This window comes from Malaclemys terrapin, chromosome 11 (assembly GCF_027887155.1).
Source record: "Malaclemys terrapin pileata isolate rMalTer1 chromosome 11, rMalTer1.hap1, whole genome shotgun sequence".
Lineage (NCBI taxonomy): Eukaryota > Metazoa > Chordata > Testudines > Emydidae > Malaclemys > Malaclemys terrapin.
Window position 1 is genome coordinate 22,636,200 of NC_071515.1, and position 288,358 is coordinate 22,924,557.

At 43.1% G+C, this 288,358-nt stretch overlaps 3 protein-coding genes across 11 annotated transcripts; 1 reads left to right on the plus strand and 2 right to left on the minus strand.

The window, feature by feature from the left end:
* Positions 1-678: 678 nt before the first annotated feature.
* Positions 679-22,068, minus strand: SGO2 (shugoshin 2). 4 transcript variants are annotated; one of them, XM_054043224.1, is made up of 9 exons: positions 21,962-22,068; positions 16,837-16,994; positions 15,119-15,294; positions 14,559-14,636; positions 13,508-13,590; positions 12,853-13,091; positions 6,995-9,037; positions 3,745-3,889; positions 679-1,446 (listed from the first exon to the last, which is right to left on the minus strand). In XM_054043224.1, the coding sequence occupies exons 2-9, from the start codon at positions 16,979-16,981 to the stop codon at positions 1,341-1,343; spliced, it is 3,015 nt and encodes a 1,004-aa protein (XP_053899199.1). In that variant the 5' UTR covers positions 16,982-16,994; positions 21,962-22,068; the 3' UTR covers positions 679-1,340. The 4 variants fall into 4 exon arrangements, with proteins under 4 accessions (XP_053899199.1, XP_053899200.1, XP_053899201.1 ...); XM_054043225.1 differs by having other exon boundaries at positions 21,477-22,068; XM_054043226.1 differs by lacking the exon at positions 14,559-14,636.
* Positions 22,069-40,635: 18,567 nt separating this feature from the next.
* KCTD18 (potassium channel tetramerization domain containing 18) lies at positions 40,636-57,828 on the plus strand. Of its 4 annotated transcripts, XM_054044830.1 has the most exons (8): positions 40,824-40,982; positions 41,667-41,736; positions 42,378-42,580; positions 44,730-44,941; positions 46,550-46,743; positions 48,453-48,547; positions 48,988-49,096; positions 53,459-57,828. In XM_054044830.1, exons 3-8 carry the CDS (start codon positions 42,424-42,426, stop codon positions 54,024-54,026), a joined length of 1,335 nt encoding a protein of 444 aa, XP_053900805.1. In that variant the 5' UTR covers positions 40,824-40,982; positions 41,667-41,736; positions 42,378-42,423; the 3' UTR covers positions 54,027-57,828. The 4 variants fall into 4 exon arrangements, with proteins under 4 accessions (XP_053900806.1, XP_053900803.1, XP_053900805.1 ...); XM_054044831.1 differs by lacking the exons at positions 40,824-40,982; positions 41,667-41,736 and adding an exon at positions 40,636-40,792 and having other exon boundaries at positions 48,997-49,096; XM_054044828.1 differs by lacking the exons at positions 40,824-40,982; positions 41,667-41,736 and adding an exon at positions 40,637-40,792.
* A 2,852-nt stretch (positions 57,829-60,680) lies between these two features.
* SPATS2L (spermatogenesis associated serine rich 2 like) lies at positions 60,681-195,640 on the minus strand. Of its 3 annotated transcripts, XM_054044826.1 has the most exons (14): positions 195,498-195,640; positions 162,767-162,836; positions 148,832-148,959; positions 127,510-127,571; positions 115,275-115,383; positions 111,898-111,947; positions 110,383-110,623; positions 103,500-103,700; positions 102,688-102,823; positions 75,075-75,133; positions 69,590-69,699; positions 68,259-68,361; positions 62,834-63,054; positions 60,681-61,632 (listed from the first exon to the last, which is right to left on the minus strand). In XM_054044826.1, the coding sequence occupies exons 4-14, from the start codon at positions 127,546-127,548 to the stop codon at positions 61,237-61,239; spliced, it is 1,665 nt and encodes a 554-aa protein (XP_053900801.1). In that variant the 5' UTR covers positions 127,549-127,571; positions 148,832-148,959; positions 162,767-162,836; positions 195,498-195,640; the 3' UTR covers positions 60,681-61,236. The 3 variants fall into 3 exon arrangements, with proteins under 3 accessions (XP_053900801.1, XP_053900799.1, XP_053900802.1); XM_054044824.1 differs by lacking the exon at positions 148,832-148,959; XM_054044827.1 differs by lacking the exons at positions 148,832-148,959; positions 195,498-195,640 and adding an exon at positions 195,180-195,198.
* Between the last annotated feature and the right edge of the window lie 92,718 nt (positions 195,641-288,358).

The following is a 288,358-nucleotide window of genomic DNA, read 5'->3' on the forward strand; positions in this document are numbered from 1 at the left end:
TTATACAGATTAAAATGGATTTATTTGGGGTTTGGATCCCATTGGGAGCTGGGTGTCTGGGTGCTAGAAACAGGAGCACTTGCTAAGCCGTTTTCAGGGTCTGTGTTGTAGCAGATTAGCGTATCTGGCTCAACAAGACAGGGTTCTGGAGTCCCAAACTGGCAGGGAAAACCGGGTCAGAGGTAGTCTCAGCACACCAGGTGACAGTCCCAACGGGGTCTCTGTGATCAAACCCGTCACACAGAGTTCCAAGTATTAAATCTTCTTTTCTCAAGGATCACAAGAAGTAAGTTTACAATAATTATGAGGGGGAAAATCCCTGTAAGGCCCTAGATTCTGCAATCAAATTTGTGTGTGCAGTCTCCTGCGCTGCTGCAGCGCCCCACTGAAGTCAATGAGGGTACACATGCATGGATCTGATTACAGGGGAAGAGAATGGTGTTTTTAGCCTTGTGTATTGTAAAGCCCCAAGAATACTGTAAGTGCTGAATAACAGTATGATACATAGAGCTTCTTACAAAGTCTTCCAGCCTTGTCTAGCAACTTTCCCAAGCTTTGTACCCCACTCATCCGTTCACACATTTTTAAAAAATAATAATGAATAAATCAAAAAATTGGAGGACCAAGGACTTTTGCAATTCTGAACTGAGAGAGGAAACCAAGTGGAAAATCTTCAAGTGAAAGAGTATATTTTTTTAATATGCTTTTCACAACTCTTTCCATCACAGAAAAAGGGAAATTCAATCTAAAACAATACAACACAATTCATTAAAATTTCATCAACATTCCAACAAATCCATAAAAGTCAGGGAATTCCATCACATTTTGTTTTGCTCTATGTTTTATGATAGGATTATAATTTTGTAATTAAAAAAAAGAATGCATGGGACTGTTGCCACCAGATTTAGTCTGTGAGTCTGTTTCAGAATGAGAAAAAAATCTGCTTAGTATTGTGAAAACACCACAATGGATTTCCCCCCAAAATCTAGTGATTTGTTTTTATTCTTAGTAAAATTTCCAACTTTTTTTTAAATTTAAAGATGGTAAGCAGTCTTGAAACAGATTAAAGTTATTGAGAAAAAGTTCATAACACAAATGTAGGGTCTCTAATCCTACTTGCCTTACTCAGGGAGGTATTCTGCCTAAGAAGTGTAAGACCAGGACCTCAGTCACAAAAAACTCCACTTTGGAAGGTAAGCAGAACAAGTTTAGTTAACCTGAACAAGCTTAGTTAAACAAAAGAACAGTAAGGAAGATTTACCCAATTTTGAAAAATATGATATTATATATTTTAAAATTTGTATTATTCTTAAAGGCAGTTCTCTTCTTGCTTGTCTTCCTCAGATTAGTCTTGGTTTACTTTTGAAACTTCTTTTATTTTTAACTTTGAAGACTGGGGAATTCAGAAATTCCATATCTGTAAACTGATCCCCACGCCTCAATTTACTGCAGAAAAGAAAGAATTAAAATATTAATGCCATTTAAATAATGAGAGGTTATATCACAACTCTTAAAATGGTAAACAATAGTTAGGGCTTGGTGTACTGAAGTTGCCCAGAGGTTTTATGGAAAGCACACATTTCTGAAATTCCAGTATATTTAGAAATTACTTTAGAAGTTGATAACCCTCAAAACTTTACTACATGTGTATCTATATGGCACACATCACCTTCGATCTGACCAATTTCCAAGTATTTAAATGTAGAAATAATATTTTCCTTTTTGCTTCCCAGATTGTAGAAGAAATAGCTTGATTAATTTAGGAGGTTCTTTTTATTTAATTATGTTCATGTAAAAGGGAGTGTGTGAACAACTTACTGGGGGAAGGCTAAGTTTTAAAAAGTGTTTTGCATTAAGTTATGAAAAGGGTGAGATGTCTGTTTTTTCTTTGGACTGGTTTATCTGTAGCCCTTCTATTCCATTGTTTAATTGGATGTCACTTTCTTTTTTAGAAAAACTGGAACACGGCTGTATTGCCACTGTGAGGGCTCTTCTGCTGCAACAGAATGATTGACACACAGTATGTCTACAGTAGAAAGGTAAGTCGACCTATATTCGGTCATCTTACAGTAATTACTGCAGTGGTGCATATCCATACTACCCTCCTTAGGTCTGTGGTGCATGTCCTCACCAGGAGCACTTCCACCGACCTAAGAGGGTGGTGTGGTGGTGGGGGGAGCTGAGAGCCTGGCCCTGAGCTCTGTAGGCAGCTCCCTGCCAGGAGCCTGGCTGCCCCACAGGCTCTGGTGAGCTGTCCCCCCTCCCCACCGCTCCATGGTCTCCACTGGGAGCAGGGGAAGCTACCTGGAGTTTCTCTTCCCCGTTCCCTACCAGGAGTGAGAGGAAGCCGCCCAGGGCTTCTCTTCCCCGTTCTCCAGAAGTCGGGAAGCCTTGTCAATTTCATGGCTCACCCAGGCATAAAATTGACAAGGCTGCCCGACTCCTGGCAGGGAGCAGGTGGGAGCCCCTCAGACTTCTTGTCCGGGCTTCCAGCCGGGAGCTGGGTCCAAAGACGTCCCAGCTTCTCGCCCCAGGTCCCAGCCCAGAGCCAGGTTTGAAGCTGCCTAGCTCTCCAGGGTAGTGGGGGCTTTCTTGTCTATTTCAAGGCTCCTGCTGTGAAATTGACAAGACAGCAGATGTAAGGAATACAGCGTCTACAGGGACACTGCATCATCCTAACTACACTGACATAAGTCTTACGCCTCTCATGGAGGTGGAGTTATTACGTTGGTGTAGTAGGACACTTACATTGGTGGGAGAAGGCTGTAGTGTAGACAATGGCATAATTAGGTCGACATAGGCTGCCTTATATCGACCTACCTGTGTAGTGTATACCAACCCATGGAGTCCTTTGAATGGGTATCAGAGAGAGAGTGCCCATTTAGTGCCCATCTATCCTATTTAGTAAATACACAGACACATTTTCATTGTTTTTATATATAAATTACATTTCAAAATAGCAGTGATGTTTTGGCTATCAATGCCGCAAGACTCAATGCACTATAGTTAAAACCACTGCGACTTCAGCCTTATTATCATCATCTAAGTCATGTTACAATCAACCCAAAGTGACCTGCTCTTAGGCAGCCTTAATCCTTACATAAAAGATGGATATTCTTTCAAAATGATCTTGGATAGTACAATAGAAAAAAATAGCTAATTAAACGTGAACTAGCTGAGAGATCAGATTTCCAAAAGCAGCAAATTGGACATAGAAATTGGACACAGAAAGACCACTGGAGATGGTTAAAGGGTCAAACTAAACTCAAGACACTACTATATACTCTTGAAAAAAAATCTAAGTTCAATAGGAATAAAAAAATCTACTCTTGATATACTTTAAAATGCTAGCTTTCTTAATGAATACTGAAAGTCCAAATGTTAGGTATCTACAACTATGTGTGTACACACCCCATTACTAACTGTTGGAAACATAGGGCCTGATTCTCCACTGCATTACTCTAGTTTTATGTTGGCAAAACTACACTGACTTCAGTGAGTTATACCAGCATAAAAGTGAAGTAACACAGGAATGAATCAGGGTCATTTAACTCTTCAATTAAAATACTAACTTGGGAGTATAAACATAACCAATCTAGCTATTCAGTATAGCGTCCCAGATAATTTTAGATATGACATGCATGTCAAGAAATAAACCAGAGAGATATCTGATAGGGATATTTCAGTAACACTGATGCAATAACAATTTGCTGAAAGAAAAACAAATACCTTACTTATACTGACCTGCTTATTTTGGGTTCTTTGTAGCAAACTGAGGTTCGTCTCCGTCTAGCTGGTATTGAGTTTTTTTCTAAAATGTCCTGGAGTTTAGGCAAGGAAGTGTCAGAGTATAAACTGGTATTTGTCTGATCTTGCAGGGCCTTTCTACCTGTGAATACAGTTACGCTTCCATCTTTCATTTCAAGTAATTTCTGAATCACTGATTAAACTTTTTAAAAACACCTGAAAGCTAGTATTTGTTAACTAAAGTTCTCTGGGTACAGTTCCTACTTTGGAGTCACATGGACCTGATTCTCAGTGAATCCAAGTTCCACTCAGCACAGGACTGATGGATAGGGATAAAGAAATATTCTGGAGCCAGTTGAGGGCTAGCAAACTAGAAAAAGCTCAGGGCTGCTGTAAGTTGGACCTGGCTTCCTATGACCCCAAGAGGTTATTGTAGCAGTCGGGAATTGCCAGAATACAGCTATGCTATACTCATGGCCTCAAATGCCTGGGGATGCACAGAATCATCTTGTGGAGACTCTCCTTATTGCCAAGGGAATTCCCTGGAAGCAGCACCTGCTAACTTTAATGCTCATATACATCTACAGAGCTGCAGAAAGGGGCCACAGCGAAATGATGAATTGAGTCACATATCCTTAAACTGTGGAGAGATCTAGAGAGTTTGGAAAATTTCTCAGTTCCCTTCCTGCCATAAAGCATATAATAGGGAAACATAAGTACTGTATCAAAAAATTAGGCAGCTTTGGTAGGAAAATTATTTTTTAATTTGAGCTTCCCCATAGCCTTCTGATTTTACTAAGGACATTTCAGAATGCCATCCAATCTTTTCAACAGCCACTTTAATTTGGAATCAGAAGGTCAAACACTTTTGATAATTTGGGAGAAATACTGAAATGATTTACATTTCCTTATCCAAGTTTCAAAGATCTTCACCATACATCAGATTTCCTCTCAAAATCCCTAAAACGATTTAGCATATAGAGGAATCCAAGTTGAAATAATATGGAGATTCTCTAAACTCTTGGGAGAACTGAGAAACACACTAAACGCTTCTGTGCCTCCTACGTGGTTTCAGATTCAATGCATGTAGATAGGTACATCTTATATCACGGGTCGGCAACACTGGGCATGCAGCTTGCCAGGGTAAGCACCCTGGCGGGCTGGGCCAGTTTTATTTGCCTGCTGACGTGGCAGGTTTGGCCGATCGCGGCCCCCACTGGCCGCGGTTCGCCATCCTGGGCCAATGGGGGCGGCGAGAAGCGGCGCGGGCGAGCGATGTGCTGGCTTCCTACTCATGTCTGGATGTAATTTATACTCATGTAGTTATACCGTCTACTCAGGAATTCAGTCATTATCAGTCCAACATAAACTGAGGTTGCTGACCTTCAGTGCATGGGGGAAGTCCATCTGTTTTCTAAGACTATTGAACAAAGAAGTAGAAATATGAAGTATTGATGTTATGTTTATTCCTGATTTATGAAGTCTAACTAGTTTAACAATGGTTAACATAATTTGTTTAAACTGTCAAGACTGCAGAGACATTGATAAGGGGTGCATTTTTATTAAAAAAAAACCCACCATGTATGAGTCAGAGCTGCAAGGTCTGCCAGGTACCCTTTGAACACATCTATACAAGGTAGACCTCAACTATATAGGCACACTTATGCTCTGAGACCTTCAAGCTAAACATTGTAGCATGTTTAAATATTGGCACAGATGGTTCCTTTATATGACTCTTTATCTCCTGTAATGCAGAAGTACAACAGTTGAATGAGACTATATATTGTAAGCAATTTCAGTATTCCTTCCAGACTATTGAAAAGTTTGAACTTCTTTTCTGAATATTAGAAAAATATTAGAATATTAGAAAAATAGGCTGGCACTTCAAAGTATCCTAATAGACAGATATCAGAGAAGTTCTGAACAAGGTATTCTTTGCAAAGTTCTCAGAATTCATGTTGAAGTTAGAGTATTCTTAATGAAATTTCATACTGGTGGGAACTGTAAGAGCAGTAAATGGAAAATACTCTTGGCTCTATCGTCCATTTGCAAGAAGAGTCTAATAAACCTTTAAATTGTTATTTGCCCCTTATACAGCAGTGAAACAGATGGCAGCTTGCCCTCCTGAACTGTTCCATTTTTAAATATTCCAGAGCAAATCTTTCAGCGTAATTCTATCACATTCATTGCAAAGATAGTAGAGGCACTATCAGGTTGATTGTCTGAGATTGTAAACAACTTAAAGTTGCTTGGGCTAAACATGATTCTGGGATATATTATAAACCAATAAGAATATTAGCTACTGTAACCGAAGAAAACCCCCTCAGTGGTTCTCAGTCCTTCCAATTCTACTCCTGCATTACTTATCTTTGATGGTGCTTAAGAGTGGCGATCTATACAGGCAATACTAAAAGAAGTTACCTTTCCTTTGTACAAGGCATTACACAATCACAGGGGTTCTCAGGACAAATTTTTTGGTGGTCTCAGAGTGCAGAAACCAACTCTTGCTGGTGGCAACTCTCACACTTTTTCCTAAAATACTTGATTAGCTTTAGAAAAACTAAATAAATATGCACATATATACATCCAAATCATTGTAATTTATGTATTGCTAGCTAGTAAGTCTGTTGTGAGAAATGATATTAACAAACATATAAGTATCACTTTTCACAGCAGATTTACTCACCCCTGGCAAGCCTGGGGACAAATTAAGGCCTGGATGGAGGGTTGGGAGAGGCAGTGGGAGCCAGGGCAGATGGGGGTGGGAGGCTGGAGCCTAAAGCCCTGCGGCCAGAGCCTGAAGCCCCACGGTTGGAGGATGGGGTCCATGGATAGAACCTGAAGCCATGTGGCTGGAGCCTGTGACCTGCCACTGCACAGCCAGAGCCCAGGTTGGAGCCCAAAGCCCCACGACCAGAGCCTGCTGCCCTGCCACCCCAGGGCTGAAGCCCAAAGCCTGAGCCCCACCACCCTTGGGAAGGTGGAGAACTCACTGGCTGCCTGCTCCTCCAGCATTGTGCCCCAGGTGTCTCCCAGAGGGGGGCAGGGCCCAATCCCTGCTGCTGGCCCCAGCATCCAGGAGCAACAGAGAGGGGGAGGGGGCTCTACTTTGCCCTCCCCCCCCCCATCACAGCCCAGGAGGCTGTGGCCGCAAGAAAAGCCCCTGGTGGCCGCATGTGGCCACAGTGGCTGCATTTGAGAAACGCTGAAGAAATTTCCTTATCTCTTTCTCTACTCAAATACTTACCACTGCCTGTTCCTGAGAGTTTTTGGCAAGACACTTTAAAATCTGTCTCCATCTTCTTTGCTCTGTTAGCGCACAATACTTTCTCATAGTTAGATTTTTCAAAGATTTTAGAGTTCTTCAGTACAGGGAAGTTTTCTGAAATTTTATGGTAATCAACAGCAGAGAGCTCCATGTGTGGGAAACCCTCCTGCAAAAAGTTGCATGAATTAAACAGCATATCCTTAGAACAGGTCACAGGTGAGAATTTTAAAAGGCATGGTTCTTCAATCATAATGTTCGTTAATACTGATTTATTGATCAACTTGTTCATGAAGGGATCTCTCCTTGTTCTGACCTTTTGGTCATCTAAAATATTCTGTTCCACCTGGTCAACTTGCCTGATGTCACATTCTTCTAGCCTGGTCTCAGAAATAAGCCTCTCATTGTTTTTAATCTGATCATCTGGAGAAATGACAATACAAGTCTTTTTATTTGCCTTTGATATACGGTCTACCCCTTTCTTTAACATATTAACATTATATTCATCCACCTTCTTCAAGGAAGATCTAGCCCACTGTTTGTTTACAGTTACACTGCTCTTAATATCTAAAATTCCCTGAATTTGCTGAGTATTTGTAATTTTGTTTCCATGAACAATATCAGTGTGCAACATGTTCTCGTTTTTTAACTCTTGCCTTACAGAAAGTGTGCACTGTGTAAAATCATCTGGCTGTATATTAGTTTTCAGGCTAGCTTTTGCCAATACATTCTTTGAACTGTCCAGCGAAACCTTATTACTCTTTCGTTCTATTTTTTTTATATCTACACAGTGACTAGAAGTCTGTGGTTCTCTCCTGTCACTGTAATTATCTTCTTTGTGACATTCACTCTTCTGGTGTTGTTTTGTCTTGCAATCAGGTTTGCATGCCTTTGCTCCAGGCTGTTTTGAACTACTGGCTGAATGCTCCTCAATTTCCTCTCTACAGTCATTTGTTTTGCTTATTGTAGAAGGGATTTGGAAAGTCTTGCAGTTTCTTTTTGGTTTGATATGTTTCTCATTTACATCCACTAAGTCCTGTTGTAAAGACAATACACCGGAGATGTGGTTTTCTATACATGGCACACTTTTAGTACAATAATCTTTTGATGGGGCCTTGCTATTAGATGAGCTAGAATCTGGGTTTTGAAACTTGTCCATATTTTCTAATCTTTCTGAGAGAATTTGTTTGTTTATTTTCTGTTGTAAATCAGTTTTTTGTTGTTTACTTGGGCTTGCTAAATTAACTAGATACGTCCTTCTGGTAGCTTTATCGTTGTATTGGGAATTCTGTACATCATGTTCATCGGTCCTTTGTAGCGTCAGCTCTCCCAAAGCATTCCTTTTAGCCATCTGTTCTGCCTCCAACCGAAACTTTGGAGTGTCTGATTCACTAGTGTTTGAATCTATAATCTTTTCAGTATTTTTGTGCCTTTTTTCACTATGAAAATCTGAACTGCCTTTAGGATTGCTTTTAATTTTCTCTTTATCTTTTTTCCCTGTGTTTGAATACCTCACTTTTCTCAAATTTGCTGAAATTTTATCAGTTTTGGCACTACTATTCCTTTTATTTTGGGCTTTTGATGTAATTGTGAGTATCTTACCCACATCACTGGCAGTCAGTTCCATTTCAGTATCATAAACAGTTTCCTCGGGCTTTAGCTGGTTACCAAAATGGACCTCATTTGAATTTGTCTTAAATTCATTGCTAGGGTGAAGTGGTGAATCAGGATGAGACAACACATTTGGTTTTGCTTGCACACTCATTTCATTGGTGGTGTTGCCCTCGTCAATGCTCCAATCTGACACATTACTTGGGGTCACTTTTTTATTAAAATCCGCTATACCTGCATCAGTGTTTGATCTACAAGATGTTGCATGTTTTTTCCTTTCAGTCACATTTCCACAGAGTGGTAATGGACTATCATGTGGTTTTGTAAACTCTTCAGACTGTCCCACAGATGGCACATTATCCAGATCAGACATGAGGGCACTATTGGAGCTTAGTAATGTACATGGCTGATTTTCTGCAACCAAAGCAAGTGAATGTTAGTGACTTAACAAAAGTAAAATAGTATCCAAAATGTGCATTTCACACTTACTTATAGCTATCAGACTAGCATGGATTACTGAAGTTTGCACCAGAAATATGTAGATGCCCATTTTAGGTGAAGTGTTGTACTATACTTTATACATAGTATACTGTACCATATATAGTATACCTCTCCCCCCCAGAGTCTATCAACAGCCTTCCACAGTGTCAATCAGGAGGTGCTACTAACTTTTGAATTCTAATGGAACAACGATGCTGCTTTAGTGTGACTTTATTTTTTTTCTCTTGGAGATATCACAATGGATAGTTATGGGCAACTGCTCTGTCCCTCCAAGGGTTCTCAAGTTAGGGTTACCACAGAGTTCCATATCATTACCACTTCTATTCAACGGTATAGCGCAGTGGTTCTCAACCTATTTACCATTGTAGGCTGCATATGCAGCTCTCTATGTGTTATGTGGGCTGCATCCATACAATATATATACTACCTATATGGCCCAAAGGATATCACATGGGCCGCATCTGTGTGCTGATTGGGTTGAGAACCACTAGTATAGATCTTAAAATATCAGTATGGACAGCTGATCTTCATCCATTACCAGAAGATCACTGACCAATACATAAAATGTGCCAAAACCAGGCGTGTTCCCAGAATTACAAGGGTCAAGAAAATTCGAGGCTCAGGGTGCAATGATTTTGGCATACAAATAACATCCAGCTTTATATCTCCCCCTTTCTCACTCATTCAGCCCAGATAATAGCATTGAACACCACAGATAACATCTGGTTGAGATTGAAGAATAGATGGTCTAAAAAACCTCAATGCAGAGATGACTGAAGTGATAATAGTATGTTGAGGAAAGAGAGCTGGAGGATATGACAGAAGTCCTTCGGGCTTCTGTTCTACAATTGTTTGCCCAAGTTTGCAACTGAAAAGTGCAGTTTGAGCCCTAGTTGCACAACAGCAATGACCTGGAATACATGTTTATATCTACATCTGGTGAAGAGGATGCAACCTTTACTGTCAGAAGTAGATGAGTTTACTTACCTGTAACTGGAGGCTCTTCAAAATATGTGGTCCCTATATGTATTCCACAGTGTGGTTACACATGCACCATATGCCCCTGGAGTCGGAGAATTTGAAAGTAGAGTCTGTTGGTCCATGCATGCACCCTGGTTTGCCTTGTGCCTCCAACCAAGGCAATAAAGGGCAGGGCAGACCGACCGCCTCTTCACTTCCTTCTCCACCATGAATCAGACAAGATCCAAAGCAAAGGGGAAAGGGTGCGGGTAACAATAGCAGTTGCCATGGCCCTAGAGGAAGACAGGTCGTATTGACTGAAGATTGGAGGCCAATTCAGGCTATTAACTTTTCTTCCTCTATCACAGCTTGGAAATGAGTATGATCCTGCTGTGGGAGGCTGTTGGTGAATTCCTCTTAGCATAGTTCAGGAAATCATATTTAGCCAATAGCTCTTGATAACTGGCTATCCTGAACTGAAGACTGGAGGATGAGAAAACCTTCCTCCCCAGCAGATCTAAGTGTTTACCCTCCTTATCTGTGGGAGCAGATCTGGGGAGTTGTTGCCTGGACCTTTCAAAAGCAGCCTGAACCAACAATGAGTTGGAAGCTTGGTGAGAGAATAAGAATTCTGAACTCTTAGCCAGCACATAACGTCTCTCTGCCCCTTGGGAGGGTAGACATGCCAGTGGCATGGGTGTGCCACACTGTCCTAGCCAGCTCTAGTATGGGCTCATTAATCAGGAGGGCTATTCTTGTAAGTCCACAGGTGTGGAGGATGTCCTAGAGTTTGTGTTGGGAGTCCTGGATCTCCTCTATGCAATCTGAAGTCCCCCAGTGACTCTGCACAGCAGATCTTGGAACTGCCTGAAGTCATCTGGAGGGAAGAGGGATGTTGAAGTCACTGCTTCATCCGGCAATGATGATGGTTGTCCGGCCTTTCTGGTAGAACTGCCAGAACCGGAGTGCAGCGTTCCTCCTTCATCATCAGATCTGGGGTTAAATTGATGGTTACCTCAGAGGGGAGGCAGGTAGCGACTCCCTGGAGGATTGGATAGATTCTGAAAGAGGGTACTGGTGCAAGGGTCCCCAATATGGCCAGTAAGAGGGGTCAACAGGTGGCCATGGAGATCCCCATGGTATGGGGTACCAGTGACTCCTAGTCAGATTAGGCGGTGGTTAGTCCCAGGGCGTATGGGGCTCCTGGGAAATGGATAAGGGTGGTACAGGAGGAGTGGTTCCTTCAATGGTTCTGAAGCTCCTGAGGAGGAAAAGGCTGATTTGGGTTCCAGTGAAGGTACCATCAGTGCTGTTGGAGAGATGTAAGCATAGGCACCAACTCCGTGGGTGCTCCGGAACTGGAGCACCCATGGGGAAAAATTAGCGGGTAAAATTAGCAGGGATGGGAAGAGGCAGTGCAGAGGTGGGGTCGGGGGGTGGGGGGGTCAAGCACCCAGCTGGCAGAGGGGAAGTTGGCGTCTATGGATGTAAGTTGTGTATTGGGGGGGGGGGGAAAGAGGGCAATAGGCTTTGTCCTGCAGGAAGGTCTCTTGGAGGAGATATAAGATCCCTGGAAATGGAGGCTCCCGAAGGAGGGGGGATTCTGGAGCTGGGAGAGCAAAAATATTCTGTGGTGCAGCCATGGATCCAGATCTCTGAGGTTTAAGAGGGACTCTTTCTGTCAGGGCCATTGGTGCTGGCGATGATGATGGTATCCGGTGATGGTCGGTCTTCACTGGTGTCAGAGGGTCCTGGCTTTTGTGAGGAGGAAGGGACACTGATTCTAATGGACCCCAGTCCAGAGCTGGTGGAGCCCAATGTTTCTGGGCTTTCTTGTTGTGCCTATAGGACTTAGGATGTACTAAGTCCTCAAGAGCCAACCTGCTGCATTTGCTTGCAGGCATGCCTGATTTCTTTGAAGTGGACTTACAGGAAGTCCCATGCTTCTGGGAGTGCTTCCTGACTAGCCCCACCGTGGGGTCTGTGAGAGTAGATTCTCCAGCACCGGAGATTCTACGCCTTAGAAACATTTGGAAACTGAAGCTGGTGCAGAATGGATTACCGCTCTATTTAAGTAGTATTTCTTGTCAAGAAGACATGATAACAATGATCTGAGATCTGCACTGGGTTTTGCGGGGAGTTTAAGGTGCTGGTTCAGATCTATAAAGCCCTAGATATCCTGGGATTTTGCTAATTAAAACCATCTACCTCTTTTTGTGATATTACCATAGCTGCAGGCAGTGAAAGTGCTCAAGATGATGTCACCTTAGAATAGAAGAGGTGAATAGCCTGGCATTTTCTGTGAGGCCCCTTGGCTCTGCAATATGCTTTCCCGTGGACTGAAATAGCCCAAATGTGTTAATTTTAAAGTTTTAGAGGCCATCTATTTGCTAAGGCTTTTGAGGAAGGCTGAAGGCATGGGAACAATTTGGTATGGGGGGGTTGGATTTGAATAGAATACTTTTTTCCCTTTGAAGTACCATATGATTATATTAATTTTGGGCTTTATTATGCTCTTGGGTAATTATTTGTGTAAGAATTGCTCTTTAAATAATTGTTGATTCACCCATAGCTGTGGATGGGCATCCTTGTTTGCAATTAAATGAAAGAAAATATTAAGGCTTATGAAGTCCCCAGAAGTCTCCACTGATATGAAATGGTGGCTTTTATTTATCATGTACATGTACTGTATCTCACCATAATTAATTTTATATACTAAACAGTAATTTCTAAAAACAATTTGATTACAAAAAATTAATACACCATACCTCTGAAAAATATATTTGAGTCAAAGATTGTTTCCATTTTGTCTATTTCATTTGACTTTTGCTTATTTTTCTCAGACTCTAACAACAATTCAACACTGATCTGAGCTGGGCAAATTTCATTTGATACTACAGAGGTGAGGTTACAAAGATCTTCTGATTTTTCACACAATGAAGGGCTGCCTTGCTGTTTTGCTTTATGTACTGCAATTAATGGAACCTTCATTGGCATTCCTACAGATCTGAAAAGAGGAAGTTTTACTATGAAGGAGAAATATAATGTATAATGTATCACATAAATACTATATGAAAGTAAGCAGAAAACAAGAACTCAGGTGGGGAGTGTTTTTGCTTTGGTTATCTCTTAGGAGATTTTTTTTTTTCTGATGCACTTTCTCTTTTGCATGCTAGAGAGAAATGACAACATGTATGTAGACAACAGTTTTGCCTATTTGTATATTTTGCTAATAATTTGATGTCTCAAACAATCATTTTCCAGACTAGACACAAAAGCTTTCCTGATTACCTTTTTAAAAAAAATCCCTCTTCTTTATTTTAGAACAACATGCAGCAACTAGATCTATAAAAGCCGCTGACAGATTTTAGCAGAATTTCACATTTGCATGCTCACCCAGTTTGTGAAACAGACCCATATTACCTAACTGAATGATATGAAGTCTTGGACTGATGATCAACACAGCTGCTTTGACCACTTGGCACTGTAAGAGGATTCTGAATATGCTATTAAAATTAAGAAAAAAAGGGAAGTAGCCATTAGAAACTGCTCAAAGATCTGGAGTATTATACACAGTCCCAAGGTAAATGAATCATTAGGCAGAGAACAGGTGAGGTGATGAAAAGTGGATGATATATTGCAGTTTATCATATAGCTATTACGACTGCATATGTGATATGCATATATATATTTATACAGCCTAGAGAACATTCCTTCAAAATAATACAATGATTTCAAGGAAAAAATTGTTTTATGCCCAAACCTTTTTTTATATTTACAGATTACTTTATTCCCAAAGCACATACACATACATAAATTATTTCACACATCGCTGAAATGCAGAAGCTATATAAGAGTGCACAGCATTTGTGTTCAATAGTTTAGAACAGGAAGTGAAAAAATATTGTGTTGAAACTACATAGGTATATAGGAAAGCAAAATGTATTACCTAAATTGGAATTCTGCCACGATACCAGGACTCATACCTCATTTTTCAGGCAGAGGTCTCATCTAAAAGATGAGAACCCCCCATAGCACAGTTCCCTCTAACACCATAGGAAGTTAGAATAGTACTAGCTCTCTGAGAAAGACTGCCACCTGTTAATTTACCAACAGCACTTTTGCACAATGTGGCTTCATCAGGATAAGTAGCTAAGTAACTTTAGAACTAGTTTCTCAAAATACAAACGGTGAAATCTTGGCTTCCTTGAAATCAATTACAAAACTCCCACTGACTTCACTGGGGCCAGGATTTCATCCCAAATACCTAAACACTTGGGGTAAAATTTTCAAAAGTGCCTACATGACTTAGAAGCCTACATTCCATTGAAGATCAATGAGTCTTAGGTGCTTTTGAAAATTGTACCCTTGGTCAAAAATTAAATAGTATAGATTATAAGACTAAGCAGCAGACACAATAGCCTTACCCCCTTTTATTTACAACGTTGTAAATATTCAAACAAAAGACACTTACCTCAGAAAAACTGCTCATTTCAATTGCTGTTAAAAGGTTGCTATTCATAAATGCTTCTATTTCTATGAGAGTTTTATTCTGTATATAAAAATATAAATGAGGACTTAAAGATGGAATTCTCTTTTAAAAAGTTAAGTCCTTATCCAAGAAGAAATCATAAATAACAGTAAAAATATTTTGTAACCTGTTCATGATCAAGGCAAAGGAAGAAGCAATTTCTACATTTGATTAATTTGTTTACTGAAAACTATAAAAGTAAAACTGGGATTAAAATGTCCACACAGAGGTGTGTTGTTGAGTTTTGGATCAGTCAGAAGCATGAGGTGATCCTATTAAGGAAAAATGAATTCTGAACAAGAATGCTATTGAGAGACAATATATAGCCCCACCTTTTTCCATCTTGTTGGCAACTGTGTATTTTAAATAATTACTGTAGATAAAATATTTTTAAATGTTCTAGTTAAAAAAATTAAACTAATTTCCTCTTAAGTTTCCATTAAAATGTGATATTTGTTTTTAGTTGCTCAGAAGGTTTAAATATTATGGTAATTACAGCATACCAAACAGTTTAATTTTTGACGAAGTACGACATTATGAAAATGCAACTCCTCTACTTCTTTCTGTAGAAAGATCTTCTCATTCTTCAGCCTCCGAGTATTTTCCTTCTCCAGAGTCAAAGCCAGAGCCAACGCTTTATTATTATGTTTTAAAGATATCTTAAAAATAGAAGAGTTGTCTGTAGAAAGAAACAAAATAATCATAATTTTCTACTTTTTGCTCACCCCTTACTTTCTTCCAGTCAATCTGCCTCTGTCTCAGCTACAGTCTATGACATTACTCATAGTTCTGATGGTGCCGTAGCAATGCTTACAGTTGGCCTAACACACATTACAAACCTTTGTTTGTAGTTGCTTTATCACTTTGAAACCTATCCAGTCAGGTTCAAGTTAAAAGTTTATGGTCTCTGCCTCAAGCTGAACTCTTTTTTTTTTTTTTTTTTTGGTAAAGTCTGAGCAAAAACTGTGTAGCTGTTTCCAAGAACAAGGTTAATAATGGGTAGTTTTGCCAATGTTAAAATATATTTCTGGATTTGTTTTTTAAACAACTCTAGTGTCTCAAAGGTTTTGAGTAGGAACTTAAACTTTAAAAGGAGGTAAAATTCCTTAGGTCTTAGAGGTGCTTTCCACTGTCAGTTTGAAAAAAAAAAATCAGCATTTGCACAGGCACGGTAGAACCAATTGGACACTTGCTCTTCATTGTCTTAATGTTCTAATCCACTGTGTATGATCCAAAGTGCTGCTGAGTTTTCTGCTTTATACACACAGAACTAGAGACAAGACACAGGCAAAACTGATTCTATTCCTGTATCAAAATACTTTTGGTCTAACAATAGTTGTTCTGGGCTGGGAGCAAGAAGATCTTGAGTTCTAGTTGCACTTCTTCCAGTGCCTATGGTACTAATTCCGTGACCTTCAAAATCATTATTGAGCAAGGCCTCACACTTCTGCCTTCGGAGACAGATAAGTATTTATGATTTTCCCACATTTTACAGCAGAGATATTTGAAGATCTGAGAGGTTGCATGATCAATTCTAGCAGTGATGGGAATAGAACCCAAGTTTCTAACACAACAAACCTGTCTCATTCACATATCTCATTACATTGTCTCTCATAAAGAACATGCGAAAACTATGTTTTTAGCTATGAAGTCTGTAAAACAAAGCTATTCTTGACTCATTCAGTGCACAGGACAGATACTGCTCAGAGAATGATGCAGTTGTTAAAGAGTTTTGATTATCCTCATCATTCAGTATATGGCCCAATGACTTATTTACACCCCATCATATTTTGCAGATGAGGGAAAGTGAGGCACACAGAAGTTAATGCCAACATTTTTTTAAAATCCACTAATTTTGGTGCCCAATATGAGATAACTACATCTTGACTGTAGACATATTGACAACCACAACTACCACTGAGGCACCTGAAATTAGTGTGCACTTTTAAAAGGTTTGGCCTAGCTGAATTGCCAGAGGTCAAGGACAGAAAATCTAACGAAGAACCAGGTAAAGAATAGAATAATTGTCATTCCAAGTAACATGTTTTAGCCACAAGACCATTTTTCAACTCTCAACTTTAATATTATATTAATAATAATCCTCTTTATTTAGGCAATTTAGCAAATATTAAGCACATCCATTGCCCCATCTACTTCAATGGTGCACACAGTATATGGATTAAATTACTGTAACAGTTTACTTTAAAGTAATTACACTCACTTATTATTTTAGTTTTGATTTTAGATGCAAGAGAGGCATTCAGTTTTGCAGCTTTTAAAGCTCTGTCCTTCTTCTCTTTTGTGTGCCCTCTAATAGAACCCAGGGAGAAAATGGAGGATGTTTCAGCAGTTGCTTGGTTCGCCATTGTCAAAAAGGCCCTGTTTATCACAAAGTAAAAAAGTACAAAAGGATACAATATAAAGATTGCTTGCAGTGTTGTTATAGCCATGTTAGTCCCAGATATCAGAGAGACAAGGTATGTGAGGCGATATCTTTTATTGGATCAACTTCTGTTAGGGTACATCTACACTACAGCGGGGAGTCGATTTAAGATACGCAAATTCAGCTACGTGAATAGCGTAGCTGAATTCGACGTATTGCAGCCGACTTACCCCGTTGTGAGGACGGCGGCAAAATCGACTTCTGCCGCTTTTTGTCGGCGGCGCTTACTACCACCTCCGCTGGTGGAGTTAGAGCGCCGATTTGGGGATCGATTGTCGCGTCCCGATGGGACGCGATAAATCGATCCCCGAGAGGTCGATTTCTACCCGCCGATTCAGGCGGGTAGTATAGACCAGACCTGAGTGATAGAGACAAGCTTTTGAGCTCTGAATTCAAAATAGTACGTCCACACCTTGAATACTGCGTGCAGTTCTGGTCGCTCCCCCTCCCACCGCAAAAAAGATATATTAGAATGGGAAAAAGTACAGAGAAGGGCAACAAAAATGATTAGGGGTATAGAAGAGATTAAAAAGACTGGGACTGTTCATCTTAGAAAAGAAATGACTAAGGAGGGATACGATAGAGGTCTATCAATCACAAATGGTGTGGAAAAAGTGAAGGGACATGTTATTTACCCCTTCATATAACACAAGAACCAGTGGTCATCTAGTGAAATTATAGGCAGTAGTTTAAAACAAACATAAGCAAGTACTTTTTCACACAACACACAATCAAACTGTGGAACTCATTGTTAGGGGATGCTGTGAAAACCAAAAGTATAACTAGGTTCAAAAATGAATTAGATACATTCATGGCAGATAGGTTCATCAATGGCTATTAGCCAAGACAGTCAGGGATGCAACCCCATGCTCTGGGTGTCCCTAAGTCTCTCACTATCCAAAAGAAGCTGGGATTGGACAACACGGAATTTATCATTCAATAAGTGCCCTGTTATGTTCATTCTCTCTGAAGCATCTAGCACCAGTCACTGTTGGAAGACAGGATACTTAGCTAGATGGATCACTGGTCAGACCCAGTACAGTCATTCTTATATTCTGTTCTTATCCACACTGTAAAGGCACATTTATACTCGCGCTTTTAAAAATAAAAAGTAACGGGTCTCTATTTAGGGTTACTTATCCCTCTTAACCCTAGAGATATCTCAGTTTTCAGAGATCTCTGAGCTCTTAGCCCTGGTCTACACTACAAGGTTAGGTCAAATTTAGCCACATTAGGTCGATTTTATAAGCAATGTGGCCACACAACCAACCCCGTTCCATCGATCTAAAGGACTCTTAAAATCGACTGCTGTACTCCTCCCCGGCGAGGGGAGTAGTGCTAAAATTAACCTTCTTGGGTTGAATTTGGGGTAGTGCAGATGCAGCATTGTGCAATTTGATGGTATTAGCCTCCGGAAGCTACCCCAGAATGCTCCAATGTGACCACTCTGGACAGTACTTTCAACTCCGATGCACTAGCCAGGTACACAGGAAAAGCCTCAGGAACTTTTGAATTTCATTTCCTGTTTGGTCAGTGTGGCGAGCTCCGCAGCACAGGTGACCATGCAGTCCCAGAATCGCAAACGAGCTCCAGCATGGAACGAACAGGAGACACTGGATCTGATTGCTATATGGGGAGAAGAATCTGTGCAGGCAGAACTCCAATCAAAAAGAAGAAATGCTAATATATATGCCAAAATCGCAGAGGGCATGGTGGAGAGAGGCTACACCAGGGACACACAGCAGTGTTGTGTGAAAGTTAAAGACCTCAGGCGAGCCTACTACAAGACAAAGGAGGCAAACGGTCGCTCTGGGTCAGAGCTCCATACATGCCGCTTCTATGATCAGCTGCATGCCATTCGGGGGGGGGGGAACCATACCAGTACCCCACCACTGTCCATGGACACCTGCAAAGGGGGAGTCTCACGGAACATGGAGGAGGATTTTGTGGATTAATAAGAGGAGGAGGAGGAGGAGGAGGAGAATGTGCAGCAGGCAAGCGGAGAATCCGTTCTCCCCGGCAGCCAGGACTTTTTCATCACCCTGGAGCATTCAATACCCTCCCAAGGCAGGTGCCCTGACCCTGAAGGCAGAGAAGGCACCTTTGGTGAGTGCACATTTGTAACTACACTGCAGGGGTTAAAAGCAATTGTGTTTAATGTTTGATTTGCCCTGAAGAATTGGGATGCATTTGCGGTCAGTTCAGCTACTGGAAAAGCCTATTAACATGTCTGGGGATGGAGCGGGAATCCTCCAGGGACATCTCCATGAAGCTCTCCTGGAGGTACTCTGAAAGCCTTTGCAAAAGGTTTCTGGGGAAGGCTGCCTTATTTCGTCCTCCACGGTAGGACACTTTACCATGCCAAGCCAGTAGCAAGTAGTCTGGAATCACTGCAGCACAAAGCATGGCAGCGAATGGTCCTGGGTTTTGGTTGCATTCATGCAACATTTGGTCTTTATCTTTCTGTGTCAGCCTCAGGAGAGCGATGTCATTCATGGTCACCTGGTTGAAATAGGGGAATTTTTGTAAGGGAACAGTAAAAGGACCCCATTCATGCTGGGCTGTTTGCGCTTGGCTAAAAGGGATCATCCCGAAGAATAGCCACGCGGTGGGGGGAAGGGTGTGCTGCACATCCAACCCAAAACTGCAGCCCCCTCCTTTTAAATGGCAAACCCAACCGGCATTGCTTGCTATGGAAAGGAGGGGGCTGCAATTTGAAACCATTCCCACATGTTATGAAGGCAGAAGAAGCCAACCCTGCATACCCTTTGGCTTACCATGGCTGCCTGGAAATCGAATTCTGTTGCCCAGCCGTGTGTGATGTCTCACCATACTGGCAGGCACTCAATATAAAAGGCAAAATGCGAATTTGTACCTAAAGCACACGTGCTGCCTGCTGTGAATTGCTTGATTCACTGTGAAAGTCTCCCTTTTGTTCTCAAAATGTATCTTCTTAAATTTTATTCTCCCTTTTTATCCCCCCTGCAGATGCAAATGTTTCTATGCTCCCTGTATCATCTCCATCCCTGAGGTTATCGCAGATTAGAAGGCAAAAAAACCACACTCGCAATGACATGTTTTCAGAGCTCATGCAGTCCTCCCCCACTGATAGGGCACAGCTGAATGCATGGAGGCATTCGGTGGCAGAGGCCAGGAAAGCATTCAGTGAGCGTGATCAGAACACACAGTAGGAGATACTGGGGGAGCAAATGGACATGATCAGGCATCTGGTGGAGCTGCAGGAAAGGCAACAAGAGCACAGACCGCTGCTGCATCCACTGTATAACCGCCTGCCCTGCTTGCCAAGTTCCATATCCTCCTCACCCAGAGGCCCAAGTATGGGGGAAGGGAGGCTCCAGGCACCAAGCCACTCCACTCCGGAGGATGGCGCGAGCAACAGAAGGCTGTCATTCAAACAGCTTTGATTTGTAGTATGGCTACAATAAGCAATGTGCCTTTGTCCTTCCCTCCTCCCACACCCCACCCGGGCTACTGTGTCAGTGATCTCACTTTTTTTTTTTTTTTAAACAAATAAAGAATGCATGGATTCAAAATAATAGGGACTTTATTTCATTTGCCAGCTGTGGTCGAAGGGGGGGAGGGGGATTGGCTTACAGGTAAATTCAACAAAGGGGGTGATTTTGCATCAAGGAGAAACACACACAACTGTCACATTGTAGCCTGGCCAGTCATGAAACTGATTTTCAAAGCCTCTCTGATGCGCAGAACGCCTAGCTGTGCTCTTCTAATCGCCCTGGTGTCTGGCTGTTCAAAATTGGCCACCAGGCGATTTGCCTCAACCTCCCACCCCACCATAAATGTCTCCCTCTTACTCACACAGAGTTATTATGGAACACACAGCAAGCAGCAATAACAATGGGAATACTGGTTGCGCTGAGGTCTAACCTAGCTAGCAAACAGTACCAGTAAGCTTTTAAACGTCAAAAGGCACATTCTACCACCATTCTGCACTTGCTTAGCCTATAGTTGAACTGCTCCTTACTACTGTCCAGGCTGCCTGTGTATGGCTTCATGAGCCATGGGAGCAAGGAGTAGGCTGGGTCCCCAAGGATAACTATTGGCATTTCAACATCCCCAATGGTAATTTTCTGGTCTGGGCAGTAAATCCCTTATTGCAGCTGTTCGAACGGCCTGGAGTTCCTAAAGATGCGAGCGTCATGCACCTTTCCCAGCCATCCCATGTTGAGGTCAGTGAAACATCCCTTGTTATCCACCAGTGCTTGCAGCACCATTGAAAAGTACCCCTTGCGGTTCATGTACTGGTTGGCAAGGTGGTCTGGTGCCAAGATAGGGATATGCGTTCTGTCTATCGCCACACCAAAGCCATCCACTATGACCTGCACATTTCCCAGAGTCACTACCCTTGCTAGCAGAAGGTTACTGATTGCCTTGGCTACCTGGATCACAGCAGGCACGCCCCGGGCTTGGCTTGCGCTAGTGCCGGGGTGGAGGCATCAGGCAGGCCAAAGCCCCGCTCACGGGGGGCGGAGCCGGCGGGGAAACGCGCTGAAGAGCTGGGGGAGTCGAGGCAGCGGGCGGTCCCGTCAGTCAGCGCAGTGTCAGAGAAGAGCCGTGCGCGGCGGCGGGAACCCTACGTAGCAAAGGGCCGCCCCCAGGTGGGCCAAAGCTGTGAGGAGCCCCAACACCCCTCACTCCGGAGAGGAACGGGGGGGGGGGGGAGAGGGGAGGCGGAAATCGGCTCCCGCCAAATCCCAGCCCTTGGCCAGGCTGGCGGGCCTGCCTCGCTCGGCAAAGTCTTTGGCCAGGGGGCGACCCAAGTCGCTCCTCTCTCCACGAAGTAACGTCCTTCCATCACCGCCCCCCCCCCCCCGAGTGCTCGGGGCTGGCCGAAAGGCCGGACGTGAGTCCGTAGCCCCATCACCTGCTTCGCCCGCCCGGAGCAGACTACAGCTGCGCGACCCCTCACACAACGGCCGTTAAACTGCAGCTCCGTTGGTCGCGCGCAGCCGCCTCACGGCACCGCGCGCCCGAGACTCAGCAAACAGGGCGAGGGGCGGGGGAAGCGCGCGCGGCGCGAGCCGAGGCGGAGGTCTGGACTTGGTGGGGGCGGGGCGGAACTCCGGTGGGAGCGCGCGGGCGGGCAGGAGGCGTGGCTTGCGCGGGGAGCGGGGGGAGGGCTGCCCCTGAGCCGGGTAGGCGGTTGCCCTGCTAGGCGCTGCAGCCGCCACTGGGCACGCAGGTGACCCCCCTGCCCCCATAAGGGGTCAGCCCGGGGCCCTGGTGCCTGACGGGGTCTGCTGGCCAAATCTCTCAGTCCGTGATCGTCACCCACCGCTGTGTCAGCGCCTCCCTCACCCTTTAAAGCACTAGACAAAGGCCAGGTCTTTGCAGATAATACAACCGCGCACTGATAGCATGGCAGACAACTGCCAAATAGGTGATTACACGCGAGTTCACTGTCCTTTTAAATATAAATGCCAGTGCTTCCCTTCCCCCATTCAAAATCTAGCCATCCAGCTAAGGTGTAATTAAATACAAGCTGTAAAGAGAACATACGGGATTTGGGGCTAAGGGTTTAGGTGCCAATGGAAGCATCGAGTAAGAGGCACAGGAGGTTTGGAAATAGAACAGGACATGGCCATAAATAAAATACATACAGAATTATCCATACTACAGAAAACACCACCTTTAATAAAGGCATATGGAATTTGGTTTACTGTAGGTCTAAGAAGCAGTAGCTAGAAAGATGATTTTGAAGGCTCAGGTAGGGGAAGCCTGCTGCTCCTAGAGCAGTGGTTTTCAACTTTTTATCATTTGCAGACTCCTAAAAATTTCAAGTGGATCCCTTTGGAAACCTTAGACATAGTCTCTAGTGCCCCCCAGGGGTCGGTGGACCAGAGGTTGAAAACCACCATCCCAAGGGAAGCAGCTGCTGTCTCCCTCCCGCCTAGCAATTGCACAGATGAGAGATGCTATATAATTGAAAGGTGACCAATACAGACACCCAGTGGCTACACATCTTCATGTATTTTTTCATTTACTTTTTTTGGTCATAATTACAAATATAATAGCTCAGTGAAAAAAACTGCAGGACAACTATAGAGCAGAAGAAGTTGCAAAACATGTTACAATAATTCAAAAACACTTCCTTAACTGTATTTGATTCCTTTAATACTGCAACACTGAAAGCTAAGAACAGCAGTCTTATTGCTGTAGATTAGAAATATGCAACTGAAAACGGTAGATTAAGTACTTTGGAAATCATTATGGAAGGATAACAAAATGTGTTTGGGGGGGTTGGTTGGTTTTTTTGAGTGGGGTCGGAGACAGGAAGGATTGAAGGTACTTTGGAAATAAAAATACAAACTATTTAGAGTAAGTGTTATTGTATTATAATATTTAATTATATAAAATACCCACAACAATAACCACAGCCATAAATATCCACAACAAATGGTTACAAATAGTTTTAGGCACAGTAAATAATGTTGTGGCACTGGAAACAGCATTTACTTTTATCTGAAATCAAATTGATATTTTCATTCACCAGATAAGTTAGGAAAGAACAATATGGCAAGTGCAAAACACTTTAATACATCATACATAGTACATGCTTTATGGATCACATGGACAATAAATATTAAACAAGTATTGTTTAAATTTACTGAAAGTCCAAGAGAATGGTCTAATCAATAGATGAATGAAAATATGACTGCAGCAATATACTGACATGTAGGTAAAGAAAATATTCATTAATTTTTGTATGTGTGTATGTTTTGTAGTACCAGTGCAATATTATACTGAAAAGTAGTATTCTTGATTCGTAATCTTCTGAATTTTTTGCTGTAAATTGTATTGGCTGAATATAATTATGTACATTCTCCCCTGTTCAGCACCAGCTCAAAAATCTTTGTGAAATTATTCTCCAGACCAAAGGTAGACAATTATTTCTTGTCAAGGTCCACATTTCTTCATCAAGGTATAGCCAAGGTCCAGACTCCAGAGAAAATAATAATAATCAAAAATAACAATAATGATATTAAGCAAATAAAAAGATTTTGGGGTCCATTCAAAAGCATCTGGCAGTCTGGATTTGGCCTGTGGTCCACCTATTGACTACCCCTGCTCAAGATCTAACTGTAGTTTTTATTATCTGTAATCAGACATAGAGAAAATGTTTAAAATGGAATAGTCATCTTTGTTTGAACCAAAGGTAAGACGCTTTCTTAAAGAGTTTGGAGACTATGGTCCCAATCCGACAACTTGATCTTGACAGGCAGTACTCCTGAGGGAATTCTGGGCCACTGTGCATGTACAGAATTCATGGCCCCTGCAGATTTCTTTGCTTCTCCCCAGAAAATGATGGGGAAGCAAAGGGAAGCCACAAGAGCAGTCATGTGTCCCTTCCCAGCAGTGCGGCGCATCGTTTCGGGTGCCTGGAGCAGCCAGCAGAGAGGTAAATCAACGAGGAGGGGGGCAGCTCTGGGGATGCCCCGGCTGGTGGCTCCTACCCTGTGCCGGGCTCAGCTGCTAGTCCCAGCTGGGGTGAAGGAGGACAGGACTTTCTCTTCCCCTGCAAGGAGTGGCTGAAGCTGGTCAGACCCACCCCCAGAAACCTCCCCTCGGCTTCAGGAGGCTCCACACCCCCTCCTGCTTCCTGCCCCATTGCTTCTCAGCCATGGGCGGGAAGGATCACTGTATGAGGAGTATCAGAGGGGTAGCCGTGTGTGACGTTATTGATATAATCTGGGACCATATAGATCATTGTTGCAACCAAGGTCCTGTAGTGGCACCCAAATCTTATATAAAGGGGGTCAAATGGGGTGTCTAAGACAAGGATATGGTTTACCGGTTATGATTATGCTGTCTATATGTGCGTATCAATTTTGTAGTTGAAGTTATGAATATTGGCTCTATACTGTCTGTATTTCAAACTTATGCTATGCTGCTGGGTAACATCCCAGACAAACTGGTGTTAACTCTGCCTAGCCTGCTTGATGGGCCATTAAGGACCATCAGCTATACAATGGACCCATTGAGAGAAGGCAGATACGCCTTGTAACCCAGCAAAGTATGCAGGGACTGGCCCATGTGACTCCAGACTCCATTTTGCTGTAATTTTCCACAGTAAGAACAAAGGTGTTCTTACACCTGGAAAAGACTATATAAGGCTGATGCCTCATCTCCATCTGGTCTTCAATCCTGCTTCATACCTCTGGAGGAACTTTGCTACAAGCTGAAGCTCGGAACAAAGGACTGAGGACCCATCCCAGCGGGGGATGTATTCCAGAGACTTGATTTGAACCTGCAGTTTATTCTATCGCTGCTGCAAGCCTGAACCAAGAACTTTGCCATTACTGTATGTAATTGATTCCATTTAACCAATTCTAACTCTCATCTCTATCTTTTACCTTTTATGAATAAACCTTTAGATTTTAGATTCTAAAGGATTGGCAACAGCGTGATTTGTGGGTAAGATCTGATTTGTATATTGACCTGGGTTTGGGGCTTGGGCCGTTGGGATCAGGAGAACCTTGGTTCTTGGGTATTGGTTTTCATAACCATTTGTCCCCATAACGAGTGGCACTGCTGGTAATACTGGGAAACTGGAGTGTCTAAGGAGATTGCTTGTGAGACTTGCGGTTAGCCAGTGGGGTGAGACCAAAGTCCTCTTAGTCTGGCTAATTTGGTTTGCCTTAGAGGTGGAAAAAACCCCAGCCTTGGGCTGTAACTGCCCTGTTTGAGCAATTTGTCCTGAGTTGGCACTCTCAGTTGGGTTCCGCCAGAACCGCATTGTCACAGTGGCGTAGTTGGCAGGATCCACAGAACCAGGTCAATTGAGCTTTGGGTCAGAACCCCACGCTATCCAAATTTGAATTTTGGGATTGAGAGTTTTGTTGGTTAAAGAGCTGCTGCAATGGCGGAGCAAAGAGCATATGAGGGACTTGGCAAAGAAGCCCTGGAAAATTTGTGTTAAAAAAAGAGGATAAGCTTTAGAAAGAAAGCTACAAATCAAGAACGGAGAAATCTGTTAATAGCCAGTGATCAGGGGGCAAGAGCACAGCCCTTACCTGAGGCTACAGAAGATGCAGAAAAAATTAGGATGCAAAAGGCGACAAGTAAACTGCAATTTGAGCATGAACAGAAGCTAGCAGATCTTCGATTGCTGGAGAAGCAAAAATAGCAGAATTAGAGAAGGAGGCTAATGAAAGAGAGAAAAAAGCCGATCAAAGAAAGAAGGAGGCAGATGAGAGAGAAGAGAGAGCTCGTAAGGGGCGTCTAGAGCTGCTCGCTGCTGAACAGGAGACGGCCAGACTTCAGCTCCAAGTAATGGAAGAGCGGAGAAAGTCATCCCCACTGGTACTCCACTCCCCCCCCCCGCCATGAGAAAAACTGGGAAAGGATGTGTCCCATTTACAACGATACTGAGGATATAGAGAAGTTTTTGTCTACCTTTGAACGCCTCTGCAATCTGTACCAGATCCCCGAGGGTCAGCGAATGCCTGTCCTGCTGACCAGACTGACTGGAAAAGCCAGGGAGGTATTTAATGAATTGGGGGAACAAGAACCCTTAGATTATGAGTGGTTTAAGGATTCTGTGTTAAGGCGGTTCAAGGTTACTCCTGAATCTTACAGAGTTAAGTTTAGAGAGTTTAAAATGTCTAAGGATTGTACTTTTGTAGAATGTGCTCATAAGCTGATGGGTTTTGTTAAAAAGTGGGTTGTGGGAGCCAAGGCGAATGGGAGTTTTGAGAAACTGCTGGATTTAATAACTTTGGAACAGTTCTTAGACATTGTGCCTGACAATGTGAGAGCAGCTGTGTGTGATAAGGACCCTAAGTCAGTCCTACAGGCAGCAGAGATTGCGGATGCCCATACCCAAAACAGGGCTCGAGAAGGGTGTAAAACCCCGGGGAAAACTAATCACCATTCCCCCCCAGTTCAAGAGGAGGGAAGGATTTAAAAGTAAACTTGGCCCTGACTTTTCTAAAGGAGTTCAAGGGGGCCCGAAGGGTAGGAACTCTCATCCCAGGACGGAACAGATTACATGCTATCACTGTGGTATGCTGGGCCACATGAGCCCAGACTGCCCGACCCTGAAGGGCAGCCCAAAGCCAGCAACCCCAAATGCCACGATAAATGCCAGCTCCATTACCCTGAGCACTCAGGCTGAACCAAGCCACAACAGCTCCACCTTAAGTTCAGGTGCAAGCACAGCAGTAGCTAATGTTAACCCCATCGTCTCCAGTGGCATGGGAGGAGGTGATAAGCTCACCAGTTATGTCAGGACTGAGGCATGGCAGGGGAGTGAGAGGTTTATCATGGAGGCAAAGGTCAATGATGTTAAATGCACGGGATGGCGAGACACTGGCTCGGATGTAACTATAGTCAAGGGACATCTGGTGAAGCCGGAGGACATGCTGCCAGGGGAGTATGTGACGGTAGTGGCGTTATCCGAGTACTCTGTGGACCTGCCGATGGTTAGAATCCACCTGAAGTGGGATGGCTTTAAAGGGGATGTGAAGGCTGCTGTCCGGGATTTGATTCCGGCTAATGTTTTGGTAGGAAATAACATATTGGGGGTGCCTGGCCAAGTTAATGTAGTGACCAGGTCACAGAAAGAATTTGGGGCTGTGGCAGATACCCTGACTGATGGCAGTGAGGGGGGCAGCAAATAGACAGAGAGTGCCTCTCAAGATGAATCAGGTAAGGGTTTGTCTGAAATATCAGAGATGATTCTGAATCCAAACAAAACCCAGAGTGAATTCATTGTGGCTCAGCAGAGTGATGTATCTCTAGAGAGAGCCAGGAATGATGCTCAGAGTCAGGTCCCAGCCTGTGAAGAGAGAGGCAGATTTTTTATGCAGGATGGGCTGTTGTATAGGGAACCGCCTAGGGGAAGAAAGAATTCCCAAGCAGCAGCTCGCAAACAGCTTGTGGTACCTGAGAGTTACCGCAATGATTTGTTGAAGTTGGCTCATGATAGTCCCTTTGCAGGACATCTGGGTATAGGCAAAACGTGTGACAGGCTAGAACAGAATTTCTACTGGCCTCACCTTTTTGGGTCGGTGAGAGATTACTGCAGGAGCTGTGAGCTGTGCCAGAAGCGTAAGGGGTTAAGGGAGCCTAGCAAGGTGCCCCTCCAGCTTCTGCCCATTATTGGGGAGGCTTTTGCCAGAGTAGCTGTGGATATTGTGGGGCCACTCCCAAAACCTTCCAGAAATGGGAAGAAATACATCCTGGTGTTGGTAGATTTTGCTACCAGATATCCAGAGGCTGTAGCCTTGGCTAATATCGAGGCAGAGACAGTGGCAGTGGCCTTGTTCTCTATTTTTAGCAGAGTGGGTTTTCCCAAGGAAATATTGTCTAACCGTGGGTCTAACTTTATGTCTGTGGTTTTCAAGCAGTTGTGGGAGTTATGTGGGGTGAAGCACCTGAAAGCTGCTCCTTACCACCCCCAGACTAATGGTCTAGTGGAGAGGTTCAATGGAATCCTGAAATCTATGTTGAAAATGTATGTGGATAGACGCCAGAATGACTGGGATGTTATGCTGCCATATCTATTATATGCATACAGGAGTGTGCCCCAAGAGTCTACAGGGTTTGCTCCCTTTGAACTGCTCTATGGAAGGCAGGTCCGGGGGCTCCTAGATTTGGTTCGTGACTCATGGGAAGGTAATGTGGAGGAGGCAGAGCAGCTGGTGGCCGAGTATGTGGCTCAATTCAAGGAGAGTTTGCAGGAAATGATGCAGTTGGTTGAGCAAAATCTGAAAGAGAGCCAGGATACTCAGAAAACCTGGTATGACAGAGATGCTAAAGAGAGAGCGTTTGAAATAGGGGACATGGTGTTGGTGCTAGATCCTTTCCGGAAAAACAAAATGAAAGATGTTTGGTCTGGACCCATGGAGGTAGTGGAAAGGATTAATGAGATTACCTATGATGTGAGGCAGCCCCAGGTCCAGGGAAGTGTGCAAACAGTGCATGTGCACAAAATGAAGGCTTACCATGAAAGGGAGGTAAATGTGAACATGATCTGTTATGCTGAGGAAAAGGCAGGGTCCTTTAATTGACATGGTTGCTGAAAGCCAGGAGGAGACGCCTTTCGAGAGCATTGAGATGGGGGGAGAATTTAACCCCCACTCAAAGAAAGGAACTGCTGATGCTGTTAAAACACCACAAGTGAACATTCTGCAATAGGCCAGGGCTCACAGATAGAATGACACACTCCATCACCAGATCCCAGAGCCCCTGGGCCTCTCCCATTGTGATGGTGCCAAAAAAGGATAAGACCATAAGGTTTTGTGTGAATTACAGGAAGCTAAATGCTATCAGCCTGACCCTTACCCTACACCCAGAATGGAGGATCTATTGAATACACTGGGAGGGGCAAGGTTTATAAGCACCCTGGATCTGACTAAGGGGTACTGGCAAATACCCCTGGATGCCGAGGCATAAGGACAATCCACTTTCATAGTGGAATCGGGCCTATATGAGTTCCAAGTGCTGCCCTTTGGGATGCGAAATTCAGGGGCTAAGTTCATGAGACTTATAAATGAGGTCCTACGGGGATTAGAATCTTTTGCAAGGGCCTATATAGACGACCTGGCCGTATTCAGCAGTTTGTGGCAAGATCACCTGAACCACATAGGGATTGTGTTGCACCGGCTCAGGAAGGCCAATCTAACGGTTAAGGTTTCTAACTGCAGAATGGGAGCTGCTGAGGTAACCTACCTGGGGCACAGGGTGGGCAATGGGCAACTGCGCCCAGAGCCTTTAAAGGTAGAGGCCATTAAAAACTGGCCAACCCCTAGAACTAAAAAGCAGGTCCAATCCTTCATTGGTCTGGCCAACTATTACAGGAGGTTTGTACAGGAATTCAGCGACATTGTTGCTCCCATCACAGACCTGACGAAAAAGGAAAAACCAGACCGGGTGCTGTGGATGGAGGCCTGTGAGCAGGGTTTTCAAAGCATAAAAAGCGCTTTGGCCAAAGAGCCTGTTTTGGCCAGCCCAAATTTTGAAAAGCCTTTTTTACTATGTACAGACGCTTCCAATATTGGGCTGGGGGCAGTGCTCATGCAAGAGGGGGAAGGAGGTAAGAGACATCCTGTGGCATATCTAAGTAAGAAATTGTCCCCCACTGAGCAAAATTACGCTACCATTGAAAAGGAATGTTATGCCATTGTCTGGGCTGTCAAGCAACTTAAGCCCTATTTGTACAATAAAAAATTCACTGTGTTGAGTGATCATGCCCCTCTGGTCTGGCTGCACAAGGCCAAGGGCAACAACTCCAGGTTGCTGCGTTGGAGTTTAGCCCTTCAGGAGTATGAAATGGATATAGTCCACATAAGGGGAAAGGAAAATATTGTAGCTGATGCATTGTCCAGAGTGGAGAGCTCTTAGGATGCAGTCAGTGATGTTTGTGACATCCCTTCCTGCATCAATTTTGCGTTGGGGGGTGTGATGTTATTGATATAATCTGGGACCATATAGATCATTATTGCAACCAAGGTCCTGTAGTGGCACCCAAATCTTGTATAAAGGGGGTTGTCGGGGACTCGAACCCAGACGGCACGGTTCGTTGTCTGACTGCAGAGAGACAGGCAACACCAGCAAGGTCCAAACACAAGCTCTTTATTGAAGAGTGCACACAACAATAGAGAGCGGCCCGTCTCCAAAGAGAACCAGCCACGATTACAATAACTTGTGAGATTATATAGACAGTTCCGTCGCATCATAGTTAAAGCAACCCAATCCCCCCTTTACTAGTTAAAAGCTTCTAATATTCATGCATATCTATCTTCTTTGACAGTACAAACAGTTCATGATGCCTCAGCAGCTTCTTATCAGCTTTTTCATCATGCACCAGAGGCTGGGAGAAAAGAGGGAGTTGAGTACAGATAAAGAACAGAAACAGGGAGTGGAGACTGCAAGTCTCCATCTGTCCAAACAAACTGTTCCTAGTACATCTGGTACAAGAATGCGGTCCCCACCTCCTATCTTATCTTCTGCAGCTTAAGCAAGCATGCCCTCAGGTTTCACAGAGAGGCAGGAATGGCCCAGCAACTACTGTTAGCCCAACTTTGGCTAATCTGGTCAAATAATGTTCTATACTCCATATTTTTGGCCTAACAGGGTCAAATGGGGTGTCTAAGACAAGGCTATGGTTTACTGGTTATGATTATGCTGTCTATATGTGCGTATCAATTTTGTAGTTGAAGTTATGAATATTGGCTCTATACTGTCTGTATTTCAAACTTATGCTATGCTGCTGGGTAACATCCCAGACAAACTGGTGTTAACTCTGCCTAGCCTGCTTGATGGGCCATTAAGGACCATCAGCTATACAATGGACCCATTGAGAGAAGGCAGATACGCCTCGTAACCCAGCAAAGTATGCAGGGACTGGCCCATGTGACTCCAGACTCCATTTTGCTGTAATTTTCCACAGTAAGAACAAAGGTGTTCTTACACCTGGAAAAGACTATATAAGGCTGATGCCTCATCTCCATCTGGTCTTCAATCCTGCTTCATACCTCTGGAGGAACTTTGCTACAAGATGAAGCTTGGAACAAAGGACTGAGGACCCATCCCAGCGGGGGATGTATTCCAGAGACTTGATTTGAACCTGCAGTTTATTCTATCGCTGCTGCAAGCCTGAACCAAGAACTTTGCCATTACTGTATGTAATTGATTCCATTTAACCAATTCTAACTCTCATCTCTATCTTTTACCTTTTATGAATAAACCTTTAGATTTTAGATTCTAAAGGATTGGCAACAGCGTGATTTGTGGGTAAGATCTGATTTGTATATTGACCTGGGTCTGAGGCTTGGTCCGTTGGGATCAGGAGAACCTTTTTCTTTTACTTGGGTATTGGTTTTCATAACCATTTGTCCCCATAACGAGTGGCACTGGTGGTAATACTGGGAAACTGGAGTGTCTAAGGAGATTGCTTGTGAGACTTGCGGTTAGCCAGTGGGGTGAGACTGAAGTCCTCTTAGTCTGGCTAATTTGGTTTGCCTTAGAGGTGGAAAAAACCCCAGCCTTGGGCTGTAACTGCCCTGTTTGAGCAATTTGTCCTGAGTTGGCACTCTCAGTTGGGTTCCGCCAGAATCGCATTGTCACACCGTGTTAGTCTGGATCTGTAAAAAGCAACGGAGAGTCCTGTGGCACCTTTAAGACTAATAGATGTATTGGAGCATAAGCTTTCGTGGGTGAATACCCACTTCGTCAGACACATGCCAATATTGGCATGTGTCTGACGAAGTGGGTATTCACCCACGAAAGCTTATGCTCCAATACATCTGTTAGTCTTAAAGGTGCCACAGGACTCTCTGTATGAGGAGCTGCTCCCCCATCCACCTCCTGTGCATCCATAGCCCCTCTGAACCTAGATGACCTCCTTGCACTGAGCCCCACTCTACCTGCATCCGGACCCCCTCCCCCGAATTCCACCCTCTGCATCCGGGCCCCAGTCTGCCTCACAACAGAGGCTTAATTCATTATTAGTTCCGGTAAAAGATCCTTAGATGGAAGGTGTTATAGAAATGCAAAGTAGTATTACCATTACCTTATGATTCCCTGTAAGATAGTCAATTTCAACCTCAGAGAAAGCAGTTCCATAAACAAAATATTCAAATGGTCAATCTTCCCCCTTATCCCAGTCCATATCTGTAACATGGCCTCTAATGGAGGAAACAAAGTTTTTTGGTAAGACTTCTGTGACAGTTTTGGAAATACTGTATGTCTATGTGAAACTTATGAATTCTGGTTGATTTTATGAAAGTGTTGTATCACTGTATGTGTCAGTGTATAACAAATCAGCCAGTTGCTGTCAGGGCTGGAGTCACATATCTCCCAGCCCAGGTCATTAACCTGAATAGCCTTCCATTCAAATGACAGCACATTTGAACAATGGAATGATGCTGCCTAGAGGAAAATCAGTTCTACAAGGTTGTCTGCAGGTGGAATGGTTGGAGCAGTGAAAAATACCCAGCAGAAGAGAAGGAAAAAAGAAACAAAGTGTTGGAACTGGCTTTCAAAACAAAACAAACAACAACAAAAACCCAGACTCTGGAAGATTCATGGAACACAAAGGATGATGTCACGAGTGAGGGGAACCTTTTGACTGCTTGACCTGGCCAGACTGCTTGTTGCAGGAATCAGGGGAGACTCCATGAACAGGAAGAGAGGATTAGGACAGGGAGTGGGGTCCACAAGATGCACCAAAGGCAGTGACCAAAACTCAAAGAATGCTCAAGAGTAGCGAGGACTCTGAAGGTGGGAATTGTGTACATGTGTTTCTTATTTTGCCTAGATCTGTGTATTTCCTGTACTTTGTCTATAAGTAAACGAGTGATGATTGGTTTAGAAATTCTACAAAGTCTGTTTGATTTGCTTCAACTGTCATATGACCTCAAAGGGTTAAACTAAAAACCAGGGTACCCACCAGGGTGTTGCTCTGGGGAAACTGTGCTTGAGCCACTGGAGTATCTTGCGAGCTGAACCATAGGGATCCATTCCCTAGAAGTGGCACCAGATAGTGAATCTGTGCCCAGGAAGCGTACCTGAGAGGTCAGAGACTGTGACTGAAGCCTGTCCAGACCCAAAGGAACCTAGAAACACACAGATCCAGCATGTGGGTCCAAACACAGTTGCCTGTGCCACAAGAGGGAACTCAGCCAGGACTCTGGTATCTTTTATATTAGCACAAATGTAAAATATCAGTAAACTGGATTTTAACAATTGTCAAAAAATTACACAAGTAATTATTTCAAAGTCTGTTTACATTAATACATCAAATGCAAGTGGATATAATGTCCCAGGCATATACAGGTAATAGGCATGTCCTGTGGGCACCTCCTCTATAGCCAACCACCCTTGAAATCCTGGATTTCCTATTCATTTGGATGAATGGTCCATTCAAAACTACTGAGACACATGCATAGTCTAACAGCCCTTGACAGGGCAAATACATGGTCTAATCCACCACAGTGGGAGTGAGTACTGCCCAGGGGGTTCAATAATGGCCCTTCAATTTCACCCTAGGGGTTTATAAGAATGAAAAGATCCTTCATTTTGACTAGGGAAAAATACTAAATGCTTTGTGTACATACTAAAAATAGTTTATAGCAAATCCTTTCCCTACCCCTACCCCCCAAAAAAGAGAGACATAAAAAAACAACAATAAGATAGGTAAGTGGATTCACCTAGTAAAAAACCTACATGTTGCTTGGAAAGGAACAAAGAAAGGTTGAAATTGTCAAGGGGGCAGAATGAAAGTAGCTTAAGTGTAATATGTCTTACACTTAAGTGTTTTCATTTCTTGCACTTTTAATCATAACCTTGAATTTTCTGGCTTTTTAATGTTTGCTTCTTGCTAACAACCTTCTTGTAAGGGTTTCCCCCCTAAATCTTAACTGTGTTTGTATATGGGAATCATAACTAAAGTCCACTGAAAACTACTGAGACTTATGTTAAGTGACTTTGAGAATGATCACGTGCTTTCTGCACAAGCAAAATTCCCACTGAAATCAATAAGAATTTTGCCTTCATAGGGATTTCAGGGTTTGGCCTTTTATATTACAACCCTTTTTTGTATTATCTTTTATTTATGCATCTACGTGATCTTTGCATGGAGTCTCAAATTGGTTACTATAGCCAAGTAGAGCTCTTCATCCATAACACGGATGTAATCACGGTATAGTTTTACCAGTGACATGTTTAACGCCAGTCAGGTGCATGAGGGGATGACCCACTGGATCCCAGGAAAGCCGTTCTGTGTCTACAGCCTGTTTAGTAAAAAAAAAAACAACAACATTATCTTCACACTGCAGTCTGAAACCTTGAACAGAGATATTTAATTAACGCCTATTTGTTATAATTTAATACTAAGTGCAGAATAGGGGACCATCTGAACACCTGAGAGCTCAGCTAAATTCAAATATGGATTTTAAATACTCACACAGATTAATAAACAAGCTATTTTAATGAAAATCCACTTTTTATGCACTTACACCTTTAACTGTTGATTTGGGAAAAAAAAGATATGCCAAATGGGTCATAGAGGTCATTGATCTACACTCTTCTACAGCACCATAAGAGTGAAGGAGACGATGCATGGATGAAAACTCAGTATTTTACCACCAATGTCTTCAACAACAGACAAATAACATCATTTGTCATATTATATAGGATTCCAACAAACTCATGTTTAGAGCATTTACTATATGATCCGAATCCCACTCATTAGAGGGGGGTAGAGCTATCCCTTTATTTACACACAGCTATAAAAAAACAAGCTTGCATGCCCTCTGTTGGTGAATTTTCACCAACATACTTTGTGTCTTATTTCTCAGCACAATCACAATTATCCAAACAACACTTACCCAAAAGCATTGTTGTCCCTCCCCACTCTAGCTGTTTCTGCAGTCAAACAGATAGATGCCCCTCCCCACTTTAGCAGGTTTCGGAAACATCATTTAGTTTATCTGAACCCTTGATTACTGGAGGGTTCATGTAAACCTTGAGACTTTTTTTTATTAGAGGCTATGCTGAATATCATTGTCTAGATCTAAGAAAAGTCTGTTACACTCTAATAATAGCATTATTTGGTGTTTTAATTCTTCTAAGCACTCTTCAAACCAATCAATGCTCAGAGGTCCCCTTGAAATTGGTAACACAGGTAAGTATCATTAACATTATTTTACAGATGGGTAAATGGCATCACAGAGATGTTGTGACATGTTCAAGACCACATATTAAGCCAATGGCAGAGGTGATAAGAACCCAGAAGATACTGGCTTCCAATTCCATGCTCTTTTGAATTCTTACAAGGTTAAAAAGCCATCATAACTCTCCTTAAGGTACACATGTGGGACTGTAGTCAGAATTCTTAATGATTTGCATAATCTCACTGACCTGGTACATTTATGAACGTTGAGATATTTTGGTTTGGAAGTCTTCTAGGGTGCTCACGCATGTCTCTGGTATATCGCAATACTTACACTGGGATACTGACAGGAAGACAAGCAATGATTATTTCAGTACCGTTTTTAGAGATTTATATTTATTTCTTTTGAAAATTGAAACGAGTTTGCAAATTATGACAGAGTCTGAGATATTTAAGTGGAAAATCCTATATGAAATAACTTTAACTATTTAATTATTTGAGCAAATTGTGTAAAGAGCTTGTGCATAATTGTGGAATATATATGCACTAGACCCTTACTCCTTGTGAAGGTATAAGGAATACCATTCCTCTGGGGTCAGATGCCTGCAGTTGACTGATTAGCTCCATCTACTGCACCTGAGAAACAGCTAGAATTTAATTAGCTGATTCTTATAAAAGAGGGCAGCAGGAACCGGAGAGAGAGACTCTGACATGCTCCAGAAAGCTGAAGGACCAGGGGCAGTGCTCCCATGTATTGTCACTGGAACTACTACAGAAAAGAATTGTTCTGGAAGCCAAATTGACAGAATGGAGACAGAACATGTGGAGTCCTTTATTCCTGAGACTCTGAGGTAAGAGGCAGGAAATTTTGGTTATTGGAGTTATTGGAATGAGGGACAGATTTGGGGAAGGGACTACTCAACCTGCACAAACTTCTGAGGGAAGAGTCTGCAAGGTATTAATTTTGTTTGTTAAGAAGGCTTAAATAAAACAACTAACCCTGCTGGAAACTACTTCCCTGGATTCCTTGAGTGAGCTCAGACAGAATTAACCCAGGGAGTGAGCTGACTCGGCAAGAGCAAAATTGGACCTGGTAGGAGGGGAGCTCTATAAAATAGGCCATAATCCTTTTACATTCCTGCATAAAGTAGCTGTGCACTGGGCTCACAAAACCTGAGGACAGCTGAGGCTGAAGCAGAAGAGGGATGGAGGGATTTTGCATTCATTCCACCTATTTGGTTTGTGCAACTACTCAGGGGACAACAAGCAGCAGTCTTTCATGGATCCCAGTCACCTTCTTTCTCTGAACAGAGCCTGTTTGGAGTTAGTGACAAGCAGACTATCAGCAACAAAAACTAACTTGGTTGTAAAAAGACACCCGTCATCTGCTTCTTCCATCATACATCTTGCCCTGTCAGCCAGATAGCAAATTTGACAGTAATGTCAGGAGCCACATCAGAGCTGATCAGGAACCAGCAACTACCTTAGAGCTGCCTTGTCCCGCTGCACTGGGCTTGGTCTCATATCATTTTGGTCAAATGGGTGTTGGCTATAGCCACCCATGGCCATCCCATACACTTCCACAGCCTCCTTCCTACCCACCTCCTTGCCCCATTCTTCTTCAGGGAACTTTCTCATGAGTCTATTACAAAAAGAAGCGACCTTGTTACTTCATCTAAAACAGGTGTTCTCAAACTGGGAGTTGGGACCCCTCAGGGAGTCGCAAGCTTATTACCTGGGGGGTCACAAGCTGTCAGCCTCCACCCCACACCCCGCTTTGCCTCCAGCATTTATAATGGTGTTAAATATATAAAAAAGTGTTTTTAATTTATTAGGGGGGTCGCACTCAGAGGCTTGCTGTATGAAAGGGGTCACCAGTACAAAAGTTTGAGAACCACTGATCTAAGAGTAGTAGAAGAGATTCCACAGAAGTATAGAGGAAGAGGCTTCTGCTTGCTGTACTTCCTTACTCTGAAGAAGAAAGGTGGTCCTTGTCCTATCCTAGACCTGAGGAGACTAATATATGATTCAGGATGGTTATATTTGCCTCTGTCATTCAGTATCTTCAGGCTCAAGACTGGTTCATGGCTCTCAACTTGCAGCATGTGTACTTCCACATAGCCAGCCATACACCCAGCCCACAGGAAGTACTTGAGTTTCACAGAGGGACCAAACCATTACTAGTACAAGAGACTGTCATTCAGACTCTCCACAGCACCAATAATATTAACAAAATGCCCTGCAATAGTAGTGGCCCGCTTGAGAAGACAAGACTTTCACATCTACTCCTACTTGGATGACTGGCTGATCAGAAGCAAGTCACAACAGAAGCCATCAGCAAGTAGGGTTGCCAACCCTCCCGGTTTCACTAGGAATCTCCTGGAATCAGGCCCTATCTCCCAGAGGCTACTGATGTCAAACCAGGAGATTTTAGGTGCTAAAAGTCCGGTGATGCAGCAGGGCTAAAGCAGGCTTCCTGCCTACCCTAGCCCCGTGCCGCTCCTGGAAGTGGCCGGCATGTGTCTGTGGCCCATGGGCTCTGTGCGCTGCCTCTGTCTCGAGTGCAGACTCTGCAACTCCCATTGACTGCAGTTGCCAGCCAATGGGAACTTCAAGAGTAGAGCCTGCAGGCAGGGGCAACACGTGGAGACCCCTGCCTCGCTTCTCCCCGCTTAGAAGCCACTGCTAGAGGGATGTGCCAGTCGCTTTCAGGAGCCACCCAAGGTAAGCACTGCCACCTCCTACCCCCAGCCCAAAGCCCGCACCCAAACTCCCTCCCCGGAGCCTGCACCCCCTCCTGCACTCTAACCCTCTTCCCCAGGCTCAACCTGGAAACCCCTCCCACACTCTGAACCCCTTGGCCCCACCCCGAAGCCCAGAGCCTGCACCCCTGCATGCACCCCAACCCCCTGCCCCAGCCTGGTGAAAGTGAGTGAGGGAGAGCGACTGACAGAGGGAGGGAAGAAGGAAAGAAGGGGGGGGGCCTCGGAGCAGGGGTGTGGCCCTGGGGCGGGGCAATGGTGTTTGGGTTTGCGTGAGTAGACAGTTGGCAACCCTATCAGCAAGTTGGGGCCTAGTCACCTGGCTGGACCTCTTAGTCAACTATGAAAAGTCATCACTTGCTCCATTGCAGACCACAGGTTTTCATAGGGGCACTGGTTGATTCCACATCAGAAAGAGCACCTGCCTGAGAACCTTCTAGTCTCTACACCAAGTCTTACTTCAGTTTACATCACAGCCAGCTACAACTGTATGAACATGCCTTGCCGCACTTGGCCATATGTTGGAGTGCACATACACTACACTGCTAGCCAAAGTTTTCCTACAGCCCCTCCAACTCTGGCTCAGGATGATCTAATTTCTGGTGAAACATCTAATAGATAAAAAGGTCACAGGACCATATTATGTCACCATAGAAGTGGCTTGTTGGCTGGTCTCTGCAAACACACAGAAAGGAGTCCTCTTTTCATTCTCCTGCCCAAGAAAGACCCTAACCACAAATGCATCAGGGTCAGGTTAGGTAACTCACAGGGCAAGAATGGCAGATGAAATATAATATTGATAAATGCAAAGATAATGCACATTGGAAAACATAATCCCAACTATACCTACAAAATGATGAAGTCTAAACTAGCTGTTACTACTCAAGACACAAATCTTGGAGCCACTGTGGCTAGTTCTCTGAAAAAAATGTGCAGCGGGAGTCAAAAGAGCTAACAGAATGTTAGGCACCATTAGGAAAAGGATAGATAATAAGACAGTAAATATTATAATGCCACTCTATAAATCCATGGTACACCCACACATTGAATACTGTGCAGTTCTGATCACCCCATTGCAAAAAAAATATATTAGAACTGGAAAAGATAGACAGAAGGGAAACAAAAATGATTAAGAGTATGGAACAGTTTCCATATGAGAAGAAAGATTGAAAAGCGATAATTAAGGTGGGATAAGATAGAGGTCTATAAAATAGTGAGCAGTGTGGAAAAAGTGCTCAAGGCAGTGTTATTTACCCCTTCACCTACCACAAGAACTAGGGCTCACTCGACAGAAATAATAGGCAGAAGGTTTAAAACAAACAAAAGGAAGTACTTCACACAGCTCAGGGCTGGTTCACACTACCCCCCACTTCAAACTAAGATGCGCAACTTCAGCTACGTGAATAACATAGCTGAAGTCGAACTACCTTAGTTCGAACTTACCGCGGGTCCACACGCGGCAGGCAGGCTCCCCCATTGACTCCGCGTACTCCTCTTGCGGAGCAGGAGTACCGGCGTCAACGGTGAGCACTTTCGGGATCGATCCCAGAAGATCGATTGTTTACCGCCAGACCTGGAGGTAAGTATAGACGTACCCCTAGTCAACTTGTGGAACTCTTTGCTAGGTGATATTGTGAAGGCCAAATGTATAAGTGCATTTAAAAATGAATTGGATAAGTTCATGGAGGATAGGTCTATCGGTGGCTGTTAGCCAAGATGGTCAGGGCTGCAACCCCATATTCTGGGTATCCCTAAGCCTCTCACTATCAGAAGTTGGGACTAGATGACTGGGGATGGGTCAGTATAATTGCCCTGTTCTGCTCATTCCCTTTGAAGCATCTGGCACTGGCCACTGCCTGAAGACCGGACATTGGGCTAGACAGACCATTGGCCGTTCTTATGTTCTCACGCTCTGATTACACGTTTAAGTACACGGACCTCTCTCCACTGGAGTCTGCAGATAGCCTGACACACTAGCGCTGAGAAATGTGACCTGCCCCCGTAACCTCACTCCCCAGGTAGGGATCACAGGGGTTGGGGTTGGGGCGGGGGTCGGGGGGGTGTCACGCCCATGAAAACTGGGGCAGATTTGCGGTGCGGATACGGGGCAGTTTGCGGGGCAGGGTGGGGGTGCAGCACCCACCGTCCCGTCTCTCCCCTGGCCCCACGCCCCGGCTCCGAGGCGCAGCCGCTGGGCTCCCGGCGGGGCCGCAGGGTGGCGCTGTGCGGGCTGCGGACAGTCCCTGTGGTGGCGGCGGCAGAGGCAGCGGCCCTGCGCTCGGTTACTCTCCCAGCCCCGCGGGCGGCGGAGCAGGTACCGACTCCTCTTCACGCCCGCCGGTTCGCGCCCCGCGCCCCCAGCCCCTGCGCGCGAGCGAGGCCGGGCTTCTCCCGCGGGCTACGCTGAGGGGGCCTGAGGGGAGAGCCTGTCTGCGCCCGCCCCCGCGCACGGGGAGGGGGAAGGGCCTTGCTCTGCGCTTCCCCTGGCCCGGCGCGCACGTTAGGTGAAATACGGCGCTCGCCACGGCGGTTCGCCTCCTCTCGGCGGAGCCGGGCCGGCGTCTCCCCTCGGGAGCCCTGCAGCGCCGCCGCCGCGCCCCGCTGGAGGGGCCGGGTCAGGCCGGCCGGTCGGGGCCGAGCGCGGCGATCTGCAGCAGCCCGGCTGCGGGAAGCGAGGGGAGATCCGGGCTTCGCCCGACTGCCCCGTGGGGCGGAACGCGGGAGGGGGCTGCCTGAGGGCAGGCGCCGGTCATGGGCGGCACCCACCGCGCCCTGGGGTTGTTATGCGTAAACCCGGCCGCGCTCGGGGTCTGAAGGCAGATGGAGACTCCCGCCACGGCGGGTGTTGCACTCCCTGATCGTTGTATGATGCTGGGTTGTTGTCGGCCTGTCACATGAAATTACACCGCAACCAAGGGAAAACTACACTCCCTGTGTGTAGCCCGGCAGCACAGACGTCACAGGGTAAAGAGCACTTGTGACCCGCCGCCACTCTGTTCATGAATAAAATATCATTGCACAGACTGGAAGTGCAGTGGCTTTTTTTAAAAAAATGCCACCGTTGGAGGCAGCTGCTGCGCCCGACAGTGAGATTAGCAATATGGGAATCCAGTGGAACAGTTGCCAATCTGCTTTGGTCATGGCTGCCATAATAAAAAGGATTCTAATATGTCTTTTATCTCCTCTAGTGATAGTGCAACGTGTAATCCGTTCATACTTGTGACTGACTGGAAGATCCTCAGAAGGGTTGAATGAAAAGTATTAATATACACAATGTATACTTTTAAAAACAAATATTGACGTTTCTCTTCTGATGCTTATGCCAAAATCTAAATCATACTGGGCCCTCATCTGCAGTCAACTCAGTGCTGTATGACTGGTGAAACCACTTCTTGACAACACCACCCTGTATTCAGCAACACAAATTAAAAACAGGTTTTTGAAGAGGCAAAAGGCACCATATCCCATTACTAGTCCTTTGAACTATGAAGTTATTCACCAATGTCTATTTTTAAAATGTTTCCAAAAATACCTAAGATTTTTATTCCATAGTTGTCCACCGCTACTTTCACATTATAGAGTGGCCAGGCAAAATTCTATGTATACATTTGCCTAGGGAGAGTAGTGGTGTGTGTGTGTGGTATTTTTTGTTTTTTTTTCCTGAGTTAGTGAGAGAGACAATTTTTTTTTAACTTTGGCATAAAGGCAGATGATTTGCTTTTGGGCACTAGTAAATTTTTAGGATAATTTTCAAGATAGATGTACAGTATTTTTTGGCTTTGTTTTATTGTGTTACATTAAGATGCTCAAGTTGAACAATATTTACTTAAATGTGTTGTATGAAATATGCTTTCCTTGTATTAGAATTAACTACTTTTATTTCTGCAAATTTATTACAGGTTTTAATAGAACATAACTATATTAATATTGAAATTTGCAAATGCAATGGAAGACAGCAAGACTGAAGAGGTGCTAGATATTCTTCGACTTAATGTGGGAGGTTGTGTGTACACAGCCAGACGCAAATCTTTATGCCGCTTTAAGGATTCAATGCTAGCATCTATGTTCAGTGGACGTTTTCCTCTAAAAATAGATGAGTCTGGTAAATAAATCTAAGTTGTAAATATCTAACATCTGCTCAGGTGGCTTTAGAATCAGTTTAAATTGTCAGTTTAAATACTTTTCTATGTTACACAGTATTCAAGTTATAGAGCTACCGTATTAGTTACTGTAGCTCATAGGCAGAAACTGCCATCATATATTCTTTCAATCTTGAGAGGCACCTATGAAAACTTTGGTTACAAATAGAAAAATAAATAAAAGTAATACATAGAAAGGGACAAGAATACTTCTCAAGTAATCTGAGTCAAGTCTCCAGAATCAGAGACACTGTAAGAGGATGGAATAGTGATAAATTATAAAGCTGCTATTTGGATACAATCCTGTGGCCTGAATTGCAGAGGTGGTGAACACCTCCAGATTCCATCAATTTAGTGGGATTTGTGGGTGCTAGGTACTTCTGAAAAAATCAAGCCACTAACCTTCAGTTAGGCACACCACAAAATTAGAGAGCACTTTTTTTTTCTTTAAAAATTATGTTTAGTTTTTAGGGATAAAATCTTTTATGATTAATTGACGTTTACTAGCCTCCTCTTGTTTTTCAAATTAAAATGCAGTGTAGCCATTCAGGCTTAGGGCTTGTCTTCACTTACATTTTATAGCGCTCTAACTTGCTGGCTCAAGGGTGTGAAAAATCACCCCCCCTGGGTACAGCAAGTCTGAGGCTTTAAAGCGCTAGTGTAGACAGGCTCCTAGCGCTGGGAGCTAGTACCCTTGTGGAGGTGGATTACCAGGAGCGCATTTCAAAGCGCTGCCACGGAAGCATTCCCGCGGCAGCGCTTTGAAGTTTCCACTGTAGACATACTCTTAGGTTGGAGTCCAGGCTCTGGGACTTTTTCACCTTATTGCAGGGTCTCAGAGCTCCTGAGCTCCATATCTACACTACAATTTTATAGCCCTGCCGCTCAAGGCCCACAAGCCAATCAACTGACCTGGGCCCACCTCAAGTGTTTTGTTGCAGTGCAGACATATCTCTAGACTTTATAGAAAAGTGAAGTTGAGAATTTAAGAGTTCACAATAACATTATATTCCAAAGTTGGCGTAAATTAAGTGTTATCACTAATTTTTAAAATGTAATGGAACACTTTAAAGTTAAATGATAATGAATGATTTTCTGATATGGTTAATGAGCCTTCATACCATAAAAATTGTTTGAAGGGATTGATTTTAAGGGTGCAAAGTAACTTCCAGAATGCGTCATTGCCAGTAAAGAAGACTGCATTTTTTTACTAGCAATGACGTTAGATATGAAAAGCTGATTTAAACTATTTTCAGTGGAATCAAATTCTGCATTAAGTCATCGCTATGCAGCCTCACTGCAAAGAGTGGGGTTGCACTGCTGTGATTGGAGGCAGAATTAGACTCATTACTGTGTGCTCACTTTTATGAAGGGACACAGTCAACTTAAAAATCACTTCTGTTTGAAATGTTTTATCTGTTTTTACATGTAAGATTACTGTAACCGAAAGACAGAGAAAAACAGCACTTTGTATATAATCAGTTTAATTGTTGGCCCTGTACAGTCAATTTCTCCTTTTGCTTCTGTGGATCTTAAAAAAAAACAAATAAGAATGTTATAAAAGTCAAAAAGGGAAACTTAGGGACAAGTGCAGTACTGCAGATGAAATGACTGAACTCTTTTTGAAGCAGACTGGATTTCAACTTGATATTGACTCCCTAAGAGCAAGATCGGATGCATCTAGAGTTAGTTTGATTTTATCATTTAAATAGAAGACATGTTTTGTAAGGTTATATTTGGTACAATCACTTTAGGCCCTTATCCTTTAAAGTGATCTGCACAGACTGACTCCAGATTTCTCATTAGGACTCCAGCTAGCATAGGACTCCACCCCAGGATTGTAGGATTGGGAGTTTAGTTTGTTCATCTGCAAATTAAGAAATACAATAGAGAAGCAAAGAAGCAGTTTTAAAATAAGTGATGACATATTGCTGGGAAAAGGATACCACTCCCAAGCAAGATACCTTTTTAAATAACTATTAAGGAAGTCATATATATTCACCACTTGATACATTATTAATTAAAGGATCCACTTGATAATTTGGTAGAATATGACAAAAATTCTGCCTTTAGTTACAAACCGTATTTTAAAAGATTTTATTTTATTTTCAGGGGCTTGCCTTATTGATCGAGATGGAAACCTCTTTGAGTACCTTTTAGATTATCTTCATGGAGAAGTTCGGATTCCTAAAGATGAACAAACGCGAATTGCATTGCAGGAAGAGGCAGATTACTTTGGCATCCCTTATCCTTACAGTCTGTCTGACCACTTAGCCAATGAAATTGAGACATATTCTTTAAGGTCAAATATAGAACTTAAAAAGGTCTTGGCATTTTCTTATGTTTCTAAAAGTGTTCCATAATTCATATTGTTCAGTTGGTACCAAATAATATTTGAATAACCTGTATATGTCATCAATCAACTCAGAGTTTTAGAGGAAGAAATCACTTGCTACTTATTAGAATTGCTAATAGAGTCATGGTAATTAAGGATACACCAGCATTTCTCTTCATTCTGCACCCTCTATTTTCATGGGTTTGTATTTTTGAAAATTAATTGTCAACATTTTCTGTAAAGCAGTACTCTAAATTTTACCTTCAGTTTCAAATGCAGATCTTCTGTGAAAAGTGACTTTGTAAAATTGGCATTGTGAAGTTCGATGTTTGTGTTTCAGTGACTTCAGATTTAATTCGATCACTTTATAAGAGGTTTCTTTTGTCAGCCTTGAAAACTTTTCCCGAGATCTGAAAGACAAACTGTGTATTTTAATTTTCTTCTATCATCCCACATAACCATTGCTGTGCCACTCTGCTAAAATCTAATTAGATAATGCAGTTCAGGGATGCATAAACAGGGACATATCAGGAGTAAAGAGGTTATTTTACTTCTGTATTTGGCACTAGTATGTGCTGCTGGAACACTGTCCAGTTCTGTTGCCCACAGTTCAGGAAGGATGTTGATAGGAGAGGATTCAGAGAAAAGCCACAAGAATAATCAAAGGATTAGAAACATGTCTAATAATGATAGACTCAAGGAGCTCAATCTATGTAGTTTAACAAAGAGATGGTTAAGGGGTGACTTGATTACAATCTATAAGTACCTACATGGGTAACAAATATTTAATAATGGGCTCTTCAAATCTAGTAGAGGAAGATATAACATGATGCACTGGCTAAAAGGTGAACCTAGACAAATTCAGCCTGGAAAGAAGACATATGTTTTGAATGGTGAGAGCAATTAGGCATTGGAACAGTTTACCAAGGGTAATGGTGGATTCTCCATCATGGGCATTTTTAAAATCTTGATTGGATGTTTTTCTAAAAGATGTTCTAGGAATTATGTGGGGGAAGTTCTATGGCCTGTGTTCTACATATAGTCAGACTGGGTCTGGGTCACAGTGGTCCCTTCTGGCCTTAGAATCTATGAATCTATGGCAACTGAGGGCAGTTAGAATTTAGTTTATTCTGTTGAGGCACAGAAGGAACACAATGCAGCACTCACTGTTTTAGGGCTTGTCTAGAGGATATTTTTTACTATGCTTGATTGCTAATTAGCTCAAGTTACCTATCACATTTAAATGTGAGGATCCAGACACCACGAACAGAAGCTGATCTACTTTCTCTAGACCATTATTTTATATACTTTTATCATGTCTCCTCTTATTCAGCGCCTATTTAAAATAAACAATTACAGTCTTTTGAGTTTTGCTTCCATGTCCCTAATCATTCTTGTTGCTGTTCTCTGAATTTCCTCCAATTTCCAATATTCTTTGAGGTAGTAAGACTAGTATTGCACACACTCTTCTAGATGTGGCAGCACCATTGATTTACTTAGTAGAGTTCATTATTAAAGCCAAATAAACTTAAATGTGACTTAAATGTAGTCATTTAAAAAAATTCTTAGTATAACAACATTATATTTTTTTCCCCAGGCTTTGATAGACTTCTGTGATTCTTACGGTTTAGCCTGCACCAAGCCGACCGTTTGGGTTCTGCACTATCTCAACACATCTGGAGCAAGCTGTGAGAGTAGAATTATAGGTGTGTTTGCCACAAAAGCTGATGGGACTGATGTACTTGACAAGGAACTGGGAGGAAGAATAAATAATAAAAATATGTACAAAAGGTAAGATGATTGGACATCAGAGAGCATACTGAAATGAGATTGTCAGTTCCTCAGGGTGGGATCCTACCATCTTTTCTGTTTGGAAAGCATCTAGTTAATACATTGTTGTTACTACTGGAAATTAGTAAAGTAAAGATCTAAAATTAAGCAGGGAGTACAATAATTAGAGCCCACAAAAGGTGGCCAGTTTACATTTACTGTAAATCCTCATTTTGTTTTAAGGACTGTTTTAAAAACATCTTTCCCTTTTAAAATTACATTTTCATTTAGGCAGATACTTGCATTAAATAGTGGTGAAAAATTGTATATATTAATCCTTACTCAGATCAGAAAACAAATGCAATGTTTGTTAGTTAATAATGGAGTCACATTTTAAAATCTTATCTGACAAGACAGGAGGAAGAGATAGACAACAGGGGAATGAAGAAATGAAGGCAAAAGGAAACTGCCTAATTTATGCCCAGACTTATCAAAGGACATAGAATCCATTGTGGAATCTCTATCACTGGTGGTTTTTAAGAGTAGGTTACTCAATCACCTATTAAGATTGCACTCAAGGCAGAACTAATCATTAGACCAAGGGACTGGAGTAGAAGATCTCTTGAAGTTCCTTCCAGTCCTACAATTCTATAATCATGTTCTTCAATACCACAACCGTAGTGCATTTTAAGAATAATAATAATAATGCTAGTTACTAGTACATCTACATATTTTTGGGTGGCTCCTTGTACCTCATGGTACACCCAAGGGGCGTGTGTTTTGTAACACTACACATATTTTGATTTTTTTGTTTAAAATAAAGGTTTTAGGTTTGTCAGATATAAGTAAAGCATAGATTCAAATATACTGTAGAAAAAGCTGAAGGGAAAATTTCATACAGATAATTTAATTCTTGTAAAATAAAGGTTTTCCTAATTTTTTTGTTGGAATAAGTTTAACTTTTCCAAAATACTTGGGCATGTATGGAATTAACTGTCTGTTCCCCACCAGGTTGTCACTCTAAATAGTAATTACTCATGTCATTGAGAGTTGCAGGATCAGGTCTAAGTCATGAATTCTGTAACTTTTCTTTTGTGAAACAGCCACAGGATGAGACGAAGGTAAAAAAAAACAACAACAAAGTAGTAAATGTGAGAACAAAACCTGATTATATTGTAAAAAAAAAAAAAAAAAAAAAACTGGGGGGAAAAAAAAAAGGTTGGGGAAAGTAGTCCTAACAGTCAATCAATTCCCTTCAGAAAACGTTGGAGTCAGAAGTCATTAGGCATGTCTATACAATAAATACCAATTGCTGACAATTCATGTCAGCAGCAGGTGCAGTTAAGCTGGAGTTGGACACTTTTCAGCTACAAGTATAAGCAAGGACAAATTTTGTTCAGCTCAGGTTTCTGAAACTGATAAACCATTTGTCCACGTCAGCCATGTTCAGCATGAGTTCAGCAGCATGCATGGCTGATGCCCATTTTCAGCAGTGGGTATTTTTTGCAGAAGACAGGTAAATCAGAGGGGTACTGATTTATAGAAATGAAAAGGATGTTAAAGTATAACATTTTCATATCCGCTTTGCAAAAAGCCTACTAAGAAATCCTTGATTCTTTGTGGGTAAAGGAAGGGAGTGAAATATTGTTTTGAGGGTTTCATACAACATATGTTGTCTAAAAAGTATAAACTAGATTAATACATAATTTTTACTTTTAAAATATTTCTAGAGAGGCTGGAAATAATGTCCAATACATTTGGAGTTATTATTCAGTGAGTGAACTGAAAAAGATGATGGATGCTTTTGATGTCTGGGAAGGGAAAGGTACAGTATTAATTTTTTTCTTCCATTTTAGTAGTTACACCTCTGTAGGAAAGTATAAGAAATCCCAAGTGCTTTGTTCTTCACCAAATGACAAAAAAATTACATTTCTGAATGTTTTCAATAACTCAGTAATGGCATGAGGTAAGTGATCAACCTTAGTCATTTTTTGAAAAACACGTTTTCAGGTGTTCCTTAAACTGGGAATGTTGAATGGAGATGAATTTCAAGGAGTATTGAGCTTCATATCCTACGAGCTACTATCTCCAAAGGTGCGATAGGCTGGCGAACATAAGGGAGGAACACATAGTATTAATGCACAGATACCTGTCAGTTATAATTCTAAAGCAGAGGTCTTGAATATAATAATAATTCTTAGCTTTTACATATATACACATGCATTGAGTATGTTCCCTCAGATGTTGTTAAGTATCTTGTCTTAGGAACTTCAGGTTTCAGCTATTGGAGAATGCCCCAGCTGATAGAATGTTGGACTCTTGAAGAACGCCCTTTGAGAGGAAGTCTCCATCATATGTCTCCAGTTCGTAAAAGGTATATTCACTGATTCAAACTCTGATTACTTGAGATACACCGTAGAATGCACTACTGCTTTTATAAGAGAAAACAACTTAGGGCTTGTCTTCACTATGGGGAGATCAACCCTGCTGCAGTCGATGCAGCAGGAGTTGATTTAGCGGGTCTAGTGAAAATCAATGGGAGAGCACTCTCTAGTTGACCCTAGTACTCCAGCTCTCGGAGAAAAGTAAGGTCAGTTGACTGGAGAGCGGCTCCTGTCAAGGCAGCGCAATGAAGACACCGGGGTAAATCAACCTAATCTACGTCGCTGGAGTAGCGCATTCATGTAGCTTTAATAGCGTAACTTATGTCGACTTACCCTGGTAGTGAAGACAAGCCCTCAGTCTCTCTTATTAAAAATTTTAGACTCCATTTAAGTAAGCTTTTGAAATAATTATGAACTTCAAGTTTCTGTCTTTCATTCTTCACTGTCTCTTCATTACACCTTCATTTCTATAAAATCTGTTTTTTATCCGGGGAAGAGAACTGCAAATCTGACCTCAGTAGAAGAAATTTAACTTAATTTTGGCCTGTGGGAAGGTCTTCCTTATTCTACAGTCCTTCTCCTACCTCACGAACACACACTTTAAAATGGGCAGAGAAGGTTCTAAAGTTTAGAGAGAAGTTGTGTTTTGGTTACTGATCCAGTTATCTGTTGTTAATTGGATTGGCAGCCAAATGAAACGTCTATCTAAAAAGTGCCCTAAAGTTTTAACTATTCACTTGTTTATTTCTTGCCTTCCATTGCCTCCTTAATCATACCAGTATGATTTGTTTGTGTATATGAATCTAGAGTTTCTGTGCACTTCTTATCTCTCCACTCCTTCCACAAGTTTTTCCTCTTCTTTATTTTGTTCTTTCTTGTGCTGGTGTTCTTCCCTACTCACTTTTTTTGGTGATACCCTTTAATTCTTACCCTGTTCTGAAGGATCCTACATAAAAGTGATCCCTGCATTACTCCTAGTCCATTGTTGGTGTGATGGTTCTCCGGGTACCCAGGGTTGTGAGCTACCTTGTTATCCCATGCCTCTAGGGAGAGGCAGTCTTTCTTGTGGTAGTTGGGTGTCAGCTCCCTGGTACCCCCAGCCTTTCAGCCACTCAAGGACTCTTCTCTGGATTACGTCAGTGCTAACTTCACCTGGCAGGTTAACAGTAGGCGCACCCCTATTCCTAAATCTCCTCACATCATTCCCCCCCTGTGATATTCAGTCCCTAGCACTGGCTACTTACAGAAATTCCAAATCTTCTGCTCCCTAAGGACCAGTGTACCCCAGTTTTGCCAGTTTACTTTAGACCACCAAACCTATAAACCACACAGCACTTGTGAGTACTTTTAACAAAACAAAATAAGGTTTGTTGAATAAAGGTTTAACTAGAAATGAGAGAGAGTGGTAGAAACAAGTGGTTACAACACTAACAAAACATAAAACGCAAACTTGGGTCTACACTTATCAATGATTACCTTTCCTATGTAATAAAGAAGATTTTCTCCCCAGAGTTTGGTCTTTTGCAGAGCTGGCTGATTTCAGACAAACCAGGATGCAAATATTAATGAAAACATCCCCCACCATCACCAGGGGTTTTCCTCAGTGAATGGAGGTCCTTCCCCTCACCCTGTTATATTCAAAACAATCTTTTGTTTTCTATTCATAGGGTAAATCCTGTCTTGGTGTAAAGTTTCTTTTTTTTCCCTTCGAGTGGTTTCGGCTGTTTTTCATTGCCTCTGCTGGTTTCCCATTCAAAGTCTTAGTATTGCACAAGGCTAAACAATTGAACTTTGCATTGCATTGCTGGCCATACAGGGTGGGGTAACTCCCTCTTGCCCAAATTGGCCGTTGCTGAGACATCCCCATGACTAATCTTTACTTTTTTCCAAGTTCATAAAGCATACTTTCAGTATAGATACATTGTTCCTTAAATATCAGGGGTAGCGGTGTTAGTCTGATTCTGTAAAAAGCAACAGAGGGTCCTGTGGCACCTTTTAAGACTCCCAGAAGTATTGGGAGCATAAGCTTCCGTGGGTAAGAACCTCACTTCTTCAGATGCATCTGAAGAAGTGAGCTTCTTACCCATGAAAGCTTATGCTCCCAATACTTCTGTTAGTCTTAAAGGTGCCACAGGACCCTCTGTTGCTTGTTCCTTAAATATTACCCATATGTACATCTCACAATGATTATGAAGATTGAAAAGTTAGATGCTTTCTGTAGATACCTTACATGTTATTCTTTATGGATAAATATCAGGCAAGATATTTGTTTGGCATAATGAGTTTGTCAGGTCTGAGGTGAGAGTTGTTCATAAAAACCAGGGTATCCTTTCCAAGGGGTCTCTGTGTCATAGTTGAGTTATCTGTTTTCCCATTAGATTGCCAAGCAGCCTCCATTCCCTCCTGTACACTTCCAAATTCTATTACCTTGTATTCGTATGTTCACTGTCTCCTCCACTTACCTCCATCCCTCTCTCACGATGCAGAAGTAAAGGAGTTTGAAACTCAGTAGAATGGTATAATTGTAGTCCATTTCAGTGTGCTTTGATGCGTCTTCATAGGTGCAGTCAATATGCAGAAGCACAAATGTGTGATTCCTGCTCAGTGGGATTTTCAGACACCCAGTTGAAACCCTTGATCTAGCCCATTATTCTGATGAAGCACTGTATAATTTCTTTTAGTTTACATTAGATAATCCTAGTTATTCCTATGGGAATATTTCCTCTTAATTACTGCTGATAAGAAGTGGGTTGAAGATTAGGTGGTTAGTTTTCATTTCCTCTCCCCTTCCTCCTTTTGTTCTGGTATGTATTATATGGACATGCAGGATACATTCCCTTCTCGTGTGTCTCTCTTAAAAAATGTCCTTTGCCTCATTATCTTACACTGGTTTTGCAAATCATTCCAAATAGTATTGCCTTTATCCTTCATCTTGACTTCTCAATTTTACAAAATTAGTGAATAACGATCTCTGATACTGTTAATTCTTCCAATGTGAATCCATGGGGCACTCACCAATCCCTTTTATTCCAAAGCGTTGAGTACTCACAAGAACATCCATTGTTTTGTCCTATATCTAAATCTGTTCTTTCACTACTAAAGTAGTTCACAAACTTCACATTCTATTTATAGTACTGACTTTCTAGTGAATGTCTCTTGGTGATCACTACAGAAATCTTTCCTGAAGTTCAGGGCAATCATATCTACAGCTTTTCTTTGTCAACTCCCCAAAGTTCTCCCTATGGCAAATACTTATAGTTTGTTTCATACTCAGTGTTCTAGGCTTTGTTACACATTGATAACAGGAGAATTTCCTTGTCTTTTTCACTGTGGCAGTCAGCATTACGGATTAATAGTTTGCTGGCTTTTGCCTTAATACATTTTAAAAGTATTAACAAAATTATATAGGCTTCACTGCAAACTCTCTGCTCCCCTTTTTAACCCTCCCCCCGAGAGGTTTATATATAAATTTGCTAATTCTCTCTTTGACCTACTTTTGGCTTGGATCAAATATAGCCCTTATTTTGTCACCCCTTAAATGTTCTAATTTCTTCATCCGCTGTTTCAGTGTGACCTGGATTTCCACCAGTTTTATTTTTATTATATCCCTGATGAATTTAAATCTTCCTGGCATCTGTTCATTTTCCATTGCCACACAGACTGAGAGAAAGTGTTTGTTGAACATTGTAGAAATGCTAGCTACTTCTGCCAAGAACATAAATTTGCCTTTTTTTTTTTTTTTTTTTTTTTTTAAATGAGATCCTATTGTGTCTTTCCTTCACTTACCCTTCATTTGTTCTCTTGAAAGTCTTTAGTGGAATCTTCTTTTCATTTGGGACCTTTGCTTTTCCTATAGCTGTTTTACACTCTTTAAGTTGGTAATCTTGTCAGTGCTCTTATGTACCTGAGGTCTTTCATTTTTTTAATATATTGGGGTCTTATTATTGGGTATCACAGGAGACCTTTGGCCATACCCTAATTTATCTGAATATTTTCAACTTCCCCCACTCTTTTATCCTCCCAGTTCTCTCCTTCACTACTCTCTTGTGCATTTTCATCTAGCACTTTCTGTATATCATCTCCTTTTAAGATATTCTTATAGTACTGTCTTAAAAACCTTTCATGGCAGGTAAAAATATGTGGGGGTATGGCTGATAGAAAATAATGACTGCTAACAACTTGGAGTAGCATAAATGAGTAACTACAACTGACCTTGGAATAAACAAAAGAACAGATCTGTGGATGAATGTTGGAGACAAGCCATTTCATAATTATAGCTTAATTATGTGTGATGCATAGAATAACTAAAACACCTAGATTGCTCCTTTACGACATAGTCTTTTGTTTTACAGACGATTAATAGACTTTACTGAAGAGGAGGAAGATGGTCAAAACTTTAAAGCTGGTCCTAAACCAATTAGATTTTCTGGTCCTTCAACAAGTACCCACATCAAAGTCAAGAATTCTGCTTCATTAAAGGTAGCTGCCTGTAACACTTCTTCACATTCTGTGGTAACTCTTAAACGACCCATCAGTGATAGTTTGGTACAGCGCAAAGTAGTGCCAAAAACTGAACTTGCAACGTGCCCATCAGTGCCTACAAGTTCTCAGGAATCTTATGGAACTGAAGGTGCTGAAAATGGGGCAGCATATCAAACTACATTCAACATCTCAATGTCTAAGAAACCCATGACCACTCGTGTGGTAAAACTGAAGCGGACTCCATTGTGTATTGTGTCACCATCTCAGTCATCTTCCTCACTGAGTAAAACAGATGAACAGGAAGTTCCTGCTGTTGAAATTCCTACTACTTCTACATCACTAAGAGAGAAAGAATCCAGTATATCAACAGTGAATAGTAAGATCAAGAATAATTTGGAGAATGACAAACTGGGGGGGAGGGATAGCTCAGTGGTTTGAGCATTGGCCTGCTAAACCCAGGGTTGTGAGTTCAATCTTTGAGGGGGCCATTTGGGGATCTGGGGCAAAATCAGTACTTGGTCCTGCTAGTGAAGGCAGGGGGCTGGACTCTATGACCTTTCAAGGTCCCTTCCAGTTCTAGGAGATGGGATATTTCCATTAATTATTTTATTATTATTATTAGGATGATGATGTTTAATTCTTTAGCAGAGATTTCCTGGCATAATCTGCTAAACGAAGAGTTTCTGACCCTGGTGTCAAAGGACACCTCCTGGATTATAATTTATTACTAGAGCTGGTAAGCAGTTGTGGAGAAAAATAGTAAAAAGTACATGGGCAAAAGGTTTTGAAATTTATAGTAAGTAAGTTTTCTCGCTTTACTTTTAATTTTTTGGGAGATGGGGGCAGGATGTGTGGATTTTGAAAAACATTTTTGCAATACATGGTCACCGTCTCTCAGATATTTACTTAAATCAAGTTGCCATGATGTTACTGTCTTTTAAAAATAGAATATGCACGCATACAAGCAAACCAAACCTAGCTAATTCCATTATTGATAAAGGTCAAGATTTAAAAAAAAAATTGAGACCAAGGTTAGGTTCCTAAATTTATATTTTCAAATTGGAAAAAATCGGTCACATTAATTAATAATGGGGGAGATCCAGTCTTAGAGCCCGACTCAGTCTTCTACTCTCCAGGTATGTAAAATACTAGACATTGCAAAGGTATCTGACTTACCAAGAGTAAGGAGCAGGGTTGCTGGCTTCAAAGTGCTTTTTTGGGGGGGAGAATATAGGAAGAGCAGTTTAACAGCAATGAAAGGAGCCATCCTCCCACCTGCCACAGAGGAGAGACTAGGAAATGTAAGGGGAAATAGCTTGTCATGGAAGCAACAGGGCAGGATCTTTTCACAGAATTGAGACATACATGTATTACATTCCCAAGGGGGAGTGTTCTCCAGCAGGGAATTGAATGGGCGAGTTAGGCTTACATTGTATTCCTTAGAAATTGGAAACAGCCTGGCATTGCACCGTTATGGTCCATCCTGTCCTACAATTGCAGTAAGGCTCTTATGCCAGACGCACAGCTGTGATTGCTTTGTTCTCCCCCCACTCCCTTCATATATGCGGGACTCTGATATATGAGCAGGGACAAGCTCAGCCTCTTTCAAGCCCAGACAACAAAACAGCAGAGTTTGAAAAATGGGTAAACAACAAAAATATGGGCTGAATACTGCTTTCAGTTGCACCAGTGTACATTTGTAGGAACACCAATGAAGTCAATGGGTACTGCAGATCTACACCTGTGTAGCAAAGCAGAATTAGCACCAATGTCTTGAAGTGCCTTGATTCTTCTTGGGTGTTTAGACCAGCATTGCTTAATGAAATTTATATAGTGCATATCTTTGCTGGTCTTGCGTTACTAAAAAGAGTTTTAACATTGCCAACCCCAAGTGTTCAAAAATCACATGATGGACTTAAATCATGAGACTTTTCAAGCTTTACTCTGCAACCATGAGGGCTAGAAACTTAGCTTTTATTTTATTTTTGTAAAAGGTGAGATTCTCATGTAATAATGTGCCTCCTGTAGCTGAGGCGCTAAGAAAAACACCAAATATCATGAAAGTTGGCAAAACTGCAGTTTTCTGGCCATCAACTTACATTTTGAAGGCCAGCTTGCATCTTTAATGGCCCAAGATAGAAACTTTGATTTTTTTTTTTAAATGAAAGTTTGATTATGTAGAAAAGAACAAACATTACGGAAAAATGCTAACATTGTGTAGTACCTTGTGTCCATAGGCCTAGAGTCTGAAATATTTTTAGAAGAGAGTTTGAATGAAAAACCAATTTTTTCATACATATTCAATTTTGTTTACTCATTACTTCATTGTTCTATAATGGCACTGTTTGTAATTTACTTTTTATCTTTCTAAAATAAGTTTCCTAAGACTGAATATTTCCTTCCTACCTGGTCTTCAATGTTTGATGATTTTAAAAGATTTAAAAACATACACTACAGTAAAGATCAGCAATAGTCTGGAATTCTCTCTCTTTCTCTGGGTACGTCTATACTTACCTCAGGGTCCGGCGGTAAGCAGTCGATCTTCTGGGTTTGATTTATCGCGTCTTGTCTAGATGCAATAAATCGATCCCGGAAGTGCTCGCCGCCGGTACTCCTGTTCCGCGAGAGGAGTACACTGAGTCGACGGGGGAACCTGCCTGCCGCGTCTGGACCTGCGGTAAGTTCGAACTAAGGTACTTCGACTTCAGCTACGTTATTCACGTAGCTGAAGTTGCGTATCTTAGTTCGAAGTGGGGGGTTAGTATGGACCAGCCCCCCCCCCCCCCCCCTCTCTCTTTCAGAAAAAATCTTGTGCAATTTTCTGTGCTGGCATCAGTTCACTATTGACTCTAGGTAATCTTCCTTGGCAGTAAAGTATTATTATTATTAAATACGTATTACTGCCAAATCCATAACATGACACTCGGAAGCCTGAACAGTCCAGCACAAGACCGAAATAAATGGCAGAAACTCCATCTGAGGTTGCTGGAGGAGAAATAAATAAAGTCATTACAATAGCCTTTAGAGGCACTGGTCAGGTCCCCCATTGTGCTAGACATTGTAAGTACTTGTAGTAAAGACAGGGCCTGCATCAGAGTTTACAATTTAATTTTTGACAAGATTCAACTGGTAGATGAAACAGTCGAGCAGACTGCGGGTGGTGGGGAAGTAGAACAGGCTTTCTTTTTAAAGGGATTGATCAGATTCCCTGTTGACATAACTGGAAGTTGGCTCAAGCCCATCATTAATGGAGTGGGCACAAACATGCTTTCCTTTACTTGGAGGCATAAGTATCTATTTTGATCCATTTTTTTTAAATCTGTAAAGCTAGATCTTGCACCCTTTCACATTACCACTGTGTGTATAATTTTGTGCTTGGATAGAATTATGTATTAACTAGCTCCAACCTATAACTATCAAAAGAGATTTTTAGTGAGGAGCAGCAATTGCACTTAGCTCCTGGCTGTGAGCATGCAGGTAACCTGAAACCAAAAGAAACTTGCCAGCTCAGTGAGTAGTTTTCATGGCATGGGGCACACTTGGTGTTTTGGAGAGGAGGGAACATTGGGCAGAATCTTTGCAAGTTAAAGGTTTTTGTGCAGATTTTTTACATTCCTGTGGTTCCCCTCCCCCTCCCTCCAAAAATGCAGCATGGGGCCTAATGTCTTGAATGTTTGCTACATTAAATTACAATGGTCTATTTCAGCAAAGGATGTCCTGTATGGCATTGTATATCTGCACTCAAACTCTTACGCAGATACAGGTAACATGGGGGGGAGTTGTATTAAAGATGAGAGTTGGTTCTTCATTTGGGATTTTACATGGTCTATCAAATTGTGCTTAATAACCAGGGTACTTTGAAAAATGTACTAAGTTAAATCTATAAAAGAAACTGAATTCAGAAGATAACTTCTATCTAGCAATCCATTGTGCTGACTACTAGTGTCCAGTGGCCATGATCTCATGTATAAAATGTATTGCCTATTTAGTTTGATGGATTAAACATTGCTGTCATTTTTTTTGTTAACATTGTCACTCCTTCAGCCCTCTGTAAAAGCAGAATTTTGTGTTTTCCAATAACCCAGTGCAAGTGTTAAGTATGCAGAAGAGTACCATTCCAAGTTAATGCCTGGAAACTCATTCACATGTGACTGAGCATGGGGCTGTGAGACAGAAGCCTGTTATCACCAACAGTAGGTGTGATTCATACAGCTGTAATTCAATAAACTGCTTCAAAATATGGAGAATTTATTTGTATTTAATTGAAACAAATCAATGTTGTTTCATGTGATAGGCACATGTTCATTTTGAATGTCTAGGAGGAGAGTATTGATAGTGCTAAACAGTTATTCAGCTAAGTCACAGAAATATTACAGAGTTAGTAACTGGTATTGGGTTCAGCTAACTGTTAAAATAGCTTTTTATAAACAAATAGGATGTTACTTGAAGGGAAACTGCCTGTTTCTGAACCCAGCATTATGATAGTTCAGTCTTGTTTTTTATGTCATCTCTTCTGCTCTGCTAATGACATCAGCTATGCCTGGCCATTTGTCTGCTTCTCCCACACATATCTACATGCTTTCTTCCACACTCGCCCTTATTCATGTAATGCCAATCCTAAACTGATCTGTAAGCCCAATACTCTGTTCCATTTCAAATCCTTCCTTAATACCCACCATTGCTGTAACCCCTACAAGAAATCAGACAACTAATAATGGATAAATTGAGCAGCCAGATGGCATAGCTGATGGGGCTATACACGGCTAGGCTTTAGTTCCTTCTCTGCACTGAGAAGTCTTCCTCCTGGGAGAGACTGGGAGGCAGAGATTGCATACAATAGATATTTAATGTCTTGTCTCTTGTCTGTGTAATCACTGTAGTGGTCTCACTTTCCAACATTTTGCCAGAGAAGAGAGGAAACTAGTTTTAAATTATTTCTGTTTAAGCACCCAACACATTAGTGCACCATGGCTGCAGTTCAGCCAGGGCCGGGAAGAGAGAGAATGATGTTTCCCCGTGAAAGGAAAATTTCAGAGTTTTTTTTTTTTTTTTTTTTTTCCCCTTCTCTCTTCAATTTATGAAGGTAAAAGCTCTTGACCTGAGAAACTGAGCAGGAAGGAGTAGGTGGTACGTCTCTGAAAGTCCGAGGGAGAATGAGGCTTATAGGCTCCAGCCAGCCTTCCTACAAGTAATTAAAGGAGTCACAAGTGCAGTAATAATCCATCAGTAGGCTGTGAGGCAGTATGGGTCTTCTGCTATAGCAAAGCCCTGCAGTAGCATTCTAAGGTTCACTTCAGGCAAAAGGTCAGAGGAGGATAAGATAGTAGCATTAGGGGTGAGAGGGAAGTCTCAGGAGATGAAGTTTTAGAGCCTGGCTGCTTTGTGAGCTTTGTGGGAAATGTTGTTTGGTTTGCTCTAGTGAATAAATTTGGAGGCTCATGCAAGTTAGCTCCCTGACCCAGGTTCAGGGCCCCAGGACCTTACAGGCCTGGAGGGTCTGAGTGTGCATTAAGCCAGGCCCCACGGTCTGAGTCCTATCACTTTGCAATATAGACACAACCCTGCTTGACTTGGGGCCTGGGAGTCAGCCTGAAGTATCCCACAATTCCATTGGACAACTTCCTTATTCCTTTATAGCCCAACCATCTGCAATCCACTCTGGAAAACAGAAGCCACTCCCCCCACCCACCTTTGCAAACAGCAGGAGCTCAGGTTAGCATTAATCCAGTCTCTTCTGATCATCCATCTGCAAGCATGCAGTCAGTGAGCCTTGTGGGTTTGAAATGGAGAGCAAACCATTCAAGCCTTTTGCAAAGTGAGCTACTTCCTGGTAATCTGCAGGGTGAGCAGTAGAGAAGCAATGCCTTGTTGTTGAGGAAATATTTAAGTAGGAAATGTTTGTCCCCATATTTTTATTTTTTCCTTCACTATCTCTCAAGATGAAGAGAAGCTAATTGCTTCTTAGAGCCAGATATAGCCCAATATCCACCTGGGGAACTTCCATTCATGTCACTCAGAGAAATGAGCAAAGATTGGGCATAAATGATGTCCCTCATTTGAAAAGCAAACAAGGACATTCATGCTTTAAGATTTTTTTTGAAGGGGAGATAGCATCATGTAGTGCAACTGAATAAAGCTCTCTAGTAACAATTAGGCAGACGTAACTATGACAAAGTGAAGGGTAGCAAATAAGCCGCCTAGTCAGGCATTTCATTAATGTGGTGACAGAGGGCCAGATTCTCATACCTTCTGCTGAGTCGTAGGTTACTTCACAAGCAGTCCCTTTGAAGTCAATAGAGCTACTTGTGGCTCAAGGTGCTATTCAGTGTGACTCAGGGTATTGGAATCTAGTCCACAACAGAAAGTAAAGGCCGGATCCAGAATCCATTGAAGTTAGTTGAAAGACTCCAGCTGACATCAGTGAGTTTTAGGTCAGGGCCCAAATGTTGAAGATGGATTTCAACAAGCAAGGAATAAAGCCCTAAAAATCAACAAATAAACAAATAAGAGAACTGATCTTGGTGGGACTTTTACTTGAATAAGAACTGCAAAATTGGGCCCAAAGTGCATGTTGAGTGTGGTTGTTGCCACAAAGATGAATATAAACGAGACGCTCGGGTTTGGTACTGCAAAGCAGCAAACATTAGAGATTTTAGGGAGTAACTTTTTTAATTTTTTTTTTTGGAAGAAACAAGGTTTTTAGAACATTTAAAACTATCTAGGATTTTTTTAAATAGAAAATTCAGATGGATGTGATATCCACTCAAATATCCATCTCCACTTTCTGCTGCATGTTGCCATAAGAGATTTGTAAGAGTCATAGCTCTCCTGGGGGAGAGATGGTTCCTATAGTGAAAAACAGTTTGGATTCAACTGCAACTTTTCATACGCAAAAAAATAATTCCAATTAGTCATAGAAAAGTGACTGATAAAGGTGGAGAATTGGACTGTGCACCTGGATAACTGACTATATACATTCCAAACTTAAGAATTTTTCCAGACTCTGAGTAGTTTACCAATGAAAAATACCAATATATTATGTATTAAATACTTGATCTTACAGATCTTTCACTATGGAATAACAGACAGAAATCAAATGCATTATGTTTTTTAATTTGTTTTGTATAGAGCAATATTGTGAGTATATAATATAGATATATGGAGAGAAAGAGCGCTATATAGACTTGTACTGAAAAATTCTATAAGAGCATCTGTTTTCATTGCAGACCATGATGTATGAACTTCCTGTTATTTTTTCTAACATTAGCTGCTCTACGAACAACAGAGTGGACTGGTACAACCACATATCTATAGCAGGCATCTTGCTACTACGCATTTAATCTTCAATTTATTTTGTTCAACCTAGATTTGGTTTTTCTAAGAAGCAAACACTGCCTGGCTAAAATGCTGCATTGTTATGACAAAAATAACCTTGAGCATATTGAGCAAAGCCTTGAAAGTATGAGGTGAACTACTGCTGATTATTTGGAATTAATAAAAATGCCAACAGGTTTTTAAGCAGCAACTGATTTAAATTGATTCTGTTTTCTGACACACTAGCTTTTTGTCAGCATTTCAACTAGCACCTCGAGTGAGAAACTGAAATGGAAAAAAATAAACCTGCTCTGTCTCTCTTCTTGGCGAGAATTTAAGCCACCAAAGTCACAGCTGGCACTGAAAGAACAGTGGCATCAGCAGAGGCCTCTATTCTTGCAGGGCATAAATTGCACTGAGATACCCTAGCAACACTGCTGCGGGATGGTCTGGGCTCGGTGCTCTCTGGTGGACGATGCTTTCTTTGGTTTTTTTCTGTATTTGTGAGATTCTCTGTGGTCCTTGTAGCTGTGGACTGGTCTTGATTTTTCATAGCTCCTTTATTTTTAGGTCTGAAACTATGCTGTTGTCTTCTGTGTTCATATCTGGAACTGCTCTTTATATTATTTTGATCTGTTTCGTTACTGGCACCTTGTGACTTGACAGACCCATTGAGCCGGATGCCGTGATACTGTGAGTTAAATCTTCGTCTCTGGCTAGACGGCCCATTCTATCAAGAAGGAAAATGAATGATCGTTAGGTTGCACGCCCCCTTAAAAGATGTTGTTAAAAACAAATATAACACAGTGAATATTAATAAGTATATGCAGAATCAAATTCCTTATGCAGCCAGTGCATTTGTTTAACCCTGGATGTAACAGAACATATAAGCTTGATCATTGCTAGCGCTCTGTTAAAAACAGCTACATCTACAAGACCCTCACTACAGAGTTTGCATCTGAGCAGTTTGCAAATGTGCGTGCTGGTCAAAAGGTGACGATGTATTAGACAGCTCCACAGAAACACCAGCAGCAAAGGTAAGTAGCAGTAAAAAACGTGGGCCCTGACCCTCAAAGGTATTTAGGTGCCTTACTCCTATTGGAATCAATGGGAGTGAGACACCTAAATATCTTTGAGGATCTGGACTCAGGTTCACTTTGACTCCCCCGGCCCTGGTCCGGCAAAACTCAGCCTGACTTCCTCAGGAGCTTTACCCAAGTAAGCACTACAGGACAGGGTATTGCAGGGTGCTCCGTAAATGAAACAGATATAAACATGCCACAATATAGTAAGCAGAACTACTGAGCTTGTGAAATCCACCTCTACCCCGATATAATGCGACCCGATATAACACGAATTCGGATAGAACGCAGTAAAGCAGCACTCCAAGGGGGGGGAGGGAGAGGGGCGGGACTGCGCACTCCAGCGGATCAAAGCAAGTTCGATACAACACGGTTTCACCTATAATGCGGTAAGATTTTTTGGCTCCTGAGGACAGTGTTATATCGGGGTAGAGGTGTAATATAATTCTCTTGAAATCAGGCAGATTTCAAGATTACCACATACTGAAGGCATGAGTTGATCACTTACCAATAGGAATAAATATTTCCCCATAGCATAATGTAGGGCAATTAGTATCAGGCAGGGTCTTAAAAACCTTGCTCTGAAGCAAATGGTAGTGGTCACAGGACATTGATCTGTTCCTGGTATGGCAATTCCTATGTTCCTCCATCACATATGTTCCACACAGTCATGAAACTGGATTTGGAAAACATCTACTAGTTCATTTTGTCCATCCCTGCGAATGGTGAATTGCATATGATGTATTGCAAAATGGTATTTGGTTTTGTGTTGTTCACTTGTAATACTGCAGATTTTCCCATGAGTTTGTGAATGTTGAACTTCAGTCTAGCTTGTATCTAGTTTCTCACCTGTTTATTTGTTGGGGTTACTTGGGGAGAGGATTCTGTGGGATTGGAAATAAGATGATTTGGCATTTTAGTGCTGGCTGTTTTACTATCAAAGTTCTTGATGTGACTAGAGGATTTTCGGGAGTGTGTACTTTGCTTGCCAGATGCCACATGCGAAGTCACTGACAGCAGCACAGAACTGCATGGTGTTCTTGAGGAGTAGTTGTTCTTTGGATGAGAAACTACAAAAGAAAAACACTCAGTGTTATCAGGTACATCATCAGCACCAAAACACAAGGCCCAGATGCGTATCTCAGTTACACCAGAATTCAGTGGAGTCATTTCAGAATCAGGTCCATAGCCTTTTATTTAGCCTTGTTCCAGAAGACATTTTTGGAGATGAGGGGCCAATCCTGGTGCAACCCACTGACCCTGGTGGATTTACCCCAGGGATGTGTTCAGCAGGAGACTATCTTGAAGAAGCTCCACAATTTCAAAACTCTTAGGAAGAGGTCAATATTTAGGAAAGGCTGCTCTTCCAAAGGGAAATATGGCTCAGAATGCAATAAAAACAAGAGAGGAATTGCCCTGGCATGGGCATCCATCTTGGGCAGGCCTGGATCCACATTATGTTCTGCAGGATTTTTCTCTCTGTGCTGCTAAGACCCAAATCTCAAATTCCTTTTTATGGATTCAGTCCTCCAAAGTGCTAAGTACTCTCTACTCCCATCAGCTTCACAGCTCAGCAGCTCACAGGACTTGGATCTATGTCAATCTAACTCTTCCTGGGATGTAATCCAGGTCAATACCTCTGTGGACATAACCCAGTGAAACTGTGAGCTGGATTGTAGCACAGAGCTGTAACACCACGTTAGGGGCAGCGAGGAAGCACATCACCCCTTCAGGAGCTCTGGGAGCATGCATAATGTTTCCCAGAAGCGTGGCCACCTCACCCCCTTTGGGAAGGGTGCATGCAGTACCCAGTTCTCTCTTAGTGCTGACACTGGTGTGGGCCCTGGGGAGTCCTTGAGTTCCCTGAGTGGAAAGTCTCTCATTGTACCCTTTGCCCTTTTGTCCAAGAGGCTTCTTGCTTCTTCTCCATCCCTTGTCTACCTGCACAGGGCCAGGCACAATCCGTACCCCAAAGGCAAAGAGAGATATTACTCAGTAGAGCTGCCTGAAGGTAAAAAGCACTGTCCCCCAGGAGTAAACCCAGAGCCTGGATGTCTATATTTGTGTGCTGGGGTGCCCATCTTGCTGAAGGGAGGTGCTGTTTGTGACATTGGCAGAGAGAGGCTGTAAGCTGGTTTTCAAGCTGCTTTGATGCTGGCTAAGAACTCTAAACACACTGTGTAAAGACTGAAGGTATGTGAAACTCTGTTAAATCAGCAGTGAAATCTGTCGTCTCTTCCACTGGGTGTTTCCATTGCCAGCATCAGAAACGGCATCACTCCGCTGGCTGCCCCCGGCACTAGGCTAGAAAAGGTCAGCTGGATTTGTAGCTAGTATTTTTTAACAATAACAAATGTAAAATATTGGCTCTTTATTCCTGGTGCCTATTGCTTCTTCGTCTGTGAACTTTTAAACGGTTGGGCTAAACAAACTCGCTGCAGGTTTCCTCACATTGAAATACTGTCTCAGTTCTTGTAATGGGAAAAACAGAATGTTTTAATGAGCATCCTCTAGCAGCGGAGCGAGAAATACACAAAAAGAGGCAAGTGCCGATAATTCCCCCACTGCTCATGGTCAATGGGAGTTGTACTCAGTGCCAGCTTAACCCATGGTTGGCCTCTTTGGCAAACATACACTTCTGGGTCCCTACCTTCTAATATGCACAACCAAGACCAGCTGTACAGTACAGGCAGTGTGGCTGGGCTGGCCATGCTGTGGATCCACTGGGACTAGCGGCTCATCCTGCTGCTGCTAGGTGCACCGCTCACCCTAAGTTCCCTGTAAGCTACGCGGCTGTGCAGCAGCCTTCTTAGTGCCACGCAGGCACTCAGGGAACCTGCCCAGAGGACCGGCCGGGGAAGGGGTGCCCCTCCCCGGGCCCCAACCTAGCCCAGCCGCCCCTACCCCGGCCTGAACGCCCTGGCCAGACCCGAACCCAGCCGCAGCCAGTGCCTATCCTGCGGCCCCAGCCCTGGAGCTGCCACGGTGGGGAGAGGGCCCTTTCTTCCCCAGCGCAGGTGCTGCTGCAGGGAGAGAGAGCTGGGGGAAGTCCTCTCTCCCTGCCGTAGCCCCAGAGCACTCTTCTGCACTCCAAACCCCTCATCCCCAGCCCCACCCCAGAGCCCGCAGCCCCAGCCGGAGCCCTCACTCCTGCACCCAACCCTCTGCCCCAACCCTGAGCCCGCTCCCACACTCCAAACCCCACCACACGAAGACTGTTATGTGCACCAGTATGAAGGTGGTATGTCACGCATCACCGCCATATTGGTGCACATAACAAAATTCATTCCGCACATGGGTGGGAAAAATTAGAGGGAACATTGCTCACCATGATGGAGGGATGGCTGGGCCAAATTTGAGTGAGTGGCGTTGCTACCTGGCTCATGGGGTTGCATTACCATTCAGATTTGGCCCAGCCACCCCTCCATCATGGTGAGCAGCACCACAAGTAACAGCAAGATGAGCAGTCAGTCCTAGTGAATCCACAGCATGGCCAGCCTGGCTGTGATGAATGTATTGCATGGCTGTTCAGTAGGTCCTAGGCCTCCTCCCTGAATTTGGGCCCTAGGTACATGCCCACTTTGTCATGTGATAATCCAAAACTGGTTGTGCCCCTTTACACCTTGGGCTGAATTTGGCCTGGAAATTGAAGTGAATTTCATGCTGATAAAAGGCTGCTGCGATGGAGTTTTCACTCCTTCCACAGAAGAGGTATAGCATGGGTAACAGCCATGCAAGCTTCCTTTTTATGCCCCAACAATGTGCCTCCACTCTGACTTGCAAGTTGCAAAGGCCATCTCTAGGAGTGAGAGGATAGTCCAGTCTCCATGGCTCCTTCAATAATTAGCCTAGGGAGCCTGCCAACCCAGAGGCTTGATTCTGATATGGACGCTTGTCAACTACTACCTTGATGGAGACCACAAACTCATCTCATATATGCCACTGGAAAACTACTTGAGGAATTGCCACTGTTCAATCTCACATGTTTCTGTCATTCCTGCTACCACCCCATTCAAAGGGTTGTATCTCAAACACTTACAGATTTTGGCTTAAAGTTCACTAAAACCAACTCTTCAGTTCTGGATTCCTACAGCACTTCCATAGGGTCTTCAGCCATTTGAGTTTCTGGCCCATTAGTAGTCTCAGAAAGGGCTCTGGTGCTGTAAATAGATTATGGCTGCCCCACCTCGCTCTGCTCTGACTTCTGATTACAGAACTTCCTTGTCTCACTTTGTCTTACAAGCACAGATGATGCAAATATGCATCAAGAGCAAGAGATGGTGGACAGAGTCTTCAGTGTCCAGAGAGAAGGGAAGTGTCCAGCCAGATATATAGTTTTATCTAATGTTCAACATTATTCAGGGAGGATTCCCCATCTCCCCACCACTAGGATGAAAAAAGAGGTTGCATCCTAATGCCAAGTGTATTTACAAACCAAGCACGAGCTAGTTTTTGTAGTGTTTTTTTAAATCTCTTATTTATTTATTTCCCACCACTACGGTAGGTGACCTCTTAGCAAAAATAATGTAACTCCATACTGCTGAACTGCACAGAGCAAAACAGTGAAATATAGATCTCTCTTTTATAAGCAGAGAGGATGATCTGAGCTGCGCTGACATTGCATTCTACCATTCTGTCTTTTTATGACAGACAGGCTGGTGTGGAAGCCAGTGCAAGCATCAAGCTACCTGTCATAAAGTGGGCTACTTACTTTTTAACAGAAAATACATATTTTCCTTTAGGAGATTGTAAAAAAATAAATAGTACAATGAAGATGTGTTATATTTTAAAGTGATCTTATAGAGATGATTACACTTTGGAGAGCGAGCAACTGGAACACTTTAAAATCTATCACCCACAGATGTATATCATTCCTGTTGCTTTCATTTCACACTGACAGCTGTCTTACACTGTCAGATTGTGCAGCTTACCCTCCCTGGCTGCTCAAACCCCACAAGTTCCTTACGTTGCACAAACTTGTGTTAGTAGTTCCTGCAAAAAAACCCCAATTCAGCAAAGCCTTTCAGCACATGCTTAGCTATAAGCACATTACTAATTATTTGTACTACAGTGGCATCTCAAGGTCCCAGTCTTGGTCAGGGTCCCATGATGGTAAGCATTATACAGACAGACAGTCCCTGCCTTGAAGATCTTACAATCTAAATAGACAAGCCAAACAAAGGATGGGAGAGAGACAAAAGGCCCAGAGAGAGGAACTGACTATTCCAGCAAAACTAGGAATAGAGACCAGTTCTCTTGAGCCCCAGTCCAATGCCCTGCTGTCTCATCACTATCCTTAATAGTAGTAGCCCTACAGATTGCAATGTTCTGAATTCAGTGGGTCAGCTCATGTGCTCAGAGTTAGGTAATTGCATTGATGAGCCAATTAACCTGTGAAGTTCACTGCAGCTGCAGGTTATTTAGGGAAATATTTAGTAAAATTAAAAAAATGAGTATATGTTTACATCACTAGCAGCTGTGGTTACACTAACTAAGATGACAATAAAAGAACTTCCACATCCTTAAGCTTTAGGGCATGAGATAGTTACCATGAGATCACTGTGCATAATTGGATGCATTATTTGGAAATTCATGCTTTCCTCCAGCACATCTGGGATTGGCCACTAACAGAGACAGGATACTGGGTTAGATGGATCCCTCAGACTGTTCTGCCATAACAGTTCCTGCGTTCTTGTGCATTAAACTGTTTGTGACTTGAGGGAGACAATTCTTAGGCAATGGAATCACAAGATTCATTCTGGCAGATTCACGATTTGATTTTCTTGCTATTTATAGTAACTCCTTGGAAACCTGAAACTGGAAATAGTTTTTCCTCCAGAAATCGTTTTTCCTCCACCATGCCATGTTTTTGTTTGCTCATGAGTGCTGGGGCTGCTAGGATGGTTTTTTTGGGGCGTGGGGGGGTAGATGGCTGGAGGGAGGAGAAAAGAATTGAAGTATTTGTTTTTTTAAAAACATACAAGTCTTGCATGATATAATGAGAAATAAGAGAGGTCAAATTTTGCATCCGGGGAACATGCCTTTTGGAGCAGACAATAGTTGTGAGCAGCTCAGTAAATTTACAGACAGACAGGTGTAAAATACCTTGTGCCAAATTTAGCTTCTGCAAAAAACTACACATCTTCTGAAATCAGTGCAGTTGCTCCCTCTTATACCAGGGCTGAATCTGGTCCCTTGACATCATGGTAGTGCAGAGAAGTGAAATTGTCACTACAATCACACAACACTTACTTTGAAAATCACCAGAACTTACTTTCTCCGCAGAGCTGAATTTGGGTTTTTAGCTGTTCTATGTCGCAGGAGAACCGGGCAGACCTACCCAGCTCTTCATCATATTTGCGTTCACTCACAAAGTGCTACAAAAATACACGGAAATTAACATTGACTAACATTCTAATGTATCCCACTTCATTATATGGATGGTGAAGAAATCACCCTAATGTTAATTATCCCAAAGTCACTGTAAGGTCTCCGCTGTCTGTCATCCACCAATGCTCAGGCTCTCTGCACAGAATCTGAGCAAATAAAACAGGAGGAGTTTCCCATTCTGTATTAAGTTCTGGCAGTGTAAAGGGACCTTGAAATAGGTGTACATTACACTGTACAATACACCCACTTTAAGGTCCCTTTTCAATGCCAGAGATGGAATCAGGCCCAAAGTGGCCTGATGATTGCTAGGCCTCTCAGCGGCCTTTGATTTTGACCGAAAGATTTTGTTGACTCACTTGCAGAACCTGGTGGAAGTGGCTGGGAATGCCCTTCTGTAGCTTTGCTTCCTCCTCTGTGACAGGTACCAAAGGGTAGAAATAAGTCTCTTGGCTTCCTTCCTGAGAGCTCTGACATGTGGGGTTATACAGAGCTCCAACTTGTAGCCCCTCCTGGTCACTGCATATGCCTCCACCAGGAAGGGGAGAGAGCAAGGTATTTTGGTGTGCTACAATAATATACCAGCAGTACTCTGTTCTGGGGGTTACCTGTTCACTTACAAGTGCACTTCAAGGTACTGGTTACAGTCCAAAAAGCCTTACCAGCAACCATTCAACAACCATTATGGAGGGGATGGCCTCTTTCCTGATGTCACGTCATCCCCAGTGTCAGTTTCTGTGCCAAGGCAATCTCAGCGAAGCTGTCACCTGCAGTCTGAGTTGGTGTGCTTCACAGCACAATACAAGAAGAACCAGATTGACTGATGGATCAATTTGATATTTGGGAAAAGGAGCTTGTGTCATTCTTCCACTGTGCAGAGGTTTTTGTTCTTTGGCCTTTAAGCTTACAGGCTCAATATTGGCCGCAACTAATTGGGACTAATAACTCTGGGATGCACACGCAGCAGAAGCCCCTGCTACACTATTTAATAGGGTGCAGCTTGGACCTCCTCCATACTAGTTTCTATTCATTAGCCATCAGTACAGAGGCTTGCCCTGAGCAGGTGCCCCTCCCTGCCACACCCACAAATGGTCAGCAACATTCAGGTCCTAAGCATTTATAGCACAGAATAGGGATACAAAGTTATGCTGGCAGCACAGGCTCAGTAGCCATGTAAAGAGAGCACGCATCCAAATGGAAGTGTCTTGGTGGACTAACCTTAATTTCAGCCCTGAGTTCAGCCAGTTGTGTCTCAGCCATCTGACTAGCTAAGTCTGTCAGTCTCTTTAGCTCCTCAGCTCTTTTCTGACGAGCAGTCAAGATTTCCACTGCCAAGCAAAAAGGATAATACATTAGTGCTAGGAACATAATCGCTTTTTAACTAATTACTGTCTGTACATTAACATTGTTTGCAGCGTTATTGTAGCTGTGTTGGTTCCAGGATAGTAGAGAGACAAGGTGGGTGAGGTAATATCTTGTATTGGACCAATTTCTGTTAGTGAGAGACACAAGCTTTTGAGCTTACACAGAGCACTTCTTTAGGTCTGGGAAGAAGAGCTCTGTGCAGCTGGAAAGCTTGGAAAAGGTATTATTTCACCCACCTTGTCTCTGTTCATTAACATTATACATCAACATGGGGAAAACATACAACATGCCAAGCACATTTCCATCCATATGACCCTGTCTGCACCGATTAATCCAAATCAATGGATTTAACATAACCGTTTATTGTTAAGAAATTGATATGCTGTTAGAAAATCAAAATCCCCACCCAAAGTTAAACCTGCCCTTCCACATTTAGACAACCAGATGGTACATATGGTGTTTTGAGCTTTTTCCAATGCTTTTTTTAAAGCACAAAATCATTGAGGACTCAGCTGAGATGTAGGAAGTGACTTGAGCCAACAGCCTTACATCCAGGTGCATGATGTCTTTTATTTAGATGTGACCATTTTATCCCCTTCTGAAAGAATTCTGTTAATATATAGTTTGTCTAATTTATAAGAGTTATGGTTTTGCTTTCAAGTACAGATTATGCTCTTATGCAGTTTATCTAATGAAGCCATATTCCATTTATGTAACAAATTCTAAATGCATAAGATTTTGATGAAAAATATTAAATATACAAGACTTCACATGTTATATACCCTGTATAAGGAAATGATTATTTTACACTCCCTAATCTGCTATTAGAAAAAATTCTTATAAACCACAATAGCAATGGCCAACTCTTTCTTGATGCTTAGGATTATGTAATATGACAAATTGTGGAGGACAATGAAATTTGCAGTTATCTAAACATTGATGATCCATGTGTTTGCAAAATCTGATTCAGCAGGAGGGAAATGGTGGGGTTTGCATTAATGCAAAGGGAGGAAAGGTGATATTTTAAATAACGTTTTTATGGCAGAAGCCCAGGCCTGGGAGCCAAGAGACCTTGGTACACATCCTCAGCTGATGTAAACTGTTAGATTGGGTTGACTTCCCTGGAACTCCGACAATTTACACCAGCTGGATCTACCCCCTAATTTCTATGCTTGCTTTGCCACAGATTTCCTGAGTGACGTTGGCTCTTAGGGCTTATGTACCCAGGGAAGTTATTGTGTAATAAACTAGGATGTGACTTTAGAGTGTGAACACTCTTACTCTGTACTCAGAGTGACTTTTTGTGGTTTAGCTAAATTAATCCACACAAAGCACTTTTAGTGCAGAATAAGAGCGTCCAGGCAGGGAGTTAGTGTGGGACAGCTATTGTGTTTTAAAATTCACACCCTGTTTTACTGCACACTAACATCCCATGTAGACAAGCCCTTACCCTCTTTATGCCTCCGTTATACCATCATTAAAATGAGGTGTAATATGACCAAATCTTACAGAAGGTTTGTGTTGATTAATCCCCTAATTTTTGTAAAGAGATTTGAGTTCCTCACATGAAGGCTCTGTGGCAGTGAAGAGCACTGATAGTTATGCTTAAGTGGTGGCCTTTTCTTTGCTCCTTAGCTGATCTTTTCATTCCACCCATCATCCCTAGCCATACGTGGAATATAGCCTCCAGCGTTGTTACGTGGGGAATCCCTGTTGGATTGCTAAACAAGTCACTACGTTTTATAGTGATCAAATAAATAAATTAATGGAGATATCCTATCTCCTAGAACTGGAAGGGACCTTGAAAGGTCATCAAGTCCAGCCCCCTGCCTTCACTAGCAGGACCAAGTACTGATTTTGCCCCAGATCCCTAAGTGGCCCCCTCAAGGATTGAACTCACAACCCTGGGTTTAGCAGGTCAATGCTCAAACCACTGAGCTATCCCTTCCCCTATCACCTTGCTTATACTTTATTCCTGGCTGAAGGATTATTTTAAATTGTGCTAACTGTGCTGTCTCTACAGGTTCAGGACCACATTTTCCAAAGAGACTGTCCAAATCATGTGCTCAAATTCCACAGCTGCAGACGCACGCTGGCATGTGGTACACATGCAAATACCTGTTTTTGCACACTGTTAAGGTTATCAATTTGGGAAATTTGACCTATAGAAATACACCTATATAACGCGACCTGATATAACACAAATTCGGATATAACGTGGTAAAGCAGTGCTCCGGGGGGGGGGGGGGGGGGGGGGGGGGGAGGGGAGGGCTGCGCACTCCGGTGGATCAAAGCAAGTTCAATATAACGCGGTTTCACCTATAACACAGTAAGATTTTGGCTCCCGAGGACAGCGTTCTATCGGGGTAGAGGTGTAGTAAAAATTATCATCAGTTAATTAATCCTCCCCTGTGGCAGAAAGATGTGAAGATAAATAATAACATAATTATTAATTAATACTACACACATTTCAGTAATAACAGCAACCCAAAGATCTAAAAGCACTTTACAGACTCTAACCCTCACAATAGCCCTGAGAGACCGCAGAAGCTGCAATTTAAAGAAAGGCACAGAAACCTGCCCAAACACACATATAGTGTCAATGGGAGAGCAGGGAATTGAATCCAAAGTGATATATTAATACAGCACAAACCCAATAGGTACGTCCTAAGTTAGAATCTCTGTATAATATAACTAGTTTTACTTAACCCAAAAAGTGGATTGTAGCCTCAGACTAGATTAATGTGTAGCCCTCTGATAACATCAGAGCTGTACTGTGGATTTCTAAAATGTGGCTTTATTTGTGCATTGGCTCTTGCTCCACTGACATCAATGGGAATTTTGCCATTGACTTCATAGAAGCAGGAGCATGCCCACCAGGTGATTATAACAGTCTCTGCAGGTAACCAAGGAACTGCTGGCATGTTTCTATCATCATCATCATCTTAAAAAAAAAATTCCCCCAAGACTTCAAGTCCACATGTCTATCACGTTTGTGTTAGAAGATCTCTCATAGGAAACATTTTAAGTGTACATTATGGTCAAACTTTGCTAGAATAATTTGTTCTCTTTGGCCTCCACACATGTATAGTCACAAGGAACTTATCTGAAAACACAGATTTGTTGTTGTTGTTTTGAACACCTTTCAGCTAACTCAAGAGATCTACATACAAATGCAGCACTCAAGAACATATGTATTTGTAACTCGCCCCCATAGCGCTTTAGGTTCAAAAACCAATGAAAGACTGACTGTATCTTCATCCGTGACAGACACAAATCTTCTTCCTGAGTTACTAATATTGGGACAAATCCTGAGCTCACTGCTCAGCCTTTTTAGTCCTTACTCAGACATACTCCCACTAGAGCTGATTTAAAAGTGTTATTGCTAATATGGGGTGTGCCGCGGCTGCTGCAGTGTCCCATTAAATCATTGTTGTGTGTTACCTTTTCCCTCACCAGAATATACCTATCTAGATGACACCTATACAAGAGACAGAAATTAGATGAAAGTCTGGAATGCATCTGATCAGATTTGCCTCAACAGAAAATTAGGAAAACAGGTTTTGAGCAACATCTGCTTTTTAAGATACCTTTTAAATTCATGAGCATAATTACAACTTTCCTTAAAAAGGCTGTAAAGCCAAATATAGCCGTATTATTGATATTTCACTATGTATCTTCATATATTCAAAGTCATGTATATAGTACTATAGTGAACCAAATGAGAGATATTTTACTGTTTCACCATTAGCAAACGAATGCAGGGATTGAGAACGGAAAATGCAAGAAGCACTGCACAAGCTGTAACAGTAGGTTAAGTCTCAGCTTTGAAATCTCTAGATTACTTGGGATCACAGGTTTAAATCTTAACTGGGTTGATTCTTCAACCCTCCAAGGTAGATAAAATGATTTCCATGTGTGTGACAGGGTACTATCAGCAGTTAAAATATATATGTCACTAAAGTCAGCAGGTAAGTTTCTGAATACATGCAGGGGCAGATCTGTCGTAAGAAGGTGCCGTATTTACAGTCACTTTTCAGAACAAAAACATACTTTAAAAACTGAGGTTCTGTCCATTCAGAGTCATTAAAAATCCCATGGACATTTTCATAAGAGAAGGGGTTTGGCTGTATGTATATAGGACTCAATCCTGCAAGCCTGGTGCAAACAAAACTCCCATTGATATCAATGGGGATTCCACACATGGAATGCTTGCAGGACTGGATGTTTAGTCTATAAAAAGTGTGTTGAGTCATTCAGAATGAAAGGTACCATATAAATAGAGAACACTAGAGAATTAGTGATGTCACCGCATCCAAATATTCTGAAGGGTGGTTAAATTCCAAGGCAAAAAAGTGACTTCTTGACTATATGAAATTCTGCAGCCATCTTTAGATTTTTGACATGCCTGCATTATTGACTATTACTAAGGGTATGTTTTAGTCACAGGTATTTTTAGTAAAAGCCACGGACAGGTCACAGGCAGTAAACAAAAATTCACGGCCAGTGACCTGTCCATGACTTTTACTAAAAATACCTGAGACTAAAACTTGGGCCGGGGGTTCTCTGGGGGTGGTGATCTGGGGGCGCCGCTGGTCCAGGGAGGGGGCGGCAGTGGTGGCACATGGCCTGGGACCCTCACTGGCGCTGGGGGAGGTGAGGGTGGAGGGAGAGGGTTGGCGGGGCTGGCAGGCTCCCTGCCGGGCTCTGCACAGCTTCCTGGAAGCAGACAGCATGTCCCTGCAGCTCCTAGGGGAGGGAAGGCCGGGGGGCTCTGCGCACTGTCCCCGCCATGAGGTTCGGCTCTGCAGCTCCCATTGAACAGGAACCGCAGCCAATGGGAGCTGCAGGGGCAGCGCGTAGAGCCCCCTGGTCCCTCCGCCTAGGAGCTACAGGGATGTGCCGGACGCTTTTGGGGAGCCCCCCCGATGTAAGCGCAGCCCTGAGCTCCCTCCCACACCCAAACTGCCCCAGCAGTGGCCGGTGCGACTGATCTGCTCGGGCAGCCCTGGAGCCAGCCGCACCGGCGGCTGCAGAAGTCCGAGAGGTCAGGGAATCCATGACTTCTGTGACAGACACGGAGCTTTAACTAATACATGTTAACACTCCAGCTGAATTTATAGGGATAGAAATCTATTAAACTTTGGTACACAATTCTTTTAGCCAGAACTTGTTCAGGAAGTGGTAGAGAATACCAGAGGCCCTGTATACAACAAACAATGCTGTAATGCTGCTAGAGGAATTGATTTACTACTAAATTTTTCTGCAGAATCAAAAACACATGTTCTCCCAACTCTTCCAAAACACACACAGGCTCTCTAGTATGTTTTCTACTTACTGGCTTCTTCTTTAACTTTATCAACTTCTGCCATTAATGACACTTCTTTGTCTATGATGCTAAAAAGGAAAAAAAAAATGATTTAACCCAAGATAAAACTATGATGTGAAGCAAAACTAAAATAATCTTGTACTAATAAATGCTATTATACAAAAGACTTCAGAACACTGTTACTGAGAGATTTGGAATTAATAAAGGGAAAAATTAAATGGAAAGAGATAAAATAACTAGAGACTAACTGAATACAGCAGCCAGTGCTAACCAATCTCTAATGAAAGTTATTACATTATTAGCCAGATACTATCCTTTTGCATTTATATATGGATATCTCTGATCTAGCTGCACAAGTACTGTCTGGGTGCAATGGTACTCAAGTCCATATTCTCACTTCTGGATTAGTAAAATGCACCCTAGCCAATATCCGTGTTGACCTGGTTTACCTCACAGTGCAGTTTGTTACAACAATGTAATTATAGCCATGAGCTAACAGCTTTCGCTCCTTAAATGATCAGGGAACAAGTTTCTCCAGAATATGGTATTTTAATCGAGTAACTAGTCTGTCCTTATGTAAGGTACATAACCCTTGGCACATCACCCAGCAAGGTCACTAGCTGGAAGATTCACCCTCTTTGCCCAGTTTTTGTAGGATTTATGGGACGAGACAGGTACATGGTTGACTTCCTTCCCGCTGTCTTCTCCTGCAGAGTTGCTGAGCTCCCCCACTCAAGCAGAACTCCTGCAATCCTCTGCCACAGTACTTCCCCGTCCCCATCTGTGCTTTTTAACTGGCAAAATGAAAGCAGACAGGTGAATCTGTTGAGAGTTAACAGTGGGTCAAAGGAACTTTTAACATAATGATGCAATTTAGTGAAGTAACAGCAGTACAGTGCTCCCCAATAGATGGCGCTTTTGTACATAGCTCTGATACTCTTTGTAAAAGAGTTCTTGTTTATTAACCATTATCAACATTAATTTTTCAGTTCTGCAGAATCAAAAGGGTTTTGGTCTTGCTTTTAAAAAAAGGGATGGCAAGTAGGTCAGATACCACAAGTGAAATCAGGCAGGCCACTACCGGGGGAAGTGGAAAGTTTAGCTCTTACAACAAAACATCATAAAATCATAAGCCGTGGCACAGAATGAGATATTAGGAGTTCAAGACCTAAAAATAGCACCATGAAATACAGCTTTCTTTCTGAATCAAACCTTACTGATGTGAGGAGACTCACAGAAGTCAATGGAACTGAAACCTTCTATGAATAAGACAAGGCTGATCAGGCCCTTTACATCTGGGTTGTTATTCTTTCAGTACTCTAACATAATTGCATTGGGTGATGTGATTTGTATGAAAAGCAAGGGACAGTGCAGCTTCACACCACCCCCAGTGTAGGTCTGTGCCTCTTTGACACAATCGGGCCCATAACGGGAACAATTATATTAGCAATTCATGTGTAAATACAGATATTAATGTACGTATGGTCCTACAGCCCAATAAAGAATATAAATCAAGAGTATGTACGTGATGTAACAGCAACGTGAAGTGTAGTTACACACAGTGTAAGCCTAGACTATGTATGTAACAGTAACACAAAATGTGGTTATAGATAGGCTCACTTATAATTATAAAATTGCTTCCTCTTGCCAGAGACCAACTGTATGTGCTTTAACTGTGCATACGTCCTTTGTCAGGAGTCTATATTCTGCATTGGCAGATGGATGAAACAAGAACTAGAGATGGGCTCGGAGTAAAACTCTGGCTCCGAACAGTCCCTCCCTTTAGTAAGGTTCATTTTCTAATCCAAACTTTGCACCTCTCCTCTCTCTACAATGGGCCAAATAAAACCCCCACATCCAAACACCCCCAAACTTTGGGGTTGTTCAGATCAGATCTGAACTTTGTAGCTAGCACAAGTCTTTTCCATCTTTAGCTTTACAGCCTGACTGGTACTAGGAAACTGAACAATCAACCCATTAAGTCTCAGGCCTGGTCTACACTACGACTTTAATTCGGATTTATCAGCTTTAATTCGAATTAACCCTGTAACCGTCCACACAACGACGCCATTTAATTCGATGTAAAGGGCCCTTTAAATCGATTTCTGTACTCCACCCCAACGAGCGGAGTAGCGCCAAAATCGATTTTAGCAATTCGAATTAGGGTTAGTGTGGCCGCAATTCGATGGTATTGGCCTCCGGGAGCTATCCCACAGTGCATCATTGTGACCGCTCTGGACAGCAATCCAAACTCGGATGCACTGGCCAGGTAGACAGGAAAAGCCCCGCGAACATTTGAACTTCATTTCCTGTTTGCCCAGCGTGGAGAGCACAGGTGACCACAGATACCTCATCAGCACAGGTAACCATGCAGGCTGATAATCGAAAAAGAGCACCAGCATGGACCGTGAGGGAGGTACTGGATCTGATCGCTGTATGGGGAGAGGATTCAGTGCTTGCAGAACTTCGTTCTAAAAGACGAAATGCAAAAACTTTTGAAAAAATTTCCAAGGGCATGATGGAGAGAGGCCACAATAGGGACTCTGAGCAGTGCCGCGTGAAGGTCAAGGAGCTCAGACAAGCCTATCAAAAAACAAAGGAGGCAAACGGTCGCTCCGGGTCAGAGCCGCGGACATGCCGCTACTACGCCGAGCTGCATGCAATTCTAGGGGGGGCTGCCACCACTACCCCACCTTTGTTCGTGGATTCTGGGTCGGGGATAGTCTCGACGCCTGAGGATTCTGCCGATGGGGTAGAGGAGGAGGAGGAGGAGGAGGATGAGCTTGCAGAGAGCACACAGCACTCCATTCTCCCCAACAGCCAGGATCTTTTTATCACCCTGACTGAAGTACCCTCCCAAGCCTCCCAAGCCAGTACCCAAGACTCTGACCCCATGGAAGGGACCTCAGGTGAGTTTACCTTTTAAAATATAAAACTTGTTTTAAAAGCAAACGGTTTTTAATGATTACTTTGCCTGACTTTGCATTCACACTGGAAAAGTCTGTAGCTACTGGAAAAGTCTGTTAACGTGTATGGGGATGGAGCGGAAATCCTCCAGGAACATCTCCATGAAGCTCTCCTGGAGGTACTCCGAAAGCCTTGCCAGAAGGTTTCTGGGCAGTGCATCCTTATTCCCTCCTCCATGGTAGGACACTTGACCACGCCATGCTTGCAACAAGTAATCTGGTATCATTGCCTGACAAAGCCTGGCAGCGTATGGTCCCGGTGTTTGCTGGCATTCAAGCAACATCCGTTCTTTATCTTGTTGTGTAATCCTCAGGAGAGTGATATCACTCCTGGTAACCTGGTTGAAATACGGGAACTTAATTAAGGGGACAGAGGTGGCCGTTCTTACTGGGCTGTTTGCCTGTGGCGGAAAATAAATCCTTCCCTGCAGTTAGCCAAGCGCAGATGGGAAATTGGCCCTGAGTTTTTCGCGTTTGGCTAGCAGGGATCTTCCCTGTTACCAGCCACGCGGTGGGGGGAGGGTACCGTGATCATCCCAGAGAATTCATGGCGAGGGGGGGGGGGGTCGGCGGCGGGGGGGGGGGGGTAGTTTGGTGCCTGCAGGGATCTTCCCTGATACCAGCCACGCGGTGGGGGGAGGGGTACCGTGATCATCCCAGAGAATTCATGGCGAGGGGGGGGGTTAGTTTGTTTTCTGGTGCTGCTGAATGTTAACAGAAAAACCGCAGCACTCTACTTGCCTGAAGGGGCCCAGACAAGCCCCACCACACTGACCCCCCCCCAACTGGCTGATTGGCCAGGCTTCTGCAGCACTCTACAAGCTATGCTTGGTATGTGGGAAAGCACGGCGCAGAAGCTTACCATGGCCGCATGCAAGCCGAATTCTGTTGCCCAGACCTGTGATCTCTAGCAGCAAAGCCACAGGCACTCAGCATTAAGAGGCAAAATGCGACCTTGCACAGAAATCACATGTGCTATGTAATGTGAACAGTGTTGGTCACCGTGAAAGAGTATAAGCATTGTTCTGCAAAATGTAGCTTTTAAAACAATTCTCTCTTTTTTCCCCTCCCTACAGCAGCTGCAAATTCCTCAAGCCTCCCTCCTCCATCCCGAAGGTTATCACAGATAAGGCGTCGTAAGAAGAAGACGCGGGAGGACATGTTTTCTGAAATTATGCAATCCAGCAGGAGTGACAGAGCTCATCTGAATGAGTGGAAGGAAACAGTTTCAAAGTATAGGAAAGAAGTCAGTGAACGTGAGGAGAGGAGGGACCAACGTGAGGAGAGGAGAGACGATCGAGATGAGAGATGGCGGCAGGAAGACCAGAGGATGAAGGATGCAACGCTGGGGCTGCTCCGGCGTCTGGTGGAGGTTCAGGAACGGCTGCTGGAAAACAGACTGCCGCTTCAGCCCCTGTTCCACCCTCCCCCCTCCCCATGTTCCGTATCCTCCTCACCCAGACGTGTAAGAACGCGGGGGGGGGAGGCTCCGTACACCTTCCCATTCCACCCCAGTAGACAGCCCAAGCAAAAGGCTGTCATTTTTTTAACCTTTTCTTTGTGGCTTTTTCCTTCCCAGCAATCCTCCTCCCAAATACCACCCGGGTTCCCTCCCTCTTTTTCTAATCTATTAATAAAGAATAAATGATTTTTAAATGATAGTGACTTTATTTGGTTTGAAAGAAAGATGGGGGAAGGGGCAGGGTGGGTTCCTTACAGAAAATCAGTCAGTAAAGGGGGAGGGTTTTCATGAAGGAGAAACAAACAGATATTTCACACGGTAGCCTGGCCAGCCATGAAACTGGTTTTCAAAGCTTCTCTGATGCACAGCGCTTCATGGTGTGATCTTCTAATCGCCCTGGTGTCTGGCTGCGCGTAATCAGCAGCCAGGCGATTTGCCTCAGCCTCCCACCCCGCCATAAAGGTCTCCCCCTTACTTTCACAGAGATTGTGGAGCACACAGCAAGCAGAAATAACAATGGGGAGATTTCTTTGGCTGAGGTCAGAGCGAGTCAATAATGAACGCCAGCGACCTTTTAAACGGCCAAATGCACATTCTACCACCATTCTGCACTTGCTTAGCCTGTAGTTAAACAGCTCCTGACTCCTGTCCAGGCTGCCTGTGTATGGCTTCATAAGCCATGGCATTAAGGGGTAGGCTGGGTCCCCAAGAATAACTATGGGCATTTCAACATCCCCAACGGTTATTTTCTGGTCCGGAAAGTAAGTCCCTTGCTGCAGCCCTTTAAACAGAGTAGTGTTCCTGAAGACGCGAGCGTCATGAACCCTTCCCACCCAGCCCGCGTTGATGTTGGTGAAACGTCCCTTGTGATCCACAAGTGCTTGCAGCACCATTGAAAAGTACCCCTTGCGGTTTATGTACTCGGTGGCTTGGTGCTCCGGTGCCAAGATAGGGATATGGGTTCCGTCTATTGCCCCACCACAGTTAGGGAATCCCATTGCAGCAAAACCATCCACTATAGCCTGCACATTTCCCAGAGTCACTAACTTTCGTAGCAGCACCTGAGTGATTGCTTTGGCTACTTGCATCACAGCAGCCCCCACAGTAGATTTGCCCACTCCAAATTGATTCCCGACTGACCGGTAGCTGTCTGGCGTTGCAAGCTTCCACAGGGCTATCGCCACGCGCTTCTCAACTGTGAGGGCTGCTCTCATCTTGGTATTCTGGCGTTTCAGGGCAGGGGACAGCAAGTCACAAAGTTCCATGAAAGTGCCCTTACGCATGCGAAAGTTCCGCAGCCACTGGGAATCGTCCCAGACCTGCAACACTATGCGGTCCCACCAGTCTGTGCTTGTTTCCCTTGCCCAGAATCGGCGTTCCATGGATAGAATCTGCCCCATTAACAACATGATCTCCAAAGCACCGGGGCCTGTGGTTTCACTGAATTCTGTGTCCGTGTCCGTGTCCATGTCCTCATCATGCTTGTCGCTGCGCTGCCGCCGCCGCCTCCTCTCCTCGTTTTTCTGGTCCTGGCTGAGCATAAACTCCACGAGAACGCGCGAGGTGTTTGCAATATTCATGAGTGCTGTCTTGACCTCAGCGGGCTCCATGCTTGCCGTGGTATGGAGTCTGCAGTGTTCACCCACCCAGGAAAAAAGGCGCGAAAATGGTTGTCTGCCGTCCGTTGCTTTCATGCAGGGAGGGAGGGAGGGCGGAAGTGAGGCTGTACCCAGAACCACCTGCGACGATGTTTTTTGTCCCATCAGGCACTGGGATCTTAACCCACAATCCCAATGGGCGCGGGAGACTGCGGGAACTATGGGATAGCTATGGAATTGCTACCCACAGTGCAACGGTGCAGAAATCGACGCTAGCCCCGGTACTTGGACGCACACCACCGAATTACTGTGCTAGTGTGGCCGCACTCATTTCGACTTTATACAACCTGTTTCTCAAATCCGAATTATCTAAATTCGGATTAATCCCGTAGTGTAGACATACCCTCAATCATACCTTCTAAAACAGCACTGACATTTTTTTTTTCTAGTCTACACCAACACACAGAGATTTCATTACAGGTTCAGAGGCACCCATTGCTGATAAATATTTTCAACAATTCAGTTTCCTGCTGTAGACCAATCTTATTATGATCCTAAATAACTAACAGGATACAAGGATATTTGTATAAAAGCCAATACAGGCTGTGATTCTTCTCTCTCTTACTCTTACACTGAAATAACTTTACTGACTTCCCCATCCAGCATGCCCTTTTAGGCAGCTGTTACTTGGCCCATACTATATATAATAGTTTACAATACATGAGAGCAAGAGTTCAGCCTTGCAGTTTCAGTACTGTGAACAAAAAGCTCTCATGAAGTCAATGGGAGTTGTGTGGATAATGATTGGTGAACAAGGTCTTAAAGGAGTCACCAGAGCACTGGAAACTACAAGTTAGTTGTGGTATAAACACCTGACCAAGTGGAAATGGTTGTTTGCAGTGCCGTTGTAGCCGTGCTGGTCCCAGGATATTACAGAGACAATGTGGGTGAGGTAATATCTTTTATTGGACCAACTTCCGTTGGTGAGAGAGACAAGCTTTTGAGCCACATAGAGCTCTTCTTCAGGTCTGGGTTTCCATTTCAAACAGCTAAATTCAGTATCTTCCATTGTTGCATGTAGTGTAGTTGTAGCTGTGTCAGTCCCAGGACCTGAAGAAGTAGGACCTAAAGAAGTGGTCCAATTGGTGCTCAATATTCTCCAGGCATATGAATAGACTTGGGATCCAAATGGGCAATTGATAATTCCAGCTTATTGCTTGGAAAAGCAATTGCTTCCCAGAATCTATTTCCTATTAATCACTGATGACCACACAGGGTACTGAACTTCCTTGGCTGAATTCTCCAGGTGACAACAGTGAGTCTTGAAAATTGCACACAAAACAAACAAAAAAAGCACTTACAAAAGTGCATCCACAGTATGCCACAGGTTATATAAACATAATCTTCAGATTGGAAAAAAAAAATGAAGAAATACCAAGCAATAAATTCATGTAAACAGAGTTCACAAAAAAGGCCTGGGCCAAACCACTTCAGACCAGCTCCCTCCCCATTCCAATAATAGATCTTTGAATATATGCTAAATTGCTTGGCCATTACATTATATTTTGATTCCAAATAAAAAAGCTTTTATTACCAAAGGAAGAACGAGATCATAGCTGCCCCAAATTTCTTGTATATTGTACAATAATCACAGTAATAACTTGTCATTTTCTAGATAAGTTTTCACTCTTGATCTATTTTGGTTGGCTAATAAAGAACCCCTCAGGAAGGTGCTCAGATACAACACAGAAGTTCCTAGATTGACAGGAATGATTTTGAAATTCCCTTCACAGCTATTAACTGTAATTGAAGATTGAGGCATAAACAAACATGACATGTCTGTGGTTCATTTGCCACCAGCAGAATAAATAATATGTTAGACTAAGCTAATTTAAAGACCAGATCCTCAGCTGGTGAAAATGACATGGCTCCACTGAAGTCAAAGGAGGTACATGAATTTATACTAGGAGAGCATCTGGCCCCATATCTCTAGTATTATAGAAGGAGGATGGCATACCTAATCCCAGCAGGTGGCTGTAAATCAACGGTTCTTAAACTGGAAATTGCGAATCACCAATACATCATGAAGGATTTGTAAGGGGTCTATGAACTAATGAAGGAATATGCCTTTCCCCAGTGAATGTCTAATGCCAAACAGCACTGGAAGGTGGCAAGTCAGTGTAGTCTGTTTCTCATTCACTCATGGCAGGACCAGAATCTGCTGGGAGTGAAACTGACTAGTCTGATTCAATTTCCATTTCAGCAGAGCTCTGTGCAAAAGGAGGTTAGTGCAGAACTCTCTTAACTCTTCACCTGCCAATGGAACTTCACAGAGAAGGGAACAAATGAAAAAGAGTGACAAACAGAGAGGGAAAAAGATAGAAGACAAATGTACACAGAAAGAAAAAAAATAAATAAGGGTGTAGCTACCCTGAAACTGAAGGTGTGTTTGCCACTTGGGGGGAGACACCCACAGCAGCAGCACGGACACTATACAAACTTGCCCTAAACCCTAGGTACATAACTGCATTGCTAATCCACACTGGGGTCTGTGCCACTGCCTATTCACTGCCAGTTTTAGCCACATTAGCTAAATTATACCAAGCATAGGTATGTCTATTGGAGCTGCAATCACCCCTCCAATTGCAATTCCCCCAAGAGGGAGACACGGATGTAAAGAAGAAATAAGACAAGTGGATGCTCCTGGGGCTGGTGTTGAGGCAAACCCATTTCCCTGCTATCTTTAGGGTATGTCTACACTGCAAATAAAAACTGCCGTCTGTCCTGTGCCAGCTGGCTTGGGCTGTGGGGCTGTTTAATTGCAGTGTAGATGACCAGGCTCAGGCAGGAGCCTGGGCTCTAGGACTCTGTGAGGTGGGAGAGTTCCAGAGTTCAGGCTGCAGCCCAAACCAGAATGTCTACATCGCAATTAAACAATCCTACAGCTCGAGCCTCACGAGCCTGAGTGAGTGGGCCCAGCCCAGCCGCGGGTGTCTACATGCAGCATAGACATACCCTTAATATTCCAAGCCATTCTCACACCGAAGATTTTGCTGCTCATGCTTGTATTAAACAGTTTCTTAAATTGTAAGTAGTCTAATTGGTTTCAATGAGACTTCTCAAGGACTAAGGTACCACTCACCCTAAGCACGCCATTAGATTCTGGCCCTATAAGCTACCAACACTTGAGGTTGCTCAGAGCATTGCTTACCAATCTCTGAAATGAGTCCACAGTATGACCTTTCCCTGTTGTAAATTGGCTCTTCGAATGCCTTTATATTATGCCTCAATATTGTCACTTTCAGACCTCATCAGTCTCCACTGGATACCAAAGCTGACAGGTGACCTCCTAACGTGTGTTTTGCAGCTGTTGGATTGAAGGGTGGGTGGGAGGCTGAAAGCTCATGTAGGGTCTTGGGGAGCTTGGGCCTATTGTAGGGTCATGGAGTGTGAAGGGAAGGAGAACTCCAAGTTTAGAGAGCTGAACATTTGGAGAGGAAGTCCCTTTTCCTTTAAAACTGAGCGAATGTGAGGCCACAATCATTCAGTTCTATATAAAACTTACATGTAGTTGAAAGAATGTTCGGTCACCAAAAATACAAAATAAAAAAGGACAGATAAATAACAACAATTAGCATTTATAGAGTTTCTAAGTTGCAGATCTCAAAGCATTTTACAAAGATGTTATTTGTCTCCATTTTAAAGATGGAAAAAATTAAACACAGAGAGGTTAAGAAACTTGCCTGAGGACACACAACAATAGCAGCAGGAGGGGAGTAGAACTCCATTTTTTGATTCCCAAAAAATAATATTATTTTGCGCAATACCCATCAGTCTCTTGGACTTAGTACTAAAGCCAAAAAAGTGTTGGCTCCTCCAGTAGTTTTATAAAACTCTGTAAACTGATCAGCTAGGCCACATGTTAAAGACTCAAACTGGTTGAGCTCATAGATGGACAAATAATGAGCTCATAGATGGCATAAACTCTGTTTGCCATACTGAATTATATTTTTATAAAGATTAATAGCACAACACCCTTCCCAAAAGACAATGTGGGTCAGAAGAAAACTACAGGTAAATATAATGTCACTCATGCCACATCAGAGATGATTACTTACGTATGGAATAAGGTCTGCCTCGTTTTTGCACTTGCTTTCTCATATGCCTTTCCTGGGGTAAAAATTTTGGGGATGGCTTTGCACAAAGATTCGGTATTTGAATTACAATATTATAGAGTTACCTTTTGTTATTGAACATGACAAGGATTTGACTTTATGGATAAGCAATCAAATAAAACATCCAACGACACAGAGCTCATTCACAACCTTTTTCCTCAAACAGCACTGGAAAGTCACAAAAATCCATATACAGTAGTTGCAAACTGCCCTTCAGCATAGAAGTTTGACTCAGACTGTAATTCAGGGAGAGAACTCAGGGTCTGATCCTGTGAGGTGCAAAATGTCTCCTTCAATCAAAAGGGACAGATCTTAGCACCATGGACTACACAATCCTTCAGTTGCAACCCCTCTACCCATGGACCCCCAAACTCCCTTAACGCTTGTGAGAAAAGCTGGGCTTCACAACATGCCCAAAGGTCACCAAAGCTGGGACTCTGGGAGAGCAAGGAGGGACATGCATTTCAGAGTCAAAGATTCCTTACGGAAAATGCCCTGCTAATAACTCTTTCAGTAGCCCTAGGCCTAAAGAAAGAGCAGTGTTGTGAACCTGGGTCACCAATCACATACATTTCTTTAACCAGGGTGCAGAAGTCACCCTTGCCAGTTTTTCTGGTTGGTTCAACAACAACATAATTTCAGTCTTCAGTTCTCTCTCATCCATTCTCCACCTTTAACACTTGGCTGTTCATTTCACTGCACCATCTTGGTCTGATGTGATGGAAATGCAGAGCTCAGAACATCAGCAAACTGAATACAATGCATCCCATGTTTCCTCAATAACATAGCCAGGTTGGACAAGAAGAGGTGACAAAAACCAACCCTGAAGAATCCTTCATAAAAGGCACAAATGGGTGAATAGAGACAGGAGAGGAATTCAGCAAAGTAGCAGGGGAGCAAGCCATCTGGTGGTGTTTATATAATGAAATTCAGGCAGCAGGTTAAGTTTTGATAGTCTCAGTTTGGTGGCCAGTCAAAGCACCCTGGGTGCATAACCCTCATCTCTTGGGCAGTTTTATTTTAAATCAGCTTCCTTTTATGTTTTCTTAATTTAATTGTATTAAATGCAGAATAATAAAGTGGAATATTAGACTTTTCATAGCAACTTTCACAGAAGAATCCAAAGCATTTACGTGTTTCACAAACAACATAGTGTACAAATGCACCCACGTTGAAGTGGAGGGTGACAACCAACTAGTGCACAGCACAACAATGTAAGGGGGGGGGAATTTCGGCCAAGGACACCAGGCAAATCTCTCATTTTTACCAAAAGGGTCACGTGGGCCCTTACCATCCACCTGGAACAGACTGAAGTTCAGTTTTAAGCATGTCTTCTGAAAGAATTACATAATTACATAAGAGTCACTACCCTTGGTCTTTGTGTTTTCCTAGAGACTCTAAATCTGAAGCAAGTAGCAGAGGTGACTTCCACTCTGTTAAGCCTGAAACTGTAGTCGCCAGAGCCAAACCCATGATGGTGTAACATCACATTACAAAATTCACTTTCAATAAAATAAAAGGCGACATTGTCCAGTATTCACTTTATCACAGAATTGAGATCTAATTTATCCCTGCTGGGAGTTAAGCATTTATTACGTGTGGTGTAAGAAGCTATGTAAGTGTAAGAATTTTGTTTTCTGCATACATCACCTTTAAATTTTCAGGACGCTTCTGAATGCACCTGCCAGTTTGTAAGGGGGAGCAGATGCAGCCTGTCCCAGAGAAGATACATACTGTACTTTCTTACAGAGGATTTATTTTCATTTGTTCTTGTTTTGTTCTCTCTCTTCATTTATAATAAAAAACACTCCTACTGACAGTGTGTGGTTATTCTTTGTATGTGTGGAAACACAGCAATCTGAATGCAAACACCGAGTGCCCAAAAAGTCCATATAATTAGAGAGGTAGGATTGAATGGGAAAAGTGGTTGGGTTATTTCCTATTTGATCTGAACCAAGTTCCTCATGTCTAGTTATAACCTCTTCCCTTTCTAACCAGTGGTTTGTTGTCAGTGTCAAATTATTTACTGTAATGAAGTCTGAAACTTGGTTCAGTGGGGCTAGTTGTCAGTCCCTTAAAATCATCAGCACACACTGTTAATCAAAGCAGACTGTTGATGGTTTTGTACAGAGGATTAAAAGGCAGGTCTATAGCATTGTTTGGTTACCAGAAGAAAAGCTGGATAAATGAAACTTTTCTGTGGCTGTGAACAGTGTGTGCAAGGAACAGGATTTTCTAAGTCCTAACAGCATTGCATTGCATTAACTTAACACAAGGAACTCAAGCTGGAGGCGTAATTTCCAACTCGGGTGGATGTACACATGCTAGTTTTGATTGAGCTAGTGCACTAAAAACAGCAGTGTAGCTGCAGTAGCATGGGCGGCAGGATGAGCTAGCCGGCCCAAGTACAGTCTTGCCCTGGACCCTGCATACTTAGGTGGCTAGCCTGTCCCACCACCCTGACTACACTGCTATATTTAGTGCTCTATCTCAATCAAAGCTAATGCAGGTATGTCTACCTCAGCTGGGCATTACACCTCGAGCTTGAGTGTAGACATCTCCATAGAGGAGATGCAAAGAGCATCCCAGAATAGGCAGGGATGTCAGAGCCTTTTCCGCGCATTAAGCGACATCTGATGGCATGGAATGGATTCACATGGAAGTTCCAGTAGGTTAATTTTGCATGATAAGTACTGTAAGTAAAAGCACAAATCCTATTCTTGGTTGAAGGGATTGTGACTGGGCTTTTGACACGATTTCGAAATTCACACTAGAGTATCATGGCAAAACAGGCACAAATGGCACCCTATAATGAATAGCTGGCAAAGCACTGATAGCGGTAAGCTGTGGTGACAGCTGCCTCATTTCACAATTTAATAACTTTGAATTTCTTCTGACTTCAGTGGGAACAAATTCATCTTTCTCTGGTTTACAGCATGGAATTTAGTTCATGCAAAAGAAAAAGAATAGATGCTTGCCTTGGTTTTACATAAGAATAAAAAGGACTGTGCTGTATTCTCTCTAAGATCCTTGTTAAATGATGAATGTTATTCAAACCTTTTCAGAAAGCTAGCTTTACATTGCCACACTGGCTAATTTGTGGTTGTGATCTACTGATGAAGTTCAAAAAACTCCCAAGATTGAGGTGATTGGAATCACCTCTCTCTCTCTCCCCTCCAGCTCTAGTCATTATTAATAACCTATTATTCCTGAAGAGTGGCAATAAAAGGAGGAAACCTGGCATAATGTAAGAATCTAATCCACAGACGCTATTCAGGAAGGCTATTAATACAAGGTGCTATTTATGCTGCCTTCCTGGCAACCATACTAAACCCCAAATAAGACTATTTCTGTACTGTGGGGTATGTATCAATCTTCCTTTCCTCATGACAACAAATTCATTTCTTATAGCCCCCCCCTGGGGAGAGAAGGGACTAACTAGGTAGAAAAAGGAAAAATGAAAGAAGAAATTCTTGTTTCGAAAGAAAAGGCAATACCTGCCTAGAAAGGAAATGGCTTCACAAAAATCAGGCTATGGTATGACAGGAGGCAGGGTTTGAAGTGCAATGGGCCTGATTCTCCTATGATTTATCCTGGTAAAACTCCATTGACTTCAACAGAGTTACGCCAGCATGACATTAAAATCAGGCCCCAGGAGCAACTCCAACCTGTGCTGGGGGACGAATCAGCATCTGGCAACCCCAGCACGGGGGAAGCGCAAAGATGCCCCCTCCTCCCACCACTCACCCAGTCCCTGTCCTGAACTCAGCTCTGGTGAATTTGGCCCAAAGGATTTACTGTAACGACGGAGATGTTGAATTTCCCCAAGGAAACCAGCACCTTTTATAATTTTACCATGGAGATAGAATGCATTTCAGCTTGGAGGCTAAAGAAGGTGTGGTCAGAGGGGAGACATTAGAGCAGGGGTTCTCAACCTTTTTCTTTCTGAGTCCCCCCACCCCTCTTCACCACATGCTATAAAAATTCCACAGCCCACCTGTGTCACAATAACTGGTTTTCTGCATATAAAAGCCATGGCCAGCATTAGAAGGTAGCAACCAGGGCAATTGCCTGGGGCCTCATGCCATAGGGGCCCCTGCGAAGCTACATTGCTCAGGCTTCGGCTTCAGACGTTGGTGGCGGGACTTAGGGTCCACGCTTCAACCCCAAGCAGTGGGGCTCTGGCTTTCTGCCCTAGGCCCCAGCCAGTTTAATGCTGGCCTTGCTTGGTGGCCCCCCTGAAACATGATCGCAGCCCCCCAGAACCACTGCATTAGAGGACTGCAGTAGGGTTTATCCTTTAGAACTGGAGACTGGGTTGCTTTTCATAGTCAGGGATATTTTGTGGTTGGGAACAGCAGACAGAAAGTTGGATTGTTGAGTTAGAGGTAGTTGAGTCTTTCCTTAGTGAGGAAAGGGTTATGGACTGAGTCAGCAGAAAAATGGTCAGGGCTGGGGAGTTACTGGGGCTTTGACAGCTGGGGATTCAGAGAATTACAACATACATGGTCTCCTTGTGACTGTGCCCTGTCTTGTGTGATAATTCCACCGATTTTGGCTTTTACAAGCATGTATTCCCTAAAAATCAATTATTTTAGCGGCAACCACTTTAGGTCCACTGAGCGCTTATAAGACATAAATGAAAACTTTCTTCTAGAAGTTTACAAAACAATGTTTGCTGCACACTTTATTAGCTAACAAGTTGAGGAATCATTTTAAGAGGACTGGATGGCTCCGGTAGGTGGATATGGAGGCTTTCGCCTTCAGGCCATTTGTAGGAACATAGCAATTTAAGATGAAGAAGATGAATTAGATCTTCACTTTTATTTTCCTACAGGAGCAGGTTATAGTTCTCTGCCACAGGATTTATCAATTGTGAGCTGATGTTAAAAATTTATATAATACATAGGTTAAAAAAAGTGTCTGTACATCTGGGTATAGTGCTTAGATTATCCACAAATACAATGTTTATTTTAAAAGTCATAAAATACATATAGTACATAATCAGCAATAACTCAAATTTAGGTGAATAAATTTAAAAATACAGTTTAGATATTAGCATCCAAACAGTCGGGTACATCACTCATGGAAAGTTATACAGAGAGTTGGTTGTGGATAGCAAATATATCAATGAGTGAAGATTGTACCTCAGTAATTGAGAATTAGAAAATTCAATCCTATTTTAGCCAAAAGGCCAAGAAGCCAAATCAAATCAGTAGTGACCAAAAACTATTACCATTTGACAGTTGTTTGGGGGCCTGTGCCAAATGAACTGGTAGTCTCAGTCAGATCCTCGTGGACAAGTGTCCACCTCACAAAGCCACCATGATTTGCTGGCAGCATCAGAAGAGATTTTAAAGGTTAAAGAGGCACAGAGACTGAACTATCCTCTTCCATGAGATGGGGGTCACTTCAGGACTTAGCTTAAAGTTGCCACATATAGGTATTTTTCAAATCATGCTGTGATGTTGCATCATCACATACTAATAAAACATCACATCTGAAAGAAATCTTGGACTCTTTAATGGCCTAATCCAAAGACTATTGAAGTGATGGAAAGAAGCTCATTGACTTCAATGGCCTTTGGATCAGGCCCTAAATATCCTGCGAAATTTTGTGACAGTTGGCAACCCACTGAAATAGTATAGGGAAGGCTGAGAGAAGCTTATGCTGTGTCAGATGCCTCAGAATACCAAATGTAAGGCAAAAGTAAGGAGAGGGACCGCACATCAAACTTGGCACCAAATGAAAGCTATGTAATGAAAGCTTTCTGCTCCCCTTGCAGCACAGGTGGAAGGTAACCCAAACTGCCAGAATCTGCCAGAGGTAAGGGAAAAGAAACTAGGCACAAGTCCCTCTGCTGCTGTTCTGTGGAGTTTGGGATCTTCAGGCATTTCAGGGCAGCAGCTTTCTGAGGCATGCTCCAGACTTCACAGATATTTGAGCAAATAACTAACTAGGAGTTAATGCTGCTCCATTAACTCTTTCTGGGTCTCCTTTCACAGTTTCTACTGCACAGCTAGTAGAGGCATGGCTTCTTCCTGGTGTGATCCCGGGGACTGTGTGGAGGCATCAGGCACCAATGGGTTTTCCAAGGTTAACATGGATCTTAGGAAAACAACAAGGAGTCTGGTGGCACCTTAAAGACTAACAGATTTATTTGGGCATAAGCTTTCGTGAGTAAAAACCTCACTTCTTCGGATGCATAGAGTGAAGGTTACAGATGCAGGCATTATATCCTGACACATGGAGAGCAGGGAGTTACTTCGCAAGTGGAGAACCAGTGTTGACAGGGCCAATTCAATCAGAGTGGATGTAGTCCACTCCCAATAATAGATGAGGAGGTGTCAATTCCAGGAGAGGAAAAGCTGCTTCTGTAGTGAGCCAGCCACTCCCAGTCCCTATTCAAGCCCAGATTAATGGTGTTGAATTTGCAAATGAATTTTAGTTCTGCTGTTTCTCTTTGAAGTCTGTTTCTGAAGTTTTTTTGTTCAATGATAGTGACTTTTAAATCTGTAATAGAATGACCAGGGAGATTGAAGTGTTCACCTACTGGCTTTTGTATGTTACCATTCCTGATGTCCGATTTGTGTCCATTTATTCTTTTGCGGAGGGACTGTCCGGTTTGGCCAATGTACATGGCAGAGGGGCGTTGCTGGCACATGATGGCATATATGACATTAGTGGATGTGCAGGTGAATGAGCCCCTGATGGTGTGGCTGATGTGGTTGGGTCCTCTGATGCTGTTGCCAGAGTAGATATGGGGACAGAGTAGGCAACGAGGTTTGCTACAGGGATAGGTTCCTGGGTTGGTGTTTCTGTGGTGTGGTGTGTAGTTGCTGGTGAGTATTTGCTTCAGGTTGGGGGGTTGTCTGTAAGCGAGGACTGGCCTGCCTCCCAAGGTCTGTGAGAGTGAGGGATCATTTTCCAGGATAGGTTGTAGATCGTGGATAATGCGCTGGAGAGGTTTTAGCTGGGGGCTGTATGTGATGGCCAGTGGTGTTCTGTTATTGTCCTTGTTGGGCCTATCCTGCAGTAGGTGATTTCTGGGTACCCATCTTGCTCTGTCAATCTGTTTCCTCACTTCCCCAAGTGGGTATTGTAGTTTTATGAATGCTTGATAAAGATCTTGTAGGTGTTTGTCTCTGTCTGAGGGGTTGGAGCAAATTCGGTTGTATCTTAGGGCTTAGCTGTAGACAATGGATCGTGTGATGTGTCTTGGATGGAAGCTGGAGGCATGTAGGTACGTATAGCGGTCAGTAGGTTTCCGGTATAGGGTGGTGTTTATGTGACCATCAATTATTTGTACTGTAGTGTCCAGGAAGTGGATCTCTTGTGTGGACTGGTCCAGGCTGAGGTTGATGGTGGGGTGGAAATTGTTGAAGTCCAGGTGGAATTCTTCAAGAGCCTCCTTTCCGTGGGTCCATATGATGAAGATGTCATCAATATAGCGCAAGTAGAGGAGGGGCATTAGGGGACGAGAGCTGAGGAAGCGTTGTTCTAAGTCAGCCATAAAAATGTTGGCATACTGTGGGGCCATGCGAGTACCCATAGCAGTGGATCTTAGGGTATCCATGCATCTGGGGTAAGATTGGTATCAACACAAACACGAGAAGGAGCTCGGGAGATTTGAAAGAAAATAGTTCAAAGGAACAAGGAAGACAAAAAGTCAGATGGAGAGATCTGGTGAAAAGGAACCTGGAAATACAGCCAAAGAGGATTTTCTGGAAGTGCTGGAAGTGGACGAGAAGATAGTGAAGAGGCATTATCAGATTGGCTAAATGAGTCTTGGTAATGACTGCTCTTGCTTACCACACAGCCAATTATTACCAGGGCACTGGGGTCACCAACACCAGAAAGATCACCTCCTCTTTGAGGCAGCATCCTCATTAAACCCCACCAAGTCAGCAGAGCATGGATGGGACTATCTGAGCAATAGAGAACAAACATCTTTAAATGCCATTGTGTTAGATTGTCAGGATGGGCATGCATTAGGTTCATTCTGCTACTCTAAAATTGGGACAGCTGGCAGCGCTACTTATCAGCCAATGCTCAAAGAGCACAGATACATCCTTTTAAATTATTCCAGCCTCTGTTTTTAAATTTAAAATGCTACCGAGAAGCTGCCTTTTCCTCCACGTACATAGAATACATGCTACCCATTTTTGCCCAGGATTTGTTTGAATACGGCTTTGTTTTTCCAACATTATTATGCAGCCAGTTACTATCCACCATATGGAAAAGCTTTCAAGTACTATTTGTTCACATCAAAAATCTTGACTGTAAATAATAATAATAATAATAATGGAGATATCCCATCTCCTAGAACTGGAAGGGACCTTGAAAGGTCATCAAGTCCAGCCCCCTGCCTTCACTAGCAGGACCAAGTACTGATTTTGCCCCAGATTCCCAAGTGGCCCCCTCAAGGATTGAACTCACAACCCTGGGTTTAGCAGGCCAATGCTCAAACCACTGAGTGTTTTTAGTGCTCACTTTAAGGCACTGGAGCTATGAATATGTCTGAGATGAAAAGGAGAGAGGATGTCTGTTTGGGCCAGTTCTGCATGCGATGTAATTAAACCTCCCCCTTATTATTCTCTACAGATTATTTTCCATTTGTGGTGGGAAGTGGACCATATGGGCAAATAACAGATGCTTCCTTTTAGTTCTCCATATGACTTTGTGCGTAGATGTCTGATATGTGAAAATGATTTTCTGGTGAAAGGTGTTATGAGGACTGGGGCTCCTTTTGTGCTTCCTACATTTCACTCAAATTTCCCGGGGGCTATTCCCCTCCCTCCCCCCCGCCCCGATCCTTATTCAGCCTTTTCATGGGAAAGTGAGAACATGCTATTACAGTATACGAATGTTAGCCCCAGCCACCGTGTCTTGATCAAATTCTAATTGGGGGGAGGGTGGGAAGTACATTCTGCCTTCCTAAATTCCCCCTGCAGTCTAATTGGCATATAGAATAATTCTTCGCGTACTGTCCCAAACTGGTCTATAATGTGGCTGTGTGCTGGTACACAGTTGCATCCCATAGTTGGCCTCATCTGAGTAGTGGATGAATTGATTTTTATTTATATTTTAAGGTCAAGTATGCCTGATAGACACATGCCAGTGTTGGGCGTGCTGAAGAACCAACTGGCCAAGGAGGCACTACAGGAGGGATGCTCTGTAATGAAAAGTGCAATGTAAAACCCTCTTGATGGCTTCCAGGTGCACATGTGGGGCACAGTGGGCATGCACCTAGGGAGTTTTCTTTGCATCCAGCCAGTTCTGCCTGCTAGGGTGGAGGAGGGATGAGATCCTGGCTTTGCCTCCCCACACCCTCTTTGAGGTTTGCTAGTATTCTTGAGGAAATGAGCAGGGCATAATCCCTGTGCTCCTCCCAGGACAGGGACTGGGCCAGTGCCTAGTTGCTGCACAAGGGAAGGCATGGGGACAAGGCACAATCTGGAGAAAGGAGGGATGGTACATTGTGCACCAGGGAGCAAAAAGGTAATATAAGGATCACACATAGTCCAGCCCAAGGTCTACAAAATGCTTTGGATTCTTTGGGATGAAAGGCACCATATAAAAGTACGTCATTAGCACATTATCTGGGGCTTAAGGGAAGAATTACACCTACTCTAGTGCCTCTTAAACTTCCTGTCCTGTGGTGTTTCTTTATTTTTAAACTGACATATTTCCAGGATTGTTTTTTGGCCCTGTTTCGTTACCAGTTAAATGAGGAAATAAGCCCTGCATTCCTTCAAGATGTTACAGTGTGACACAGCACATCTGCTCCATATCATTCCTTTCAGTTAAGATGGAGGAAAAGCACCATTTTGTCACATAGGTGCTGACTGAGCTCATTCAGGAGTAATCTTCTGCCATCAGTTAAAAACAAAAGGTGATTTACAAGCTGGCTGGAGACATAAGACTTCCTCCAGCTGTTGCCACCCCTGGCCCTATGGTCTCTGCTATTAAGGACAGAAAACACTCTGGAACAATCTGCTGAAAATCTCAAGATGTCTCTGATCACGTGCAATATTAATTTCCCTTTGTAATAATGGGACAATTTGCTGCTTAGGGGCAAGAAGCAGCCAGATGAAGTTGTCTCTGCACTCCTTTGCTCCTGCTGCAATTGGTAAGCCAGTGAAGTGAAAAACTAGTCACTCCTTCTCAGAAAGAGATATTGGAATACCCTAAAGACTGATTTGATACTGATTTCAAGGGGAACAGGCAGTAAAAATAAAGGAGGGAGGGGATGACACCTACTACTGAATCAAAGGAAAAAACAAAACTAAAAGAAAACAATAGAAACAACAGAAACTAAAACGTCCTTTATCCTTCAGAGGAGACCTAAGAACAAAAGTCCTGACCAAGTGTGTTAATTAAAAATCCCATGGCTCTTTTCCCAAGAATAGTGGTGCTAACTTCATGTACTAGGAATGGGCCAATTTCCAGTCTGGCTTAATGCATTCAGCCCACCTACATACCCCCTGCAGTTTGACTGGGGATGGTACTTCTCAGTTCCCATTCTACATTGGTGGGTAGTGTTGCCGAGACCCTTCCCACCCCATAGGTGGCTTTGCTTCTGCGGCCGGGAAGTGAAGTGATTCCTCTACAGTTTGTAAGTGTTTTGGAATCACCAGCATGAAGGGAACAAGATAACATTATGTCACTAACATTCCTCACTAGCTCAGGCTACTCTCCTCTTGGCATTCTGTTCGCTTTTTTGACTGCTGCTGCACATTGAGCAGATGTTTTCAGAAAACTATCCATAATGATTCCAAGATCTCTTTCTTGAATGGTAACAACTAGTTTAGACCCCATCATTTTGTATGAATAGTAGGGATTATGTTTTCCAATGTGCATTACTTTGCAATTATCAACATTGAATTTCATCTGCCATTTTCTTGCCCAGTCACCCAATTTTGTGAGATCCCTTTGTAACTTTTCACAGTCTGCTTTGGACTTAACTATCTTGCGTACTTTTGTATCATTTGCAAACTTTGCCACCCCACTGTTTACCCCCTTTTTCCAGATCATTTATGAATACGTTAACAGCACTGACCCCAGTATAGATCCTAGGAGGACGTTGCTATTTACCTCTCCACTGTGAAAACTGACCATTTATCCCTACCCTTTGTTTTCTATCTTTTAACCAATTAGTGATCTATGAGAGGACCGTCCCTCTTATCCCATGATTGCTTACTTTACTGACGGGCCTTTGGTGAGGGGCCTTGACAAAGGCTTTCTGAAAGTCCAAGTACACTATATCCACTGGATCACTTTTGTCCACATCTATTGACACCCTCAAAGAATTCTAATAGATTAGTGAAGCATGATTTCCCTTTACAAAAGCTGTGTTGTCTCTCTCACAACATACTGTGTTATCTACATATCTGATCATTCTCTTTTTTTTTTTAAGTTCTCTATCAGAGAATACCATAATACTGAATGAGGTTATATAACTCAGAGTGGCCACTTACAAATAGATGGTGGCCAACAGTAAGTGGGGCACTCATTATGCTTAGCCACATGTTTAGAATTAATTTCAGGACACACAAAAGTGAGGTCGTCACGGTACTAGAATCCAGGCATCACAGAGCAGGGTGCCGTGCCAGCTTCTCCCACCTAAGTGCTTACCATCAACAACCCCTTTTGTGGCAACCTAGGAGCTCTGCTGAACAGAGACTGCCATTGCCAGTCATACAAAAGTATTTAATGTTTTCAGATAAAAATGCTTTGAAGCCATCATATTAATATTTGTTTATGGCCTAAGTGGCAGTAGTTGCAAACCCAGGTGCATACTGATGAAAGCCATTAACCCATTGCATCACCGTTCGTTCTCATAGGTATTTTGCATGGAACTTTGCATTATAAAACATATTCACAGATTTTGCTAGGAAGCCTTAATGCCTTTTAACTAAGTCAACTGACAGAAGGGGTCTGATTTGCAGCTCAGCTTCAACCCACTCTTCCTTTTTGTGCTGGGAGCTTTGCAAATGCAATTAATGACATTTTTAAGTTTAGGTAGTTGCAATCACTTAGTTAGATCTGTAAATGATATTCATTAGGTCATAAAAATGAAGCATGAGCTGTAGAGGTCTGTTTCGAGTCCGCCTGCAAATGATCTGTGTTCCCATATTAGTGTGTTAGCAGATTGAGAAACATGAGTATTCATTTCTCTATTTATTTCTCTTTTAGCTTATAAAGAGCTGCTATGCTAGACAGCACATGCATCAAAATATATTTACAGTGATAAGAAATCAGTTCAAAAGGCACATGGAAACTGCTCCTGCTCCCATTTAAATCAATAGTAAAACTCCCATCTACTTCAGTGGGAGCAGGATCATGCTCATTAAGCTACAGAAGTGCCAGCTAGTCTATAAGAAACTAGAATGCAACAGGGCAGGTCCATGCCTCTCAAGTTTCAGGCCCCACAGAACAGTTTCCTTCATACATCACAATGTTAGAGCACAGATACCCTAAAGGAATGAAGTCTGGGGTGAAAATCTCAGTGATGTGGTGCAAAGCCCACAGGTAAGTGGGGAACATGGAGACCGGGGAAATGAGTCGGAAACAAGAGGGAGTGTGGGCTATATTGGCAGAGAGAAAGGAGAGTCAGGAAAAAACTGGGAGGAAAGATCAAACCAGTATCTTAGATGCCTATATACAAATGCGAGAAGTATGGGGAATAAGCAGGAAGAACTGGAAGTGCTAATAAATAAATACAACTATGACATTGTTGGCATCACTGAAACTTGGTGGGATAATACACATGATTGGAATGTTGGTGTGGATGGGTACAGCTTGCTCAGGAAGGATAGACAGGGGAAAAAGGGAAGAGGTGTTGCCTTATATATTAAAAATGTACACACTTGGACTGAGGTAGAGATGGACATAGGAGACGGAAGTGTTGAGAGTCTCTGGGTTAGGCTTAAAGGGGCAAAAAACAAGGGAGATGTCATGCTAGGCGTCTACTACAGGCCACCTAACCAGGTGGAAGAGGTGGATGAGGCTTTTTTCAAGCAACTAACAAAATCATCCAAAGCCCAAGATTTGGTGGTGATGGGGGACTTCAACTATCCGGATATATGTTGGGAAAATAACACAGCGGGGAACAGACTATCCAACAAATTCTTGGACTGCATTGGAGACAACTTTTTATTTCAGAAGGTTGAAAAAGCTACTAGGGGGGAAGCTGTTCTAGACTTGATTTTAACAAATAGGGAGGAACTCGTTGAGAATGTGAAAGTAGAAGGCAGCCTGGGTGAAAGTGATCATGAAATCATAGAGTTTGCAATTCTAAGGAAGGGTAGAAGGGAGAACAGCAAAATAGAGACAATGGATTTCAGGAAGGCAGATTTTGGGAAGCTCAGAGAGCTGATAGGTAAGGTCCCATGGGAATCAAGACTGAGGGGAAAAACAACTGAGGAGAGTTGGCAGTTTTTCAAAGGGACACTATTAAGGGCCCAAAAGCAAGCTATTCCGCTGGTTAGGAAAGATAGAAAATGTGGCAAAAGACCACCTTGGCTTAACCACGAGATCTTGCACGATCTAAAAAATAAAAAGGAGTCATATAAAAAATGGAAACTAGGACAGATTACAAAGGATGAATATAGGCAAACAACACAGGAATGCAGGGGCAAGATTAGAAAGGCAAAGGCACAAAATGAGCTCAAACTAGCTACGGGAATAAAAGGAAACAAGAAGACTTTTTATCAATACATTAGAAGCAAGAGGAAGACCAAAGACAGGGTAGGCCCACTGCTTAGTGAAGAGGGAGAAACAGTAACAGGAAACTTGGAAATGGCAGAGATGCTTAATGACTTCTTTGTTTCGGTCTTCACCGAGAAGTCTGAAGGAATGCCTAACATAGTGAATGCTAATGGGAAGGGGGTAGGTTTAGCGGATAAAATAAAAAAAGAACAAGTTAAACATCACTTAGAAAAGTTAGATGCCTGCAAGTCACCCGGGCCTGATGAAATGCATCCTAGAATACTCAAGGAGCTAATAGAGGAGGTATCTGAGCCTCTAGCTATTATCTTTGGAAAGTCATGGGAGACGGGAGAGATTCCAGAAGACTGGAAAAGGGCAAATATAGTGCCCATCTATAAAAAGGGAAATAAAAACAACCCAGGTAACTACAGACCAGTTAGTTTAACTTCTGTGCCAGGGAAGATAATGGAGCAAGTAATTAAGGAAATCATCTGCCAACACTTGGAAGGTGGTAAGGTGATAGGGAATAGCTAGCATGGATTTGTGAAGAACAAATCATGTCAAACCAATCTGATAGCTTTCTTTGATAGGATAACGAGCCTTGTGGATAAGGGTGAAGCGGTGGATGTGGTATACCTAGACTTTAGTAAGGCATTTGATACGGTCTCGCATGATATTCTTATTGATAAACTAGGCAAATACAAATTAGATGGGGCTACTATAAGGTGGGTGCATAACTGGCTGGATAATCGTACTCAGAGAGTTGTTATTAATGGTTCCCAATCCTGCTGGAAAGGCGTAACGAGTGGGGTACCGCAGGGGTCTGTTTTGGGACCGGCTCTGTTCAATATCTTCATCAATGACTTAGATATTGGCATAGAAAGTACGCTTATTAAGTTTGCGGATGATACCAAACTGGGAGGGATTGCAACTACTTTGGAGGACAGGGTCATAATTCAAAATGATCTGGACAAATTGGAGAAATGGTCTGAGTTAAACAGGATGAAGTTTAACAAAGACAAATGCAAAGTGCTCCACTTAGGAAGGAAAAATCAATTTCACACATACAGAATGGGAAAAGACTGTCTAGGAAGGAGTACGGCAGAAAGGGATCTAGGGGTTATAGTGGACCACAAGCTAAATATGAGTCAACAGTGTGATGCTGTTGCAAAAAAAGCAAACATGATTCTGGGATGCATTAACAGGTGTGTTGTGAGCAAGACACGAGAAGTCATTCTTCCGCTCTACTCTGCTCTGGTTAGGCCTCAGCTGGAGTATTGTGTCCAGTTCTGGGCGCCGCATTTTAAAAAAGATGTGGAGAAACTGGAAAGGGTCCAAAGAAGAGCAACAAGAACGATTAAAGGTCTTGAGAACATGACCTATGAAGGAAGGCTGAAAGAATTGGGTTTGTTTAGTTTGGAAAAGAGAAGACTGAGAGGGGACATGATAGCAGTTTTCAGGTATATAAAAGGGTGTCATAAGGAGGAGGGAGAGAACTTGTTCACCTTAGCCTCTAAGGATAGAACCAGAAACAATGGGTTTAAACTGCAGCAAGGGAGGTCTAGATTGGACATTAGGAAAAAGTTCCTAACTGTCAGGGTGGTTAAACACTGGAACAAATTGCCTAGGGAGGTTGTGGAATCTCCGTCTCTGGAGATATTTAAGAGTAGGTTAGATAAATGTCTATTAGGGATGGTCTAGGCAGTATTTGGTCCTGCCATGTGGGCAGGGGACTGGACTCGATGACCTCTCGAGGTCCCTTCCAGTCCTATAATCTATGAATCTATGAATCATCTTGCAATTGATTGTTAGGCCTAATTTTTGCCTGATTGAATGTGTGGAAAATCCATCAATCTCTTTATTTTAACTACTAATACATAGTCATTCCACCAGCCTTCCTGGGAAATAAATAACCTTTCTGGGATAACTTTGTATGCACTGTATTATCCTATGTGCACAATAAGAAGTGACCTGATCATGTGAACACTTGCTCCGTGGTGTGGTAACTTAAATGGGACTAGTCACAATAGTAACTGCTGTGACTGGTAGTAAGTGTTTGCAGGATTGGGCCCCATATGTTCAGCGTGTAGCACCAGGCTTTGGGATTTTGCATATGTTACTGATGTCCCGTGTTCCTGAATTTAAAGTTAAAGAAAGCATCAGCAGCTGGTGGAAAGAGGATAAGGTAATTAAGAAGAGCACTCAGACTACTGAATAGTTATCACTGTTCTGTTCATTGTAGCTCAGTATATTTATCAGTCGGTAAAAAGTAAGTAGTTTAAGTCAAAGTACAGTGCTGGAAGTGTGAGCAGTAGTAAGACTGCTGATTATTATCCTGAACAGGAGAGACTGCTGAATAAATTAATGGTACGAGATTGTACTTTCAAGACTGAGTTTCCTATGCATTCTAGGATTTGATGTTATAATAAGACTGTTTGTCTTTGTCTAATGTATTAAATTACAACATATAGAACTCCAGCAGCAAGCACCAGGAACTAGAGTCTCTGCTCAAAATAAAGGCCAGTGTTCACTTCTTGAGTTCCAGCCACTTTTGCTGTCAGAATGTAAGCAATGGCCATGATCATGGAGAGTGATTGCGCAGGGAATAAAATGCCACAAGCTCCACACAATCCTTCTCCTCCCAGGGGAGGGACATGGGGCAGGCTGAGACAGCTCAAGAAGTGGGTGAAGCTAGCTACCGACCAGGAATGACCAGGGCACATGAGAGAGGCACTGTTTTGGCATTGCTTTTAAACTGCCTCACTCCATTAGTGTGGCTCCCCATAGAATACAGCTCAACTCACTATTCCCCCCTCGACACAGCAATGCCTCCAAGAGCAGAGGGTATTGGTAGGGCACTAGATATTAACAGAAATCTATATCTGATATACTTAGAAAAGCCTTGGGGCCAAATGATCATTTCAGTTATTTGGATGCAACCCCATTAGATGCACCCACAGAGGTGAGAGCAGAATTTCTCCTTTACTTTTGGTTATTTTTATTACATTTATTTTATCCTTGCTCATGAGTGATCCCTTTAGTTAGACCTTTCACTCCCTGACTCAAGACACTATTTGAGCATATTGGACTGTGTGCCTGCTCCTGCTCCTCGTGAAGGAACTGGAAATACTACCAATGACTTTAATGGGGCTGAAGCAAGCCCCATGAGATACCATAACAGATCCATCGCAGAATGATATCACATTTATATTGTTATGTATCTGTAGGGCCAACTCCTTCAGATGTGTGCACAAGACCTCCATTTGAATTATTGGGCATCACACTTATCCCTCTGAGGACAGAATATGCCAGTAAGTTTTGTTATATACTGTATGGATTCTTTTGGGAGAACTTTAATGAATTCTATGGGTGGGATTTTCAAAAGTGTTCAATGTTGGCCTGACTCTGCTCCCACTGAGGTCAATAGGGCAAATTTAGGCCAAAGAAAAGGACCTTTCAACTCCCACCCTGTATGTCGGTTTATTTTATTGTTAGGAATTATGATTGGGCCCATGTGTCTCAATATATGCTTTTTTAGCATTTTAAGGTCTGAGAGGTGTGACTTATTGACACTGTATCTTTTCTGATTAAAAACAAATGATATACACAAACAGGATTTAAACAAAGTTTCCCTGAGATGCTTGTAGCCTGCATGAGCCCCTCTTTGCCCAGGATTTGAAGAGGTCTTTCCCACACTGATTTACCTACCAGCTGTGTAATTCAGCAAAGGCAGCTTTGATTTTCTTCACTGAATTATCCACTTCCTCTTTGATCATCATGCGGTATCTAGTTAAAGAAACAGTGCAACGTTGCAAATCTTTCACAGACTTTTCAATGTTTGGACCTAAAAAAAACAAACAAACAAAAATTGTATAAAAGTGAACAACCCGATTGTTGTCTAATCTGGTGGGAGAAAAAAATTCCAAAGTGCTTCTTGTAATGAATGGCTATAGTGAAATTCTGGTCCTACTTAATGTATTGAAAGTTTTCCCACTGACTTAATAAGGCCTCAATTTCACCATTAACATTTCTATAGTGCTTCCACTTCTGAAAACATTAGACAAAATTCACCCCATTCCAGCCCCTGGATCAAAGCTAGGACAAACACTAGTTTTAGACACTGACAACACATTCTTAAATTCCAAAATGACACTTTCTTTGTGAAGAAGCACTTCAGACAGAATAGGTATACTCCTGCCCACGTTAGTTACACTGAGCCTGATTCTGCCCTCACACATACTGGAGTAGTTTCATTAACTTCAGCGAAATTACCCTTGATTATAGGAGATCAGAATCAGATCCACTAAACCTATGAACCCCTCAGAATGATGAGGAGAGTGAAAAAAACCCACACAGTGGTCTTCTGTAAAGAGCAATATTCCCTGGTATCCCATTCCCAATACATTGCCTCTCCTCCTCATGTTAGCTCTTGATGCAGTCCTCCTATGATGCACTGCAAATCTGATCACCTCCCTGAACAACAACTGATGAATTGTAATAGGAAAAGAAATCTGTTCTACCTTTTTTCTTGATTGAATCATCTGGCTTTGTTTCAAGATGGGCTGCAGGGACGGATGCTTTAACTGTGGATGTTTTTGACTTTGGCCTGCCTACATTACTCAGAGGTTGAACTGATGACTGAAAAGTATCTCGCTGTTCTGTTCCACTTACAGACTTTAGGTTTAAATCTTCAGATATTCTCTTGTGCTCCAGGTTTTTGTCTGAAAGAGAATATCAAATAGTGAGTAGGGAGTTACTCTGATTCATTGTTATTGGATCAGAATGTTTCTACATTGGTAAAATGAAGTTTCTGTTTCAGCAGTGTGCATTCTACAGAAAACCTGAAAAACTGACAGAACAGAATTACAATGGCTTTGTGATTAAAAACCAATTTGAGCAGATTTTTGTGTTTCACCAGTCAAAAAATGATAAAGAGATTTGACTTTTCTATGCTGAAATGGTACAAATATCTTACTCCATAAGCTATGTACTTCATTCATTTTAATCTTTTGTCAAATGTCGTAGGCCTGAACTAGACAGGGGTAAGACTGCATAAGTCTGGAGTAGCATGGGGAGAAACAGGCTCCAAAATATTTGAAGTATGAATGTGTGGTGTGTAGAATGTTGTGATCATTTTATTTGTTTATAGAGGATTAGAAGGTATATCGGAGAAGATAAAGAATTAAACATACACAAAAATAGCCAAGTTAGAAAAATTTGTAGGGGTCTGTGGAAACAAGAAATATCAGACCGTCAGAGTCCTAATTATGCAGAATGTAAATGCAAATTTTCACCTTTTCCATTCAGATGTGGTAGTCTGTACACAGAAGTAGGAGCCAAGAACTCAGCGCTTACATGACTACCTTTCACCTTCTGCAAGTCTTAATAGGTAGTTAAGGCAACCAGTCTAGCAGCTAAAACCGCAGACAGGGAGTCAGCACTCCTGGATTCTATTCCCATATCTGTCCCAACTTGTTTTGTGATATTGGGCACATTGTTTGTAAAGGGCTTTGATATTCTTTATTTAAGTGCAAAATTACTATTATTGAACTTAATTAACTGTTTTGGACATTCATGAAGAAAAATGACAAATGAAAATAGCCTTTCCTCTTAAACAAACCCACTTTGACAAGTGGTTATACTTTAAAAATAGTTTCTACCATTTACATATTTCATCTGTTATTTAAGCTGGCATCTTGTTTGAAATGTCAAATGTTCTACAGTAGGACATCAGAGTTACGAACACCAGAGCTACGAACTGACCAGTCAACCACACACATCAGTTGGACCCGGAAGTACGGAATCAGACAGCAGAAGAGACAAAATAAAAAAAAGCAAATACAGTACAGTACACTTCTGTGTTAAACATAAACTACTAACAAAAATAAAGGGAAAGCAGTATTTTTCTTCTGCATAGCAAAGTTTCAAAGCTATATTAAGTCAATGTTCAGCTGTAAACTTTTGAAAGAACAACCATAATATTTTGTTCAGAGTTATGAACATTTCAGAATTATGAACAGTCTCCATTCCTGAGCTGTTCGTAACTCTGAGGTTCTACTGTACTTTGAAGCCCAGTAGTAAGATATCGACATAGCCTGGCAAACAACATCTAAACATGTTGCAACAAGACCTTCAAGTTCAATTGAGGAAATTCAGCAAAATTAAAGTAGTTTGGGGAAGTCCGCATCAAATCCCTGCAGAACCGTGTCAGCTCAGCAACACTTACAACAACGATTAGGGATCTGTGACTCTAACAAACATCTAAATGAAAAATCAATGACTTGTGTAATAAGAGCTAACAGTAAATTTTTGTGGCATTTTGTATTTCATGAGGGCTTGGAACACTAATACTCTAGTCTAAGATGTGATCTCTGGTGTATTGATGGTTAAGCGTTTATCAGACCTGCTAGTAATGGAACGCTCACAGAAACTCACTCTGAGTCTCCAGCTGCGCCACGGACCATGGAATGTGTGTTTTATCTTTTTATAACACCTTGACATTCAAAACCTTTAAAAAAATTGCCTTGACAGAATCGTTTGCTGAGGAAAAGCTCTCTTGAGGTGTAAACAGGTAGTTTGGGGAAGTTAGCACAATTGCCCTACATGAAAAACAACTGAGAAAAGTGGGACTCAAAATGGCATATGTGTATCCAGTTTCACAAAATCTAGTCCAGCCCTCTGTGCCAAGCCAGGCCCAGGCCAGTTTCAGCTAAGTCCAAAACCCACAATCATGTGGCAATATGGCGCTTTAAATTTTTCAGCCTGATTTACGTTTAGTATTAAATTATAGTGCCTAAGAGGTTACATGAGCTGATATTTAGCTAATTTTTAGGACATTCTTTTAAATGGTGGCTGTTTCAGAGTAACTGTTAACACCTTTGCCCTTGGAAACAATGCCATAGGATCTTTAATTATGTGTGATCCAGAACTGGGTTTAGATCTCACAGGAAAGATGGCACCTGCAGCAGCATAGTGCCCCTAGTACCATGCTGGGTTTTATCTGACAGTTTATCTTCTAAGTACTGTCATGACATGACCATACTTAAACTGTGAGTTTTTACAAGATCATAGGAAAAGGTGGTATGGCTGCAGAAAGATATCACTGAAAGCATCATGTTAGAGAAAGATCATTCATTAAATGGACACATTCAACAAGGCACAATTAGTGTTCATTGGGCTAAGCCTTTTCTAAAAAGAGAAATAACAGTTGCTTAATGTACAGTACCAGTTATAACTGTCCCCAGGTAGTGTCTCAACTGCAATGGGATTCCTTATCCCCGCTCTGGTAAATGGTTGAATCAGAAGTTTTTGAAATACACAAGGCCAAATTGTGGCTGGATGTAAATGGAGAAAGGGCCATCTAGCATTGTGGTGCTTGAACACAGCAGATGAAAACTACTGGAAAGTAGCCACCAAATATGTTTGAGGGAGACACTGCTGTTTGACAGGGCAGTCCCAAAGGTCTCAGAGCAGCAGGAATGGAGCAATGATAAATAACGATTTGACAGCAGACACTTAAGGGGCCAGATCCCGGGCCTCGCAAAAGTCACTATGTGCTGCCAGAGTGACACAAAGTGACCTTAGAGCTGCCCTGGTATGAGGGAATCCTGTGTAAAGCTGACAACAGACCTTCCTGAGCCACCTGCTACAAGGTGTGTGTCAGGGCTGGCAGGGGACAGGCAGATGGCAATTCAGGGTAGGGAGCACATTTGATGGAAGCCGTAAGGCAAGGGTTCTCAAATTGGGGGTCAGGACCTCTCAGGGGGTCACAAGGTTATTATATGAGGGGTCACGAGCTGTCAGCCTTCACCCCAAACCCTGCTTTGCCTCCAGCATTTATAATGGTGTAAAATATATTTAAAAGTGTTTTTAATTTATAAGGGGAGGGGGTCGCACTCAGAGGCTTACTATGTGAAAGGGGTCACCAATACAAAAGTTTGAGAACCACCGTCGTAAGGCATTCCTGGTTGACAGAAAGGTCTCCAGGGGACCATGTGGCTCAACCAGCAGCAGGCCAGTGGCTACTCTAACTTGCTTTGGGGATTGGTTGGGAGCCTGACTGTGCCCATGATTAAAGGAATCATAACAGTAACTGAGAACTACTTCTGCCTCCCCCCACATCAGCTGCCTCAAGCAGGTACTTGGGACAGCTGAGAACTTCTGAGCCTGAGATGTACACTCCAGGAGTAATGCTGTGAAGCAGCCAATGGCGAGGACATATCCAGACCCTCAATGACCAGCTACAGAAGCTGATCCAGTCTCAGTCCCTCAATTCCTCCAGCAGGTCAATGAGGGCCAGGACACATCCTCCCCATTAGTCAGTGCTGATTATATAAAGCATGTGAAACTTAAACATTAAGACAATACAAAGTAATGGGAGAGTGCTGCGGGTTTATGTGGTGTTTAGTGGCCAGCCAGGTAAGAAACAAGTAAGCTGGACTTCACTCTAAACCTTCTCTTAGCTTTATAATCTGCAGACTGTTATATCACAACTCTCAATTAAAAAAAAAGTTTCTTAAAGAAACAACGAAAAAAAGGTACTTCAACTAAAGAGCAATGGACTGTGTCCAGCAGTAACAGCATTACCACTAGGTGAGCAAAGACAGTGGTCAACGGGTTACCTTCCACCACAACAGGTAGGATAGTAGAATGTGGTGTGAGGGGAGACAACCAGCTTTGCTGCATTCTCCCTTCTGGTCCCAGAAACCCCTCTGTGTGTTGAGGATTTCATGGCTCAGGAAGCTAAGTCAGGGAAGGGGAGGCAGGGGAGCTAATGCTGCTGCCTCACCCACCTAATGCTGAGGGGAGCCTAAAGAGCTGTAAGGAGACATATGAGCCTGGAGCAGAAGCCAATGTCCTCATTAGATCATGAGCATCTGATGGTTGCGAAAGGGAATCCCCTTCCATTTCCACAAGCCCTGCCTAGACCCATGCCTCTGACAGGATGATTCAGAGGAAACTCCATGATTACGAACAGGGAGTGTATCCTAGTCCCTATGTCAGAAAACCTACATAGGCACACTGGCCTCTGGCCTAAAACTGTGGTCCACAAAGTCACACCAGGCTTGTCATTGCCTAAGTTCATTTCATTCAAACGATAATTTTCAGGCTTGAACAGCTGGAAATACATTTAAAATGCCCCCTCACCTGAAATTGACCCTGGACCCAGTATCTAGGAAACCAAATAAATGTACTGCTCAGAACTGAGAGCATTAATAAATGATGGAAAAGTATCACATAAACACTGGAAAACACAGAAGCAAGTGAAAAAAAAAAGGACAAACAAAACAAAGGAGATTACAATGCAAAGGGAAGCATCTTGGTTTAGATGTTAGAAATGCTAGACTTAATTTCAAACTGTTTTCCAGCTCTTCAATGCATGTCATGTATCTTGATCAGAAGCCACAAGAGTATGGCAGCTGACCTCTAAGGGATCCTACTCAACATTTTGATGTGTACCATTCCTTTAATTTCTATACGTGTTTAGCAATATGTATATATATTGCTTCTTTGACCGAAACAAGGCTGCTACTGCGCTTTTCTATAGAATCAACATATTTCCTCATGCTCAAGTTGAAAGTGAACTAAAGGAGAAACTCTTTCCACCACATTTCAGAATGTTGCCAGGAAGATATTTTCCTAAATTTGAATGTTTCGGTAGTATAGTAGAATTAAGCAAGTATCTGCTTCTGCTGCAGAAAATTTGCAATTATACTTTTGTTTATTAAATAATTAATACTATTTGGATATGGTTAATACTTTCGTTTATATTAACGTAAAATTATAGTAGAATTGTGAAATCAATGTCATTAATTGCAATTGCCAGACAGAAGGATCCTTAAATCTTTTTACATGTTTTTATTTTATACATATAAAATTTTTGTTTGCATCAACTGAAAGAGATGGAAAACACACCTAACCCCCTGGCCACACACACAACGTCCCAAATAATATAGGCACTCTCCTCAAAGAATAGAGGTACCTTGCACTCACATCCACCATTTTTTTTGAAAATTTCATGGAAACTTAAGTCCCACTTAGGCATGTGTATCTGTATTCATGCACCTCGCCAACTTTGAAAATTCCAGCCTTGATGGCACCTCCAAGACAGTTACTGAGGCAGCTTGATGTATTTGTAGCCATTACCAGATATTACAGAGAAAATAATACTACATGAATATTTATAGACTTCAAAATAAATGATCATTATACTCTGATATGGAAATTTGGAACTTCGTCGACACAACACATTTCTAGCTATAGGAATTGAGAGCCTTTGCTGAAACATAAGAACATTGCTGCACCTCACCCATGCGTCTCTTTTTCAAGACAGAGTTCCTTGCTCAGCTATTCTGTTTTGCTGGAATTTGTATCTCGTTGGCCAGAGGTTGGCACCGACACCAAAGTCGTCTATAAGTAGCACAGAATCAGTTTCAGGACAGCTATATATTTGGCATAAATCTTTAAAGTTTGGTTGGAGTAGCATGTTTGTAATCATGAACAAAGTGACTTCAAGGTAAGCGCCTCTAATGCAATGCAACTTTTTATGTATTGCTTAAGATTTAGCAAGAACAACAACAACAGTGGCATTGATCTAGGCCCTTCGGAAGTTTTGAAATGCTAGGAGTTGAAAAACATATCAGCAAGAAGTACAATTAAAAATAAACATGAACTTTATGGATGGATACTTGAAGGCAAAGGCATGTAGGCTTTCATTGAGTATCCTCCCAAAAAGGCCGAGGTTTGTTTTCACTGATGTTGCAAAAAAACAAACAAACCTCATTTCAAAAGAGCCCCACAGTGGGAGACTGCAACTCTCATCACTGCCTCCAGGAGTTCCAGAGACACCATGCAAATCCTGGTTGAACAGCATGTAATCAGAGAAGCTGCCAGATTGAATCTCCCAGCAATAGGGCCAGAGGATGGTCCCAGGGAAGTCATTGGGAGTTTTGCAGCTATTCAGCTAGATAGGGACTACAGTATGTAAATAAAAGCAGAAGGGGCTGTGACTAAGCAATAAGGGAATCATGTGACAGTCCATTAAAGCCAGAGTCACTTTGGGCTGTTTTGTGGGGCCTTGTCATTGCTGTCTCTCTCAGACACTCAACTGCCTATACTGCTTGGTGATGGGGCACGTTCAACTAGTCTAATTAGACTTTAGTCCTTTTTTCTCTTGAGATAAGGACATTTAGATCTTGATCTTGAAAAGAGAATTGTTCCCATGTGGGGTCCTCCTGCTTGGTTTTCCTTGTAAGACTAGGGGCTATTTTGCCCAAACACAGCTGTCTGCTTGATTTTTTAAAATTAAATTTAACATTACTTCAGTAAAGGTGCCAAGTTCTTTGTGCATGTTGGCTTGGCCCAGCCCTGGCTATAAACGTGCCTTCTGCAGAGCACACTGACCTGTGATTTCTGGATGTGCTTGCACCTCCTCCTCGAATCCACAGCTTTTGTTCTCATGAGAAACGACTTCTGATTTCTCATTGGCCGAGTCACTGGAAGAGTTATCCTTGCCACATCCATTCAGATGGCAGCTATATATCTCTTGGGGCTCTAGGGAAACCTTTTCAGTTCTATCATTCTTCTCTTTCATATCTTTATTGCCTTGATGCTGTTTAGATTTACTTCTTTTTCTTTTATTATTCTAAATTGAGAAATATTTCAAGGACAGAAACATTACTCAGCATTGATCAAACTAACTCAAAATATGAGCAATAAATTGTTCATTCTCTTCAGTTCTGAAAAAAGCCTCACAAGCTGTAATCACTGTAATGATATTTACAGACCAGGATGTACTGTGATATGCTTTATCTGTTCAACTGAATATATACATTGTTTGAAACAAAAATAAAATAAAATATGAGCAGAAGTTAGAGTCCTACACCACATTTATTCTTTCACTGCCTGGAATATTTGCATTTTTAAACCATGATAGCATCATAGTACAAGAAGCTTCTTTTCAAGTACCTGCTTTGAATTGTGCTGCTTCCACAAAAGTTTGCAATCACACTGGCTGAGCAGTTCATTATTGTCAAAAGCAAAAGTACTGACCTCGTAATGCGACTAATTCCTTGCGGAGCGTGTTTAGAGAGTATGTACACAATGGAATTCTGTTGTTTGTTTTAAATAAACAAAACCACTAGGATTCATTCTGGAAGGTGCGCACTAGAGCGGGGGTTCTCAAACTGGGGGTCAGGAACCCTCAGGGGGTTGTGAGGTTATGGGGGGGGGGTCACGAGCTATCAGCCTCCACCCCAAACCCTGCTTTGCCTCCAGCATTTATAATGGTGTTAAATATATTAAAACGTGTTTTTAATTTATAAGGGAGGTTGCACTCAGAGATTTGCTGTGTGAAAGGGGTCACCAGTGCAAAAGTTTGAGACTCCATGGCCGCAGGTAGTCCGTGAGGTAACCCTTAGAGAACCAATCTGATGGTGAGGGTCAGTCCTAGACATCTGGGGCATGATCTACATGATCCTGACTTGGTAATTATACTTATACATTGCCCCAACACAGATTATTCATACTCCTGGCAGCCATAGCCTACCTTGGGTGGTTATTGGAGATTCTGCAAGGGGCTGCTGCTGGCTGGAATATAGGTATATATTAAAGCTTCTTGTGCAGTCTAGGTGTACTATTTTGGCGAGCCATTCTGTGTATTTCTAGAGTTTGGTTCCCATGTGTATACCCTACTGACCTAGAAACCCTACCTGAGCAGCAATCTAGAGAGATAACAGAGGTGAATTAGAAAATAAGGTGCACATTTACTTTGAAGCCTTTTGAATACAGATGTGGATCAAATCATTTATCATGTTAACAAATTAGCACAAGATTTGGCAACAACGATTGCTGCTACACTCTACTACAGAACGCTGATAAATGGTATTAATGTTTTAACTCTCAAGAGTGAGTCCTTACCTTCTTTTTCCCTGTCATATTCCATTCTTTTAGTACCTGAGCTGCACTGCCTAAAGTAGGAAAAGATAAAAATACTTCAACAAAAAAGTTTGGCTGTGATAAAAAACAATGGTGTTCAGAAATGATTCCCGGGCTCCCTAGGTAGGTGATGTTTCTTATGTTCCCATTCGTTTTTGCAAGTGTTTCACATGTTGGAGAAATAATCTGCTGTATTTAACTTTTTATGTTCCTCAATGTCATATTTATTTGATTTACAGTTCATGCATAGTTTTATTATTTGCATCTACCTGTCTCGCTATCATAAGATTGGAAAAATTTTCTTAGAAATTCTCTAAATTAGACAAATTCATGGTAGGAAAACAGTGACACAAACTTGTATATGGTGAGTATCTCTACATAATATATCTATAATCTTCTGGTTTGAAATCTCTTATGCTTCACATTAGACTATAGCATGCAGGCTGCTTAGCATATGTGCTCTTTGTGGCCCTGAATCAGCAAAGCACCTGCTTAAGTCCCATTGAAACCATATGCTTAAGTGCTTTGCTCATGTGTTTTAAATTAAGGATGCATTGCGGCCAAAGGTAGCCTAGTTCATTTCTAACAGTACTTGCCTCTCTAAGACAGCCTAGGTGGTACACTGGTGGAGGATTATTTAAAAAGAAAAATATTTAAAAACTTAACATTTTACTCCAATATCTCCTGTAAAATATCTGTCATATTCAGATGATATGATGGTGAAATAAAAAGGCTTTATTGGCACTCTTTTAGGATGATCTGCCTAATTCACTCATCAAGAACATGGTCATCCAAACATATGCCAATGAACTTTTTATAACACACCACATAATTATGTGCTTTCTATGTATCTTCTGGACAACCCTTTAAAAATAAATAAATCTATAGATGGAAAAGGCCTTTCAGTTCATCTAACACATATCCCTGTAGATGTAGGATTGTTCCTTAATGTATACAGACTAGTACTGGGCACAATCTCATTTTACATGACTCAAGTAATGTCATACTCATTAAATTAATCCATCATGTCTGTGGTAAATTGTATGACTGGGTAAAAATAAGTGTCATTAGGAATTAACAACATTTATTTGCTTTATTTCTTTGGATTTCTAAAATGACAAGGAGGCACTTACTCAGCACTCATGCCTCTGACAATTATTTAAAACATTATAGGTCCACATAAATAAAATAAACAGCAACATCTCACTGTATAACATTGAATAACCATGAAGCACAAAAATAAAATAAATTCCCCACTTTCCCCAGGCCATACGTCAACTAGGAAAAATTGTTGTAGCTAGTTAAAATAAAATAAAAAAATGTTATAATTCGATTTAATTCATTCACCCAGATCCATGTTGGGGCAGATATAGACTCTGATTTCCTGTACCCGCTAAATGTATCAAAATCCAACTGTTGTCTATGGCAGTGATAAATGGAGAGTAGGATGCCTGTATCAAGATGCACCGTATGGATCTGATGGAAGAATTTTGATGCATGTGTATATAGTTTTTGTGTTTACATTTGCTTTCTGTATCTTGGTATATAATTTCTGGCCCAGGCTGACTGATGCTTCTTGGACCATATATTTTAGACAGTTATTCTAAAACAGAAATATATATCTATATCCCTACATCTATAAATATCTCCTTTTTAAACAACATGTATATAAAGTGAGTAATACAGTGGGATACTCATAATGTCTCTATGGGCTATACTGTACTGAAATCAGGCTACATAGACAACCCAGCTGCTGCTGTTTGTTTTTGAATATGCCTAGGCCTTTTGAAACCAGTAAACACACAGCAACTCTTAAAGCAGTCCTAACACCCTGAGATTTGACAAGATTTCCTAATGGTGTGCCAAGCATAGTAAAAATAGTTTTTTTACAAATCAAAGGATTTAAATGAGAACTCAAATATATTAGTGTTACATAAGGAGTGTTATTTAAATACAAATGTCTTCATTTATCATTAGAGATGGGATCAAGCTGTAAAATTTTGCTCCAGATTTAGAATGCTCCAACGTTTCACTGGAGACTTGGTTCAGCCCATTATAAAGGTAAAGGCAATTTGCAAAATTCAAATCTATGTTTAAATTTCAATACACACACACACACACACAGACACAGACACACACATACACACACACACACAAAGTTCAGGGGATCTTGGCATTTGCTTTAGAACCATCCTTGCTTTTTATCATTGGTAGCCTTCTTCTGATATATTCACTTTTATGTTTTCATTCATTTTATATTTAGAGACACTGTAGCTTTTCAAGCCACACATTTTATCTTCTTTATTGGTCAATGTTTAGAAGCAATCTCTGAAAGGCTGAAATAGGATATGAAAAACAGAATTATTTCTACGTATTGCAGTAACACCAAAGGATCCTATCAGCGCCAGGGCCCAACTGTACAAACACACATTAAGAGAATGTTCCTTCCCCAAAGATATTATTGCAAATCTATCCATCTTATTTATTTATATGCCCCCCACTACCATAGTATCTGAGTACCTCACAATCTTTTATGTATTTATCCTTACACCACCACTGTGAGGTAGGGAAATGTTACTATCCCCATTTCACAGATGGGGAACTGAGGCCCAGAGATACTAATCGACTTGAACATCATCATACAGGAAGTCTGTGGCGGAGTGTGGAATTAATCGTGGGGTTCCTGAGTCACAAGTTAGTGCCCTAACCACTGGACCATCTTTTCTCTCTAATTTAAGACAAGGTGAGACAAATGAATGTAGCAAACAAGAGAGGCAAGGAGGGGAAGGAGAATGCGTGTAATACATATGGACTGTATGTGCCTAAATTAATCATTCAAATTTTTTAAAAAATATAAATAAGTAAATAATTACCAGCGATCCTCACTGGCCTTCAGCCCAGCTACTATTGGATGGTAATTTCCTGTAAGTGTCAGGATGGAAGTGGGTTTTGAGGAGAGAGTTAAAGGAGGGGAGGCAAGTGACTGTACAGAATAGATCGAGGAGGGAGTCCCACATATAAAGTCCCTACAGATGCAGGCATTATATCTTTAAGGTGCCACCAAACTCCTTGTTGTTTTTGTAGATACAGGCTAACATGGCTATCCCCTGATACTTGACCACATATAAAGAATGATGTGGCAGAAAATGGAAAGACAGGGAGAAGTAAATAATTAGGCAGTTCAGGCTGGCAACACTGGTGGAGTGAAGGTGAAAATTACTAGGAATTAACAGAAAATGTACAGACAAGCAGTCATGGTTCTTGACATTTCAACAAAATTACAGCCCACATTTCAGGCAACCAGAAAGTATTTAGTGTTAATTCCTCATGCTTTAGTGAAATATGTACAGTATACTCACCATCCACAAAAGCTTGAACTGCCTTATCTACATTGTTATCAAATTGCTGCAACACCAGAACTATTTCATTATTGCTTTTGTTAGGAACAATTGATCGAACTGCATTGATCTGGAAAAAAAAAAGATGAAAATATGCAGTTTTAGCATATTCATTTAGATGAAATAAAGTCACTCCGAAAAAAAATTCATATGTATCTGAATTGCTTGCAGTTTTGTAATAGGTTATTTGTACAAAGTAATACTATACATCTTCTGAATCACTGCATGCAACCAATACAAGCAATTGCTTCTAGTGATTAGAACTGGTAGTCAGAACTCCTGGAGCCAAATCCTGCTGTCAGTTACATCTGGTGAAAATCTGGAGTAACTCCATTGATAGAATTTGGTTTCTATTCCTGGACGTACCACTTGGAGGCCTTGTGTACACTACAAATGCTTTGTGGTATAGCTATACCAGTACAGCTGCACCAGTGGAGATCCCTAGTGTAGACATAGCACGTGCCAACAGGTGTCCTTCTCCCAGTGTAGAAACATCACCTTTCTGAATGACGTTAGCTATGCCGACAGAAGCCCTCTTCTGTCGGCATACTTGTATCTACACAAGGGGGTTTGCCTGTATAGCTTTGTTGGCTGAGGGCGTTGTTTTTTCACACTCCTAACGTAGCTATGTCTACAAAACTTTGTAGTACAGAACTAGACTGACACTGTGTGACTTTGAACAAGTCACATAGTTTCTCTGTCCTCTGGTTTACCCATTTATAAAATGGGTTTAAAATATAGACCTACCTTGCATAGGGGCGTGGCAAAGCTCTGTTAATTCACGTTTGTAATGTGCATTGGGATCCTTGTATGGTTGCAAAGTATTCTAATTAATAAAAGAAGTCATACGCTAAAACGAAGAGATATATAAAGCTTGTCCTCTGATTTATCACTCATAATAAATGCAGTCTTGAGAGCAAAGATCCAAAAACTTTTAGTATTAAATATCTTACTATTGGTATTTGAAACAATGACATGGTGGGCCAAATACATCCCTGCTGCACTCTACTGAAGTCAATGGAATCCTCAACCTACGTAAAGTGGTATTGCTCCATTGACTTCAGGACAAATTTACACTAAGGATCTCTTCTATTGGGTTTTGAATACAATATTTCCACTGGAAACCATCTTGATGTTTTACTTTCTTATTCCCACACAACATAGCTGAAAGTAAAAAAAATTATGTCAAACACATTGCATATGTCTCTTGTTTATGCTACTCAAGCTTTATTGGGCATTTAAATATAAAAACTCAGAAAAACAAACGAACATAGGCCACTGGCAGCACTTTCAGAAAGAGAGGGATCAGTTCCAAAAAAATCTGATTGTTCCCAATCAGCTTTCTGAGCTATTTTATTGAGAAATCCTGCATGCATTGATTATTGCCTTATAGCAGTGCAAGCATTATCTGGCACTCATTTCTAGCCTGCTCTCTAAGGGAATGAATCTTAGATCTGTTTACACCTTATTTTTGGATTAGTAACTAAAAGCACATGCTGTTGCATTGGTGTAATTGGTAAAATCATGTCTGTAAAAAAAGCCAAAAATTGAGGTCTTTCTCTGTTTCCATGCACTGTGTTGTCGTGAGCAATGATGCTGTTTATACATGTTCCCCAAGGTTTGTGTACAGAGATGCACCCTTGCTGGAGGCACGGCCACCTCTATTACCGCATGTAGCTTCCCACCTTCTCTGATCAACTGTCACATTCCAACTGCCACAGAACCTTTGGACTTCAACATTCCACTGGGTTCTACCAGGGGCCAGTGATGATTCAAGCTGGTGATATTCTGCCCCCAAAGTGCTCTCAACCATGCCTGTAGTTGTTTCCATCACTGCCCACTGACCCAACAGATATTCTAGGCTTATGAGTGACACACACAGCATGACAACCCCATCTGTTAGTTCTCAGCACTCTGTCACACTCTTCCCTCTACCCAAGAGCATTTTTTCCTCTCACACCCTCCCCTTTTTGTAGGAGGCACTTGACTCTCTACTTTCCTGTTTGTCCCAGGGAAGTCTTGTAGGATCCCCTTTCTGGGTCCTTCCATCCTCGACCCACAAAAATCATAAGGAATGTCCACACAATTTGGTCTCAGTCCACAGATCTTCACGCCATGTACAATGTGTAGGCACATGTGCCTCATTTTCTTCCCCTCTGTCTTGGGGTCAGCCCTGTTGTTGGCCCCTGTCCCCCTCCTTCCCCAAAGCTTCTGGTTCTCCAAGTCCCATGAACTGACCCCTAAGCTCCTCCCCATGCCCTTTCTGAGGTGCAGAATCTCAGGACTCTTGGAGGCTTGGGCTGCTCTTCTCCCCTGAGCCTAGTTCTACCTTTTCCTTTTTCTCACCCTTTCCCCACTGGGGTGGTTCTATTCTCCTCCTGTCTTGTATCGTACCATCTAGGGTGGTCCAAGTCTATCAACTCTTCTTCTGTACTAATGAGTACTATATCAGAAGTCATGTTGTATGTGCCACTTTCCCTCATCTTACTGAGTTATGAAGAGGGTTCAATGCATGGGGTGGGGGGGTGATAGTGATCCCTATAGTGTGGTATTAAAACCTGCTGTTACCCTTCTCTCCGTTGTGTTCCTGAGCCTGCCAAAATAATAGCTGATCATGACCATTCTAAAGAACACAGCCCATGTCATTGCCGAAGCAGCAGCAGCACCACATGCTACACTGGGAACACTGGGTTGCTACTAGAGCAGGAAGACAGCTTGCCTCGGCTCAGCCAGGCCAGACTCTCCCTCCTGGGACCATACACCTGGACTTGGCACATGGCCCCAGCATCCCATCCCCCTCTCAGGGGGACCATATGGGGCAGCAGTCCCCAGCCAACTTCCCAGGAGAGACGAGAGCCAAGCTGGGCTCCCCCACCCACCCTAGACCCAGCATGTGGTGTCAGTAGTCTATCTGCCACACGGGGATAATAGCCTTTTCCTGCTGCCAGCTAATGTAGTTAGTCCTGTAGCTCAAGTGGTAAAGTCTATGCTGAAGCTTCAGGGTACGGTGATCCAGGATGGGCTTTTACAGCTATACATACTGAAAATTGAGTTTCATCTTATTCTTCTTTAAAAAAAAAAACAAGGAAATTACATACAAAAACACTATGTTGCAATAACAATATTCAGGTTGCAAAGTAATGCACTCAAAAGTTAGGAAATGCCAAATTTACAGTTGCCCCATCATCTTAATTTGGTCTCCATGTACGTATGTATTACGCTAGTCTTTAATTACATGATCACTTGCTATTTTCCCCATAGAACCCAGTGTCCCATACACTGCACAGCATGGAAGCACCAGGGTTGCATGGGCAGCCAGAAATCTGGCATTTCCTAACTTTTGAATGCTTGGCTTCACAACCTACATTGTTTTTTTAACAGATTTTGTACATAATAATAATAATGGTTTGGTTACAAATTTCACAATGATCTGCTCAAAGTGATTTAAGAATCCCACTCTCATCTGGGTATGATTTGATTCAGCTACTGCATCACTAATATCATCACTTTATGTTAATGAAGACAGTGCTGTGTGAATTTTTTGGGGGAAAGAAATGCTCTTTGCAGTCCAATACTCTTGCATCACTGAAATTCCATAATTTAGTTGCTGTTTTTAGGATCTGCTTTCTATCAGCAAGCAGATGTGTCTCAAGTGTGATCACATTCTCCCTGGATTATAATAGACTGGGTCAACTCAAGGGTTCTAAATTGAAACATAACCCTTTCATGCCTGGCGCTGGGATCTTGCCAGACAACACACATATGCAGCAAGGGACAGAATAGTTGAAACAATTGAATATTTTATATGATTTCACATCAATAAACATAGTAAATTAATTTTATTATAGTTATCACAAACACAGGATAAAAATTGGCACAAGAAGTTGGAAATAGTTTCTTTCATAAGCACTGAAATAGCATTAATACCTGAAAGTCTGCAAAACCAAACATTTACAGTTAGTCTATATTAATACTGGTATTTCCTTGTTTTATTTGAGAGAACTCAAAATATTTTCCTATTCAACAGAACCTGACCATAAGATGAAAAAATATTAACAGTAAGACTAACGGAAAGTCAAATATTTGTAATGACTCCATGAATCACCACAGAATCTTAGAAATGTAGAGTCGTAATGGACCTTGCTCATACAGTCCATGCTCATGCAGGAACATGTAAACCTAGACCATCTTTGACTAGTATTTGTCTAACCTGTTTGTAAAAATTCCAATGACAGGGATTCCACAACCTTCCTTGGAAGCCTGTTCCAGTCCTAAGCTATCTTTATAATTAGAAAGTTTTCCTAACACCTAACCTAAATCTTTCTTGCTGTTGATTAAGCCTATTACTTTTTGTCCTACCTGCAGTGAACATGGAAAACAATTGATTACTATCCTCTTTATAATGGTCCTTAACATACGAACAAAACCACTAGGCTACAAGAACATTATTCAAGTTGCAAAGTAAAGCACTCATAAGTTAGGAAATGCCAAATTTACAGTTGACCCTGCTATCTTAATTTGGCACCTTTGTGCTTATGAACTATTTAACAGTCTTTAATTTCATAATCATCTGTCTTTATCTGGTCGAGATGTAAGGACTTTAAATATCTTTAATGATTCCATGTCATCGTGTGGTTGCAGGACAGGCATTCTAGGGCATTAAGGTGCTAGTTAACAAACTTGCTGAACTATTGACAATTATTTGTTAAGGTGTTCCATCTTGGCAGATGAGATCAGCTGGGATGCTCTTGCTGACAGTAGCTACATTTGCACATTTGGGGCTTAGACACAGAGCAGGTTTCCACATTGATTTGAAGGAGCCTGAGTTTGCTCTCCTTGAGATCATGCTGCAAGAGTTAACTACTCTGTGGGTACATCTACATTACAGGGGGGAGTCGATTTAAGATATGCAAATTCAGCTACGTGAATAGCGTAGCTGAATTCGACGTATCGTAGCCGACTTACCCCGCTGTGAGGACGGCGGCAAAATCGACTTCTGCGGCTTTCTGTCGACGGCGCTTACTCCCACCTCCGCTGGTGGAGTAAGAGCGCCGATTCGGGGATCGATTGTTGCGTCCCAACGGGACGCGATAAATCGATCCCCGAGAGGTCGATTTCTACCTGCCGATTCAGGCGGGTAGTGTAGACCTAGCCTGTGTTTCAGTTTAAATCACTCCTCTAAAAACAATTAAAACATAAAATACAACTCCCAAGTCCTAAAAATGACTGCACAGACAGACCCCTGCATCCATACACAGCCCCATTTAAGACACTGATTCAGCAAAGCACTTAACCACATACTTAATTGTAAGCAAGTGTTTAAATCCTGTTGATTTAAGTGCTTTGTTGAATAGACTTAAGTACATGCTCAAAGTTAAGCATGTTTATATGCTTTGCTGACTTGGGGCCTTAAGCATGTGCTTAACTTTAGACATGTGCTTAAGTCACACTGAAGTCAATGAGACTGAAGCACATATTTAAAGGTTTTACAGAATCAGGGACCAAGTTAATGGTAGTCGATGAGGGCACAGGGGTTTGTGCACACTAAGTAACATGCAGGACTGAGCCCTAATTCAGGATTACTGGGGATGTGCCAACAACCAGCAAAGAGCAGATGTGGCAACAAAATTCAGAAAAGGGGGAAAATGTTAGCAAGTCCCTTCAAGGTAGCTAACTTCTACCCCAGTTTTATAAAGAACAAATCTTGTCAGACAAATTTAATTGTTTTTTGTAGGATTTTTTTAAAACATGGGAAATCCCTCTGAAGACAATCCTGAATCAACTGAAAGAATAGTAAACTGATTTTTTTTTAAAAGTACAGAACTGTTAACTTTGATGAGTGAGACATGCCCACAGAGGGCTGGAGGACACTGAAAATTTGGCCATACATGGCTTCTGTCCACCTGAGACCCTCATGGAAACAAGATGCATGTCTCATAAGGCTATTCCAATAATCCAAGCTTGAAAATACATAAATATAGCATAATCTAACAGTGAAAGCCATCTAGTAGCAGTAAATGTCCATGTCTCCACCAGAAACAAATGCGGACATTTTCATTTTTTCTTTTGGGTCTTTCAGGTTCCTGTCTAGTCTCGACTGGTCTCCAGGCAACTTTAACAATACTGCTGTTAATAAGCATTAGGCAGTAATTACCGCCTGTTTTCGTCTCTCTTTTCTACTCCCTCCCACATGGCATCTTCCCCAAAGAGGAAGTTTTTGATGAATAAGTAACATCTCTGGGGGTCGCTGAGTTAGTTTATACACACCTGACAAAATGACAACATAAACTACTTAGCTGAAAGCTCACACTTCATGCCTGTTCTGAAACCTCTGTACATAGCTGCTACAATCCCCATGAAAAAAGTTACTACTATGGTCAATTAATTTAAAGTGTTTACTTACCATCCTGATATATGCCTGATCTTGATAACTAACAAGCCAGTTAACAACCAATTTTGTTTCAATCCCACTGAACGGTGCTAAAATCAATACTGGATTTTTTTCACTTTAGATTAAAAATTAAACTCAATTGATTCTCCTAGACATGAGCTGAACTGATTCTAAAAATACAGGTATCTGAGAGTACAGAGGCATGTCTTCTGTATTTATTTAATGCATGCCAGTGACAAGGCTGTGTGGTTCAGACTAATGCCCCAATTTTTGCAATGGGATCATCTAGTGGGGACCCCCGCAGACTTCTACTGGATTCCAGAGTCCAAGCATTTTAGCCATAGTGCAGGAGAAGATAACACTTTTATAGCAACCATTTTTTAAGGTCATGGATTACTCCTACAAAAGTCAATTTAAAAAGAAATGGGCTGGTGCTGCTGCAGCTAGCATCAGACCCTAAAGCAACATGTACACATTTCTCAGGGTAGAGGACTTTTTTCAGTAGCTTAAGTATATGAATGATTTTATAATAAGACACTGAGCAAGTGTTGTTAACATTCACTCTGAACAAAAGAAAAGCTTTGATAGCGTCCATACTCATTTGACATTTTTCTTCACTCAAAAAACTGTTCATCACACCGAACGCTTGTGACATTGGATTGTTTGTTTTTGGTAAATACTGAGCAAATTCTGCTTCATACAGCAATATGTCTTCAACAAATATTTTGGATTTATAATAAAACCAAATATTTGGATGAATGGAATGAAACATTGGGACATTTCAGGTGGGGAAAAAAAGGACTCTCTCAGTAAAACTGGGTCACTCTAAGAACGGAAATCTATATATACACTTTTTAAAGGCCTGATTCTTCAGCATCATTGAACACAAAGCCTGATCCAAAACCCAATAACATAACATAACAGTTGGATGAAGCCCACTGAAATCAACAGAAGCACATGAAACAGATGCTAAGTTAGGTCTTAAAAAGCCACAATGAAATATGAAAATGAAAACTGTCTAACTTTTCAAAGGCAGGTTTCACCCTAAACACTTCTCTTACCACTTTCACTTGTGATGAGTTCTCTTCCACCCCGCCATCTCACAGCCCTTTGTTCACATTCTTGTTACGTTTTAAATACCAGCAAATGTATCTAAATACATTTATTTGTTGTGCTTTACCACACAGAGACACCTGTTTGGTACTGTGGATACCTCTGACATTTTAAATGACAAAACAATCAAAGCTAAACTGTGACCAAACCCCCAGAAAAACATCAGCAAAACTCTACCCTCAACACAACCCCAGAAGAGAGACTTTGCCCCACCAAAACCTCCATTCCTCAGGAACAATTGCATCCATTTTGCCCTAACCTCTTCAGCTACCAGGAGTGATAGAAAGAGAAGATGGGCCCTGCAGCATGCCCTGAAGGTTAAATAATCCTGATTATTTCAGACCAAGAACAAAGTGAGTCCCTGTCACGTAGAATAGTCCTCTGCAAACTTCCTCTCTATTAAACCCAGCTTGAGCACCTCCACTGATCCATGCTGTGGTAGTACCATATGAATACACGACACGCTCAGTTGTACCTCCTATTCTCATTCCTTCCTGCTCAGAGGGCTCCATCACCCCAGAAACCAAGCGTCTGTTTCTTCTAGAGGGGTTCATTGGCAGTGCACTTTGCTTTAGTGTGAGTGTATCTCCACTAAGGAATTATTCTGGAGTTAAAGCAGTGAGACAGAGCTGATTTTGGTCCACTTTGCCCCAAATGTGATGAATTAAATCTGAACAGCTTTGGAATAGCACAACTGCAGCAGTCTTCACTAGTTACAGAAATTTTCATTAGGCCGCCTGGCTTTGCAGGCCAAAGCTTATGCAATCTCTCAGGAAAAAGTGTTATACAATAAGACGTGTAACAGACTAAATGTACAAACTACTTTGGCTGAAACAGTATGAATTATTTACAGAAATATCACAGTGTATCTCAGCAATGGTAACATTCACTCAGAACTCTAAAAATCAGGCCATGCTTATTGTCTTTAGGAGCCCATATGTATTTAATAGCCTAACTTGCGGTACCCTGCTTTGAAAATTTTGGTCTTAGTCTCCAAACAACTTGTAAAATGGCAATAAAGATGGCATTTCCTAGAAGAAACTAGTGACTGGTCACGGAGACAGCACTTTTCAGGGGGATGGACACCATTTGGATTAACCATTTTTAAACCCACTACTGCTAAACCTCATGGGTTTTGGACTATATTTTGGTTGTGGGGAATGAAATGTAAGGCATGGAGAACTTAGCCACAAGCCTGCAACATCTTACACACAAGAGTAAGTCTGTGTGTGCACATAGTCTCTCTGATGTTATGTGAATTTTCACAAGATCAGGGCCTGGATACATAATATGATCTACCAGAGATGGGGTGTGAAGGAAGAATGGGGAGGGAAATGCACTGCGGTTTAGGTTTTGTAACTATTTTTATAACGTTTTTAACATAATTAATGGCAAGGGGTGTCCAAAGCCCAGGATAGGAGATTAAATAAATCAATATTGTTTTAGTTTTCTTCAGTTACCCAAAAAATACCCAACAAAAAATAAATATCAGATTCATCACATTTATCCTGCTGCAGTGGGTGTTTGTGACTGCTTCTTGCTTTATGAATTTTAGTTTTCTAAGTGGGAAAGGGGTATGACCTTGGGTTTTATGATTAGATTACAGTAAAGGTGTATAATAGTTTCTTATATCCACATCCTCTGTGCATACAACTGATGATCTGTTTTATTTCTTAAAAATATAGTTGTGAATAAAATTAAAATCAAGTCAGCCAGGCAAATTTGTTTTTTTCTTTGCTCAGATTTCCAATATCTTATTGAATGACAACCTAGATACGCCTTTAGAATTGTCTGATAGAAACAGCTTAATTCGCTTGGTGTATTTTCAGCAAAATGAGATGTATCATCGCCATTGGTCATGTAGTGGGTCATTAAATTTTATTTTCCGTAGTAGAAAACAAGCAATAAGATGCAACTGCTGTTAACCTCATTTCCCCTTGGCATGAGGATTTAGTAACACTGAATGATAACGGAAAAAACATATAAAAAAGTAACTATTTAATGTAATGTACTGATCCAATAATTTTCTTGCTTTAAAAATCTGTACACATATATAACCGATGATTTCGAAAAAAACAACCAACCAAAAAAAAAAAAAAACAGTTGATACACCCAACATATAGTGCCTTATTGGGGTAGCAGATTTCTAGAGTCAGTGAGAGTTCTTCTTTTGTTTCTTCCAATGCTGCACTTCTTCATTCTTAATTTAAGGCAAAACAGGAACCAACGAGTTGAAATTTAAGTCACATGATAAATGATCATAACTTGGGTTGAGTCACTGAATTGTGTATTTGGAATTACTGTAAGTTGTCCAGCACGAAGAGATGGGATTTACCGACATAATTTTCCATTGAAAAAGGCATTAAACACTGAGTAGCTTGAACTCCAGACTATCAAGGTCTAAGGAAGACCCTCATTCGTTGAAATACACATTCATATTGACATGCAAATTTTCAAGTATGATGAGTGTTCCACCAATCAATAAACATGAATTAAGAAAAACATGAATTCTGAAAAACAGGCACCCAACTGTGCACATCAGAAAATGATTCCCCATTGGGGGCTATAAAGCAAAGAGGTTCAATATGAAGGAAAGGAAACAAATTTGAAGAGAAGCAAACAGAAAGGGGGAGACAAACTGCTGGACAAGGGGAAAACACTCATCAGGAACTCATTCTCTCTTCTATACCAAATCTAAGCCATTACTGCATATGTTGTTTACTCAGCAGCTCCACTGACATATAGTGGGCATGAGTTAATATGTGACTATTCATCAGGCTCTTTCATTGATAATCTGTAAAAGCTCACTCAGAAAGACTTTACGATCAGCAGTTGTCCTTGTTCATCAAGCCTGTAGAAACTAAAGGCAATGTCTAAGTTACCTGCAAGTGATGTGTATTACTTGAATGAAATGCTGATTACACTATTTATGAATGCGGAGATAAAATGGCCATATACCTAAACAGATGATTACTTGCCCCAGATTCCTATTTCTTCTCTCTGTTACACAGTTTATATTACTCCTGAACTCTCTACCACTTTGTGGGAGAGCTGCATTTACAGTACCTTGGTTCCATGCATTTCTGGTGTCAAATCACTTTTTCCTATTGCTGGTCCAACCAAATTGTTGAATTGCAGAACTGAACCTAGGACAAACTTTTCCTGTGCTAAACAAATCATTTTACATCAGCTGGGAAAAAAATGCTCATCCAGGAATCCAAACTCTGAAATTTATATTCTCTCTCTTTCCTTTGGCAACCTCAAGGATCAGAGAGTGACATCACATTCTCACCACCCTGAAGGGTATGCAATGGCCCATAGCTGTGTCTTACGATATGATGGGGCTTGTGCGTATTTTTCATTGTTGCATTGTCCCCTTTATTCTAGCTTCTTTCAAACTACTGTTTGAGCCAAGCTCTGCCCTTCTTTATACCTTGTGCAACTCCTGTGAAGGCAAGAGACTTAATGCTGCTATCACTGACACCTCTATTTACTTGTTTACCTGAAGTCACCTGTATATGCCTGGAGTATTTACCTGACAAATTGACACTACTGACTTTAACATGCACTTACTCCTGACTTGAACCTGTGTCACAGAGAGACAGATTTGTCTTAATGAAACTACACACGGGGTATAAATCAGGCCACAATTTGGCCCTTTCTGCATGTCCCCATATTTAAAGCTCCACCTCACTTTTCCAAATAGCATCCCACAGAAATATTCTGATATTAAAGGGGCACTGCCAATCTGAACTTTTTCAAACTGATGACTTTCAAAAAAAATCTAGTTTCTGTTACAGCATTTAAAACAAATTCTATATTTTTTTCCTGCTTTCTTATTGGTATTGGCTAAATCCTTGTCAGGAAAAAAGAAACTGACAATGGGCTAGATCCTCACTTTATGACCTGACCTGTGGCAAGAGGTCACAGACTGTCTCCTAGTCTTCTCTGTGCTACATGTAGGAAGTGTCCTGTGCTGAGTTTATACCAGGCACAGCATATATCATTTCCACCCATCACACACTGTGGGGAACAGAGACAGGACTCTATCCAACCCTGCCTCTTCCTCCCCATCTGTGGTGGAGTGGGGATGTGAGTAGCAGCTCAGAGCCTGCTTCCCCTGCAGTGCTGCAACACATGTACAGATGACCCATGCAAGAGAGTAATGATGTGCCTTATGGCCCTTGGTCCCTTACAAAGGGGTGCAGGGCTAGTGAGGATCTACCACTAAGAAGGAGAAACAGTGAAATTGAATTATACACATGCACTGTCAAATGCACAAACCGACAAATAGAAAAAAAAAATTCTAACTTTTCAATCAACGTAACTTTAGACATAGGCTGTAACTATTGTAGGAACATCACTTTAAAACAGAAACATGATTTTCAAGGGAATGGTATCCCTTCATGTGTCAGTAAGGGAGTTTCCGAGTGTGTGATGTCATGTAGGGGAATAACAGAAATCTAAATGACAAATATTGTTTTCTCACCGAAAAATAAAGATATTTTTCTTCAGCCAACATTCAGACCTGACCCTACAAACACTTGTGTGTGTGCTTAACTTTATGCATGAAGTCAATTTATGGTAAAGTTAAGCATGTTGAATAGGTATGTGCAAGATCAGGGGATCAATACGTATGTAAATATAGTTTAGGATAATACAGATTGCACTATACGAATTATTCGAGCCTACCTTTTCCTTGATATTTGCAGGAGAACTGATTTCTGCCATCTCTATTCGGATGAGAATAATCTCTGTGAAGAGGAGAAATAGTAAGAAAAAGATTAATTTACAGGTTTAGACTGCAAAGACTTATGCATGAGCGTAACTTTAAGCAGGTGAGCAGTCTCAATGACATCCCGTGGGCAGGATGGGGAACTGGGTCGGTCTTAAGGCTTCCTGAACGATCACACACACTCTCACCAACAACTCCTGCTGCACATCACCCAAATTAGCTTTAAAAATGTGCTATATATTCTATACCTCATTTGATGACTTACACCTGCTGTGTAATATCCTAAGAATGGCCAGTATCGATATAGGCAGCTGGAAGAATGATCCCCAATCTACATCAAATTCATTGTTGCCATGCATCTTCAAAGCTTTAAACCCAGGGTATATCTAGGGCATATTCAATTGCTTATATTTTGTTGGTCAGCAGTGGTCTTCGTTTTTGCCAAAATAGGGTTCCATAGTCTGAAAAATCCAGTCTTAACAAGCTGATGCATCTTGGAAGTGCTAGGAGACACAGCTGAAAAGTACTCCATGGCTGAGATCTTCAAAGCCAGTGAAGGAGTTTAGCCATACAACTCCCATTAAAATTAATGGGGGCTGTGTGGCTAAATCTCCAAGTCTGCTTTGAAAATCTCAGCCTAGGAATGGAATATGTGTGTGGTTACAGATGCCAGTGGTGCTCTTTCATTTACACATCCACTAAATTAAAACAGACCAAAATTGCACACACACAACACAGGACTGAAAGAGGAATGGGAGTTTGAAGGCTAGGTCTACATTTCAAATGTTACAGGCAGGGCCGCTGTAGAGCTTCAGTGTAGACACTCACTACAGTGACAGGAGGGGTTCTCCCATCACTGTAGGTAATTCACCTCCCTGAGAGGCGGTAGCTAGGCTGACAGAAGAAATCTTCCATCCACTTAGCACAGTCTACCCCAGGAATTAGGTCAGTTTAACTACCCTGAGAGACACAGCTATGCTGATCTAAGTTTTCAGTATAGAGCAGCCCTAACGGTCTAATCCCGCTTCCACTGAAGTCATTTGCCTTTGATTTCAGTAGGGAACAAAACTGGACTTTACAGTTCAAAACAAGTCTTACAAAATACATATATACATAAACATAAATGTTTGGGTAGGGGAGAATTTAATTATAACAAGGGCTTGGCCATAGGGAATAAAAGCTTGATCACTCATAAAATCCCTATTCCAGACTATATTATACATATATAAAAAAACAAATGGGAAGGAAGCGGTTTCCATTTTCCAGTCTTTCAAGCAGTAACATTCCCTTCACCCCACCCTCCCTTTCTTTCCGTTCCAGCCCTTTGTTTGGCACCTCAGATTTCCCATAATTTCACTAAATCACTCTCACCATGGTTAAATGCAAACAATCATCTAAACTCCTGCTCTGAAGCACAACATTTCACTAGAGTGTGAACTCCAGAAACTAAGTGCCTCCACTGTAATGCCAGCTGAAAGCATTTATTTTTGTTGTGGGGTTTTGTGTGCATTTGTTTCCTAATTAAAAGGATGAGATTTATGGAAACATGTTTTCAAAGACAGCATGGATTTGGGTGGTATATATGCTGAAAGAAGGAAGGTAATAGGAAGAAAAGTGAATTAACTCTTGAGTTGTTTGTCTAACAAAGAGGGAATGCTGGGTTAGAGATTAGGGATTAGTGTTAGAAATTGTCTGGAAACAGTCCCAGAGTGCCAGGGCAAAAAGAGTGAATGCTTTCCAATCCTAATTATAATAACATGGCTCAAAATGAGTATGCAAGCTAATTGGCTCCTACTTGCCCCTGCCATCTAGCAGCACAAGCAACCCCCTCATACAATTCCACTCAGAAGTTTGTCCAGCTCTCTCTTAAAACTACTAATTAACTTGTTTGTCCCTACAACTCCTTTTGGGAAGACTGTTTTGTAGAGAGGAGGGGTGGCCTCCCTCAGAGAGTGACAGGGAGGGACCACAACATGCCCTCTGGTGGGCCAAATCAGGAGAGCCGCGTCTGCCCTGCCGGAAGCGGAAGGGTGGGACAGGACGGGTAAGTACAAAAGGTGAGCCCTACAGCTCAGTTGGGCTGGAGCCACCACAGGACACAGACGTATCCTGCCTGCTGCTGGAGCCTGCAGAGGAGCTGCTGGGGTTGCCTCCTGAGTACTGGCCAGAGCTCCCGAGACTGCTGGCCGACCAAGACACTGAGGAGTTGCCGGGGTTGCCTCCAGAGTACTGGCCAGAGCTCCCAAAACTGCTGGCCGACCAAGACACTGAGTTGCCGCCGGGGCTGCCGCCTGAGGACTGACCAGATCTCCCTGGGCTGCTGGCTGAGTGAGAAACCGAGGAGCTGCTGGGGCTGACGCCTACGGACTAGCCAGAACTCCCTGAGATGACAGATGCAGGTACACCCAAGAGGGAGAATAGGAAGCAGCCCAGGGAAACCAGGCAACACAAGGGGGCTGGGCTGACACAAGGGGGCGGACCCTGGGATGGGACACAGTAGAGTTGGGCAGGCCTGTGTCCCCCCTGCTACCCCACTCCTGGGGTGGCAGTACTCCCCCTCCTTAGGCCAGAAGGCCTGTGCTCCTCGGGCACCCTTACCTGAGCCCAATCGACTGTGCTTGGTGCTCATCCTTACCTGAGCCTTGACTCTCTTGGTGCTCACCCTTACCCGGGGCTCATAGATTGCTTAGCTGCTCTGCCCTGATTGCAAGCCAGAGTCTACTCATTGCTTTGCTGCCCTGCCCTGACTGGGACCTGGGGTTCATAGACCTGCTCTCCCCTGATTGCCGGCCACAGCCTACTCATTGCTTTGCTACTCCGCTCTGGCTGAGGGCCTGGGGCTCAAGGACTACTTAATCGCTCTGTCCTGATTGCAGGTCTGAGCCTACTAACTGTTTGCTTCCCTGCCCTGCCCAAGGGCCCGGGACTCAGACTACCATACTGTTCTGCCCAGCCGGAGTACTAGGTGTAGCTAACTCCCCACTCTGAGCTCACTTTTACGGGTATGTGACAGCGAGGAGGCGTGGCCTCCCTCAGAGACTGACGGAGGGGCGGCCACACATTCTACAGTTTCAATAATGCACGACATAACAAAATCCACTCTCTCCCTCCACTGCAACTTATTTTGCATTAGAAATTCCCTTTCCACAATCCTCCCCAAACACAGAGCCTTAGCCCAGCTGCTGTTCTTAAGACTTGTTCTCCGGCTACTAGGCCATTTTGAACACTCCATTGCCTATTGAAGACAGCTCAGATCAAGAGTCAGTTGTTTTAAAGTGATGATGGAGGGTTCAGAATGGCCTGTCTGCCAGAGCATCCTAAAGTCTACCGGTGTATGAAGAGGTCTGAAGGGCTTGGGAACAACTGGAGCAGGAAGAAGACACATCTAGACAGGCTTTGGGCAACTCCACTTTGAATAATGAACAAATTAAAACAATTACAGTAAAATGCTGGGAAATAATTTTATTGCACTTCTACCATGTTTTCTTTCATTTTTGCCATGAGCTATTTTCTGTATCAGGTGGCCATGTTGGATGAAATACACAAAAACCTTTCCTCTTCAGTTGTGGGGAATTTAAAGACATATGATATCACTAAGACTTCCCAAGCAGCCAATCAAAGCATGCTTTGGACAACCCATGTCCAAAATTATTTTACAGCCAATAAAAATATCCTATCTTGTTGCTTTTTAATATTTCATTTTTTAAACTCTAAATCATTTGCTTACCAGTAACCAACAGCACAGTGGTTTTGATTTCACTTACATTTTTATGGAATATCATACAAATAATCAATACCTAAGGAGCCACTCTGGCTGGCGCAACAGCCCTCAGTAGAGTGTGTGCGCGTTTGATGATAATGAGCCATTCACTGTTCTCTACTTTGTCTACCAAGTTTGATAATTATTTATAAGTTTACTGCACAGAAAACTTCTCTTGTATCTTGGTTTAAACATAAACATGGTAAAGCTGATATAGTCTTTTAAAAAAATACTGTTTGAGGAAATTGTACCAACATATACTGCAGAGATCACACACCATGTGGATTAAAACCAGGTGTTTTTATTGTGCTGTTCAGGAGGTCAGATAGTCCCTTCTGGGCTAAAAAACTATGAATCCATGAAAAAAAAAATCAATTAAGGGAAACAAATTCTTTTGTCATCTTAAATCTTCAGAATTAAGCATAAACTAAATCTTTTCAAAATGCATCTTACTAAACTATTGCTAGTACCATACCATTATGACTATGACCTAGGGTTGCCAATTTTGGTTGGATGTATTCCTGGAGGTTTCATCACATGACAATCTTTAATTCCTGGAGACTCCAGGACAGTCCTGGGGGGTTGGCAACCCTACTATGACCATTAAAACTGCAACCTGTTGCCAAGCAAACAGATCATATTAGTTCTTTTTAGGCCTGTCGATTAATCGCAGTTAACTCATGCAATCAACTCAAAAAAATGAATTGTAATTAAAAAATTGCGAATAAAAAAATTAATTGTGATTAATTGCAATTTTAATTGCACTGTTAAACAATAGAATACCAATTCAAATTTATTAAATATCTTTGGATGTTTTTCTACATTTTCAAATATATTGATTTCAATTAGAGAATACAAAGTGTACAGTGCTCGCTTTATATTATTTTTTATTACAAATATTTGCACTGTAAAAAAGATAAACAAAAGAAACAGTATTTTCAATTCACCTCATACAAGTATCATAGTGCAATCTCTTTATCGTGAAAGTGCAAATTACAAATGTAGATTTTTTTTGGTTACATAACTGCACTCAAAAACAAAACATTTAAAACTTTAGAGCCTACAAGTCCACTCAGTCCTACTTGACTGATGACTCAACTCAGCACAAGTTGTTCGTTTTAAGAACACTTTCACTGCAGATTTGACAAAATGCAAAGAAGGTACCAATGTGAGATTTCTAGAGATAGCTACAGCACTTGACCCAAGGTTTAAGAATCTGAAGTGCCATCCAAAATCTGAGAGGGACGAGGTGTGGAGCATGCTTTCAGAAGTCTTAAAAGAGCAACACTCTCATGTGGAAACTACAGAACCCAAACCACCAAAAAAGAAAATCAACCTTCTGCTGGGGGCATCTGACTCAAGATGATGAAAGTGAACATTTTGGAAGATTTCACCTCCATGGATCTCTTTGCTGCAAATTCCACAGCTCACCACAGAAGGAGGAAATATAGTGTGCCAGACATCTGGACAAGACAATGCAACAGAGATCTACTTGGCCACAAACTTGCATATGTGAGGAGTATTGTACCATGTTTGCTGCTGCTCATCGCTTTTAGCTATAGCTGTGTGGCCTGCTAGCTATGCATGTGGCCCAGATATGTGCAGGCTAGAGAGAAGATTCCATTTACCCCAACTCTCTCATAGTTCCTATAGGCAAAACTTTTGTACTTTGGCTTTGCTTGAAGGCTCAGAATTAGGCCCATAAGATTCTGTAAACCCTTTGTGTGGGGGAAAAAAAGGGGGGGGAGGGAGTCCTCGTATAGTCCTCTTGATAGGAAAGTTTCCACTGAATGCAAAGGAGATTTTGCCTGCATATGGGCTGCAGGATCAGGTCTAAATTCCAATACCCTATTATCGAGAAACACCATACTATACAAGTGATCTCATTGATCCCAGTGCTGCTTCTTGTAGAGTAAGGGCAGCAGAACTGGCCCTAAATTTGGGGGCTAAAACTAGTTGAGGGTGTTGCTTTAATTACCACTGATAGCACAAAAGAAACACAGTTGCAGCAAGACCTTTAGTCAAGATTTTTCTGCAGTAAAAAAGTACAGTGAAACCCTGCTATACCGCGATGTTTGGGGTCCAAAAAATTACATCGCGCTAAATGCGGGGTTGCGGTATAGCAGGGTTTCAAGCCCGTCAGTGGTCCCCAAGGCAGTGCATTGATGTGCGCCGCCTAGTGCCCAGCAGGGGAGAGAAGCTGCGGCCCCGCGCCTGCCGGGGACAGTGAGCACCGGTGCCGGCAGCCCTGTTGTTCTCTGTCCCGGGCAGGCGCGGGGCCACGGCTTCTCTCCGGCTTCAAGAGGAGAATTATAATTCTCTCAGCTAAAAAAATATCCTGACAATGGGCGCGATTAGAGTATGGATATCTTTCAAAGGGATGTGGCGGATGCCCCACTGTTTGGGTCATTTAAAACTAGACTATGCAGCTGAAAATACAATGGACACAACGATCTAATACTGCAGGTTTTCCCATTTCTAGTTTTGTGATTCTAAAACAAGCTCCCTCAAACTGACCTCCCAGCTGCAAACACATGTCCTCTTCTGCCCAGCGACACATGTCCCCAAACAGGCCTCTTTTCGAGCACGCAGTTCCCCCTTTATCTCCTGAATGACAAGAGTTCCTAGTTTAACTCCCTTCTCCAATTGTCAAACCCTTGCATGTCCCCACCACTAATCCACTCCTTCTCTCAAGGTATTTCTACCCTGGGGTACTCAGAAGAGTTAAGGTGAATCAATTAAAGGTGTGAAATAAATGCACAGAAATTAAAATGTATTAAACCCTGTGACCCTAAAAGCATCCCTATGCCAGAAAGCAAGGGACTCCCTGGTATCTAACATGAGTTTCAGCTGGCCTGATCAGCTCAATATATCCACACTCACTATTGTTGTAATCTGTAGCTAAAAGGCATCATGTAATAGGTCACTGGAAAACAAATAACTCACTGATCAGTAATATTCTTGTGTGATGTATGTATGGTGTTGTGGGGTAGGTACACCCTGCCACCAGGTGTTGGATCACATGTGGTCCAAAAGAAGGGAAAAGGCTGTACCGCAACCAGTTAGCTCTTATATTAATGACCTTTAGTATGGCCGTGGTAGTTTGGCCTAGTGGCTGGTGTCAATAAGACGGCCCTTCTGCTCAGCGCAGCGTGGCCCAATGGCCAGTAAGTACACAGCCCTTCCACTTGGAGCAATATGGCCCAAGGGTCAGAGTCAGTCACCGGCCCTTCTACATGGGGCTGTGTGGGCCATGGGCCAGAGTCAGTAAACGGCCCTTCTACCCAGGGCAGTGTGGCCCAATGGCCAGAGTCAGCATAGTAGCCCACCTCTGTGGGATTGCATGGCCTGTTGGCCCATTGGGAGAGTGGGGCACCACTCAGGGAGACTCAGGCCCTCCCTGCTCCTCTGAATCCCAGCCCAGGGCCGTATTGGTGGTGGGGGTGCTCACCACGAGTCAGCAGGGATCCTCCCAAAACACACTGATTGGTTCCCCGGTTTACTGACCATCAAAAAGTTTAAGTCCCCTGGGCTGCTTCTGACCCTTTCCCCTTGTGAAAGATCCCTGGTTCCTCTGAGTCTCTGGGGCCCTCAAATGGTCCGGCTCCCGCCGGTGCAGCCCCTTCTCGGGGCTCATTGGGCAGCCTGGAGTCTGTCTGGCACTCTGCGAGCTGTGGTCCCGCAGTCAGGGCCTGTAGCAACTCCCTGGAGAGAGCTCACAGCCTGCATCCTTCCCCTCCAGCAGCCTGCCCAGACTGAGCTGGGCTGCTACCTTTTATATGCTGCCCCCAGGCTGAGAATGCCCAGCAGGGGCGGAGGGGTGGGGCTTCCTCAGCCTGCAAAGCAGAGTTAACCCTCTTGGGGCTGGGTGCAGAGTAGGTACGTCCTGTCACATATGGTCAACCCACAAAGGATCATGCAGATATGATGAAATTATAGTTAAAATGTGTTTAAACCAGGCATGCTGGGAGAATTGATGAACAAGGTTTCTCCAGACAAAGGAAAGAGGCCAACATCTCAAACCAGGTGTGGCTATATTCAATGGACTATTCATTTGTATCGGAAGTTACAGGAAGAGATCATTTGCATCGTAAAAATCACCAGCCTGGGAGAAGACAGCATGGAATCTACACCATACAGAATGATGTCAATACCCACAAGGAAAAAGGAACTTTATCTGGGATGCATTTCAGAAGAATACATTTCAAAGGTTTACTGCACTATAAAGAGAAGGGGATCAAGCTCCTAAGTTATCCTTCGCCTGAGGAGACAAGGATAGTCAGAGTCTTGGTCTCTGTGGGGATCCTGGCTAAGAGCTAGACAGCCATTGCTGGAAAAGAAAGATTGGTGAGGAACCTACCTGGAACAAAGACTGTAGCTTGTTAAGTCTTAGCCATTATAAAGCATATTTTACTTTTGTTTATTTGGAATCCTTTATCTCTATCTACCTATCTTTATCCTTTACACTTCAACTCACATAAAATCTCTCTCTTTGGTTAAATAAACTTGTTTTACTTCTTATCTAAACCAACCCAGTGCTTTGATTGAACTGATTAACTCCAGAAACGGCTGTTTCTGTCTCTTTAAAGGAGAGCAAACATACTAGCTTTTGTGAATGTATGGTGATAGGGGCTGTGCATTGCAGAGAGACATCTCTGAGGAACTCATGGGCTGGAGTTCACTGATCGTTACCTGCTAGGCAAGGTTTGGGCTGGGAGAGCGCGGAGGAGTTTGCTGGCAAGGCAGACAAGCTGGTGTGTCAGGAAGTTTTCACACATCTTAGCAGCAGCAAAGCTCCCACTGAGGCAGAGAGAGGTAACACAGTGTCTCACAGCTCTGAGTATCTGCAACAGTTTGTCACAAACCGCCTTCTGGATGCTCGCTCTCATTTAGGAGTAAAGCAGCATTTATTAGCTGTAACTTCATTCTAAATTACAGTGAACTAAGGCCACTTTACTCCTGAATGAAAGCATCCAGATGGGTATTTAACATGCTTGAATTTGACAGTGGCCAAAGCAGCCAATGCGATCCTGGGATGCATAAATAGGGGAATCTTGAGTAGTAGCAGAGAGGTTATTTTACCTCTCTATTTGGCACTGGTGCGACCACTGCTGGAATAGTGCGTCCAGTTCTGGTGTCCCGAATTCAAGCAGCATGTTGATAACTTGGAGAGAGTTCAGATACGAGCCATGAGAATGATTAAAAGATTAGAAAACTTGCCTTACAGTGATAGACTCAAAGAGATCAAGCTATTCAGCTTAACAAAGAGGTTAAGGGACAACCTGATTACAGTCTATAAGTATCTACATGGGGAACAAATATTTACTAATGGGCTCTTCAGTCTAACAGAGAAAGGTATAACATGATTCAATGGCTGGAAGCTGAAGCTAGACAAAGTCAAACAGGAAATAAGGCATACATTTTTAATGGTGAGAGTAATTAACCAATGGAACAATTTACCAAAGGTTGTGGTGGAATCTCCATCACTGACAATTTGTAAATCAAGATTATGTGCTCTAGGAATTATTTTGGGGAAGTTCTATGGCCCGTGTTATACAGGCGATCAGACTAACTGGTCACAGTGGTCCCTTCTGGCCTTGGAATCTATGCATTTATGTGCATTGATTTCAAACGTTATTTGATTTGATTTGCCTCTCCTGAGTGCCCGCATCTAGACAAGCCCTCAGACATCTGCTGCACTGTGTGTTAGCCTAACCCCCCTTTCTTCCAGCAAATTTCTTTTGCACGTCCTGTGACAAAGCACCTCCCATTCCTGGATGCCACCCAGGATAACTCCTTCGCTGCCATCCCCCTCCCTGGTCCTTCAATAACAATATCAGACTGCTGTCCTACTTTTCCCTTTTAAAAGTCTGATCATCTATTACTGCAGTATCTCTTACAAAGACAACTGGCAGGAGGTAACAAGTTTATCAGCAGCAGTGCAATAAATCCATTCTTCAGTCCTACCAAATGTGACTGTACAACCTCTGAAAGTCAGAACAGTTGCTTGTGCAGACTTTCGCCATTCACTGGCAGTCTTTGCACTTTTATTATTCAGAATGTTCTCATGTAGTATATCAATGAAGGACTGAAGCATATTTTCACTAAGGCTCATTTAATCTTTTCCAAGTTACTCAGTCAAAATCCCGCTGCTAGGAAAGCCTGGCACACAATGTACAGGAAACCAAAGTAATCACAGTTTCAGAGACAGCTTCAAAATACGAGACACAGTGTACCAGGCATCTAATGAGATTGCAGTGGCCTGAACTGTGCTCTCTTCTTCTGCATGCCTACTTCCTCTACAAAATCAGATACCCTTTTGAAATGAGTTTGCTATCTATCCCAGGTGTATTGTATTAGACTGTCTTCTCTGTAGTCTACCACAGAGTTTAGGTAATGACAAAAGGCAGCAGAGTTGGAGACCTAAGGCCTTCAATTCACATGCATAATTTCCATAGACATTATCTTTGAGAGGTATCTGCCAAACTGGTATAGAATTCCAGATAAATACGAACGTGGGCCTTTGGTACATTTTCTTGTATAAAATCTTTGTTTAGAAATTTATCAAAAATCTTATAAAATGCAGTCAAATGCACCTATTTCAAAATGATACAGGGGATCACTCCTCGGTTCCCCACCTCTATTTTGTTTAAATAACTCAAACAAAATTATCCCTTCATGTCCAGGTCTAATTGCTGACCCGTATGTGACTGTAATTTACACATCCTAAATGTACTATCCTACCACATGAGAGATGAACCAAAACAGAACCCTGATGCTGATCCCCGTTGAATGTCAGGTATGCTGGGGTTGTGCTTGAATGCCCAGATGTGAAACTGCAATACTATTTTTGGTCTTACACCAGTACAACAGATATCTGGTAGGGCCCCATTCTCCTAATCATGGTCAGTTATGGCCCAGGTCACAGCTGCAAAGGTGGGAGATTGCACACACACAAAGGGCAGGATGAGAGGGGCTTAGACTTGCCCCTGCCCCAGATCCTGGCAGGGGAAAATGTGAGACTGAGAGGTCCCCCTCCCCTAATACCCTTCACTTCCCCATGCCAATCACACCCCTATGTCCTCCCTCCCAGTTTCCCACCCTTCTCCCCCCTCCCACTCTGCCTAATCCCCACCCTTCTCCCCTCCCCGAGCTCCACTACCCCTCTCCCCATCACCCACCCCATTTATCCCTCTAATCCCCCCTCCCTTCAACACAGCCTCAAATGATTCTCCACCATTCCCCCACTCCTCTTCCCCAATCCCCCTGCCCCGCACTCTGACAGCCCCCAAATCCCCAGCACTGCTCCCACACACACCCACGTTCCCCCTCACTGCTCTGACCGCCCATAATCGCTCGCTATGCAGAAAAAAGTGATAAGAATCTAAAAATTTTACAAACACCTCATGTTAGGGGGCTGCGTCTCAGGAGTCCCTTGACCTTAAGCACACGCAGTTCCATGTTCAGGAAACATGACAATAACATCCTGTTGTTCATCTCCCCTCTGGTTAATCAATCAATCAGTGCTGGCACTTTGCTCTAATCATCCCCCAGGTGGAAAAGCAGAAACATGCCCAGCAATCATTCTCACATACAAGGTGGATAAAAATCAGTGATTTAAAAAAAAAAAAAAAAAAGGATTTATTTAAATCAGATTTTTTTGATAAAATGCTTTTTGACGAAAAAAACTATCTAAAGATAGTATTAATTAAGATACATTAGAGCTCAAAGATATCTCATCCTGGAATAGGGATTATAAATTCTAATTCTATAGTATGAGACAATATATTCATGTAATGTTTAAGAAAAGTTTTGTGAATGAGTTCCAATAGTTCATGGATTAGGAATCCAATATTATAGTGTTCCAGGGGCTACTGTATAGATTCTTTAGGTTAATCTTTCTATCTACCCAATGGGACTCAGTGCTCAGTCTAGAAGATACCACCAGAGATGCTTAGTTTTGCAGTTCTCAAACTGTGGATTTGTGTTAACAGCAAAAATGTTTTAAAATAAATAAATAATATCTAGAGGTGAGAAATAACAGACCTCAACCCTATTGTCCCTCTGCAAATTTGTGTACACAGAGTCAATCCCTTACCTCTCTCTAAAAGTGCAAAGTTTCAAAAAGTTCAATGAATAGAAGATTGTTGGGGGCAGAGAAATGTTCCTTCTAAGGAGGAAGCTGCCTTGAAGATGATGAAAGGAACATGTCTGAACATGCAGGATCTTCAGGTTGGTAAACTTTTTTATTTCATACTTCTTAAGGACTTCCTGTCTTCTTTCTGGACTATTCTTGAATTCTCATGTTTGAGCAAAAAATATAGTTGTTACTCGATGGTACTATCATTTTAGATGTAGTTGTGATAAAAAATAAATAGCTGAAATAGGCAGATCTTCCTTTACAATTTCACCTTTAAAGTAGTACTGAGTGTCAGTGAATGAAATGAGTAATACTAAATGAGAAGTATGGTAATAATAATTAAATAACTGCATTGACTTATTTTGTTTAGGAGAATCCATCCTCAACATACAGGATTCTGAAGACTATCCACCTTCAAGATCACCATCATTTTCTATAGTTTCAGAGTTATCTGCCAATGACAGTGTTTCAGTCACATCATGTATGTCACATAGCCACAGTATATCACCTGTAGCAAAAAGAAAAAAAAAACTCCATCGTCCAGAAACAACCATAGATAAGTTTGTGATGAGAACCAGCAGATTACAGAAAGAGGTGATTGATGAAAAAATTGCCCGGTTTGTTTATGCAACAAACTCTCCTTTCCGTATGATTGAGAACCCATGCTTCATTAACATGGTTCAGTCATTAAGACCAGGATACTGTCCACCAGAGCAGATGTCGCAGGCAAATTGCTGGATAAAGAGTATGAAAGAGAAATTAAGCAGTGTGCAAAAGGTCTAGAGGGTGAAATTGTTAACCTGAGTCTTGATGGGTGGATCAATGTCCACAATGATCCTGTTATATGTGCTTGTGTGACAAAAGAAGAAGGGAATGACTTCCTTACAGAAACAATTGATACATCAGGAAATGCACACACAGCAGTAGCAGTAAAAGCTATAACAAACTGTGAAAAAAAATTCAAATGTTTAGTACGTAGCTTGGTCACAGACAATGCTGCAAATGTATCCAAGATGAGAAGAAATTATTTAGAAGAGAATGAAGAGAGTCCCAAACTAACAACATACGGTTGTAGTGCTCATTTGATGTACCTCCTAGCCGAAGACTTCAGTTCCCGAAATAAAGACTAATGTTGAAATTGCAAAATACTTCCGCAACAACCACTTTGCAGCAGCTGCTCTGAAAAAAGTGGGAGGAACCAAGCTAACTCTCCCACAAAACATGCGATGGAACTCAGTAGTGGACTGTTTTGAGCACTATATCAAGAACTGGCCTAATCTGTTGACAGTTTGTGAACAAAATCATGAAAAAATAGATGGCACTGTCACAGCCAAAGTTCTCCACATTGGACTTAGGAGAAATGTTGAACACATGCTGAATACCCTGAAGCCTATTTCTGTAGCCTTGAACAAAATTCAGGGAAATAGCTGTTTTATTGCTGACACTGTTGAAATTTGGAAGAAACTGAGTGAGATCTTAAAAAGAGAAATAGGCAATGACAGAGTTAAATTAAACCATTAAAAAATGAATAGGACAAGCACTATCTCCAGCTCATTTTCTTGCAAATATTCTCAATCCTCGGTACCAGAGTCAAACCTTAACTGCTGAAGACGAGGAACTGGCTATGACATGGACATCCAGCAATCATCCCTCCATAATGCCAACTATAATAAACTTCAGAGCTAAGGGTGAACCATTCAAGAAATATATGTTTGCTGATGACGTTTTAAAGAAAGTCACACCAGTGTACTGATGGAAATCACTTAAGCACTTGGATTCAGAGACTGTTGAAGTCATAATCTTACGTTTAATAGAAGTAGCTTCTTCTGCCGGTGCAGAAAGAATATTTTCTTCCTTTGGACTAATTCATTGCAAATTGAGAAATCATTTGGGACCTGAAAAAGCAGGAAAGCTTGTTTTTCTTTTCCAGATTATGAACAAACAGGAAAATGAAGGTGAAGACGATTGAGTTAGCTGCAGAAGCCAATATTTTAAGTTTCTCATGTTGACCTGGCTGACATAGTCAATTTATTATTTGTTTTAAATTTTATTTAACTATTTTAGTTAAAAACAATTTTAACAAAAACAAACCTGATTTCAAAAAACTTGAACGTTTAACTAAATTCAAAAATTCATATGCTTGTTTTGTTAAAATATTACATGTTTGCTTTTGAAGAAGACAATCCGGAATACATAACATTGTTGTTTTAGTTAAATAAAATAATTTAAATGTCTGTCTGGTGATGTTCTCCTCTAATACAGCATGACAAGAAAATCCTCCAAATATTAATGATTAACCTGTTGAATTGGAGATAGTTCACCTCCCAATGAATTCATAAATATCTGCTTCAATTACCTTTGGTAAATGAAATAACCAAACAATTATTCATTTTCTGATATAGCTGTAAAACTAATCTGAAAAGTTTTCAAAATAAATCACTTTAGAAATGTATAGTGTGTACCTTCTAAACATGAAACCTACATCTATCTCTGAGTTGTGAAAAATATGTATTAAGGTTATAATAACCAACAAGAATGCACTTTTATGTAGAAATCCATGATTAAATCGAGTCTTCCTGATTAGTGATTTAAATCAGTTTGATTAAATCAAATCCACCCTGCTCACATATCTGCGCAGAGCTTTATTACCTTTCAGAAAACAGTTCGGGCCCCTAATAAATTAGCTGTACAAATTAAGAGGGCACATTTCCCAAAAGTAAAAAAAAAATACATATCTACGTCCTTGCTAGAGGATAGTACCAACAGACCTGGAGCTCACACGCAGATTTCTGTCAAGGGTAGGGTTCAAATTTACAATACATGGAGGTAGCTCAGGTTCCATGACCACACCCTGTCCCCTCGAGCTATCCAGTTACTAGGTATGTCTCAAGTGCGATGGAAGGTGTGATAGTAGCAGGGGTAGGCATACCTGCAATAGCTTTAATCTATCTAGCACAGCTATCGTGAGAGATCCAGGGCAGGTTAGCAACATGAGTACATAATCAGGGGCTAATACAGCCTACATTGAAGCCGGGGCCACTGCGAATTCCCTGCTATTTTTAGCTGTGCTAACTAGATTAAAGCTAGCAAGGGTATGTCTACCTGAACTGCAATTACACCTTTGACTGCAGTGTATCCTTATTGCTACAATGGGCTGTTTGCAAACCCTCTTATCTAGTCTTGTTACACATGCACATTTCAGTCTCTTTGGAGAGCTATACTCTTTCTTTAGTAATTTTTTCAATATTACTTTCTCAATGGGCCAGTGGATACCCTGCACTAGCTGAGATACATGTTGAGCGTCTGAAGTCCATTGGGGAAGAATTTGAGCCATACTACGTGGCCCAGGTCTGCACAAAAAAACAACAGTATAAAAAATTGCTGTGTCTCAGGAACCTATTTTTCAAATGACCCCAAATTTGGACCACTAATGCTACCTACTACTCTTGTGAGGCACATATTTTCAAGACAATCCGATTAAGCATGTGAATTTAGAAGCACTTCGAAGATTCAACCTTTAAACAGAAAGCACTGCTCGACCTTAAAAATATCAGAGATGATGCTCTGCTATAATAAATCAATAAAAATCATTCTCAGGAGCTTTTATCTCACTAGGGCAGAAATCTCATGAGAACAGCCAACCTCAGGAGGATGCAAAATATATGTTTGCATTTGCAATAATAAAAAACAAAGGTAACAAATGGCGACACATAGTCATTATTCATCTTGCACTTGTGCCATTGGCACAAAAACAAAGGTGGCTTATGTATTTATTATTTTTACAAATACCTGGAATTAGAAATTACTTCTCTTTTCACATTTAATTGTAAATACTTTGGTTCAAATTCTCACCCTTATGTCTCTGCAACCTTTCAGACTCTTTTAGGGCAGAATTTTGGCCATTATTCTTGCCATATTTGTATTTATTTATTTTAAAGCTATGATACAAGAAACCTGAAACACAGCACAGGCACAAGGCCAGATCCTGCAGTCATTTGTTGCAACCATTTACTTGAATGCAGAAGCTGGCACACAATATACTAAAAGTACACATTTCGCTAAACAATTCAGAATACTACAAGTACATTATTATATGTATATATATATATATATATACACACACACACACACACAGAGAGATATTTTGTTCGTATAAAATTATGCACAACACCTATGTGAATCTCATTATTGTTACCCTCATCTTCCCTATTGCTTGTCATTCTCACTTGTTACATCTTGCAGGAAGTTAAACTGTTAAGGGTTTAGGTAGGGAACTTGTCTACTTGTGTGTTTGTACAGAATCTAGCATTATGGGTCCCTGATCCTGATGTGGGGGTTTGAGTGCTACTGATGTTTTTGGTCTTTTGGCCCTGAGATGAAAGCCTTGTCTGTATCTCCTGGACCATGAAGTACAAACATTATTTTCTAAATAACAAAACACCACCGTCACCATGAAGAATCATTAGTGGAATCTGAAGTATGTGCAACAGGTTAAAGCACAAAAAAGTTTGTTAGTACCAGGCAGAGTGCTTAGAATTGATCAGCAGGTCAGGTTAACCTGCCTCTGTCATTTTCCAAGTTCTGCTCTAGTGACCAAAGTCACAGTTAAGATAACTTTTGTGAAAAAAAATATACAGCAGACAGGGCAAAATCACAGATAAAAGGTAAAAACTGTATTGAAGGTAAATTAATCAATCTGCATTTTATCTTGTACCCCATATAATGATATCTAGATAAATGGAAGGCAAGAGACTAGAAATAAAATTTAAATTAAACTGAGGGGGTTCTAATGATATTGTAAACATTAAAAATTGACCATTTATGGTATCATAAAAAATGTGGTAATCTCTCACTGCCTGTCCTTTTTCAAAAATACATCTATAAACTATGGAGAAGTTCAATCTTTATATGCTTATAAAATATTTTATTATAGAAAAATTAATCAAGCATTTGTTAAAGAAGGGACACACCTAACGTTTAGTTACCACACTAAATGTTTTCAGAAACATTATCAGAGTCAGTTTAGGCACAGCATCATTGGTAGAAACTCTGTCACTCTCTATATGGGTTGAAAAATGAGTACAAATGATCCCTCTGTTATTACTTTAAAAACCCCAATATTTTATTCGTCAGTCATTAAGAAAGTATACAATGCTATTATGCTGTCTGAGCAAGTAATGGGAACAGGGAACCATAAGAATACTACAAGATTTTTGGAACAGTTCTTTCATGAGGTAACACTGGGTAGGAGTCTGAAAACTATCTAATGCCAGATCCTCAAAGGTCTTTTAGATGCCTGTCATTGAAATGTATGGGAGTTAGGTGCCTAAACAGATTTGAAGAGCTGAGCCTAAGTGACTTAGGAGCATAAGTACCCATGAAAGTCAACAGGACTTGTGCTCCCAAGTCACATAGGCTCTTCTGAAGATCCCTCCTATTCTGTTTCTCATCCTGACTTTTAGAGAGTTTCACATCTCCATTCATCCCAGCCCCGGAAAGGCTACACAGAAATCTCCTGTTCAGAGCAGCATGCAAGACCTCAGTTGTAGGAAACTGAAGCAGAGTGTGGGATCTTCTCTTATTTCTGTATTATTTAAATCACATTATACCATATTAAGCCTCATTTTTACTTTGGTTTTGTATCCACTCCCAAGGTATATGATCATGGATTTCTGTTTGCCTCCAACAGCCATCCAAATGTGCCTAGGAAGACTCCAGGGCAGTGATTAGAGTGTAGATTTAGTTGGTTTAAACTGAGGTGCCAGTGCTTTCAACCACTCCTTCATTCTAGACTATGCTTTTTCCTTTTGGACTATCTGATCCATTCATTCTCTTCCACAGCACTTGTACAATGCCTTTCATCTAAGGAAAAGAGCAGTCTCCAATGAAAATGCAACACTACTTCATATTCAGTCACTAAAATGTGATGAGTTATGTCCTGTTCTCCCACCTCTCCCATCCCCCCACACCACCAACAAGATAATATCCTAGAACCAGTAAAGAGGGGGCTGAGGATGATACAACCATTGCCCCTACCTCTTCCCTGGGATTCTTGCAGGGAAGAACAGCTTTAAATTCCTGCACTACTCCAATAACATCCTGACAGAAGCTACCCAAGATGAATCAGTCATCCCCTTGCCCTTTACCAGGGAAGGCCCATCCACTGTAGGGACTGTGCCAGCCAGCTCTGGGCCCCCTAGCAGAGCAAGAGTTGTGAGTAGCTTGCATTGATGATGAACCTTTTGTCACTGGGGTTTGGACTATGGGTTCTCTTGGCTTCCGCTCTATGAGTAAATCTGGCTCATTGTATATTATTCAGCATGAACTGGATATGTCTCGAGTCCTAGTGTTAATATGCAACTCTCACTGATATAACTGTGTACAACTAGTGGCTGGACTCAGATACTCAGAGTAGGTTAAACAGTCCTCTCTCATATGCAGCGTGAAGAGGATTTCTCCCAGCATTTAGAAAGAACCAGATTTGAAAGAAAATTCACTTTCCATAGCAGAGTTTGCCAAAATAAAAATTCAAATCTCACTCTTCACTAAGTGTCTGGAAGAGTCTTGCAAAACATGGTGATAAAGAGCAGTGAAATATAAAAATCTGCTCTACAAAAACTACACACTCCCTCTAACAATTTTTTCCGCTGTAAAACCAGAGTTAACTTCCAATTTCCACAAACTGTATCTTATCTATTAGTCATTCTAGCCAGGTATTTGAGTCATTCGAAATAATTTACACTGTCACTGATTTTAGCTTAGCACAAAGTGTAGATCAATTTATTTCTGCTGCTGCCCACATTTGTACTGCCACATGGACTGTGGCACGTCTGAATATTACTGCCTGAACTAGCAGGATAGTTTTTTCTTAATTACAGTAGTATTTTTAGGGCTGTCAAGTGATTAAAAATATTAATCGCGATTAATCGCAATTAATTTTGTGATTAATCGCACTGTTAAACAATAATAGAATACCATTTATTTAAATATTTTTGGATGTTTTCTACATTTTCAAATATATTGATTTCAATTACAACACAACACAAAATGGACAGTGCTCACTTTATATTTATTTTTTATTACAAATATTTGTGCTTAAAAAACCAAAAGAAATAGTATTTTTCAATTCACCTCGTACAAGTACTGTAATACAATCTCTTTATCATGAAAGTTAAACTTACAAACGTAGAATTATGTACAAAAAATAACTGCATTAAAAATAAAACAATGTAAAACTTTAGAGTCTAAAAGTCTACTCAGTCCTACTTCTTGTTCTGTCAGTCACTCAGACAAACAAGTTTGTTTGCATTTGCAGGAGATAATGCTGCCCACTTCTTGTTTACAATGTCACCTGAAAGTGAGAACAGGTGTTCACATGGCACTGTTGTAGCCAGCGTCACAAGATATTTACGTGCCAGATGTGTTAAAGATTCATATGTACCTTCATGCTTCAACCACCATTCTAGAGGACATGTGTCCATGCTAATGATGGATTCTGCTCGATAACTATCCAAAGCAATGCAGACCGATGCATGTTTGCTTTCATCATCTGAGTCAGATTCCACCAGCAGAAGGTTGATTTTCTTTTTTGGTGGTTTGGGTTCTGTAGTTTCTGCATCGGAGTGTTGCTCTTTTAAGACTTCTGAAAGCATGCTCCATACCTTGTCCCTCTCAGATTTTGGAAGGCACTTCAGATTCTTAAACCTTGGGTCAAGTGCTGTAGCTCAGGGGTTCTCAACCTTTTTCTTTCTGTGGCCCCCCCAAACATGCTATAGAAACTCCACAGCCCAACTGTTTTTCTGCATATAAAAGGCAAGGCAAGGCATTAGGGTGTAGCAAGCAGGGCAATTGCCTGGGGCCCCATTCCACAGGGGGCATCGTGAAGCTAAGTTGCTCAGGCTTTGGCTTTAGCCCCAGGTAGTGGGGCTTCGGGCCCTGGGCTGCAGTCCTGCACAGTGGGGCTTTGGCTTTCTGCCCTGGGCTCTAGCAAGTCTAACACCAGCCATGCTTCACGGACCCCCTGAAACCTGCTCACGACCCTCCAGGGGGCTCTGGACCTCTGGTTGAGAACCACTGCTGTAGCTATCTTTAGAAATCTCACATTGTTACCTTCTTTGCATTTTGTCAAATCTGCAGTGAAAATGTTCTTAAAACGAACATGTGCTGGGTCATCAGCCGAGACTGCTATAACATGAAATATTGGAAGAATGGGGGTAAAACAGAGTCGGAGACATACTATTTTCCCCCAAGGAATTCAGTCACAAATTTAATTATCACATTATTTTTTTTAATGAGCGTCATCAGCATGGAAGCATGTCCTCTGGAATGGTGGCCAAAGCATGAAGGGGTCTAGGAATGTTTACCATATCTGGCATGTAAATACCTTGCAATGCTGGCTACAAAAGTGCCATGTGAACGCCTGTTCTCACTTTCAGGTAACATTGTATATAAGAAGCTGGCAGCAGTATCTCCCATAAATGTAAACAAACTTGTTTGTCTTAGCGATTGGCTGAACAAGAAGTAGGACTGAGTGGACTTGCAGGCTCTAAAGTTTTACATTGTTTTGTTTTTGAGTGCAGTTACATAACCAAAAAATAAATAAATCTATATTTGTAAATTACACTTTCACGATAAAGAGATTGCACTACAGTACTTGTATGAGATGAATTGAAAAATACTATTTCTTTTGTTTATCATTTTTACAATGCAAATATTTGTAATCAAAATAATATTATAAAGTGAGCACTGTACACTTTGTATTTGGTGATGTAATTGAAATCGATATATTTGAAAATGTAGATATTTAATACATTTCAATTGGTATTCTATTGTTCAACAGTGCGATTAAAACTCCGATTAATCCCAATTAATTTTTTAAATCACGATTAATTTTTTTGAGATAACTGTGATTAATTTACAGCCCTAGTATTTTTTCTAATAAATTACAGGGTCAATATAAGTATCATGGGGATTTAGGAGCCAGATTTTCAGAAGTGCTCAGCGTCCCACAGCTATTAGTGGTGTAGTAGTAGTTCCTACAGGCCCAGGATGCGATCAGGGCCTTGTTTACTCTGTATAGGTGTAGCATGTGGAAATAACAGTCCCTACCCCAAAGAGCTGACAATCTAAATAGGCCAGATTTGCAACTGTGCTCAGGCCATATGGGAGCTGCCGGATGCTGAGTACTTTGGTGAAATCTGGCCTCTTCATTGTAGATGCTTTGGTAGGAGCTGAACTCTTTTGAAAATCTGGCCCCAATTATGGGTGCTGAGCACTTCGTTCTGTCCCTTGAACTATACTCAACATTGCAAGAAAGCGACTGGCAACAACAAAACAAGGGTTACACCATTTCAAACACTCTCTGTGCCCTAGGCCATACCAAGAGCTCCTTGGACAGGGCACTGGACGGAGACTCGGGAGACCTAGGTTCAATGCCTGGCTCTGCCACTGCTTTGCTGGGTGGGCCTGTGAAAGTCACTTCCTTCTTGGTGCCTCAGTTTCCCCCATCTGTAAAATGGAGGATAAATGATACTGATATCTTTGTAAAAGGTTTTGAGATCTATGGATGCTAAGCACTGTATAAAGGCTAATTATTATTATTGCTGTATACAAAGCTCCATGCAAAGCAACCTCAATTTACTGTGGTTTTGCTTCCCCAGTTGCAAATGAGATTTCTCTGTACTTCCGCTGTACATTTCTCCACAGGGGAAGGGAGCAGGCAAGCAGGCTATACTAGGGAGTCTTTGCACCCCCTGCAAGCCTTGGAGGGTCCCACAAAAAGAGGTGCAGAGGGGCAGCAGCTGCTACTTCAAGCTAGGGATCCAATGCCCACTGAATTCAATGGAAAGACTCCCATGGACTTCAATGAGGTCTGATTCATGGCCTTATGCTGTAATAAAAGCCAAAGAAGGGCTGCACTGCAGCCCTAAGGAGGTATGTGACGGTGGGAGGAGGTGGAATTTCAACCCCTCACCTCCCACTTATTCCCCAAATAACTCAGAGTATGTGAGGATGGGTGAATTTCACCAAACAGAAGAACGCAGTTCCAGTGCTCTGTAGAGTCTCGGCAGCAGCCCAGGCTTCCCACCTTCCAGTACAGACCAGTAGTTCACGTTTTCTCACTTGGCTCAAACTGCTGCTGTGACCCTCAATACACACAGATTCCTCTTAAACACGGCACCCAGCAAGTACTATTTTTTAACTGTGAAAATATTCTAAGCAGTTTGTAGTATTAAAGTCTTCATTCACAACTAACTGTCCTGGCAGACAGGACAACAGGCTTCAGCGTGTAGTAAAACCACTTCGTCAGCCCTGCCATGAGTTTGTGACTATGGTTTAGCCACTTCTGAGTTGTGCAGCCCTGGCGCGGCAGGCTTCAGACGAGATCTGTGGTTAGATTCAGAACACAACAGAGCTGTGTTGCTCGCCTCACTGGACCCAACAATTTTGGCTGAACAGAAACAGCTCTCTGTGGTTACTCCGTATGTGGACTTTCTCACACTAACAAACTTGAAAAAACAAGACACACACATGAAAAGCAATTTACTTGGGATAAGATTCTGCTCCCATAGCTACAAAGAAGCTCTTGACTGGTTGCTGCTCTCCTGAGATGGGCAGAGGTCTCAACCATGAAAAAGTGGGAGAGCAATGTGGGACAGCGGATCTGAGAGCAGAACTGCGTCCATGGTAGTTTGTCAGGGGGGTTCCTCGCTATTGGGGACCAAACATTAGCCTCCTCTCTCACATCCAGAGCTGAGTGAGCAATGAATGATTTATTCATTCCATCTCCCTGTTCTCAAACTGTGTGCAAGCACACTGAGCTGGCTGGAGGGAAGGTGCAAGGAATGTTTCCTCCCTCTAGCCCCTTGTGCACCCTGCATTGGGGCAGGGGACAAATCACAGTCCATGCACTCTCTGAATCGCTTCTTCCTACTCCCCCTATGGCTATACCCCCTTTGCACTTTCCTGCACAGCTAGCTTGGTGCACTGGGATGAACAAGTGGCACAATCTAAAGGGATGGTACAGCATCCAGCTCCCTCTGCATGTCAGGGAGGGACTGTGCCTCCTAAATCACAATCCCTCTGAGAGCTCCTCTAGAGGAGACGTGCAGCTCCCAGTCTGGCAGTTTGACTTGCTGTATTTCTACAAATAAGTTCACTCATCACAATTGTTCAATGAATCTTTTCTTCAACCTATAGATTGCTTGCAAATTTTTCAATGTGAGTATATGTGAACACATTTGATATTCACGATTTGATGTTTGCACTGTGTGAATTGGTTGTGTGTGTCACATGGCATTGTTTTTATTCCCCAACTGGATGATCTTACAACAATAGACCCACTAAGAGATCTGAAGATGCCCAAATTGAGCACTTATGGTGCAAATTCTTGGGCAACGATACATTCACACAAGCATCGGTGACACTTTCTGTTGCCAAGAACAAAAACTCATCTGTACTACTGTTCATAGAAAGGAAATACGAGGGGCCATGAATAACAATGGAGCAAATTCTCAGTGTACATTCTAAATATAAAGCTCATCTTAAAGAACTAAGAACTTCATTAACCTTTGTGACTTCCTAATAAAGTGTTTGTGAAACCCCAGTTCAAGTTCCTATTTTGACATAAGTGTGATCAGTTAAATCCGACAGGAGAAGTGCTTATTGTGTTTCTTGCGTCACACAACCCCAAGTATAATTTTTCATTTAATACAGCATTAAGAGTCAAAAATAAAATGTTGCCAGGAAGACTAGAGATACCGATAAGGAAGTGACTCATAGAAGTTCTCCACAAGACTGAACTCAGTTTTTCACCCTGCTTCAGATATTTTTGTTATTTCATTTCCTGAGGTAATCGCACAACTTTAATTTTTAACATATGTTAGTTTTGGAAGGACTTTATCTATCTGGCCTTCTGATAAACACAGGCTTTTCTGTTTCAAAACTAGAGTAGTTCTTCACTGTTAATGTGGAAAACTGCACAAGAGATCAGCCAACAATAGCTGCGTGTTTATAAGTGGTCACATACTTTTCTTGTTCAAGCCAAATGGCCACCTTTACTTCAAACTTCTTCTCCCAAATCCACATAGTGGAACTCTGACATGCTCTTCTCTCTATGGCCCCAAGTCAGCAAATTGCGTAAGCCCATGCTGAAGTTCTACTGAATTCTATGGGACATAAATAAATGCTTAAGTAATTTTCCACATAGGAATGAATTCAAGCATGTGCATTAGTGCTTTTCTGAACTGTGTGCAAAACTCACTGCTATGGGTACCTGCATGGTCCCACAGTATGCCAACATTTTTATGGCTGACTTAGAACAACGCTTCCTCAGCTCTCGTCCCCTAACGCCCCTACTCTACTTGCGCTACATTGAGTACCCATGGAAAAGAAGCCCTTGAGGAATTCCACCATGATTTCAACAATTTCCATCCCACCATCAACCTCAGCCTGGACCAGTCCACACAAGAGATCCACTTTCTGGACACTACAGTGCTAATAAGCGATGGTCACATAAACACCATCCTATACCGGAAACCTACTGACCGCTATACTTACCTACATGCCTCCAGCTTTCATCCAGACCACACCACACGATCCATTGTCTACAGCCAAGCTCTAATTAACAACTGCATTTGCTCCAACCCCTCAGACAGAGACAAATACCTACAAGATTTCTATCAAGCATTCTTACAACTACAATATCCACCTGCTGAAGTGAAGAAACAGATTAACAGAGCCAGAAGAGTACCCAGAAGTCACCTACTACAGGACAGGCCCAACAAAGAAAGTAACAGAACGCCACTAGCCGTCACCTTCAGCCCCCAACTAAAACCTCTCCAGCGCATCATCAAGGATCTACAACCTATACTGAAGGACAATCCCTCACTCTCATAGATCTTGGGAGACAGGCGAGTCCTCGCTTACAGACAGCCCCCCAACCTGAAGCAAATACTCACTGTAGTAAGATGAGGCGCTGAAACATAAACTCTTGTATCAAAGGCCCAGTCTGAGACTTGAACCAAAGTACTTCTAGGCATTGCTAAGAAAAAGCTGGGCTGTGAGCCAGAGGCAGGCCCCACTCACAGAAGTTGGCAAGAAGAGGGCTGCTAGAAGCAGGTGCATCTTAAAGACAGGGTCAAAAGGACAGCATGATGGATAGATCTGTTTGAAACAACATGATCAAAGGAGGAGACAGCCCCCAATGAGTTAAGGCTGTACTTCAATACGTCAGTAGGGATGAGTAATCTGTCCTGTAACTGTATAAAAGTAGGTCCCGGAGTGCGCATCTTTGTCCAGCCTAGGGGGCAGTAGAGTGTCCCGCCACTGACTGAGCTGTGTCCATTGCCAGGGGGCACATATTCGTACCCTGTTTCCCCGAAAATAAGACATCCTCCGAAAATAAGGCCTACTTACAGTTTTGCCTCTCGTTGTAATATAAGGCATCCCCCCGATAATAAGACCTCCCCGATAATAAGGCATCCACCGATAATAAGGCATTTTTCATTTCTGAAAAATAAGACATCCCCTGAAAATAAGACCTAGCGCATCTTTGGGAGCAAAAATTAATATAAGACACTGTCTTATTTTCGGGGAAACAGGGTAGTATGTCCTGTAGAGTCTGTTACTAGAGTCTATTACTGTGCTTCGTTTGACAATAAACCTGGCTCGGGTTCCTTCGTACCTGTGGTTTTTGGAGGTTCTCTCGGGGTTTGCTGTGTCAGCTATCTGTGCAGAGCCGGGGCAGCACTCAGAGGGAACACGCACGCAGCCGACTGTTATCATTGAACAAGAGCAGAGCACCACACCGGTAGCTACTGACAACACTCACCAGCAACCACACACCAAAAACACTAACCCAGGAACCTATCCTTGCAAAAAAGCCTGTTGCCAACTCTGTCCACACATCTATTCAGGGGACACCGTCATAGGACCTAATCACATCAGCCACACTATCAGAGGCTCGTTCAATCTGCACATCTACCAATGTGATATATGCCATCATGTGCCAGCAATGTTCCTCTGTCATGTACATTAGCCAAACCGGACAGTCTCTATGCAAAAAAATAAATGGACACAAATCAGACATCACGAATTATAACATTCAAAAACCAGTCGAAGAACACTTCAACCTCCCTGGTTACTTAATTACAGACCTCAAAGTCGCAATACTCCAACAAAAAAACTTCAAAAACAGACTCCAACGAGAAACTGCAGAATTGGAATTAATTTGCAAACTGGACACCAATAAATTGGGCTTGAATAAAGACTGGGAGTGGATGGGTCATTACACAAAGTAAAACCTATTTCCCCATGCTAATTTTTTTTCCCTACTGTTACTCACAACTTCTTGTCAACTGTTGGAAATGGGCCATCCTGATTATCACTACAAAAGCTTTTTTTTCTCCTGCTGATAATAACCCACCTTAACTGATTACTCTTGTTATAGTTAGTATGGCAACACCCATTTTTTCATGTCCTCTGTGTATATATATCTTCCTACTGTATTTTCCACTGCATGCATCTGATGAAGTGGAAAACTTATACTCAAATAAATTTGTTAGTCTCTAAGGTGCCACAAGTACTCCTTGTTCTTTTTAGTGATATTAATGAGAATCTCACATGGAGGGAGAACACTGTAGCCAAGAAACCGCCATGATGAAGATCCTAGAGCAGAATTTTTACCTACTTGAGATTCTTTTTTAGAGTGACATTCAACTAAAAAATCACCCCCAAACCATTCTGAAATAAAGCAATATATTCATCTTAAATATGTGAGGTAGAGCTTGCCTCCAATATTCACTGTTCCCTACTTCCTATTATTTATCTACCTACTTACATGGCCCACAGCACCGTCGCATCCTATAATTATAGAACATATCCTCACAGAAACCCTGTGAGGTAGAGAAGTATTCTTATTCTCACTGTACCAATGGGGAACTGCGGTACAGAGAGATTATATCCAAGGTTTTCAGACTAATGTGTTTGGAAAAGACCTGATTTTCAGAAAGTGCTGAGCATCCACTCTGTGAAAATAAATGCTTGGGCACCCAAAACCACTACTCACTTTTTAAAATCTTGGTTTAAGTGATTTGTCCAAAGTCGTATATTGACAGAATCCATTGATTTCAGTGGAGCTACACTGATTTCTACCAGATGAGGACCTCCGCTACAAAGTCTACAGGAGGCTAAGCCAGGAACTGAACCCAGAACTTCAGAGTCTCAGCTCAGTGCCTCAGCCACAAGACTACTCTTCTGCTCATGACAGTCTCTGCATCTGAGCACACTTTTCAGCCTCAGCCATGCAACACAAACATAAAGCCAGTCCCTGCCAAGAAGTCTTGCATTCTACAAGACAGACAAATTAATCCTGCCTCAGTGTGGGGGATGCACTAGATGACCTCTTGAGATCCCTTCCAGCCCTACATTTCTATGATTCTAAGACAGGAAGCACTGGGGAGCCCAGACTCAGAAATAAAAATAGTTTTGATTTTACTGAAGACATTATAAGATCTTCCTGTGGGGATTGTGCAAGGAGTGGATGTTTAGGAGGGATTTGGATGAGATGAAGGATGGTGGTTTGATTAACTGAAAGAGGGATGTCATCCCTTCCATGGGGTAGAAAATGCACAGAGACTGGAGTAGAAAATGTGTGTCTAAATCTCCCATTTGAGAGCCGAGAACACAATATTGCTCATGAAGTGAGATTCATTAAATGACCTGCCCAGCTTTCATGATGCAGAAGCTCATACAAACTCATGTGGGCCTTTCAGGGTATGTCTGCTAGGAGGTGTAATTCCCAGAGCAGACAGACTCACTCCCACTAGTACTGCTCGAGCTACCATGCTAAAAATAGCATTGTGGCTGATGCTGCATGAACAGAGGCTCAGGCTAGCTGCCCGAGTCAAAGCCTGTTTAACCCTCTGGGTCTCAGCTCAGGTGACCAGATCAAGCTGCTGCTGGTGCTACAACATCCACATTGCTATTTTTAGCATGCTAACTCGAATGCTGGGAAACACATTCTAGTTGCAATGTAGACATACCCTTGGTCTATTTTCAGCACCCACAAGGTGCAGAAGCTGGGGGAAACTTCTAAGGCCCATAGGTGTGCGGGGTGGAGGCTGAGTGCTGAAGAAATCATAGAACCATAGGACTGGAAGGGACTTCATCTAGTCAAGTCCGCTGCACTCAAGGCAGGATTATCTAGACCAGGGGTAGGCAACCTCTGGCACGTGTGCCGAAGGCGGCACATGAGCTGATTTTCAGTGGCATTCACTGCCCGGGTCCTGGCCACCCGTCCAGGGGGCGGTGCATTTTAATTTAATTTTAAATGAAGCTTCTTAAACATTTTAAAAACCTTATTTACCTCACATACAATAATTTAGTTTTATATTATAGACTTATAGAAAGAGACCTTCTAAAAACGTTAAAATGTATTACCGGCACGCGAAACCTTAAATCAGAGTGAATAAATGAAGACTCGGCACACCCCTTCTGAAAGGTTGCCGACCCCTGATCTAGACCATCCCTGACAAGTGTTTGTCTAGCCTGCTCTTAAAAACCTCCAATGACAGAGAGTCCACAGCCTCCCTCGGCAATTTATTCCTGTGCTTAACTACCCTGACAGTTAAGAAGTTTTTCCTAATGTCCAACCTAAGCATCCGTTGCTGCAATTTAAGCCCCTTGCTGCTTGTCCTATCCACAGAGGTTAAAGAGAACAATTTTTCTCCCTCCTCCCTGTAACAACTTTTATGTACTTGAAAACTGTTATCATATCCCTCATCAGTCTTCTATTTTCCAGACTAAACAAACCCAATTTTTTTCAATCTTCTCTCATAGGTCTTGTGTTCTAGACCTTTAATCATTTTTGTTGTGCTCCTGTGGACTTTCTCCAATTTGTCCACATCTTTCCTGAAATGTGGCACCCAGAACTGGACACAATACTTTAGTTGAGGCCTAATCAGCGAAGAGTAGAGTGGAAGAATTACTTCTTGTGTCTGACTTACAACATTCCGGCTAACACATCCCAGAATTATGTTTGCTTTTTCTGAAACAGTAATACACCATTCACTCTTATTTATGACTCCCCAGATCCTTTTTCGCAATACTCCTTCCTAGGCAGTTATTTCCATTTTGTATGTGTGCAACAGATTGTTCCTTCCTAAGTGAAGTACTTTGCATTTGTCCTTATTAAATTTCATCCCATTTCTCCAGTTTGTCCAGATAATTTCGAATTTTAATCCATCCTCCAAAGCACTTGCAATCCTTCCCAGCTTGATATCATCTGTAAACATAGGCTAACGTGGAGAAGTTCTTTGATCCCTCTCCACCTTGTGTACTCATGCAAGGACTGGCCACAATCTGGCCCTAAGCTTTTAAATCCTAAGAGACATGTTCTATAAGAAATGAGAAGTTCCTTTTTTTTTGGCGGGGGGGGGGGTATGGAGGAGACTATCAGCTTAAACAGTTCCAGTCACTTTACAAACCACAACTCCACCAGGAAAAATCATCTTTTAATACTGCTGATTTCTGTTGGACTCACCTAAATGATCTCCCCAGTGTAAATGTGCCACAGCAGGAGATAGTGCTAGAATCAGCTTTACATGTGATATGCCCATTGCCACAACATCTCTGTGCCATGTACACAAATTAGAAAGCAGCAGTTCCATCCAAAATGACCTTAATCTCCATCTGTCTGTTATGTATGCTATTTTCTTCATAGGAGTGGCACAAGTCTGTGATATGATCCAGAATTCTTATTAAGTCGTATAGTTCTGGTTAAGTACACTTGATGGGACACATTATTCTGTTAAGATATGTACTCTCTATGCCATTATCTAAATCACTAATAAAGATATTGAACAGAACCAGACCCAGGACCAATTCTTGCGGCACCCCCTTGATATGCGAGCTTGACAGTGAACCACTGATAACTACTCTCTGGGAACAGTTTTCCAACCAGTTATGCACCCACCTTATAGTAGCTCCATCTAGGTTGTAGTTCCCTAATTTGTTTATGAAAAGGTCATGCAGGACGGTATCAAAACCCTTACTAAAGTCAAGATATACCACATCTACCACTTCCCCCATCCACGAGTTTGTTACCCTGTCAAAGAAAGCTATTAGATTGGTTTGACAAGATTTGTTCTGACAAATCCATGCTGTTACTTATCACTTTATTATCTTCTAGGAGTTTGCCTGATTATTTGCTCCAAATGTTCCTCCTTCCCAGGCACAGCCAACCTGGGCCAACCGCAGGTGCTGTCTCTGTGCTCAGGAGAGTATAGGGTCAGCTGTTTGTTAATGCATGGTGCTCCAAAGAGGGGGGGGAGAAGGTGAGACGATGGCTATCCCACCTTCATACACACTAGCTGGCCAGCCTCTCTGAGGGGAGTTTGCTAGTCTCATGAGAGTGCACTACCTCTGGAGGTCTGGAAGGCATCCACTATAAAAACTACAAGTCACAACTAAAACAGTTGCATACATTCTGCTAGCTAAACCATGTACTTTCACACATTCTTCCATGGGTGAGACCTTTGGTCTGGAATACCAGTCAGCTGGATTCTAACGAGGAGATTCCTGTAGTGGTTTGTGTACTCTGGTCCAGAGCTGGGCGGACAATCCATTTCACAAATTTAGATCTTTCACAGATTATCCATGGACAAACATTGTTATACCATTTCCTAAGAGGGATAGAGATGCGCCGCACAATATCCTGCACGACAGACAGGCCATTGTTTCTGACAGCTCAGAACTTGGTCAGAAACTGACTTGATCATTCACTCAACTCTAGTGGGTAGAGCTAATACCTAGACAAGTAATTATTTACTATATATGTGGCCATATTCCGGGGTTGCAAATGTATGAGAACAGAATTTGTCTATGGAAGGCTTTGCTTCACACCACCACGTTTTGTTTGTTTTTTCTTTCCTCTGTGACAGCTACAATTTATGGCCACTGGGTTTTAAACTGTTAAATAATGGGAGTATGTGTCTACGATACCACCTTCTCTAAACATTCAGCTGTACATGGCAAAACTACAAAGCCATGTAGCAACTCTCTGTTTAAGCCTGTCAAAGCACATTTTCAAAGAAAAATTACTTGGCAAGGCACAGTAAGTGAATTCTATTGGAGGCTCCTTTATGAAATTTGTAAAATTTGGTAGCCTTGTTGACTATAGCATAAAAAAGGGTTGATATGTTGGTAAATACAGCAAGAAAAAGGCAAAAACTGGATTTATAACTCATTCAACACGCGGAAACTAGATATTTCTTCTATACATCTTGACAAGAGCTGAATATGTACTGGAAGAGCACACGGGTTACACACAAAGTCTGTGACAGAGAGGGGACGTGAACCCAGATGCACTGAGTTTCAAGGCAATGTATCAGCCTTGAAGACTATTTTTAAATTATTTTTCACCTCTGTGACCCTGAAAATATTAAAAACCTACAAACCCCATTGGAATCATGTACTCACAGTTAGTCTGGTTTGCTACAGATTTCAGCTCACATTTTCATACGTACAGGACAGAAATGGACGGGCTGGTTTCAGACACTGATTAGCAGAAAGAAATCCTTGATATGTTTAAACAAATATATTCTCCAAAGAGATAAAAATATTGGGCTCTGGTCACCTTTGAATTTTTGTCATTACAAAAATAAACCTTTACTGTATTTTACTTTATAGCATGATCAAATTCATTTTCTCTCCCTCTAAGTAGCTGCCCTTTTCTATCTTCCTCAAAGGATCATCTTGCACAAAGTACTGGATGAGCTCAGAATATAAATTCAGCATGTCGTTCAGCTGCAAACCATGATAGACCTTCACAGAAACTCAAACACTTAGGAAAAAAGGGACGGGGCGAGGAGTGCGGCAATATAATATGAGCCAAATTACTTCTGGTTTCATTGTAAGGCAATGGGTATGGCGTTAACAACTCAAATAAACAGAAATGAAACCAAGTGGGAAAGAATACATACAATCAAAAAAATACAAATCAATTTAGTTTCAAAATTGTTCCAACTAGCTGCTGTGCTATGGTGATGGGTGCTGCAAACTGCCTGTGCCTAGGTTTTACGGTGATGTAATCTATAAATAAGTGAAATGCCTTGTCACTCCAATTTCTATCCTATACACACACAAAATATAGAAAAGGACAAGATTTTCCATGCAGCTTTACCATGACAACTTAACAAACCCACCATAAACCGAAGGTTGTTTAACATTAAATAGAACATTGTGATGAAATGACAAGGTATGTACCACTGCCTCCACTGGATGGAATCAGAACTGTGCAACTGACCATACATCTACATAGCAGCTGGGAGGTGCGATTCCCATCTTGGCTACATGTATATGCCCTGCCTCTGCTCAAGCTAGCTCCTAAAACAGCAGTGTGTATTTGATGGCACAGGGGGTGGCTCGGGCTAGCCACCAAAGTACATCCCGGGGGGGTCGGACTGGATTATACTCAGGAGGTTAGCCCGAGCCACTGTCCATGTTGCCATGGACACACTGCCATTTTTAGACACTAGCTCGAGCAGCGCTAGCCCATGTATGACTACCCAAGCTGGGCATTACACCTCTCAGCTCCTTTGTAGACATTCCCTGAGCATCACAAGCCCTGTACTGCTAACAATTAATGGAGATCATCCCTTAGCTCAAGCAGCATGGACCTGTGCTTCTGGAGAAGGAAGATCTGTGTACTATCCCTGCTGCAGCAGTGAAATGCTAAGTAATTGTGATGTGCATCATGGTGACAACTGTGAATCATATCTATAGCAAAATAATGTGTCCCATCAAGTGTACTTAACGTAATCAGAACTCTACTACTTAATAAGAATTCTGGATCATATCACAGACTTGTGCCACTCCTATGAAAAAAATAGCATACATAACGGACAGATGGAGATTAAGGTCATTTTGGATGGAAATGCTGCTTTCTAATTTGTGTACATGGCACAGAGATGTTGTGGCAATGGGCATATCACAAAATGCCTAAGCTAAACAGATGTAAAGCTGATTCTAGCACTATCTCCTGCTGTTGCACATTTGCACTGCGGAGAGGGACAGATTTGATTATTTAGGTGAGTCTGACAGAAATCAGCAGTATTAAAAGATGATTTTTCCTGGTGGAGTTGTGGTTTGAAAAGTGACTGGAACTGTTTAAGCTGGTAGTCTCCTCCACACCCACAGGAAAGAAAAAAAAAGGGGGGGGGGGGACTTCTCATTTCTTATAGAACATGTCTCTTAGGATTTAAAAGCTTAGAACCAGATTGTGGCCAGTCCTTGCAAGAGCATATAAGGTGGACAGGGATCAAAGAGCTTCTCCACGTTAGCCTATGAAGTGTCTGCCTGCTATTACAAGAGTGCAGAGAGAGCTCAGGGCTGGCAGCATTAGCACTGCCAAAGGAGCAGAGAGGATGCAGGGCTTCAGCTGTGGGGAAGTACACACTGCACCCTGTTTAAGGGTGACAGAGTGACTGTTACACTTGGGAACTCCAGGAGGCACAATGCTTCCTGGAGCTCCTGCTAGGGCAGTGAGCAGGCACAACATCCTCAGTTCAGGGCTTGGGTTTAATCATATGTTGCCATTTTGCCTTTGTATATAAAAGCCTGGAGCAGACATTTACATTTCCTGCATCTGCCTCAGCAATGGGAGTCCAATGACTGGGGGCTGCATTAATGGATTTTTCAGTGTCAGCAATGGCACCTGTGGTAGAACATCATTTAAGAACATAAGAACGGCCACACTGGGTCACACCAAAGGTCCATGTAGCCCAGTATCCTGTCTTCCAACAGTGGCCCAATCCAGGCACTCCAGAAGGAACATACAAAACAGGTAATCATCAAGTGATCCATCCCCTTTCGCCCATTCCCAGCTTCTGGCAAAGAGAGGTTAGTGACACCATCCCTGCCCATCCTGGCTAAGAGCCATTGATGGACCTATCCTCCATGAATTTATCTAGTTCTTTTTTTAAACCCTGTTATAGTCTTGGCCTTCACAACATCCTCTGGCAAAGAGTTCCACGCATTGGCTGCGCGTTGTTTGAAGAAATACTTTCTTTTGTTTGTTTGTTTTAAACCAGCTGCCTATTAATTTCATTTGGGGACTCCTTGTTCTTGAGTCAGGAGAAGGAGTAAATAACACTTCCTTATTTACTTTCTCCACACCAGTCATGATTTTATAGACCTCTATCATATCCCCCCTTAGTCATCTCTTTTCCAAGCTGAAAAGTCCCAGTCTTCTTAATTTCTCCGCAAATGGAAGCTATTCCCTACCCCTAATCATTTTTGTTGTCCTTTTCTGAACCTTTTCCAATTCCAATATATCTTTTTTGAGATGAGGCGACCACATCTGCACCCGGTATTCAAGATGTGGGTGTTTGATGTTGGAAAACATCAGGAGAACACTGATGGTCTAACGGGACAGTAAAATGAAAAATAAACGTCATGGCGGTAGGATAGAGATAATAATAAAGGAATTATTATTATTAGCAGATTTCTCTCTCATTGGGCTACTTGTTTATTACATTGATATATTAAGGGCCATACAACATTCCTACATCTCTCATTTGTAGGAGTTAATGGGATAATTAGACCAGCAATCATCCTATGCCCTGTGCATACAAATTCAGGGTGTGTGCAGACACTAAGGGTATGTCTACACTAGGAAAATACATCATGTTAGAACACTTGTTAACTGACTTATTTTAAACGTGACTTAAGGTACAAATTTCAAAAGTGATTTAGGAGCCTAAGTGCCATTCTCAATGGTGGCTTGAGGCAATTAGATACCATGGGTCACTTTTGAATACAGAATTAAGCGCTTTTGACAACTTTATGCTTCGCCCTTAGTGTAGACAAGGATAATTGTATTTTAAAACATGTCAGCTGGCCTTGGTTAACATTAGGGTCTCCCCACCACCAACCAAACTTATGGTTAACCACGACCAGCTAACATACTTAACCCATAGTGTGGACAAGGACAATCATGTTTGTGTCATGTTCAATATTGTGTTAACTAACATGTTTTCTAACATGATGCACTTTCCCAGCATAGACATACCCTGAGTTCTTATTATCAGATGTGCTGAGCACCATCTACAACAGAAGTCAGCAGACATAGCAGGTATTCAGCATGTCTGAAAATCAGTCTCTAAATGGATAGCTTTGTAAAAAAATAGATCACAGTAAGTAATTAGCAGTAGAGGATGAAGTGAATGTGGAGTCAAGAGTCTCAGAGATTAGTTATCTACAACACTATGATAACTGTAAGGGTGGTTAGTGAGGAAAAAATCAGGTGTCTCACCAAACTGAATGGCTCCAGTTTCTCTTCCTCGTTTTCTAGATAACCCAGTTGGCTGTATCTTCTGCAATAGCTGTAAATTACAAGAAGAATTATTAGTTATACTGTTTCTGCTTATTGTTCTGGCTCTCTTGTCACGGGTGAGCTTTTCTTGAGCAAATCTCAAAACCTGATTGCAGTTGCCATCCAGCCCCTTATGCAGACAAACACAGTGCCTAAATTGTGGTATGCTCAGAGCCACGTTGGCAGTTTGCCAAGAGCCCACAGCTCTTGCCAATTTGCATATAAATGTACACAAGAAGTTTCTCAAAATCAAATGTACGCAAGCACAATTTGTCTGTACTTGTACACCCATTCACGGATAAACTGAAATTGATTTCCTGCACTGTTAATGAAAACCTGTACTTCATCAGCTTCATCCTCCCCCTGCAGTTAGAGGGAGGGCAGTCCTGGGCTAGAGTTTGGGACTTCATTGCCCACATTCCGGACACCTTTGGTTGTACTGTGATTATACTGGTCTGATCACCACTTGAGTCAGACACTCACACCCTTGTCAGACTTGCTCTGGAACAGCCATTTCAGCAGAGATAGCAAGTTCTGCTCACTGGCCTCTTAACTAGCCCTTAATTCTCGAACTTCCTGAAGGGCAGACAGCCTTCGTCAAATCTAGCTGGTTTGCTTTGTCTTCCTGGACCCATTTTTCCTTTGATAATACGGAATACTCACTCTATTACAGAATGGGACTTTACGACTGTTCTCATATTTCACCCTTTTTATACACAGGGAAACAATCCATTTTTCATAAAGGCCCCAGAGAGTCCTGTAGGACGTGAGTCCCACCTAAGCCGCAGCTTTTCTTTCAAAGCAGGATGCAAAGTTAAATTCTCCAGCATACAAAATAGCATGGTTCTCACTGAGTTACTGCCCTTGCAAAGATTTTTTGCAGGTTAGATTGGAAGGGTCCTTTACAATCTAAACACATACTTTGCATGGCTATCTGAATCTTAGATCACAATTACATTCAAAATCTAGTGGAGGAGTGGAATGCTTCAGAGTCCGTTGTTTCACTGAGGAAATACGAAAGGCGTTAAGCTTGTTATAGTGTAATAAAGCTCTTCAGGGCTCAGATTGTGCATGGTAGGCCCTGAGTATTAGAGACTCCAGGCCCACAAGGGGAGTGTGCCCATTTCTGTAGCCCTGAGAAGGGTGCAGAATGCTCCACTTTGTGCCTCCAGAAAGCTCTGGGAGGTGTATGAGAGGGGGCAAATGCTATGGCCCCACCTCCCCTCTGCCACTTTGGTGCTGGGAGGGAATATTCCGGGCCTCCACTCAGGGAACATGGATGGGGGTGGGGAGAATGCAGAAGGCTCCTTCTGTCCTCTTCCTCATTTGAGTGCCTGAATGGAGCCCTGGCACAATCTGAGCCCAAATAGACATACCTAAAGGTTTACTAGAGATTCAAAGTCAGCATATGTAACTTCTCTTTGCCATTCTATCGATTGGCATGTCCGGTGCTGGTTATTTTAGTACTCTTGTCTTACACAGAGGGTAACAGTGCACAATTACAGTCATTGCACGTTGGAGGATTAAGGTATGTCTACACTGCACGCCCCTTAGCTGAGGTATAAATAGCAGTGCAGAAAGTGGGGCATTGCTTAGGTGCGTACAGACACACCTGAACCCCCAGGGTATATATCCTACATGGCGCTCAACATGCCCAAGCAGTACCTCCCCCGTTTATACTGCTATTTTTAGCAGTGCAGCATCCCACTGCTGGAGTCTTTCCCACCGCAGGACAGACTTTGGCAGCGGTGAAAGGCTCAAGCAAGGGGGAGGCAGCGGGGAAAGCCTCTGGCAGCTCCCTGCTGCCCAGCCTTTCCCTGTTGCTTTCTCCCTGGCAGAGCCTTTTACTGCCACTTGTAGCTACACACCCAAGTCCGTTGCAAGGATGTTTCGCGCCTGCCCCCCCCCGCCCTGAGGCACCCTCCCCTGTGGCAGCTCCCCATCCACCTCTGCCCTGAGGCTCCCCTCCCCCCCCCCGCGGCAGCTCCCCTCCGCCCTGAGTCTCCCCACCCCCTTCGGCCTGGGGATCCGTGCAGCAGCTCCCAACCCCAGCTCACCTCTACTCCGCCCCCTCCCCAAGCCCTGTTGCAGCTCCCCACCCTCCCTCCACCCTGAGGCGCCTCCCCCTGCAGCAGCTCCTCTCCGTCCTGAGGCACCCCCCCCCCACGGCAGCTCCCCACCCCCCCGGCCCGGGGAGCCATGCCGCAGCTCCCCACCCCAGCTCACCTCTGCTCCGCCTCCTCCCTGAGCACACCGTTGCTGCTCCACTTCTCCCGCCTCCCAGGCTTGTGGTGCCAATCAGCTGTTTGGCGCCAAAGCCTGGGAGGGAGAGAAGCAGAGCGGGGCGGCGTGCTCAGGGAGGAGGTGGAGCAGAGGTGAGCTGGGGCGGGGAGCGGTTCCCCTGTGTGCCGCCCCCCCCCCCCTTACTTGCTACAGGTGGCCCTCCCCATGCCAGCTCATCTCCACTCCACCACCGCCCCGGAGTGCACTTTTGTCTGCCCCCAACCACTTGGCGCCCTAGGCAGCCGCCTACTTTGCCTAGTGGTTGCACCGGCCCTGTACACACCACAGTATTGTTTGTCACTGCAGCGAGTAGCTACACGCTACATGCCATCACCAGTGGCGTCCAGTGTAGACATAGCCCCAGAGTCATATCAATGGTCCTGTAGTCATAATTGTAAGACATTTTATATTTTGAGCCCCAATTTTGATTCCCTCTCCCTCCCAACCCTAAATCTGTGGGGGAGAGGGGCGGAGAGGAAGGCTCCTCTCAGTCTAGGTATTGCTTACTCTAAGGTCAGGAGAACGTTTGTGGAAAATTCAAAATAAATCCAACAAGCCATCAAACAAGTACCTTGACTTAGAAAAATGAATGGGTCTGTCTATTTGGCCAATTGTTCTCGCTGTTTTTGTCCTATTGTATTTCAGGAATGGTTTGGGTTAGAAAGTTACAAATAGTCTCATGTGCTTGTTCTCAAGGAGCACTCATGAGGGCATAGGATCACATTCATGAAGTGATTCAAGTCAGAATTTCAACTCTTGTGCCTTGAGGTTTCTCATGGCAGTGGGCTATTTTTAAATTAGAGGAATAGTACAAAAATAATTCGAAGTCACAAATCTCCTTATCTTCTGGACTCTCATCGCTTTAAAATGGTGAATGTGATTTTAAACAAAAAAGCTAGATACCATATTTAAAGTTTGCACAAAAGTAAAGTTTTATGGATATTGCAAAAGTTTTCTCCCTGGACGATACCACATATGTCAAGTTTGACAAAATGAGATGTATTCCTCTGAAAAATAAATAGATTCATATGGGACTTTTCTCCCTAATTTAACTACTTTCCCGACTCACCATTTTGTTCTCTCTAAATGTTCGATGGCAGATAATCAAAGAGAACACTATACAAGAAATAATGACTAAAGGAAGAAGAGAGGAAGTCAAGAGTAAAGGTGCAACACTTAAAAGGGAAGCTCGTTTCATTTTTATTATCAAATAAAATGCTGTAGCTTTAGTATGAAAATGTTTTAGGCAACTTCCTATCATAAAGAAAGATCAAATTTAGAAGTGACTTCACATTTTCAAACCGAAAGAGACTCTACAGTAGGAAAATGCTCCTTTACTCTGTAGGAACGAATGGAGGCTTTAAACATAGTAGCCCATATTCATCTTTTGCGGTAACTCCGCAAATGTATAGTTAATGCTTGGAGGACATATGCCCTGCACTCACAAAGAGCCCAGTGCCAGCAGCAGCCTTGAAAATCCTCTCTCACTGTTCTCCACACCTCTTCTGACCGCCAAAGTGCAGAGGTGATCTTTGGGAAGCTGCAGGTAGTCCCTCACATGATGTCCCCACCTCCTGCTTTGAATGCATCAGAAAGGGCTGGAGAGGTTGTAGCCAGCAGTTTGTTGTAAACATGGCTTTCACAGATTCTAAGGCCATTGCAAACATCTACTCTGACCTCCTGTATAATACAGGCCACAGAACTCCCCCAAAATAATTCTTTGGAACTGTAAATTCACCATGCTACTGTGTGCCCAATGCCAATGGAGCTTTTAAGGCATGATGCAGTGCTGTCCTAAAGCCACATGCATAGCAAAAAGAACAGGGAGATGGCTGGGTAGAAGACAAGAGGCAGATCTAGAACTTACTGATGGCCAGACACAGAGAGGACAGAAGTGGAGACTCATAGCTCTCTCTATTTTTAATCATCACTTCCTTGTGGGAAGTTCAATACCACCTCTGCGACCTCACCCAATCCAAAGAAGAAACGATCGGTGCTATTGGTCATGTAGGCCACAGATAGAGGTTCTGCAGGGCAGAGCAAGTGAGGTTTTGTTTATGATTTTGAGTGCCGGTAGAAGAGGATGGCTCATCCAGTCAGTAGGACGTGAGGCATAGAATGGCTCCATATTCTCCCTAGTTGTCAAGTCTATGTATAATTGGCACTAACACTTGGTTGTGATCCAGAGGAAGGCTGTCATGGAGTTCAGGATAGGGGAGTTGAGAATAAGTCTGTCTTGAGACTGGGAAGATGGGAGAAAGTATTTGACTGGGGAACCAGAGTGCTTTCCTTGGGGAAAAGCTCAGGTGGATCGTGGCCCATTATTCTGAGCCTGACATTATTATTTCCATTTATTACAGTTCTTTAGACTATGTCTCTATATTATTTTCCTTTTTTTTTATTTTAAATATACAAATCAAGACCAGATGCCTTTCCAAAAGGTGTGCTCTAGTGCAAGCAGAAGTTATGGGTTTGTGCAGGAATCACGTGGTGAAATTCTATGGCCTGTCTTATGTTGGAGGTCAGATGAGATGGTCATGCTGGTCCCTATAAATCTATAAAAATTGAACACCCAGGAGACCCTTCTTTGTGGGTACTCACTGTCATGGGGAAGCAGGTGAGTTCTGGTGAACGAAGGACCTGACAGAGATGATTATCCTGACAGAGATAATGAGCACCTGCAACTTCTGATGTAGTCAACAGGAGCAGGAGATGCTCAACATCTACCAGGACTGGGCTCCAAGTCAATGGCCAGACTCTCATCGACTTCAGCACGAGCACCTGTAAATCTGTGCTCATGATCTATTTACCACTAATCCAGAATGAGTGACTGTTGATCCAGTGAGGTGCAGGGTGCTTCCAGCTCCCATTAAAGACAACAGGAGAAGAAGAGAGTTAGCATCCTGCAGGATCTCACCCTCTGAGGACAAATCATGCAGGGGTTTATAATGCACATTTTTCCTTACTGTAAGAGAGTTACATATTTTCACTGAGGGGAGAAAGGGGATTTACTGAGCACCAAAACTGTAATTATCCTCTATTCACTACTAAACCAAAATGATAAATTCTGCACCTGACTCAGGCAAGTGGACTTCAATCCTGAGAAACAACTGCATAAGGCCTGCAGGATTTGACCAGCTCTTACAAACAAGCCAGAATTTTGCCCAGTGGAAAACATCTATCTTCAGTACTGATCCATACTGAAATTATGGTAAATAAAGAACAATTTACAATCAGGCAACATTCTGACGTCCTTTTGCCAGCATGTTTTAAAATGCAGGAGACCTGTTAGAAAGAAAAGGCAAATCGTTCTGTATGATCCTTTAGCAAAGAGCATGCCATGCAATCAGGCACACAGTTGACACGGTTTCGGGTCCAGCACGAAATAACAGGGTTAGAAGAATAAACATGTTGCAACATGTTTACTGTGACATGTAGCTCTTCAAGGGCATGAATGCTAAGAGTCCAATTCTGCTATCTTATACTCAGCCTCCCACTGACTGACCAGAAGTTTAGTATGAGTTAGGACTTCAGAACTGGGCCCCAAACTCATTCAAAACTACGACGTGTCTAGGAAACACATAAACATCCTGTAAACACTCTTTTTCCCCATCCCAGTATTTAGTCATTATTTCATTCCTTTTTCTCTGCGGATTTGGTGCCAGTATTTTTCTCTTCTCAGGGTATTTAGGACCCAATCCCAACTCTTGATGACACCATTGGGACTTGGATTGGACCCTTAGCAGCGACACCTGTGAGCCACATGTCAACAGAAGTTCACCATTACATGGTTAAGCACTTAAATATTTAACAGTAAATCATTCTTATAACTCCACTGTAAAATACTGGAACCACTGGAAGCTCCAAGATCGTTAAAAGGATGAATTGTAGATTCTGCTGTAGCACAAGACCTCAGAAAATTGATATTCGATAAAACAAATTCTACCTACTTCACAAGCTCCTACAGTATCATACTTCCAACACCTGGGAGTAAATTTTTTTCATGACTGTGATGTTTACTTGCTATCTAAAGGCAGTTTAGCTTGTTTTCTGTTTGTTTGTTGCAGAAAATACAGTCAGGGGTTTTCTTGGCATCCATTACAGGTGTATTATTAATAATCCGATGGGACAGATTAATTCCCCATCTCTCCCAGATGCATGTAAATCACTCTTTTTCTCCTCATCAAGAAATCTGGTCATGCATTGAGCTTCCAGAGAAGCAGCGTTCTTTGGGGAATTTTTTAAAAATAAAACCATGTATAAATCATATCTATGGATGCACTATCACATGTCTTGGAGCAGTTACCTCTTGCAGCCTACTTGCAGAGTACAGTTTGAAACAGGGCTACGTTAACGTGTACTAGGGAACTTTTAGTGCAAGCCAGCAGGGTCCACATGTACCAGTTAGTGTACAACACACTTGCCTGCACTAGAATTTACACTCCTCTAACGTGGACTATGGCACAGTATATCTGCTAACTTGATCCAAGGTGAGAATTTCTGCAAAGAATACAGGAGACTGCACTTCTGGATGGTTCCCTCTATTACTATGAAGTTACATTTATTAATATTTGTAAAGTGCTTTGAGATGCTCAGGTGGAGGCTACATAAAATTGCACAGTATTGTTAATAGTTACTGTTACTATCCCAGATATGCCGGAGCACATCCACAGCAGTTTAAGCACATACATTTCCCTCCCTGCTCCAAACAGCGTATACACATATACTTACCCCCTTCCAGGGGTGTGGCTTTATCAGTAACTAAAATAACAAAGCAAAACTCATTTTAAGTTTCCAGCTCTAAGCTGTGGCTGCCTCAGAATGACATTCCACTCTTTTTACATGCTGGTTGGGAGGTAACTAGAGCCACCTTCTAGCATGAACCAGCACAGTTTGTATCTTTATGTAGGATTCCAGTACCTGAATTCAGGGTGTGTCAGCAGAGGAACCTAGCAAGCTGCAAAGAGGCCTAGAAACTGCTTCTACACACAGATAATATAATATATTGGAAAACATATCTTAAAAGAAAGCTTATCTTACTACCCCAATGCAGTACTTGAGGCAAAAAGAGAAGGCCATTACAGAAGCTGCAGAGAATGAATGGTTTTGTTTTGTTTGGATCTGTACAGTAGCCCAGCCCATAAATAGAAACCAGTATTTACATTTGCTCTACTTTATTTGAAAGTTGTGGGATTGACTGTAAACAAGCAACACCACAGAGCCTGGGAGAGCTAGTTAAGACAACCCTTGGGTACCCATATTAGCCACCCAGTGCTCAATCCTGAGACTGCAGTGTGCCCCCAATTCTGACTGACATCACTGGGAGCTGAGGGTGCACAGCACCTTTCAGGATCAGGCCCTAATTCTTTTACTCTATAGGTCTGGTTTAAATCCCAATATGTCAAGTGTGGCCAGATAAATGTCCAAAGAAGCGTCATGGTTCACAGTTAAAATGGATTTCTATGATCTATGTTAAAAAAAACGCTCCACGGTGTAATTAGAAAATCCCTAGAATCGGCCCATATAAATGTTATTGAATGTGTTAACTTGCACGGAATGTAATCTAATAATTATTTTAAATTATTTTTAAGAAAGGATCATTAAAAAAAGTTAAAGTGTGTTCCAACAAATCCCACAGTGGAATTATTCTGGGCACAAATTGTCTATCTCTAGCAAGCCAGAACAATTAAGCATTTTACATTTACTATGATTAACAATTGGAGTTATCTGATTCATGGTTAACAATGCAATTGCAACTATTTTCAACTGGCAAGTCCTCCACTTAATCTGTCCCTCGCCTCCCAACAGAATAACAGGAGTTTCTGAAGTAAGTTTTATTTCGTAACTTTCCCAAGTAAGTGGAACCAGTTGTGCCCCCACTCTGTTGGTCGGAAAGGGCTGCCAGAAGTTACACGTTGACACAAACAACAAACTAGAGATTTCCTTAATAATTATCCCAATAGGCTTTTTTGTTTGTTTGTTTTTAAATCACTCCACTGTACCTTGAAACAGTATGGCAGGCACATTCGGAAAATCCTTTGATGTCAGGATACAACTTTATAAACAGTGCTTTTCCTTTTTTTTTAAAGATAAAATGAATTACTAATCAAAACAAACGCTAAACCGAAAACGTATGTCTGAATATGTAAAGTGTTTTAACTAAGCATGAGCTGGAATTTTGGGAGACAAAGCAAAGTGCATATCACACGTACAACAAATAATGTGTGATGCAAAAGATACTAACACCTTATATACTGAGTTTGTGGTGCAATTTAGCAAAGTGAAATACAGCGGCTAAATGTAATGGGCATATATATGTTGTTAAAAAACCCTGGAAGATACAGAAAATATTACAGATATAGTGAGTACTGGATAGCTGAGGGGACTGGTAATCTGATTCACAGCTTTGGCTTTCCTGGTCACCATTTTAAAACCAGGCCAAGTCTGTAGGGACAAAAAAACCATACTGTTCAATCTTTTCAATACAGTCCCCAATGGACAAATAGACACATACTGAAAAGTCACTCCTAGCAGCACTGGTCCTTCCATGTCACACTGAGACGCACGGACAGGGTGGTTTGGGGAATTTGTACTGTGGCGGCCTTTGCTGTGCTTGTTCTGTTGGTCAAGAGGAGACTTCAGGCCCCATGGATGTCACCTTCCATCTGCACTAAGTTCTCCTATATATATATATATATACTATTGCATAATCAGGCACAAAGCCTAATGGAGCAGACACAATCTCTTCCGGGGCTACTTGGTGTGCAGGGGGTGGGGAATGATCGCTCTACACCATCCACAGGAGTGGTGCATATTACTCCCAACAGTGCACCAGCTTGGGTCCATGGGCCAGTGTAGTGGGGAATGGGGCATGGCCCCACCTCCTCCCACCCCTATCTGGGTGATGTGTTCTCTGGAAGGAAGCAGGACTGAGCATTCTCAGAGACTGCTGTTGTGATCTGCCCTTGCACACCTTCCCTTCCCATGCACTCATGCAAAGGCAGATCACTGTTTGACTCACTGTATTTTTTTCTGTACAGTGTGGTTTCTGTGCTTGGGTTTTTACATCATGAAGCTCTCTGGATTACAAATTTTCCCTCTGATATAAAGCCCTGAGCACACTGGTATTTATTAAACACTCAATTTAGAAGACAAAATAAACCTCTCATTCTTGCATACAAATTCTAAGAACGGGGTTGTAATGGAACTGTGCGATGTTTGTACAGAGAAATGAATACTGAATTCAATTTACACATGTAACGATAGCATTAGACTGATGTTTGTCATACAGAGGAGGAGAGAAATTACCAGTGAGACCTTCAGTGGATGTAATCATGAGTGTAATGAGAAAACTCATTCCCATGTGGTCAGTATTTCACAACACAAAAGGAGTCACACGTAGCTCTCCGAATCTAAAGACAGAAGGGACTACGAAATAATAATTTGTGTATTAAAGCAGCAATTTCATGAGAATTATAAACAAATAAAAAAGTTGGGAGCAAACTTTAACTTTGGAATTTACCATTTCTTTTGATGTTCTTCAAGCTTTTTTTTGCCTGGTAATAAGTAGAATCACTGGTCTCACTCTTCCACAAATGGCATTGGATGAACAACATATGTATTTGGAAGGGAAACAGCATGAAAAAATAAATTCTTTTTTAAAATTGTGAGTTTGGATGACATTGAGCTAAATTAATCTACTTTGTTGTAAATCGGGATTTATTCCAATTAAATCACATTTACCCCAGTCTAAAGGAGATCTGAATTTGGCCCAGGGTCTGCAGACTGGTAATTTATTCAGGATTTAAGCATTTACTTACTTTTTTAGAAACACATGTATATTTACCGCTGTGCCCCAGCAACTGATATATGACTTGGCACTTCTGTTCTGAGTGTCTGATCCAGCAATGTGCACTTACTCACATGACATATTCTGCATATTTTATGGTATGCTAAAAAAAAAAAGTTATGTTACAGTTAACAAGGGAAAGCTGAATGGAAAATGCTACATGTATGCGACGTGGCTGAGTTGCCATTGCCAATGCAACCTTATCTTTTGGAATTTCCTGACTTCTGCACATTTAATCCTGCAAGCTCAACACTGCATTTATGTTATTTATTTTTAATTTAATTTCCTAGTGGTTCTGTTTGTTTGTTTTTAAGAAAAAAAGGGGAAGAGGATAAAAAATAAACCTGGCTGTAATCAGCCTGCACTTCTTACAACGCTACAGGCTTCAACAGAGGACTCTACAAGTTATTTTAACTAATGTGTAACTTATAGCTTGGATTCTGCACTGCATATGAGCTGTGCTCATTTCAGTCAGTGGTATTAAGCAATATGCATGACCTCCCTGAGGTGGGCTTTTCCTTTACTATAAAAAGGTATGTTTTTAACATGGTAATAAACCCATATTAAAATCCTGGCTGAAATCCTAGGTGTACTCCAGGTCCCCCTTGACCAGCTGAGAACATGTTAAAACTACAACTTGCTTGTCTACACTAGGATTTTAACATATGTTCACTAAAATTAAAAACGCACCTTTTTCCTAGTTTTCGAATGGCCAGTGGGGCCAGTCAGCTAGAGGGGCAGTCCCTGACATAAAGTAAAGCAGCTCTTAGTGTCTATTCAGAGCTAAATAAGTTCATGTACTAGGCTGAGTTGTTTCCTACACGGTTTGCCCTACTGAAGTGTTTCCCAAAATGGAAGACATGCCCCTCTGGGAGGGCACAACCAGACCTATCAATTATTCTCCAGAGTCTGATCTTTCATTTTTTAAAAAGAGTACGTCTCTACCTGTTACTGTTGTGAAGGAAACCTTCAAAATGTGACCTGAGTGTAACTGAAGCAAAGATATCTACCTGAGTTTGCAGAGAGCCTGAAACATGTTCTGAGGTATGGACTGCCCTATTCCTTTTTATGCTAACTCAGATTCCAATGATGATGCCTTAAATATCACCACTGTTAACTATTTCATTGCTCATTAAACATGCAAGAAAGGTGAGAAAGCATCACATGATGAAAATCTACACAAGTGTTTCCCAAAGTGGGAGCATGGGCGTGAAGGACTAGCTGGGGGCAGGGCACAGATGACATAGTCTAGGTAGACAGACTAACGCTAGCTCGAGCTAGTGCACTAAAAATAGCAGTAGGGACATTTTTGCAGCACAGTTGGCAGCTCAGGCTCGCTGCCTGAGTCCAAGCCCATCTGACCCCCTAAGTCTGACTCTGGTGGTTAGCCCGAGCTGCTGCCTCTGTTGCTTTGTGCACACTGCTATTCAGTGCTAGCTCAAGCAGAACTAACATAAGTCTGTCTACACAGGCTCAGAGGCAGGTTCCCATTTGCAGTGTAGACGTAACCTAAGATCCTCAAATAAAAAGGCAGTAAGTTCATATTACCAGGAGCTCAGAGTCAACAACAAGTATGGTGTATCTAAGTTTGGTCCTGGATCCGGATGTAGTAATTATTTAGATATAATAATCCCAATGGGAGTGACCCAAATCAGTCTTTATAACAACAGGATTCCATTGCGCATTATGAAAAGACCATTCCTGAGATATTCAAACAAGGATCAACTGTTGGGTTGGGTTTTCAGCCCCATAGACTGTACTTATATTATAAGTAAAGGGCCTGATCCTACACACCTTAAACAAATAATTTTTATGAATAAAAACAACAGAGAGTCCGGTGGCACCTTAAAGACTAACCAATTTATTTGGGCATAAGCTTTTGTGGGTAAAAAACCCACTTCTTCGTCATTTTTACCCACGAAAGCTTATGCCAAAATAAATCGGTTAGTCTTTAAGGTGCCACCGGACTCCCTGTTGTTTTTGTGGATACAGACTAACACGGCTACCCCCTGAGTCTTTATTCATGTTAGCAGTACCACTGACTTCAATGGGACTCTTTACAGGAGTAAGTATTACTCCCGTAAGTAAGGGTTGCAGGATTGGGCTCAGGAGGCATAACTGGGCAATGGCCAAAGTATTTTTTTTATTATTATTATTTTTTTCTTTCTTTTTGGTAGACATTCAGCAGAGGAAATGTCTGTAGCAAAAGGGTGACAGTTGTTAACCTTTTCTTTCATTGCAGTGCTGATTCAGAATACACTTCCTCCTTCAGAAAAATCTGGAATTTGCTATTAAAAAACAAACTACATTTTTGGAGCTAAAATACAATGATATATAACAAACTTTACACATGCAATATATTGTTGCTATCACTGGGCTGTATTCAGCAATAAATCTGCATCACAAGACAAAGATCTGTTCTTTGCCAAGGTAAACATACAAAGGCAGTACAGTAATATCCATTTCTGGCAAAGGGCTGACACACCAGAATCCAGTGATAAATATCTTGCTAAGTCTCTTTATGGTGGAACTTCTTATGAGAAGTGCGGGGGGGAGGGGAAAGGAGGGAAATCCATGACATAGAGGCACTGGGTAAAATCATGCTATACAAACGGAGGGATTGATCTTAAATTTATCAGGCAGTCAAGAACGATCAGTGCCTGACAGAATCAAGCCTTCAGAAGAGATGATGAAGCAACAACATGCTGTTTTGAAAGAGAGAAATGTCATTTCAGAAAATTCACAATACAGATACTGCAGATAAACCTTACAGACAACGGGCAGATTCATGATAAAATGAGTTACACCATGTTGGCTTTTGAACATTTGGCATATGGTTCAAAGATGAAAAGCAAACATACCCTGGCATGTAGGTTGCAGAGGGCAAGTTTTATCCTCCAGCGTAATAATACAGAGAACTTAAATATAGACCTACTGTCGAGATTGTATTTAAAGAGCTGACCTAAAACAGAGCCTCATTCATGATCATCTACATAGAATGGTTGGCAATGAGTATAAAGTTGAATTCTGTCAGGGAGCTAGCTGAACAGCAAGGCTGAGAACTAAGTGACATACCAAAACCTTGACAGAATCAAAATGTACACTTGACAGTGTAAAGATGCCCAGCTGGACAGATCTCTTTAAGTACCTCTGGTGCAGTAAGCTAACTAATAACTATGGCCCAGTATCCAGAGAGAGGTACAGCAGATCAATCTTTATCCAGATCTTTTCCCCTATAAAGTTTCCATGTGTTATACAGTTATTATCTGTGACTTGTGCACACAAACACTTAATTCACACCAAGCTGGGAAGTAAATCTACCCTGCACTAGCTGCTGTGCAGTAAGTGGACAGGGGATGGATCACTTGAAGATTGCCGTATTGTGTTCACTCCTTCTGAAGCACCTGCACTGGCCACTGTCAGAAGACAGGATACTGGGCTAGATGGACCATTAGTCTGATCAAATATGGCCATTCTTATGTTCTAAATGTTTTTGTGGACCATGCTGCCATGCACTAACAGTTCCTTAGCGCGATCCTGATCTACAAACGCACAGAGGCACAAGGTGAAATGACTTTGCCAATGAGCTGCTGCATGACATAGGACAAGTTGGGAAGAAAACTTAGGTCTCCTGACTCCCAGTCCAGCACTCTCCACTAGACCACACTAGGCCTGAGTTTGACAGACCTTTTGTGCAAACTTTCAATATATGAAAGTGTCATAACTATAAAGGGAAGGGTAATAGCTGTCCTGTGTACAGTACTATAAATCCCTCCTGGCCAGAGACTCCAAAATCCTTTTCCCTGTAAAGGGTTAAGAAGCTCAGGTAACCTGGCTGGCATCTGACCTAAAGGACCAATAAGGGGACAAGATACTTTCAAATCTTGGGGGGGGAAGGTTTTTGTTTGTGTTCTTTGTTTGGGAGTGTGTTCGTTCTCGGGGACTGAGAGGGACCAGACATCAATCCGGGTTCTCCACATCTTTCTAAACAAGCCTCTCCTATTTCAAACTTGTAAGTAAATAGCCAGGCAAGGCGTGTTAGTTTTCCTTTGTTTTTCTCAACTTGTAAATGTACCTTTTACTAGAGTGTTTCTCTTTGTTTGCTGTACTTTGAACCTGAGACTAGAGGGGAGTCCTCTGAGCTCTTTAAGTTTGATTACCCTGTAAGGTTGATTTCCATACTGATTTTACAGAGATGATTTTTACCTTTTTCTTTAATTAAAAACCTTCTTTTTAAGAACCTGATTGATTTTTTCCTTGTTTTAGATCCAAAGGGGTTTTGGATCTTGATTCACCAGGAGTTGGTGGGAGGAAGGAGGGGAATGGTTAATTTCCCCTTGTTTTAAATCCAAGGGGTTGGATTTGTTTTCACCAGGGATTTGGTGAAGGTTTTTCAAGGTTTCCCAGGGAGGGAATCCATTGAAAATGGTGGCAGCCGAACCAGAGCTAAGCTGGTAATTAAGCTTAGAAGTTTTTATGCAGGCCCCTACATTTGTACCCTAAAGTTCAAAGTGGGGATCTCAGTCCTGACATTGGTGAATAGCGGTGGGATCATTTTAAACCCAAAAGCCAGTGATTTTTTTTTTCCTTCTAGCTGCTTGGAAAGCCGAGCTGGAAGTAGATAGATGCATATCTTATCTCTCCTTGCCTGAAGGCAGAGGTGTTAAGTTTTTTTTACAGGTCCTTTGTTAAGAGAAGGGTTCAATTAGCAAATGACTGGTAAAAGGTATTTACAAGCTGAATTGTTTTTTTTTTTCTTTTTACATCCTCTGGAGTAGCTAGTTAGAAAGTTACTGTTAACTCTGCAGCAGCCAGAGCTGAGAGCTTCCCAGTTTGTCAACTGCAAAGGGGGTTACCCAGCACAAGAAAACAGGAAAATGACTACCAAAGAAGTAGCTAACAAAATAGAACTGGCCAAACTAGAAGCAGAAGAAAATGAAAGAAAACATCAGAGACTGCTTCAATTAACAAAACTCGAGACAGAGCAGAGAGAAAGAGAAGAAAAAGCCAAAAAGGAGGCCCATGAAAGAGAGATGGAGCTGGAAAAAGCCAAAGAGGAGGCTCACAAGAGAACTATGGAGCTGAAAGAGAAAGAGATGGAGGAGAGAGAAAAAGAAAGGAAGCATGAACTGGAAGTAGCAAAGGCTAAGCAGGATGCACCAGCCAATGCTAACAACCCCCCTCCAGGTACCACTTCCCATCCCAGAAAATTCCCCATCTACAAGGCAGGCGATGATACTGAGGCCTTCTTAGAAAATTTTGAAAGGGCCTGCCTTGGATACAGCATCACTGCAGACCAGTACATGGTAGAGCTGAGGCCGCAGCTCAGTGGACCCTTAGCAGAGGTGGCGGCTGAAATGCCTAAGGAACACATGAACAGTTATGAACTTTTTAAAAACAAGGCCAGACTCAGAATGGGGCTAACACCCGAGCATGCCCGTCGGCGGTTCAGAGCCCTAAAGTGGAAACCGGATGTGTCATTTACCCGTCATGCCTACCACATTGACAAAAATTGTGATGCCTGGGTATCAGGAGCAAATGTTAAATCTCTGGAAGATCTGCTTTCCCTAGTAAAAATGGAGCAGTTTTTAGAGGGTGTTCCTGAGGAAATAGAAAGGTACATCCTAGATAGGAAGCCCAAAACTGTAACTGAGGCGGGGGAGATTGGAGCCCAATGGGTGGAGGTGGCAGAAAAGAAAAAAACTAGTAGCAGTTGGAGCGAATATCAGAAGGGGCAAGCCGAAACAAAACCTTACCACCGGGGACAACCCAAGGCCCCACCCACATCCCAAGGGAAACCCCAGACGCCTTCTCACCCCACCACACCAGTCTCCACCAACCAACCTCGTCCCGGTAATACCTTAGCAGGGCGATGTTTTAAATGTAATGGACTGGGACATATAAAGGCTCACTGCCCCAAGAACCCCAACCGATTACAGTTCATTACACCCCAATCACACCAAAGATCCCCAAACCCAGATGCCTCTCTCATACCCTCGGAGCGAAGGGAAACCTTGAGAGTGGGCGGAAGGAAGGTTACCGCTTGGAGGGACACTGGGGCTCAAGTGTCAACTATCCACCAATCCCTAGTGGACCCCAAACTCATCAACCCAGAGGCTACAGTGACAATTCAACCCTTCGTGTCACAATCTGTAACCTTGCCTACAGCCACGTTGCATGTCCAGTACAAGGGCTGGTCAGGAATGTGGACTTTTGCAGTCTATGACAATTATCCCATTCCCATGCTGCTGGGGGAAGATTTGGCCAACCATGTGAAGGTAGCCAAGAGGGTGGGAATAGTCACCCGCAGCCAGGCTAAGCAAGCTTTCACCCCCATCCCTGTTCCTGAGCCGTCCACCAGGGCCCCGTCTGTGTTACCGGAGACCCAGACAAAGGTGGTGGAACTGGATCCTCTGCCAACGACTGCAACAGCCGTAGTGGATCCAATCCCAGAGACCCAGCCAAAGCCAGTCCCAGAACCGGAACTGGCAACGCAACCAGCACCAGAACCATTGCCAGCCCTGAGTCCAGCCCTTGCAAACCCGTCTACAACTCCAACGCCAGAGGGCACCAGCGAGCCTGAACTGGCAGAAGCAGCAGATAACCCTACCCAAGAGGCTCAGCCAGAGCCTGAGATACCACATAGTGCACCAGCGGACAGCGGTTCACAGTCAATGGAAACAGCCCCAGCACCTGCATCGCTTCCAGAGGGACCAAGCCCCAGTCCACAGTCCAAGGAGGAACTGATGTCTCCAGCATCAAGGGAACAGTTCCAGGCCGAGCAGGAAGCAGATGACAGCCTTCAGAAAGCTTGGGCGGCGGCGCGGAGCACCCCACCGCCTCTCAGCTCTTCTAACCGATCCCGGTTTGTTGTAGAACAAGGACTTTTATACAAGGAGACTCTTTCTGGTGGGCACCAGGAAGACTGGCATCCTCAAAGGCAGTTGGTAGTTCCCACTAAGTATCGGGTAAAGCTCTTGAGCTTAGCCCATGATCATCCCAGTGGCCATTCTGGGGTGAACAGAACCAAAGACCGGTTGGGGAAGTCCTTCCACTGGGAGGGAATGGGCAAGGACGTTGCTAATTATGTCCGGTCTTGTGAGGTGTGCCAACGAGTGGGAAAACCCCAAGACCAGGTTAAAGCCCCTCTCCAGCCACTACCCATAATTGAGGTCCCATTTCAGCGCGTAGCTGTGGATATTCTGGGTCCTTTCCCAAAGAAGACACCCAGAGGAAAGCAGTACATACTGACTTTCATGGATTTTGCTACCCGATGGCCGGAAGCAGTACCCTTAAGCAACACCAGGGCTAAAGGTGTGTGCCAGGCATTAACAGACATTTTTGCCAGGGTAGGTTGGCCCTCCGACATCCTTACAGATTCGGGAACTAACTTCCTGGCAGGAACCATGGAAAACTTGTGGGAAGCTCATGGGGTGAATCACTTGGTTGCCACCCCTTACCACCATGAAACCAATGGCCTGGTGGAGAGGTTTAATGGAACTTTGGGGGCCATGATACGTAAATTTGTAAATGAACACTCCAATGATTGGGACCTAGTGTTGCAGCAGTTGCTTTTTGCCTACAGGGCTGTACCACATCCCAGTTTAGGGTTTTCACCATTTGAACTTGTGTATGGCCGTGAGGTTAAGGGGCCATTACAGTTGGTGAAGCAACAATGGGAGGGGTTTACGCCTTCTCCAGGAACAAACATTCTAGACTTTGTAAGCAACCTACAAAACACCCTCCGACATTCTTTGGCCCTTGCTAAAGAAAACCTAAAGGATGCTCAGGAAGAGCAAAAGGCCTGGTATGATAAACATTCCAGAGAATGGTCCTTCAAAGTAGGAGACCAAGTCATGGTCTTAAAGGCAATCCAGGCCCATAAAATGGAAGCGTCGTGGGAAGGACCATTCACGGTCCAGGAGCGCCTAGGAGCTGTTAACTATCTCATAGCCTCCCCCGCCTCCAACATAAAGCCTAAAGTATACCATGTTAATTCTCTTAAGCCCTTTTATTCCAGAGAATTAAACGTTTGCCAGTTTACAGCCCAGGAAACAGATGACGCGGAGTGGCCTGAAGGTGTCTACTACGAAGGAAAAAAGGATGGTGGCGTGGAAGAGGTGAACCTCTCCATGACCCTTGGACGTCTGCAGCGACAGCAGATCAAGGAGCTGTGCACAAGCTTTGCACCAATTTTCTCAGCCACTCCAGGATGGACCGAACGGGCATACCACTCCATTGACACAGAACTCCAGGAAGAAATCACAGCCAGTGTGGAACCGAACATCCAACACTATCTGTGATTTGGGGGGCGTGTCATAACTATAAAGGGAAGGGTAATAGCTGTCCTGTGTACAGTACTATAAATCCCTCCTGGCCAGAGACTCCAAAATCCTTTTCCCTGTAAAGGGTTAAGAAGCTCAGGTAACCTGGCTGGCATCTGACCTAAAGGACCAATAAGGGGACAAGATACTTTCAAATCTTGGGGGGGGAAGGTTTTTGTTTGTGTTCTTTGTTTGGGAGTGTGTTCGTTCTCGGGGACTGAGAGGGACCAGACATCAATCCAGGTTCTCCACATCTTTCTAAACAAGCCTCTCCTATTTCAAACTTGTAAGTAAATAGCCAGGCAAGGCGTGTTAGTTTTCCTTTGTTTTTCTCAACTTGTAAATGTACCTTTTACTAGAGTGTTTCTCTTTGTTTGCTGTACTTTGAACCTGAGACTAGAGGGGAGTCCTCTGAGCTCTTTAAGTTTGATTACCCTGTAAGGTTGATTTCCATACTGATTTTACAGAGATGATTTTTACCTTTTTCTTTAATTAAAAACCTTCTTTTTAAGAACCTGATTGATTTTTTCCTTGTTTTAGATCCAAAGGGGTTTTGGATCTTGATTCACCAGGAGTTGGTGGGAGGAAGGAGGGGAATGGTTAATTTCCCCTTGTTTTAAATCCAAGGGGTTGGATTTGTTTTCACCAGGGATTTGGTGAAGGTTTTTCAAGGTTTCCCAGGGAGGGAATCCATTGAAAATGGTGGCAGCCGAACCAGAGCTAAGCTGGTAATTAAGCTTAGAAGTTTTTATGCAGGCCCCTACATTTGTACCCTAAAGTTCAAAGTGGGGATCTCAGTCCTGACATTTGTGCAAACTTTCAATATATGAAAGTATGAAAGGCATTGAAATGTTACAGTATATTTAAGGTTACATTTGATACAATCTCAATTGTAAAAATATTGGGTTTTATAGTCATCCTTCCAAAACTGTCATAAAACTTCACTACTCCATTCACAAAAACTATTCTCCTGTCCATCACCATCATTCATCCTCCACAAAAAACAAAACAAAACAACAACAAAAATCCTGAGTGGAATTTTGCAAGATTGTATTTTTTAGAGTGTTTATAGTTTAAGGTTTCTATCTGATTTGCATAAAACAAAAATACTGTTACATATTGATATAAATTTAGTTTATAATTACATTGTATTTCATCCTTACAGAGTATATTTTATCTGTTATTTAAGAAAATAAAAATTAATCTGGAAAGAAATGTGTAATGAGTGGGTCTCAACCTTTTCCATGCTATGGCCCCATGTTACAACAGAAAAAAGTTTTGCGATCCCCATTCCTATCCAGCTATAAAGAAAGGGAGGGTTGTCATGACTGACTCCCTCAAAACTGTTTGCGAATCCCCTGGGGGATGCAACTTCCAGGTTAGAGAACAAATGGAAAAATTTAAACATGAGAAATTTTGAAAATGTCAAATTCATTTTTGTTTCACAAGTTTGGAAAAAGAATGATTTTTCGGGCATTTGAAATTTTTCAGTAAATGCTTCATTTTTTCTGTCCTCCTAATCCCCCTTTTTGCCACTGACAAACGGGGGGGGGGGGAGGAAGGGGGGAGAATGATAAACCAAGAAGAAACCCCCCTCCAAACAAAGCTAAATTACTACATTTTTCCATTTTCCAATTTTGTCAAAAGGGAAAAATAAATAGAAACTATTTTTTTTGGTGAAAAGTACAGATTTTTTTTTAAGGTGTGTTTTTTCAATGTGTATGAAGAAACACTACAAGCAAACAAGAAGGTTCTCTATGACCTTTGTTAGAATTTCCAGTAACAGAGAAGGAATGGGAGGCGGGGAGGTCCTAAGGAACAGGGGTATCTCCTGTCACAACAGAACTGTCTAAACCACTTGAAAGAAACTTAGGAGAGCTGTTATGAGAGCACTAATATGGAGCAGAGAAGTGTGATCTACAATCCTTATCAGTGGAGGAAAATAACAGCAGCAAAAGAGAAACAAAAGGGAAGATGCCGCTAAGCCTTTCTGCAGCTAAGATAGCCTGCAGGTTAACAAAGAGTTAAGCATAGGGTTCAGACAAATTTAAGGAAAACCTTAAAATTTTAATTATATCTGAACATTTGAAGCGGAACCAAGACAGAACATGGCATTCTACTAGGGTTACCATATTTTGTGCCTCCAAATGGAGGACACTCCACAGGGCCCCGGCCCCGCCCCCAGCCCCGCCCACGCCCCTGCCCCAACCCCGCCCCCTCCCCAAAGTCTCCGCCCCCTCCCCTGCTTCCCGCGAACATTTGATTCGCGGGAAGCCTGAAGCAGGTAAGGGGGAGTGTGGGGGGAGAAGGGGCGGCCCAGCCTGGCCCCCCGGCGGCTCCAGCCTGGGTCGGCTCGGGCCCTGGAGTGCCGGCCCCGGCCGACCACCCCCGGCCCACCCAGCACTGCCGGCCCCCGGCAGCCCGGCGCACCCCCCGGCTCCCGGCCCGGCAACCCCGGCTCCCGGCCCAGCGACCCCGGCCCCGCGACCCCCAACCGGCTCCCGGCCCCCGGCCTGGCCCAGCGACCCTGGCTCCCCGGCCCCGCGACCCCCAGCCTGGCTCCCGGCCCCGCGACTCCCGGCCCGGCCCGGCAACCCCGGCTCCCGTTCCGGCAACCCCCGCGACCGGCTCCCTGGCCCCGCGACCCCGGCTCCCGGCCCGGACCCCGGCCCGGCACCGCGCCCCCGGCTCCCCGCCCGGCCCCGCGCCCGGCCCCGCGCCCAGCCCGGCGCCCCTGGACCCCGGCCCGGCACCGCGCCCCCGGCTCCCCGCCCGGCCCTGCGCCCGGCCCCGCGCCCAGCCCGGCCCTGCGCCCCTGGACCCCGGCCCGGCACCGCGCGCCCAGCCCGGCGCCCAGCCCGGCACCATGCCCTCGGCCCCGCACCGGCCCCGCCACCAGCCAAATAGGCCCCGGCCGAGCACCACCGAGCCCTCCCGATTTTCCCGGACATGCCCGGCTTTTGGGGATTTCCCCCCAGACGGGGATTTGAGCCCCCAAAAGCTGGACATGTCCGGGAAAATCCGGACGTATGGTAACCCTACATTCTACCAAAGCAGAAAGTCCAATGGATTTCTAAAAATGCCATTAGCTGATATCCACAGACCCCAGAGTCTCTCATAAATTTGTTATTTGTGTGAGACCAAGACACTGGAAAAGGTGCATCTTCTTATGCTGCCACTTTGATCTACATGTTGCTACTATGGTATCATACTCATGGAAGGTTGAAAGATAATGCACATTTTTCACAATAAGAATTCAAAAGCCTGAATACCAAGATAAAGCCTAAGACCTAAAGGGGGAAAAAGCAGACACGGTTGTCTAACCAGTGCTGGTCAGAGCCATTACAATGGAGAGCTGCTCAGCCAAGTAATCTTTAGTGATTTACACAAGAGAATGAAACCTATGAACTGGGAAATCAGTTCCTACACAACAGAGTAGAATTTCCACAGATTTAATGATGTGAAAAAGTTACTGTAAAGTACACAACACTTACCAGAAATACATGCAAGTTTTCAGTCATGAAGCACCTATCTTGACCTTAATATTTTATATGCATTTTGCATACAAAATAGAATGGCACATTGAACAGGCTATTTACAAGAATTGCTGAAAGGAGTGTTCTGTGTATGAGTGATTCTATTCTGAGAGCCTGTCATTTGGGTGAATAAATCTTTGGGAGTTCAATATACTGAAATTCTTTATGTTGCCCACTGAGGAATGCTCACATCTGTCAGTAATCACACAAATATTATAGTCTTGCTTCTAACATGCAACAGTTAGGATTTGTCAGCATTTCTCTTGCTGAGTTCTAATTTCAAGGAGTTGCTATAGATCATTCATATCACATCACATGAGGCTGAAGCTTGGCATACAAGTTATCAGCCTGGATGCATTTTTTTTAAATGTATAGATTGGTTTAGTCATTTTGAGGTTAAACGGGATATGATTTTTTTTCATTTGATTTGCTAAATTCTAGGTGAAGGCAGATAGTCCTTAATATAGACAAAGGCTTGTTTGGATTCTGGGGGAATATAGTTGGAAAAAGTCAAAATTTTGGTCCAGATTCTGCTCTCATTTATGTCAATGCAGAATCAAGCCCTAAGAACACATATTTGACGTGCTGTGAGATCTCTAATATACATGGGACACTGAGAGGACCTCAGTTTGACAGGTCTCTTCCAAAGTACCTCATGCAGTAAGTGGTTTCACCTACTTTGGACATAACAAGGGCTGAATCTATCCTGACATGAATCAAACCTGCAGTAAGTGTACAGTCCTGCAAACCTGATACAAAGCCGTTTAGAAGTTTCAAGAAGTCAATCAAATCTAGCATGAGAATTTAAGGTAGTTAAAAACAAGCCATGCTTTACCACAAACATTAAAAAAGTCACAGGGTCTTGCACCAGTTTCAGACCAAGGTAACTCCACTGATGTCAATGGACTTACTTTTGTTTTACACCAATGTGAGAAGAGAATCAAGTCCAAAGAAATTACAGTTCATCACCATAATTATTATAATAAATAATTATTTGCATTATTGTAGCACCTAGACACCCCAATCATGAACCAGGACCCCACTGTACCATACTTTTTCCACACCCTTCTAGGCAAATAGAGCAACATTTTATGCCAGCACCCTTTTGCTGCAATAGACACGGTCAGTTCAACACATGACCACTATGCCATATTGTATTTGGACAGTTACCCTTTTTATGATTTAGCAGTCACTACCATATGCAAAAAAGTCAATGATCCTATTGAGATTTACTCTTCTTCCAAACAAAACCATTTTTTGTCCTGCCTTTGCAAAACCTTCTGATACACCTACAGTTTTGTTAAGAATGACACTATTAAATGAGCATGTCCATCAAGGATCAATATGTGTATAAAGATGGATGTTACGAAGACCTTTCATAGGTTTAGTAATACACAACCAGGAGATGACAGTTTGTGCAGTGATGGGGAAAAAGAAGATACTGGGCTAAATTCTGTGCTTGCCTACATAACTCTGCACCCCGTTGGCCCCAGCAGGAGTAAGCCAATGAAGAGTTGGGCTCTAAATCAGCAACAAGTGAATTGCCAAAGGTTCATTGGTTCAAATCGGATTCTTAACCAATGGTCCAGACCTGTGGAAGGTTCCTAGCACTCATTTCCACCATCCACATGCAATCGTACATCCAGTTTCAACATTGCCTCAAACAGACCCTCCCCCGGTTCCCAACTCCTTCTCTGTAGTCCCAGAGATAACTACACCTTAAATATATTACACAGGGCAGCAGTCCTACACAGAGTTATTCCCCATAAATATTGTAAAGAAGAGTCCAAATAGTGATACAGTGTTGGTATTTGTAGGTTTTCCCAATAGTGAGTATAAACCACAGACTTTCAGTCAAGAGAGCATCACATTAATGGTGTGTAACAGCATTTAGCATGTTGAACTCTGCTGACATCTTCACACACATTTGGAATCCACATATTAAACTTGTCTGACTTAAATGCAGCGTGAAAATTTAAGCCACATATTAAATGTGTGTTTAGAATATGTGTATAGGTCTAATGTGTTTAGAAAAGTTATGCAGATTTTTTTAATATATACATTTTTTAAGAGAAGATATTCAGTTAACAAAAATTACATGTCAGTAATGTAAATGCTTTGGGTTTACACTCATTAAAGGAAATATATAAACTTTAGGCTCAGACCTGAAAAACCTAACTATAAGTAGATACCGGCTTCACCATTAATCAGCAGTAAATAGGACACAATTCTGCAATGGCCTCTGTGGGATTAAGTGGATGACCTCACAGGTCATTTGCATCTCTAATATCTATGATTGTATAATTATTTAACTATATAGGCAAATTATAGTTGTGCTCATACTTTTAGACCACCGCATCAGCAAGAGAAGTTTATACATATTGTAAATACTTTCTGCTTCTCCAGCCATGCCACAAATTTGTTAAGCACTCCTATATCACTCCTCACATTGAGTGGTAGGTAAAGAGGTCAGACTATTCTACTGAGAGAATATTCCACCATGGTATTTCTTATAACTATTAGGAACTTGGGGTAGACACAGATAGAATGATTGATAAACGCAATTCAGAGATACCCTCCCTGGGAAATTTTGCTTCACAGTTATTTTACTGGGGCCAAATTAATAATTAGCATTTTCATCCTCCAGTCTATAGAAATTAATTAAACCTCATGACACCACTGTGAGGTATTCCCATTTTAAAGAGATTGACGCTGGACGAGACACATAATCAGTTAGCCTCAAGAACTCAAAGTAAGTCAACACTGAGCCAGCATTAGAATTTAGGACTTTCTGACTGCCAATCTTACAGTCGTATAACTAGACTATACCACTCCCTTGAGGTACCATCCATATTAGATACCAGAAGAGGTATACTCTGAAGAGCTAAGAAGTCATTCCAGTGTATCAGTGTGCATAAATAAATAACACACTCCATAAGACTACTCTGTTTTAGTTTAATGCAAACCTGTCATTTAAGGACAAAACATCTACCATATTTTTCCTAGCTTTTGTTGGTTGTTATGACACTTATGTTGTTATTCAGGTTTCATTGAATTCTTAGTAAATTTGACCAAGGTGTGTGTATGCGTGGGTGCGCGCGCACACACACTGAGTTAAGCTAACGTAAGCTATAAACCTATATTTAATAATCTTAAGTGTACAACCTGATGTTTTTCAGCAGCAACGCTGGTGGGAATATTTTATACTGGCTAGAGCATGGGACTGAATCAAGACACCTTAATTCATTCCTTGGTTCTTGATAAATAATAACTTGCTCTGTGACACTGACACATCATTTAACTTCTTTGTTCATCAGTTTATCCACATATAAAACTCTGTCTTAGTGGTGAGATAAGTCTCGGTGTTTGTAAAATGCTTCAAGGCCCTTGGACAAAAGGTGCTATACAAGTATTTCCATGCAATTAAAAGTAAAATCTCTTCAAATGCTGACTTGAAAAGAAGCATTCTGAGATCATATGACTGCATTCCAGCACTATATAGGATGGTGAGCAAGGCAAGTCTCATCTTTAAAAGGTTGAACAAGTGGCTTCTGGGCATGGATCATCCCAATTCAGCATACTACGGAAGCTTATCTCAGTTCAGTGTAACCCACTGGTGAGTGAGTTGAGTATATGATAAAGTATAAAACAGATAATATTGTCTGATCCTATTCCACATGTTCTAGAATAGTGAGATTCATCAGCCATTTTCTCTGAACATTATTCTGCAATATGCCAGTAACATCATGTCCAGGGCCGGTGCAACCACTAAGCAAACTAGGCGGCTGCCTAGGGCGCAAAGTAGTTGGGGGCGGACAAAAGCGCACTCCGGGGTGGCGGTGGAGTGGAGGTGAGCTAGGGCAGGGGGGCGCAGGGAGAGCCACCTGCAGCAAGTAAGGGAGCGGCGGCACAAAGGGGAATCGCTCCCCGCCCCAGCTCACCTCTGCTCTGCCTCCTCTCCAAGTATGCTGCCCTGCTCTGCTTCTCTCCCTCCCAGGCTTGCGGCGCCAAACAGCTGATTGGCGCCACAAGCCTGGGAGGCGGGAGAAGTGGAGCAGCGATGGCGTGCTCAGGGAGGAGGCGGAGCAGAGGTGAGCTGGGGTGGGGAGCTGCGGCACGGCTCCCCGGGCCGGGGGGGTAGAGAGCTGACGCGGGGTGGGGGGGGCTCAGGGTAGGGGGGGGTGGGGAGCTGCCGCAGGGCTTGGGGAGGGGGCGGAGCAGAGGTGAGCTGGGGTGAGGAGCTGCTGCACGGCTCTCCGGGCCAGAGGTGGGGGTGGGGAGCTGCTGCGGGGGGGGGGAGGGGCGCACCTCAGGGCGGAGGAGGGGTGGGGAGCTGCCACCGGGGGGGGGGGGCGCCTCAGGGCAGAGAGGGGGGGCGGGGAGCTGCCGCAGGGCTCGGGGAGAGCGGAAAGTGGAAGTTTCGCCTAGGGCGCGAAACATCCTTGCACCGGCCCTGATCATGTCTAACCCAAATGTAAAAAGCCTTCTTAGAGCCAGATCTTCAGCCAGTGTTAATTGACTTCAATGAAGCTATGCTTGTTTACGCTGACCGAGAATCCAGCCCTTTCTGTTCCACTGCAGAGAGGTGGCATTTCAGAGCACATAGAGCTGCTTTATCATTTGAACTCTTACCCTTTCAACACTTGAAAGATGAGAATCATCAGTAATTTAAACATTGGATACAGTATGCAACCATAGACCTTTTTTTCAGTCAGAAATCAGATAGAGAGAGCACTGGAAGGCCTACCAAAAAGACCAATCAATACTCATTCCTTGAATGACCACTTGAAAATCAGTGACCATACAGCACTAGACCGAAAAGAACTATTTCCTGAAGCTGTCATAAAAGAATAAGGGGACATGGAGTCTACAATATTGTAGATACATTTGTAAATCATAGTTTTTGAAGAAAATCTTCAGTTTTATTTAAGAAAAGACTTGTAAAAGAAAGGCCATTGTCAACATTATGCCACAACCCAGCTCCTTGCATGCAGACTGTGTATTTTTAGATTAGTCTTTTTATACTTGAAAAAGGATTGATTGATACATTTTCTATTATTGTTGTTCTTCTATAGAAGAGGTTTAAACAAATGATGAGAGCCTTGATTTTATTCCAAAACTCTAATTAGGGACTGCAGCACTATTTGCCTTGTCTAAGAAAAAAATCACTAGAGGATTTTTTCCAGTTCAAAACCCAAGAAAAGCACAGTTACATATGAATGATTACTAGGCACCAGTCACAGTGTTTTAAGTTATCACTTTAGTAATTCTCTGCAATTGCCTTCATCCACATAACATAAGGTGGCTCCTTCATCAGAAAGTCAATTTTCATATTGAAAAATCAGCGTGTGATCCTGAACAAATCTTAAAGTCTCTGGTTTCAAAGTCTCTCTCAAAAAGGGCCAGTTTTATACCAGTTGATTTTTTCTGTTGATAGACAGGAAATTTTCTTATGTTTTTTTATTTATTTTCCCAATTATACTTTTGGTTCTCAGACTACAAAATAAACTGGGAGTTGTACAGAATAGTTCATTAGAGGTTCTGAACAAGCTTTGTGTTGCAGAACTTGCAGAAAAAAAGCCAGTGCAGACTCTTAAGCAATAACAGATTTATCCTAATCCATATCTAGGAATTACTGGGAATCACTGCACTTTCCTTCTCAAAGGGTACGTCTTCACTACCCGCCGGATCAGCGGGTAGTAATCGATCTATCGGGGATCGATATATTGCGTCTCGTTAAGATGCGATATATCAATCCACGAACGCGCTCCCTGTCGACTCCAGAACTCCACCAGAGCGAGCGACGGTAGCACAGTCGACAGGGGAGCCGCGGCCGTCGATCCCGCGCCGTGTGGATCCCCAGGTAATTCGATCTTAGATACTTCGACTTCAGCTACGCTATTCGCGTAGCTGAAGTTGCATATCTTAGATCGATCCCCCCCAGTGTAGACCAGCCCAAAGTAAAGTTACTGCCGTCTGAATTGCCCTCTTCACCCTTCTGTTTCTCCTACATGCTGTTAACCAAAACAGTCCAAAAACATCAATTTATACCCTCTTGCTTCCCGTTATTCTAGAGCATACTAGATTCTGCATTCCTTGTGCCCCCCAAGTCCTACTGGAGGTTTTGGTGTATAATCAAGAGGCCAGATCCTCAGCCAGCACAAATCAACACAGCTCCATTGACTGCTATGTCATTTCATGCCAGTCAAGGCTCTGGCTCTTAGAATATTACACAAGATACATATCAGGGCCAAATTCTTTGACAGAAAAATGCTACAGAATGTTGCTTTCAAACATGCACTAGAGGTGGAAGTCCTTCACCAGCAGAGCCAAACATCTGGTCTGTGGGCTAGGTCTGGCCTCCCTGTGGCCCATCTGACATATTCAAAGTGTGCAGAATCTCAGCTTTCATTTAAAAAAATAAGTTTCTACACTTCATGGTTTGAAGAAAAGCTTCCAAATACAAAGTAAAGATAAACCAATACAGTGTTGTCTTCTGAGACTGCAGCCAGCCTCAAACAATGTCTCAGAAAGGTGTGAATTCCTCTGTCCCCTTTTAATATCATTGAAATGTTACCTAAGATGATCACATTTTAATGTCAACATTAACTACTGGTCTTCTGATCATTTTAGCTGATGGAATGGGAAGCTGCACATGGAAGTCCATGTGGGTGGGAATTGAGAATTTCTGTGCAGGGAAGGAAACACAGAAGGAAGAACAGAGAGATACAAGGACAAATAAGAGATGCAGAGAAAACAGGATGGGAAGGAAGAAAATCAAAGGGAAGAAATACCCATGGCTCAAAGGGAGGGAGCATATTTTCCCACTGATACTGACAATAAAGCCCTTAATAAATAATAGTAACCACGTTACTACATAAAGGCCAGATTCTTTCCTTGATCTTTGTGCAAACCTCCCATGACAGTGGGCATTCTGCTCTGGATGGAGAGGGTTATATACATAGGTGCCAACTTTTCCAGGCACCGGTAGATGCTCGCCCCTGGCCCAGCCCCTCCTGCCCCGCCCCCATCCCAACCCCTTCCCCAAGGTCCCCGCCCCAACTCCGCCCCCTCCCTGCCCCTATTGGACCCCTTCCCCAAATCCCCACCCCGGCCCCACCTCTTCCCTGAGCGCGCTGCATTCCCTGTCCTCCCCCCGCCCCAGTGCTTGCCGCAGCGAATCAACTGTTTCACGGCAGGAAGCGCTGGGAGGGAGGGGGGAGAAGGGAAGCTGTGGCACGCTCAGGGAAGGAGGCGGAGGGGAGGGGAGCTGGGGCAGGGAGCCCCGGAGCACCCACGGAGTCAGCACCTATGGGTATGGTTATATGCAGTCCTAAACGTAGCCTCTGGCCAACAGGCCATAACTAGAAGTGGAATTCAGCCCTTTCCTCCAAATGAGTTTGACACCTCCGTCCCAGATAACACATGATTATTTAGGGGATTAGGCTGGGTTGTTCTGCAAAAGATGTTGACTATTTTTGAATTCTGCATGCATATTATTAATGTATGTATTTTGTATTACAGTAGTACCCTAGAGGCCACAACCAAGATCAGGACCCCTTTGTGTTAGGCACTGTACAACTAAATAGTGAGCGACAGTTCCCAGAATGAAAATAGTGGCAATGAATGTGTATAAACCTGAACACAACATAATCTTGCAAATTAATAAAAAACAGGGACATAAATTAACTGGCCTTTGTATTTCCAGCACTGAAAAGAAAAGAACTTGTTGAAACAATGTAACACACATTTCCGGCCACAAGGAATCTTGTACTTTCTTTTAAAGACAGGCCCAAACCACAAATACCAGTTCTGGGTGTGATGTTTCCTAAAGTTCAGAGTGAGTGTTTGGATCTAGCAGTTTGCTTCAACCCCTTTTAGAGATAGGGACCAGGTAAGAAGTTTGGATCCAGAATGAAACTTCTCTCAAAATTCAGTGTTTGAATGTACGGCAACTTGGTTGGGCTCATCTCTAGGCTCATTGAGTAAAACAATAACCCTTAAGCATGTGCTTCTTCTAAGGGCCCCATGGATTTCAGAGGGAATTTTCCTCAGATAAGGACTCAAGAGCTGCCCCCACAAATAAGGTTAACCATAATAGACTGTGAATTGTAACCCTTTCCCTCACCCTTTATATGTCTCATAGACCTTAAGGCCAGAAGTGACCATCATAATCATCTAGTCTGATCTCCTGCACACTGCAGGCCACAGAACCTCACCCACCCACTTCTGTAATAGACCCATAACCTCTGGCTGAGTTAATGAAGTCCTCAAATCATGCTTTAAAGACTTCAAGTTACAGAGAATCCACCATTTACACTAGTTTAAACCTGCAAGTGACCCATATCCCATTCTGCAGAGGAAAGCAAAAAACCCCAGGGTCTCTGCCAATCTGACCTGGGGAAAACTCCCTCCTGACCCCCCAAACATGGCAACCAGTTAGACCCCAAGCATGTGGGCAAGACCCACCAGCCAGACACCTGGGAAAAAATTTGCTGTAGTAACTCAGCGCCTTCCCCATCTAGAGCCTTCCCCATCACTGGTCATTGGAGACATTTGTTGCTAGTAGTCACAGATCGGCTACATGCCATTGTATGTATTCAGCTATTCGTGTAGCTGAAGTCGAAGTATCTTAGTTCGACTTACCTGGCCGTCCTCACGGCGGCAAGTCGACCGCCACAGCTCCCCTGTTGACTCTGCTTATTCCTCCTGCCGAGGTGCAGTACGGGCATTGATTCGGGGATTGATTTATCGCATCTCGTCTAGATGCGATAAATCAAATCGATCCCCGATAGATCGATTACTACCTGCCGATCCGGCGGGTAGTGTAGACGTGGCCTAAGTCTCTTATTAAAACAGATACTTCCATTTCTCAGGCACTTGATCCTACAATGTGCTGGGTCCCTTCAACTCCCATCTAAATCAATGGGAGTTGAGAGTGCTCATACCACCTCATGGGAGGCATTGAGCACCTTACAGGATGCAGCCCTTTCCAGGTATTCTAAAAATCATTCATACATGGGGTTGTCCCTATTAATGTGACTAACCTCACATTGCCTTTTAATTGGACTACTCACCTGAGAAGTCAGAGGGGCATAGGCACAGATATCTGCGTACACAGATCTCACTGCAAAAGTGAGACCTTTGTTAGGGGTATTAGCTACCATTCCAAGTGTTCATATTTCATGCCTGGTTCACACTTTAATCTGATAAGATTGATAGTTGGTAGGGTGCATTCTTGTCTATTCTTGAGATTGCTCTGGGTTACCTTCCCTTGCTGAATATTTCATGGATGCTTCAGTTATTTTGAGATAAGAGCCCGTCACAAAAAAAGAGAACAGCACTTTATAACATAACTGGTAATTTGGGAGAGGAACTTCCCAAGAAAGATTGTTAGTTTTCTTGAAGTTGAATAACACTTCTACACATTTTCAAGCTCAAAATATTTATCGCCCAAACAAACTCACGGAAGTGTGACCTGAAATGAGGATTCTGTTTTTCCTGTGAGATCTTAGACCACCAAAAGAAAAGAAACCCAGTAGTACAAGCAATCAACAGCTCTAGCAAAAAAAGAAGAAGAAAAAGTCTTGCACTGTTAATGTACAGCTCCTCAACAAAGGAAGTATAATAAAGAATAAAAGACTATTGCCAGCTGCAATTGTACATCAAAGGAACTAAAAAAAACCCCAATTATTTCAATTTTTTCATGCACTATAAGAAAGACACTGAATGTAAACCACCTTATTGCTTCGTTCTTTGTAGAGGTGAAATAATTCTTCAAATCCCTGAATGTGTGTGGAAACAGCAACTATAGAACATTAGCACTCACCCCAGCCTTGTAATCACAGTGTAATATTTCACAGCTCACCCATTCTGTAATGCAACATTTCATGAAAAATTAAATGCTGGCTCAGCATATTTTGCTGCCTTGATAGATGTGGACACACAGCTGCAGGCTGGAAATGATCTGGTTTTATCATTTTTTTTAGTATGCTGCTGTTCATTTGTGATCAGGGCTGTTACTGGACAGAACTGTACAGGGCCATGCAACTTCAAGGCTTTAACCATTTGGGGTGGAGGGGGAGCGAGCGATGTGGGCTGTGACAAACACATTCCTGCGCGTGTTTGCAGAGCTCCGGACCAGGCGAACGCTGGGTTTGGCGGTGGAATATCGGCCACCGCCAGCACAACGGGCTCAGCCGCGGCTGCCTAGCTAGCAGGAGGGGCCCGATCCTGCCTTCCTGGGGCGCCCGCTGATGGCAGATGGGGCCCGATCCTGCCTTCCTGGGGCACCCTCTGAGGGCGGCTCGGGGCGCGCCAGGAGGATCAGATCGGGCCCCGCCGCTGTTGATTTTGCATACCTGGCGGCTGTCGAGGCACCTCTCGAAAGGGGTGAAAGAAGCTGCAGTTCGGATCCTGGGCTTGTTGCATTAGGACAAGGGGTGTGGGGGAGGGTTGTCCGCGTTGAACCCAGACCGATCCTCCCCCAGGAAACTCAAGGGACTGCAAGAGGACAAGTCCATCACCCCCCCCCCCCCGGAAGCCTGCAGTCTGGAAATGGCACATGCAATACCCCGAAAGCCCCCCGCCCCAAGGGGGGATCCCAGCCCCCAATGGAGGCGCGGGGAGAAGGGGGCGGTGTAGGTGCGGCGCAGCCAGCGCCCCGCCGGGTCCCTTACCGCTCAGCCAATGGTCTGCTCCCCGCGGAGCCCGGGCAGCGCAAGGCGGCTTCCCGCTGGTGCCCAGCTCCGCTCTCCCCGAGCGAGCGGCACATCCGCGCCTGGCCCAGCCCCCGCCTGAATTCCTGCACACGCCGCCCGCCCTCCTCCTCCCGACCGGGAGCGGCGGCGGCAAACCCCTCCCCGCCGGCCCACTGCTGCCCCCTGCTTCCCGCGCCCACTGAGCTGAGGGGACAGGGGGTGTCTCCCCGCGGCTGACGTCCCCTTGCGCAGGGCTGGCCGGGGTGGGAGCTGAGTAGGGTCACCAGAGAGAATCCGGTTGGGATGAATAGTGGGGTACAGGACCAAGCCCCTAATAGGGCGTGGTCCCCCTGATAGCTGGCGGTCCGGCCACCCTCGGGCTGAGGAGGTGCCTGTGAGTGAGAGCGGTCAGTGGGGCCCCGCTAGCGGAGTTTGTGCGTGACTGAGGCAGCCTGGATTTACCAACCCCCAGTCAAAGCCTTGGACTTTCAGGAAAGCCCAGCGGAGGGGCCGAGCCACAGACTCTTCTCTCCCACACCTTCCCTGGGCCACTTAGCCACTTGCAAAGCCTGCTTCAAGGGGAGGCTGGCTCGGGGACCCAGACCTCCCACCTGTTTTTAAAATGTCCAGGACTTTTAAACTCTGGGGAATTTTAGGCTGGGCGGTTGTGGGAGAGCTGCCTGGGTGGCTAATGGGAAGCAAGAGAGGGCAGGAGGTCAGTAGTTAAGCCTGCTAATTGCACAAAGGATCAGAGCAGGCGACTCTCACCTGACAGCAGTTTCAGTTCCCAACAAGGAATGAGGCTCTCTCCCAAGGCCCCTCGTAAATTAAAGGCATTTAGAAATAATAGGGAAACAAGTTAGGTTTGCCAAGGATGGCTCCCTTATGGCAACTCCAGGTTCAGCACACATCTATCACCATAGCACAGGCCATGATTTTCTGCGTTGCCATAACCATGGGGTAAATTATTATTATTATTTTGGATATGAAACAATCCCATTGGGTTAGATTGCTTAATTTTCCAATATTTTCATGATTTATGTATGCCCTTGTAACCATGGACACATAAGTTCCTGAAAGTGAAAGGATAACACTGTAACCCGAATCATAAAGGGCTAGATCAGGGGTTGGCAAACTATGGCCCGTGGGCCACATCTGGCCCACGAGCCATTTTAAGGCGGCCCGTGAGCTCCCACTGGGGCACTGGGTCAGGGGCCACACCAGCACTCTAGCTGGGACGCTGGGTCAGGGGCCGCACCACGTGGCTCAGCCCCACTCTAGCTGGGACGCCGGGTCAGAGGCCGCACCATGCAGCTCGGCCCTGCTCTGGTGCTCCAGCTGGGGCTCCGGGTCGGGGGTTGCACCACGCAGCTCAGCCCCTCTCCAGCTGGGACGCCGGGTCAGGGGCTGCACCACACGACTCCCGGAAGCTGCGGCATTGCCCCGTTCTGAGGGTCGGGGGCCGCTCAACGCGTAGGAGCCGGAAAAGGGACTTGCCATGGCTTCTGGGAGCCGCTTGAGGTAAGTGCCGCTCGGATCCTGCACCCCTTCCCCAGCCCTGATCCCCCTCTCCAAACCCTTCGATCCCAGCACGGAGCACCCTCCTGCACCCCAAACCTCTCATCCCCAGCCCCACCCCAGAGCCCACACCCCCAACCAGAGCCCTCACCCCCTCCCGCACCCCAACCCCAATTTTGTGAGCATTCATGGCTCGCCATACAATTTCTATTCTCTGATGTGGCCCTCAGGCCAAAAAGTTTGCCCACCCCTGGGCTAGATTGTGATATTTTGAGCTTGAAGAGTGCCTTACTCCTGATTTTTTTAGTGAAACCCCCTGAAGAATAAGGTACTATACTTATAGCGAATAAGGGTGTCACAATCTGGCCCAAAGTTCTTTAAGCTTAAGGCTCTTTTTATAACATGAACCGCAGAAACTGTTTTCATGTCTCAAGTGTGATGTAGCTACTTAGTTGCCAAAAACATTTTGTTCTGAGACATATTAGGCCAAATGAAACCCTTCCGTTGCACGGCACAGAGGGGAGAAAAGCACAGTAAATAGGTTAAGTGAGTCTGGTAAATAAGTACAGAGAATTCTACATGATATAGTACTTTCCCTCCAAGCCAAAGAATCTCCTGTAGGTAAAATGTACTTGGTTTGTTATTATTTATTTTCATACATTTGCATTGCAGCAGTGCCTACAAGCGCCAATAGGATTGGGTCCCATCCTGTTAGGGGCTGTACAAACACGCAGATAGACACCATTTGCGGGCATCCATGGATTCTGCTTCTAGATAGGTAGGTAGTAAAGTGCAGAGGAGCTACGGCAGCTCAGACACTATAGCTCAGAATGAATGAGAATGTTCTGATCTGAACTGCCTAGGGATGTGGGGCTCTAGCACTGTGCACGGATAGGCAAATGCTCCACTGAGATCATGGTGTATCTGTTGTTCTCCTCAGAGTCCACGCCACAACCTGTGTCCCTTCTGAGCTGCTACTAAAGGTAATCAACAATTTTTTAAATGTTTTTCTGATGAATAATGATCCTTTTTTCTAAAACAAACATTTTTGTGAAAAAAATTCCTTTTTACAACATAAATCTCCTGATTTTTTTTGACAACAAATGAAAACCAAAATGTTTTCAGAGTTTTGTTTTGTCTTCTGCCCCTACCATTTTGCAGCAAAGGGATGAAGGGGGAAAGGAAGGGAGAGGCAGGGGAAAGCCAATTCAGGAAACTGAAACAGTTTTGGGTTTCAACAAATGAAAAAAAAAATCCACCAGGTTTTCACGGAAAAAAATCTGAAACTTTTTGAGCAAATAAAAATTAAAAAATATTTCCACTTTTCAACCATTTACCACTTTTCAACCAGCTCTTGCTGCTACCAGTTGCAACCCTTCTCCTCCCTCTTAAGCATATACATCATTTTCTTCTATTAGTATTCCTCCTTCCACTCACAGTGATTGGCCTAATGATTTGGCCTATCATTATTTGATACAGTTTACATCATGGACATTTAAAAAAATAATTTGAAAATATGGAATGAAGATTGAAAAATACTCTGGCCTATTCAACAGTGATGCAATGAGCAAAATGGGATAAATTACACAAGTCACAGTTACTACATGAATCTTCTTGTGAATATTCTTTGCAAACTCTCAGAAAGAAATGCAAACATTTACAGCAAGCTTTCCATGGATAAATATTTTAAAATACTTTCTAAAAATGTGAGTCAGGAATTCTTAGTCCAAATTTTTGTAAAGACAGGGTTAATGTTGTAATGAGTAAATATCTATTAAATTAAAACATCAGAATGTTATAGATATAAGTTAACAAACACTTGATTTACCCACTCAGAGCCAGAAAACCTCCCACACCTTCATAAACAGTTTGGTTTATAATACCTATTATAGTGTCTATTCCACAATGAATCAAAGCCCCTAATCAGTCTCATCTGCCTTGTACAATAATCTATTGATTGGAAGAGTCCATATATTTGAAAAATTATGGCATGAATTAGGTACTTGGTTATTTTATGTTGCATGATGGGCAGGGATAATGGGTTCGAATTACTTTGCTTTTGGAACCTTAACTATGAATTTTCTGATCTTCGTTCACATTGGTTTCTTTCTTTGATTATAACTTCAAATTTCCATGCTTTTCATTAGTGGTGTTCTGATGCCGCTTTAGTTTAACTTACAGTTATTTACATCCTGAACTATACCTTTATGGCGATTTTTGCCTGGGAATTCTGGAAATAATTTTGAAATACAAGAGAATTGTTCATTATGCTTATAAAACAAGGATTATGCTCACCTGCTGGCAGAGGAGAATACATGTGAATCTTGAGTTTGGTACTGGTTTTGTGGGACCCAGTGGGTAACATGTGAGATGAAAGGCTCCAAAGGCTTTACAAATTATATTTGGATGTGGGAGAGTGAAGAGAATGAGAATGTGGGAAAGTGAAACGGGAACCTGCTGTTTAGTTCATGCATAAACTATCCGTTCAGCCAAAGGTCACTCTTTTCCCCCCATTAATTTAAAGGATCACATATGAAGTGCAATTTAAAAATAAAAATACAGTCAATCCTGTTTTAGGTTTGTGGTAGCCATGAAGGAGTGAAATAAAGGCTGAGATGGGATTTAATTCTAAACCTCTATTTCGATTTGCCTCTAACTTTCTAACAGAAAAAGACCTTTGAAGATAATTTTTTATGCATAATCGTAATTGTAAAGTCATTTTTTGGTGAAAGTTACATACAGATCCATTTGGCTACTTTTGATGCACTTTCCAAGAAAAAAAGTTTTACACCTTCTTTGGCAATGTGAGAGTTCAGAGAATGAGGTGTTTGCACTTCTGGAAAATTTTGCTAACTTTTTTATGGCTTGTAATAGCTCAGAACTGTTTAGTCTAGTCTTTACTCCACATTTTATTTTCATCTACTGGTCTTGGTGAGGACTGGAGTCTTTGGGCAGTTTTAGTGGTGAGCTGTTTAGTTATTAAATACAACTGATACAAACATTAAAGATGCTGAAGAGTTAAAAAGGTACAAATGGAACAGATGCTTTGGGAAGGTGTACATAAAAGTTGATGTGAGAAAATTGCCATGTATAGCAACTGACAGAATGGGAAAGTAGAAAGAACAATAAACATTCTGTATGGAGCACCAGCAATGGCTGTTTCAAACCATTCTTCAGGAAACCAGGAACCATTCATACAAAGCCTGGCCCAAACATCTGCCAATTGAGGTCTTTGGTTTTTACTTTTTATTTAAAACAAAAATTACCAACATCTAGGGACTCATCACTAAACTACATATCACAGACTACACAAATTTGTTGACAGTCTTTTGTGTTTTTTAGAAGCACCCTATTAACCTTTTTATTTTGTAGTAAATTTAGAAATTAATATTGACTGGTTCTTTGCCAGGCTGCATATAGAGACTGTGTCTTCTGTAAAAGGAAGACGGTTACTTTGGGTCCAGTTCTCATTTTCCGTACATGTGAAAGCATAAACTTTATGGGGACCCATGTAGGGATATTTCTGTTTCCTCCACGGAATCTGTCATTTGTAAAGCTATGTGATAAGCAGCAATATTTACAAACTCTCTGTTGAAAGATAGAATCAGGAGTCCATGAGTGGAAAAGATAGTCCAGTGGTTAGGGTACTAGCCTAGGACTCCGGACGTCTGCGTTAAGTCCTTGCTTCACTGCAGGCTTCCTGAGGGACTTTGGACAAGTTAGTCTCTGTGTGCCTTGGTGCCCTTCTGTAAAATGGGGATAAAAGCATTGCCCTGCCTCACAGGGTGTTATACATATTGTGAGATGCTCAGATACTACAGTAATGAGGGATATATTGGTACCTTAAATAGACAGACTCTGAAGCAGCTGTAGTTCTCCAAGTCATGTGGATTCTGAGCTACAGTGGAGAACATAGACAGCCCAGGTAAAGCAGGAAAAACACCTCCCTCTGGGCTGCCTCTTCTGTGTTGTGTCTTTTGAGAGACAGCCTCTGAATCCATTAGTAGCTAGAAGTGCAGAAAAAATACAAATGTAATGGTCAGTAAAATGCTCCATACAGATAAAAGATCATTCAGGACCATATTCTCCCTGCTCTTGCGCAGCTATACAACGTGAGGATGGAAAGGATAGAGGGGGTGTCTCTTGTGTGCAAGCAGCTGGCTTTTGGCTGCTCCCTACTCTTTCAGAACAAGGTGTGGGAAGTGCAATGCTTCCTGGCCGAAAACAGGTCTGGGAGTGGGTGAGGTTATGATTGTGGCTGGCAATTCCAGGCAACTGGTGCTACGGTAACTTAAAGCTGCTCTTCCAAAATGGAGATATAACCTCCACCATCCTTCATTAGCAGGGATTTAATCCGTGAGTTTGAGCACCAAAAGAGCAGAGCTCTACCAGGTGAGCTGAAGGAGTATTTCCATTAGCTGGTTGCAGTAGTAGGTTTTTATCCACTATTTGGACTAGACACTACATAGGGACACAATCTACTTAGCCACTACTTGCAGGCAAGCTTTCCCCAGCACCTTAGAAACATTTTTCCTCTCTCTGCACTACAGGCAAAACACATCTGATCACTGCGAAGGCACATCTCCATGCTCTAAGGGGGACTCAGCTCTTAATGACTTTCGTGGTACAAGATCAGGGAAATAAGCACAACAGAACCCTCCACCTTCATAATAAACCACTCTTTTCTGGTGTTAGAAGGCTCTGTGAGACTCAGTTGTTTGGCCATAGAGGAACTTGCATGCACTTCTCCCCATTTTGTTTTGCTTGGATTTGTGCACCTCTTGCATCTTACTCTGAGTGTTGTGGTCAAATGAAGATCTGAACAAAATTCATCCAAAAACTTCTTGGCTTTTAACATCATTTCACCTTTAAACTATGCAAATCCACCAAAACTATTTCTGACTAACATCATCCCACAACCCAGGTAGGCTTTGGTATTTGCAAGCTTTTGAGTGAACTTGACCTGAGTTTCAGAATTGGTTATGAAAGTTTTCTGCACCTCTGTTAAAATCTCTAATTTATTCATCATTACATTCTTGGATATTTTTTCAAGTATTGTTCCTCTTTTCCCTCTAAAGTGAATTTAGTGTTGGTGCCCAAATAGCTCCATTGGAAGATGGACTGAAACCAAAACATCAGATCAAGGGAAGTTCAAAAACAGATTTGGATGCAAACTTTGTGGTTTGGGCTGATCTCTTATGGAAACTATCTAAAAAGTTCCTTATGTATCCATTGAGCGGGTACCAGAAAGGGAGCAAAAATACTTCCACACACTGTTTTGTCCATGTATCTTATACCTGTTCTGGTAGGAATGCTTTAGCAACAAAGTGGTGCTTCAGTCTTTCCATTGTCATTTTTTCTGAAACTGCTAACAAAGCTGACATTTACAAAAGTGGTTTCTGTGCTTACATTGGCTGGCAATCAGTTGAGAGATGGCAATTTACTTTACAGTAACCTGCAATGGAGTCAAACTAGGGATCTTGAGGTGAAAGATACCATATTGATTCCTAATCACCTGAGCCATCCAGTCTCCTTTGAATATTGATTCTGATCACTAAGTGGTCTATTTTCATTTTGAATTTGTGCATATGTGAGTTTAACTTTCATTAACTTTAGTGGGAATTAAACTTATGTAGCAAGGGAAGGTCTGAATCAGGAACTGCATTCAAGAGCTATGTTCGCATCCAGATCCTAACCTGATCTTCTTTACAAGACATCATGAGTGTAAAATAACCCTGGCCAAACAAATATGGGGAGCAAATGAGAACAGCAAAGCTATGAATGGTTTTGGAGTTTACTTTGAAAATCTAGAAATTAACATGAAACTTGTCTGAAAAGCAATATAAATATTTCAAGACAGAGGTGACACATTTGCTGGCAATCTGGGTACTGGAATCAGGAATCTGACAGCTGAGGTTATGCTGTTGATATAGTGGATGTGTTATGCTTTTGATAGAGTGCTTGAAAAGAGGTTGGTTGACAGGCAGAAAAAGCTGTTATCAAGTGGAAAACAGTGGATACAATGACCAGCATTTCATTGTCATTATAAGATGGGCAAGGAGTAAAGAAATGGCAAAGATTAGATAATATGAATAACTAGAAAAAACAGAAAAGGAGCAAAAGCAAGGACAAAAGAGATGCTGCTAAACTAAAGTTTGGTCAATAAATGACTATTTCAGAAAATAAGGAAGTGGTGTGGTTCAGATTACTCAGAACCCAGTCCTGCTAGGTACTGAATAAAACTTCATTTTCTTTGTATCTATTTAGGGATACCCATGGTCCCTTACACTATAGTAGCTGAGCGCCTCACAAACATACATAAATTTATTCTCACAACACCCTTGTGAGGTAGAGAAACATTACTGTACTGTATTAGCGACTTGCTCCAGGTCACATGGGAAGTCTGTGGCACAGCCAGGGATGGATTGTGGATCTCAAGAGACCCATCCTCACAGCAACTAGTAAGGGAGTGATGTTGAGAGTTAGGCCTTACCCACACCCAAATTTGCATTGGTTTAAATAAATTGGTTTAAACCTCCACCTCTTCCTCCTGGGGAGGAATAAATGTGGAATACAAGAATGCCATTTTCTGAGGATAATTGCACTTTAAGGGCCTGATTTTGCCCTAATAGCATAACATGCAAATAGAGGATCAAGTAAAACTTAGGGCAAGCAGTTGCTGGAGAAAAGTTTTACAAAATCCAGCAAGCCTCCTATGTTGCCACTGCCAACAGAGAAGTGCAGGGATATGTATGCTGCTGCTGCCCACAGAGATGGTGTCTGATGAGGGGCGGGCATGGCAAAGTGAAAAGAAGTTGTGGTCATCAAGGTAAAGTGTAGCGCAGCATGTGATGTACAGCCGTGTATATACCTAGTATATTAGTAAGTATGAACCCCACAGCCCGTGTGGGAGAAGGCTGCTAAGGCATCAGAATTACATTTTCTGTTCATCCTGTCACTTTAGATTCAGTATGATGTGTTTGGGGAGTAAAGAGCCGAGAGAGGCAAATTTAAAGAAGAATTATGTGATTTGAGTGAGGGATGGTGGCATCAGGATCAGTCACAGCGGGCACCCTTTGCAGACCAACATGTTTGGAGGCTCACATCCTATGAAATTATCCCCCTTAACACCCCCACTTTCAGAAGCTGTACGTGTGAAACAATGCCATAAGGTTTCCCATCATGCTTAAGCAGACACAACTATCTGGAGGTAGAGGAGCACTTGGTATGTTTGGGGGGAATGAGTAGCTGAGGGTAGAGGGGTGCTTAGGCAGACTGGCTGCATGGGGGATACTGTGGGGAATCAGGGAGTCCAGGAGACTGAGAGGAGAGGGGACGCAGGAGGAGAAGAAAGCAGCATGTAGCAGGGAAGTGGTGGGACTGGAGGAAGCCCCCGACAGGGATAGCGTGAAGCCACTGAGAAAGAAAGCTAGCTGATGGATCAGGAGCAGATGGAAGGCAAGGGCGGGTCACGGAGGAAGATGTGTAAGCCAGGAGAATTTGCTGGAAGATAGGAAGGGGGAAATCCTTGTCTGCTCTCGTCTCGCTAGTTTGGAGGGTAGATTCTCAGCTCTAGGTAGTTTCAGACCCTTGACCAGGCTGTGAGGACTTTGGCTCCATGAGGCAGCAACAGAGAACTCAGCGTGATATGCTCACACTCACTCCTGGTGTGGTAGGAGGAGCTGACCAAGCATGGGCCGAAATCTGCCTCCCTGTGGAGTCTTCCTGGCATATTTTTTGTGACTTCCTCTGTAAGAGACCAGCCCACTGCATCATAGATGAGCTGCTCAGTCACCATAAGCTTGAAAACCTCTGTAGCATATGTGACTGGCTTGCCACAGCTAGCTTGGAATAGCGTGTCCCTTTGTCATTCAATAACCTCCAGGATTGTTATGTCCTCCAGAATGCAGAATGCCTGAAAGGACTGAGAAACCTTCCGTAGTAAACCATGGCACCCTTCAGGCTACAAAGGTCTACAATTTTTAAACATATTGCATATGTAAATTTCACCTACCATTGTGTGTGCACTCTTTTCACTCTGCTTAACTCAGCTGTGTCGACAGAGATCCTGGGAACTGAAGTGTTCTTCTGAGAATATAATGAAGCTGAATTATGCAAAATATCATATTTTGGCCTTGAGATTCCACGGGCACTTTTCTCTGAGGATGCACTGAACCTTTTTTAAAGTACTGAGACAACAATGTATTACTTGATGTCTGCTTTCAGGCCCTTCTCCCTTTGCAGCCTAGCCACACACCAGCAGGAACCTGGGATTCCGAACTGTCATGGAGCAGTCAAAGAGGAAGTGCTTCCATGATGAACTTATGGTGGACATCCAGGACAAGCCAACAAACCAGTACAGTACCAAAGGGGAAGGGGTTCATGGCAAGTGGAAAGGCACAGACAGGCTACAGAGAACCAGGAGTGAATTGCAGGAAAACCCTGGCATCATGAACTTTTCCAGTGCAGCCCACTTTGGTGTCCATAGATCAGGCTCTGTGGGTCACAAGGGCCTGTGTAATAATGGAGTAGTACCTTTTGCGGTTCATCTACTCATGTGCTCCTTGAGCAGGGCAAACTGTGTGCACGTGATTCCCATCAGTGGCCCCAGAGAACTTTGGAAACCCCATTCTCTCAAAACCAGCCATTTTGAACACCAAAAAATACAGCATAGATTTCAAGATGACACATCTTGGTAACAATAAACAATACGCTCTGAAAAGCAGCCAACTGTAGTGCAAAAAACCTTGTCCAGTTCAACATTAATAATTAAATCTAGAAATAAAAAAAACAAAAAGAACTTCTTTAGCATACAACCTATACAATAATAAAATAAATTATCAAATGTTACTATCAATTTGCAGTAGACAAAACATGATTCACTTAATGTTTGTAACATGCTGGGTTGGAGAACTGCTAAGTATTTTATTATTAAACATGGTAAACTCACTAACATACATTCTGGCATCATTGAACTTACAGATAATTTTAGGTTAGGGATCATTTACTTGTCATGCCAGTAAACAAATATTGCTCAAGTCATTTAGGAAATGTTGTTCTCTGTGACTAACATCCACTAGCAAATTACACAGACCTGCTATTTGTTACCACTTAGGTGCTATTATGTCCTGCACAGTTTAGCCTGTCTCCACACTAATCCTTAAGGTGTGTTTGTTTTTTAAACATCTATTTTGAGTTTAATTCAAGTTGGCTGCAGTGCTACACTGGTGACAGCATGGCAGCCGGGAGCGACTGATCGTTACCAAACCTGTGCATGGTAATGTAGTGTACTGTACTACTGCTACTCACATATGCCAACTTGAATTGACTAAAAAAATGTATTGTCACTTCAATTTCTTTATTGTCAAAACGTGGAATGGAGGGGCCATAATGAACCTTCTTTCTGACTTTTGTGTGTCAACAAAATCTTCAAACAAAGGAAGGAAAATCTGTTGTGGACAAGTAAATGCTATGTATAGTTGCTAAATATTGGTGGAAAGTGGTCTTCCCTCTTCTGCCCCTACACCCATCTACAGTTTATTTTCACTATCATGCAATAGTGCAAATAAACTCCTTTTATTTTTTTAAACAGAAAAATCTCTAGAGGTGAAGTCTGGGGAAGCTTGGCTCTGGATCTAAACTTGGCAGCTCAAGGCACATCTACTCTTTTTGTTTGTTTGTTTGTTTGTTTTTAAGAATTTGCTTCTAATGGAGCTCTTGAAATGAGGGGTAAAGTCCAGAGAAAGAGGCTGGAGGACTTAATTAATATTCTCAAGACCTGTCTTGAAGTTTAAATGTTAAATGGGAAGTGTGACATTTCCAGAACCCTTTGTGGGTTCAGTTGTACTTGAATCTGAATCAGAGTTCCTGTGTGTTCATCTTGCCTATCAGAATAAAAAGGCCACAGCATGCATGCTGTACGCTTTGTATACACCCTCCATTTGTAAACTGCATGAAGTACACATTCTGCAGGCATGCTGCTGTGTATTTGCGTTTCTGCAAGCAACAGCTGTGAATTATGGATTACAAGCTTGAGAAAGTCTTAACAACACAATTTCAGTCCTAGAATAATGAATTGTAATGAAATAGCTGGCAACCAGTTGTGAATTTTAAGCAAACTGTAAAATAATCAGCTGCATCTTAAGGAAAGAAGCCCCAAATCAAATATTTTAAGTGCTGTTAAGATTTCTTATCTAGCCCTATTAGGGAATACACTCTAGATTCAAAATAAAAATCAAATTCTAGGTTGGTAATTCAAGGTCAAGCAAAACTTAATGCTAGGGTTTATTCCAAGAATACCACCAATTAGCTACAATCACCTTATCAAAATGTTGTGATTAACGGAATAGAAGCTGCACTCTGGACAAGTAAGATGAATGCTGACAATTTCCCAGGATGTGGGTTTAGTAAGATATCATTTGTCACACTCAGCAGTGCTATTCCAGAATTATGCCGAGATCAAAACCCTGATTGGAATCTATCAAACCAGTAACTGCAGTTAGCCAAGTGACTGAGCAGTTGTGACAACAAAGCTTGCTGTGGGTACTGTGCTATGAAATGAATATGTAAAGCTGCTGCCAGAGCCCTGGGACAAGAGACTAGCAGCATGGTAAGTGCAAACAACAATAGCACAGGAATAATATAAAAAGTTTAGGAAGTGAAATTAACAGGCCATTGATAGACGTCTATTTCTGAATAAGACACATTCAAGTAACATTTAGGTCTACTGCTTGTGATTTAAACACTCAAAACATATGCAGGGTAGTTTAGATATCTGCTCATCTAATCTCATAGAAGCTCAGTCCAGCTCCCATTGAATTCAAAGGAGCCTTGATATTCACAATTCTCCCATTGTTGGTCTAGCATAGACCTAACAGAAGCACTGGCTTCTTTATTATTACTATTTGCATGCTGGTAATGCTGAGGGACTGCAGCCAGGAATCAGTGTGTTGGACACTGTACAAACACATGTTAAATAGAAACTCCCTGCCCCCAAAAGTTGACATGGTGGTAGGTAAAAACACTTATCCTGGGTCTACACTAGTGATTCTATCATTGCTTTCCCCCATGGAGCTACACTGGTGTTAAACCAACTGGGGGACAACAGCTTGAATTCTCAGTGCGGAAGCAGCCTGGTGTTTTTGTGTCTTATGTCAGTGGAAGTAGGTTCTAACCTACAGTCACCTAAAAAGAACTCTATCCTTCCTAGCATCATGCCTTGTTCTCCTTATTCAGGCAAGTCATCCTATTGAAGTCTTCAATGTTATTGAAATCCTGTAATGTTGTTTGTCTCGTTGTTGTCTTCTTCATCTTTCCTACGTGCTTTTAACTCTTTATCTTCATTCTGTGGGATTTTTGGCTCTTCTGTACCTTTGTTATCATCTAAATATAGTAGCACTTCAGACTCTGTCTCTCTCACTACTGTAACTTTGGCTCCAATTAATTGATCCTGCATGCAGTTATACCTAGCTTGCATTCTAATCAACTTTGGCAGATTATGCTTTCAATTAGTTCTTTAATATTTCTCCATTCTCATTTGCAGTGATGATGATGCATTGTAAGAACCCTTCACGTGTCATTGTGGTTGCATCTTGAAAGAAAAAAAGTCTTGCAAATGGTTTGGATATGAAAAATCTACCTAACTTATCATAAATCATGTTTTTATCCTCTTCAGCTGGACTAGTGGATATGTTTATGTGTTTTTCCGATTGGAATAAAACATCACAAGTTACTTTTCCATCGGGGCAGGGATTTGATAATCCCCCCCACTGGATCCACTCTCTACAGCGTTCTGCACAAATTGTAAATCTCTAGATCTGTCAGATCTCTATCCAACAGTGCTGTGGGCTGATTTGTCCCGGTATAGTTATTTATACCTTAAAGTGAGTGTTATCAGGGTGAGGAAATTGATGGACCAAACTACTTATCTTCCATCATCCCATTGTTTTCAGGATTTGACCCACTGAACATAAAGAGCTCTGAATAGTGCTAAGTATTATTGGGTCAAATCTTGAGGTGCTTTCTCGCTTGTTTCTCAATGTTTATTCAGACAAACTCCCACTGACACAGAGGATTGAATAAAAACAGAGTAAGGACCTCAGAATTTGGCCCATTCTTAATAATGATTTGAAGTATCTATTACCGTTAATACTCTCTGATATCCTATGCTCTTACCTAATTAAATATCATTCTAATTAACGTTATCTTTTGTGTTAAAGATGGGCAATGTATTGCCTGCCAACCTGTGTATCTGACAGATTATTTGTAAAAAACCTACTTATAGAAACACCTGGTTCATTAAACTTTCACTGGTAGTTATATTGGCTGTCAGTTCTTTACTGTTTGGATTTAACAATAATTAGAATGATTACTGCTGCAGACATTACCACTGTGAAAAGCACATATCCCTAGGGTATCAGTTATGCCTAAAATTATGCTTCATTTTTGTTTAAGACATTACTGAGATGTGTTTTCACATCACATCAGACATCTGGTACTGCCATTATATACGCTGGCAAATAGTTCAGAGCAGTGGGGGAATGTATTCATGGTAATAAGGCCAGTATTCATTCACATATAGAATTCTGAATCTTTTTAATTTTTACCCATGCTAGTGTATTTGAGTACAGTATATATATGTTTGAGTTCAGGGCTTGTGAGATCAGCAGGGTTTCTTTTTTGATGTTACCTAAAATAGTTTTTCATGGGGAAGACATAGAAGGTGAAATCCTAGCCCCATTGATATCAATGGCCAAAATAACTTTGTCCCTAGCTTGGTGGAGATGCCTTGGATCAAGTGCTTAATGTCACGGGGATCAACCCTGCAAAGTGCTGAACATTCTGACCCTGATCCAGCAAAACATTTCCGTATGTTTTTAATTTTAAGTGTGTGAACAGTTTTACATGCATAATTGCCTTGATGGTTCTGGACCAGAGTGCTCAGCACCTTGAAGGATCAAGTCCTTAAGTCAGAACCTTTTGGAATAATGAGGAAAAAATTACAGCTGGGACTGGAACTAGGCAGGACTAATTTTTGCAGTGTTGGTTGGTTTTGTTGTGAGGTGGCTACAGTTTGAGTGTGCACAAGCCTAAACTGTGCTTTGTTTACTAACCATCTCTGTTCAAAGCCATATTCTGTTTGGATATTGGGCCAAATCCTGGAGATCTTACTCATTCTATTTAGGCAAAGTCCTCAAGAACTTTAGGGAACGTCTATACTGTAATTGGGAGGTGTGATTGCAGCACATGTAGACATACCCAAGTTAGTTTTGGCCTAGCTAAATTCTAGTCCCCCAGCCTGTCCAGGACCACAGATACATACTTGAGCAGCTGCAGCCTGTGGTGCCTTGACTTCACCGCTACTGTTACTTGAGATAGCTTTGCTTTAGCTAGATCTAAGCTTAATGAGGCATGTCTACACATGCTGCAATCATACCTCCTGAGTAAGAACTGCAGGATTTGGCCTACTGTACATTAAACAGACGAGGATAATTTATTGTGTGTGTCCACTCTTGTAAAAAAGGAAATAACCTAACTCCTAGGGTGAAATCTTGGCCCCACTGAAGCCAATGGTGAAACACCCATTGACTTCAAGAGGGCAGGATTTCACTTCTAGAGTCCAAAGCTTCCTGACTGCTCAGAAATTGTGACCATGTTGAATCACTGCCTTTTGCATAGTTTCTTGGGGCACAGGTTGAGGGATATACAGAAGTGTGAGGACCAGAGCTTCCTACTGAATCATTCTGGCTGTTGAAAAAGAATAAATAATGGGGAGAAGAAGTCAGCTCTTCAAGCTAATGCTAATCTCTGTGTGCATCTAGTATTCAAATAAAAAGAGTTATAACTGAAGTGAAGTCCAGGTTCTAGGGAGGAAAACTAACATATGGTGTTTGGCTGTTCCTTAGAAGCCCAGGAACCAAATAACTTAATATGTGTTTAAAGTACTTTCCTGATATGATTTCCCCATTTTTCTAACCATAAAGTGCAACCTCAATATAGTAGGAATGTTTTTGGCCCCATTTAGAAATGTATTCATTGAAAAAAAGAGTTCCTTTAAAGAGAGAAATTACTGGAAACAAACAACACATCTTTAAAAATCAAAGTTATTTAAATCAAATGAAGAGTTGCTTTCAGCAGCTTGTCCTTACCCCCAGGTTTGAATAAAAGCAACCCACCTCAGTTTAATGTTCTTTCCAGTTACAAAGTCTCAGCCCTGGCAGTCTTTTCCTCTATTTTACCAAGAACTGCCAGAAACGAAAGACATTTCCCATTTGCTGTCTGAAAACTGCAAACGAGAAATCGTGTGTCACTCAGCTCTCATGTCTGAAGCATAGGCACATTTTATTTTGCACAGTAGAGGAAAATATTGTAATGCCACCTTCATTTCAGACCTATGTATTCAGTACTGCCAATGCCAAAGGCCCACCAAAACCACAAAATTAAAAAACCCAATACTCATGATTTTTAAGCCAATCTTGTTTCTTTTTAATTTGTCTTCTCATATGTGAATCTTTAAGGTACATTTTCAAGCTTTTCTCTGCAAGCATGAGGGATAGAAAGCTGTTTGTTTGTTTGTTTGTTTTAAATAGATCAAAACTGAGTTTCTCATCTAGTTTAGGTGCTGGAACTTTAAGGAAAATGCCAAATATTGCAAAGATCCCAATAAAATTGTAAGAATTGACAATAATATTAACTTCCATTCAAAAAACCCAATTGTGTTAAAGCCACTTTGCGACCACATTGCAAAGTCAAGTTCTCAAAAGTTAGGAAAAACTAAATTATAATGCGACCTTAATACAAGTGTTGCTACTATTCCACCTGTAACAATTGCAAGAATCAGATTTCATTGGCTACAGAAATATGGCAATCTACACAGAATACTAATCAGAATAATTCTGCTATTATTTTGTCATTAAGAATAACATCAGTACTTAATAAGAAAAGAGAGCTGTGTTACTTGTGTTCATCAACATCACTCCACTTCATTTTCTATCAGTATTTCTATTACAATTCCCTAATTCCAATGACTTCATAATTCAAGTTTTATACAAAACTTTCACAAAATCCTATACTCTATTTTACATGTAAATTAAAAGAAAGAACACAAAGTAATCAGTGTCATAAAACTAAGGCAATGGAAAAGGGAGATGTTGCACTGGAATATCAAGGTGCAAAGATTAGCCTTCTAAGTGACAGCGTTGCCAGCATACCTCTCCTCGCAGATGCTGTTTCCATTCTATTTGTATCACTTTGACTTTAAGCAGTTTGGAGTAGGGAATCTGTCTATATCTTTTCTGCAATGTGACTTGCACATCTATGGCATGAGATGAATAGTTTTGGTTTGAGTAATTTTGAAATCAACTGACTTGTTTCATTTACGGGTAGCAGCTTCTCAAACAATCTCCTTGCTAAATTTCCAAACATCATCAAGTCAGTGGAAGCTGGTTCCTTTTGATCATTCATTTTTGATCATTCACACAATTATGTAAGTGGAGGGGGAGCACATTTTGTAAATCCAAATATGTATTTATTATTAGAGCTGGTCAGATGTCTCCAAATTTTTGATTTTTCAATGAAATTTTTCATCAAAATTTTGAGACATGATTGGAAAAACAGGATGATTTTTGTACAAATATGCTATGAAGGAGTCATTTTGTTTTTTAACCAGCTATGGGACTGGTCAAAATTTTCAGAATTTTGAAATTTCAATGAAAAATTTTCTCAAAATGTTGACAGTAAAAGGGAAAATTTTTTGCAAACATATATGTGAAATGTGTTCTCATTTTTTATCAGCTCTAATTATAATATAAAATTTTTCTTATAGCAGCAAATGTTATCTCTGTGTAAAATAGAATGTATATATAATGGGCCAAATTCACCTTCTGTAGCTCTGTAGAAATAAACAACAGTTTTGACTATGCATATCTCTTCATGATGATGATGATGATGGCTGGAAAACAACTTTGAGTATGGAGTTTTGAGAAACAAAAAAGTTACTAAGTATTTTCCCACAGAGCTGTATTTCAGAGAGTTACTATTGTGACACAATAGGTTCCATGATAAAACTAATTTTGACTCCCCCCCCATTAACTACTTTTAACTGTTAAGTATTTAGGATAGGAGCCACAAAGGTACTTAGGTGCCTAAACCCCAGAATTAGGCACCCAAGTCTTGAATTTAGGTGCGGAAGTCCCAGTTTTGGCTCCACTGTGATTCACAAACTCCTGCTGAACCCTGTAGGCGCCTAAACTCACTCAGCACCTAAGTTTTCAGCAGTACCGTAACGAGGGCGAGGCGAATGAGGCAGTTGCCTTTGGCGCAGCAGGTGAGGGGCGCAGAAAGTCTCTCCTTCAGCGGCAATTCGGCAGCAAGTCCTTCCCTCTGAGAGGGACTGAGGGACCCGCCGCCGAATTGCCGCCGGTGGTCGGCAAGGGAGAGGGGCGGCACGTCCGGCTCTTTGGCGGAAATTCAGCGGCGGGTCCCTCAGTCCCTCTCGGCGGGAAGGACCTGCCGCCGAAGAACAGCAGCAATTCGGCGGCAGGTCCTTCCCTCCGAGAGGAACCTGCCGCCGAAGAGATGGACCTTGTCCCTTGCCTCGGGCGCAAAAATCTCTAGTTACGGCTCTAGTTTTCAGGGTAAAAGTTCCCTCAGCTCCTACATTTCTGCCCTTGAGGATATGCATTGCTGCCTCCATTTAGGCGTCTGGATGCCTTTCTCCACCCCAGGTAGAGAGAGTGGAGTTGAAACTGGGTCTCCCACATCTCAGGTAAATGCTGTAACCACTTGGCTAAAAGTAATAAGGTGGGCACCTCCTCCTCTAACCATTTTTGTGTGGATGGAGATAGGCGCCTAACTTATTCCTGCATGGTGTCAAGTATCAGGGGGTAGCCGTGTTAGTCTGTATCTACAAAAACAACAAGGAGTCTGGTGGCACCTTAAAGACTAACAGATTTATTTGGGCATAAGCTTTCGTGAGTAAAAACCTCACTTCTTCGGATGCACCCGAAGAAGTGAGGTTTTTACTCACGAAAGCTTATGCCCAAATAAATCTGTTAGTCTTTAAGGTGCCACCAGACTCCTTGTTGTTTTTATTCCTGCAGGAAACAGTGTAGGCACCTAAGCTTCCTGACTCCAAGAGAGGGATTCCCATTTGGGGATCGGAAGCAGGGATATATGCATTCCTGCAGCCCAGACATAGTTTCCTATCTTGGTAAGAGGGATGGGGCTTAGTACCCAGAATCTCTGATCAGCAAAGTACTTAAGCACATGCCTAACTTTAAGCAGATGAGTAGTTCAATTAAAATAAATGTTTAGAGTTAGGCATGGGCTTATGGTCTTCCCTGAATTGGGGCCAGGGTGAGGACTGAGGAAAATCTGAGTGAGAACTTGGGGAGTTGGCTAGCTCATCTGCTCATTCCATTATGGGGCCAGCTGCAAAGTTCAGATCCACATCCAGATCCAAAGTCTGAGGGTCCTGAGACACGAGAGAAAAGGCTTGAGACAAATCCCCAACTACCTACTGTCGGAGAATAACACAGTTCTCACTCTTTTGGTTGGGTACAGCAAAGTCAGATACTTTATTCTCTCAAGCAATCAGGTAAAGGGAGAGAGTACACTAGGACACAGGGTCTCCCCCTCCTAGGCAGGTCTCTCAACAGGTAAACAATTACAGCAAGCATTATACCCTTTGTTACAGACAATAATAAGCAACAGCTGCATTTTGTTTATACATTGGTCATTCTGATATCTTGTTTTTCTCACTTATGTAGACTCTTAGTCTACATTTCATATTGTCTGCACATTATCTACACAAGGTCGCACAGTTCTTTCCCACTCGCCTCACACAATCCTCGCTTCTACAAATCTCGCGTTATTAGGGTTACAATTAGCCCGACTCTTGCTAACAAACTGTCATGCATTGCAATCCCCTTCCTGTCAGTTCTTTCTTTGCTTCCACAATACACAGGATGAATCATCTGCATATCTTCTGCCACTGGAACTGGTTGCAATTCCAGTGAAGAGAAAGGGCTGTGAATGCTAGAAAATGTCTTTAGTGGCCTAGCCTAGATTGCAAACCTCATATTTTGAAGTCTTCAGTGAGCTTCCTTTCCCCATGAGTGATATAGGAAACTGTGATGCTTCCCAGGGATACCCAGGGTTGTGAATCATCTGACCGCCACTTGCCTTTAAAGTGAGGAAGTCTTGTCTGCACCAGTTGTGGATCAACTCCCTGAAACCATCAGCCTTTGGCAAAATAAGCGCTGCCGTCCAGGCCTCACTCTGTCTGTACAGGTTAGTATAGGCATGCACCAACCCCCAAGTCCTCTGTGCATCCCCCCCAGAACTGTCAGATTTACTGCTCCCAAAGGAAGAGGACACACCAGATTACTAGTTTTAATGCAGGATCACCACTCCGCATAACACACAGCCCTTAGATAGATTTATAGTGAAAACAAGAATTAATTCATTATCAAAAAACAGAGGTTCAAATGACAGTAAGAATATCAGAAACAAATGGTTACATATAAAACAAAATCATCACAGGCTTTCTAGAGCAGTGGTTCTCAACCTATTTATTACTGTGGGTCCACAATGTGTTACCTAGGTCTCAGCTTGAGAACCAGTGACCCCCAAGCTCCCCCACAGATCCCAATGCCCTGGCCCCTGCCCACAGACCCCCTCCCCAGAGTGGGGCCAGGAACGGACCCCAGGCACGGGGCTGTTCGGCAGAGCAGCCCGGACCACAGGGCATGGCAGCCCCAACCCCAGACGCTCCATGCGGCAGGGAAGCCCCAAACCTGGACCCCGCCACACTGCAAGGCAGGGCAGCCCAGACCCTGCCGTGCCGGCCTGGTGGCAGGGCAGCCTGGCAGCCCCAATCCTGGACCCCACCACGCTGGGCAGAGCAGCCTGGGTTCTGGACACTGCCATGCCAGGTGGTAGGGCAGCCCCCACCCCTGTAGGCCCAGCAGCCTTTAGCACACAGCTGGGCTGCAGCTGTGTGCTAATTGGGCCGCATGCATCCCATGGCCCACAGGTTGAGAACCACTGTTCTAGAGCCTAATCTTAATTCCCAAGACATCCCCTGTCTTTTACAGGACAACTTACTCCAAGTCCTTTCCCCCCAAAAGTGTATTGTTTTTACTCAGCTACAGGATAACTTCTGCGGTTTCTGTTTTTTCCTACAGACTTGTAATGTATTCATTAGCATTGGATTCAATATGCAAATACACTTACATTGTGAGATACACAATAAACAATGATCAACCAGGGAGATAAGTGCCTCCCACCTCCTGTCTGGAGAAGTCTGTCTAGAGGAACGCTACTTCTAAGTGACTCTGCCTTTAACTACAAGGCCTTAAGACATAACTCCTTACACATTTATCTGCACATACTATTCGCAATGATTATGATGACCAGTGTGACACATGCTTTCAGCAGAGATCTTACGTGACTGCTTTTGGGGAACCACTGGGATCCTTGTAACTCTGTGTATCCCTGTACCCTCTGCCAGTGGGCATCAAGAGATCCTAGGATCGTGGTCATCATGAGTTTCATTGTTTCTCCTCCCCTATTACAAAATAGAGGCCCAGTCCTGCAAACAATGTTGGCTTCAGTCCCTAATTCAGGTCAACACTTAAGCATGAGTTTAAAATTAAGCATGTGCTTAAGTCTCATTATTTCAATGGAATTTAAGCATGTGCTTAAGTGTTTTCTTCAATATGGATGCTTTCCTGAATTGGGGATTTAGGACTTGACTCTGCGAAGTGCTGAGTGTACTCTGGCACTAATCCAGCAAATGTGCTTAACTTTAAGCATTTGAATAAATCCCATGAGGCCTCCCTACCCCCCTACTTCCTCCCACCGAGTTATGGACATGCTTAAGTGCCTTTGCAGGATTAGTGCCAGAGTGTTCAGCATCTCAAAGGACAAAACTCTTACATCCCATAGCACCTAAGGAATCTCAGGATAGTCAACACTATACTCAATAGTGACGGATTGCGATGTGGCTAATGATGATGGTAAACAGAAGAGCCAGTAGTGTTTGAATTCACTAGGACTACTCAGCATAGCAAACACTGCTCCAGGACTGGCCCTAGGTTGGGTCTTCATTTAACTCATTCTGAGTATCTCTCATTGCAGTGTAGTAGCTACCTCAGAGTTTATGGGGCACACCCCAGCCTTAAAATAAAACCATTTGATACTACTAAACAGAACAGATGTGTCCCACAATGATTGATTCAGTTCTACATATGCTGCAGAAATGAGTCATCCATATAAAAAGAAATTAAGAGACTCCACAAACATGAAAAGACTAATAAAAATTGATCATTGACTGCAAGTATACATCACTCCAGTACAAGAAGTAAAGTAATTTAGCATGAACCAATTGGGATATATTTACACCATGACCCGGACATGATTGGGACTATTTTATTTAATGCTAGCATTGTAGAAGTATATATTTATACTGCTAACAGGTTAATATTTTGGCATAAAAAAGAGCTGTGCTGTTTTTTGAGGGGGAGGGAGGGAAGTGAGAAACAGATTAACAACCTTTTAAATGCCAGGAAGCTGAAAAGTAGTGCATCTGTTTCACCATTATCCTGTACATAATACTCTCAAAGAAATCCGGGCTAAAAGATTCAATATCTTAGATTTCATTCCAGTAAATGCCTTTGAGCTACTAATGTAGGTCACATACATTTGGCATCCTGTGCAGGTTTCCAGCTGTCAGCTGAATACAGAAAATGGTGGAATGTGTTCAATTCCACAGTACTTTGGAGAGTGCATTTCACAGTAGAACTATGCGTTGCCAACTTTTAAAGAATGATTCAGACTCTCCCATTCCTAGGCTGTTTATCTGAGCACTTGCTTTCCACTGGCTGGCTGATAAAAAGTAAAGTTTCTTCCTAACCCTTCTAGTTTGTGGATGGCACATATCCTGAAGAAAGTGGGATTCATGTCCTGATTTTTAAAATACTATGTAATGTATCCATTGATGTCCTCATTAGTCATCTAAATATCAAGTCATTTTAAAATCCTACTCTGCTCTTGGCCTTAATACCTTGTGGCCATGAGTTCCACAAGTTATATTTGTGAAAGCATATTTCCTTTTATCAATTTAAATTTGCTGCATTTCAATTGCATCGGATGTTTCCTTGTTCTTGAATTTAGAGTAAGGTAACGAGCAGTGCCTGATTTGCCTTCCTTCAGTTTTCCTTATTTCCACTGAGGGTGGATAAGAGTAAACAGATGAAGCCCTAGTTCTTGCACTCCTTAGACATTAATTTTAGAGCAGTGTGGGTTCTACATGAACACTAATTGGCTGGCTTTCATTTAAGTAGCCTGATAGACACAATGTAGGAATGATTCATGCCTGTGCTAGATTGCGCTAGACATATGGTCACACTGGGCTGGTGTTGATAATATTTCCAGGAAAACAAGGTTTATTTGCAATGTAACTTCTAACATACAATATGTGTTATACTGCCTGTTTGTGGTGACACTGTGGTTGAGGATTTTCAAAGTTTCGTTTACTTTCAAGTGTATCTCTCTCAGCTGCACAGTAACAGTAAATTGGTAGATAAGGAGAGCGCTTCCCATTTGAGTAAAGTTTGTGCAGTCATTCTTCAGAGTTACACATACTTAATCAAAAGATTTTTCTATGATAAAACCCCCCTGAAGAATAGCTTGCTCAGTAAAACTACTTTGCACTTCTATAGAAGCTTTCCTCTGTAGATCTCACTATGAATATTAGGCCTTGCAACGTGGCCATTAGATAGGTATTATCTGTGTTTTACTGATGGAGAAACTGAAGCATGGTAAGGTGAATTGCTCAAGTTCACATAGCAAACCAGTGGTACAGCCAAGAATAGACCAGGAATCCTGGTCCCATGTTCTAACCACTAAACTACACTTTTTCACAGAAAATGTGGCTGTGTGTTATTTCTTTAGAATTTTAATACTGTTGTAAGCAGGGGAATGGTACTGCTATTGTGGGGAACTTTCCTGGCTTCTGCACTACCCCAGTGAAGTGGGCTAGCGAAAGGATCTGAGTCCTCGCTCTCACTTCCTTTACCCAGAGGCCTCCCTGCCCTTGAGGACTCCCCTTCCACTCTCCTGTCTGGCAGAGTCCTTGTAACCCCCGACAAGGCTGGGCCCAGGATTCCTGGAGGTCTCAACCCCCAACCCTGCTCTGGTCACCCAGGACAGGGGCTAGGGTGTCCCCACTCCAGGATACTCTCTTTGCACTGGGCAGCTCCCTGACCCACTGATCACTTCATACAATTTAAAGCAAATACAAGTTGTTTAATTAACAATTAATTTTAAAAAAGAATAAGGAAAAATGGGAAAGGTTAAAGGAAACACGTCACCCCGCTCTGTGGCAGGGAACATCACAAACAGTGTCTCTGGAACGTCAGGGCAGTTCACAGTCTGTTCCTTGTAGGTCCCAGGCTCCTTCTCAGGCTCTGGCTGTGCTGCAGAGATGCTGCGGGTTGGACACTTGCTCTGGCGGTGGCCACACGCTCTCAGGCTCTAGGTGGCAGGACCCTTCTTCCCAGCGTCGCCCCCGCCCGGTCAGGGTTATGATCCCCCCTCCAAGTCTGGCCTGCAAGGCCTCTTGGCTGAGGTGTCTCCCTGCGCTGGGCCCACTGTCCAGGGTCCCCCTCCTCTTCCTGGCTGCTCACCGCACCCAGCTCTGGACTGCCCCAGCCCCAGCTCCACTCGGCCTTAGGACGGCTGCTGCTGCTGCTCTGCCTCCAGCTCCCTGGGCTGCTTCTCTGGCCTCTCTGGCTCTGGTTGCTGCAGCTCTGCCCCCAGGACAGGTCGGCTCTGCAGGCTGCTTCTGTGACTCTGCTCCCAGCTCTGACCTGCTTCCTGGCTGCTTGTCTGGCCCCTCTGGCTCTGGTTGCTGCAGCTCTGCTCTCTCTGGGCCGTGCTCTGGCTTTGGGGCTGCAGCTCTGCTTCCAGCAGCCTAGCTCGGGCCCCTGCTCTCTCCTTAGCTCGGCCCCACTCTGTCTGACCCAGGCCATTCCAGCTCACACGGAGGACGGGACCCACCCTGGCCTCCTGACTCCCTGATTAGCCTGCCTGCCCTGTCAATCAGGCTGATCTGGAGCATTGGCCTCTCCCCATTGTTCCTGGGGACTGTCAGTCTCAGGCTCCTGATTTCCCATCGACTCTTCCCCTTTTAGTGCTGGGAGCTAGCAACCAAAACCCCCCCACTGAATGTTAGTAAGGGGGCAACAGTCCCCTTACACTGTATTGAACATGCAGATTAATGATAAAGAAGCATTTTAGAAAAAATGAGTGTTGAAGAGGGATTTGAAGGAAAGAACGCAGGGACTTGGGCCCAGATTGATTTCAATGGGATTTAGGTGCCTAAATGCCTTTGAGGAGTTGATCCTTTGTGCTTAAGGAGGAGACATTTCCAAGCACAGGGGGCAACGTGAGTGAAGATATGAACTAGATCGTAGGAGGCAGACAGAAGGAGCAGTAAGGAAAGAGCAGTTTGGAGGAGCATCGCAAGTAGATGGGAGAATAAGTAACATGTAGCAGGCTGCCCAATATCAGAGATTTCGGTTACAAATAACCAACTGCCCATCGAAATCATCTGAGGTTTCTAGTTATCTGCGGTGTCTCAGAAAATATTTTCTCTTCTGTAAATTGTTCCTTTCAGAAAAAAAAATGAAGTAATATAACTACACAAAGGATGGGATTTACCAAAGGGGATTATTCATTAGAGGTGCATTGGTGGTCTTGGTCCAGTTCCAGGGGGTGTGCTTCCACAACACAATTGGCCCCTTTGTTGGCATCCTCCACAGAGGCTGAGAATTGAATGACCTGCTCATCTCACCTTTTGAGATGGGGTCATTCCCAAACAGGACGAAGACAGATTAGCCAGGCAGAGTGGTGAACTTTGCACAGCCCCTATCCAGGGTATGTCAATCCTGGGGCTAATTAGAGGGCTTCATTTTCCAGTGCTGTCAACCTTGTACCTTTTAATGAGTGCTGAATCCACCTTCAAAGGTTTTCAAAACTTGATTTAAAAACACAATTGGGAGATTTGTTCTGCTCACTGTTTACTTTCAAAGTCAACATTGTGTAAAATACCAGGCTTTGGGCCAGCTGTTGGATTCTTTCTTCCTACTAGTCTGGGATGGAAAACCCCAGTGATCCCTCCAAGGACAGGGGACTTCCAGTTCCTCAGCACTATCTGTACCGTACATGCAACACTATACTTGGTGCTTTAAATCCAGGTGGGAATAGAGGTGGTTGAGCCACACCCCACTCGTCACTGTTGTAAAAAGGGGAAGTTGTAGGGTGCAGTCCTGGAACAGTCTCCCTTGTGGCATGGCACTGCAATCCCCCTGCCTTACTTTCCCTCCTGGCTGAGATTCCCCAATAAAATAACACACAACCACGAGTGTTTAAAAATAACATTCCCCCTGTTGGGGGCCTAATTTATTCAGGCCTCTTAACATACAGCTGCTTTAACCCACTCATGCACAACCTTTTCCTGCAAAGAGACGTTTGTGTCCCAGTTCTCCTTTGCTGAAGAGCTTTGAGTCCCAATTCCCTCTTAGCCAGGCAGCTCTGCCGTCCCACCCTGTCCCCTGGCCCTCTCAGGAGAGTTCTTCCCACCCCGCCTGCCCCCACATCCTTTCCTAGTCCTCATAAATGATCCTAACTGCAGCACTGATCTTTACCTGATGAGCATCTTGAGTCATCTGGCTGAGACAAGCTGGAAATGGGGGCCAAGTGTCCGCTGATCCATCCCTGGATCACCTATCCTTAGGGGGCCGTGCCTTGGCACTGGGATGGCTGGCCTGGGCCCCACTGCTCCTAAAGGGGACAGACAAGTCACCCTATTAGTTGAAAAAATGAGAAAAAGTTGGAGCAAATATAGCTATAGTGGGTGCTGTCCTGTACCACCACTGTATTGTAGGACTCTCAAAAGGGCTCCCTCCCTCACCATCCTCATGTAGATATTTCGCCTTGCTTTAGATTTCTCCATTTTTTTCTGTTAGGAAATCAAAGGCCCAACCTGACAAACCCTGCATGCACATTGAAATAGCAGCCAAAAGCCTAATCGGGGATCAGAGACCCATTGTACTAGGTGCTGTAAAAAATAGAGTAAAAAGAGTCCCTAGTCCTCTGCTCTGACAGTCTAGCTTTATGATAAACAGCCTGATAGACTGTCCAGCACACAAGCTTTTCAGTATTCCTGACATGCCAGTCCTCAGTTGTGCCTGGGAAAGAACTGAGTCAGAAATAAAGTCTACACCAGTGAAAGCAGAAGCCTTTCCTCCAGATTGACTGTTCTGCTCTCAAATATTCAAGATTTGATCAACCAGTGTAGCAAAGGGCTCCCTACCCACCTTAAATGTTGGTAACCCAAACAGGATGGCAATCCATTGTTTCTCATGCCTATTGCAGGTCTCTCTCTTAGGCCTTGAACATTTGTTTGTACTTGAATAGTTAATATTTAATTCCTGTTGCTCTGATTTCTCTCTGTTATTTTTGGCTCTTTATTCCTCTTATTTTCTGGAAGCCTTTTCACTGTCCTGTAGAGCTTCGGGACTTCCAGACTTTAGTGTACACAACTTCATTCAAGATTTAAAATTCAGGGGAGAGACAGTCTAGACACTCCTTATTTGTGAAGTGTAAGTCTGCTCATTTTTTCCACGACATTTGATGAACGGGACGCGAGCAAGTGAATTAGCCATGTTTTTACACAGTGATTCCCCATTAATCAAGATTAGCAATTCATGAGTTCAGGATAAGCCTGTTTTTGTTCAAGCTGATCTTTCACCTTCCTGTTTAGAAGTTGAATTAAAGAAAAATTACTTGCATTATGCCACTTGTGACAGTGTGTGAGCTGATTAGCTTGTAGAGTACTGATTAGTTTGAAGCAATCCTAGTAGAAAACTATGAATTATAATAGGATATGCAGATACGCCTATAGTGATATCTTATGGCATGGAACCAAATGAACATTTTTTTTTTAATTCAAATTACAGACTTTCTTAATTGTAACTTGTAATAGACTGGGTACATGGCAGTATCTGAATGATTATGCAAATCTCTCCTGACATCCAAACAACTCACATAATAGAAATCATAGAAACATAGGCCTGGAAGGGACCTCAAGAAGTCATCTAGGCCTGATCTACACTACAAACTTAGGTCAACATAAGCTGTTTTAAGTCAATCTAATAATGTGTGTCTACACTACCAAGTCCTTTCCGCCGATCTAAGTGGCCTGTAAAGTCAACTTCTGTACGCCACCTCCGCAAGAGGCATAGCGCTTGATTCAACATCCACGGGTCAACATGGGGATAGTGTAAGACACTGCGTTGTGTAATTCAAATGTATTGGCCTCCAGGAAGTGTCCCACAGTGCTCCACTGTGACCGATCTGGAGAGCACTTTCAACTCTACTGTGCATCAGCCAGGTACACAGAAAACAACCACTCCCCTGTTATAGCCCCAGGAACTTTTGAATTTTCATTTCCTGTTTCATCAGCGTGGAGAGCTGGCCAGCACAGGTGATCATGGAGACTCAAGGCTGGAAACGCGCTCCAGCATGGAGTACACAGGAGGTGGTGGATCTTATTGCTGTGTGGAGAGAAGAGTCTGTGCAGGCAGAGCTCCGATCCAGCAGAAGAAACACTGACATCTATGCTAAGATTGCATGGGGGAGAAGGGCTACACCAGGGACACACAGCAGTGCCACGTGAAAATAAAGGAGCTTTGGCAAGTGTACCAGAAGACAAGGGAGGCGAACAGTTTTGGTTCTGCCCCACAGACACACCACTTTTATGAGGAGCTGCATGCAATTCTCGGTGGCGACCCCACCACTACCCCAAATCGCTCTGTGGATACCTCTCAGGAGCCCTGAGCGACCTTGAGCAACAATGAGGAGGACACCGTTGACAAGGAAGAGGAGGAGGAGAATGTGAGGCAGGCAAGCGGAGGATCCATTCTCCCTGACAGACAAGAACTGTTTTTAACCATGGAGCCCATCCCTTCACAGGTCCAGTTGGTGGTGGAGCGTGATGCCGGGAAAGTAGGTGTAGTGGTTATTGGTGGCCACTCCAGCTACACAGAAGGTGCTCTCAGACAAAGACTGTTTATGTGCCTGGGGATGGCCTGGGAATCCTTGATGGAGATCTCTAGGAAGCTTTCATGGAGGTACTCTGCAATCCTTTGCAGAAGGTTTCTGGGAAGAGCTGCCTTATTTTGTCCACCACATTAGGACACTTTCCCACACCACTCCAGTATTATCTCAGCTGGCATCATTGCAGCATAAGGACTAGGTCTGTACCCAGACGCTTGCAGCATCTGCTCCTTTGCCACCTCTGTTACCCTCAGGAGAGTGATATCGCTTAGGGTCACCTAGGGGAAATGGGGGAAGTTTTCAATGCTAGCCCTTAAACCACAAACAATTCAACCAGTAATCCGCCTCCCGTCTGGTGAAATCTGGGTCACACAACCATGTTTTCCCAAACATGCCATGGTTGTGCTTGGAAGGGATCAGCGTGTATTGCAAGCAGCATTGAAAAAAAAGGGGGTGTGGGTGGCTTCCTGTTTGTCTCCCTTCCCCCACAAACCGATGCTGCTTTTGTAAAAAACAAACTATTGGGGGGGCTTTACACTGGTGCCTGTCCTCAAGCACCATCCAGGTTGCTAGGGGTAAGAGGGCTTTTCTCAAGTTGCAAACTGTGATCCCAAGGATGTCTTTGCAAAAGCAGCAGCACAAGACCTCTCGCCCATGCCTTGTGGCCTTACTCACCATGGCTGGAGCAGCAAACAGACTCTTGCATTAGCCAGTGGTTTTAATTACACTGTGGCTTGCAGGAAAGTGTATTGAGGAGTGGGGTGTTTTTTTTTAATAAAAAAAAAATCTTGCACCAGAAACAATGTATGCACTGTCAATACTACCCTTGTGCTCTGCATTCCTTGCAGCTGAAACCTTGTCCGTCAACGCATCCTCAACACTGGAACAGAGACTTTCCCAGATTCGAAGGCAGAAAAAGATTTGGGAGGACATGTTCAATGAGTTAATGCGCGCCTCCGAGAGTGACAAGACGGAGCTCAGAGCATGGAGGATTACACTGTCCGAACACATGGACATGGACAGGGAGGACGGGAGAGCATGCAGGGAACAAGAGCATGCCACACAGGAAGGGATGCTGTGGATTACGAAGGAGCAATCAGACATGTTGAGGCATCTGGTTGAGGTTCAAGAAAGGCAGCTGGATGCTAGAGTCCCTCTGCAGCTATGCTGAACCTGTTGCCATCATCGCCTTCCAAATGTCCTTGGGCAGGGGGGCGGGAAGTTCAGTATCCCTTGCACTCAACACCAGGGGAGGATACAAGGACCAGAAGGTGCCCATTCCCACACCTTTGATGGTTATTGCAGCCACTGCTTATCATCCCATAGCTGCATAATGATGCAGTCCCACCAGTCAGTGCTTGTTTCCTGGGCCCAGAAATGGTGCTCAACTGTTTCAAGGTGATGTGTGACTGATGCCAGCAACTGTGAATTGCTCCGCTCTATGTCTTCCAGCAGGGGTGCTTGCGTGGCATCACATTGTTCCATGCAGCGGCTCCTGTATCGGATGTGTAAATACTGCAGGATAAGGCACGAGGTGTTTGTAATGCTCACAACAACAGTGTACAGCTGAGTGGGGTCCATGCTTATCGTGCTATGGCATCCGCGCGGGTAACCCAGGCTTACAAAAAAAGGCATGAAAAAGGCTTGGTTTGTTTGCTGTTGATTTCAGGGAGGGAGGTAAGTGCATCATGGGAGGCTAATGCCATGTTCCCATAACCACCCGTGCCAATGTTTTGGTCCCATAAGGCATTGCAAGCACAACCCAAAATTCCACTCAGCTATGTGCACTGTGGGATAGCTAACCACCGTGCAGTGCTCCATGCATCGATACAAGCCCTGCTAGTGAGGATGCGCTCCGCCGACACAATGAGCATAGTGTGGACACACAAGATCGACTTGCTTAAATCAGAGGCTCGATGCCAACTTACATAAAGTCAGCTTAACTTTGTAGTGTAGACATGGCCCCAGTCCAGGCCCCTGCACTGAGGCAGGACTAAGAATTATCTAGACCATCCCTGACAGGCATGTGTCTAACCTGCTCTTAAAAACCTCCAATGATGGCGATTCCACAACCTTCCTAGGTAGTTTTGCCAGTGCTTAACTACCCTGACAGTAAGGAAATTGTTTCTAATGTCTAACTAAACCACTTTTGCTGCAGTTTAAGCCCACAATTTCTTGTCCTGGCCTCAGTGGTTAAGATGATCATGTTACATCCATCATGACTTTCTATTTTCTATTGTGGAAATTGTGATTAGAATAAAAGTGACATTTCACCTGGGATTGTAGGCATAAAACCTACATTAACAGGCCTGATCCTGCACTCTTTGCTCAGGCAGAACATATATGGGCTTTAATGGGAACTTTACCTAAATAAAGACTGCATGAGTCTGGCTAAATTATGGAGGCACTACCGAAAGCTTACTTGTTAGATGCTCAGTGCCAGTTGGTCAGTACTGGGGTTTATTAATGAAGGGTCAAATTTACTCTTGATGGCACCTAATTACATCTCCCTGTATCAGTGTGCCCCTGCCTCTAAAGGATTCACCCTAAGGAAGGCAGGTAGTGGTATTTGACAACCTCCTCTTAAGGATTTCCACCAAAAGACGGGGAAGCAGCTGCATGTTGTGGCCAGGTCTTCATAGGAACCATTTTGGCAAAGGATAATGAACCTGCAGATCTAAGCCTGTTGCGTCTCCCATCTGGTGCTGACATATTAGGGCCCAGATCTTCAAAAGGGCACAAGCATTGTGAATATTCCGATGTAGGTCTCCCTCAATCTCTCCTATTGAAGTTCTGTTTTAATTAAATATGAGCCTTGTTCAAATCCCTTCTCCTCATCGGGCAGAGCAGGGCCTTGAACTAGGTGTCTCACACATTATAGAAGTGTAGGACTCGAAGTGACCTCAATAGGTCATCTAGTCCAGTCCCCTGCACTCAAGGCAGGACTAAATTAAAACTAGACCATTTCTGAGAGGTGTTTGTCTAACCTGTTCTTAAAAACCTCCAATGATGGAGATTCCACAATCTCCCTACACAATTGGCTCCAGTAATTAACTATCTGTACAGTTAGGAAGGTTTTCCAAATGTCCAATCTAAACCTCCCTTGATGCAATTTAAGCCCCTTGCTTATTGTCTTATCCTCAGAAGTTAACGAGAACAATTTTTCTCTCTCTTTGCGACAACCTTTTACGTACAGGGGAGTCGCATCTTACGCAGGGGTTAGGTTCTGAAGTCAGCGCGTAAGGCGAAAATCGCGTATAGTCAAACGCTCATTGAGTGGAATGGTGGGCAGAATTGCCCGCATTACAGGTAGAGTATTTAAATTGTTATTTTTCTCTTTTTTTGTTTTGTTTTGCCGAGTGTGTACAGTTAAAATCGCGTAAGTTAAATGCGCCTATGATGTGACTCCACTGTACTTGAAAACTGTTATCATGTCCCCTCTCAGTCTTCTCTTCTCCAGAGTAAACAAACCCATTTTTTTCAATCTTTCCTCAGAGGCCATATTTTCTAGTCCTGTAATCATTTTTGTTGTTCTCCTCTGGACTTTCTCCAACTTTGTCCACATCTTTCCCAAAGTGTGGTGCCCAGAACTCAACACTGTACTCCAGTTGAGGCCTTATCGGTGCTGAGTAGAGTAGAATAATTACTTCTCGTGTCAGGCTTTTAACATTCCTGCGGACATATCCCAGAATGTGGTTTGCTTTTCTTACAACAGTATTACACTGTTGCCTCATATTTAGTTTGTGATCCACTGTAATTCCCAGATCCCTTTCCACAGTACTCCTTCCTAGGCAGTCATTTCTCATTTTGTATGTGTGCAACTGATTGTTCCTTCCTAAGTGGAGTACTTTGCATTTGTCCTTATTGAATTTCATTCTGTGTACTTCAGACCCTTTCTCCAGTTTATCCAGATCATTTTGAATTTGAATCCTATCCTCCAAAGCACTTGCAACCCCTCCCACTTGGTATGAGCCACAAACTTTATAAGTGTATTCTCTATGTCATTATTCTGGGTGAGTACCCTAACAACTAGGCTAAAGGTTATAAAGGAGGGCTCCTCCGCCAGCTGTTTGGGGTGAACTCTCTTGAAAGGCCCAATCCGGTAGGTGGTCTCTGAGTATACCTAGTGGATCATGTCATGCATGTGACTGAGGCAGTTGAATGTTTGTGAATTGCTCTGGGGCTTGAACGGGAGATAGGTGCTTGGACACCTAAAGTGAGGCAGCACTGCCCAGGCTCACAGGCAGAAACAGAGGCCCCTGCAAAAACATAGGCATTGAGCAATTTAAGGAGCCTTCAGGGTTAGGCAGCAGCTGAGCAGAAGTCTTGTGGATCACAGTGGAGGCTAAAAATGGGACTTAGGTGCCTATGTACCTTTGTGGATCCCACCCTAATGCATTTGTGACCATCTGGCAGAAGCCCTCATCCAGTGGCTGAATTTACTGTGTGCATGTCCTGCATGCTAATGCAGCACAAACTCAAACTGGGACCTGTCGATTCCCGAGGTGACCACTCAACTAGCTGAGCCAAAATGTTGCCTCTCTCTCAGGGGCGGCTCTATGTATTTTGCTGCCCCAAGCACAGCAGTCAGGCGGCTTTCGGCGGCATGCCTGCGGGAGGTCCACCGGTCCCGCGCCTTCAGCGTACCCGCCGCCGAATTGCGGCCGAAACCGCGGGACCAGCGGACTTCCCACAGGCATGCCGCCGAAGGCAGCCTAACTGCTGCCCTCACGGCAACCGGCAGGCCGCCCCCCGGGGCTTGCCGCCCCACACGCGCTTGCTGTGCTGGTGCCTGGAGCCGCCCCTGCTCTCTCTGGCTGAGGCAGAGCGAGGTGGGCTAAATGTACCTCAGCTGGAAGTGACTTTTTGCAGATCTTACAGGGCAGTAAACTGTGTAAATTCCTAATGCAATTGTTACAAGAAGGCATGGCAGGTAAATCTGCCTCCTCCCCTTCAAACAAGCCTTCTATTGAATTGCAGTTTCTGAATGTCTCATTCATGTTGCTGCTTCAATATAGCATGAAAAACAGCATGTGCCATTTATCATTCCATCAACATGACTAGCTCAGGATATTTTTAAAAAGTTAGTTGGTTAAAAATTAATGGTTAACAGGTAGTTGTGAATTGGAGTAATGGGTCTTTAGAAACGGTTTTCAATTTTTCCATTTAAAAATTACAAGATTTTCAGCAGCCTTGGAAGAAGTCATAGGACATATGGTCACTCATGGCCCAGTTCTGTCACCCTTACTCCCACTGTGTAGTGCCATACTCATTGAGTAGCCTCAGTGAAATCAGTGGGGTTGCTTCCAGAATAAAAGACTATCCATCATGAGTAAGGGTGGCAGAATCTGGCTCTAGGGGATTCAGCACTGCTTATGCAGCGAAAACTCACTTTGACTGAGGGATAAGGAGAACCCTTTTTCTTTGGATACAGAGCTAACTACTCATTGCTCAATGTTTCTTGAATTATTTTCTTCCTCTGATTTCAGATACCCAAATGAGTTTCTCAAACTGCAATTTATAGTAGTTTAGAACACTTGGTATTTCCTGTGGAATTATGTATTATTTCCATATGAATACGAAGAGACTTTATAGTGATTCATGTTTTTACAGTAATACTCAATGACTGAATGATTCGTGGCTTTGACAAAGTGATGAGTTTATTATTGCCTCACCACTAATAGTAGCTCTTCACTTCCAGTGTAATGGCGGCACACTACTGGTCAAGGGAAAACTTGGAGCCTCTTTACTTAGCAAAGACTATTTACTTATTACTGATTTTCCTTGACGTCAACAACATTTCATGTCACTTACACGCCCAAATAGACACTTAAAACAAATCTACCATCCAATTATAATTTATAACGGTAGATCTATAATACACCAGGAGCTAAATCCTGTTCTGTGTTGGTTGGTTACACTAGGACTGAGGTTCCCAATCTGTGGCGTGTGCCGAGAAATGTTTCGGGTGGCATGGCTGGGGCCTGGATCAGCCCTTGTTGGTGGCGTGGGGAGGGAGGAACACCCAGCCCCGGCTGCCGGTCCTGGCTGCTCGACCCATGCCCAAGGCTCTGCTCCTGGCCCCAGCTCCCAGCCCCGCGCCCAGGGTCCTGGCTGCCGGCCCCACACACGGGGTTCTGCTCCCAGCCCCAGGTCCTGGCCCCGCGTCTGAGGCTCCACTCCTGGGCCCGCACCCGGGGTCCCAACTGCCAGCCCCATGCCCACGGCTCTGCTCCTGGCCCTGTGCCCAGGGTCCTGAACTGCCAGCTCCACACCCATGGCTCCGTGCCCCTGCCCAGCTGTGGCCTCAGCCTCGGCCCCGGATGCAGATGGGGTAATGGGGGACGTGAGGTAAAAAGTTTGGGGATCACTGCACTAGAGAGTGGTGGGAAACAGATGCAAAAGGAGACACCTTTTCCCCTGCCTGTACCACAGACATGCATCATTAGCACAGGATTCCTACAGCATATACTGTGCTGGGAAAGGGACCCCTTCCTGCATCCACCTACACACACATGCTGCAAGGGAGCATGGTGTGACGGCAAGGGGACATGATCCTTAATGACCATATATATTTTAAACAATCCATCCTGTTTGCAATCTGACGAAGCCCTGCATATTTTCTTTATTTGTGTCAACTCCTTCCTTTCAGCCTCAAGTCCTGGCAAAAATATCTTGAGACAGATCCTTGGCGGTATAATCATCGTAGCTGCTCTGAAATCAATGGAGCTACACCGAATTACAGAACCCGAGGCTCTGGTCTCTCGTTTCCTTGATGGTTAACCATTGCTGCTTCTTCTCTGCTGCAGACTAAATACTCTGGGAAAAATTTGCAAATGTGTGTTCCTGAAGCTAGGTTCCTAAATCCATATTTAGGCACCTCAATAAAGTGGCCTTATTTCTAGAGATGCTGAGTACCCAGAATCCCACTCAAGTCAGTGGGAGCTTCAGGTACTCAGAATCTTTGGAAATAAGTTCACTTTTATGTAGGTGCCTAAATACACATTTCAGGGCCTAACTCTCAGGAAGCCCTGCGGAGAATTTTGACCTGCAATTACACAGTCATCCCCTCCCTGTCTCACAAATGTTTCAGGGTTATTTTTGCAGAAGGGGCTGGATTAAGTTTTGGCATGAGTTGCCTTTCTCTCTTATAAATGTACTGCAATTTTTGCTACTAGTATTAGAGCAAAAAAACGGGAACATTTGGGGCCAGAACCTCTGCTGGTATAAGTCAGTGTAGATCCATTGACTTCAATGAAACCTAGCTGATTTTCACCCGCTGAACAATGGACTGACTATCCTCCAGAAGCAACTGGTCTGAAGATCAAACACATAAATACTCAATACCGTATCAAGCATCACTTGCACTTCTGTTTTAAGCTATATCCATAACTATCACTGAGTTCACAGTAATCTGTTATAGCTGATAAATGCTACGTTATTTTCTATATATATACATATTTGCAGTATAAACTAGGTCAGACTACTGCTAAATAAAGCTTTTATCCAGGACTAAGGTTAGATTTTTAAATGCAGATGAAAAATTTGTCAGGAGATGGCTGGTTTACATTTACAGAAATCCATATGGATTTGTCTCAGCAGCCCTTTCCAACTATAGCTCATGATTTGGGAAGGGAAAGTTACACTCCTGTGCTTCCCCATCCCCCACACACCATCTAGCTAACAGCATTTGAGGATTTCATCTTTAAATCTGACACCAGTTAAATAAACATCTTACCCTCGAAACAAATGGCTGGCACTTTTCCAGTTGAAAACCCTTTTGCTTCAAATGAATACATAGCTTCACTAGTAAAGAAGTCACTGTGCGACCTGCGGTTCCTTTTTTGAAAAAACAAACAGTAAAGCTTTCTGTTTTATTTGAAAAGCTGAGTAACCATCTGATTATTTAACATGACACCCAGCCCTAAATTAAACAGTTACTTCTTTAAGGTTCTGAGTCAAAGCTTGCTGATTGAGGTCAAGGGACCCTGGATCAAATCCATAGCTCTGTTTGGTTTTCTAGTGACTTTCTGTTTGTCACACAACATAACTGTGCACTTTTTGGTTGCCCAAGGCAACAGTATTCAGAGGTTGCAAGTCAGTTACGCTAGTTAAGAGGTAAGCAGAAATTAAATGATTGCTTTTGCAACATTAATATTGCATACTTAGTATTTGAGTGATAGGAATCTGTAGAGTAATGCAATCTCATGATAACTATTTGGTATAGTAAGTCAGTCCCGCTTCTATTAGTATAATTACATTAATTTCAAAGTAGAAATTCTATTTTCTTACAAGCAAATGATTTGCTGCTAAATGCCTGAATTTTCCATTTCCCTAAATGGGCAAAACATTTTTCTCATTGCTCCGAGTGGCTGATATTATCCACAATAGGATGACTGAGTTTTTTCCTCTTCTTGAAATCCCTGTTCCCTTGCAGGATTTTACTTCTCCTTACTTACATCATCCAGAAAAGAAAAGTCTTTCAGGTGGAAGGAGAGAGGTTAGAGTTTGATGGGCCTAATTTTTCATCTATTTCTCCAATGAACAAAGAGATGACCAACAGTTCGGAACCTGCATTCAACCTATTCCTACTCACATTGTAGTCTGTATGATGGACAACTTAAAATGATCATACAAGAGGAAGGTGTAATAAATACAATGAAAGTACCAGGGCAGAATATACATTACATGAATGCTCTACAGTCCTACTGCTTAGACCTGTGGCTATAGCTATGAAGACAATTCTCTTAGGGACCTAATCTTGCAAGCCTTACTCCAGCAAAACTCCTATTGTACTTTGGTGTGTTTTGTGCCCAAGGGTTGCCTGCAGGATCAGGCCCTTAAACAGTATTGTAAATGTCCTATGCCAGTTACATTTCTTGCACATAAAACTTCTTTAGACAAAATAAAAAATATGGAGATATCCCATCTCCTAGAACTGGAAGGGACCCTGAAGGGTCATCGAGTCCAGCCCCCTGCCTTCACTAGCAGGACCAAAACATGATCTTACCTTAGTTCACCCATTGAAACACTACAGAGGAAACACTGTTCACATCATCCATCCATTTTCTTTACCTGGCATTCAGTTCAGCAATATAAATTTCTTCTTTAATTATTAAATCATCTTATCAATCAAAGCACGGTACTGTTACTAGTCCCTTATCAGTTATGCCAAGCTAATATTTACTGGTTTTTCTTTCTCTCTCTCAAAATCTATGCTCGTGTTCGGACAAGTTTTAAAATGTGTTAATGTATCTTTCTGTATTTCATTACTGAGCTAGTTTGCCAGTAAAACAGTCCCTGTCAATACAATGCTTTTCAAGGATAGTATCCCTCATGCAGCGCACGATAGCTTTGGAGCACACAGTAAGCAAGCTGTGCAAATGCTGATATGCTAAGTCAAATACTTAAGAGGAAATTTAAATTAAAATTACTGGCAGGGGAAATAGCTTTTAAAGGGTATATACTCAGTTTGATGTCTGGGTAATTGGGAGCATAATGCCATGCCCACTGAGATAGGAAAATATATATAGTTTGTGAGCCTTTAAAAAAATTAAAAATAGAAATATATATAGTACACTTAGTACTGTGCATTATCTACCTCCCCTAATCCTTATTTCATGTTCTCCAAAGACTAAACTATATCCTTCTGATATCACAACTCAAAAAGAGTCCAGCAGAAAAATAAGAACAATATAAAGTAATCAGCATGCTCTGCATGGTCAGCTACGCTCTAGACTACTAGTTTGGTAGTTTACTGGTTTTCTTTTCTGAAAGTACAAATCTGTTGTTTTCTTCTGGTACTTCACATTCCTTGCAATTTTTTTTTGATATTTTTTCTTTTTAACTGCATCATCTTTAACAACTGATCTTTTCAGCAGTCCCCCTCAACCTCTACAAGGTACATTAAAAGCCACAACCCAAACTATATAACAAACGTTTACATAAAAAGACCTCTTTTCCAATGCCTGGGCCCAGCACCTGCAAAGTTATTATACAGTGCTGCCTAGTTTGGCAGGAGAGCTAGACCCAAGCAGCAAAAGTTACGCTATGTTTCAGGCCTCTGGAACAGAGAATTGCAGTTAACTGTTTGAACTCTTGCTAATACACCCTCCTATATAACTGTACTTCAGAAATCATTTGCTGGTAACAGTCAGTTTGGGAGCTATGGCTTTTCCAGCAGGAAAATACAAAAGCTGTTCAACTATCTAAGTATTTTTTCAGTTATCTGGCCAGTATCAGGAGCCAGTAAAGACCGTTTAACAAGAAGAGCCAGTGAGTAGACTAACAAAGTTTACTAAACACGTTTTCTTTAAAACTCACCTAGTAGACAAGTTTTGCAACGCTCTTCCTGTGCCGTTCAGAAATGTAGCTCCATCTCCACGCCAGTTGCACTGCCTCAGGGTATCTGGTATCAACATGACTGTTTCTTGACCTGTTTACAACATGGTTTCAGTTTCAGTGTAGATGTAACTATAATCAGGCCTATAACAGGGTAGAAGCCTTGAACAAGTTATCCTTTTTTTTTTATAGCCAGGGTGCTTAACAAGAATAGCAAAAAAATCTGAAGTCTTTTTCTGGGTCCAACTTTCTAAGCTAAACCTAGCACTAAGCTAAATGAATATTTGTACTAACCTGGTTTCAGTGATTAAAAAAATACTCTTGCACATGGTACAGTACTAAACTGATGAGTGTTAGAAGTATATTTGTGGACATATGTGAATACATTCTTTGGCTTTAATTAAATAAACAGCAACAATTAAATTTCTTACCTTTTGAAAAATTAATGATTGGAACAAATACAAGTTACTTATGGGATAGCTTTATGTAGTTGTGACTGCACTACATTATGTCAAGATTCAAACAAAAGGTAACTGAATTTTCATCTCCAGTGGTATGTGGTTCGATGTGCAGACATACATGAATTATCACACATACATGCACATACACCTAAAATAAAGTTAGAGCATGGTTTAACAGACCACAGGTAGGTAATTCAAAATTGAGGCTGAAACAAAAGGAAAAATACATCTCTAGTATAATTCCTTTGAAGTCACTGAAGCCAATAGAGCTGACCTGCCAGTGGATGAATTTGGAGAAGTGCATGGAATTTACAGCTTTGAGCTTAAATATTCAAGGTGACATGAAATGGGACTCTTAACAAGGCAGGATTGGGAACATTGACATGACAACTGATAAGTCTCTAAATCCTACATTGACATGAAGATGGGCTTTTCCGGATCTACATTCCATGAAATCAAAAATTACCCTCCAGTGTCAGGTGTTCTAATTAGACAGATTAGATCCAATGTCTAAGCACAATGAACGATGGTTAAAGACACTCTTCATCACTCTAAATCCATGTGTGATGGGATGTAGTCCCCACATAGGGTGAGCAGATGTCCCGATTTTATAGGGACAGTCACGATTTTGGGGGCTTATTCTTATATAGGCTCCTATTACCCCTCACCCCCGCCCCGATTTTTTACACTTCCTGTCGGCTCACCCTATCCCCACACCAGCCATGCAAGAACTGAATTAGGCTAGGTGCACCCTATTAGCCAATTAAGATGCAAACGGGAGATTTAGGCTATGTAGAGGTTACTAATTAGGAGGAAGCTCACCTGTGAGGGAACAGGTGAGGCTTGTATAAAGTCAGGAGGCTGGCAACACTATCAGGGAGGAAGCCTACAGCCCATCTTCCTGGGTAACGGAGAAGGAAAGGAAGAAGCAGCACAGTAGAAAGGAGTCTGGGGTGAAAATAGTACGGTTGGTGTGGATGCAGACTTTAACTCCTTGCTACAGGGCCCTGAACTGGAACCCAGAGAAGAGGGTGGGCCTGGGTTTCCCCTACCAACCACTGCAGAGTGGTATTGCTAGAAGCAGTGAATGGGAAGACTTCATGAGTCACTGCAGGAATGACATAGTCAGGGCAGCAGGTGTGAGGACTGCCTGATGCTGCTTGTGTGCAGAGACATCAAAAGACTCCTCCAGAAGGGGAAATCACAGTGTGATCTGGCTGGAAGGCTGAGTCAAGAAGCGGCTGTACTGTGTCTCTGAGTGGGAGGAGAAGAAAGTGGGTGCTGAACTGGGCAGAGCTAATCCATGGAATTGCCAGAAGAAGGTGCCACCCAGCAGTGAATAGAGTGCACCATGACACCATGTCTCTTGTACCTAGATGTAAAATATTGCATCAAATCCTAACCCCACTCAAGTAATTGGAAGTTTTGCCATTGACTTCAGTGGGACCAGGATTTCATCTTCCATGGGCATGTATATAAGAGAGATGGATGGAAGTTGGAGATTTACCAGGAGCTAATATCTGCATTTTTGGTCAATCTGTATTAGCTCATCTGCACATTTAAGAATCATTTAGCCCTTTTAATGAAGTTCCAATGAGATTACCCAGCATCTCTTTGGCTTGTCTGGTTTTCATGTACTAGAAACCAGTGCCAAATATGTTATAGAAAATGTTACCTAGTAACACATTCTTTACATGCTAATTAAATGTATTGATCACTAACTGAGATGCTGAAAACTTGTTAGTAGAATGTCAAACCCAAAGACAATCAACTAGTATGCAAAAATTCACTAGAATTCTCCAGCTCAATAAAATTCTACTAGCTGACCTCTTAACTGTGAAGCTGAAAGATTCAGAGGTATACCATGAATCAAAGGATCCACCAAGTCCCATCCAGCAACAATATCCCTGCTGGAGTCTAGTGGCTAGCTCCAGAGTACTAAACGCATCAATATGGCTTGATGACATAGTTTGATCAACTTCTCCTCCCCTGCTAGAATTGCTACTGCTTGCAAATCCAGAATGAGAAGACTAATGGCTTTGCCATGAACTTCTTCAGGGGGGCCAGGATTTTGCTCCCCAGTCCTTACTCTGCATTTGGTGAAATCTTGAATCCTACCAGAAAGCTCCCCAATATCCTGTGGAGGGGGGAGGGAGGGCTGGCCCCAGGAACATGAGGGGGAGGGTTTAAGAAGCCTGCCCCCCAAATTATTTAATTGTGTTTCACTACAGAACTAGGAGATATGTGCTGCAGCTACAAATGCATATAGGAATTTTCCTGCTTAAAAATAAGTGTCTCCAGATGTCTTTTAAAAACAATATACAAATCACACAAGAAAGTTAAAAGACAGATGTACAAGTGAAATACAAATATAACAAACCTATTAAAAACTCAGGATAAAAAAAAAAACTTGAAGTCTGGCATCTCTGAGCAGTTGTCACACATTGCTGCCAGATTCAAAATTAGCAGCCATCCTGTTTCCAGCTATAGTTTTATTTATTTATTTGTACATACATACTTCTCTCCTGAGGCCAAATATCCTTATTTAATTACTGGCTAGAAAAGCTGCTCCTTTTGGTATCCATCAGTTTTGTATCTTTCTTAATCCTTTTCCAAGTTCCGTGATGGCCATGTCTCTGCCCTCCAGCCTTCTGGCTCCCAATCCAGGACTGGCCCTGAACGCCTTGTAAGAGACTCTCACAATGTGACCCAAACATCCCATCCTTTTTTCACAGAAGGCTTATATACTCATGGGCTCCCTTCTTTCCAGCACAACATTGTAACATTTCCCTATAAACTAGTCGTTCCTTCTGTACAAACAACCCTTGTGACTGTGGTCTTCATGAGGCTGAATAATAGTTCCCTGTTGTTTGTATTATCATAGTTCTATTAAACTACTCTAGGTCCTCAGCTGTCTGACAGAACTCCACCGAGAATGTAGTACCAACCTTGGTGTTGCCAGCCACTTAAACCCAATGTTACTAACACCTGGTACTCCTAGAATCCACTGAACTCCAATATAAAAATTTGTACTCACTTGACATATTCCTGTAATAAATGCAAACAATTTGTTTTCAGTCTCTTGTTACAGTATTTACCATCATAGGGGTTGTTGGTTTATGATAAGTCATTATCCTTGTCATGGAAAATATTATTTCTAGAATGCCATGCCCTTTCTTCTGTACTACTCTGTCTCTCTCCAACCATTGCTGGATGTCCTTCCTGTCTCCTAGCAGGGATGGATTAACACAGGGGCTTCAGGGGCTGCAGCCCAGGGCCCCAGGCTAATGGGGGCTCCGGTGCAGCAGGGCTCAGGTAGGCTGCCTGCATGACGTGGCCCCACGCCGTTCCCGGAAGCGGCTTGCTGCTGGGACGTCTCTGCGGCCCCTGGTGAGCAGAGAGGGGGAGGCAGCTCCGTGCACTGCCACCACCCTCAGCACCATCCCTGCAGCTCCCATTGGCTGGTTCCCTGTCTCTTGGCATCAAATTGTTTGAGGACAAGTTCAAGGTCACATTTTCCTCTGTTAACCTCCAGACGTTTACTAAGACACTCAGATGCCGACTCAGACTTTAAGGCCAGAAGGGACCATCATGATTGTCTAATCTGACCTGCACATTGCAGGCCACAGAACCTCACCCACCCACTCCTGTAATGGGCTCATAACCTCTAGCTGAGTTACTGACGTCCTCAACAGGGGTGGCTCTATATATTTTGCTGCCCCAAGCACGGCAGTCAGGCAGCCTTCGGCGGCATGCCTGCGGGAGGTCTGCCGGTCCCGCGCCTTCGTCGTACCTGCCGCCGAAACCGCGGGACCGGCGGAGCTCCCACAGGCATGCCGCCAAAGGCAGCCTGACTGCCACCCTCACGGCGACGCAGGCCGCCCCCTGTGGCCTGCCGCCCCAGGCACACGCTTGTTGCACTGGTGCCTGGAGCCGCCCCTGGTCCTCAAATCATGATTTAAAGACTTCAAGTTATAGAGAATCCACCATTTACTCGCGTTCAAACCAGCAACTGACCCATACCCCATGCTGCAGAGGAAGGTGAAAAACCCCAGGGTCTCTGTCAATCTGACCTTCTATATTCCTAGCTTCTCATAGTGATGCAACTGCTTATAGAAAGCTGGGAGTGAGGAGAGGGAAAGAGACTGCACAGTTGAGCGAGGCTTTCTTCAGGTTATTAAGAAGTTGGGGGACATTCCTCCCTATTGGTTGCACCTAAAGCATCTCACTTCCCATCTAAGTCTTCGTATCCCAAAGTTTCACCAGATTTGGACCTGCAGCTATTGGACTGAAGCAATGCAATGTATGCCCATTTTGTCTTGAGTGCCTGAAGGGCATCACTGTAGATCAGTTTAGTAGATGAGCAACTGTAAAACAGCCAGCCCTTCTCATCACTTCTTCCAGGCATTGAACACGCACTTACTCTGTCTGTAACTTTCACAAATCATTCAAATCCAACTTATTTTGCTCTCTAGCAGAATAACTTTCTTGACCCACAAGTTTCTTCAGTGCCAACACTTCATACAATAAAAATCCATACTGCTTTTCAAGTTTTTTACTTGACCTTTGAAAAGGAAAGGTCTGAACACTAGTTTCTACATGTGCAAGTTTGCTGATATTAATCATAAAAATCAAGAATAGAGTTCCTGTATCTCTCAGCCTAGGGGTATTTCCTATATCTTCATTCAGCTGAATTGTTTCTATAAGAAGTGAATTCTGAGAGGGTGAGGCATTTAACCCTCTAGATCTACTTGTCAACTGTGTTTTGGATTGCCTTTGGCCGATTTCCCTAGCAACAGGAGCATGATAGACAGTAAAGGCCAAAATAAAATCAATGAGGTCTCCAAATAAATTACAAGCACACTAAATGCAGTGCTGTCAACTTTAAAGGTCAGATTTCTGTGTTGTGAAAATTCAACCAATGCAATGGGAACCTCATGTGTAAACAATGTTTTCCATTGTATTCCTCTAACTGCCATGGCACAGAATGCATCCGTCCCCTGAGGCTGCCATACTTTGAAACTGATAGCAGTAGATACTGTAAAAGCAAAATAGCATTTGGAAAAAAAAAATCAGCATTTGCCAGGAGTTAAGTCAGATGGCAACCATGTTGAAGTTGGTCAGAAAGCTCACCCCAAACAAGAAGGGGTTATAAATCATTGAAACCCAGTATTAAAATACAAATTGACACTCTAGTCTATGAGAGTAAGGAAAACATTTTCAAAAGCACCTAAAGGCCAGATTTTTAAAGGTGTTTAGCTGCCTGAAAATACAGTCAATGGGAATAAGGCACCTACGTCCTTTTGAAAATCCCACTAGGTGCCTATCTGCAGCTCTAGGTGCCTAAATACATTTTAAAATCTTGCCTAAGTGACTTCGGGGCCTAATCCCCATTTCAAAAATGACATCAGGCATTTAAGAGCTTAACTCTCCTGGAAAGTCAGTGGGACTTAGGCGCCTAAGTGTCTAAATCCATTTTAGAAAATGGGACTTATTTCCTGTGCAGAGCAATAAGAGGGCCATCATGTATGCCAGGTGGCTAAGGATAGAGCCCTAGATCATCTGTGGTACACCATGTGATTAACACACACTTTTTTTCTACAGTTCAATCAAAACTTGCGTTCACCATCAAAAGCACAGTGAGAGATCTCGGCTGCCTTCCTTGATGCACATTCCATTAACATTAACAAGAGTTAAGGGATTGTATGAAGAGAAGAATAGATCCATAAATTCAAAAGGGAACTACCATCAATACCAAACTACAAGTATTTTCAGCTGGGAAGTCATTTCATATACAGTACCAAGAAACAGACTGGCAAATGTCACTAAGTTTTAGGAAAGTAAAACTATTTTGTCGTTGGGGATTCTCTTCTACACACCTGCCGTACTTTCACATCAGTTTCACAGCTCCCAGCAGTTCCTTTTGATTATATGCATTCTCAGAACTATCATTTCTTCCACTGCAGATTTTATAAAGTTTTACCAAGTTATAGTGCAGAAATTCAAATATATTGCACAGTCCATGTCAGAAAATGTATTCTTTTGCCACTATATTTATCCCAAGTCCTCTTAAAAAGTTGCTACTCATCGCGGGCCTAATTCCATGCACATCAAAGATTCCCCATTGCCATCACTGGAACTTTGGATGTAGAACTGATTTCCAATTCTATTAGGAAAATATTTTGCAATTATTATAATTGAATGGTCTTCCTTATAATGAAATCCATCTAATTCTAGCTGCCGTCAATGCCAACATTTGTTTACTTCATTAAACCCAAGCAGTTTACTATTATATCAATAATTTTAAAGAACAAATTGCAAGGCACACATTTTGTCTCCCCCCATTTTAATCTGCAATAATTAGCAGCACCTAGCACTCCTTATACAAGGTATTACCAGATGATAATTTTAAATAACTAGTTAATCTTGTTAACTACCAGAGACAATAGGATTTAGCCTGCTTCTGCTGAAGTGACTGGCAAAACTTGTAATTATTCTAATTGGACCAAGAATGGGCCCAAATATTTTAACCCTCGTAAACAACAACTTCTGTATTTTAAGAGTTGCATGCTATAGAGCCACCCATCTCCCAACATCTCTGGACCAAAATCCACCCTAGCCATAGAAGTCGGTACCCCATATGCTAATGTAAGATCTAGCCCCAAGATAGGCGTGATGAGGCTATGTACCAGGAATAATCAGTAAAAACAATTATTTTTTGCACTAGCAACAAGGATTTCATGGTACTAAGCTGCAACGTATTTAACATTATTCCAACTACAGCAAATGCTGTATCTGATGAGATTGAATTTCAAGAAATCCCCAACTCTCATTGTCAAGGGACTAAATGCAATATAGGTATTGATTTTAGAATAAATGACTTTATGGATCAAAAAAGCTCTTGCTTCCTTTCCCCACATTTCTTTTAAACATTACAGGCCAAATTAATCTCAGATGTAAATCCATTGAAGCCGGTGGAGTTATATCAGGGATGAATTTGGTTGCATGCCCTTTGTATTTGTCATAAAATGCAATGACTGTTCTAGCCTTAGTCCTGTGCATGAATTGTTCACTGTAAAACTCCATACATTTACTTTGAATTGGTGGCTGTTAGTTAAATATTTTTCCTTGAGGCAGTTTCTACATTACCAAACACAGTCAGCTTGCTCAGTACATGGCTTTGGGCCCAGTCTCACAAGGTGCTGAGCTCTCTCATCACTCCCAGTACTGTTCGATAAGCATTCATAGTGTTTGATCTTGGAGACTTCTTGTTTGCATTACTGAGGAAAGGGGTACCACCCAGAAAGGTTGTTTAAGAGTTAAATCTTGAGTTCACAGAGCCCTGGGGCAGCAATCCCATCAGAATTCAACCAGTGAAATATGGCGAGGTGCAAGGTAAGAGTTTCCTTGGACTCATGCAAATAACTGGATTGAAGACAGGGTGGTTAAATTGCATATGAATAAGGATCACACATCATAGAAAACAACAAAAGGCATCACTGTGAACTTGAGAGGGTGGATCAAATTGGGAGTATCCCTCACACATGCTCATCCGAAAATGTATTTGGAAATCCAAATAGGATTCACACAAACACACCATTTACTACATTCTTATTTACAGCTAAAAGGAACATGCTTTTGTCTCAGAAATCTCTAGAATCTGTTGTTCTGTCAATCTTGCAAAGAGTTACTTGGAGCACTTTGCAAAATTACTAGCAAACTAAAAGGAGTGAGCCAAGCCAGAAAAAATAAAGTATGGGTAACTATTTGCCCCTTGAGTGAAACATGTAAACAGAGATTCATTGCAGAGAAATTGTCAGGAAATACAGGCTCTCTTTAATGATTTGTCATCTGAATAGTACTTTTCTGCTGCTAACTTGTATCTTGATGCTAATTTTATTACATTCAGCTCCAGATGGGCCCTAAGCAGCAGTGGCTTTGTAAGAAATGAAAATTAAGGGTAGGCCAGAAAGAATTATTTAACTACAGCACCAAACATCCTGTGGCCAAAGACTACATCTGAAGAAGTTGCTATACCAAGTCTGCATTGGTTGCTAAAATAACGAATGGATTTCCATAAAGCTGCTTTGCATATTTCCATGACAGATGTTGCTTTCCTTTCTTCCCAAGAAGAGGAAATCATCCTAGCTGAGCGAGCCTTCACAGCAACTGCACAATGAATCTCTTCCACCTGGTCAGCCTTTGGCAAACCAGATCTATCTTACCAGAGTGGATCATGGTACTTTAAAAAGTCATTTTAACACTTTGAAGATATGAACTTAGATCACCTTCTTTTGTTCCATCAATGCAAGACTTTAAGGTCCAAACCACATGGAAGGAATAATATAAGCATTCCATCTGGAGAGAAGGGTTAGGGGATAAGAACACAGAATTCTCTTGGTTAATGAGAAAGCTGGCTTCAGTTTTGTGAAGGAAATGAAGAACAGCCCAAAGAACTACTTTATTGCTATGACAAGTAACCTTGGGAGGAACAGTTACCCTGACCTACAAATGGAAGTGGAGGCTAACAGAAGATGACATTAAATGAAGAACTATATTGATATTATAGTTACAGGAGGCCAATGCAACCTTCTCAAAGTATGGTCAACATTTCAGAAACAGAGCCACATACATGAACTTGGTTTTCAGAGATGCTGAGTAATCACAGTTTCTATCAAAATCAATGGGAGCTGAGAATACTTAATGCCACTGAAAATCATGCCACTGGATTTTAAATGGCTCATTGCACTACAGAGAGAAATATTTTGAATAAGTGAAACCTAGATGTAAAATCCCTAATAACTTACACTCCCCTAAGAGTGTAAATTATTAGGGATTTTACATATATATACACATACACACACACACACACACACGTATTTAAATGAACTTCATCCACCCCTGGAATGTGTTGATGGAACACAGCAGCTGTTTAGCAGTGCACAGCAAAACACACAACAGTGTAGGATAGGAAGTCCACAGCATGTAATATAACCGGAAAGGAAGGTGCCTGGTAGTTAACAGCTTTGTTAAACATGTGTGTGCACTGACATTTCTTGTGCATTGAATGGCATTTCAGTATAATGTTAGATAAATCACTGATGTAGGGCACCTCACTCAATACCTGTGTAAAGCAGTCTAGCAGATTTTCAACTTGTACATAGTCTCAATAGTCTGATACCTTTTTATCGCTAGGCCCTGCTGTGTAGTTGAAGCAATGAAACCACGTCAATAGTTGCTGCTGTCAGTTGGCAAATATGGTCTGTCTGTTTAGTGGCAGCTTCCAGAATATAGTTCTGATTTTTCTGCAGCTTTGCCTCTAAACACACACACACGTTTACCTCTTCAAATGTGCTATTTGTAAGGATAAGTGTCAGATAAAAAGGCCATGATTGCTTTCACTTTCTAGCTTTTTGCAAAATATCAAGCAATAAAAGATCTTCTGCTTGAAAAGAGAGAGAATTGAATCACAGTGGCAATTGTGCCCATCATGAAATACATACCTGCAAATCTGGCTGCCTAGAACTCCTGAAGAATGCCCCTAATACAGGCGGCATCTGCCCTTGACTCAAGTTCTGCTATATATTACAAATGGATGACTGCTAAATAATAACTTTTGATCATTGCCTATAGTTAAGGCTAAGTTTTTGTCACGGATAATTTTTGGTAAAAGTCATGGACAGGTCACGGGCAATAAACAAAAATTCATGGAAGCCTGTGATCTGTCCCTGACTTTCACTAAAAATATCCCTGACAAAATGTGGAGGTGGGTTCAGCACCCATTGCTGCTGGGGTTCCTGGGTCCCCTCCACTGCGGTCAGTTGGAGCTCTGGGGTCCTCCTTTCTGTGGGGCTGGGCAGCTCCGGGGGGGGCGTGTCCCCCTGCCACCCACCGCAGACGGGCAGCTGCAGGGAGTCCCTGCCACCCCCGGTTGGACAGCTGCAGGGTGCCCCCACCAGTGCAGGGGTCGGGGGCTGGCTGAGAGCTCCAGCCTGGGGGCAGAAAATGTCGTATCCTTACCTATAGTGTTTTGGCCTGACTAGCAACCCGGCATAGATACCTCCAAAATATCTTGCTGTTGCCTCAAACACAGCAGAAAAAGCAAAAAGCATCATCATTTGGGACTTAACTAGCAAAACAGTAAAGTGTCCTTTAAATAAAAATGTCTATAGTCACTTGAGATCCAGTATACATAACTCAAGATTGTGATTACAGCTGATGCAATGAGGAGTAAGAGGAATTATCTAAACTTAGCCTGCACGCCTGTATTCACTGCTGCACTAAACTCAAGCCAACCAGTTTTGATTTGTCTTCTCCATTGTCTGTGGTACCATCATTGGCCTCTTATTAGTCTACTATGGCAGCAGAGAGCATACACTGTTCTCCTGTCCTGTACAAACTAGCTGAGCAAGAGTCAGTGTACAGCAAGAGACCTGGCAGTGAATTATCAGCCAGCACAGATTTCTGAAGGAATTTCTGAGCCATGTCCTTGGAAGACTATATAAATTCCTCTCTAAAGTCTTTCACTCTGTGGGTGTTAATACTACTTGATCCCAGAGTAAGGCCATTTTTGGTTGCAATTTGATGGACTATTTCAAAACCTCTAAAAGTCAAGCCATGTTTAACCCCACTTGCAGTTGTTAAACAAGGTAACAAACTTTTGGATCTCCTTCTGTATCAATTTATGGGGGAAGCTAGTATCAGTACCATCTTGTGGACAAAGTGACACGATTTTACTTTCATGCATTTCACGGGAGCAGCAGAATGAACGATACATAGAGCTAATCAATTCTAAGGGCAAAATTCATCCAGGCCTAGTAAGAGGACCAACCTTGTCAGGATCTTAGGCTTTCTACAAATTTTACAAAACATTTTGGCCCAAATCCTTAGCTGGTGTAAACTGGCATCGCTCTGTTGAGCAAATTGAATTATTCTGACTTACATTAGCTCAGGATCTGGCCCTTCATCTTTTGGACATGAAATCTATGTGTCTTACTTTATTCTACAAATTTATACTGGTAATGTTAAGAGATTTTTCTTTCTGGAGAATTCCCTCTTATGTCAGGAGCTCTCTACTTTCACTTCTCTACTGCTCGCTTAGCTTTTCCTATTTCCTCCTCCATTTTCTAAATCTGCTTTTGGAATTGTCACGAGTAGGGAAGATTGGGGGGGGGAACCATAACTAAGTTCAGAACTCATTTTACCATATGTTAAATTACAGCTAGAAGCCAAAGTATTTTTGTATCTGATCTGTTACAGGAGGTGGCAGAAGAGAGAGGCTAAAGAAGCAAATTGGTAGGCCAAAAATTGCTCATTGAGTGCCTGATCCAACGCTCGTTGAAAGCAGTGGGAAGATTCCCATGATTTCAATAGGAATTGGATCCTGGCCTAAGACTTGTGTAATTCCATCTGGAAAAAAAATTGCATGGGTCTTATTGCAAGCAGAAAACTGGCCTACACTGTACTTCAATTAACCACATTTCAGTGCTAACAGTAACCTTTTCATCTTATTGTCTATGTAAGCAGCATCTCAAGAGGCACTATTTTTCCAGGCTTTTGGGGAAAAGGCTGTTAAAAGTTTAAAAGCGTGCAACTACATAGCTAAAAATATTATTTGTTGATCATACTGCATGATAGACTTGATGAACAACCACCTGCGCTTCTGAAACTATGAACAAGGGACCCCAATAAGTATTATTTCAACTCTCAGGTATCAGGAAAGTAAGTTACCCTAGTAATACGCTTTGTGACACAGACATCTCCAACTCTTTGTCAAAGAAGTTTTGTAGAACATCTTTTGTGCTTCCTGGAATTCATCTAAATTAACCATATCTTTACTGCGCACTGAATAGAATACCTAAGACACTCAGGTTTTAGACACAGCTTGGAGGAATGATTCCACATCAACTAAAAATCATCCAGTGGATGATGGAAAAAGCCTTTCAAACCTTGCGTGAAAGGTTGAAGCAAGAGACCTCCCTACTTCCCTCTGACCAAATCTTTCTGACAATGTTTATTGTTATTCAGGCAAAGGTAAATGGGGGCTGTGACCAGAGAGCCAGTCTAAGTGGTAGAACCGCAGGGTTCTGCTGGGAGAGGAAGGTAGCGAAATCTGTTGCCAAAAGGTGTACTCCAGAGGGACTGCAACTGGAGGTCTATGGCACCACTTGGCCTGTAACGATTGCAGGTGTTTTCAGAACTTCTCTCCTCTATGAGGGGGAAGGGGAATTTTTTAGTGACTATTTAGTTATATTACAGTAGCCTCTAAAGACCCCAACCAAGAACAGGGCCCCGCTGTACTAGGAGCTGTACAAACAGTTCAAGAAACAGGCACTTCCCCAAGGAGCCTATAATCTAAATAGAGAAGACGGGCAAAATATTATTCTTATATTTACAAAAAGGGAACTGAAGTACAGAGATTAAGAGACTTACCTACAATCACACGGGAGGTCTTTTCAGAGACAGAAAATGAACCCAGATCTCCTGAGCCTCTCTCTTCTACAAGCAATTCTAAGACCTGGTTAATCTAGAAGAATGGCTAGGACTGAATATCCTAGAAATGGCAATTTTCCAATTCCTGCCTCTCCTGCCTCTTTCTGAAATGCTTACAGTGAAGAACCATCACCATCCACTTCTCTTAATATTATGCAGAGCAAAAGCCTTCTGAAGTGAATTTAATTTTCTTGTGCTTTCCCTTTGACCGGATGGCAGTAATATTGCTAAGCGGCACTTTCAACACTTCAACACAATTTCTAGCAAAAACTATCTCAGCCTCTTTTCTTACTAGCAGCTGGCACAATGGTTTGCTTTTCTCTGCATTCCCCTTTTAATAAACTGATTAAATATACATTCCTTTGTTTCCATGTAAACGATCAACGATGCTTTAGTCAAATGCACTGCCTATGTTTGGCTCAGAAGGCAGCCATTATTCTGTATCTGTATTAAACTATTTAAATGTATTGGACCAAGTTCTGTTCTTGGTTACCTGTGCAAGCCATTTGGGCATTGAACTGAATGGATTGATGCCAATAGTAACAGAAATCAGAATTTAGACCCAGTATAGGGATAGAAATGACATCTTTTTTCAAAAGTGCTTTGTACAGATCTATTAGTTTTCAACAGCATGTATGTTCCTTCCAGAGTTCTAGGCTGAGACATTTATTTTGATTTTGGTAAACCATGATTTTACAGGAAGCAACATTACCCAATTTACATTTAATTGCAATATAATGCGCAGAGCATGTTATTTGCTCAATTAAAATATTCCTAGGATCAGATTCTACCCTTCATCCAGGATGGAATTAATACTGGCATCATTGGCTATTTTGTGTAATGATTAAGGATTAAATGTGATGATTAGAAATTCATTAGCACCAATTAAATTATTAAACTCAAATCTGTGGTATTACTGCAGATTTTCATGGATGTTACATGAAGGCAAAATTTGGCACAGACACTCATATTTCCACAGGAGGATCATATGGACTGCTGAAGTAATGGGCTAGATTTTCAAATTGATTCCTTTTTAAAGAAGTATGCAAAAGCAGCATCTAATCCAAAGCAGAATAAAAGTAAGTAGAAAGGTAAACAACAACATCTGGAAGGTATAAGGTTCTGGGTTTATTTTTAATGGCAGGAAGAAGGAGGGAGCAGTTGCAGTACATGTTAAAATTGTTACCAAGCGAGTAAATTGAAACTGGCAAACTGGAAATTTTAAAAGGGAAGATTTAGAAAGCAAATGTTGCCTGAAAATTAATATTTCTGTTGCTGCTGACCTACACGCAGTGTGGGGGCAGATACAAAGGCAGCTTTAAACCAACTTTGTGCTTCTCTTCTTGAACAGTCTGGAGGCCCACCTAACCTGCACCATGACTAAAAGCAGCCTCAAGACTGCTTAAATTTACATCTTGCTGCCTTTGGCTATAATGTGCATTCTCATAGCCAAGAACAGCCAGCAGCAGTGCATCAACCTAGTTTTTGTTCCCCAGGCCAGACTCCCTATCTACCATCTCCACCAGGAGCTACAAGGGTGTGCTTGGAGTGGGGTAGCTTAGAGCCATCACACCATGTATACACTACCCAAGGATTTCCCCTGAGCTTGGCGATTTCTCCATGGGCCAGAAACATCAGCTTTATGGCCCCTTTGCCCTGGTATGGATACAACACTATGAAGAATTGGGCCTAAGTGTTAGGACACACAGTGAAACACCAGCAGACAGGAGACCTCTTTGATAAATGCTCTTCCGAAGTTACAGAAAGATAGTCATTCTATGGGGTCCTTTTAGATGTAAACTTCTTTTAGGGCTATGTCTACACTACAGCTTATGTCTGCATAACTTACCTTGCTCAAGTGTGTGAATAAACCACCCCCGAGTGATATAAGTTACACCAACATAAGTGCCAGTGTGGACAGCGCTTTGTCAGTGGCAGAGCTTTGCTGACTGATAAAACTGCTGCCTCTTGCGGAGGTGGTTTTATTATGCCGACGTGTCGACGTTAGATGCGCTGCAGTATCGGCGCAGCTGCAGTGCTGTATGTATGGACAGGCCCTGGAACAGCAGACTCCGACCTGCATTCATCGACTCAGGGTTAATCATCTCCAGCTTTCTGTGGGTTTCCCCGATTGTTTAGGGAAGTCAGGAAACAAAAGGATAAGTTGACACATGTAGCAGATGCTTTCCAGCCTGCATTTGGAGACAAATATCTGCACATAAGACAGGAAGGGCAATGGTTAGCCTCCTAGGACTTATACCTCAGCAGCAGTTCCTCTGGCTCTTCTTTATGTACTTGGTTTTAGATCTGTTTTCTGCACCTGTAATAGATCTGATTTTCTTCCAGTTGTAGTTCCAGAAAATCTCACATTGCTTTCATTATTTCAATTTCATTTTCCCTTCCAGCAATACTAATTAGTCTGTGACTCCCGCTCTTATACGAACTAGCAATAGTCTCTAGCTCATGGTGTGAAGTAGTGTTGTCCTTGATTATTAAAGCAGAAAGATTTTTAGCGTTAATTCACTTCTCAAAGTTTTTTCCACTTTGACGTCCAATATCACCAGCTGTGGTGCATACATATCCAGTTTAGCATAAAATCGCTGCTTGCAAATTGAAGAGCACTTAATAATATCCTCAATGAGGTGCGAGGGGTTGAAACTAGCCTCTGACTGGTACCTGAATTAGACACTGCATGGTGCAAGGGGGAAAGTGAAGCAGAAGCGAGATACTTTCCAGGCAAGGTTCCTTTCCCAGTCACACCTAAACCTGACTTATAAAAGTCCCAGTTGCCTGGCACGACAGCAATTTTTTCTCAGATGCTTTTCTTCTTTCTGGAGCTACATCAGGCCCAGATCCTTAACGTTCAGAGAACAGCCATTTTTTTTCAGAAAGGAAAGGAAAACTACAAGACTAGGGCTTCCCCCTGCTGGTGTTTCACATCTGACAACGTGCCAACTTAGTTCCTGCACAGGAGCATTTAATGCTGCTGGTTGACCAAATTACACTCAGACAGGTAACAAGTTGTTGAATGCTGCTGGCTGGCTCTTGTTATGTTTTTATATGGTGAATTAATAGGTCACTTGGAAGGTTTTTGTATGGGTTTTTCATTGTTCAAATCTAAATAAATAAATAACTTCCGGCTGCCATATTTACTTCTTGACTCTCCTCTTTGTCCACTTAGAGCCCAGAACTAATGCACTGAAGCACACTGTCAGCAGGACCGTGCTGATGAGCCTTCCCAACAATCAGTCTCTGTAGCTCAGGACAAAAAGCACTGCTGCCAGAGGATGCCTCTGACCTGTTTTCTGGTCATTAATGGATGCGGTGGCACCAGAACCAGTGCGCGGGGGGGCCAAGGGGCCAGAGCCCTCCCACTTTTTGAAAGTGGATGGGCCTGGCCTGTTCCCTTTTCACCAGGGTGGATCCTGCCCCCTTCCCCTCCTCTTCCCCCAAGGCCCCACCCCACAGCCAGGCCAGTGTGGAGTCTGGCCGGGGAGCCTGGGCAGTTGTGGGAGACGTGCAGACCCCCCACCTGCCCACAGTGCGGGGGGCTGAGAGCAGCCCGTGGACCATGTCCCCGCTCCCAGGTGGAGGATCTGTGACTCCGTGCCAGCTCACCACAGCTGCCTGACCCAGCTGCAGCTGGGCTCGGGGGAGGGACTTGGAGCCACAGTCCAACCGTGGTAAAAGCCGCGCAGGCAGATAATGATCTGTGGACAGCAGCTTCTAGGATCAGGACTTAACTAGACAGGGAAAGCAATGAAAATGACTATAAATTTATAGGCTTTAAGACCATTGTGAAAGGACCATCATAGTCAAATAGTGTGATGTCCTGCATTTAACGCAGGCCCATAGACCTGCAACCAGTCATTCCTGCACCAAGCCCATAACTTCCCTTTGAGCTATAGCATATTTTTAGTAAGATATTCAGTCTTGATTTAAAGACTTCAAGTGATTTAGAACCTGCTACATCTTTAGGTAAATTATTCCAGTGATTAATTACATTCACAAATTTTTGCATTGTATTTCCAGTCTGAATTTGTCTAGCTTTAGCTTCCAGCCACTGGATCCCATAATGCCCTTTACTGATAGTAGTTGGATCTTAATTTAGCAGAAATCTGTAAATATTTTTAGACGGTGATCTAGTCGCCTGTTAACTTCCTCTAGGATAAACTAAATGGATTGAACTTTTTCAGTCGTGCTATTAAAAACATCTTCTAGTTCTCTAATCATTCATATAGCTCTTTTCTGAACACCTTGCAATTTTTCACATCCTTTTTGAAGTGTGGACACTAAAACTGCACATAGTATTCCAGTAATGGTCTCACTATGATGTATACAGAGGTGATATCACCTTCTTATTCCTACTTCATATTCCCCTGCTTATCCATCAAAGATTCACATTACCCCTCATAGCTACCACATCAAACTCAGAAAGCATGATCATTTGGTTATCGACCATGACTCTTAAGCTCTTTTCAGTGTCATTGCATTCCAGGATACAGTCATCTTTCTTGTAAGAATGTAGGTCATATTTTCTTCCTAGATGTAGGACCTTACATTTGGATGTATTAAAATGCATGTTGTTCAAATGAGCCCACCTTACCAAGTGATCCAGGCTGTATTGTATAACTGACCTGTTCCCATCGTAATATTAATATAACTATACACAAAGTGCTATCAAAAGGCACAGAGAAATCAAAGGAAAATATATATTTCCACTAACTTCTTTAAGTTCACAGTTACTTTTGACTACAGTAGGTCCCATATTTTTAGATAGAAATATGCTTTTCAAGTTCCTTAAAATTCTTCACTGTAATATCTATATACTACAATTTGTGTGTTTTAGTCCAGCATTTAGAAGTCCACAAAAACCAATCAGCCTTGTTGTATTGAGGCATTAAGAGTAGAACACATTGCCACTCTACTGGAGAAAATACCCAAGTTGTCTTGCCTGGATGTGATTGAATGGGATTTAAAATCCTGCTAATGCTGCTAACACAAAGGGAACAAAGAGCAGTAGTAGCAATAGTCATTTTGCGGAGATTATCCAGTATTGTAGGTAGCAGTCTTATCTACAGGGTTCAGTCACTGAAAACGTTGGCATTGCACAGGTCATACACACTCATCAGTCTGCAAACAGTTGGTGCTCGTCAGCTGTTGAATGTTAATCATCCAATTACTTGTTCAATTGATGGTCTAGATTTTAATCTCTGCTCTATGATAAAAATCACACGTTTTCAAGAAGCTGGTCAATTATTTGTACAGCAGACATATGATATCTCCTCAAGCACTTCAGTCACATGCAATCTACTCCTGTCAACTAGTGAGTACGGGAAGGGAAAATGAAAGTCACTTAAAGGAGCGTGGGATGGAACTTGTGCGTGTTACAAGTGATATGACCTGTCAATGTGCATTCCATCCCTATATACTGTATAGCCCAAACTCTGCTCTCTCTTTCAAGGGTATAAACCCACAGTAATGTTTGCACAGGTACAGCAGAAGAGGATTTTCCCTCTGTATCTCCAAATTCTCACTCCCTCCCACATGAACCTCCTGATTTTTCTAACATTGTTAGGCACGTATTGTACTGGCATGAGCATTCTCTTCATAGTTCTGCAGCATATGTCCATTCTTAAGGGAATATACATTGGCAATGAATGAATGAGACCAGGGTGTTGGCCAACAAACTAAATCTTTACTGCACTGCAGCCCATAATGCTGTGGGGGGTGATGCACACTCATATTGAACTCTACTTACATTTTGGGAATTTTTATGTTTATTTCAGTTCCTGGCTCATTTCTTTATATATATCTATATCTATATATAGATATAGATATATATCCAAAAGGATCAGATCTTGCAGTCCTTACTCAGGCAAAACTTGATGTCAAGCTTTCTTCAGAGTCCCTTTCTGAGCATGTGCTGTGAGAGCTGGGATCAAGAGCACAGCCAGACAGTTTCTCTGGATTCTCGTGTAGAAATTTCTGTGGGTTGTGTTTTAAATCCAAGTTGAGATGGAGTCTGTTACATTGGGCTGTCTTTTTTCCTACTGTATCTCCATTTCTTTACTCCTAAAATGAGCTTCACTGACCAGTGAATGTCACTGCAGAGGATGTGGGGCAAGGGCACAGAGACATTCCTAATCTTACAAAATAACCTGATTCAGATCTGTAATATCTATTCAGATACCACGGTGACGGGCTGGAATATGTAAGGCTGAATTTCCCAAGTGCTGCCTTGTCCTAGTGGCATCAAATGATTTCCTTGCCCACTGACATCACCATACTCTTTGTAATGCCTGTCTTTTCTCAATATGGTTCACCTATAGATTTTTGAGCTAGCCTGCCTACTATGAAGCCCACCATTTTGGAGGCGAGTTTCAGCTAAGTTACAGAATATTCTAGAGCAAGGGCTTCTCTCTGAGGGTAAACAGCTCACCTTCAAATCATTCCACTGGCTTCCCCCTCACTTCCCTCTCCTGGTCTAGTCTCTGGGGCTTCTTCTACACTACCCCATGTGCTTAGAACTTCAACCTTGACCTGGCCCAACAAACCTTCACTCTTTTTCCTCCAGCCCCTCTGGAAACCTATTTCTTTGAAGGCCCATCAATTCTGGCCCATCTTCCTCACTCTGGTGACCTGAGTATACAGAAAAAGCTGTGTGCCTTAAAACAATCAATGGAAGAGTCATGGAACTAAGAAGACATGTATTTAAATTTCAGTGGTCAGATACTTTCACACTGTTTCCCTCCTTTGTTTCTGTTCTGCTTTATTTAGATTGTAAGATCCTTGGAGCAGGGAACTTCTTCTTTTCATATCTATCTGAAAAGGACTTAACATGTTATTAGCACAAATAAATAAAGACTTTCCAAATAGAAATAAGAGACGTAATTTACTTAAAGAGATGACAAACCTAAAAGCTACAGACAGAAAATCCAAATGGCTGGCTGGCTGTTACTGTTGCTAACACCTTTCAGCACTGTTGTATTAACATTTGTTTCACATGTGTACTGGCTTGGCAGGCACCAGATTTACATTTTCACAGTTTGTACGGGCTTGTACTCTAATCTAGTCATGCATTAGATGCCACTGTCATATTTCAGTGCACAGTACTGTGTGATATAACCAGGTTATCACAAAGAGTACAAATCTTGCTGCGAGAAAAAACACCTGCATTAAAAGACAACATGATATTTGAGGCAATATATAGTAAATTGTGCTTTTTTAAAAAAAAATCCATTCATTTAGTAATAATCATTAGCTTATTCTATTTAGAAATTTTTTGCTATTGAGTATATAATGGGTAAAATCCATTAAATATTTAGTATCCATGGGACCTATTCAGAGCTGGTAACAAACTAATACAACTATCTTGACTTGAATGGAATTGAAGCTACTTCCACCAGCCTGTATTGGGCCTATGAGTTCCAAGGCTCACTCTCCCTTACTGTAATACTGAGGTGGAGTTGACTTGCAGCAGAAACCCCTCTCCATTTTCATAAAGTGACCTTACAATGAGTTGGCATCCAACAACAACTATTCTGACATGTCCCTTCCAACACTGATATTCTATGATAGCCATGAGGGAGACAGTGGTGGTAGAAAGGTTCTTCTTCGAGTGCTTGCTCATATCCATTCCATTAGGTGTGTGCGCGCCGCGTGCACGATCGTCGGAAGATTTTCTACCCTAGCAACACCGGCGGGTCGGCTGTGGAGCCCCCTAGAGTGGCGCCTTCATGGCGCTGAATATATACCCCAGCCGACCCGGCGCCCCCTCAGTTCCTTCTTACCGCCCCTGACGGTCATTGGAACTGTGGAGCGCTGCTTAGCTGTTCTCCACTCTCCCTAGCTTTGTTGGTTATTAGCAGTTATAGTTATAGTGTTTATAGTTAAATAGTTAAATAGTTTTAAAAAAGTTGTTATAGTTGTTCTAAGTAGCTCAGGGGATTAAGGGGGTCGTCTCCCCCTTTCTTCCCCGGCCGCGGGGCCGGGCTCATGCCCAACGCTCCCGGCTTCAAGCAGTGCGCCTCCTGCGCGAAGCCTATGCCCACGAGCGACCCGCACGACTCCTGTCTGAAGTGCCTGGGAGAGTCCCACCAAACAGATAAGTGCAAGATCTGTAAGGCCTTCAGACCAAGGACCAAGAAGGAGCGGGACTTTCGGCTCAGGCAACTCCTGATGGAGGCGGCACTTAGCCCGGACACTCCCTCTACGGGCCAGACCCCGGCGCCTAGCACCTCGGTGCGCAGTGCACCGGCAGCACCGGCTTTGACGACCACGCGAGTGGCGTCAGACAAGCCTCCCCGGCACCGGACCTCGTCGGCACCGCAAGCAGTGCCTCGGCGCCGATCATTATCCCCGGGACACAAAAAAGCCCATAAGACGGGGACGTCCGTGCCGAAGACGCCGGCTCCCCCAGTGCCGGGGGTAGAGCCGCGTCCGCCGGTGGAGCAAAGGAAACAGGTGCCTCCAGCACCGTCGACTCCGGCACCGAAGCCGTTGAGTCCGGTGCAGATAGCGTCTCCACCGAGGCCGGCGGTGATACAGTGCCTACCGTCGACTCCAGAGACCTTCGCGGCGGCGAGAGACTTAATAGCTCTCACGGAGCCGGCACCGCCTCAACCACCGGCACCGACTGCACCGCTGACTCGCCCGGTCCAGTCGAGGGGGAAACCTGCCTTGATGCGCCCTCCACAAGGACTGGAACCTCGGCACCGCTCCAGGTCCCGAAGCAGGTCCCCACGCCGCTCGCAGTCCCGGCACCGAATATCGTCTCGGCACCGGTCGTACTCGCGGCCAAGATCTTCTTCGCGGCACCGCTCTACGTCTCGGCACCGATATGATCGTCGGCACCGATCAACGTCGAGACGTAGCTCTCGGCACCGCTACGGTCGACGCTCGACGTCGAGAGGCCGCTCCCGGCACCGGGCATACTCCAGGTCCTCGTCGAGGTCCAGATCCGACTCCCGGCACCGACGAGGTCATCGGCACCGGTCGCGGTCCCGGCACCGATCGCCGGCACCGCGTGGAGATAGAACATCCCCGGACCGGCACCGTGCGGCACCGCATCCCACGGGATTCGTCTCGACGCACTCGGCACCGCCATGGCCATCGAGATCGGTGTCCCGCTCCTCTGAGGAAGTATCGAGATCGGCATACCCCCCTCAGGGTCAAGCCGAGGAGCAGGACATAGGCCATTGGCAGGAGGTAGCAGAGGACCCTGCTCATGGCCCATCTCACTGGTCGTTCTGGACCCCGTGGGCGTACCATCAGGCGCAAGGGGCTCCAATTGCGTCGACCTCTTGCTCCGGTCACTCCGTCAGAGGGGCCCCGGAGTCCACCATCTCTCGGCCTCCGCCAGGGGGCATGGAGGCCTCTGGGTCCGCACCACCTGACACCCTGGACCCAGGCACAGGTGATGCTCCAGCCCAGGAACAGGGAGACCAGGACCAGCCCTTGGATCCTGTTCCACCGGAGGCATCTTCCTCTTCTTCTCCCGATGAGGCAGTGGCGGGCACATCGTGCACAGGCCCGCCTCCAATAGATCTTCGGGCTCACCAGGATCTTCTGCGCAGGATGGCCCGTAATATGGACCTGCAGGCGGAGGAGATAGTGGAGGTTCACGACCCGATCGTGAATATCCTTGGAGCGGATGCCCCATCGAGGGTAGCGTTACCCCTGATCCGCACGATTCAAATGAATGCGGATACGATATGGCAAACTCCTGCCTCTATCCCACCCACAGCGAGAGGGGTGGAAAGGAAATACTTTGTCCCGTCTAAGGACTATGGGTACTTGTATACCCACCCCCAACCGTGTTCACTGGTGGTGGAATCAGTGAACGCACGAGAGCGCCACGGCCAGCAGGCTGCAGCGCCTAAATCAAAAGAGGCTAAGCGGCTCCATTTGTTTGGCCGTAAGGTTTACTCAGCCGGAGGGCTACAACTTAGAGCAGCGAACCAACAGGCGCTGCTGAGCCGCTACAGTTTCAACTCCTGGAACTCTATGGGGAAGTTTAAGGAGCTGATTCCCCAAGAGTCCAGGGAAGAGTTTGGAGCCATGGTAGAGGAGGGCAAGAAGGTGGCTCGGACCTCCTTGCAGGCCTCCTTGGACATAGCAGACTCAGCTGCGAGGACCCTGGCTTTGGGTATCGCTATGCGTAGGATCTCCTGGCTTCAGGTCTCGGGTTTGCCTCCGGAGCTGCAGCAAACCCTACAGGATCTCCCCTTTGAGGGACACGGATTGTTCTCAGACAAAACGGACTCTCGCCTGCAGAGCCTAAAGGACTCGAGAACAATCATGCGCTCCCTGGGGATGCATGTTGTGGGCCCTCAGCGCAGGCCATTTAGGCCGCAGCCTCAGCGCTTCTACCCCCCCCCACCTCGTCAGAGACAGGACTCGGCCAGGAGGCGAGGGCGAGGTGGTAGAAGAAGGTGGACCGGCCCTCAACCCGGCCAGAACCAGGGGCCACCTAGACCACCTTCAGGCCCCAGGCAGAACTTTTGAAGGTGCGGTCGAGGACGGCGCCCCAGTCATCCCCCAGGATCCAACCCCCTCCTTTCGGGATCGCCTCTCCCACTTCCACCGTGCTTGGTCCCTTATAACTTCGGACCGTTGGGTCCTCCGCACGGTGGAGAGGGGATACGCTATCCAATTTTCTTCTATCCCCCCCTCCCACCCCCCTTCCCCGTCCCTCTTCAGGGACCCTTCTCACGAGCAACTTCTTATTCAGGAGGTTTCTACGCTCCTGGCCATGGGGGCCATAGAGGAGGTTCCGATAGAGTTAAGGGGCAGGGGATTTTATTCCCGTTATTTCCTGATCCCCAAGTCCAAGGGAGGTCTGCGGCCCATCTTGGACTTGCGCGGACTCAACAAATTCGTAGTAAAGTTGAAGTTCCGCATGGTCTCTTTGGGGGCCATTATCCCTTCCCTCGATCCTGGAGACTGGTTCGCCGCCCTCGACATGAAAGACGCATACTTTCACATCTCAATTTACCCACCTCACAGACGCTTCCTGCGATTCGTGGTAAACACAGTGCACTACCAATTTGCAGTCCTTCCCTTCGGCCTATCCTCGGCCCCAAGAGTGTTCACGAAATGTATGGCTGTCGTGGCAGCATACCTTCGTCGGCAAGGGATACAGGTGTTCCCGTACCTAGACGACTGGCTGGTACGCAGTCGCACCAAGGAGCAAGTTCAAGCTCACGTCCACATAATAGTGCACACATTCAACGAGTTGGGCATCCTACTCAACAAGGACAAATCCACTCTAGAACCTACCCAGAGAATAGAATTCATCGGCGCAGTTCTAGACTCCAGACGTGCACAAGCCATCCTGCCAGACAACAGATTCGGCACCATCACGAGCCTCATTCAAGGACTCCAGGCCTTCCCAACGACCACGGTGAGGTCGTGCCTTACCCTGCTGGGTCACATGGCTTCCTGCACGTACGTAACCAGGCATGCCAGACTTCGGCTTCGCCCACTTCAAACCTGGGTGTCATCAATATACCGTCCACATCGGGACAGTCTGAACATGGTGGTCACGGTCCCGAACTCGGTCCTGGCCTCCCTCACCTGGTGGCTAGATCGCAATGTGGTCTGCGAGGGGATACCATTTCACGCCCCACAACCCTCTCTGCACCTGGTCACAGACGCTTCATCTCTGGGTTGGGGCGCCCATCTCAACGAACACCATACCCAGGGCCTGTGGACTGCATCCCAGCTAGCCCTGCACATCAATGTTCGGGAACTGATGGCGGTACGACTGGCGTGCCAGGCATTTCTCAACCTCCTACGTGGCCGATGTGTGTTAGTTCTCATCGACAACACCACGGCCATGTTTTACATCAACAAGCAAGGAGGAGCACGTTCGTCAATCCTATGCCAAGAGGCCATTCGCCTGTGGGACTTCTGCATCGCCCACTCAATCCACCTCACGGCATCGTTCCTCCCTGGAGTCCAGAACACTCTAGCGGACCGACTCAGCAGGTCCTTCCAGACGCACGAGTGGTCTATCCGTCCGGACATCATACATTCCATCTTCCAGAGGTGGGGGTTTCCCCAGATAGACCTGTTTGCATCCCGAGACAACAGGAAGTGCCACGTGTTCTGCTCCCTACAAGGTCGAGCTCCGGGCTCCCTCTCGGATGCGTTTCTCCTTCCCTGGAAAGACCACCTGTTTTACGCCTTCCCTCCGTTTCCTCTGGTCCACAAGGTACTGCTCAAATTGCGCAGAGACCAGGCACAGGTAATTCTGGTCGCTCCAGCGTGGCCGAGACAACATTGGTACACCACACTGTTGGAACTCTCGGTTCAGACACCGATCCCGCTTCCGTTGTATCCGGATCTCATCACGCAGGACCACGGCCGGCTGCGTCACCCCGACCTGCAATCACTCCACCTCACGGCGTGGCTGCTCCATGGTTCACCCAGGCAGAGCAGCAATGCTCGCACTCTGTCCAACAGATTCTGCTGAGCAGTAGGAAGCCCTCAACACGCACCACGTACCTGGCCAAGTGGAAGCGGTTCTCCTGTTGGTGCGAACAACGAGCCACGTCCCCGTTGCAGGCACCCATTCCTCTCATTTTGGAGTATCTCCTCTCCCTAAAACATCAGGGGTTGGCGATATCTTCAATTAGGGTTCACCTGGCCGCTATATCGGCCTTTCACCCAGGGGAACTCGCGTCCTCGGTATTCTCTAACCCGATGGTCGTTAGATTCCTCAAGGGCTTAGACCGGATGTACCCACAACAACGTCAGCCCGTCCCGACGTGGGACCTCAACCTGGTTCTCTCCAAGCTCACAGGTCCTCCATTCGAGCCACTGGCCACCTGTTCACTTCTGTACCTATCCTGGAAGACAGCCTTCCTCGTAGCCATCACCTCAGCAAGGCGCGTTTCTGAACTCAGGGCGCTGACATCTGAGCCCCCTTACACAGTTTTTCATAAGGATAAAGTGCAACTTCGTCCACATCCTGCCTTTCTCCCTAAGGTGGTTTCGCCATTTCATATCAACCAGGACATATTTCTCCCGGTCTTTTATCCCAAACCGCATGCCACTCGCCAGGACCAACGTCTGCATTCCCTGGACGTAAGAAGGGCCCTGGCCTTCTATATTGACCGCACAAAGCACTTTAGAAAGACGACGCAGCTCTTCGTTGCAGTGGCCGACCGAATGAAAGGCTCACCGGTCTCCTCACAGCGCCTATCCTCCTGGATTACGTCTTGCATCCGGACTTGCTATGACCTGGCAGGTGTCTCAGCACCGCACCTCACCGCTCACTCCACGAGGGCCCAAGCCTCCTCGACTGCTTTCCTGGCACATGTTCCGATACAGGACATTTGTAGAGCGGCGGTTTGGTCATCAGTCCACACGTTTACAGCTCACTATGCACTAGTGCAGCAGTCCAGGGACGATGCTGCCTTCGGATCAGCGGTTTTGCACACGGCAATGTCTCACTCCGACCCCACCACCTAAGTTGGGCTTGGGAGTCACCTAATGGAATGGATATGAGCAAGCACTCGAAGAAGAAAAGACGGTTACTCACCGTTGTAACTGTTGTTCTTCGAGATGTGTTGCTCATATCCATTCCAAACCCGCCCCCCGTCCCCACTGTCGGAGTAGCCGGCAAGAAGGAACTGAGGGGGCGCCGGGTCGGCTGGGGTATATATTCAGCGCCATGAAGGCGCCACTCTAGGGGGCTCCACAGCCGACCCGCCGGTGTTGCTAGGGTAGAAAATCTTCCGACGATCGTGCACGCGGCGCGCACACACCTAATGGAATGGATATGAGCAACACATCTCGAAGAACAACAGTTACAACGGTGAGTAACCGTCTTTTTTGCAAGACGTGTAGCTGTGTGTGTAAGAATGACAGACTGGTAAAAAGGCAACTAGATTTCTAGCTGTTCTCTTAAATGATTATATAAACTTTCCTTTCCTATTAATCATGTAGATCTATCATTAAAAGAAGTGTCGTAGTTTTTAAGGGCAAACAGTTGCTTAGGCACTCAGCATTTAGAGACACCAGGCAGAATCGGGGGGGGGGGGGGGGGGGAGAGGGGAGAATTGTGCTAGGCACTGTACATAGTAAGGGACAGACCCAGCCACAAAGAGTTTACAATCTAAATAGAGGAGATAGACAGAAGATGTGAAGGGAAACTGAGGTTTGGAGGTGCAGTAACTTGCCCACGTTCATGCAGCACATCAGTGGCAGAGCATGAAACATGTCAGTGCCCTAGCCACCAAACTGTGCCTCCTCTCAAGGTCTAGCTCTTTTAAGGTTTGGCTCTTTTTGCACCATAAGGGAGTTTGTCTGATATTCAGTAGAGCTTTCCCAGCTGCACCTAAGTCATACATCAGATGGCAATGATCAGGTTACTAAGTTTAATAATGCACAGCAAGGCGGGACATATTAGCAATGATTTGTTACACAAGACTCCCTTTCTCAGCCAGTTTATAAATGGTCTGTTCTTCAGAGGTATGAGACACCTTAATAAAACGTGATACTATAGTCAAACCCTAGAGCAGGTGTTATGATGGATTTGGTATTAGATTATCACCATATCATAAGGAAAGCCTACAAATCCAATCAGAGAAAACTGGACCCAATAAGAACCAGCTAAACTAGCACCTAGAGTAATTGGTAGATTCTTAGGCTGGTATGGGTTTTTACTGGATATGTATAATAGATTCTGCAGATATGAGAATTTCACTGTTTGAGCTCATAACTGGGAAGTATCCATGGAATGAGCAGAGTAATCTAGCCTAAGAGAAAATCAAATCAGAATGTAACTATGCAATTTTAGGAACTACTGCATCCAAATTATCCACTTTTCAGTGATGCTTCTAAAGTGGCTCTGGATTCATCTTAATCATTAGTTTGATTCATTGTACAGCAAAGGAGATAGATGACCATCATCTTTGAGCAGCAGGAAGTTAAAGCCAGAGAGATTAATCACTCTGTCATAAAGCAAGAATGTTTGGCAGTGGTAGATTCTCTGACATATCAACCCTATTTGTTACTTAAAACCTTTGTTATAGGTGGGACTGCTTACAGGTTGCTTGATGGTTCCCATTATAAGACCCTGGTTTCAGTTGCTTATAACTTTAACTGTTTGGGCTGAAATTTTCCACTCTGGTTGCCTTTTTTTTGAAAAATTTCAGCCAAAACAGTTCAGCCATTTTCAAGAACAAGGTTAGAGAAAAATATATTTTGTCCTTGTTAATTAAATTCTTGAGATCTTTTGTTTGAGAAGCTCTAGAGCCCCCATGCTTTGGAGCAGGGGCATGAAATTTAGTGGGATGAATGTGTGGGGGACTTTGAATCAGAGATGTGCCATTTGTTGTCCATAGGAAAATCCACCCACATTTAGCTAAAAAATAAACATTTGAAAAATCATAGTTTGCATATGCTCAATAGCGACTTGCTAGAGTTTAGCAGGTAAGATCTCCAAAGATTCCGACCATACTTTGCATGCCCCAGCTTGGGGATGTAGGGTATTAGCAGGATTTTCCCTGAAATTACAGTTCCCTTCCACCTGCCCCATGCCCTGCTGGATCCGGGTCCAGATCCAGGTTCCAAAACTGAGGCCAGGGAGTTGTCTCTCCTGTGCTCTCAATGCCGGCACCCAGGCAGTGAGGAGGAAGATACCAGATTTGAATGCAGAAGTGACACAAGCTGAACCTGGGGGATAGGGGGACAGACATGTGATCACCAGTTGTGTATTCTTCATTTTCCGGGTGCCTGAGACCCAGACCCTGGGGTCTGATTTGCAGAAGTGCTGAGCACTCGCAGCTGCAACTGAAGTCTATGGAGCTGTGCTTTGAACATTCGAAGTGCTATATAATGCTAAGTACTCTGAAAAAACAGGGACAAAGTGTCTCAAATCGGGCACCAAAATCAGTGGATACTTCTGACTTTCATCTCTTTGTACCTCAGCTCCCCAAGAGTAGCTAATCCCCCCTCATCTCACAGGGGTGTGAATAAATTCATAAAATGTTTGTGGAGCATTCACATACTATATTGATGAGCGCCATAGAAAGGCCCATGAGGAAATTAATAATTTTGTCTGCAGAGCCAGGATTTGATTAGGATGCAGTAAATAAGCCTGGGGCCACACATTGCAGAAAGGAGAAAACAAAATATTGAATAGTTGCTCATTAAGTCTGTGCAGTGAATGAGGCAGAGGTGTTATGGAAAAAGTAGCATGTAACCATGTAATTAAAGATTGTATCATAATGCATACACACAAAAAGTCCATATAAAATTTGCCCAGGCAACCTTAATTCTGGCGTTTTCTAACATTTATGTGTTTGATTTTGCAACCTTAATAATGTTCTTTTGACATAATGAGAGCGTAATTATAATGTATTCACCTGTAATAGGGCTGGTAGGCCCCACACTTGCAGTGATGGGGTTAATTAGGCAGGGAGGGATGAGAGAATTAAGGAAAGCCTATGGACCCAGTTGACTCACCCCACTACACCTGCAGCCAATATCAGGCCTGGAGAGGATCAATAAAAGGAGGAGACCTAGCCCAGTTCAGGGCTGACCAGAGTGGAGTCCTACATCTCTCGCAGGGAGGGAAGCCTGGTTCCAGCCTAACGCTTGAGGCAGCATGCTACCTGGGGGAGCCTCCTGGTGGAAGGGACAGCTGGACTCAGGGAGGCCAGTCAAACAAACTCCTTGCAGAAGTTTGCCTTTGTTTTCTTGGACTTTAATAGCCTGGAAGAGGTTGGATTCAAGTGAGCCCAGCCAAAGCATTGAGGTACTACTACACTGGACCAGAGAGAGGTGTCAGGCGACCACTGAAGACCCACAGCTGGGTGAGTCATGCACCAATGAGCCATGAGAGGCCATGCTTAGACAGCCCTGTTATGTCGCCCATCGAGCTGTGCAGGAGGTTATTAAAGGATAATTCTCCTGGATGCCTATGGAAATGGTTGCATAAGTCCTCAGAGTAAGCATTCACACCTGCCGTTTGGAGGAGTTGACTCACTGCTGGCGTGGCACCCTCATGGCTGGGGCTGGGCAGAACAGCTCTCCTCATCAGTGCCCTCTGCCAACACCCGCTCTGGCCTTGTGGTGGTCTGCCCCTTTCTCGCGACTCAGCCCTCTGGCCAGATCATTTATCGTCACTCCCCGTGCTCCCCACAACTTCTGGGGTAACACACAATCACAGAATCATAGAATATCAGGATTGGAAGGGACCTCAGAGGTCATCTAGTCCAACCCCCTGCTCAAAGCAGGACCAATCCCCAACTAAATCATCCCAGCCAGGGCTTTGTCAAGCCTGACCTTAAAAACCTCTAAGGAAGGAGATTCCACCACCTCCCTAGGTAACCCATTCCAGTGCTTCACCACCCTCCTAGTGAAAAAGTTTTTCCTAATATCCAACCTAAACCTCCCCCACTGCAACTTAAGACCATTACCCCTTGTTCTGTCATCTTGTACCACTGAGAACAGTCTAGATCCATCCTCTTTGGAACCTCCTTTCAGGTAGTTGAAAGCAGCTATCAAATCCCCCCTCATTCTTCTCTTCCGCAGACTAAACAATCCCAGTTCCCTCAGCCTCGCCTCATAAGTCATGTGCTCCAACCCCCTAATCATTTTTGTGGCCCTCTGCTGGACTCTTTCTAATTTTTCCACATCCTTCTTGTAGTGTGGGGCCCAAAACTGGACACAATGCTCCAGATGAGGACCATCCCTTGGCACCACCACTTACTTGCTCATTTGGGCACCGTCTCCAGTTTTTCCACCATGTCTGGCAACTGGTCACACAGGACTGCTGGGTCCTTGAAATATTACAATTGGGCTACTCCATCCCTTTCATTTCATGCCCACCTACCCTTCCCCCTTCGCCATCCCTCTTCAGGGACTCCTCTCACGAGCAGCTACTTCAAGTAGAGGTGACTCATCTTCTACAGCTAGGTGCAGTGGAACCTGTACCGGCACAACCTGTCAAAAGTAGTGGCCCGGGCAGAGACAGATGCATCATGGAGGTGAATGCCTGGCTGCGAAGATGGTGTCACCAGGAGGCTTTGGCTTCCTCGACCACGGGATGCTATTCAAGGAAGGACTGCTAGGCAGAGATGGCGTTCACCTTTCGAGGAGGGGAAAGACCCTATTTGGACACAGACTGGCTAACCTAGTGAGGAGGGCTTTAAACTAGGTTCGACGGGGACAGGTGAGCAAAGCCCACAGGTAAGTGGGTAACATGGAGACCTGGGAGATGGGTCGGAAACGAGACGGAGCGTGGGCTAAATTGGCAGAGAGAAAGGAGGGTCAGGACAAAACTGGGAGGCAAGATCAAACCAGTATCTTAGATGCCTATATACAAATGCAAGAAGTATGGGTAATAAGCAGGAATAACTGGAAGTGCTAATAAATAAATACAACTATGACATTGTTGGCATCACTGAAACTTGGTGGGATAATACACATGATTGGAATGTTGGTGTGGATGGGTACAGCTTGCTCAGGAAGGATAGACAGGGGAAAAAGGGAGGAGGTGTTGCCTTATATATTAAAAATGTACACACTTGGACTGAGGTGGAGATGGACATAGGAGACGGAAGTGTTGAGAGTCTCTGGATTAGGCTAAAAGGGGTAAAAAACAAGGGTGATGTCATGCTAGGAGTCTACTACAGGCCACCTAACCAGCTGGAAGTGGTGGATGAGGCTTTTTTTAAACAACTAACAAAATCATCCAAAACCCAAGATTTGGTGGTGATGGGGGACTTCAACTATCCAAATATATGTTGGGAAAATAACAGCGGTGCACAGACTATCCAACAAATTCTTCGACTGCATTGCAGACTACTTTTTATTTCAGAAGGTTGAAAAAGCTACTGGGGGGAAGCTGTTCTAGACTTGATTTTAACAAATAGGGAGGAACTCGTTGAGAATTTGAAAATAGAAGTCAGCTTGGGTGAAAGTGATCATGAAATCATAGAGTTTGCAATTCTAAGGAAGGGTAGAAGGGAGAACAGCAAAATAGAGACAATGGATTTCAGGAAAGCGGATTTTGGTAAGCTCAGAGAGCTGATAGGTAAGGGCCCATGGGAATCAAGACTGAGGGGAAAAACAACTGAGGAGAGTTGGCAGTTTTTCAAAGGGACACTATTAAGGGCCCAAAAGCAAGCTATTCCGCTGGTTAGGAAAGATGGACAATGTGGCAAAAGACCACCTTGGCTTAACCACGAGATCTTGCATGATCTAAAAAATAAAAAGGACTCATATAAAAAATGGAAACTAGGACAGATTACAAAGGATGAATATAGGCAAACAACACAGGAATGCAGGGGCAAGATTAGAAAGGCAAAGACACAAAATGAGCTCAAACTTGCTACAGGAATAAAGGGAAACAAGAAGACTTTTTATCAATACATTAGAAGCAAGAGGAAGACCAAAGACAGGGTAGGCCCACTGCTCAGTGAAGAGGGAGAAACAGTAACAGGAAACTTGGAAATGGCAGAGATGCTTAATAACTTCTTTGTTTCGGTCTTCACCAAGAAGTCTGAAGGAATGCCTAACATAGTGAATTCTAATGGGAAGGGGGTAGGTTTAGCAGATAAAATAAAAAAAGAACAAGTTAAAAATCACTTAGAAAAGTTAGATGCCTGCAAGTCACCAGGGCCTGATCAAATGCATCCTAGAATACTCAGGGAGCTAATAGAGGAGGTATCTGAGCCTCTAGCTATTATCTTTGGAAAATCATGGGAGACGGGAAACATTCCAGAAGACTGGAAAATGGCAAATATAGTGCCCATCTATAAAAAGGGAAATAAAAACAACCCAGGAAACTACAGACCAGTTAGTTTAACTTCTGTGCCAGGGAAGATAATGGAGCAAGTAATTAAGGAAATCATCTGCAAACACTTGGAAGGTGGTAAGGTGATAGGGAATAGCCAGCATGGATTTGTAAAGAACAAATCATGTCAAACCAATCTGATAGCTTTCTTTGATAGGATAAGGAGTCTTGTGGATAAGGGAGAAGCTGTGGATGTGGTATACCTAGACTTTAGTAAGGCATTTGATACGGTCTCGCATGATATTCTTATCGATAAAGTAGGCAAATACAATTTAGATGGGGCTACTAGAAGGTGGGTGCATAACTGGCTGGATAACTGTACTCAGAGAGCTGTTATTAATGGTTCCCAATCCTGCTGGAAAGGCATAACAAGTGGAGTTCCGCAGCGGTCTGTTTTGGGACCGGCTCTGTTCAATATCTTCATTAACGACTTAGATATTGGCATAGAAAGTACACTTATTAAGTTTGCGGATGATACCAAACTGGGAGGGATTGCAACTGCTTTGGAGGACAGGGTGATAATTCAAAATGATCTGGACAAATTGGAGAAATGGTCTGAGGTAAACAGGATGAAGTTTAACAAAGACAAATGCAAAGTGCTCCACTTAGGAAGAAAAAATCAGTTTCACACATACAGAATGGGAAGAGACTGTCTAGGAAGGAGTACGGCAGAAAGAGATCTAGGGGTTATAGTGGACCACAAGCTAAATATGAGTCAACAGTGTGATGCTGTTGCAAAAAAAGCAAACATGATTCTGGGATGTATTAACAGGTGTGTTGTGAGCAAGACACAAGAAGTCATTCTTCCGCTCTACTCTGCTCTGGTTAGGCCTCAGCTGGAGTATTGTGTCCAGTTCTGGGCACCGCATTTCAAGAAAGATGTGGAGAAATTGGAGAGGGTCCAGAGAAGAGCAACAAGAATGATTAAAGGTCTAGAGAACATGACCTATGAAGGAAGTCTGAAAGAATTGGGTTTGTTTAGTTTGGAAAAGAGAAGACTGAGAGGGGACATGATAGCAGTTTTCAGGTATCTAAAAGGGTGTCATAAGGAGGAGGGAGAAAACTTGTTCACCTTAGCCTCTAAGGATAGAACAAGAAGCAATGGGCTTAAACTGCAGCAAGGGAGGTCTAGGTTGGACATTAGGAAAAAGTTCCTAACTGTCAGGGTGGTTAAACACTGGAATAAATTGCCTAGGGAGGTTGTGGAATCTCCATCTCTGGAGATATTTAAGAGTAGGTTAGATAAATGTCTATCAGGGATGGTCTAGACAGTATTTGGTCCTGCCATGTGGGCAGGGGACTGGACTCGATGACCTCTCGAGGTCCCTTCCAGTCCTTGAATCTATGAAAACCTTGGGGAAAAGGGTTTTACTTTCACTATTTCCTGACCCAGAAGAAAGGCGGAGGATGGCGACCTATACTAAACCTACGGAGACTGAACAAATCCGTATGCATACAAAAATTGAAGATGGTCATATTGGGCACAATAATACCTGCACTGGAACAAGGGGACTGGTTCTCAGCCCTCAACCTACAGGATGCCTATTTTCATATATCTATTCACTCGGCACGCAGACGCTTTCTGCGATTCACAGTAGGGCACAACCACTTCCAATATAGAGTGCTACCATTCAGACTCTCCACAGCACCAAGAGTGTTCTCCAAGATTCTAGCAGTAGTGGTGGCCCACCTACACAAACACGGAATTATACTTTTCCCCTACCTAGACGACTGCCTTATCAAAGCCGAAGAGACATTAGAGGTTTTACCATCTCCCTCTTCCACAATCTAGGCCTATAAATAAACTTCCAAAAATCCACCCTGATACCCACACAGCAAATCGAGTTCATCGGGGCTCATCTGGGCTCAATTTTGACCAGCGCCTCACTTCCACACACCAGATTCCTCCCATCACATGCCTCATACACACGTTATCCGTTTGCCCCAGAGAAGAGGCAAAAACATGCCTGCAGCTTCTTGGTCACATGGCGGCCACCACCTTCGTGGTCAAATACGCCAGACTACATACGAGGTGCCTTCAAGGTTGGCTCAGCTCTATATACAAACCCAGTAGGCACAGGCTCCATGTGATGATAACTCCTCCAGCAAAGGTATTCATCTCTCTACAATGGTAGACAAAAACTGGAAACGTATGCACGGACGTCCCCTTCCATCAAAATTCCCCTTACTCATGCTCACAACAGATGCTGATAGGTTGGGGAGCACACCTGGGAGATCACACAACACAAGGCAGATGGTCCCTGTCAGAGATGCGTCTGCACATAAATCTTCTAGAGCTCAGAGCAGTCAGATATGCCTGCCTCCACTTTCTCCCAATCATAAGGAACAAATCTATTCAGGTCTTGACAGACAATATAGCATGCATGTTCTACATCAACAGACGGGGAGGGGGAGGAGGGCACAATCACACTCCCTATGTACAGAAGCCATCCAACTATTGAATTGGTACATACAACATCGCATAGAGATCACTGCTTCCTATCTGCCTGGGTGTCAGAACACTACCGCTGACACACTCAGCATACACTTCTCACAAGAACACGAATGGGAATTACACCCCACGGTACTGCGACAGCTCTTCTCCCACTGGGACACCCCATCTTTAGATCTGTTTGCTGCATCACAAAAGTGGATCTCTAAATGCATTAGGTCCTGCTACCAGATCCAGAATGCTCAACCCCCGGAGGGCATCAGAACACACTCTACTAGAGCAATGTCAACATTCGTTGCATTCCTGCAAAACGTACCTATTACCAACATATGCAAGGCGGCCACATGGGCATCAGACCACATGTTCGCCAAACATTACGCTATCACACAGGACACTATGGCAGCTTCCAATGTGACTTTGGACAACTCAGCCTCTCTGCTTCAGTTTCTTAATCAGCAAAACAGGGAAAATGGCTTTTGCCCATCTCACAGGAGTGTTGTGAGGCTAAGAGAATGCACTTTAAGTAAAGTGCTGAGTCACCGTAGCATGGGGGTACACAAGTGTAAAATGTTAATAGCACATTAGGTTTCATTTTGGGAATATTTTTAGGAAAGACCAGTTTGACTGGGATGAAAAATCTGCCTACTTAAAATGGATTAACAGAAGCAAACGTTTATTACTACAGTGTTTTTGCCCATGAACTTATTTCAGCAACTCTGAGTGTAGCTTCACCTTTCCAGTACCGCAAACTCAGCTTCAAAGTTCAGGTGGAGACTTTACATTCTTACTACTGTAGATCGGAGGTTTCTTTTGATGAATTTGCTCAAGAAATGGAATGAGCCTTACGTTTCACAGGCCATATTCATAAAGGAAAAGAACCTTGTATGTGCCTTTTCAGGAGGGTGTATATCTGTTGACTGAAGCCACAGAGTCAATACACTAACTCTCACTACTCCAGTCACTTCAATGTTATTATTTATAAAACTCCTGACTCTTGTAAGAACACATACCTCTCTATGTCTCCTGATCCTGCCTACATCTCAATATAACAAACTGCAGATGGGGTAAGTGACCAGGGCCTAACCAAAAAAAAAAAATCTCTCCTTTTGCAGAGGATCACATGTAATACCAAATAAGTGCTGCAATGTCTAAGCAAGAAACCATTTGTAATACAACCTAACCCTGCTGAAGAGTTTTGTGGACCCTAAAGAAGAACGCCAGACTGATATCTACCAACAGTGAGATTATACCACCTCTCCACCAGGTAGGAACTCTGTATTTCAGAGTCACAATGAAGTGGCTCTCTAGGTGAGGATGCAAGTGCCATGATGCTGGGTTACAGATCCCAGTCCTACTTCTGATGTGAGCAGCCAACTTCTTCCTGCAGAGCATCATGAACCTGATGTAACCCAATCCAACCCGTAGGGATGAACAAGGAGACTGACCTAAACCAGACACTGAATTGTTACGTAATAACATTTGTTTGCAGCTCCCATTTGGGATATCACTAAATGCAGCATTCTGGGGTACAGAGTATTTCCTTACATTTCAAGGAATGTTGGGGTGGGGTGGAGAACAGGACCAAGTTATTTTGAAGGGACACCATTCCCACAATGTTTTATTTGTGGTACAAAAATCAGACTTTTGTATCACAGCATGTGATCCTTTGCATGATTGTTGTGGAAATGTGGCATGAAGTGCGTCCTAAATTGACTTGAGAGCAGGACAATAGGCAACCAATAAGGGACAAGTGGTCACCTTCCTTCCATTGGTAAACCAGAAAGTGCCAAGTGACAATTAATTAAAACCTATTTCTGTGCAGAAGACCCCACAGCTCATCTTTCCTTTGTGTTCATTTCAGTTTTAGACTTCACCTTAAGAAAGATTATTTACTCACTAAACCCAGGGACAAAGAGTTTTCTGTACTTTATGCAGTAATGAAATATCTTAGCTTTTGGTTGCCCTGAGATGTGGGTCACTAGTAGAACAGATTGCTACCAGCATGACAGTTGATATCATTGCTGGCACACCAAGATCTGTGTTCCATAAATATATGACTGTAGGATCATATAGAGACATCCAATTATAGGATAAACCAAGTGCTGTGTGTTTCAGAAAAATATTAACATTCTGCAAGTGAGAGGCAAAAAAAAAAAAGGGATTGCCTGAGAGACTGGTGAACGGCTGGTTTGCTAATTTCACCCAATAGTGTTGCTATCTGAAATGGGAAAATTGACATCCAAGAAAAATGTTCTAATACATAACTCTGTCTGTTTCGATTATGGAATGGCCTTCCCCCTGAAGCTGGAGCTCCCTTACTGGAATTATTCAAAATCAGGATGGACAAAACATGTAGAACAGAGACCATTCATGCACGCACATGGCAGAAAGGCTGATTCTGTGACTTAATATGTTTTTCCATCCTTAATATTTACCATATGATTCTGTGATCACACAAGAATCTGAATTATGATGCTGTATCCAAAACTACACTGGACAAAGCATTAGCAAATATACTGAAGGGAACAATCCTGCCCTGGCAGGTGGAAATTGATTAGATTACCTAAGAGGTCTTTTCCATTTCTGTTTCTGTGATTTAGTTTCAGTTATCAATTGGTTCCAAGCTGTAACTGCTTAGACTGGGAGGCAGTTTTGGCTTTTACAGAAAATAGGTTTCTATTTCTAGTCGGAGCTCTGTTACATGAATCAGATGTTAATGTATAGAATATAACCAGAGCCCATGCCTCTCAAATGTCCCTCACTTCAAGGGACGTTGCTCGTTTTAGTCCTAAATTCCCTATGTTCCACACACAACTGGTGTCCCCTCACTACCTCTGATTAATATTGTTTGCAGCAGAAATCATTCATGAAACTCTGACTGAATTATGGAATGCGTTATTCATGGGAACAGAATTAATCCCACAACATTTTGAGTCTCCTGAATGAATTATTGCTTCTGTGTCCTTCATTTTATCTCACATTGCATCCCCCATGTGGGCCTTGGCACAGGGAGAGGCATGCCAAAGCTCTGTGGATCCGTTCTGTAGCTGAGGTTCTCATTTTGTTATGGTATCAAGAACTTGGACGTGAGAGGGTGCCTCTCGTCACTCTAGGTACATATTTTTCAACTCAAAAATCCTTTGAGACTTCAATGCAGAGGAAAAGCTGGGGAGGGGCTTTCGAACTCCAAATTCTAGCTTCCAAGCCTGAAGAATACCTTAGCTCACTGATACTGAAACAGAGGCTTGCGAGCCACAAGTGGTTGTTTAATGTGTCTCCTGTGGCTCTTTGTGGCACATGATATTAAAACACTGATTTAATTATTAACCAATCAGGATGCTTTTACTATGTTATTAACCAATTATAGATGATAAAATAATAATTCTTGGTCAGTGTCCAGGCTGATTCCCCACTCTGGCACTTCGAGTCCAGAAGGTGCAAGCCCGCAAGGATTCTAAAAATTAATCCCGGCCACTCCAGGCTTGTATTAAACTCTAAAGGTTACAGCTTCTCTCTGACCTTGGATTGGTAGATGCTGCCACCACCCAAGTGCAGAACCACTTTGAGAACCCAGGAAGGCACACTTGGGAATTCCTTCCTGTGGGGTACCCTCAAGCCCTTTCACCCTTCCTCCCGTGAAGAGCTGAGAAAGAAAAAAAGGTAATCAGCTGTTGCCACCAGCTAATTAGACAACATGTGCACAAACCTCTTAAGACACAAAAATCTAATTCTGTTCTTAAAAAAGGTAAATTTTATTAATAGTACAAAAGAAAGAAAATACATCTGGGAACTCAGGCTATTGCTAGATTTTAAAAGAGCAACTACAAGGATTAAGCACCAAAAATAGCTTTCTTGAGGTCCATCTTAAAGGTCACAAGCAAAACAAAAGCACCTGGGGTTAGCACAGAGGAATCCACAAGCCCTAACGATAAACCTAATTGCATCTTCCTGGACATCTCCTGATCTACTTACATATCTGGGGTTTTAAATGAGTAGTTTCTCGGTATGATACTGATGATTTTTTATACGTGGCCCAAGCATCTTACAGCAAGCTGCTGCCCTGTCCGCCTCTCCCTGGGAGAACAACAACAGACAGACAAAAGGGGAGTCTTTTTAATTTTAAAAAGTTCTAGCCTTCCCAATGGCTGTTTTGGCCAGGTTCCTGCTCACTTCCTTTTACCTATGCATAGCAGTGAGACTTTTTAATCCTTTACAGGTAGAGCAATTAGAGAACAACTACTAAGAGGGATTTTATAGCTACTGGCTGGCTGGGTGTCCATAAAAGGGAGCTACTCCTGCCCCCCCTTCATTTATCACAGTCAGTCATTTTGAGAATAACAAATATAACTAAATATTTCCCTGTCATGCTGTTTAAATATGAATATATAGTAAATAAAATAATGAATTCACGCTACTGTGGCTCTGGGTAATGTTGCTCGCTAATTTGGCTTCTGAACCACTGAGGTCTGAATATCACTGCCTTAGCTGAACAACATCCTTGTAGTAGCAGGAGTGAAATCTTTGAAAGACACTGAAGTACAAAAGTATTATGATTACCTCTTGTATCTATACTTCTCCTCTTCCCCTGGTAAGGTCGAAGATGTTAGTTATGGCCTCAGTCCTGCAAAGAGAACTGTGGAGCATTCCCTGTACACAGATGGTACCCCAGTAGGTTTTTGAGGTCAGAATGTGAAGTTCTCTTGCAGAATCTAGGGTCTATATTTACCTACTACTATTTAAAGTGGATACACAGTAATGCAGGTTGCTTTAAAAATGACATTTATCCACTGAGTTTTATCCCAGAGCTTCCCAGACTGAAAAATGATGCATGCTGTGATCTGTTTCCACTGGACAAGTTTGAATCAAACATCTGTTAGTTTTCCTTTTTCGAACGCTCTGATGAAATCTGAAATGCCTGTACAGTGCACATTCCTTTGCTAATTAAATTCCTGGAAGGTTGTCTCATGAATCAGATGCTTTGTGGGGAAAGAACACAGACCGTGCTTTGATGCAGCTGGAAAAAGGACTGAAGACAGGTATGGAGCTGTTCATGCACTTGACAACTTCTGGCTCCACTGAGACTTTCAAAAATATTTAATTACCCTTGCTGTTTACCAAGATGCTAATTTCCTTTCACCTCTCTGTGCTGTTATGTGGAAAGTAAACTGAAAAAGAGATTTTTGCCATTTATTCAACTTATCTGAAAGCAGAACTTAGGTGTCAGCTACCAAGTAAAGAGTATTTTTGCAGCCTGCAGAGGGAACTATGTGGGATATCAACTCTGTTTTTCTATGTAGCTACATGCACTCATTAAAATAAAATTATGGGGTGATCTCTTTTGCATCCTCCCTGCAGTTATGCCCCCTTGAGCTACAGCTGAGGTTTTCAACCTGTGGTCCATAGAAGCCTGGGCAGCCGCAGACTATGTCTAAGATTTCCAAATGGGTCTGCACCTCCATTTGAAAATTTTAAGGGGTCTGCAAATGAAGAAAGGTTGAAAGCCACTGAGCTACAGCACTGTCAGAATCTCACAAGCTAAACAGGATCCGGCCTAACTAGAACTTGGATGGGAAATCTCAAGTCAAAATCTAGAGTTTCATGCATTCTTCCCTCTGAGTCACTAATACATTAACGTGGTATTAGAGGTTCTGTCCTTTGGGTAAAATATGAAACAGGTCCTGATCCTAGGAGGCCCCCTGGGGGCCTAGTCAAATTCAATTTGTTTGATTACATTCTGGCTACATAAATATCTCCTGCAGTTTCAGCTGGGGATGGTATTATTCAATGCCTTTGCTAAACTATGGAGTAGTTTTGGTTTGAGCTATCCTTATACTTAGAACATTTTGCTAATATCTAACTTAAAACTCCCTTGCTGCAAACTCAGTCAAATATTTCTTGTCCTACCCAAGTGGACATGGAGAACATCATATTCTTTATAAACAACCTTTTACATATTTGAAGCCTTATGTCCCCTCTCAGACTTCTCTTCTCTAGACTCAGCATGCCTAATTCTTTCAACCTTTGCTCACAGGCATGTTTTCTAAACCTCTTATTTTTGTTGCTCCCTTCAGGACTCTCTCCAGTTTGTTCACATCTTTCTGAAAGTGTGGTGCCCAACTGGACACCGCACTCCTGCTGAGGACTCTCCCATGATGAACAGAGTGGGACAATGACCTCTTGTGTCTTACGTATGACCCTCCTGTTAACACATCCCAGAATGTTAGCCTTTTTTGCAACTCATTACATTTGTGATCTACGCTAACCCCCACATCCTTTCTGCAGTACTGCTACCTAGACCAGTTATTCCCTATTTTGTATTTGCGCATTTGATTTTTCCTTCCTACATGTTCTACTTTGAACTTGACAGAATTTCATCTTGTTGATTTCAGACCAGTTCTCCAATTTGTCAAGGTTGTTTTGAATTTTAATCCTGTCCTCCAAAGTGCTTACAACCCTTCCCAGCATGGTATCATCTGCATATTTTATAAGTGTACTTTTTAATCCATCATCCAAACTGGTAGTTAAAGCAATTCTAGCATATATAGATCTTTGGGATAAAAGGAGCTATATAAATTCAAGATAACATTAACCTAAAGTCCATGTCTAGTACTTATAGTAAGAGACAGTGCCTACCCTGAAGAACTTACAGTTTAAACAGCCAAGAGAGACAGAGGAATAGAGGGGAACCCAGGCACAGAGAGATGAAATGATTCCTCCAGGGCCTCACAGCAGTTCAGTGGCTGAGTCAGTAATAAAATCCATGTGCATTTCCTTTTTTTTTCTAATGGGGGAAGTTATTAAAGGGATGACATTTTAACGCACAATTCATACATCCCCTCCCTTTGTTTCAATATAGAAATAAGTAAATAATGGCTCACTGATGCACTACTACTGTATTATGTAGAATGGTTATTTTTACTTAAGCAATCTTAGGTTCGAGGATGTACAGAAGCCTCTGCTCCAGGGAACACGACAAACTCCAGGGAACATGTTTTTAAAAGTCCACTTATATTTTAACTAAGAACACTGCCTTTTGTGCCAGCTCTGTTATTTTTTGGTGCTGTGCACTCCAGCGTACAATTGTGGGGAAGACAATTACCCATGGATGGATTAAACTGAGGTCAATGTTGGGGTCTCAGCACTTTTGAAAATCAGGCAAGTGACTAAATATGGACTTAGAAGCCTAATTTTAGGCTTCTGCTTTTGAAAATGCTACTTTTAGTGTATTCTAGTTTTAGCCTGCACTGCACTGGTGATATGCCTTTATTTTCCTGCCTGTGGCTTTGGAAGAGCCAGGGAAGAGGCTGAACCCCACTCCTATAATCCATGCCAGTTTTTACATTGAACCTAAGCCCCAGTGGGTCAGGATTTTGGAAGTTTAGAGAAGATTGCATAAATACTCTCATTATGCAGACGTGATTAAAACAGCTTCTCATTGAGTCTCAGTGCCTGAATTTAAGGGGTCCCTCCATAACTCAGAATTTAATATCTCAGACTGCTGGTTTTGAAGTGGGCTCGAGTATAAGTTATTTCAGCGAATGGACTATTATGAAGCCTACATGGAAGCCCCTGAGGCAGCTGTAGTTTCATACAGTAATAGAGATTAGTCAATGTATGTGCCGTTTATCTCCCTATACCCTGTAAATTCATACAGAAGGAGACTGTCCCCTTCATCCTACTTCTTTTAAGAACACAATGACTATTAATGAGTCATTAGATTACTCATCCTTACATTCTATGTTATATTGGACTGATAATGCATTCCTATAAAGGGAACATCATACACACACACAGCAGCAAAGAAAAGGCTTGATTCAAAGCCTACTGAAGTCAATGAAAAGATTCAATGGGTGTTGGATCAAGCCCTAAAAAGCTAAATATTTGTTTCTTTTTGGTGCCATGTGTATTAAACTCTAAAAATCCAGAGATTTGCTGTTCCTCGAGTGCTAGCCACTAACAGAGAACGTGAATACTTCTTAAATTTAGGGAAATCAATATAAATGGAAAGTGACATGTTATTCTAGGATTTTTTTTTTTTTTTTTTTTTTTTTGGCGCAACTTCTTTGGCCTTATATTTGAAAATGGAATTGAAAGTCCCTTCTGACACACACTGGATTATGTTTACTGGAGGTTGGATGCATGAGCCTTGGTTTCTAATTTTCCCTCAGTAATAAGGGCAAATGGACCCTGTTTAAGTAGCCACAGAAAAATGCAGCCATTATTCCCCTTTAACTTGTGGCTTGTGAGAAATGCACACTCCGCTGGCTGGCTGGCTGGCTGGCTGCAAATAATGTTCATTTAACCATGATGTGATTATGGATTAGAAATGATTAGGAGAGCAGATGATATATTTTTAATCAACAAAAATATCACTACTATAACATTTGTATTTAAGTGTCTAACCATCAGTACACAATAAGGGTTCCTTTAAAATGATTTATATTCAGTATGGGTTTTGAAGTTACATCAGTAATTTTGATGTTTTACTCTTTATATCTGATATTCTCTGAAAAACTGGCATTATCTTGTAATTAGAAGACTTTAAAAAAAACACACTAAACATAATTATCCTAATGTAGAAAAAATCTGGTAGAAGTGTTCACTTTTTCCCTGGACCATAACTTACAATCAACATCTAGCCTGCAGTTTTATCTCTTAATACTCCAGTTTGACAATTAATTTGTTTTGCTGTCAAAATGGCACCCTCTTTTCACTTATATATTCTAGCTAATTAAAATTATTTCCAAGCTGCTGTATAGATAATTATCTAAACAGGTGCTGTATTCAGAGTACACACACTATCCTGATCCTACACGGTCCACATTATCATCATCTATTTGTGTTATAGTCATGTCTAGAGGCCCCTAATGAGATCTGAGCCCCATTGCACAAGGTGCTGTACAAAAACATTGTAAACTATTTGAGGTATGGATTCTTACTAAATAAGGCCCCCCCAGTTTGACAAACGACTGAAGTATGAGGCTAAGTCCATCTGTACTCAGCAAAGCCTTTAAGCACGTGTTTAGCTCCAGGCTGGTGCTTAAATCCCATTAAAGCAAAGCTTGTCCTTAAGTGTTTTGGATTGCTGAATTGGGACCTAAATATACAAAGAGACACATGGCATGGGAGGGAGGTGGTATTATTAATCCCTATTTTACAGATACTCTCAGTACCAGGACCGGCTCCAGGGTTTTGGCCGCCCCAAGCAGCCAAAAAAAAAAAAAAAAAAAAAAAAAAAAGCCGCGATCGCGATCTGCGGCGGCAATTTGGCAGGAGGTCCTTCTCTCCAAGCGGGAATGAGGGACCGTTCGCCGAATTGCCGCCAAATAGCTGGACCTTCCGCCCCTCTCCGGAGTGGCCGCCCCAAGCACCTGCTTGCCAAGCTGGTGCATGGAACCGGCCCTGCTCAGTACCTCAGTTCTCTTAGTGACTATTTACACAAGGTCACACACAGGTCTGTGGAACAGCCAGGAATTGGACCCATATCTCCTGAGTCACAATCCCATGCCTTCAGCACCACATCACAGTTTTCAGACCTTTATTACACACCCATCTTTTGGAAAGGAAAAGAAGAGCCTGATTTCCAAGACAGGTCTGAAATACTTTTTCTCTGAAGTCAGATGAAAGAAAACTAAAGACTGAGAACTTGTAAATAAATTATTGTAGCACCTGACATTGTAAGAGTGTGCTATCTTTACCACAGAGCTTTGATTGTAGGTAAGAGGAAGGCAGATCACCCACACAAACATCCACCTACACATTAATAGAGTATTTATTTCAGTAAATTAGGCAGGAAGTGCCGATGTCTGTATTGATGCAGCTACTTGAAAGTCAGCTATTCTTACATCCAGTGCAAAAGCCAGAAAAAATGCAAGGAAGTGAATTCCAAAGTACAGGGAACCAGATATTTTTTCCTGAGAGAGTGAGGAGCCTTAATTTTAAGGGATTTCTGAAAATAAATACACAAGCTCTTTATGCACAGTTAAGTCCAACTTCCTAATATTAAATGGGAAAATGTTTTCCTTCTTATATACTTGGCGATAACTTCTGTACCAAAAATTTACAGTACAGTACAGAGTACAGTAGGAGGAGAACAGACTTTCAGGCTGGGATTCTAGTTGGCAAGAAGATTTCCCTCACCAAAAAAAGAGTCCAGTCTTCCTTATGGATCTTTTAGTTGTGAAAGCTGGAATATGGAACGAGATTAGGGCTCCTCATGAAAAATAAACAGATTCAAGTATATGGTCTGATTTAGGGCCCATGGATATCTTCATTGAAGCAGGCACAAATGGATATTCATGCGTAGGTGGTCCATGTTCCTTCTCTTAATCTGTTTGCAGACAGTTGAGATGCTTCTTGAAAATCCCAGCTACTCTACAGTAGTGTTACTATCACTATGAGATGAACATGCTAAGCGGGAGATGGAATATGCATCTGTGCATGGAATGCATCTCATATTACTCCTGGAGGAATTCTGCACCAAAATTTTTAAAATTCTGCAAATTTTATTTGTCAAAATAAAGCAATATAATCACACTGGTTTCAATTATTTTGGTAATTTATTTAAACCACAATACAACTGATGGAGAATGGGAGTGGGGAGCATTGGAGGAAATCCCCAAACCTTCTTTATCTAATAGTAATGTAGCTAGGTTTGACCCTTTATTTCTAGTTATTATTCAACAAATATATGCAGCCATATGCTCAGTGTTACATCATAGGCAACTTAAGAGCAAGTGAGAGCTGGGGAATCAAACTCACAATTTATATTGGGAATTGACCATCTACAGAAAGGTAACAAACAGTTCATGGAGCACATTTTGATAGAACATTTTTTCAGTCCAAAAATTTAGATGAGTTCTAATCACTAAAGCACCATTTATAAGACCATACTGTCCTTTACACCACTCTGCCAATGTAAAGGAGCCTTTTTACACCTGTTTTATACTCCTGGGGGAATTCACAAAGGCAATGGGAACAATTCACTAAGCAGGCAGGCTGCTACATTCTGCTCTGCCTGAGGGGACAGAGCCTGCCCCACACCTACCTCCTCAGAAACACCCCAAAGCCCTGCCCCTCCATGCCAAGTGTGCCATAATAGCAAGCAAGAGGGACCGAATAGCTCTCTCTCATGCACACACAACTGCCCAGTCCCTCCCTGTGGTGATTTATGTCTCTACTGGCTCCTCTGGATGCCTGAACCGACCTGCCTGAGCTGCTGGGTAGGAGTGCCTGACTTCACTTGTGGCTTCCCATTGCTTCCCCATCAGAAGTCATTTTTCTGTGGGAAGCAAAGAAATCTGCGGGGGACATGAATTCTGTGCATGCTCAGTGACACAGAATTCCCCCAGGAGTATCATATGCATCGCTACTGTGCCCCATTACCTATCGAGGGCATGTCAGCTGATGCACTTCCTCACATGCATAAGAGGGCTCTTCAGTGTCTATGAACTTCTATGGGTCCTCTTCCCTGATTCTCTGTGCTGTACAAGCAAAATGTCAGGGACCTTGGAGGTGCTGATGTGCTACTATAAGCTTCTCAAAGTCATCATTTATGGTGTTATGCTCAATGGGGATTTTTTTTAAATGTTCATTTCTTGATCACAGAGAGTGAGTTAATGATTCTTGTTAGAAAACTCTTGGGTAACTGAATTGTAGTGGCCAAGTTTTATTCTCGGTTCTAGGGTATGAATTTGTCACAGCTGTTGCCAACAAAATTGCTTCTGCTGTGCACAGATGTAACAGCATCATCTAGCCTTATTTAAGTACTTTATATATAACTATCACCATAATATGAAGTTCTGCAAAAATATAAAAGTTACTAATCTATACTTCCAATCGTACCTGCAATTTAAGATTTTTTTTGGTCTGGAGATTTACATAATTAACACGAACGCATTGTTCTCATAATTATACATCAGCAAACAAGATATACTGTTGCCAGTTCATAAAGTGACTTCAACATTTGTTCATGTTGAAAGATACTAATAGAGTCATATGAGCAAGAAAATATTTGCTAAAGTTTAATGTCTGTAATGATATGCTACGTAAAATATATACACAGGAACTCATAATTGTAATGTACCACAAATATTTCAGGAAGCTTTACTGGTTATGCATCTTTAACTTTCACAAACACAACTATCATAAAAATGCTAAGATGTTACATGTGCCTCATTCTTTGGACCGATTGCTATCATACAATCTTTGAAAGAAACAGGCTCCTGTTTTTAATTACTTAGGGCCTAGAAACATTTTATATAAAAAGAGAAACTAGCAAGCTTAGTTTGCCGAGTTTCTTTCTGAACCAATATGGTTTTGTCATGGGTGTGTGAAAGTGACAAAGCCAACTTTGTTTACGATACAGTAGAACATCTGCAAGTTGTTTACATACTTTCAAATGTCACAGTGATAAATACATAGGGCTCTGTGACAATTGGAAGGTTATGTTTTAAAATGCATGCTGAAGAAAAGCAGCCAAACAAGACTGTACACAAAGGAAAGCATCACAAAAAACTATTTAGATGACAAATTTGGAGAAAACCCATTACAGTACATTTCCAAGGATTTGAGAGGAAAAAATGTTCCTATCTTAACAGCAGAGTAAACAGAGTTATGCAGGAGCTAACTTATATGATACATTTAGGTTGGTGTATATAGGCATAGCCATTTGTCTTTGGAAATGTGTTACAATGGTTCAACTGCAAATGGAAATGAGTTTGCTGATCAGTTTAGGCCCTATTCGAAATTAGGTCGAATTTATAGAAGCCGGTTTTATAGAAATCGGTTGTATACAGCCAATTGTGTGTGTCCCCACATAAAATGCTCTAAGTGCTCTAGTCGGCGGACCGCGTCCACAGTACCGAGGCTAGCGTCGACTTCCGGAACATTGCACTATGGGTAGCTATCCCACAGTTCCCGCCGTCTCCGCCGCCCATTGGAATTCTGGGTTGAGATCCCAATGCCTGAATGATGCAAAACAGTGTCGCGGGGGTTTCTGGGTACATGTCGTCAGGCCCCTCCCCCTCCGTCAGAGCACCGGCAGACAATAGATTCGCGCCTTTTTACCTCGGTTACCTGTGCAGACAACATACCATGGCAAGCATGGAGCCTGCTCAGATCAGCTCACAATCACCATATGTCATCTGGGTGCCGGCAGACGTGGTACTGCATTGCTACACAGCAGTAGCAGCTAACTGCCTTTTGGCGGTAGATGGTGCAGCATGACTGGTAGCCGTGGGGCTGGCAGCCATAGGGCTGCATTGCACCAGCCCCTTGCCTTTTGGTAGAAGATGGTATATTATGACTGGTATCCGTCGTCGTCATACTGCAGTGGCTGTCAATCATGGGCACCTGGGCAGACATGCAACTGTCTCGATGATGATGGCTATCAGTCGTAGTATGCTATTTTCTGCCAATCGCCCAGTATTTTCTGCTAAGCACCCAGAAGAGGCCAAGGGCGATCTGGGTGCTGGCAGACGTGGGGCTGGCAGATGTGGGGCTGCATTGCTACACAGCAGCAGCCCCTTGCCTTTTGGTAGAAGATGGCATATTACGATTGATATCCATCGTCGTCGTACTGCAGTGGCTATCAGTCATGCTGCACCGTCGGCTGCCAGCTTAAGATGTAAAAAATAGATTTGTTCTGTATTCATTTGCTTCCCCTCCCTCTGTGAAATCAACGGCCTGCTAAAGCCAGGGTTTTGAGTTTAATCTTTGGGGGGACCATTCTGTGTGACAGTTGTTTGTGTTTCTCCCTGATGCACAGCCACCTTTCTTGATTTTAATTCCCTGTACCTGTACTCCATGTCGTCACTCGGCCCTCCCTCCCTCCCTCCCTCCTTCCCCTGGTTCGTCAGATACTAGTTTCGCGCCTTTTTTCAGACCAGGCGCCATAGCTAGCACTGGGATCATGGAGCCCGCTCAGATCACCGTGGCAATTATGAGCACTATGAACACCACGCGCATTGTCCTGGAGTATATGCAGAGCCAGGACATGCCAAAGCGAAACCCGGACCAGCTGAGGAGGCGATTGCAGCGCGGTGACGAGAGTGATGAGGAAATTGACATGGACATAGACCTCTCACAAGGCACAGGTCCCAGCAATGTGGAAATCATGGTGTTACTGGGGCAGGTTCATGCCGTGGAACGCCGATTATGGGCACGGGAAACAAGCACAGGCTAGTGGGACCGCATCATGCTGCAGGTGTGGGACGATTCCCAGTGGCTGCGAAACTTTTGCATGCGTAAGGGCACTTTCATGGAATTTTGTGACTTGCTTTCCCCTGCCCTGAAGCGCCAGAATACCAGGATGAGAGCAGCCCTCACAGTTGAGAAGCGAGTGGCAATAGCCCTGTGGAAGCTTGCAACGCCAGACAGCTATCGGTCAGTCGGGAATCAATTTGGAGTGGGCAAATCTACTGTGGGGACTGCTGTGATCCAAGTTGCCAGGGCAATGAAAGACCTGGTGATATCAAGGGTAGTGACTCTGGGCCATAGTGGATGGTTTTGCTGAAATGGGATTCCCAAACTGTGGTGGGGCCATAGACGGAACCCATATCCCTATCTTGGCACCGGAGCACCAAGCCACCGAGTACATAAACCGAGAGGGGTACTTTTTAATGCTGCTGCAAGCCCTGGTGGATCACAAGGGAAGTTTCACCAACATCAACGTGGGATGGCTGGGAAAGGTACATGATGCTCGTGTCTTCAGGCACTCTGCTCTGTTTCGAAAGCTCGAGGAAGGGACTTTCTGACCGGACCAGAAAGTAACCGCTGGGGATGTTGAAATGCCTATCGTGATCCTTGGGGACCCAGCCTACCCCTTAATGCCATGGCTCATGAAGCCGTACACAGGCAGCCTGGACAGGAGTCAGGACCTGTTCAACTACAGGCTGAGCAAGTGCCGAATGGTGATGGAATGTGCATTTGGATGTTTAAAAGCGCGATGGCGCAGCTTACTGACTCACTCAGACCTCAGCGAAAATAATATCCCCATTGTTATTGCTGCTTGCTGTGCACTGTGAGAGTAAGGGGGAGACATTTATGGCGAGGTGGGAGGTTGAGGCAAATCGCCTGGCCGCTGATTACGCGCAGCCAGACACCAGGGCGGTTAGAGGAGCACAGCAGGGAGCGGTGCGCATCAGAGAAGCTTTGAAAATGAGTTTTGTGACTGGCCAGGCTATGGTGTGAAACTTCTGTTTGTTTCTCCTTGATGAACCCTCCGCCGCCCCCCACACCCGGTTCACTCTACTTCCCTGTAAACCAACCACCCCACCCTCCCCTCCCCACTTTGAGCACCGCTTGCAGAGGCAATAAAGTCATTGTTATTTCACATTCATGCATTCTTTATTCATTCATCACACAACTAGGGGGATAATTGCCAAGGTAGCCCGGGATGGGTGGGGGAGGAGGGAAGGAAAAGGACACACTGCATTTTAAAACTTTAACTCTTATTGAAGGCCAGCCTTCTGATGCTCGGGCAATCATGTGGGGTGGAGTGGCTGGAGGCCCCCCCACCGTGTTCTTGGGCGTCTGGGTGAGGAGGCTATGGAACTTGGGGAGGAGGGCTGTTGGTTACACAGGGGCTGTAGCGGCGGTCTCTGCTCCTGCTGCCTTTCCTGCAGCTCAACCATACGCTGGAGCATATCAGTTTGATGCTCCAGCAGCCGGAGCATCAACTCTTGCCTTCTGTCTGCAAGCTGACGCCACCTATCATCTTCAGCCCGCAACTTGCTCTGTTCATCCCGCGATTCAGCCCGCCACCTCTCCTCTCGTTCATATTGTGCTTTTCTGTAGTCTGACATTGACTGCCTCCACGCATTCTGCTGTGCTCTATCAGTGTGGGAGGACATCTGCAGCTCCGTGAACATATCGTCCCGCGTCCTCCGTTTTCTCTTTCTAATGTTCACTAGCCTCTGTGATGGAGAAACATTTGCAGCTGGTGGAGGAGAAGGGAGAGGTGGTTAAAAAAGACACATTTTAGAGAACAATGGGTACACTCTTTCACATTACATTTTGATGTTCACATTACACAGCACATGTGCTTTTGTTACAAGGTCGCATTTTTCCTCTTATAGTGAGGGCCTGCCGGTTTCGTGTGAGAGATCACTCACGCAGTGCCAGGCAACAGATTTCGGCTTGCAGGCAGCCATGGTAAGCCACAGTCTTTTGGCTTTTTTAACCTTCTTAACATGTGGGAATGGTTTCAAACAGCAGCGCCCTCATTTCCCATATCAAGCATGAATTGGGTTGGCCATTTAAAACAGGTTTGCAATGTAAAAGGAGGGGCTGTGGTTTCCGGGTTAACATGCAGCACAAACCCAACTAACCCCCCTCTCCCCCCACACCCAATTCTCTGGGATGATCACTTCACCCCTCCCCCCACCGCGTGGCTAACAGCGGGGAACATTTCTGTTCAGCAGAGCAGGAACGGGCACCTCTGAATGTCCCCTTAATAAAATCACCCCATTTCAACCAGGTGACCATGAATGATATCACTCTTCTGAGGATAACAAAGAGCGATAAGGAATGGATGTTGTCTGCATGCCAGCAAACACCGGGACCATATGCGACAATGCTTTGTTATGCAATGATTCCAGACTACGTGCAACTGGCCTGGCATGGTAAAGTGTCCTACCATGGCGGACGGGATAAGGCAGCCCTCCCCAGAAACCTTTTGCAAAGGCTTTGGGAGTACATGAAGGAGAGCTTTCTGGAGATGTCCCTGGAGGTTTTCCGCTCCATCCCCATGCACGTTAACAGACTTTTCCAGTAGCTGTACTGGCCGCGGCAAATTAATCATTAATCATTAAACACGCTTGCTTTTAAACCATGTGTAATATTTACAAAGGTACACTCACCAGAGGTCCCCTGTGTGCCCTCAGGGTCTTGGGTGAGTTTGGGGGTTACTGGTTCCAGGTCCAGGGTGACAAACATATCCTGACTGTTGGGGAACGGTTTCTCCGCTTCCTTGCTGCTGTGAGCTATCTACATTACCTCCATCCTCATCTTCCTCGTTCCCTGAACCCTCTTCCCTGTGTGTTTCTCCAGTGAGGGAGTCATAGCACACGGTTGGGGTAGTGGTGGCTGCACCCCCTAGAATGGCATGCAGCTCCGCGTAGAAGCGGCAAGTTTGCGGCTCTGCCCCAGACTTTCCGTTTGCTTCTCTGGCTTTGTGGTAGGCTTGCCGTAGCTCCTTAATTTTCACGCGGCACTGCTGTGCGTCCCTGTTATGGCCTCTGTCCTTCATGGCCTTGGAGATCTTTTCTAATACTTTGTCATTTCTTTTACTGCTACGGAGTTCAGCTAGCACTGATTCATCTCCCCATATGGCGAGCAGATCCCGTACCTCCCATTCGGTCCATGCTGGAGCTCTTTTGCGATCCTGGGACTCCATCACGGTTACCTGTGCTGATGAGCGCTGCGTGGTCACCTGTGCTCTCCACGCTGGGCAAACAGGAAATGAAATTCAAACGTTCGCGGGGCTTTTCCTGTCTACCTGGTCAGTGCATCTGAGTTGAGAGTGCTGTCCAGAGCGGTCACAATGAAGCACTGTGGGATAGCTCCCGGAGGCCAATAACGTCAAATTCTGTCCACACTACCCCAATTCCGACCCACAAATGCCGATTTTATTGCTAATCCCCTCGTCAGAGGTGGTGTAAAGAAACCGGTTTAAAGGGCCCTTTAAGTCGAAAGAAAGGGCTTCGTCGTGTGAACGTGTCCAGGCTTAATTCGATTTAACACTGCTAAAGTCGACCTAAACCCGTAGTGTAGACCAGGCCTAACAGAAAGTTCAGTATGGATAAAATTCATCCCAGTACAGAGGCCTGCCTGCATATGGCCATATACACTGCTTAAGCCCTGAAGATTTACTCCCTTCTTAAGTATTGATAGGTCTACTCTACATTCGAGAGGATTTTATCCCAAGACCTGATCTTGCTGGTCCTCCCCAACTGAGGTCACTGCAGGGCAGGCAGTGCTCAGTCAGGGCCGGCACAACCCATTAGGTGACCTAGGCGGTCACCTAGGGTGCTACAATTTGGGGGGCGGCGACCGCGGCGGTATTTCGGCAGCAGGACCTTCCACTGCCTCTGTGGGGGGTGGCATTTCGGGGCGGGACCTTCCGCCGCCTAAGGCGGCAGAAAAGCTGGCAGCGCTCCTGTGCTCAGTACCTTATAAAGTCAGGTCACATGGCCTTGTCTAATCAAAGAAATATAGGGATAGGTCATCTAGTCCAGTCCCCTGCGCTGAAGCAGGATTAAGTATTAGGTAGAGCGGGGTAGGCAACCTATGGCATGCATGCCGAAGGCGGCACGCAAGCTGATTTTCAGTGGCATTCACACTGCCAGGGTCTTGGCCACTGGTCTGGGGGGGGGCTCTGCATTTTAATTTAATTTTAAATGAAGCTTCTTAAACATTTTAAAAACCTTATTTACTTTACATACAATAATAATTTAGTTCTATATTATAGACTTATAGAAAGAGACCTTCTAAAAAAGTTAAAATGTATTACTGGCACGTAAAACCTTAAATTAGAGTGAAGAAATGAAGACTCGGCACACCACTTCTGGCCGCTCAGGGGAGGAGGCGGAGGTGAGCTGGGGTGGGGGGGGCAGGTCAGGGAGCTGCC

Excerpts from the sequence above, each read along its gene's own strand:
- SGO2 (XM_054043224.1), bottom strand. The coding sequence starts at position 16,981 with ATGGCGAACCAAGCAACTGCTGAAACATCCTCCATTTTCTCCCTGGGT. Across the intron at positions 15,295-16,836 it reads AATCAAAACTAAAATAATAA|ACAACTCTTCTATTTTTAAG; the intron begins GTGAGTGTAATT and ends TTCTTTCTACAG. Across the intron at positions 13,092-13,507 it reads ACTTCATATCATTCAGTTAG|ATCTGTAGGAATGCCAATGA; the intron begins GTAATATGGGTC and ends TCCTCTTTTCAG.
- KCTD18 (XM_054044828.1), top strand. The coding sequence starts at position 42,424 with ATGGAAGACAGCAAGACTGAAGAGGTGCTAGATATTCTTCGACTTAAT. Across the intron at positions 42,581-44,729 it reads TCTAAAAATAGATGAGTCTG|GGGCTTGCCTTATTGATCGA; the intron begins GTAAATAAATCT and ends TTTTATTTTCAG. Across the intron at positions 48,548-48,987 it reads TGATGTCTGGGAAGGGAAAG|GAACTTCAGGTTTCAGCTAT; the intron begins GTACAGTATTAA and ends ATCTTGTCTTAG.
- SPATS2L (XM_054044824.1), bottom strand. The coding sequence starts at position 127,548 with ATGGCAGAAATCAGTTCTCCTGCAAATATCAAGGAAAAG. Across the intron at positions 75,134-102,687 it reads TTTGCTGAATTACACAGCTG|CATCATAGACAAAGAAGTGT; the intron begins GTAGGTAAATCA and ends TTTCCTTTTTAG. Across the intron at positions 61,633-62,833 it reads TAACCCCAACAAATAAACAG|AATGGGCCGTCTAGCCAGAG; the intron begins GTGAGAAACTAG and ends CCTTCTTGATAG.